Source organism: Eptesicus fuscus, chromosome 18 (genome assembly GCF_027574615.1).
Source record: "Eptesicus fuscus isolate TK198812 chromosome 18, DD_ASM_mEF_20220401, whole genome shotgun sequence".
In the NCBI taxonomy this organism is placed as follows: Eukaryota; Metazoa; Chordata; class Mammalia; order Chiroptera; family Vespertilionidae; genus Eptesicus; species Eptesicus fuscus.
In genome coordinates, this window is record NC_072490.1 from 37,301,663 (window position 1) to 37,538,411 (window position 236,749).

The following is a 236,749-nucleotide window of genomic DNA, read 5'->3' on the forward strand; positions in this document are numbered from 1 at the left end:
TCCTATCTCCCCATGAAGCTGTGAGCTCCAGGGCAGGGACCACATCTATTTTACCCACCATCTTCTCCCCAAGGCCAAGCATGGTAATGTGACTGGCACATAGCAGAGGGTCATCACATGTTTATTGCCTGGATGAATAAATTCATGAATCAGGTTGATCAGCCTAATAAGCAGGATTGATCCACCATTTTGTATAAGTGACCTTTGTTCTCCATTTGTCAGGTAGGAGAAGGTATAGAAAGAGTCACTCTCCACAATCCCTCCCATCTTATGATGCCAGTATCTTAGGGCTCTCAGGAGACAGACAGGTGTGACTTTGGGCAAGTCATTTAACCTCAGTGTAATGAGTTTGGGCAAAAAAAAGACAACTGGCAACCTAGGACCCTCTGAAATGTTTGGCTAAGACAGACATCTTACCCTAAGAATCAGAGAAGGGTCCTTTGGGAATAAGGGCCCATGCAAAGAACCAATAGAAGGTAAGCAAACTTACTGAGCATTCAGGTGACATGACATAGGTCTCCAAATTGTGGGAGTTCATAGACTCGTAATATTTTTTATAACACAAAGTTAACACTGCCTATTTTTATTTTGCCAAATAAAGACATTAAAAAGAAATTTCCATTAATTATCATCACCATTTCTTTTTTAAAAAGAGATTTTTTTATATTAAGATAGCAGGAAGTGCCCTAGCTGGTTTGGCTCAGTGGATAGAGCGTTGGCCTGCGGACTGAAGGGTCCCAGGTTCGATTCAGTCAAGGGCATGTACCTTGGTTGCGGGCACATCCCCAGTAGGAGGTGTGCAGGATCGATGTTTCTCTCTCATTGATGTTTCTAACTCTCTATCCTTCTCCCTTCCTCTCTGTAAAAAATCAATAAAATATATTTTTTAAAAAAAGATAGCAGGAAGTACATAATCTCAGGAAAACAACAACTGGTCCCTTTCCCCCCTGGGGGGGGGGGAAGACAAATAGCAACCTTACATATTTCTGCCCCCCTCACCCCCCAGACAGAGGTAAATTTAATCAGGCTGATCCCTGTGTGAGGTCCAGTATTTGGAACCCACTAGTAAAGATTATTTTTCAAAGCCCACTTTAATCTTAGCTTTTTAAAATAAAAGCTTAATCCGTTCACTTTACAGATGGGGAAACAGAGGTTCAGAGAGCGCAAGTACAAGGTCAAAGAGGTAGTAAGGAGTCAGAGTTTGTCTGAGTGCCAAACCAGGTCGCCTTGGCAGATCCTGAGCCAAAGCTATTTCCCTACAGGGAAAGCAATGACCCACCCGGCCTTCTTGGAGTGCCCCCAGGGTGAGCTCGGCCTCACTCTGATGCTTTGTTCTTAATGATGTACCCACTTCATGCCAGGCACTGGGGACAGTATAAGGAGGGTAACAAACATGTTCCCACTCTCCTCTCCTGTCCCCTCACCGTGGGACCTGTTCCTTGCCTGGCGGCCCGTGAATCCCCACCGCAGGCATGGGCCGCTAACAGCTTAGGGGTTCCCTCTCCCAGAGGTGTTGGCAGTTTCCTAGGAGACTCTGGGAGCCTTCAACGCCTACAAGACCCAAAGGACTGGAAGCGTAGAGTGCAACTTGAGGCACTGTGATAGGCTGTAAGGAAGGTAATTTGGAAGAAAGAGATCTGTTCAAACCCTATCAAATAACACCGCGTTCGGCCCCTCCCCCATTCCCATGGACTCTGCGGGGACCCATAGCCCCACAACGTAGGCTGGAAGAAGGGGGTTCCCCAAACCAGAGGGCCCTACCGTGCTGGTGGGACTTATTGCTCCGGCTGGGCGCGCTGCGGACCGCGCCACCACGACCCGGTTCCGCCCCGTTCCGCACGCTCGCGGCGGGAGCGCGCCTCCGCTCTGCGCGCCTTGGCCCGGGAGCGCGCGCCTTGGCACCGGAGCGCGCGCCTTGGCACCGGAGCGCGCCCGGGAGAGCCGAGCAAGATGGAGGCCGCGCCGCGGCCGCCGCCTGGGCTGAGGCCGCCGCTGCCCGGAGCGCCGAGCCGCGGCGCCTAGGTCGTGCCAGTCCCGGACCCGCTGCCCCGGACCGGGCCCAGGTTGGTCTCCCCGCACCCCCTCCCCGCGGCCGCAGCCTCCGTGTGCGTCCGGCCTGGGCGCGGGGCAACCGCCCCCCCACCCCCGGCCCTCCCCGGGCCCGGCTGCTCTCCGGCGCCCAGGGGACATCTCCTGCCCGCCGCCCGCCCCTCCCAGCCCAGACTGCCTGCCGACCCTCGTCCCCTTGGCCTGGCAAACCTCTCTGCCCAGCCCTGGCGTGCCAGTCCTAGGCTCCCTCCCAGCTACATCCAGCCCTGGCTTCTGAGGAACCCCCCACCCCGGGTCCAGACCCTGCAGTCCCACCCTCCGACTCCTATGTAGCCTCACCCTGATCCCTCTACTTCTCTTTCTTAGACCCTCATACCAGCCCCCACTCCCTGTCCCAGCCCCCATATCACCTTCCCAATCCCCCCAGGAAAGCCCCTAATATCTCCTTCCTACCCCACCATAGAAGCTCCCACTCCCCTCTCCACAGCCCTTTCCTAGATACCCAATACCTGACCTCCTATCCCTAATACCAGCCCCCCAATTCCCTTCCGAGCTCCCTCTATATAGCCCCGCTGCTAATCCTCCACTACCGGCCCCCAGCCCTCAGCCTCCATTCCATCTCCGCATGGTCCCTCTTTACTCCCCTAATACCAGCCCCCAAGCTCCTTCCCCAGCTCCCCATGACCACTTTCTAACCCCCCATTCCAGCTCCCATATCATCACCACAGCCCCCTCACTCCAGCCCCCCAACTTTCACATGGCCCCTTCCTAAGTCACCAATTGGAGATCTTTGCCCACAGACAGCGACCCAACACTCTTCATGACCCCCTGCTAGCTTCCCCACTCCAGCCCCCGGGTCTTCCCCGGCTCCGCCCCAGGCCCGGCCCTCAGGGCGGCTTCTCGGTGCGTCCCCAGCTCCCGCCCGGCAGCCCGGCGGTCGGTCCCGGGCCGGCGGCCCCCGCCAGCCGCCGCCGCCGCCACCGCCGCCGGCCCCGCCCCCGGGCACCATGCTGCCCTCGCAGGAGGCCTCCAAGCTCTATCACGAGCACTACATGCGGAATTCGCGGGCCATCGGCGTGTTATGGGCCATCTTCACCATCTGCTTCGCCATCATCAACGTGGTGGTCTTCATCCAGCCCTACTGGGTGGGCGACAGCGTGAGCACCCCCAAGCCCGGCTACTTCGGCCTCTTCCACTACTGTGTGGGCAGCGGGCTGACGGGCCGCGAGCTCACCTGCCGCGGCTCGTTCACTGACTTCAGCACCATCCCGTCCGGCGCCTTCAAGGCGGCCGCCTTCTTCGTGCTGCTCTCCATGGTGCTGATCCTCGGCTGCATTACCTGCTTTTCGCTGTTCTTCTTCTGCAACACCGCCACGGTCTACAAGATCTGTGCCTGGATGCAGCTTTTGGCAGGTAAGGGAGGGGCGGGGGCGGGACCCCTAGAGCAGGAGCTGCGGAAGGGGCTCCCTCCTTCTAGGACCCTTTCTTGGAGGAATCAGAGACAGATTGTGCTCCTCTGTCTACAAACACACCTTCGGTGGTCCCTCAGCAGTGAGGGGAGAATTCTATGAGAGAGACGCCTTAGGAACGGGTGTTTGGGGCTGTGGGGTTGGATATGGGCAGACTGCGTTTGTGGATGGGTTCGAGTTATGGTAGAGTCTCTGAGGGTCTCTGAGACACTTTGTTGGCTGTTTTAGGGGAAATAATTACCAGAATGAGGAGCTACTCTAGGTGTGAACGATGTTTGTTGTATTGAAAAAAACTTGAGATGGTGACTCAAGAGATCTGACTTTGACCTTTAACTTCCTGACATCATCAACTTGGATCTTTCACTTTACTTCTCTGGGGTTCAGTTTTCTCATCCATAAGACAGTGGAGAGGATTCCGAGAACAAATGAAAGAGTATCTTGTAAACTTTAAAGTGCTGTGCTAAGATATAGGAGGAGGCTGTCCATAGTGTCTATTCAATGTTTGAAGTGTGGGTGGTTGGCAGCACCTGGCAACATGGGTCTCTGGAGGACTGGTCTCCATTCCCCACTCTCACTCAATGCAGGGAGGAGGGTTCTGGTGCCATGCCCAAATGGGAATGGATTCCTAGGACCCTCTGAAATGTTTGGCTAAGACAGACATCTTACCCTAAGAATCGGAGAAGGGCCCTTTGGGAATAAAAATTGCTGAGACAGTTTTTCAGGATCCATTAGAGTCCCCCACGCCTGCCCGCCTTCCGATCGAAGACAGATTTTGAAGATTCAGCAGCTTGGGCATTTGCTTAATTGCAGGCAGGGAAGAGAGTTGGGCTAGGAAAAGTGGGGCCAGAAGATGGGGGAGGAGGGCTGATGAAGGCTAAGAAAAAGTCTGGAGCCCTCCAGGGTGAGAGGGAGAAGGGAAAATATGATGATCATGCAACAGAGATAGTTTTTTCAAAATAAGCACCTCAGAGCATTTAACAAGTGTTTTTTAAATTATTATTTATTGATTTGAGAGAGAAGCATCAATTTGTTCTTTCACTTATTTTATGCATTCATTGGTTCTCTGTGCCCCAACTGAAGATCAAACCTGCAACCTTGGCATATGGGAATGACACTCTAACCAACTGAGCTATCCAGCCAGGGCCAGCATTCAACAAGTGTTGGCCCCTTCAAAAGAGTCCCCTGGAGGAAGTGCTTTCTCACTCGTCGATTTTTCCACTGCTGGAAACGTTGTAGGGAATTATCTTTGGTGCATGGGATGTATTCTCTTGAAGGTCATCATTGAGGGGAAACTCCCATCTTTAAAGGAGGAATATGATTTTTGGAAATGGCTGGAAGTTACTCAGGGACAAGTGTAGAAAATATGATGGGTGATCAAATTGACAGTTGTCACTTGGGGTGAAAGCCAAGGAGTGAGGGCGAAATCTTGAGGCTGGTTTGCTTTCCAAGGGGACTTCTACAAATGCAGGCAGGAGGTATTGTGCCACTGGAAGGATTGCCCAAACTCCCAAAAGAACTACTTTGAACAAGTCAGTGCTTATTCAGATGTGGACATCCTCTGGGCTTTTTCACTCCATTCAACTTAGATTTTTTTTTTTAAGCAGGTGAGAAAGGAGAGTTGTAGGATATGGGACCTATCTCTCCATATATCTCAGTGGTACCCAGAACATGATTTTATGTATTTAAATTCTATTCTTCTTCCAAAGGCAAGTTGGAAAGAATATATGCTCAGTTGAAACCCCCAGTTCCTCAACCTTAATTTGGAGTTTGCAGATGGGTTGCTGACCTCTTGGCCTCTTAATTCTCTGTAATCCACGTGGGTTTAATCTTGGGGACTGGGTGAACTGTTCCACAAACCCTATGTAATTATAGAATTTCAGGGATCTTAGAGATCAGCTCCTTCAAATACCACCTTCCCCTGCCCCCATTTATTTATTTTTTATTTTCAAGCATATTTTTATTGATTTCAGAAAGGAAGAGAGAGAGAGAGAGACAGACAGACAGAGAGAGAGAGAGACCCCAATGATGAGAGGGAATCACTGATCTGCTGCCTCCTGCATGCCCCACACTGGGGATCAAGCCTGAAACCTGGACATGTGCCTTGATCGGGAATCGAACTGTGACTTCCTGGTTCATAGGTCTACACTCAACCACTGAGCCACGCTGGCCGGGCCTCCTGCCCCCATTTTAGAGAGAAGAGACTGAGCCTAGAGAAATTATGGTCTTACCTAAAGTCACACAGCCAGTAAGTGAGTAAATCAGTCTTGACTCCTAGCCCAGTGCTCTTTCCCTTGTGTTACTGTCCCACCCCAGAGGGCTGTTATCAGAGTTGAGCAGTTGATTCCATTTTGCTTAGAGATTTCTGAGTTTATTCCTTACCTGCTTTGTGATCATCCTTATGCTATGGGCTGTGATACTGAGATCATCCCTGTCCCCAAGGATTTGAGAGCATTTTATTTATTTATTTATTTATTTATTTATTTTAAAATTTCTTTATTGATTAAGGTGTCACATATTTGTCCTCATCCCCCCATTCCTATCCCACACCCCTCCCCACGGATGCCCCCACCCCCCTGTTGTCCTTAACCATTGGTTAGGCTCGTATGCATGCACAGAAGTCCTTTGGTTGATCTTTGAGAGCATTTTATAAGGCTATAAAATGCAATTCCTGCTCTCAAGCTTACCATCTAGTTAGATCACTATATTGGTCAGCGGTCTTTCACTAGCAAGTGACAGAAACCCAACTCAAACTGGCTTAAATAAATAAAAATAAAATAAAGAGAGTATCCCTGAACAGTGTGGCTCCGTTGTTTGGAGCATCATCCCGTGCACCAGAAGGTTGACAGTTCAATTCTCGGGTGGGGCACATGCCTAGGTTGCAGGTTCAAGCTCTCGCATAAATGTTTCTTTCTTTCCCTTCCTTCCTCTCTAAAAATAAAATAAAATAATTAAAAAAATTTTAAGTAATAAAGAGGGTAGTGTTTTTGACTCACGTAACATCTGGCTTCAGGCATGGATGGATCAAATAATGTCATTATAATATGGCTCTCTCCATTTCTTTGTTCCTCTGTGTTGGCTTATTTTTAAGCCTACTTCTCTCTTTTTAAAAAATATATTTTTATTGATTTCAGAGAGGAATGGAGAGGGAGAGAGATAGAAACATCAATGGTGAGTATCATTGATTGGCTGCCTCCTGCACACCCCCCACTGGGGATTGAGCCCACAACCCAGGCATGTGCCCTTGACCAGAATTGAATCTGGGACCCTTCAGTCCACAGGCTGACGCTCTATCCACGGAGGCATACAAGCCAGCGCAAGTCTGCTTCTCTTTTGAAGCTTAGCAATGTCGTTGAAAAAGAACACCTGTTACTCAATGGTTTCAGCAAAAGTTCCAGAGCTGATTCTTATTGGCTCAGCTTTGGTCAGGTGTCAGCCTCTTAATTAATCCCTGGAACACGTGGACTGATAGTAGAGGAAGGTCAATTCCTGCAAAGGGAAGTCAAATGTGACCACTGGAAGAGGGATACTCTAGGTGAGACAAGTGCAGACAAAGTGGAAACTCAGGGCAATAGAGGAGGCTATGGGCTTACTTGGAAGGTGAGACTCAAGTAGGACAGGGTGTGGACAGGTGTGAGGTATGGGAGAGCATTCTTAATGGAGAGGAAGATCATGGACAGAGGCACAGAGGTAAGAAAGCCACATCTGGATTGAGCGTGACATCCACATAGGGGAATAGCAGGAGGGAGGAGAGGCCAGGATGGAGCAATAGGGCTACAATGTGCAAGGCTCTCAATACTGAATCAAGGAGTTTGGACTCTAATCAGTAGGCAGCTCGAAGTTGCCATTACTGTTATTATTATTCAGGAAAAATAGTTAATATTTTCTGAGCCTTTACTAAATGCTTGACCATTTGCTAAACATTTACATGCATACTATTTTCTAATCCTCACAGCAATCCTATGGAATAGGTGCCATTATTAATATATTTTTAAAAATATCTTTTCATTGATCTCAGAGAGGAAGGGAGAGGGAGAGAGACAGAAACATCAATGATGAGAGAGAATTATCAATTGGCTGCCTCCTGCCTTCTTGCACAGTCTCCTACTGGGAACTGAGCCTGCAACCCGGGGATGTGTCCTGACTGGGAGTCGAACCACGATCTCCTGGTTCATAGTTCGACGCTCAACCACTGAGCACACCAGCTGGGCAATTATTGCTATTTTATAGATAAGAACACTGAGCCTCAAAGAGGAAGAAGTCATTTGTCCAAGGTCACACAGCGGGTAAGTGGTGGAGCCAGGATTATAACTCAGTTTTTCTGACTCTAAAGCCCAACGATTTATAAAGGAGCATTAATGGTGGGGATAGTGGCAGGATGTACTTGCCAGAAGGGTTGAATGAAAAGTAGAGAGTCTGGAAGATCCAGGTGGCTCTCTATGGAGTTAGGCGTCAGCTTTTCAGGGCTTCTCGGGACATCTGTACTCCTCTTGACCTGGTCTTTCCCATTTACCAAGAACACACAATGTGCCAGCCTCTGTGCTAGACACTTTCACATTCATTATGCCAGTTAATCTTCACCTGCTAAAGTGACTTGCCCAAAGTCCACACATCTAGTGAAAGGTGGAGCTGAAACTTAACACAAGTCCTGAGGGATCTAGAACTGGAGCCCAGGAAGTGAATACACAGGTTACAAGTTACAGCTGTGAGCTCTGGGTACTCTGTGCCTACCTGTGGGTGGGGTGAGGTTAGCCAAGGGGAGGTTGCTGGCTGGAGTAGACACTCAGGTTGGAAGCCTGGTGAGGGTCTGAGGGGGCAGTGTGGGATAGTGGTTGAAGAACAGAGGACTTAAAATTCCCGCTCTGCCACTTCCCAGTTGTGTGGGCTTGGATAAGTAGGTTTTCCTCTCTGAATCTGTGTCCTTATCTGTAAAATGGAGATTATTATTATTGTACCTACCTCAAAGGTGGTAGGAAGAAATAAATGAAATGATGGGTGTAAAATGCTGAGTACGGTTCCTGGTGTACAATAAGCACCCAATAAATGGCCATTGCTATTTCTGTGGCCTAGTCTGAGTGAAAAGTAGTTGGTCAGACTACTTCCTAATGCTCTGGTGGAAGAGTTTGGACTGATGGTCGAAGGCCTTGAGAGGTCATAAACTACCAGCTGGAAAGGGTCTTACCAGTCAGCTTGTCGAACTCCTTCACTTCACAGATAAAAAAAACTTGAGTCCCAGAGAAGAGAGACAAGTTCATGGTCACAAATTGAGACCCTTTACCCACCGAAGGGGGATGATTCTGACCACACCCCCTTTAATACTGAGTGCCTACTATGTGCCAGGCACTGCCTGGCGCTGGAGTCACAGCAGAGAAGAGAGTGTGTGAGATGGAGTGGGAGATGAGGAGACTGACGGTGGAGGTGGCAGCAGGGGCTGGTTGGTGATCCCCAGGTGAGATCACCCAGCCTTCCAGATATGTGTCCTCTGGGCCAGGAACAGCCACGACAGGAGCTTCTGTCACTACAGCTAGGAATATGTATTCACATTCCTCCCCATTTTTTGCTGGTTGTTCCAGGTTTGGTTTAGGATTTTACTCATCCAATTAAGTCTTTGTTGATGTGTATAACACTGCTAAGCACATTGGGGGAATTCTTTCCTCCCTTCCTCTCTCCCTCTCCCCTAACTCTCCCTCCCTCCCTCCCTCCCTCCCTTCTTTCCTTCCTCCCACCTCCCTTCCCTCCCTCTTCCCCTCCCCTCACATCAATCCTTTACTGCCAGCCTCCTCCGTGTGTCTGGCACTGTGCTCAGCTCTGGGAATCTTGACTAAGGGTCCTCACTCCCAGAGAGCTCACAGTCTAATGAAAGAGGCAGAAAAGAAAACAGATCATCACCTATGTACGACACCTGAAATGATTGGAGTCACGCATAGGGTATTCTGGGGGCACAAAGGGGACTTCTGACACAGTTATCGACAACCAAGAAAGTCTTTCAAAAAGTGACAGACAGCATTTGTGTTGAGTCTTAAAGGATGGGAAGGAAGGAGAAAGGCAATGAGGCAGAAGAGACAGCATGATCAAAGGCATGGATGTAGGAAATAGCCTGTTGTGTTTTGGGGACTACAAGCAATTAGGGCGAGGAGAGGTGAAACTGGGAGACGGATTGTGGAGGCTTTCTGAGCCACGGTAAAAAGTTTAGACTTTACCTGTAAGCAGCAGATAGTTGTTCACTTTTTTTGCTTAAAAATTTTCCAGACATTTATTTACTTTTTGGAAAATTTAATAAATGCACATGATACAAAATTCAGAAGGCCAAAAGGTATACAATCAGGTGTAAGTCTCCTTGCCCTCATCCCTCAATGATCCTCCCAGAGGTAATCATTATTACCAATTCTTGAGTATCCTTTCCAAGAAATCCCATAAATATACAAGCAAACGCAAACAATACTTTGAAACATAAATTAGTTATCTATTGTTGTTTAACAAATTACCCCAGAACTTAATGGCTTAAAGAAACAAGCATTTATAATTTCTGTTTCTGGGAGTCACAGGAATTTGGGAGCAATGTAGGTGAGTAGTTCTGGCTCAAGGTCTCTTACGAAGTTGCAGCCAAGACCTCAGTGGGGGCTGCAGTCTTCTGAAGGTTGGCTGAAGCTGAAGGGATCTAGCCACACTCATGTGTTGGCAGGAGACCTCAGCATGGGTGGAGAGACAGAGCTGGGGAGAGGGAGAGACAGAGACAAGAAGAGAGAGAGAGAGAGAGAGAGAGAGAGAGAGAGAGAGAGAGAGAGACTAAACTGCCCACTCCCTTTCTTTGATAATAGCTTTATTGAGGTAGAACTCATATGCCATACAATTCACCCATATAAGAGTGTAATTCAGTGGGGTGTTTTTTTGTTTGTTTGTTTTTTTTAGCATATTCACAGAGTTGTGCAACTATCACCACAATCAATTTTGGGATATTTTCATAAATTCAAGAAGAAGCCTCCTGCCCTTTAGCTATCACTCCCTAAACAATTTCTCCATTAGGTTGCTCAGCCTCTAAGCAACAACTAATCTACTTTCTGTCTCTATATATTAGTCTATTCAGGACAGTTCATATCAATGGAATCATATAATACATGGTCTTTGTGACTGGCATCTTTCACTTTGTATAATGTTTTTGAGGTTCCTCATGTTGTAGCATGTATCAATACTTGATTCCTTTTTGTGACTAATATTCCTTTTTGTAGATATATCACATTTTATTTACTCAGTCATGCTATGAACATTTGTGTACAAGTTTTTGTATGGACACATGTTTTCATTTCTCTTGGGTATGTACCTAGGAGTGGAATGGGTGGCTCAATGGCAACTTCATAGTTAACATTTTTTGTTGTTGCTGTTAATCCTCACTTGAGGATATTTTCCCATTCATTTTTAAAGAGAGTGGAAGGGAGTGGGAGAAACAGAGAGAGAGAGAAACATCAATGCGAGAGAGACACAATGATTGGTTGCCTCCCACACGTGCTCTGACCAGAGCCAGGGATCAAGCCTGCAACCGAGGCACACGTCCTTGACTGGAATCAAACCTGGGACCCTTCAGTCCTCGGGCCAATGCTCTATCCACTGAGCCAAACCGGCTAGGGCTAGTTATCATTTTGAAAAACTGCCACATTGTTTTCCAAAGTGACCGCATCATGATACATTACCACCAGCAGTGCATGAGGGTTCCCGTTTCCTCATATCCTTGCTATTATCTGAGGTTTTTATTATAGCCATCATACTGGGTGTGAAGTGGTATCTCATTGTAGTTTTGATTTGCATTTCCCTAATAATTAGTGATGTTGTACATCTTTTTTTTATTTTTAAAGTAAAATGTTTCCATTTTACTTTAGAAGTTATATAGGAAGAATATATACACAAATATAATATTATTATTTAATTTTTAGTGGGAAATTACAAATGATTTTTTTCTTCTTTCTGCTTTTCTGTGTCTTTAAATTTTCCACTATACTTGTACATATTTACTGTACAAAATAAAATAGAACCACAAGGAAAATCCAGTGTTGGACTAAGAAATTATTCTCTATAAGTAGAACATTAAGTCACTGAAACCTGGATATTTGGGGGTATAGGAGGCTTTTTAAAAAATATTTTTGTACACCCCAGTGACTAGACATTATGTAACTTAATATGTGATCAGCCCAATAAATCCTGCACCCAGCCTAGTTATCAGAATATTATTGACTATATTCCCTATGCTATAATTTATATCCCCATGACTACTTCACCGCCCCCCTTGCCTCCCATCTGGCAATTAACAAAAAGTTCTCTGTATGAGTCTGTTTCTGTTCTTAGTCATTTTGTTTGTAGACTCAATTGATCGATATGTACTTATTGCCATTTTATTGTTCATATTTTTTTATCTTCTTAAATAAAACCCTTTAACATTTCATATAATATTGTTTTGGTGGTGATGAACTCCTTTAACTTTTTCTTGTCGGGGAAGCACTTTATCTGTCCTTCAGTTCTAAATGATAGCTTTTCAGGATAGAGTAATCTTGGTTGTAGGTCCTTGCTTTTCATCACTTTGAATATTTCTTGCCAATCCCATCTGGCCTGCAACATACCTGTTGAGAAATCAGTTGACAGTCTTATGGGAGTTACTGCTTTCCTCTTGCTGTTTTATTTTCTTTCTTTTTTAAATATGTTTTTATTAATTTCAAAGAGAAAGGGAGAGAGAGATAGAAACATCAATGATGAGAGTCATTGATTGGCTGCCTCCTGCACGCCCCCTACTGGGGATCGAGCCCACAACCCGGGCATGTGCCCTTGACTGGACTCGAACCTGGAACCCTTGAGTCCACAGGCCAATACTCTATCCACTGAGCCAAACTGGCTAGGGCTCTGTGGCTGTTTTTATGATTCTCTCTTTGTCTCTAACCTTTTGCATTTTATTATGATGTGTCTTGGTGTGGGACTCTTTGAGTTCATCGGTTCATCTTGTTTGGGATGCTATGCTTCTTGGACTTGTATGTCTATTTCTTTTACCATGTTAGGGAAGTTTTCCATCATTGTTATTATTATTATTTAATCCTATATTGAGAATATGTTCATATTGATTTTACAGAGAGAAAAAGGGAGAGGCAGAAAGATAGAAACATCAATGTGAGAGAGAAACATTGATCGGTTGCCTCCCTACACACCATTACTGGGTATTGAACCCACAACCTGGGTATGTGTCCTGACCAAGAATTAACCCTTTGCACCCGCTTGCTTTTTTCTCAATTCCTTTATTCTACTCAGGATTTAATTTTTTAAATACCCCAGATTTTACAAAGCATGGCAGTAGAATAAAAAACTGGAGTTTCTTTTCATACAAACTTATTTACTTGGATTTTTTTATATTTCAAATACATACGAGCTGCTACCAGTGCTAACCGTGTCGAGTCACACTCGACATCCGAGTGCAAAAGGTTAAGCCCATGACCTTTCCATGCATGGGACAAAGCTCCAACCAACTGAACCACACTGGCCAGGGCTCCATCATTATTTTTTTAAAATAGGTTTTCAATTTCTTGCTCTCTCTTCCTTCCAGCACCACCATTATGCAAATGTTGGTATGCTTGAAGTTGTCCCAGAGACTTCTTACACTATCCTCATTTTTGGATTCTTTTTTCTTTTTTGCTATTCTGATGGGGTGTTTTCTGCTTCCTTATCTTCTGAATCACTGATTTGATTCTCTGCTTCATCTACTCTACTGTTGATTCCTACAAATTATTCTTCATTTCAGTTAGTGTATTCTTCATTTCTGAGTGGTTCTTTTATGGTTTTCTTTTTTGTTTTATGCTGTTGAAGTTCTCTCTAAGTTTTCTACTCTGCTCCTAAGTTCATTAAACTTCTTTATTTTGATCTCTGCATCGAGTAGATTTCTTGTCTCCATTTTGTTTAGTTCTTTTCTTTTTAATCCTCGCCCGAAGATATGTTTTTATTGATTTTATTTTTAAAATTTTATTTATTTACTTATTTTTGTTAATCCTCACCCAAGGATATTTTTCCCATTGATTTTTAGAGAGAATGGGTGGGAGGAAAGGTAGGGGAGAGAGAGAGAAACATGTGAGAGAGACACATCAATTGACTGCCTTCCCCACTTGCCCCGATCCGGGCTGGGGATCGAACCTGCAACCAAGGTACATGCCTCTGACTGGGAATAAAACCTGTGACCCTGCCCAGCTGATGTGGCTCAGTGGTTGAGCATCAACCTATGAAGCAGGAAGTCATGGTTTGATTCCTGGTCAGGGCATATGCCTGGGTTGTGGGCTCCATCCCCAGTGTGGGGCGTGCTGATGGCAGCCGATCAATGATTCTCTCTCATCATTGATGTTTCTATCGTCTCTCTCCCTCTCCCTTCCTCTCTGAAATCAATAAAAATACATTTTAAAAAATAAAACTACCACAAATGGTAGCATACATCATCTTGCTTTTTTAAGTCAACAATACATCTTGGAGATGGTTTCATATCAGTATACAAAGAGCTACTTTTTCTTAAGAGCTACATAATATACTTTCGTATAGATATATCATCATTTTTTAAATCAGTATTTAATTTGTTTACAATATTTTGCTACAATATTTCAATGGATTATGTATATAAATAATTTGATACATATGTACATATAGAGTGAAATTGCTGGATTAAACGGTCTGTGGATTTGCAGTTTTGTCAAATCCAGCCGTAATGTCCTCCACCGAAGTTGTACAAAGTTGCACTCCCAGTAGCAATGTATGGAAGTCCCTGTTTTCTCACATCTTTGCCAACTGAGTGTGTTATCAAATATTTTACTTTTGCCAACCTGATGGGTAAAAAATGCTGTTATTTAGTAGGTTTTTCTTATTCTTATTTTGAATGAGGTCATACACTTTTCACATGTCTATTTCCTATAAACCATTAGTTCATATATATTTTTCTATCAGTTAATGGTATGTTTTCTCTTTTATATGTAAAAACGGAAAGGCCTGAGGCTGGGGGAGGAGGAGGAAGAGAAGCACTGGGACCCACTGAGGAGACTAGCAGGTGTGCTGGGCTGAGGACAGGCAGGTGTTGCAGATGATCAGGGTTTTCTTCTTGGAAGATTGGGTCTCCGGAGTGACATTCCCAAAGGACATGGGAGGAAGATCAGGTCGGTTTGGGACATGGTGAGTTTGAGGTTTCTCTGGGATGTGCAAGAGGAAAGGTCTGACAAGCAATTGGATATTCAGGTCTGGAGCTGAGGAGAGGTCTCAGCTGGAGATGGAGCTGTGAGGCATCATCTTAGGAGGCTGAGTGGGGGTGACCCCGCCAGGGGAGAATGTGTGGAGGGCGGGAGAAGAGGAGACAGCCTAGAAACACCAACACCTAAGGGGCAGGTGGAGGAGGAGCCAGTTTAGGAGGCTTGGAGAGAGGAGCCAGAGCAGCTGCTCAAATTAGCAACCGAGAAACTGAGAAAGGTTGCCGGGTTTGGTCCTAGGTCAGGGCACGTACAGAAGGCAACCGATTGATGCTTCTCTCTTTCTCCCTCTCCCCCCCCCCCCCCCCGCTCTCTCCAAAATCAATAAAAATATAATTTTAAAACATAATAATATTAATAGTATTTATCTCAATTTTGTCACAAAATATAATAATATTGACTTCTTGGAGCAGAGTAAGTCACTGGGCTGTCAGGTGATTGGATAGCCATGCCCCTTCCCCTATACCAGTGGTTCTCAACAGGGACAATTTTGTCCCCCAGGCGACATTTGGCAGTGTCTAGAGGCATTTCAGAGAGGAAGGGAGTGGGAGAGAGAGAGAGAGAAAACATCAATGATGAGAGAGAATCATTGATCGGCTGCCTCCTGCATGCTTCACAGTGGGAGATAGAGCCTGCAAGCCGGGCATGTGCCTTGACTGGGAATTGAACTGTGACCTCTTGGTTCATAGGTCGACGCTCAACCACTGAGCCACACCAGCTGGGCTAGAGACATTTTTTTTGTCATGACTGGGAGTGGTAGCGGCACTGATGTGTGGTGGGTAGACGCCAGGGATGATGTGAAATATCCCATAATGCACAGGATGGTCCCCCGCCATGAAGAATGATCGGGCCAAGCATCAGAAATGCTGCACCCTGCACTTGTGTCCGTGTCTTGCTTGAAGCAGCCAACTCTTCAGCCAGCTGATTATTTTCAAGAGACTTGAACTGGGACTCCAAAGACCTCAGCCTCCCTTTCCTCATCCAGCAGATGGGCATGCTGAAGGCTGCCTTGCCTGTAGCCATTCCACCTCCTGAGGGTTGAGCCTCTTTTCCTGGTGTAGCCTGTCCCTCGTGTCTTTTCCTCTCTTTCCAGCGGTCCAGAGAAACCATCTGGTTTGCTTTCCTCCATTTGCTGGATTTCTGTTGTTTCCCATCCCCAGAGCAGCCTTTGGGGCCACATAGCCACCCCTAAAACCCTGCAAAGCAAAGGAGGCAGAGAAAGAGAGAGACACGGGGGGATACACTCCACGGCCAGCTCCCCTGAGCACCCTGTTACTCAGGGTCTCAGTACTTTCAGTACTTCGTCTGTTTCCTTCCACGCAGTGTGTGTGCACTTGGTTTTATTCCTCCCCATACAGCTCTGCTTCCGAGGTCAGAAACCATGCCTGCCGGTGTCCCCAGCACCTGCACAGGGCCTGGCGCTCAGAATTTATATGTGGAATGTGCAAAGGGAGAGCCAGAGAAAGGAGAGGGCCAAGAGACAGATACAGGGAAGGAAGAGACGCCAGAAAAGGAAGAGAGGAGGAGGAGGAGGAGTGGGGAGTGAATGTTAAATGCCGAGGGATCTAAACAGAAGAGGGAAGAGCCAGGGTCAAAGGTCGAGTGGAGACTGAGACTTGAGCACCAGACAGACTAGCCCAAGAGGGGGGTGTGAAGAGACCTGTAAGGAGAGAAAGATGAAAAGGGTGGACAAAGACGGGAATGGACATGCCATTAGAGAGACAGAGTGAAAAGTGTGGAGAAAGAAAGGAATGGACATGCGATTAGAGAGAGACAGAGACAGAGAGAGGCGGTAGACAGTGAAGCAGAGAGACAGAGAGGACGTGCAGGCGCAGAGCCACTGGAAGAAAACCTCTTTGAGGGCTGAACGCGGGATTGCAGGTTCTCGGACCTGAGGCCCGAGCTGGAGCAGCGCGGCTGGGAGCTCTGGATGCTGGAGCGGTTTCCATGGAGACGAGGAATGCTCCCGGCGGGAGAGGAAACACCGAACCCCCGGAGGGGAGGGCCGGAGAGAAGGAGGAGGGGCTGGCTGGGTTTGTCCTCTCCCCAGGCTCTTTCCTCATCCCTGCCTCTTGCTGGGGTTTTGCAAAGTGTCAGGGACATTTGGGGAGACGAAGGCGTCCAGCTTTCTCCATAGGCTCCTCCTCTTTTGCCGCCCAGTAAATGCTGGAGCACCGCAGGGCTCAGTCCTGAGCCTCCTCTTCAAGTTTCCGTTGTGTCCAGTCCCAGGGATTTGCACGCCCACAGCTCCACTGGTTACATCTCCGGCACTGATCCCCCCTCCCCCCAGCTTTCCTTTCCATTTGAGTGCCTAACGGGTGTCTTCAAACTTGTTGAATTCCTTAACTCGCCCAGCTCCTTCCTGCCGCAGGGCATTTTGCATTTGCCATCCCCTTGGCAGGAACCCTTTCCCCAGCACTTAGGTGGCCCGCTGTTCCATTGGAGCTGAGCGCCTGTCGGAGGAGGCGAGCATTGCCAGGGGAGGAAGCCTGCTGGGTGTGTGGGGTCGCAGTGCAGTCCTGAAGCTCTGCATCAGCAAGGGAAACCACCTAGGGGCAGGGGGACACTATCTGTCGCAGGGAGTGGGGGGTGAGGCCTGAGGAAGCCAAACGAGAAAGGGAGGAGGAAGGAAGGAGGGCCCCTACCTCACTGTCAGGCAGGAGTCTGGGTTCTCAGGAGGAAGGTTGGCAAAGCTTAGGGCCCCCTCCCTATCCTGGGAACTAGATGGGCCTCGTGGACAGTGGGTGAACTGACCCCACCCCCACTTTGTCATTGCTGTCATCTAAAACCCAGGTTAAGGCCCTGGCGGGTTTAGCTCAGTGGCTAGAGCATCGGCCTACAGACTGAAGGGCCTCAGGGTCCATTCTGGTCAAGGGCACATGCCCGGGTTGTGAGCTCGATCCCCAGTAGGGGGCGTGCAGGAGGCAGCCAATCTGATTCTCTCTCATCATTGGTATTTCTCTTTCCCTCTCCCTTACTCTCTTAAATCAATTAAAAAATATATTTTTTAAAAAGCCAGGTTAAGTACTCAGTTGACTGGCATGGAACCTTTGTGTTTCAGACACAGTAACCCTGTTGCTGGCGGGACCATTAGACACCAAGATGGCAACATCAAACCACACAGTCTCAGGTCACAGGGCAGCCAGCACTGCAAGGGGAGGAAGGAGCAGAGGTCACAGCCTCTGGGGCCTAATGAACCTGGTAGGCTCTGATTGGTTGCATGGGGCATGTGCCCCTCTCTGAGCCAATCAGTTATCAGAGAAATACAATGTGCTGATTGGCTCACACTTGAGTCCCACTCACCAGGGTAAATACTAGGAAGAGCCCAAGAGATTGACCCAAGTGGGTCACTAAACGCAGAGGGAGTGGGTGCCCAGCAAGGAATCAGCAGGGGCCCATTTTGATTCAAATGCTTTTTTTCTTTTTCCCAGAGTGGAAGGGAGAGGGAGAGAGTGATAGAAACATCAATGATGAGAGAGAATCAGTGATAGGCTGCCTCCTGCATGCCGCTCACTGGGGATCAATCCTGCAACCACAGCACATGCCCTGACCGGGAATCTAACCGTGACCTCCTAGTTTATAGGTCAGTGCTCAACCACTGAGCAACACCGGCTGGGCCAAATGCTTTTTTTTTTCTTCGCCTTGCCTGTCTCCCCTCATCTGAAACCAAGCCCCCTCCTTATTTGCGTGATTATTATCATGATTAGTTTTAATAATAACAGCTAACATTTATGCAGAACTTACTGTGCCAAGCACTTCACACTTGATAGCCATCATTATCCCCATTTTACAGATGAGAAAACTCAAAGGTGACAGAACTGGCTCGAGATCACACATCCAGGAAATAGCTGAGCCAGGATTTGAGCCCCTTAGGGCTTTTCTCTAATGGATCTCTCTCCCCTCATCCCCCGCCTAAAGTGCAAGCTTCATGAGGCTAGAGTCCAAGTACCCTCCCCTTGCCTAGTCCAGTGCCTGGCACAGAGTAGGCCTTCAGTAGATACAACTTGAGTGAGTGAATGCCTGGCACTGTGCTAAGTGTCTTTCAAGCATTACTTCATTTAATCCTCACAACCACCTTGGGAGGTAAGTATTCACTCTGATTCCCATCACACAGACAAACAGGAGGCACCCCCAACGTCCTGTACTGCGTCAGTGAAAGAACTGGGCTCAAACCCCACTGTTCTCACCCCAGTCTGTTCTCTGAGCACAGTGCTCAACTGTGTGAGTGAGGACCTGGTTCCAGCATCTTGACGGAAAGGACAATATCACTCCATAAATACGTGTTGAATGAACAACCTAAATAAATGAATGGTGATGAGGATGGGAGAGGGTCAGCACGGCCAGGGTGCTTAAGGGGGGTGACCATGGTCTGTTATTTTCTCATATTTCCAGGAAGGAGTTGATTTGGTGGGGGAGGGGGAGGGCATTATGGGTTCCGGAAAGCTTCTGCTCTTCTGGGCGGTGGGTCATTCCGGGCCCACGAGTTTCGGGAGCCCACAGGAACCGGTTATCAGGCTTTGGGGTTGCTGGGCGGAGTGAGGAGGGTTCCCGGGGGTCCTCGGGCTCTGAGGAGTAATCATCCCCTTCTGCCTTCCTTCCCGACCGCGGGGCTGGGCCTCGCGCCCCTCAGCTCTGTGCCTCGTGCTGGGCTGCATGATCTTCCCCGACGGCTGGGACGCCGAGACCATCCGGGACATGTGCGGGGCCAAGACCGGCAAGTACTCCCTGGGGGACTGTTCGGTGCGCTGGGCCTACATCCTGGCCATCATCGGCATCCTCAACGCCCTCATCCTCTCCTTCCTCGCCTTCGTGCTGGGCAACCGGCAGACAGACTTGCTTCTGGAGGAGCTCAAGCCCGACAACAAAGGCGAGTGCACGCGCCCGCTTCCGGTGGGCAGGGGCGGGCGGGGCCCCGTTAAGGGTAACGGTGAGGCACAAGTTGGGAATGGCACAGACAGCATGATCCCCTTGGAAACAACTCGGCTCCATGTCTCAGATCCGAATACCTGCGTGCCCGTGACCAGCGGGTATAAACCCATGAGAAACGTGCAAGAATGGCCTTGGCAGCTGTTTCAAAACAGCAGACAACTAAAAGCAACCTGAATGGCTATGGACAGGAGGGTGGATGGATAAATGGTGATATATTCACATCACGGAATAGTTCATGACTGAAAATGAATGAACCTCGGTTTATAGTAAGCAGAATGGGTACCCGCTGGAAACATACCTTTGAGGGGGTGGGGTGGAGGGGAGTGAAGTTCCAGAAGATGACACAGTGAAATTTATATTGAGCTCAAACACCAAGCACCACTAAACAATGTATAGTTTAAACACATTTATTTATGGTGATACGGGTATTTTTTAAAAAAAATAAAAAACAAAGAAATGAGAAATGTAAATGGTAGAATGGTGTGTTTGGGATGGATGAGGGAAGCCAGGAGCAGATGTGGACAGGTAGGTGTATACAATGGTAGAGCTACAGTTTTTGAATGGTGCTTTATACCTAGTATATTGTAATAATAATAATTATAATAATAATATATATATGTATATATATATATATGTATATGTATATATCCTATATAATAAAAGGCTAATATGCAAATTGACCGAATGGCAGAACAACTGGTCACTATGACGTGCACTGACCACCAGGGGGCAGATCTTAACGCAGGAGCTGCCCCTGGTGGTCAGTGCGCTCCCACAGGGGGAGCCCTGCTCAGCCAGAAGCTGGGCTCACGGCTGGCGAGTGCAGCTGTGGTGGTGGGAGCCTCTCCCGCCTCCACAGCAGTCGGACATCCCCCGAGGGCTCCCGGACTGTGAGAGGGCGCAGGTCAGGCTGAGGGACCCCCCCCCTCCCCAGTGCACAAATTTCATCTAGTATATATACTAGAGGCCTGGGGGGATCGGGCCTAAGCAGCAGTCAGATATGCCTCTCGCAGTCTGGGATTCCTCTTGCAGTCCAGGACCCCTCACCCCTTACTACTCTCCTGATCGCTGTTCCTTAGCACTGCCTCGGAGGTGGGAGAGGCTCCCGCCACTGCCACTGTGCTCACCAGCCGTGAGCCTGGCTTCTGGCTGAGCGGTGCTCCCCCTGTGGGAGCGCACTGACCATCGGGGGCAGCTCCTGCATTGAGCGTCTGCCCCCTGGTGGTCAGTGCACATCATAGGGACCAGTCATTCCGCCAGTCATTCCATTCTCATCATTGATATTTCTATCTTTCTCTCCCTCTCCCTTCCTCTGTGTTTAGTGACCCACTTGGGTCAATCTCTTGGGCTCTTCCTAGTATTTACCCTGGTGAGTGGGACTCAAGTGTGAGCCAATCAGCACATTGTATTTCTCTGATAACTGATTGGCACAGAGTCCTTGGCTGGTGTTCTTTATGTGCCACCATTCGGTCGATTTGCATATCAGGGTTTTATTATATAAGATGTATATATCAGGTAACATTAAAATACAACAAAGAAACAACTTACACCTAAGGCCAGAACCTTAGGGGTTGTCACTGTTGACAGTGCTTATCGGTGTGTCTTCAAACCTGATCTGTCCCTTTACAAAACAGAGAGTAGTGCTAAGTGCTAAGATGACATAGAACAGGTATCATCCTAAACAACCCCCCTCCACCCCCCTCAGCTCAATTATTGTGCTCCACTCTGGAGCATGTTGTCAAGATCTGAATATCATTTCATGGAGAATCATCTTGCCCTTTTTATCCAGTGCTTAGCATCATGTGAAATAAAGGAACTGCACTTTCTTACCATTCTCCCTTTAGGGGCTCTTAGTGAGATTTCCAGGTTTTTACTATTACTGGCAAAGCTACAATGAACATTTTTGTCTGTGTCTTCTTAGACACAAGTGTCTTCTTGGTGTCTTTCCAGAAGTTAAATTGCACACTTACCATTGAAATGACAGTGCCAGATTGTTCTCCACTGGAGGGCTGGTCTTCTGACCCAGGGGCCCGCCCTGCCCCCGGAGCAAGGGGAGACACTACACGGCTTCAGCGGACAGACCCCTGTCTGTCTGGGTGTGCCTTCTCTGCTGTGAGAAATAGTAGTCATTTTCATAGTCACACCCTTCCGTGAGCTATCAGCATGAGCTGGGCCTATGTTTAGCACTTTCCATTAATTATATTCATCTCTTGGAATTTCTCATCTATAAAACAGGGATAATGGTGGTGAAGACGATCTCATTTGGAGGGAGGTAGTTTGGTATTGTGGTGGAACCCTTAGTCTGTGGAAGCAGATCATCTGTGTTGGAAGCAGGCTGAGCTGAGAAGTGACTTCACCTCCGTGAGCCTCAGTTTCCTGCATTCACAAAATGAGTGTGATGAAAACGTACCACCGTGTAGTTTAAACATACATATACTTATGGTAATACGGGTTGTCCTGTGAGGAAGAAAGAAAGATTATGACTGCAAAGGGGCATGTGGTTTATGCTCTGTAAAAGTTGCCACTCCTCCCCACTCCCCATCAGGTGGGCATCATGACCACCATTTTACAAATGAGAGGTCCAGTCACTTGCTCAAAGCCACCTAAGTGGCGGATCCAGAATTTGAACCCAGGTCCAAGTCCAAAGACCCAGCTCTGTCACATTGCCTGCCCCCCTTTCAGCCCTTCCTGGGCTGCTAGCTGCTAACCTAAGCTCTGAGCCTCCTGCTCCGGATACCCTGATATCCTGCGGTTTCTGTGGCCTTGGTATGAAGTCAGGGCCTGCCCTCTGGTGGCAGCTTCCAGAAGTGCATGACTAAGACAGCCATCTGCCCTTTCTGGTGTGAGGTGGGCCCACTCAGCGTCCTCTCCTCCCTCCCCAGGCACCCTAATAGCTCAGTGTTAAAAGTGACATCAGAGATCTCCATCCTCATGAAGAGCTCAAGATGACTGAGACTCACAGTTCAGTTCTAAGCCAAAGACCTCCAGGAAAAAAGTGAAAAATAAAATAAATTGCTACAGTGTCCAGCATTTTGTGCCAAGCGCTGCACAGAGTCCTTGGCTGGTGTTCTTTATGTCTTTCTGGCCCTCAGAAGCACCTTGTGAAGGAGGCTGTTCTGCCGTCTTGCAGATGAGGAAGTTGGGACTCAGTGAGGTCCACTGGCCTGCTCAGGGCCATCCAACTCGTCTGAGGCCCGGGTGGGATTTCAGAGCCTGGGCACCCACCTCACCACTCTGCCCAGTTTTGCCCTGAGGATTGGCCAAGGGGAGCCCCAATGCCCTGGTGGTCTCTGACTTTCTCCAATTCTCTCTCTCTCTCTCTCTCTTAGATTTTGTGAGCTCTACAGTAAGCTCCGTGTTGCGACCAGGGGGTGATGTCTCCAGCTGGGGAGTCCTCCCCTGTCCCGTTGCTCACTCACAGGGACCCTGAAGGCCAGGATCACAGCCCAGGAATTGACCTGCCCTCAGTGTGTCCCATCTCTTGCCCTCTCATCCTCCACTCAAGCTCTGAGGGAAGACCCCAATCTCAGACTGACTTCTCATCTGCTACCCGCCTGCCAGCTCCAGACTTTGAAGAGAGGTGGAGGCTGGGTGCAGCCTGGGGGAGGGGAGAGGCCCTGCAGACCCTGGGAGGGCCTGATTCTGCCCCTCCCTCAACTGACCTAAGGGAGCCGGACATCCCTTGGGGGTCTCCTCTCCTCTCCCACCTGGCCTGGGGCCCTGCAGTCTCCCGGGGAAGGAGGCACTGGGATTCCAGTGCCCCAGGCTCCCTCGATCTGGGAGCTACTGCCTGGTCGCATCCTTGCCACCTCTGGTCCCTGCCTCCTGCAGAAACTTATTCAAGACACTGCCCCAGGGCAACCAAACTCTTTCCTTTTTTTTTTTTTTTTTGGCCTATGATGGTTCCATCACATCTTTGCAGAGCTCCAGGCGCCACCAGCCTGCTCCCAGCTCTCCTGAAGGAGTCTGAGCTGCACCGAGGGAGAAAGCACAGGGCCTCCCTGTCTACTGGCGCCCTGCCCAGCCCCGAGTCTGAGAAAAGACGCACAGCCCCAGAAGGAACTGGAGGAGACGCCGGGACTCCAGGCAGCCAGGGCCAGGAGTGGCTCTGCCTGGGGCTGGCCTGGCCTCTCTGCTGGGACGTCGTGCGCTGACTGGACCCTCGACCCCAGCTTGTTTTGTACAGCACAGACCCTTTGGCCCTGTTGTTAGGGTTGGAGGTTGGGGAGGGGCCTAACTGTGGGGCATCAGGGGAGGTATCACCCCTCTGCCCCTTCTTGTGCTGCCTGACCCTGGCACTTGCTAAGGGCAGGGACTGTCTTGCCTCTTTGATACTTTTCTGCATAACTTGAACTTGCAGGTCACCTCTGAACAGGGTACCCCCTGTCCCCATCCCCAGGCCTTGTAACCCTATCCCCACCTCTTTTCCTCTTTGCCCACCTCTCGCCTTGCGATATGCCCAGGGTCTGCCACCCGATGGGCAGTGCTTGGAGCCGAGGCATGAGTGTGTGAGTGTGTGTGTGTGTGTGTGTGTGTGTGTGTGTGTCTAAGTATGTGTGGGGAGGCAGATGAGGAGTCCTCTCTCCTCCCACCATGGGGGGCATCTCCCTCCTGCTTGGCGAGAAGCAACTGAGGGAGATTTCAGGTGTTTCTGGACTTCCCTCACTGCCGCATGGACCTGGCCGGAGAGTCACCTGGCTGGGGGCGTGGCAGCCCCTTTCAGGCCCGAGTCCAGGCGGCATGTGGGCTTCTTCCAGTGTGCCTGCTTCTGGCTGCAGGGCCCGCTGGAGAGGAGCCTGCGACCCCACCATTCTGTTCTGTTGGCTCAGCCAAAGGAGGGGAGAAAAGCATTAGTGCCATGTATTTGCCAACCTGTGTTCATTTCCGTTGGAGTTGGACCTGAGAGGGAGGGTTTCCAAGACAGACTCTAGGAATCCTCTGTCCGAGTCCCCCATCTGGACCCAACCCGGATCGGATGCTGGATCCTGGTAGGATTCCTGAAACCTGGAGCTCCCCGAGTCCTGACCCTCCCGCTGGGCAAACACCTTCCCCCAGTGCTCTGCCCAGCACCGTGCCCCCTCTCTCCTGCTCCTACCAAGCCCTGCACTGCAGCCCCCTGGCACCTTCCTCAGCAGGCTGCCTGCAGGTGGGGCTGGGCATTAGGGTCCCAGGTGGAAGGGAAGGGACAGGAAAGCCTTGTGGGAGGGAGGGAGTGGGGGCAGGGGGGGCGGGCAGATCCAAACCAAAACCCAGTGTTGGAAGGCTGCAGAGAGAGAGAGTCCAGATCAAGTGGTTAGGAATGGGGAGAAGACAGAGGTGGGAGAAAGAATGAGACAGGAGAGAGGGAGAAGGAGAGGCAGCGATAGAGCAAGGGGGAGGGAGGGGCAGAGAGGTCCAGAAATGGAGAAAGGAGAGAGGAAGAGTGAACAGAAGGGGGACCCAGAGGGACAGAGAACCTGAGGTGGGGGTGGGGGTGGGGGAGGGGACTGGAAAGAGGAATTAGAGATAGGGAAGGAGGCACTGGCTAGACAGTGGTGGGAGACCAGACTGGGATGCAGGGGGAAATGGAAGGGAAAGGAGAGGAGGAGGATGAAGGCCACAGGCTGTTGAGGAAGAGGGAGCAGCTGCTTATGTGTGTGCACTGTGCCAGGGGCCCACCATCCCATGTGCCTTGTGGAGAGGCTAGACCCTCCCCCCTCAGAGGCCAAGGACGGGCCCCGGCGGCCAGCCCTCACACCAGGGGACAGTCCAGATGATTTCTGGGCAGGTTAGCGCCACTGGAGCGGATGAATGGTAGAGAAGAGGGAGGTTCATTCCCTTGGAGACCATCTGACAGTGTTTCCATGACACCATCCGCTCAGCCAGCTGCTGCCCTGGCAGAGGAATTTGGGGTTCGGAAAGCCGTGTTGGGTGGGCTGAAGGAACACCAAAGGAACACAAGGAAGGGAAAGAAGTCAGAGTGGGGACCAAACCACAGCTCTGTCCCTGAGGCTTCAGCAGAGGTGGGAGCAGAATGGTAACAGGTGCTTTAGCCAGGGCCCCAGGGAAGCCCAAGTGTGGAGCAAGGAAGCCATAATGGCCAGGGGACGCTTGTGGAATGGCCTCACCGGGGTTTAGCCTCTGGGAGGAGGTGGGAGAGAGAGAGAGAGAGCGGTCTCTGGCACTCTTGGTCCCTGAAAGCTGAGCTTTGAGCAGCTCTCTGAGGTGCTCCTCCCAATTGTGACTGGGTCAGAGGGTCTGGCACCCCCCAGCTTTCCCTGCCCCGAGCTGGGGACTCTTTCAGGATAGGCCCACGTGGCCACAACTTCGACGTGGTTCAGAGCGCTGGTTGGTCAGATCCTTCTGGGTCCCCGGGATGTGAAAACTTTCCTCTTTGGGGACCAGTACCCATGGAGGAAAACATTGATTTCCTGAGGGCATGAGGACCATGGGTAGAATCGAGATCCTTGTCACACCTGGAACAGCCAAGACATTGGGAACTTATAGACAAGGCTGTGGGGAAAATTCCTTGGACTTCTTTTGAGATTCCTGCCTGGACCCAGGGGAGTCCCCCTTCTCCAGCTTCCAGTGTGGACTGAGAAAGGGAGCCCCTCTCTTTGGAGAAGCTGGGATGTTCCCAGCACAAGAAACTTCCACAGGCCCCTGCCAGGCTCAGGGCTAGCCTTTGGGTGGGATTGCAGTTTCCTGAGAAAGGAACAAGGGAGCCACAGTCCTTCCCGGAGCTCTGACCAGCAGACCTCAGAGGGCCTGTGCTGTGTGATGTTAGGATAGCTTGGTGTTGTCTACACCCCATTAGTAAGTTTTGTCTGAATGTGTCCTCACTGTTCATTGTTCCACTTGGTAACACTTATTTCGGTCCAGACCCCTTCTGCTGCTGCTGGATTTGAGCTTCAGTACAGGTGGAATGATGTTCAAATAAAGAAACACTTTACATCACCCATGCTGGCTTCTCTTTCTCTGAGTCGGCCCCCAGGGGATCAAGAGGGGTGGGATTCAGCCTGACTACCGGGTTTTGCTGCATCGTAACAGAGCTCTACCGTTGTGGCTTAGCAGGATAGTTCTTTTCCCATCGCAGGAAGTCGGAGGTAGCCAGACCATGTCTAGTGTGGCCCGCAGTGTGGTCAGAAACTCAGGCTCCGTCTTCCTCAGTGCCACTTTCATGGCCCAACATGGCTGCTTGGCATCTAGTCATGTGGTCCGCATTTCCTTTGAAGGAGACTTCTGGAAGTCCCAGAGGACTGAGTCACAGGAGCACACTAGCTGAAATGTGGTCTGTTAACTGGGCCCATCGCCACCCCAAATAAAGTTGAGGTTCTGTTACCAAGGGAAAGGAGAGAACAGATGGAGTGGGCGTTGGCAGTCTGCACATGCCTGGTTGCACAGACTTGACTTTGGACTTAGGAGTCGGACTGCAGCAAACAAGACCCCACCCTTTTCTGCCTGTGTGGACAAGCCCCTTCACCTCTCTCTAAATCCCACTGAACGAATGTGGGTGACAACCGTGATCTTGGGAAAGTTGTAAGGAACAATGAGGGAATGTACGTGGATTGCTTTGTAGTGTCTGCCGCATTGTAACATGCCCCATATGGCAGCTACGTTACATTTTTGCACTTGGGAATTGTGAGCACTCAGTATAGACTAAGCACTGAAGGAACAAAAACAGAGACCCTGACTTAATGGCCAGTCTGGTTGGGGAAGTGACATGTAAAAATGTAAAATTTGCGAGGTGCAGGGAATTGTGGGTGCCCTGGGTGGGGACACCTTACTGGCTTTTGGAAGGGTGGGTAGAGCTGGGGAGAGGTTTACTGTAGGGTAAATAGGACCTAGGCCGGCATGGGTCAGAAAAGCCACTCCAGAAAGAAGGCAGGCCCTGCCCAATCTTACACAGTGGTTAGAGCGTCAGCCCATGGACCCAAGGGGTTGCAGGTTCGATTCCTGGTCAAGGGCACGTACCTTGGTTGCAGATTCCATCCCCAGCCCTGATCAGAGCACATGGGGGAGGCAACCAATCAATATTTCTCTCTCTCCAACTCTCCTCCTCCTCCCTCCCTTCCACTCTCTCTAAAAATCAATAGAAAAAAATGTCCTCAGGTGAGGCTTAAAAATAAACAAATAAAAACTATGATAGCTATTTTTTCCCCTCTTCCCCCCCCTCCTTCTTTATCTTGATGATAGCTACTTTAAAAAAAAAAGAAAAAGAAAGAAAGCATCTTGAGGACAGAGCTCGAGGTAAGAAATAGAATGGTCTGTGCAGAGAACTAAATGCTGGACTGTAAAGTGTGAGGCAGGGAGGGTCAGAGATTAGTTGATTAGTCTGGAGAGACAAAGGCCAGATGATGGCAAAGCTCCAGATCTGAGAGCAGTGGGGAACCATGGAAGGATTTTAAGCAGCAAAGGAACACAATTAGATTTGCATTTCAGAAAAATAACTCTGGTTGCAGTGTTAGGGGGCTGAATTAGAGGGAGACATTTTAATGAAAGAGAAATCAAATGTCTGGCCTGAAGCAAGGTGGTGGCAGTGTCCCTGAGAGGTAGAAAGTCAATATTTAGGAAGTAGACTTGAGGATATGTGGTAACTGATTGTGAGGGTAAGGAATAGAGAGTGGCATCAGAAGGATTGTTAAGAAGAAAATTTGACAGTACAGCAAGGGAGCAAGATGAGACATGCTGAATGTGAGAGACATGTGGGGCAACCTGGTGCAGTTTTCCAGTAGTTAGCTGACATATGGCTGTGAGAGCTCAAAAGAAAGATCTGGACCAGAAACAGCATTCAGGTCATGGTTGGAATGTAAAACACAGATGAGCTTGCTCAGGTGACGGTGTAGTGTGAAAAGCCATGGGGCCATGGGACGCTGGAAAACACTAGCCTATAAAGGTCAGAGGAAAGGATGTCTAAAAGGAGAAGACAATGAAAGAGCCAAGAAAACAATGAGAATGTATTGTTATGGAAAGGGGAAGGTCAACTGGTCAGGTGAAACAGAGAGGTCCAAAATTCGGGTCTGAAAACTGTGTCCACTGGATTGGGGAACAAGGAGGCCACTGTTGAAGAGCGTGTTCAGAGGAGTGTGAGAAGAAGGAACCTTGGCCTCTTTGCTACAGTTGATGATTGTGTCCTTGGGGGATGATCTGCCTCTTCAGCATGCCCATCTTGCGATGGTTGCCACGGCTACGGAAAAGCCCAGGTGGTTCTATCTTGAAGTTAGCAATCCTCTCTTTGGGTTTAACCATTATACAGAAGCCATATTCTTTCAGTAATTTCATTCTCCTCTTTGGTTTTCAGTTTCTCTTCCTTGCTCATCTGTTGCCAAGCTTCTGACTGGGCTTTGAAATACTGGCTCATCTGGGTAAAAATCACATTTGCTTAGGCTAGTAATAATATTCTTCTCAGTCATTTCCTTTCTCCAGTCTTTTAAGAAATGTTCCTAAATATTTCCTTAGTAGTATATTCATGGTCAAGCATTTTTGCAAAAACGGAATGACTTTTTCTGCTTTAGAGCTCAGCTTCATGACTTGACCATCACAGTACAACTGGACTCTCTCTGGAAGAGGCTTATATGGTGGAGCAAATACAGGACTTTATGCTCTAGGGATTTCCACTTGGTGCCCTCAGATAGTGCTCCTCTTCTGCAGCTTCTTTTTCTTCCTATTGGCTCAGGAACTTTTTTATCTTTATTCTTGGTGTTTTTTTTTTTTTTTTTTTTTTCTCAATTCCCCATCCTCTTCTTCCTCTAGTTTTCATTTCTTCTCTTTCTTTTTTTTTTTAAATGTATTTTATTGATTTTTTTACAGAGAGGAAGGGAGAGAGACAGAGAGCCAGAAACACCGATGAGAGAGAACATCGATCAGCTGCCTCCTGCACACTCTCCACTGGGGATGTGCCCGCAACCAAGGCACATGCCCTTGACCAGAATCGAACCTGGGACCCTTGAGTCCGCAGGCCGACGCTCTATCCACTGAGCCAAACTGGTTAGGGCTCTTCTCTTTCTTGATATCCTGTTTTATTTTTCTTGGGTTTATAATCAGCATCCTCCTCATCTGGAGGTCTCTTCAAACGGCTTCAGATCCTCTGTAGGAGCAAAGCAGCCATCACCTTCAGGCTCAATCTTTAATTTGTGGTGGACTCAAGAAGCCATTTTTCTTAATATACTTTTATTGATTTCAGAGAGAAGGGAGAGGGAGAGAGAATCATTGATGGGCTGCCTCCTACACCCCTCACACTGGGGATCAAGCGTGCAACCCAGGCATATACCCTGACTGGAAATTGAACCGGGACCTCCTGGTTCATAGGTTGACGCTCAACCACTGAACCACACCGGCTGGGCAGCCATTTTCCTTCTTTTACTTTTGTATCCCCGGAGGCTCTAACCTTTTCCTCCTTTCATTTTTGTCTGTCTTTATGCTTTTCAGAACTTCCATCTTTGTGCTTGCTTTTCCCTCTTCTCTTTGTGTTTCTCTTCAGAATCTTTATGTTCACTGTTGCTATGCTTGGACTTCTTGGTTCTCCTCCTCATCCTTCTTGTGCTCTTGGTGCCAGTTTCTGATCTTGGTGTTTATGAGTCATTCAATCGGGAATCCGCTGCGATCTGGTAATTGCTGTGCAGATGGTCCCCACTCATTTGGGCCAGAGCAGCAAGGGGCAGGGGAAGCGGCGCCGAGGAGAGGAGACACAGAAGGTAGGAGGGACATGTGCGGGGCTTAGAGGCCCCCCGAGGTGCGGTAAGCGGGAGCGGACCCCAGCAGTTGTGTAACAGCTTAAGTTCGCATTTCCTTGAATTGTAACTTTTGGTATTTGTCCCCTTGCTTTTTTATCTTTTATCCACATGTTGTGTCATTTTATTTTTGCCTGTCTTCTATATTTGTCACTTTTTTTATAGAGCAGTTTTAGGTTCACAGCAAAATTGAGCAGAAAGTACAGAGATTTCCCATATTCTCCCTGCCTCAAAGGTGCAGTCTTCCATATTAATAATATTCCCCCACAAATATTCCCCTAGCCAGTTTGGCTCAATAGATAGAGCGTTGGCCTGCAGACCAAAGGATCTTGGGTTCAATTCCGGTCAAGGGCACGTACCTCAGTTGCAGGCTCCTCTCCGGCGTGGGCCCTGGCTGGGTGCATGCATGAGGCAACCAATTGATGTGTTTCTCTCTGTCTCTCCATCTCCCTTCCACTCTTTAATCTAAAAATCAATGGAAAAATGTCCTTGGGTAAGGATTTAAAAAAAACCAAAACTCCTCATGGAAGTGGTACATTTGTTACAGTTGATGAACCTACATTGACACATTATTTTCACCCCAAATCCACAGTTTGGACAAATGTATAATGACATGTATCATTACAGCATCATTCAAAACAGTTTCACCATCTGAAAAATCTGTGCTCTGCCCATTCATTTCCTTTCTCCATCTCCTGGCAACCAATCCTTTAGTGCCCCAATAGTTTTGCATTTTCTAGAATGTCATCTACAGTCATGCACCACTTCATGACAGCAGTTAAGCAGTTTTGTCATTGTGCGAACATCATAGAGTGCACTTACACAAACCTAGATGGTATAGCCTACTGCACACCCTAGCTATATGGTGTAGCCTATTGCTCCTAGGCTACAAGCCTATATAGCATGTCACTGCACAAAACAACACAAGATTAAATCGAGCACAAGAGAAAATACAATAAAAAGATGCAATGAACACAAGATGTATGAGGCTGCTGTTGGTATAACACAGCATGATGTTTTAAAGCAAACTTCATTTTTATAAGTAGAAAGAGTACTCTAAAATAACAATAAACATACAGTAAATACATAAGCCAGTACCACAGTCATTTATTATTATTAACAAACATCATGTACTGTACACAGAATAGTGTGTGTTATACTTTTACACTATTGGCAGTGCAGTGGGTTTGTTAACACCTGCACCAGCACAAATGCACGAGTAATGCATTACTTTACAGTGTTAGGACAGCCACCATGTCACTAGGGAATACAAAATTTTCAGCTCCATTAGAATCTTATGGAACCACCACTGTATGTGTGGACCATTATTAACTAAAATGTCATTTAAAAATATTTTTATTTTTATTGATTTCAGAGAGGAAGGGAGAGAGAGATAGAAACATCAGTGATAAGAATCATTGATCAGCTGCCTCCTGCACACCTCCTACTGGGGATTGAGCAGCAACCCAGGCCTGTACCCTTGACTGGAATTGAATCCGGGACCCTCAGTCTGCAGGCCCATGCTCTATCCACTGAGCCAAACCAGCTAGGGCAAGTTGAGCACTTTTTTATGTATCTGTTGACCGTCTCTGTCTTCTTCAGAAAAATGTCTGTTCATATCCTCTATCAATTTTAAATTGAAAATTTTTTTGCTGAGTAGTATGAGTTTTGATATATTTTGGATATTAACTCTTTATCATCAGATATATGATTTGCAAGCATTTTCTCCCATTCCATAGGTTGCCTTTTCATTTTGTTGAGTTTCATTTGCTGTGCAGAAGCTTTTTAGTTTGATGTAGTCTCACTTGTTTATTTTTTTTGCTTGTTTCCTTTGCCTTTGATGTAAAATTCACAAAATCAGCACCAAAACTGGTGTCACAGAGCTTACCACCTAGGTTTTCTTCTAGGAGTTTTATGGTTTCAGTCTTACATTTGTCTTTAATCCATTTTGAGTTAATTTTTGTATATGGTGTTAGTGGCCCAGCTTTATTCTGCATATGGCAGCCCAGTTTTTTCCAGCACCATTGTATACTCTTAGCACTTTTGTAAAAAATTGACCATAGTGCTTGCTTCGGCAGCACATATACTAAAACTAGAGGCCTGGGCACGAAACTTGTGAACTGTGGTGGGGGACCTCAGACTGGCCTGCACCCTCTGGCAGCCCAGGAGCCCTCGGGGGATGTCTGACTGACGGCTTAGGTCCATTCTAACCGGGGAGCGGGCCTAAGCCATGTCAGACATCCTTAATGCTGACATGGAGGTGGGAGAGGCTCCCACCACCGCTGCTGCGCTCGCCAGCCATGAGCAGGGCTCAGGGGGCAGACGCTTAATACAGGAGCTTCCCCCTGGTGGTCAGTGCATGTCATAGCAACTGGTCATTCCACCGTTCATTATTAGCCTTTTATTACATAGGATTGGAAGATTAGCATGGTCCCTGCACAAGGATGACACACAAATTCGTGAAGCAGCCCCCCCACCAATTAATTGACCACACATGCATGGGTTTATTTGGGCTCTCTATTCTGTTCTATTAATCTATGTGCCTGTTTTTAAGCCAATGCCATACTGTTTTGATTACTATAGCTTTATAATATAGCTTGCTTTTGTTCTATTTCTGTAAAGAAAATGACAAATTTTGATAGGATTGAATTGAATCTGTAGATTGCTTTAGACTGTTTTATTGTTGGGTTTTAAGAGTTCTTTATCAGATATATCTTTTGCAAATATTTTCTTCTAGCCTATGGTTTATCTTCTCATTTTCTTGATAGTGTCTTTTCCAGAAGTTAAATTTTTACCAAGTCCAGCTTACCAATGATCTTTCATGGATGATAGCTTTACAGTTGCAACTAAAAAGTCATTGTCAAACTCAAGGGTTTTTTCTCCTGTTTTCTGGGTGTTTGATAGTTTTGGGTTTTTACATTTAGGTCTATGATCCATTTTGAGTTAAATTTTGTGAAGGATGTCTGTATTTCCTCTGCTTGTGAAATATCAGCTATGTTTGTATGGGTCTACCAGTATTTCTGGGCATTGTATCCTGTTCCATTGATCTCCTTCTGTTCTTATTTCAATACTACATTGTCTTGACTACTGTAGCTTTATATTAATGATTGAAGTCAGACAGTGTTAGTCCTGACGTTGCTCTTCTCTTTCAATATTGTATTGGACTGATATCCTAACAATGAGTCTTCCTATCCATGACCATGGAATATCCATTTTTTAGTTCTTCTTTCATCAGTTTTGTAGTTTTCCCCCATAGAGTTCTTGTACATATTTTGCTAGATTTGTTTATTTATTTTGGGTGCTAATGTAAATGTTGTAATTCTCAAATTCCAATTATTTGTTGGTATATAGAAAAGTGATTGACATTTGTATATTAACCTTGTATTCTGCAACTTGCTATTAGCACGCTAGTTGTACAAGTTTGTTTTTGTTAATTCTTTTGGATTGCCTACAAGACGATTAGGTCACTTGTGAACGAAGACAGTTTCATTTCTTCCTTCCCAATCTGTGTAGGTATTTCCCTTTCTTGTTCGGTTGCATTAGCAAGGACTTCCAGTACAAATGTAAGAGAGTGAACATCCTTGCCTCATTCCTGGTCTTAGTGGCAAAGCTTCTAGTCTCTCTTGATTAAGTAGGATGTTAGCTATAGGTTTTTTTGTAGCAACTCTTTATCAGGTTGGGACTCCTTCCTAGTTTTGGAGATGTGCCCTTTTGTTTTATCTGCATGTCTTTATTATCCGTGGGGATATTATTCTGCTTTCTTTGGCATTTGACTTTGGCCCTTTCTGTTAAGCACATTTATGTTAGTTTTTCTTCATTTTTAAGGAGACATGATTTATGAGCTTAGTTTCAAGTTTCTACAGTACTTTTTGTGTGTAAAGTATTAATACATGAAATGTACAAAAAAACAGCTGAACTCAGCACAGAGTAGGACTTTATAACTGTTTCTTTCAGGAGTTAATAAATATGTTAAATAACTTATTCCCAGAAGGAAAATACATCCTGGATTTAATGGAAAAATCCTAGCTTCACTCTTATTCAGTGAATGTGATCCCCCAACCCTATCTCTATTTTGACTGTCCTGATAAGTTTAGATTCTATTAAGAGTATCTTTTCAATGTGGAGCTCTGTCCGTGGGGGCTTTGCTGGTTAGTTGTTTTTTGGGCTCAGACTGCTCCAGTCCCTTGGCTTAACCAAGCATCCTTGGTACCCACTGCAAACCTCTCCCAATTTTGGTTGTAGTTCTCAAATTGGCTCACTGAACTTCCAAGTGAGAATTTGTTGTTCTGGAGTTGAGATGCAACAGATGCTCCATTGCTTCTTCTGGAACAGGTGATACCATGAAAGTCTTGTGGCTATTGGTGGTTTATTTCTACATACCTTATTTTGGGGTTCATGGGGGATACTTAGTTTTCTTGTAATGTTGCTCAAGGTTTTGTTTTGCTACCATGGCCACTCTGTGCACTTTTATGAAGGATTTGAGAAATATTCAAAACAGTATTATCTTAGAATCACTGCCAGGTTAAGTTTTGAAAATAGAAACAGGTAAAAGTTATAAGGGAACACCATCTTCTTCAATGACTATGCTTTTCTCTAAGTTGTTGCCTTTATCAACCTTGAGCACAGGGTATATATATTAAGAACTTTGGCAAAACCCCTCTTATCTCCCTGAGTTTCACAGAAGATTATAGAGGCTGTCCCAGCTCTGGTTGACAAGCTTATACTAGTAATCTATGTAGTTTCAAAGCAAATGGACCACTTCATTTGGCCAATGAAGCACTTTTTTCTTCAGGGTGACCTCTGCTAAAGTGAGAACCCTGTACCCTCACACTGATGCCCCAGGGCCAAAAAGGCCTGACTGCTGTTTACAAGGTAGAAAAGGGTATGACATACTTTTTCAGTTAGTTAAGTGATTTCTAGGCACAGATTCACAGCATTTCTAGCTTTCTCTACTGATAAACTGAAAAATTTCCAAAACTGTCAGTTTGGATCTGCTGTTTAGAAGAGACACATCTTGGACAAGTTGTATTTTCTAAAATTCATTAAAAACTTATAAAAGAGATAATACCTACCTTATACATTAAGTCTGAATGAGCTAGACGATGGCATAAATGGAAGAGTCTGACAATCTGGAAAGCCATAAATAAGATGCACCACTGCACTAGTTTAATACTGTTCAGCTTCTTACATTTGTACCATATCAAAAGTACAGTACCTAATAATAGAGTAGGTACTTGATAACAATAGCAAATATACTAACTTCTAATAGCATGGGTGCCTTACCTTCACATTCCTAGCACTTTACATATAGCCTGGCACGCAGTAGGGCTTTAGTAAATAATTATAGAACAGAACCTTCCAATTCTGGCAATAATCAGATGAGCTTAAGCCCTGTAACACTGAACCAGGCCTCAATTTCCCATCTTTAAATTCTAGCATCTGACTTGCTTCCTTCTCAGAATTATGAGACCAAATAAGACACTATATATGGCCCAGCTAGAGTGGCTCAGTAGTTGAGCATTGACCTATGAATCAGGAGGTCATGGTTTGATTCCAGGTCAGGGTACATGCCTGGGTTGCAGCCTCCATCCCCAGTAGGGGGCATGCGGGAGGCAGATCAATGACTCTCTCTCATCATTGATGTATCTATCTCTCCCTCTCCCTTCCTCTCTAAAATCAATAAAAATATATTCTTAAAAAGACACTACAGCCCTAGCCAGTTTGGCTCAGTGGATAAAGCGTCGGCCTGAGAACTAAAGGGTCCCCAGTTCGATTCTGGTCAAGGGCACATGTCCGGTAGGGGATGTGCAGAAGGCAGCCAATCAGTGATTCTCTCATAATTGATGTCTCTCTCTCTCTCTCTCCATCCTCTGTGAAATCAATTAAAAGAATATAGATTTTTTTAAAAGGCACTATATATGGAAATACTTCTTAAAGAAGACTGTGAACCTATTTTTTCACCCTGGGCAGAATTCAATTGTGGCTGTTGTAAGATTACTAAGTACTCCTACAGGCATTTTGGAAAGGCCTTCAAACAAAGATAATTTTTATTATGTCCCCAACTGGTTACTTCCTAAGCTCCTTAAAGAAATGGATAGCATTTTATCTATTTTTGAATCCCTTATATGCTTAGCAAAGTGGTAGTGTATCATAGGTCTCAGCAAATATTTGTCAAACAGTATAATACTGTTACAGCAATCCATCAGTAAGCACTGCTGTTTACTTGCAAAACATGCCCTGATTCCAAGTATTTCTCCTTATCCCTGTTATTACTGTCTTAATAGCATCACTGTATTGTTGCTTGCCTAAATAATTGCTATAGCTTCCAAACTGGTTTCCTGGCATCTATTCATCTCTCTCCCAATTGGATCAAAACAATCAAATTAAACATAAATTAGACTATGTTACCTCTCTGCTTAATATTTTGCAATGACTTTCCCACTGTACTTAGAATCAGATTCTTTAAACCCACAGGCTGTCCCTCAGGTACCAGCAAATCTGACTGGCCACATATTTCTGTAAATATACTGGAGCTCAGCCATATACTGCCTATGGCTGTTTTTGTGCTGCAATGGCAGAGCTGAATAGTTGTGACAGAGACCACATGGCTCGTAAAGCCTAACTGTATTATGTGGCCCTTCAGAGAAAGGCCAGTTTGCTGACCACTGTGCCATATGACCCAATGCCTATCTTCCTGGATATCTACCACCCCTCTTCCCTGCCCTGGTCATTCACTATATCCTAACCACAGCATTCTTGCTCAAAAGCTTTGTACCTGCTGTTTAACTCCCCAGGAACGATCTTTATTCTTATCATCCCATGACTACCTCCTTACTACTGAGGTCTCAGCTTAAATGTCACCTTCCTAGAAACTTCCCTGATTCACTAATTTAGAGTGACCCCTCAACCTCCCTAGTTATGTAACAGCTGTGAGACAATAACATGGTAATGACTACTTGAAATTATGGACTGGTTTAGTTCTCACCCTGCTCTAGAGTATAAGCACCTTGAAAGCAGCTATTTTTATCTGCCTTCCTCATGCCCCATTTTAATCACATAAACCCACCACCAAAAACAATGCCTGAAATTATTTGATAGAAAAGAACGAGGCCAATAAATCGTTGCTGAGTGAATAAGGTTAAGGCCAAGGTCAGGAACTCTAGTCTGGTTCAAGTCAGTTTGCAATGTTCAGTTCCTCTGCTGCAGACTGGCCTGCCCATAATCATAATAAAAGGCAGAATGAAGACCAATCCATATTCCTGGCCTCATTATAGGCACAACACCAAGAGCACATCCTCCTGAACTATGGTACACCTGCCCTCTTCAGGTAAGGAAACAGGAAAATTCGGCAAGGCAAGGTCACAGAACTGGACAAAGAAGTTCTCAACTTTATGATTATTATGGTTAAGAATTTTATTATCAAAATTATTACATCTCTTGTGAAAGTTCAAATGTTACATCAAGGTGTAAACACTCCACTTGAGAAAGAAGTGATACTTCTTCCCTTCCAAGAGTTCCCCCCACCCCCCCCGCCCCCATCCCCCCCAGAGGTCTGGTCTTGACAGCACCCTGCCCACACAGAGTGGCTGGGGTCTCTGCACGTGCCAGGCAGGGTGAGGGCTGCCTGCCTGCTGGCCTCTCCCCTTGGTTAACAGCCAAGGAGAGAATGCAAACCCCAGCCCAAATGGAGAGACATTTACATACGTTTTATATAATATACAAAGAAACCAGCATCCCAGGCCACATGATTTCCACTCCCAAGGCTCTCCCAGACTGATGGGTTTGTGGGGGAAACAAAAAGAAAAGTATTCTGCTGAGTTGTCAGCATTAAAAAGAAAAATCTCCCCTCATTTGAGCAAACACCTGATTTCAATTTTGAAAAAATGAAATTTTGTAACAGTCACACACAAAGAGAGAAGACTGTGCATATGATAGTTGTAGGAAGGGTAGAAGGAAGGGGATGGAAGAGGCTGGGCAAAAAACAACAACAACAACAACAAAAAAAAAAAACAAAAAAAAAAAAAACAATCTGGAGGGAAGGAAGGAGGGAGACTCACAGTATTATCTTGTCCAAAAGAAAAGAAGTAAGGTCCACTGCAGCACCAGGGATTACACCTGTCATAGATCTGCTACCCCTACCATGGTTATAACTGAATACAAAATTAGATAAATAAAAACACGCCGGATATTACAGTAAACAAGTGAAAGAAAGAAGCTGGCAACCGTATGGAATTTTAAAAAGATTGTGTACCCCACCTGGGCTGGCTCCAGGGCTCCTCCAGGGGCGTACAACAGGCACAATGCACTGATGGGGAGAAGCCAGTCTGCTCTTGTCTCTCATCCAGAACAGTGTTAGGTGCGTGGGTGGCTTCCTAACTGTCTCACCCAGGCCACTCTCAAATGAGCATCCCCCAAAGAAATGTGGAACATGCCCACACACAATCACAGTCCTGTCGGCACCACTCCACACATCTTTCCACTCTTACCCTGCAGTCACGAGTGCATGCTCCCCAATCACGGAGGCGGTCCTACTCATGGGATCGTCAACTCCTGATTAATTGGGAGCAGAAAAAATAAAATTCAAAGAATTCCCAAACCATCTGGGATCCTTCCTAAGTAAATTTATTGCCAACAGCTGATAAGTAGCAATTGGCCCACCTCACTTATCATTCCTCTTTTCTTTACCTATTACCTTCATGGGTTACTGAGCTGTGAAATAGCTTGGGGAAGGGGAGTGGGATGGTAACAGCTGGGGGCTCAGACAATCTACTAGATTAATCTGCTCCTGAATAATCAAGAGTTGACCACAAGCTTTTCTTCAGAGAGCCAGGCACCCCTTAGTCAGAGCACATTCCAAGCTTCACTATCCCTGCCTATTTCTCAGTGATTTAAAGACAAAGGTAGGAACATTCTTGGTGGACACATCTTGGCTGGATATCTGCTTTTGGAATGGTTGTCTTCCGGTGAACATTTACATACCTACCTTTTTTCTTAAGTGCATAAAACCCTAACACTATCAGATGGCTTGGGGTTTGGAGATTGGCTCTTTTCACATTTTTTTTTTTTCCTTTGAAAAGAAAACTTTTTTTGGATTTAAAAAGATGTCCTCACTGCACAAGTGACTACAGGCTACAGGCAAGGATGGGAGACGGAGGCTTCAACACAACTCATTGCACTTAGAACCGTTACTAACCGAAACACCATTTGCTTGTCAACAATGTACCCTTAACAGCAGGGAGAAACTTCTTTATAGTCTCTGCTTCAGACAAGATTTACATCTTTCTCCAAGGCCTGAGCCTGTTGTGACCACAAGTCTTGTTTCTTGTCGACCAGACCCAATCCTCTGGCACCTTGTACCCCCTTCCCCAGCAATCTGCTTGGCCTAGATTCCAGAGGCAGCTGGAAGGAAGCAGCTATGGGCTCATTCAGTTCTGTTTGCCCAAATCCAGAAGCCCTAGGAAAGTCCTGTCTGAGTCTTGACTCCCGACCCTTGCAATGGCTGGAGTCGGTACTGGTGCACACCCCCACTCCCGCGGTGCGGGTAGTGCTGTGAATTGGAAACCGCAGATACCCTGGAGGCCTGATAGGCAGTGGACTGCCCAGCACTGGGCAGACTGATAGTCCGTAAGTCTGATGGCAATGACGACCTAGAGTTCTGAGGAAAGGAGGTGGAACTCAGAGTTCCTGTGCTGGACTGGGAAACCGAGTCTGAGGTCGGTGAGTCTGAGGGCCCCTGCGGGGTAGGGCTAGCAGCACTAGAAGGGCAGCTCCTCCTTGGAAGACTGCTGCCCGTGCTGTTTCCAGAATGTGGCTGGCTGCTATAATACCCTGGTGTCCCCGTAAATGAGGCCAATGAGTCTGTGGACACAGGGTGGGCGGGGCTGGAATAGGACGCAGAGGAGAGGGAGGATTCTGAAGAACCGTGAGAGGGGGGGTTTCCAGGTCTCAGTGCAGTAGTTCGATAACTGTATCCTGGAGATTGGGTGGGATGTCCTCGAAAGGGGGAGGAACTTTGTTGAAGGAGGCTTTGTGATTCTGTCCGTGGACTATCACACTGCAGGAGCTAGAAAGAGTTGGGAAGAAAAAGATAAAGAGGTGAAAAAGCCCCTATTTAAGCCATTTAGGTTTGTGAATATTTAAAACACCCTCCTTTTTCTTCTTCATCTTAACTACTGTTCTTTTTAGAATACCAAAGACCGCAAAATAGCTATCTCTGATCACTTATTTTTCTGGAATGATTTGATTACCCGAAGGTGAGCAGATGATAGCTTATTTCTAAGGCTGCTAAAACTATACATAAAGATGGCATCTCAAAACATTGGCATCCAGAACATACTCCTATGCCCAGAAATGAGCAATTTCTTGCCTCACCTGGTAGCTGTATCTGGAAGGGCTGTAAACGGCCGCTCCTTTTGAGAGTGCTGAGCTCAGTGTCTCTGGGCCTTCTCCATCTGCAGGGTCTGGAATGTAATACAAAATCAACTTGGCTTCTTAGAAACTGAGAAATAGCCATTGTTTATTGCAATCACCAATGCCATCACTAACCCATGCTGCTCTCTTTCTGACAAATAAGGTGAGTGTAGCATGCGACAAGGGCAAAAGGAGTGGTTAATTATGGGCTATGTCTTAAATGCCTGATCTGACTCCTGTCTCCTTTCTCTTCATCCTCCAACAGGGTAGATTTCCAGGCCTTTGGACAGATGAGTTACCAAAATGTATCCCTTGGGGAAAAAAAAAAAAGCAGACAGAGAGAAAGCAATGGTAGATCTTAAGAATGCTGTAGCCCAAAAGAGTAGAAGCAAACCAAGCTGGAACCGTGAATACAATGAAGCCCAACCACATAAGAAGCTGACTCACCTTAGCCTAGCATTTGTTATGAAATGTATGGAGCCTGGTCACATGTCCCTGAACTGGTTAGCAGCACAAAGCCTTAGGCTTACCTGAGTCTTTCTCTGTGATGTTACTCTCCCATGTGGGAGAAGGCTCTCCTTTTTGGGCCACCCTCACACTGCTTCGGAGGACTTTGGGGATGCTCCCTCCTTCTCGGAGTCGTTCTACTGATGTGGGAACCATCCTGTGAAGGCAACAGGGTGCAAGTTTATGCTGCAGGATTTCAGAGTCAAGAGTCTGGAACAACTGAATCTCTGACAAAGGTTGTACAACATATTCACTTAAAAAACATCTTCTTAGACATCAATTTAAAACAAGGTATTTTCTCTGCCTCAAACTATGCCAGGCACAAAAGAAAAAACTTTTAAAGAAAAAGCACAATAAAGAATTAAAAAACAATTACATTCCATCTTGATGTAAAAAAAAAAAGAAAAGCAATCAAGGAAAAAGTAAATTTAAAGATATCTACTTCTTTTAAACCCACCCCCGCCCCCCGCCAAATTATAAGAGAAAGTTTAGAAAGTTACAGAGGTAGTAAAAGCGAGCCATAGAAGAAATGGGCTCAGGGCACAAGTTACAGAGGCAAAAGAAGGGCCCTTGGAGCTTAGGAGAGAGAAAAGCAGAGGTGACACACCTGGGGGAAGGGAAAGTCATGGGCATGCTCCCAAGAGGGAGAGTGTGCTCAACCCCCATTTTGAAATGCTAAGTTTTCTCTCCTGTGAAGTCATGTGTCTGGCACATAGTATTTAATACATGTTTTGTAGATTAATAAACAGTATTTGAGCCCCACCTCTTCTTTCCCAGACTTCATTTCTTCAGTTCAAGATCACTGAACTGCCTCATCCTCTATTTCACTCATCTAGGATACTCAAGTACTTGCCATCAGTATTAGTTATTTGTGGTCTCCCCTAAGCCAGACAAGTCCTTTCAGAATATGTCTTTATCTCTCTGCTAGCTGTGTGGAATTGAGACTTCTGTTGTCAATTTAAAGTGAAACTGAGCTGAACTCCTGATTTACCTTTCATATGAAATGAGATAACATAAGAGGCAGTGTTAGGGCCCAGCAAATACTATACTGTATGCAGTTCAAAGTGGTGTACAACAGGATCGGTGGCCATTGTTTGCTTTTGTAAAGCTGGGGGCAGGGGGTGGTTCTGGCTGATATTATTTAATCAGCTGAACAGGATCGAGGGCACTGTTGTCTGGCTTTCTCAGATAAGTGTTCCCATACATTTTAGATAAAACTGGGAATGATTCATTTAATTATTAAAGCATCAAATATCAACTTACCACCTACTGCTGATATTCTCTTGTGGTCTGCAGTGAGATGAAGTGCCTCTGGAATCAGATGGGCTTACTGCCTCCAAGTGGGACAGAGAGGAATGAGATGGGGAGAACTTTTTGTGAGGGGAAGATGGGGTTCGGGCTGAGGATCCCTGCACACCATGGGCACCAGTGTCAGAAAGTGAGTTACTGCTGCCTTGCCCAGCTCCTGCAGACTTGCTTTTGCTCTGTGCAGAGTCACCGCCCCCACCAGAATTCTCCTTGGCTTCCTGTTTCCGTTTGCGGTACTCCAGCAGGGATACCTAGGAAGGAAATAACAAATAGGACTCTAGACATTGTTAGTGGATCAGTAGCAATTGGGAGATACGGACCCCTATAAACCATTAGCAAGCCATGCAAACAAAGCAGGTACCAACATTGGCAACTTCTGTCAGGTATGGCAGATCTGAGCACAGCTACATATTTACATCAGTTAGATATTGGTAAGAAGAGAAGACACCAGGTAATAATATTTTTGAGGACTGGTGTTCACTAGTAGAACTCAACATTTTTTTCTGCCTTCAGAAAAACTTGTGAGATTACAGTGCTATCATAGTTATCTGCAACAACGGTAGCTCCTAGAAAAGGGAGGGTGGAGAGTTGGGAGCTTACGTAGTTTGAAAAAGCCTTCCAGGTGATTCTGATAGCTTTTTCTAATGCCTTAGAAATCCTTAGAGATAGCTGTTTAAAAAAACAAGAGAGAAGCCCGGCCAGCGTGGCTCAGTGGTTAAGCATTGACCTATGAACCAGGAGGTCATAGTTTGATTCCTGGGCAGGGCACATGCCTGGGTTGGGGCCTCAATCCCCAGTGTGGGGAGCGCAGGAGGCGGCCAATCAATGATTCTCATTATTGATGTTTCTCTCTCTCTCTCTCTCTTCCTCTGTGAAATCAATAAAAATATAAAAAATACCCCCAAACAAAAGAAAAAGCCAATTCTTCAGGGTTATTAAATGTGCTTAATTTTCCAAGATACACTCAAGAGATTCATTAGTGTTTGTCATACACATAGAGAAACTAGTATAAAAGGAGAAAGGGAATAATTTCACTTCTTATTGTAGCAAGTCAGCTCTAACCTATACAGACATGGAAATTTCTCCCCATCTCATTGTTCATCTGCCTCATTCTTTATGACTGCCACAACACAATCCTCTCCCTGCCCTGCCTGGCATACCTTCTCTGTGCTGCTACAGTGTACTGGGCTTACACTGCTGGTAGTCTGTTACAATGTCTTGCTTGTTTCCCCACTAAACTGTATGGTCTATCAGGGCAAAGAACAAGTTTATTTGTGTTTTTTTTTTAAATCTTTAACATCCAGCACAGAACTGGCCAATAGCAGGTGCTCAGCAATAATTCTGAAATAAATCATGATTTCAATCACTTTTGCACATAATGAAACCAGAAATCCAAAGTCTATTTCCATTTTTGTTCCTGATAGACAATGCTGTTCATGCAACAGTCTTCAAAATCCATTGCTGTTTTATTCCAAATTATCTGCCAGTGTTTTCTCCTTCTATCTTCTTAGGGCTCTCATGTTTTGTCCAAATGTAAAATATAACAAAACTCAAAATAAGATAAATTTTACATATGCATTTTTCAGACACAATCTTGGAAAGGAGTTAATAATTTTTGGTAATGTATTTTATTTTAACATAAATGTAAAAAGCCACTAGGCTACATTTTACCAATAGTACTACAGATATTTTGCAATTATGTGAGATTGTCATACACACAGAGCATCTAGCTTCTCTAGCCCTTCCCAATAAATAAAAGTTGCTGTGCCAACCCCCAAATACTCGCATGCATATCCAAATGCCTCTAGTTGAAAAATCACTGATATAAAACTTTTGGCTTTGTAATTTTTAGAACAGGCATTGCTTAAAAGCCAAGTCCCAAACCATTAGCTAGCTCTCTATAGCCTGGCTCTGCCCAACTCTCTTGATTCACCTCCTTACTCTGCCCACCCTTCTTCTGACACCATGGCAACACTCAACTGTTTACAATTACATCCCATCCATAATTACTTGTCACATAATTAATTGTTCTGCTTCCTCTTTTGTTACATCCTCACCCTCATTTGTTGGATGATTGATTCCTCCTTACTTATTGTCTAAGATCAACTAAATCAGTGACCTGTTATTTCTCACTCCACCACCCTTCAAACTGGCCAGGAGCTTCTTGCTTGTTCTTAAAGTACCCTCCACAGATCTGACTGGGCAGGTTCCCTTGTTAAGATGTTTTCACCACATCTGAACAACTATTTTGAAGCATCCATTACCATTGTAATTAATTACTTATTAATATAATTATCACTTGCTATGAGCCCCATTAGGGCATAACCTAGGAGGCAATATAGCATGGTGGCAATAAGAGCATGCAATTGAGACTCCAACAGACCTGGGTAGTATCCTGGCTCTTCCATTTACTAGCTGTGTGACCATGTGCAAGTCACTCAACTTGCCTTAGTTTCCTCATCTGCAGAGTGGGAAATTACCTATCTTACAGGATTATTTTGAGGATTAAGTGCTTAATAAAGCTTAACAGTAACTAGAACATGGGAAGTGCTAAATAATACAACTGATTGCTAATATTCTTTTCCACTGCTCTATTCTTTGAACTGCCTACTATGTGTATGGCACATACATGATAGGCACTTAAATTTGCTGATTATTTACAAAATTTATCAAATTGTATTAAAACAGCTTGTATTTTATTGGGCATGGCAGAGACTGTGTCTTACTTATCTTTGTTTTCCTCGCACTGAGAGCAGTGCTGAACACATGGTGGTAACTTCATAAGTATCTATTGTTAGTGCTCTGTATCGTGTGAAACTTACCTTTTTCCTCTGTGGTGGGTTCTGGGGGGCAGATGGGACTCCTTCACAAGCTCTTTCACCACCAGGTGACATGGATCCACGAGAGACATCTTTCATAAAACCATGTTCATATCTGCTGGGAAATCCTTCTGCAGGGGAACAATATCCCCCGTCCAAATGTAAAGGCTTCCTATCTCCTACTAGGGGAGACCCTCGATATAATCCATCTGCTCGAGGCATAGCGTTCAATGGGGAATAGGCATACATTAAGTTAAACTCTGTCCGAAATGCCTGGTCCGAGTTTCTCACAAGGGTCTGATGTCCATCCCCACTCCTGCTGGGAAAGCCAGTCTCAGAGGTGGGCCCAATGGAGGGATGAGGAGCCAGATCAGAATGAGCTGAGTTGATGAGGGAAGGTCTGTCAGCACAGCTGTTAGTGTTGGAGTCAAGGTAGCCTGCTTTTGTCAAGTCCAGGTCTTTTCGGTGACAAAGCTGAAAGAATAAAAATCAATGGAGACATGGGGTAGGGGAGAAGGAAAACAGTCAAAGGGCAGAAAAGAAAGGAGGGAAGAGGGGCACAGGTGAACAGCAGAGACAAAAGGGATGAAAGCAGAAGAGAGAATGCCATTAACATCTGTAAGAGTCCCATGTAGCAATATGCATACAGGCCAGATCACTAACAACCCCCACCATTCCCAAATTACTTTCAAATCTTTCTTTAGGAGAATAATGAAAAATCAGAATTAGATAATTGGCCAAATGTGACTACTTTGCCTGCTTAGCCTTTCATCAAGTTTGCTGAATCACCTTGCACTACATTAAGGGATTGGCAGTATTAATTTGGGATTTACCTGAGCCCCATGTATGCTAGAGATGAGACCAGCTGGCTTATATAACTGGCTTCTGGTGTTATTCGTTTCTAAGTTAATATTGATGGAAGGTGGAAGGAGGGGAAAAGTTGAAAGAAAGTAGAAAGTAGATGGAAAGTCAAGTATTTAAGGTACTGGTTCAGTAAAGGAGAATGGCATCAAGACATCAACCAACCAGTTATTCATTCACTTTCACTATTAAATAGGTATGTTCCTCATAAAACCTTCTGGTCACTTAATTCTTATTTAACCTCTAATCTATGTCAACACACCACAATACCATTAATGCCCATCACTGCAGAGTATCTGAAATGCTGAAATGTACCAAAAATAAGCCCCATCTACTATTTGATTATCATTACCTCCTAACACCAAGATTTTCCATCACTAGGTCAACTAACTAACTCTAGAAAGAATGGTTCCAGAAACCCAGATAACACACCATGTCAGCCTCCAAAATATGCTATCTTAGAACCTATAGCACCTGAGGAGAGAACACCATACTTGTAAGACAGCAAAAACCACGCAGAAAACCTCTAGTACACTATAATACAACCTTTCTCAGTTTCACAATCCTCTATAAAATCCTACTGATTCGGAATTTGGTCAACTGTCACTGTGTTTAATACTAATTTTTTATTAGAAGAAGGGGTGTGTGTTAACAGTTAATTTATAAAAGGTTATGTGAGAGAGTCTTTACTCTATGTGGATTCATGGAATTAATCATTACTACCTCTGTCCAAATCTTCTAATAGTTAAGAAATAATACCACTAAAGTCTGAATTTTACATCTCCACAGCAGCGGTCTCGAGCCGCGGTTTGCCGCTCTGTTGACTAATGAGTTTGCCGATAACTACCTGTCCTAAGGGATACCACTTGTATGGCAATCATATTCCAACCACTGCAGAATGGAGGCCCGGATCACAGAAGCCATGGGCTGCCATAGTTTTCCTGTGTACCCAGTAAGGAGCTACAAAAATGTAGAGAGCCAAGAGGCTTGCCTCTCCCATTTTAAAGAAGTCCCTCAATCTACCAACCAAAACCCAAAACATGCAGTTAAACAGAGCTCTCAGATTAACCCAGGAACAAGGCATAAATTACTGCCTAACTTTCCCAACAAGCTGCTCCTTTATCAACCTAAAATAATAAATATCAAAAAATAGCTCCTACCAACATTTGATCCAACTTTTCCTATTTAACAAACACACATTATTTGTCAGACTTTAACAAGGCTCCTACCATACTTTCAGCCTTCATTAAACTTTACTTCTAGATACTATTCCTTTAAACTCTTTAGCCACTCCCTCCCCCAAACAACAACAACAAAAACAAACCCCACCACACACATAGCTACTTTATTTTCCTCCACCTACATTTGAGAGTTCTGAGTAACAACAGTCATACATGGGAAGGTTCATTCAACTTACAGTGACCAATCGGCCACCCTCCAGCCCATCACCCCATTCACTTGGATTCCCCAGCCCTTCCCACACACTCATGCACACTCACTATCAGCCTCCAAGTGTGATTGAGATGGTGTGATAACTACCTCGGGTGACAGGGACTCGGGCCTATTCGCAGGGTAACTCTCAGGGGAGGATATGTTCTAGAGGAGGGAAAAGCATCTTGTTATTCATCTACTTGAAGTCAAGAAGCAAAACAAAACAAAAAATAAAGTAAAAGCAAGCATAGATAGTTAGCCACAACTTTTTTGGGGGGGTGGGGTGGGAGGGACAAGAATGCACAGGGGAAATGTTTAACTGCAGAATTCATCTCAATGAACAGAATGACTTGTTAAAATGCTTCCTGGTGCCTTTGAAAGCATTTAAGAATAAACTGGTTATATTTCATGCTATAAGTAAACATCACAAGCAGTTATCAGGAAAGAGGTGAAATTTCACACTATTACAGTTGACCCTTGAACAAGCAGTTCCACTTATTCATGGATTTAAAAAAAATATGTATAGTACTATAAATGTATTTTTTCTTCCTTATAATTTTTCTTAATTTTTTTCTCTAGCTTATTTTATTGTAAGAATACAATATATAATAAATATACAAAATATGTATTAATCGACTATGTTATCAGTAAGACTTCCAGTCAACTGTAGGCTATTAGTAGTTAAGTTTTTGGGGAGTGAAAAGTTACATGTAAATTTTCAAATGTGCAGCGAGTCAGTGCCTCTAACCCCCGTGTTGTTCAAGGGTCAACTATGTTTCTTTCTACATTAGATGAGAGTTTAGCAACCTACAGTATTTGTTATTGGGTACCTGACCACTTATTTCTCCTTAGGGGAATCTTTTTCCTTCACTCCACACTCCCTTCTTGAACATTACATTTCCCCATTTTCCTATGTGATTCAGGCCCAACCACTTAGCATGTTGGCAGATGACAGGGCTAGGGAGATGGCCTGTTCCTCTTAAATGAGTTATAGAAGATATGACTGATGGACTTTGTAGCTCAGACTAGATGGTCTTGACATAATCTAATCGGATCTGACCATACCTACCGACATTCTCTGATGTTAAAATCCATTGTACTTTTAGAAACAGAGAGGGAAATAAGCAGTTGTGTATACTCTGAGAGTCCCTGCTTCCAAAACAGGTTTACCCTTAGGGCTTTCACCTGAGGTATCTGATCAGGTGAAACAAAGTGGGCAGTGAACCCAGTTCAAACAAAGTGGGCAGTGAACTCTGATGGGAAGATCTGAATGGTGAAAAGTGGAAAGAATGATGGTGGTAGTTGTGACAAGAGTTCGGGGTGCCAGGGGAAATAAGGGTGGGGGGGTTCTTAATGTTGTATACTACAGACAACTGTGTCTATGGTAGGCGAAATGAGGCTGCTTCAGCAGAGCAGGGTATTTATTGACTATTAATTTTATTTGGTGGGGTGGATAGAGTGTGAGATGGATAGTGGAGTATGGATCACAAGGCAGAAAGAGAAGGATTATTCTGGTGGGAAGGAGGGGCAAATAAAGTGTGTCTTCTCAATGCTGCTTTTAGTCTCTTTTCTTGATGCTTCCCCCACTCCTTACAATCTTGTTCTTTTCCACTACATGTTTCCTTAACTCCTTGTCTTGGAGTTGGAGAAATTTCTCACTTTCCCCCCTGGAATGTTTTTTATTTTTCCTTTCAAAAACATTCTTTCCCCAACCAAGCTGATTTTTACTCGTGACACCTTTAGGTATTTCTCTGTGTCACTGTCTTGGATGGAAATAAGGTTCCCCACAATTTCTTATACTAGAAAGTAGGAAAGAGTATGGCAATTAGAATGATAAAGATGGTCAGGATAGTGAAGTTTGTTTTTTAATTGATTAGAAAGGCTAAATTTTCTCAGTTAAATAGTAAGATTAAAATAGTAGAGACATACACTGAACTTTATGAAGGGGTAGACTATTTAATACATTATAACATTTCCCCCACTCCTGATATTCTAACATTATGCTTAGACTATGCATCAATAAAAAGATCTTTGATTTAAAAAATATATGCAACACTTTACACTTTCATAGTTTTTCATAGTTATCAAAAATACTATAAGAGATAGGAAATACACTGAGTACTAAACTTGGCTGTTTGGGAAGGCAACTTACCTTCTAATTTTATGTTTAATTATAATAAAACCTACAATGACAAGGTATGAATCCCTATTAATATAATATGCTGCCCACCAGGGAGAATGTCCTCTCATGAAATTTTACTTATCAAACTCTAGCTGCTAATTGAAAAGTCAACTGCAATTAGACGAAGTAAAATTAGTAAGGCCTGAATCAGCTGCTTTACTATTTGGCTAAAAAGAACGCCACAGGGAATTATTAGAAATCCAATGTAATCAGGAATATTTTTTGCCCACCAGAAAGAGGCTTGCTCCAAAAGTCAAGTTCATATGGTCTAGCTTAGGTATAGCTGCCTCTTGTTTTTAAGGTTGCTACCTCTCTCTAAGTTAGCCATTTACAAGTCCAGATATTTTTCATCCCCATGCTCTCATAAATACTGAACAGGGAGGAGGATGGCATTGGTTAGGACAATCATCTGGAGAAGTCCAAGTTAGGGACAGAGCTGAGTGTTTAGTGATCAGAACAAATTTTTCTGAGAAGAAAAAAAAAACAGTGTCTGTTTAATTATAAATCAAAGCAACATGCAATAAATGAGGTATATTTTTATATACCTGGAATCTACTCTGCAAATCTGGTGTCACCCAAACTTGAATACTAAAGTGATTCGGAATTGTTTTGAAATAACTGAGAAATACATTTCTAACTTAATCCAGAGAGTGAATGTAATTAATTTGTCTTTATAAACGTGTTGTTAGTTTCTGTCTTATTCCTAACACATTATAACAAAAAGGGAAAGTAACCTAGAATAAGGAAAAAAACCCCTCATTTGTCATAAACCATATGCTTTCTCAATCCCTATTCACTGAGCCCATAATGAGAATACAAAACAACAGGGAAAGAGACACATTACTAATTTAAAGGCCTAGAAACAAAGACACAAATATTATAATCAGAGCTCTCAGGCTGTGTCATTAATTATTACTAGGCTGCTAGAGGCCTGTTTAATAAGTAGAGAGTAAAGCCTAAGATGGAGATCTAGCATGCTTACTACCTCAAGTTCAGGAGGCCAATGGACTGCATGCAAAAGGCAAATGAATGTCATCTGTGGTATAATTATTCCTATTTTGGGAAGTATGTGGACTGCCAAGATGAGAGGCTACCAGGTAATAGGTCACACTGACCGTGAGGGTTCCCATTCTCTTGCTGAGACAGGCAAGGAACATGGTAAAGAAGCATTTGGAATAATATTGAATTTGAAATGAGGAGGTGCAAATGATGACTTCATATTCAGCACTCCCAACAATGAAACCCAAATCACCTCAAACTGCAGAGGAGTATTGCAGCGACTAGCAGTAGTAAGAGACGTGATGGGTGAGAACATGAGGCTATATCCGTTTCGACATTCTTCTTCTGGGTGAGATGGGCCAGGTGTGGTCAGTGGGGGGCTCTTTGAGCCTGGATTGGGAGGGGGTGGTGTGACTGGAGAAAGAGGCCGAAGTAACTTGGTGACATTCTGCTCCATCAGATAGCGAGACTTCCATTTCTTTAAAGGGCTCAACAAATCTGTGAAATACAAAGCTCAGATGAGAGTCGGAAACCACAGTTCAAAAGGAGGCTCTGTAATAAAGCCATTAATTTCTAGCCCACAATGGCTCTTAATTTTTCTTTTGCCTCAATCCATTGTTATCTCTTGCAATCAAATCAAAAGCCCAAAGATACTCTTTAATTGCCACTCTGTTTTGAAAGTATCTCCCAGAGAATTGCCAGATAAAACTGACACTTCTGACTGATCCCTGGAGCTAATTAATTTCTTCCTTGGAAAATATAAATTAACTTTTACACTGAGTTTCCAAAAAACGCAAATTTGTGTCACTTGGTTAAAACCACCCTCTACTTAATTAACATGTCACCAGCTCAAGTTTCCTGAATGCTAACTACATAGCTCTTTTCTCTTCTCTTAAACATTTTTTTTTTTTTGCCATTTTTCAGAAGCTTTCTATGACATTCTGCTTTAGTAGGAAAGAGGTACACATGATTACCTATTCTATATCTAATCACTAATTTTTGAAATGACTTCTATGAAAACTCCCAACCACTTAAAAAAACTAGGCTGGAACTTTTTCTCATTAGAATATTATACTTCCTATACTTTTTAGGTCCACTTAAAAAGGAAGTTCTATTGTATATATATATATTTTAAAAATATATTTTATTGATTTTTATTTTATTTTATTGATTTTTTACAGAGAGGAAGGGAAAGGGATAGAGAGTTAAAAACATCGATGAGAGAGAAGCATCGATCAGCTGCCTCCTGTACACCCACTACTGGGGATGTGCCTGCAACTAAGGTACATGCCCTTGACCGGAATCGAACCTGGGACCCTTCAGTCCCCAGGCCAACACTCTATCCAGTGAGGTATATTTTTATACTGGCTAGGGCTATTGTATATATATATATATATATTTTTTTTTAATGACTACTCGGACCAAAGAACCTATCTCGCTTTCTCTGAGGAAAAATTTACTTTTATTCATTTACAATAGTTAAAAGATATTTATTTAATTAATAGCTACTATATGAAAACCACTGAACTAGGTTATGTGTTTGTATGTGTGTGTGCAAAATGGTCATCATATAATCTATTCAAAGGTATTTACAAACTTGTAATAAACAGAAAACATGTAAAATATATTTAGTATAAATTTAAGAATCTCAACAAAGGTGATCATACTGCTCTGTTAGTAAAAAATAATTATACTTTTAAGTGCTTATGATATAGTAGGCACATACTATGTGCTTATGTGAATTAATCAGATTTCATTTGAACAACTCTATAAATTCAGCACCTCTATTATCATCCCTATTTTAAATACAAATTTGATGTGTAGAGAGATAAAGACAGGTAATCTGGTTCCCATTTACACTATTAATCACTAGATTAAATTATATCCGCAAGGCTTGGTGAATGGAGTAACATTTATCCCAGGCTCTCAAGGAAAAGCTTTGGGACAGCAGGTCATGATCAGAGTTATGCATCAGGAATATTATTCCGGTAGTAATGGTTAGGATGCGATTAGAACTGGGAAACTATTTGAATTAATGTAAGAATTAACTGAAAGAGTTTTGAGTCACTGAGCTTGGGAAGATTTTAAATACAGTGGAAGATTAAGTGCAAAAAATACTTGAGATATATATTTCCCTTTTGGATATCTGAGAATTTATTTTCCTAGATTGGAAGTATATTTGTATTTTTCTTTTGTTTCAGATACTAAGTATTCTTATTTTTCCTTTTTCCTTTTGAAAAGTGCCTAGATATACAAAAACAAATGTGTTTCGTGACTTATATTTAGAACTAGAGGCCTGGTGCATGAAAATTCATGCACTGGAGAGGGATCCCTCAGCCCGGCCTGCCTCCTCTCACAGTCCAGGAGCCCTCAGGGGCGGGAGGAGACCCGGTGATCAGAGGAAAGTGACGCCTCCATAACACCTCTGCTGCTGCCACTGCCGGCAGCACAAGCCTCGGCCGGCCCTGGGTGGCTCGGCAGCTGCCATTGGAGGCTTGTCTGTGCCTTGGGCTGGCCCTGGGCGGCTGGGGGGCTGAGGGGACTGGGGGACTCTGGAGGCAGGTGTGCCACCATCTTTGAGGGTGTGGCAGTCAATTAGTATATTCCCTCCTTATTGGCTGTGGGCACCACCATCTTTGAGGGCGTGATAGTCAATTAGCATATCCCCTCCTTATTGGCAGTGGATGCTGCCATCTTTGCGATGGCATGAGGGTCTATTAGCATATTCCCTCTTTATTAGATAGGATACCTTTTATATATTTCAAAAATCTTAACAGTCAATCTTTAAAAGACGGCTAAATAGTTACAATTAATTATATAAGTGACAAAGTTCATTGCAGAAAAGCTGGAAAGTACAGATGAACCCATCCCTCAAATCAACTTACAGGTCATTCATGTAAAATATACTAGTATTCCCTGAGTACTTATCATGATATCACAGTCAACAAAACAGACCTGATGTGTGCCCTTATGAAGTTTATAAGCTAGTAGTCAATTGCATTTTTTCTATTAATAGCACTATATTTATGAAGTTTTTCCAGTTCTATATTTCTATTGTCATACATAACTTTCAAATTTTATGTGGTAAAATCTATCCATCTTTTTTTTACCTTTACTCAACTACTTTTCAGGATTATATAAACAAACATCCACATATTTAAACACAACTTAAAATCACAACCCCAAGGTAATGTACTGCTAATATTCTGGTGTATTTATACTGCCTTCTTGACTTCTTGTCTAAATCACACTGCTTAATAACTTAGTACTTTTTTTTTCCTTTCTGTAAATGTAGTTTTATTTTTATTTTTTTAAATTACTTTATTGATTAAGGTATCACATATTTGTCCTCATCCCCCCCGCATTCCCATCCCAAACCCCTCCCCACGCATGCCCCACCTCCTGTTGTCCGTGATCACTGGTTAGGCTCATATGCAAGCACACAAGTCCTTTGGTTGATCGATCTCCCTTATCCCCACCCTCCCCTACTTTCCCTCTGAGGTCTGACAGTCTGATCGATGCTGTTCTTGTTCATCAGTCTATGTTGTTCATCATTTCCCCTAGATAAGTGAGCTCATGTGATACTAGAAATTCACTTATAAGAACCGAAAATGAGACAAGCAAATATTTGAACCAAAAAAGGGGGGATAGTAGAAGAATGTCATGTAAGGATAAATATCCTGTAAGTAGATTACATCTAGAAAATTTTTACTTTAGAAAATTAACTTTCATTTGTAATGCTAACAGCAAGACACCCATGTAAAACATACATGGGGTCAAAACAAGCCAAAGGAAAATCGTTTGGGCAAAAAATGAAAAAGGATCGCAAGTCAAATTTATAGAAAAGCTTCCTTTATTAACTTTTGGTCGAGAATATGTTTGTATATTTTCAGAAAACAACTCTGAGACCATGTGGATTCCTGCAACAGAGAGGAATTGACAGGAGTGCTCCAGTCATGAAGACAGAAGAAAAACAGTCCAGAGATGGAAGACACTGACGATGCCTTGCCATACTAGCAGTCAGCAGCTGTGCATCACTGCAGGTTGCCCAGGACCAAACCAGAGAGGGTCGGACCTGCATTACCACCACCCGGAACTGAAATATCATTGCTGTTATGTACACATAAGGAACTGTTGGACATAGAAATTAGGACTCAAAAGAACTGTTGGCCTAGAAAGAAACTCACTATAGACTGATTCATTTGCCTCTCAGCATAACCATTATTGCTTGTCTCATTTTTGGTTCTTATAAGTGAATAACTTACTACTTTTACTTAGAAATACATGGTAAAAAAAAATATTTCTATAACAATTAAAATTTTAATGGCTGTATGACATCCATATTGTCAAAATTTAACCACCGAAGTATTTTTCAAAACTATTTTGCTATTACAACTATGCCTCAATGAGCAATAATCTTGCTCTTACATATTTATGCACTTATTCACTTTAAAAAATAATTTTATTGATTTCAGAGTAGAAGGGAGAGGGAGAGACAGAAGCATCACTGATGAGAATCATTGATAAGCTGCCTCTTGCATGCCCCCACTGCAACCTGGGCATGTGGTCTGACGGGGAATTGAATCATGACCCCCAGGTTCACAGGTGGAAGCTCAACCACTGAACCACGCCAGCTGGGTGTGCACTTGTTTACTTTTTAGGACAAACATCTAGATGTAGAATTATTAACTCAAAAGAGTATTTCTATAGGCTCACTAGCTTTAATTTTATTCTATAGTGAACTACCAGTTGATGCCCTTTAGCCTGCATTCTACAAGGTGTTGATATTGCTCTTCATTTGTAAGTGCTCTTTAATAAGAATGTTACCCTTTGTCAAAAATGTTACAATGATCTGGTGGCCACTATGGCTTGGTTGAGCATTGTCCTGTGTACAGAGAGGTCAGAGGTTGCTGGTTGGATTCTCGGTTGCAGGCTCAATCCCCAGTAGTGGGTAGGGAGGAGGCAGCCAATTGTTATGTCTCTCTCAAATAAAGAAATCAACTAGTTATATTTTCCCAGTTTTCTATCTGCCTTTTAATTTTATCAATAGGCTTTTTTGCCTTTTCAATGTTTTATTGCTATATTTAATTTTAAAATAAATCTTTATTGTTGCCTTGGACGGCGAGGCTCAGTGGTTGAGCATAGATCCTTGAACCAGGAGGTCACAGTTTGATTCCCAGTCAGGGCACATGCTTGGGTTGCAGGCTCAATTCCCAGTGGGGGGTGTGCAGGAGGCAGTTGATCAACGATTCTCTCTCATCATTGGGATGTTTCTATCTCTCTCTCCCTTTCCCTTCCTATCTGAAACCAATAAAAAATATATAAAAAAAACACCTTTATTGTTGAAAGTATTACATATGCGCTCCCTTTCCCCCGCCCCTCTTTGACCTCTTCTAGCCCACCTCCATCCCCCACCCCCACCAGCCTTCACAACCCTATTGTCTGTGTCCATGGGTTATGCATATATGGATACATGTTCTTCGGTTGATCTCTTCCCACCTACCCACCCTCAACTTCCCTCTGAGATTTCACAATCTGTTCCATGCTTCTATGTCTCTGGACCTATCTGATCATCAGTTTACTGGTCATTAGATTCCATATATGAGTGAGATCATGGGATACTTATCTTTCTGACTGGCTTACTTTGCTTAGCAGAATACTCTCCAGATCCCTCCATGCTATCTCAAAGGGTAAGAGCTCCTTCTTTTTTACTGCTGCATTGTATTCCATGGTGCAAATGTACCACAACTTTACCCACTTATCTACTGATGGACACTTGGGCTGTTTCTAGATCTTAGCTAGTGTAAATTGCGCTGCTATGAACATAGGGGGGCAGAGATTATTTCTGATTGGTGTTTTGGGTCTCTTAGGATATATTCTTAGAAGTGGGATCACTGGGTCAAGTGGCAGTTCCATATTTAATTTTTTGAGGAAATTCCATACTGTTTTCCATAATGGCTGCACCAGTCTGCGTTACCACCAGCAGTGTACTAGGGTTATTTTTTCTCCACATCCTCACCAGCACTTGTCATTTTTGATAGTAGCCATTCTCACAGGTGTGATACCTCATTGTTGTTTTAATTTGCATCTCTCTGATGACCAGTGACTTTGAGCATTTTTTCATTATGTCTCTTGGCCATCTGTAAGTCCACTTATGGAGAAGTGTCTATTTAGGTCCTTTGCCCATTTTTTAATTGGACTGTTTGTCTTTTTTTGTTACGTTGTATGAGTTCCTTATATATTTTGGATATTAACTCTTTATCTGATGTATTATTGCCAAATATGTTCTCCCATATAGTGGGCTTCCTTTTCATTTTGTTGGTTTTGCTGTGCAGAAGCTTTTTATTTTGATGTAGTCCCATTTATTTTCTCCTTAGTTTCCTTTGCCCTAGGAACAGTGGTCGACAAACTCATTAGTCAACGGAGTGGCAAACCGCGGCTCGTGAGCAGCGGTTTTTCGACCACTGCCCTAGGAGACGTATCCGTAAACATATTGCGAAAAGAGATGTCTAAGATTTTGCTGCCTAAGGTTTCTTCTAGGATTTTTATGGTTTCTAGACTTAAGTCTTTTATCCAATTTGTTTATTCTTGTGTATGGTGTAACTTGGTGGTCCAGTTTCATTTTTTTGCACGTATCTAATTTTCCCAACACCATTTACCGAAGAGACTGCCTTGACTCCCTTGTATGTTCTTCCCTCCTTTGTCAAATATTAATTGGGAGGAATGGCTTGGGTGGGTTTCTGTTGTGTTCCATTAATATATATGGTTGTTCTTGTGCCAGTACCAGGCTGTTTTGAATATAGTGGCTTTGTAGTAGAACTTGATATCAAGTATTGTGATCCCTCCAATTTTGTTCTTCTCTCTCAAGATTACTGCAGCTATTCAGGGTCTTTTCTTGGTTCCATATAAATTTTTGGAGTATTTGTTCTAGATCTGTTAAATATGCCATTGGTATTTTAATAGGAATTGCATTGAATCTATAGATTGTTTTGGGTAGTATGGACATTTTGATGATGTTGATTCTAACAATCCATGAACATGGTATATTCTTCTACTTGTTTATGTCTTCCTCTCTTTTTTCAAAGCCCTGTAGTTTTCTGAGTACAAGTCTTTTACCTCCTTAGTTAAGTTTATTCCTAAGTATCTTATTTTTGTTGCAATGGTAAATGGGATTGTTTGTTTAGTTTATCTTTATGAGAATTCATGCTTGGTGTATAAAAATACCATTGGTTTGTGGGTGTTGGTTTTGTATCCTGCTACATTCATTTATTAAATCTAGCAGATTTTTGGTAATCTTTAGGATTTTCTTTTTTAAAATATATTTTTATTGATTTCAGAGAGGAAGAGGGAGAGGTAGAGAGGTAGAAGTATCAATGATGACAGAGAATCATTGATTGGCTGCCTCCTGCACACCCCTATTGGTGATTGAGCCCACCACCTGGGCATGTGCCCTAATGGGGAATAGAATCGTGATGTTCTGGTTCAAAAATCAATGCGCAACCACTGAGCCACACCAGTTGAGCTTTAGGATTTTCTATGTACGATATCATGACATATCATCTGTAAATAATGAGTTTTATTTCCTCCTTTCCAATTTGGATGCCTTTTATGCTTTCTTCTTGTCTGACAGCTATGGCTAGGACTTTCAGTACTTTGCTGAATAAGTATGGTGAAAGCAGACATTCCTGTCCTGTTCCTGTTCTTAGGGGAAATGGTTTCAATTTTTGCCCATTAAGTATGATGTAGGCTGTAGGTTTGCCATATATGGAATTTTCTGAGTTTTTATAAAAAGTAGATGTTGGATTTTGTTGAATGCTTTTCCTGCATCCATTTGATATGATCATGTGATTTTTGTCTTTCAATTTGTTTATGTGATATATCATGTTTTTTTGTTTGTTTGTTTTTTAAATATATTTTATTGATTTTTTTACAGAGAGGAAGGGAGAGGGATAGAGAGTTAGAAACATCGATGAGAGAGAAACATCGATTAGCTGCCTCCTGCACATCCCCCGCTGGGGATGTGCCCGCAACCAAGGTATATGCCCTTGACCGGAATCGAACCTGGGACCCCTCAGTCTGCAGGCTGACATTTTATCCACTTAGCCAAACCAGTCAGACTGATATATCATGTTTATTGATTTGCAAATATTGTACCAGCATTGCATCCCTGGAATAAATCCCACTTGGTCATAGTGTATCTTTTTAATATACTGCTGGTTCCGATTTGCTAATATTTTGTTGAGGATTTTAGCATCTATGTTCATCAGAGATACTGGCCTGTAATTTTCTTTCTTTGTAGTTGTTCTCTGAAGGTTTGGTAAAACTCCCCTGTGAAGCCACCCGTACCAGGGCTTTTGTTTGCCGGGAGCTTTTTTTTTTTTTTTTATTACTGCCTCTATTCAGTTTTTATTGGCCTATTCAGGTTTTCTAATTTGTTTTGGAATTTTGTATTTTTTTTTTTTTTTTTTTAGGAATTTGTCCATTTCATCCACATTGCCAGCTTGTTGGCATATTGTTCATAGTATTTTCTTTCAACCACTGAGTCATGCTGGCAGTGTTCTCTGTTTCTTTCTTTCTTTCTTTTTTTTTTTTTTTAAATATTCTTATTGATTTTTTACAGAGAGGATAGAGAGTTAGAAACATCGATGAAAGAGAAACATTGATGGCTGCCTCCTGCACACCCCTACTGGGGATGTGCCCGCAACCAAGGTACATGCCCTTGACTGGTATCAAACCTGGGACCCTTCAGTCTGCAGGCCAACATTCCATCCACTGAGTCAAACCGGTTAGGGCTCTCTTTGTTTCTTGATGATTCTGGCTAGCAGTTCATCAATTTTGTTTATCTTTTCAAAGTATCAGTTCTTGGTTTCACTGACTTTTTAATTTCTTTTTCCTCTATGTCATTTATTTCTGCTCTAATCTTTATTATTTCCTTCCCTTTTTCTCTGGGCTTTTCTTGTTGTTCTTTAATTATGTTGTAGGGCAGTGATGGCGAACCTACGACACACGTGTCAGCACTGACACGCGTAGCCATTTCTGATGACACGCGGCCGCTGAGGTGGCCGCATGCCGAGGATGAAACATTTGCTGCTCCTGAGGATGAAACATTTGCGAAATAATGTTTTTTCCTCAAAAGTGACACACTACCCGAGTTATGCTCAGTTTTTTGGCGAAGTTTGACACACCAAGCTCAAAAGGTTGCCCATCACTGTTGTAGGGTTAAATAGTTTATTATTAAATTTTCTTGTTTTTTGAGGTAGGTCTGTGGTGCTATGAACTTCCCTCTCAGGACCGCGTTTGCTGTATCCCATAGATTTTGGGTTGTTGTGTTTTCATTTTCATTTATTTCCAGCAATTTTTAAAAAAATATACTTTTATTGATTTCAGAGAGCGAATGATTGATCCATTGCCTCCTACACAACCCTTACTGGGTATTGAGCCTTGAACCTGGGACCTTTCAGTCTGCAGGCCGACACTTATCCACTCAAAGCAGCTAGGGCTACAGCAAGTTTTTTACGGCTTTCTTAATCTCACTGGTAACCCATTCATTGTTTAATAACATGCTACTCAGCCTCATTGTGTTTGAATGTTTTTGAGTATTTTTACTGTAGTTGATTTCTAATTTCATTGTGTTGTGATCTGAGAAAATGCTTGATATGATTTCAATCTTCTTGAACTTGTAGATTTGTTTTCTGTACTAACATGTGGTCTATCTTTGACAATGAACCATGTGCACTTGAGAAGAATGTATATTCTACAGCTTTGGGGTGAAATATTCTATAAATGTCAATTAAATCCATCTGATCCAGTGTGTCATTTAGAATCTGTTTTCTTGTTTTTTGTCTGGAAGATTATCCAGTAGTCAGTGAAGTGTTCAAGTCCCCTAGTATGACTGTATTGCTGTTGATCTCTCCCTTAAAGTCCTCTAGATTTTTAAAAATATATATATTTTATTGATTTTTTACAGAGAGGAAGGGAGAGGGATAGAGAATTAGAAACATCGATGAGAGAGAAACATCAATCAGCTGCCTCATGTACAGCTCCTACTGGGGATGTGCCCGCAACCAAGGTACATGCCCTTGACCGGAATTGAAATTGGGACCTTTCAGTCCACAGGCCAATGCTCTATCCACTGAGCCAAACCAGTTAGGGAGAGTCCTCTAGATTTAAAAAATATATATATTTAGGTGCTCCTATATTGGGTGCATATATGATTACCAGGGTTATATCCTCATGTTGGATAGATCCCTTTATTATTATGTAGTGACCTTTATTATCTCTTGTGATGGCCTTCATTTTGAAGTCTATTTTGTCAGATAGGAACATTGCTACCCCAGCTTTTTTTTTTCTTCTCGTTTCCATTGGCATGGAAAATTTTCTTCCAGCCCTTTACTCTCATCCTGTGTGTGTGTTTTGTTCTGAGGTGGGTCTTTTGTAGACAGCATATAATTGGGTCATGTTTTTGTATCCATTCAGCTATCCTTTGTCTTTTGATTGGACCATTAACTCAAATAGAATATAATGTAGTGATTATCTTTTAACATGCCAAATGGCTAGCACATTCTTTCAATATCTTTAATTATTATAGAATAATTATAATGTCTCCACTGATTTGAAATATGACACTTAAATGATTAGAATGTTACATATACTAGGTTTACTTCTGAGTGTTATTCTATATACTTGATGTCCAAATGCTATCAATATTGACATAACATTTTAAGCAAAATTGGGCAATAGCAGCAATTCTACTCCAACTTTCCAAAATCTTTTGACTATTTTAGCATACTTGTTCATGTTATAAGCTGTAGAAATCATTCATTAACTATGTTGATTCAAAAAAATATAGTTAGAATTTTGATTGAGTTTGCATTAAATTCATGAGTAATTTGAGGAGAATTCTCAGCACCATGGCATGATCTTTCACCTACTCATGCCTTCATCTATATGTCTCTCCAAATAGATTCGTCACATTTTTAAAAAATATATTTTTACTGATTTCAGAGAGAAAGGGAGAGGAAGAGAAAAATAGAAACATCAATGATGAGAGAGAATCATTGATCTGCTGCCTCCCACATGCCCCACACTGGTGATCAAGCCTACAACCCGGGCATGTGACCTGACCAGGAATCAAACCAGTGACCTCCTCATTCATAGGTTGATGCTCAACCACTGAGCCATGCTGGCTGGGCTAGATTGGTTATATTTTTAATTAGGGTTACTCTTTAGGGTTCTCTATATTTTGTTACTATTATGAAGTATATGTACTTTTCTATGTTATCTAAATGTTATTGTTAACATATAAGAAAATGCTATACATATTTTTGTACGTAGCTACATTATTGATCTCAACCAGTTTTTGTTATGTTTTTCACGATAAAGCATAACTGTCAATTGCTACTCCCCCCTCCTCCAATTGGTCTGCTAATAAATAAATTATATGAATAAATTTTCAAATACTGAACCATATATTCCTAGGAGAAATTTTATTTAGTCATAATGTACTATTCGTTTAATATTCTTATAGATTCAAGATTCAAACCACTAAAATCTAATTCAGCCCAGCTGGAGTGGTTCAGTTGTGTGAGCACTGTCCTGTGCACCAAAGAGTTGCTGGTTTGATTTCCTGGTCAGGGCACATGCCTGGGTTGCAGGTTCAATCCCCAGTTGTGGCATATGTGGAAGGCAACAGATCAATATTTCTCTCTCACTAAGCATGTCCTCAGGTGAACTCGGTTCAGAATAAAAAAGGAAAAAAAATCAAATTCAAAAGCAGTACTATGGTCCTGGCCAGTTAGCTCAGTTGGTTAGATCGTCGTCCTGATATGCCAATGTTGCTTGTGAGTTTCATCCCCAGTTAGGGCATGTACAAGAAATAACCAATGAATGCATAAATAAGTGAACAACAAATCTCTCTGGGGAAAAAAAAGTAGTTCTATGTCTTTTTATTTTGGGGAAGGAGAAGGTTAAGTTAATTTGGTAAAATGAATAAAGAATAAAAATTTTGATGACACTACATAGTATTCCATCAAAAAAGTATGTGCACACAGCAGATAAACCAAATTTTACTATTCCTTTATTGATTGAAATCCAGGTGGTTTTTATACTATGCATTTTAAAATTATTATTTTTTTATCCTCACCAGAGGTTATTTTTTCACTGATTTTTAGAGAGAGGGAAAGACAGAGAGACTTATTGATGTGAGAGAAACACATTGATTGGTTGTCTCCTTCACGAGCCCCAACCAGGCCCGGGGCTGGGGAGGAGCCTACAACCAAGGTACACACCCTTGACTGGAATTAAACAAACCCAGGACCCTTCGGTCCACAGGCCGAAGATCTATCCACTGTGCCAAATCAGGTAGGGCCATTTTTGCAATTATTAAAAATCCTATGACAAATGCTTTCTACAAAAATTTTGGTCCACACCTATTTCTGTAGAACACATACCTAGAAGAACTACTACTAATTTAAGGAGTATAAATTAAAAAAAAAAAAAAAGAATATATGTATATATATTTATTTCAGAGAGAAAGGGAGAGAAAGAGAGAGAGAGAGATAAAAACATCAATGATGAGAGAGAATCATTGATCAACTGCCTCCTGCATGCTCCCTACTGGGGATAGAGCCTGCAACCTCGACTGGAATTGAACCTAGGACCTTTCAGTCCACAGGCCTATGCTCTATTCACTGAGCCAAACTGGCTAGGGCTAAATATATATATATATTTAAATATGGCTTTATTGATTCTTAGAGAGGAAAAGAGAGGGATAGAGACATTGAAACATCAATGAGAGAGGAACATCATTGATTGGCTGTTCACTGCACAGCCCCTACTGGGGGATCAATTCCAAAACTTGGGCATATGCCCTGACAGGAAATCAAACCATGACTTCTTGGTTCCTGGGTCAGTTGACGCTTAACCACTAACCCATACCTGCTGGGTAGGAGTATGAATATTTTTAATGCCTATGATAAATCTTACCAAATTGCTAGTAGGGCTAATATTGTCATTTTTATTGCAAATCCTTTCTCCCAATATATTCGTCCCTTGTTAATTCAGAGACAATATAGAAACAGAAACATTGTTTATTTTTGATTTAAGAAAAATTTGAATGTGCCCGAATTTGCATTGGCAAGAATCTAATTCTTTTAAATTCCTCCAAATTCCACAATAACTTACAACATCTTTCATTTATATAAGGCCTGTTTCCAACTATTCTGTTCTATCTAAAATAGTAAAAGGGTAATATGCTAGTCAGACCGAACGTCCAGGAAGCCGAAACCAGAGCGAAGCAGCAAGGGTCCTGGGCGCCTGTTGGCAACGGCCAGAGGGAAGCAGCCCAGTCGTGGGTGTCGGAGGGAAGCTGGTGCCGGCAGCCGGGGGAGGGCAGGCCTGCCTACTCTTCCATGAATTTTTGTGCATCAGGCCTCTAGTATTTATATATGAATCCATTCTTGGACCAGTACTGTACTAATTTAATTACTAATGTCCAGCTTCCTATTAGAAGCTAGTTTCACACTTCTAGGAAAGTATATCTCATTATTCTTTTTCAATTATTTTTTTCTTGGCTGTTTTCATGCTTATTTTTTTAGATAAATCTCAATATAACAAATTCCAACACACGCTAGTTTGATGGTAACTCTATAAAGTTGTAACTCTATAAGAAATCAACAAAATAAACCCATATATGTATAAATTTCTTAGTACATTATCAGACACATAATTACCATTATTCTGTACAAAATACTCATTCTTATGAAACATTTACAGAAATTAGATGAGAATTAACTATAACAACAACAGCAACAAAAATTTCAGGAATGGTTTGCTCCACATGCTCCACTAATGTTATTCCTAAGAAGTTTCTTAGTTTTGTTAGTTTGAGAATAAAAACTTTTCATTAATTTTCTTAGTGCATAAATGCTATTAATTTTTACATATTGTCTATCCAGCAGTTTTATTAAACAAGAGTTTAATTCTAAGTTTTCCAGTAGATTATTTAGGCTCTCCTGGGTATATATCCCTATCACTTACAAAATAAAATAATGAACATTACACTTGCCCCAAAGCTGAGTAGTAATAACTTTCATTTCTATATGACTTTAGTTTTTAGGAACTTAGAATTGTTAATTTATTATAGTATCTGACTAATTTCTGTAAATGTTTCATAAGAATGAGTATTTTGTACAGAATAATGGTAATTATGGGTCTGATAGTGTACTAAGAAATTTATACATATCATTGAATTTAATCTATTAGTTCTTTTGAAAGGGCAGAGCAGGACAGCACAAAATGTACTGTACCCTCCACCCTGTGTAACTATGTATATAACTCCTTTTTCTTAGAAAACCGCGAGAATGTAACAATTGCATGAACCTGCCAATAGGAATGTAGAGAGGTGGACTCAGTCCACCTTAAGCAAGCTGCCCAGTGTGCCTTTGTGTAACTGGACCCCTCACCCTACCCCTGACCAATCATGGGAGTCATAAACACTCTCCCTGCCCACTACTCGAAACCCCCTTAAAGCCTTTGTGTTGGCGAGGGAAGCTCTCTTGGTCCCCGGTGAGCGCTGGAGATGAGAGCTCGTGCTAGCACGAATAAAGGTTCTCTTGCAGTTACAGCGGGTCTTGGCTCCTTCCTGGGGGGTTTTTGGGGATTCTGAACACTGGGCATTACACTTTGAAGTAGACATTACCATTCCCATTTTACAGATGAGGTTAAGAGATGTTTAGTAACTTGCTAATTATCATATAGCTAGTAAAGGGTAGGGCTGGTTTCAAATTCAGGTCTTTTGGGGAGTCTTTCTCCTATACCAAACTGTCTCCCTTTCTTCATGAATATCTCCTTGGTATTTTTGGGAAACAAACAACCCTGAAACTAACAAAAATAATTCCTTGGGATTTATATTAACTTGTAGCAATATACCAAGTCACCCATTTGACTAGCTTGGTTTTAATTGAATATTTTCCTTTTGTTTATATTGCTCCTTATCATTAAGGCAAAGTGTATCATTTGTATGTTCCTCACTGCTAGAGACAGGAGCAGAGATTCAATAAAGGTTGGTGACTTGTTGTCCTAATTCCATTCCAAATAAGGCATATAGTAACCAAGGCACTTTCCCTGTCTTTGTCAATCAGGACACAATGCTACACAACCTCACTTTCCCAACCTCAAATATGTACACACTTAACACACATATCACACAAATAAAAATGTGCATTAGGCAGATTTCATATGTATACTAGACAGAAGATTTCAGTTAAGTTATATACTCACTGTACTATAAAAGCTACCATAAATTGGTAATATTAATAAAAATCTGGTACCAGCATTTTTTTTTACATTGATCTGATTTGAGTAAATCTCCATAGTACATGATAAGTAAAATATTTTAAATACATGGTATTATTTATTTTCTACACGTTCCACACTAGGATTTTATTACCCTGGGGTTATGCTTATAATAATTTATAAGGTATAATACAATTTACAGATAGAAGAATAAAATAAGTCAATAATTTGAAAATATATTTTTAGCAGCATATTTTTTCCCAAATACATTATACAACATTTTAACATAAAGCAGATATTAGCAGACAAATGTATTTACTTAATACAACTTTGTATTTACTCAGCAGGTCAATAAAAAGAAACAATGAAGTAATTTTTATGAAAATCTGAAATATCATGTTAGCTGCAGGCTTAGATGACTTTTAGCATGTAATTTATATTGATATTTTATTTTAATTGAATACTATCCACCAAAACTGAGATATAGAGATAAACTTATGGAAATCACGGAAAACTTTTCAATTAAGCTGATACTGGCAGGAGAAACTTTAGTAAAAAGACTGTCCCAAAATAAGCTGGTGTCATAAGTTCATGCACCAGTGCTTTCAATTGCAATTCAACTACACCCCCTGCAAGAGACTGTGAAAACTATGGGTTGGATGATTTTTCATGGCGCTGTAGTTTAAAACAAGGACTTTAAATCAGATTCAAGGCTGACTTCTAAAAATTTTGATGTTAACAGGGCAAGCCCTTTTTAAAAGAAACAATTCCTAATAATTTGTTTACTTCATTCATCCACTTAGCCTTCATCAAGCCACACCCACCTCAATTACCTACAATTGTGATTCAATCCTGAATAGTGCCCCACATCTTTCTTACTTCCCCTTTTATAAATATGAATAAAGATTTCCTAAACTTAACTGCTTTAAATATATCTAATTTTTTTCTTTATTGATAAATATATCTAACTTCTTAATAACTATTTCTGCTGTTATCTGTACACTGTCTAGTTCCTACTTTGTCATCCTAGAAAAAAATGATCCCTGACTTGAGATCTCTCTCTTCCTCAAAAAGACAGATGTAAAGTAACTATTTAAAGAACAATGCTATTTATTTTTGTATCAGACTTTTTCAGTATTTATACTGAAATAATCATTGCTCATATATTCAGAAAGGTTTGAGATACATACCTGCATTGTCTTTGCAGATACTAGAAGAGTTACTATTCTCATTACTTTGGTATAGGTGCTGAGTTCTACTCTCTTGGGGTACAGATGATGTTTGAGTCATCCCTTCTTCCAAGGCTTGCTTTATCCAGCGCTATAATGGGAAAAGAACCAGGAAATTATCAATAACAATTTAAAACTATTAGTATACCTACTTCAAATGCATTAACCAGGTCATTACATATCAACTGGTGAGAGATGCAATCCAACACACTCATTCAGTTCCAACAGTCAAGTATTTTTTTTTCTCTTGTGTTTCAGCACATTGGAATATTAACCATCAATTCCTTTTACTGGGCAAAATGGAGAAAACCTAGATTACACATAATGAGATCTCATTAAAAAACCAAAACCAATAAAAAATGATTACTCAACTTTTCATACTGCTTAGAATGGGGAAAATGCAAAGAGATAGGAAGAAACCTTAGCATTTATTTAAGAGAGTGATCATATAGGATGAAAGTAGCACATAAAGTAAGTGCCAAGACGAAAGATAAAAGAACAAACAGCTCTTCACTACAGGTACCAAAATACTTCTAAAAGGTCTACTCTCAGATGGAATATCCTGTTAATTTTTCTCTCCCTATCAAGTAGTTGGTTAAATTATGCATACATAATGCAAATAACCAGAATAAATGATCTGCAGAAATAAAAAAGGGGAAAAGCCACATTTTTTTTTTTTTAGTGAATACTAGAATCTAAATGATGAAAAATAAATTTAAAGGTCAGGAAGTAAGCCTACAAAGATTAGGATAGTAAGACTATGCATCCTGAGGAAGAGAGAAAATTTCTTACCTGTAATTGTGTTCTCTTAAGATACACAGTTGTAGGTTGCTCACCACTCTGTGGCTCTCCTGCCCTGACATAAGACAGATCGAATTTTGATAAACATCAATTTCTGAGTAGGACCCTCCCCCAAATAGGAAGGTCAAAGGTGTTTATAATTTCACACCTATAGAGAACAAGTATTACAGGTAAGTAAATATTCTCTTCACTAAAGAGAGCAATTTTAATAGATTTACCTGATTAGAAACACAAGAAACAATTATTTTCTAGGGAGTAATGTGAGGAAAATTTCACCAAGAAAAATTTTATATCTTGTAAATGGCATTGTGGACTGCCAAATGAAAGCAAAAATAAAGTTGTAGACATGAGAAAAGAGTGAATAAGAATATAAAAAGATCTCAACAATCACATCAGCACTGTAGAATATGACCAGGTCTCTGAAAAGCCCAAATAAGACCAAGAATGAACTCTCTTATACACAAAATATTGATATAAAGATGAACTATCAGAACCACAGCTCCTTATGACTTAGAGAAGACCTTAAAAGTCCCTTGTCCAAAGCACGTAGGGTACAGATGAAGAAAATTAGGATCAGGAGGAAATGATTGTAAAATCTTTCATTACAGATACCTTTAGTACAAGTTTTTTTTTTTTTTTCAGAGCAGATGACAGGACTTAATTGGGGTTATTGTGCTTTTCTCCAAGAGAAAAGTAGATGCATCCATAAAAGAAGTTACATTCTGGATTTGATATCCAAAAAAAAGGAAAAATAAAAGAAGGATAGGGGCATTCTAAGGAATAAGATGCTGCTATGGTTGGATATAAGATCAAATATAGCAAATATGATCTAACCTATTTCTCCTGGCCCTATTTTATGTCTACACAGTTATTTTATGGCTCATAAAAAAGGAACATGAACATCTGTATCTAACAAGTTCAAATCACCCCTATAGATAATAAATTAATATTAGATAGCCCCATCCCTGAGTCCCAGCTATGGTTAAGGTCAAAAGAACATTTCTTCCTTCTCTGAAAACTCTGTATTACAGAACTTTTTAGGAAGCTCAGAGATGAGAGGGAGAAATATTTTAAAGAATAAAGAGCAAGAAAGTAACTTCGGTTTCAGTTCAAAGATCTTTGTTGAAACTTGGCCATGCCTTTTACTAGCTGCCTAATTCTGGGCAAGTTACCGAACCCTTCTAAGACAAAACCTCTGATCTGTAAAAGGCCAATAATCCCAACTTCACAGGGCTGTCATGTAGGCTAAGTGAGATATTGTATGTGAAGAAAGTTTGTAGCAGAGTACTGAGTACAAGTGTTCAGTGAGGACTTGTTCAGCTGAATTTCAATGCTATATATAGAGACAGAGATTAATAACTTGCCAGTGTATTACCAATGCAAAGCACAGTATTTCATTTTTCAGTCAGGATGGTTTTCTAAGAAATCCGGGAGACCAAATGCCATACATATATTATGCCTTCAAGATAAGTTTTAGATAACAAGGAAGGACACTACTTGAAAGACTTCTTTGCCACTTATAAATGCTTCTATTCTAAAATAAGAAGTGAAGCAAGATCCAACAAAAGACATACATACCATAACATGCTTTTAAAGAACTATGATTCAATTTACTTTAGAACATCCCGGGAGATCATAAAATATTGTCAAATACTCTAAAAATCTGGGTGCAAATATACATATACAACTTTACGCTGCTTTTTACTTAAGAGGCCTGTACCTCCTTTAATTAGATATGAAACAGTAGGCCTATTAATAATATACACAGTTCCAACTAATCCCATGGAGGATGGTTTTTCTCATCTACCTGTTTAACCTACATTCTTCTCTAAGGGATCTTCAGAAATTTATTACAATCTTGTTTAATCACAGAAATCTTAGGTTCTGCACTAGATGAATACTTTTTAACCAATCTACAAATGACTCATCTTCATCCCCACCCAGGATAAAGCTGAGTTCGACTGTTAGATAAAAGCCCCAATTTTATTAGTTTTGCCCCATAAAAAGCTATATTCTAGTTTGTAATATATAATTTTGGTATGTCAACAGCAAATCTTAAAGCTGTGATTTGAACTTAGTTCAGATCTAAACTTAAACAAGACCCAATTTAAGTAAGGTAATTTTACTATAATTCAGAGTATATAGCCTGAATTCCTGAAGTCTGACTGGTATGACAGATATAGATGACAAGTGCCTGAGCAGAGCCTGTATAAAACAAGACTAAGGATAGACAGACACATTTGGAGAATATAACATGAACATGAGTTAAATGGGATTTCTATCTGTTGCCAGTAGAGATATAAAGATGGAGCCAGATACAAGCCCTAAACCATAACCTGGGAGAAAAAGCTCTAAGAAGTAAGATTTTCTAACACATTTTAAGTTTTATTTCTATACGTTTTTGGTTTTCACAGGACTCTGCTAGTTGGAAAAGCAAGATGGGAATAGGAAGACCATAACCTAGCATTAGAATAATCAAGGCATCATTTCAAGAAGCTAGTCTATACTATTTACAATTCAGACTTTACTATTAATCTGTACTAAATAACTGTCTAACCTTCATAAAGGACCAAAATAGGAGATTCTACAATCTGGCTTGGTAAGATGCTTCAACAGTTAACATCCTTAGAAGTCTAGTAATCTGTTATTGCATTATTTACAAACCCTTTTTGCAAAGATCTCATGGTCAAATTGCACTTTAGTTCTACTTGGGAATTTCCCCCAAATAAACCAGTAAGTGACTCTAATACTTATTAGGTAAGATGTATGATTAGGAAAAGACTTTCTTCAGTGTATACTGCTCATTCAGTGGTAGGGCCCTTCCTTTGTGCACAGATCCCTGTTGCCCTCCTCCCCTCCACATCCCACACCACTCTGGCTCTTCTTTCATAACCCCCCTCCCCCCAAGAAATAATTTCTGCTCTTTGGGGAAAGAGAAAAGCTTTAAGTTTGGAGGAGTCAGGGAAGACCTGCCTGGAGTTGGAGACTTCATCACATCAAATAATCTACATGCAGCATCCTCATGTACGTGATGCCAGTGGAGGAGGGCAATGGCAGACACTGAGGAAGGCAGCCTGAATCCAGATCTGAGGATAAGAGAAAAGGATGTTCCAGGGAACAGACTACCTCAAAGGAAGGCCAAATGAAAGGGTGTCCTATACTTCTAGAAACACAAAAACGACATTATAGTCTGAGGCAATGATCTATTCCTGAGAGACACCTTTGGAAAATATTCAGGGCTTCTGGGAATTAAGAAAGAGCATTCCAAAAACAAACAACTCAAACGCTACTGCCACTAGATCCAAAAATAGTATGTAACTAGAGAGAGGCGAGACAGGAAGAGAAAGAGATAGAATGAATTTATAGTAGGTTCCATATTCACTAGGGAATAACAATCCAACTTGTCATTTGATCAAGGAACAGCAATTATGCCAATTGTAGTAGGACATTTCCTCTACTCTAATTCAAATGATAATAGTGATTGAATTAATTTAAAACACAATTCGATCGTTTTTTTACTTATGCAGAAGTACTTTAGAGTACCTGGGGCCCAATCTCACTCAAAATCACAAATGGACATTTTAACCAATACCACAAGAGCACACACAGAACGTCCCTCCCTTCCCAGGCATCAAATGCTGTGCGCTCTCAACTCAGTAACCTCAAGGGCTCTCTGAAAAGACAACAGTGAATACTCACAAACTGAGCACCAAAAACACAGTATACATCCGACCTTAGTCCCACTGACTTTTGATGCATCAGTATTCAAGGTTGAACAAATAACTCATAATAAACTCACATGGGAAGAGAGTGGCTATGTGGAGAATGTGTTAGATATGTTAGGACTGCAAGCAACCTAGGTTAAAAATAAACATTGACATACCTTTTTACAGGAGCTGAACGTGCCATCAGGCAGAAGGGGCCTTCGACGCCTCTCAGGGATAAAGGGTGAGCCAAAGCGAATGTAGTGTTTGGGGGTGGTGCAAATTAACGGGGAATGGATAAGACCAGGTAACATGTTCAGGGTCGTTGCCAGTACAGTTGGGTCCGTGGTGATACGTAAAGGGCACTCAACAGGGCATTCTTGCTTCTCAGCTTTGTCATTCAACCATTCTGTAACTAGATACTAAAGCAAAAAGAGATCATTAGTTGATGCTGCAGATGTAAAAGCCAGAGGCAGCAGTGTTAGATGATAGACAAATCTCATCTAGAAACTAGACACAGGTAGATACAGCAGCTGCAGAGAATGAATTGGGCATTCAAAATGCAAGGATGTCTCCTTCACCCTCTCTGTGACCACAAAGGGAGGAATAATTCCAGATATCAGCATTTACCTCTGCCTAAAAATTATGGTTCAAAAGAATTGTAGCAGGATGACTTTAGCCCTCTGTGTCAAAATATTTTATTTAAAACTGTCAATTTAATAATATTTAGAGTTTTTTTTTTTTTTTTTTTTGGGGGGGGGAATTATAGGTCCTCTCACTTTACTAAGACACAGCCTTTGACAGACTAGACTTATGAAGATGTTTTCATGACTGACCTTTTTGGTTTTGGGGTATTTAGACGCTGCACGGTTGACATGGGATCCAGTTACTGATGCCATAGTTGGGTCAGATCCTGTTAATTGCCTGTTTTCTCCTGAACTGTCTATACTTCCAGCTTCAGTAGGAGTTACTGAACTGCTATTTCCTCCTTCTTCCAAGGCAGCTTGTGACAACTCTGCCTGCTGTGCAATGGCTTGCTTCTGACGCTTTAGTCTTTGGGCTGAACTGGTCCGGTACCGAGAAATTCGACTCTTCGGTCGAGGCCTAGAAGGCTTTGCTGGAGGTGGTTTGGGGACTGGCTTTTCTATAGCAACATCCTGTAACAACAGCAGAGTAAATGCTTACCAGAAATTTCTTATCAGCAAACATTCCATCTAGCCCCCTATTCCCTTTAAGCATTCTGAATGTTTACTGGTGAAAAAAGCGAGCATTTAGAAACACTAATTTCAAAAGTAATTCTTATAAAATTTAAATAGTGAAATTAGCTAAATAGGCTGTATTGATTATTTATTTATTTATTTATTTTTGCTTCTTGTAAGTATTTATAAAATAGGTCAAAAGTCAGCTGAAGCCACCTAATTTTAGGGATCTTAGCAAGGAAGATAATTCTCTCCTTTGTTTCTTTCCCAGACACTGAGATTTTAGTTTAAGGCTTAGAATTCAGGGCTAGGGTAGGAAAGGGAAGCATGAGTTTACCCTGAGAATAATATGAAAGGGCAGCTGCATGACTGTGTTATATAGAAGGGCCAAGAGAGAAACCAAATGATTTTTATGAACTCATCACCAAGAGTTTATCTGCCAGAAACAATATGACATTTCATTCTAGTCTAAAGTGTCTGATCATTCCAATTCTGCCTCCCTGTATCCCACAGCTGATGAAAATGGCCTTATTTAATGCACTATGAAATAAAGCTGAAAATTCAAATTTTAACCATTTCCAAAAACCAGGTAACTGACATTAGCAAAAGCAAGGATACTGAAGGCTGGAATCTTTTCTTCTCTTACCCCAGCTTGGGAAGACCTCCGGGTGTTCACCCCAATACTCTGTGGGGTGCTTGGGATGGCTACATTTGAAGCAGAGTTGCTAACTTCAGATTCAGGAGTTTCAGTTTTTGTTTCTTCCCCTACATGTGTCTCTGAGGCATTGGTAGTAACCTCTATGTCAGAGTTGCTTTGTTCTAAGGACTGATCCCGTCGCTTCTTTCTTTTCTCCAAGTTTTCAAAAGCATGCATGATGGCTTCAACCTTCCTATCTTCCCGGGTCTAGGAAAAAAAAAAAAAAAAGCATTAGCACAGAAGGAAGTTTCAACCATGAGGGGGAAACAGCTTTTCAGAAATATTATTTATGAAAATTTATAGACATTTACAAAACTACCAGTACATATATCTTGTAAAATAAAACCTAAGAACTAAAAATGAAATATTTCATTTAAGTGTTAGAATTTTAAAGGGAGGTCAAACCTTAACTTTTCAAACAAGGCCATATATCCCGAAACTTAAAAAAAAAAAAAAAAAAAGCCATCAAAACCAATTACTTCTCTGCATTTTCAGAGTTCAAAATAACCAAGTAGATTTTCTTGAAATTCTTCTGAGGGACAGAAATAAACAAGATGGTTTCAGCAAAAAGAGTTTTGAATCCATATAACTGATAGGGATTTTTAAATGTCAAAATTTACAAACTTAGGAAAATTCCTCTTAGTCAGAGCAAGTAGCCCCAACAGACACATTCTGTCTCGACCAGACAGTTTTTTGGAAATGAGATTGTTAGTAAGAAGCTTCTAAAGACCATCATCGACAATAGGTACTAGACAACTACTACATTAATGAAATTGACTTTATGAAGAAAAAAAAATCCAAATTATAATGTACAGATGATGGTATAGTATGTTGTCAAAGAAATGAGCTGATACAAACTCAGAAGAGAAGGGCTTCACATATTATCGGTAGTAGGAGTCAGCTCTAACAAAAGGATGTTTTAAGGTACCCACCCTCCTGCTATGAGCTGGGTTCTCCTGGTCATCTGTAACCTCTTCTTTCTCTTCTTCTGCCTTTTCTTCTGGATTGTCTATTTCCTTTAAGATAGAGGCAATATTCAGCTGTATTCTTAAGCTTTGGACAAAAATCAACCCCCCTCCCAGTAGCTTAAAACTCTCTAGAAACAATTTCTAGTGCTTGATAGTGTTACTCATGTGGGGCCACATGGTAAACACAGACAAGCCCCATTCTCTGGACTAAAACCTGGAAAGTAGCTAAAAGGATATTCTTGACATTGTTTAAAAAAAGAGAGAGGCCCTAGTCAGTGTGGCTTAGTTCGTTGGGCATTGTCCTGTGCACCAAAAGGTTGCCAGTTCAATTCCTAGTCAGGGAACACACCTAGGTTTTGGGCTTGATCCCTGGTAGGGGGTGTGCAGGAGGCAGCCAATAAATGTTTCCCTCAAAATTAATAAAAATATTTTTTTAAAAAAAGAGAGAATGAATGGAATGAATGAACATGCATCCACCTTGATATGAAAGGCATTAAGTGTTACTATAGATCCCTACATAAAACATGTGTCAACCTGGGATCCTCTTCGTTTGGAGATGATCAATACCATAGCAACACCCTCTGGCCAAGTAACATTACCTCATGGTCACTGGACACAGTCACTTTCTCAGCAGGAACTTGTTCTGCTTGTGGGTTGGTATCCTCCTCTACAGCCTCATTCTGCTGCTCCATCTCTAGCTCTTTCCGCCGTGCTTTTCTCCGTCTTGTCTCTGCTCCAATGATGGGTAGGCTTGGAGGAGGTGGGAGTGGCAGTTCTGCAGCATTGGGATTCCTTTTCTGTATAGGGCAATTCCGGTTCCCCTTGTGACATGCACAGTCCACTTTATAATTACTGCTCCAAGGAAACAAAAGTGCCTGTCTCAGTAACCTTGAAAATCAGTTATATTACCCATTCATTCTCTTGAAATATTACTAAAGTAATTTCTTCTGATATTATGTGTGATTAAGTTAAACAGAGAAATTAGAGTCCTTTGTGTGTCTACAGAATATTCTGTGTGTCTACAGAACCCCAACTTTTCCCACTGGCATATGGTCAATGGAAAGAAAAGAAAGCCCCCACTAAAATCAATTCTCCCAACTGTCTTTATGCTACTGAGTGAGCAATGAATCAGTGAAAAATTCTAAAGTGGCTATAATTATCTTTTGTCTACATTCACCACTAACTTTTTTACCACTAATTCCTTACTTATTATTATTAATTTTTCTTAAATATTTTTATTCATTTAATAGAGAGGAAGGGAGGGGGAGAGAGAGAGAGAGAGAGAGATAGAAACATCAATGATGAGAGAGAATCATTGATCGGCTGCCTCAAGCACACCCCACACTGAGGATCAAGCCCACAACCCGGCATGTGCCCTTGACTGGAATCGAACCCAGACCTCTCAGTCCACAGGCCGACGTTCTATCCACTGAGCCAAACTGGCTAGAGCCCTACTTATTATTAATACCTTTTCTTCTCATACATGTGCCAAACATCAATTTATCTATAATCTTTTTTTGCCTAAAAGGACCATGGAAGAAAAAATCATCCATTTCATAAAACCCATCACATATTCATCTGTGATTTGCCATTTCTGTTTTTCTGTATTGTTATATATAACTAGATTACATGATTTGAGTGGATGGGTGAATCTTTAAATTCTCATTCTATATGACCCCTGGCACAACTGCTGTGTGCAAAGAACTGATGCTGTCACAATTTCTAGGAATTTCATACATACCTATTTTTTGCTATTCTTGTTATGAAGGTGTAAACTAAAATACATTTGGTTAGCAGACTATTGAGTAGTATAATACTATGTATCTATGTCTCATAAAACAAACAAAACAAAAAATGCCCCAAATCTCTTTCCCTCCACACAATTTCTAAGCAGAAAATGCAATACTCATGAAAAGACTAGTTTAAAAAGAGAAAAATGTTTAGGAACAAAAGCAGACTTAATAACTTAATATGTAAGATAAGGCCATTCATGTTAGGAAAGGTTTTAGAGGTCTTACCAGTTACTGTACTCATAATCAAATGCTATGGTGACTTCAGCATCCTTGGTGATAGCAGACACCGCATAGATACACAGGTGAATCATCCCATCTGCAATCATGTGTCGCACCTGTGTGAATAGCACTTATGATTGATGATTTAGCACAAAGACCAAAAATTCTCCAAAAGAAAAAAACGTTTTATACAAATAATTTATCCCCACTTAGAGTTATAATAGTTTTAACTCTATCATTTCATTTGGAACTATTATATAGTAACTGTTTGAAAATGAATACTTCAATAAACCTCGAGATGTTAGAAATCAAGGTAAGACCACTATTTTATATTATTAAAGCTGTTTTCAGAGAATTAAAATTCCTTAGCCTGTAAGAAAACTCCTGTGGAGTTTCTTGCTGTATTTGATACGGTTGCACTGATTAATCAATTCTAAAAATGTCTAGAATCTCTTTTATAGCACTATTAACCATACAGCTTAGTTTGAAACCAATGACATCTTCTACTATATGGCAACTTCTTTACTATAAACTCTTTGACTTCTTATCCAGTCTAGCTCTTTCTCTTTAACAAATGCTTTTCCCCACTTCTTCTCTAAAAAGAATTCATTCCTTGCCCCCATCCTGTCAGAATGAAAGCATCATTACTTCTGTTTTTCGTCTCTCTTTTACAATTAAAGATCATAACCATTATCTACAGACCTTAAACTGGGTGAAGTTTTCAGATTGTTTCTTCAGTAGACTTATTCTATTCTTTGGTGATTCCATTCAAAGAGAAGTTGCTACAGAAATCTTACCTCTGCATTTGGTGTACATGATCTTCTGATGAACCGAGCATCATTACCGAAAGTACGTGCATCCACACACATCTCTACACCATTGAATTTTGAGTAGAAGAGCACAAAGGGGTATGGTCTAGGGATATAATTTAAAAATTCCTGTAATTCTCAACACAAATAAAAAGGCCACCCCGTGACTTCAAATATAAAGCAAATGCTGACAGAAGAAGCAGTAGTCTTTTGCAATGCCTAAACTTGGAAAATATCACATGCTTGTCTGCTTTTGATTAAAGAATAAGCACAAAGCAAGGAATGCTTGGCTTGGAGTCATTACCACTTTATACATTAAACAATTTGCAGACTTATTCACACTTCTCTAGCAATGGCAGACACGAATGAGATTATTTAAGCTGTAATCTTTTCCCCAAGCAAGTATCCTATCAACCAGAATGGTTTTTATAGTGATATGGCTCAGCCAGGTCCACTTTAGCCCTCACTGCTCACAAGATGATATTCTTACTTTTTGAAGAAATGCCCATTGACCTCAAATTGCTGTCGTAACATGACTTTCCCTCGATACTCTATTATAAGAGTGTCCAAAGCCAAATCTCGTGCAGCCCTCAGGATCTTCCGGTGCTTTTGAACACGAGTGACTCTTCCCAACTGTAGCTGAATAAAACCAGAGTATTAACATTAGACTGCAGCAACATCCTATCTAATAATAGAGTAACATGTAAATTACCATCACTCCGCTACGCCCACGATTGGGCGGCGGGAGGCTGGGGGGCGGGACTCGGGGTGGCCTATCCGGCCATTGAGAGGCACGGATCCGCTGCCACTGAGAGGCGCAGGGGGCGGGACTCCCGCCCCCTGTGCCTCTCAATGGCCAGATCCGCGGCCGCTGAGGGGGCCTGCCGCGGACACCCAGCTGCGCCTCTCAACGGCAGGGTAGCCAGGTGTCCGCGGCAGCCCCCCTCAGCGGCTGCGGACCATCAAAAGTGGCGGAGCTGGGTGCCTGTCTGCTCTGGCACCAGGCCTTTCAGAAACCTCCGCTGAGCCAGAGGCTTCTGAAAGGCCTGGTGCACCAGCGGACAGGCACCGAGCTCCACCGTGAAAAGTGAAAGCGTGTAGGGGACCCTACACGTGCATGATTCAATCATGCATGGGCCTCTAGTCTATATAATAAAAGCCTAAGCGACAGTTACGGCAGAATGACCAGTTGCTATGATGCGCACTGACCACCAGGGGGAAGACACTCAACAGAGGAGCTGACCCTTGGTGGTCAGTGCATTCCCACAGGGGGACCGCTGCTCAGCCCGAAGCCAGGCTCACAGCTGGTGAGTGCAGTGGTGGGGGAGCCTCTCCCGCCTGCATGGCTGCACTAAGGAGCGGCGAGCAGGGAGGTGGTAAGGAGTGAGGGGTCCCGGACTGCAAGAGGGTGCAGACCAGGCTGAGGAATCCCACCCCTCCCCCCACCTCAGAGCTTAAATTTCGTGCACTGGGCCTCTAGTGTGGACAATAATATTTCCTAACTGAGGAAAAAACACCAATGTTTTTAGGATGTATTTGTATATATTATTTAGCTCAATGATCAGAAATTTTTTTCCATATATTTTTATTGATTTTTAGAGAAAGGAGAGGGAGAGAGAGAGAGAAACATCAATAATGAGAGAGACTCAATGATTGGCTGCCTCCTGCACTCCCCCGCAACTGGGAATTGAGCCTACAACCTGGGCATGTGCCCTTGACTGGAAGTGAACCCGGGACCCTTCAGTCTGCAGGCTGATGTTCTATCCACTGAGCCAAACCAGCTAGAAATTTTTGAGTTGATGAAAGGTCAGTATTTCTAGGAAACGAATTCCATGTAGTGAACTTGCCACATTACCTCACACCTTCACAGCTTAATTTGGGCCCAATGACATCAAGAAAAGATACAAGTCCGGCCAGAGGGGCTAAGTGGTTGAGCACTGATCTATGAACCAGGAGGTCACGGTTTGATTCCCAGTCAGGACACATGCCCAGGTTCTGGGTTCTTCTCTGGTAGGGGGCTTGTGGGGAAGTAGCCAATGAATGATTCTATCGCACCATTGATCTTTCTTTCTCTGTCTGTCTCTCCCTTCCTCTCTGAAATCAGTGAAAATATTTTTAAAAATCCAAGAAAAATGCATAATTAAGATTTTAGTGGTCTACGACTAATATAAGAATGGGGGGGGAGGAAGAGAGCTTAGCTTTCTATTAAGCTTAATACTTCCTACTGAGGCTGTATAAAATTTCCTATCTTAACTTATATATTTTTCATTAATAAAGGTAGTCTAAAAATAAATAACTGAATAGTGTCCAGTTACTATAACTCCCCTCACCACTACTGATTTTTTTAAAACATATTTTTTATTGATTTCAGAGAGGAAGGGAGAGGGAGATCGAAACATCCATGATGAGAGAGAATCATCGATTGGCTGCCTCCTGCATGCCTCACACAGGGAACAGAGCCCACAACTTGGGCATGTGCCCTGACCAGGAATTGAAGAATGATCCCCTGGCTCACAGGTAGACGTGCAACCACTGAGCCACGCCCGCCGGGCTCATTTTTAGAGAGAGTGGAAGGGAGAGGGGAGACAAAAGAGAGAAATATCGATGTGAGAGAGACACACTGATTGGGTGCCTCCCGCATGTGCCCTGACTGGTGCCAGGGATCCAGCCTGCAGCTGAGGTGTGTGCCCTTGCCCAGAATCAAACATGTGACCATTCAGTTGGCGGATCGACACTCTTAACCACTGAGCAAATCAGCTAGGGCAACTATAACCTGCTTTTGGTTAAAGATGCTCAGTAGCTAGCTAATTTGTTATTCTAAGTCCTTGTAAATTTGAAAGATTTGGTAATTCCAATATAAACCCTCTTCCTGAGTTCTTAAAAATCAACTACTTTGAGCCATTAATCCTTTTGTCCTTACCTGCATTTGGGAACCAATAACTGTATTATTGCAGGCCAATTCAGTCTTATTGATAGTGTCTAAAATAGCAGGTTTGCCCACAAATTCCTTGCTAGAATGTAGATGTTGTTCAAGGGCATTCTGTACATCTGCACTGTACTGATTAGTGAAAGCTTCTTCATACTGATCAGTCCATAGTCTTATCCGATTTTCCCATCCCTCAGTTGTATTCTCATCTAAATTCTGTGCTTCAGAAGGAGAATTCTGTAGAGAACAAAGTAGGTAGGTTAGCAGAGTCCATGAATAAAAACTGGAGGGGGGGGGGGGAAAGAGGCTGAGTCTCAGAAAATTTTTAACTGGCAGTTGTGTGGCATAAAAGAGTAATGCCTGGGAGTCAGGGGATTTGGCTTCTATAATGGTTTCATTACCAATGAGCAGGGAAGCCTTAAACAACTTAAAAAAGCTTAGTTTCCTCATTTCTAAAGTGAGAAATTAATCTGGATCATAGTTCTATCCCATCACTGTGGTTTTATGACCATTTTAAAGTAATAAAAATCAAGAAGAAAATTTTCATGAAAATGAACAAGAGACCTCTCAAATATACCACTTAAATTTCAGTATTTCTTGGAACATCTCCATTAGTGTGCCAGCCCAAACTGATAGTATTTTACTTCTCTCCAGGAAAATATTTTTGTTTTTGTGTGACTTATGTTCATTATACAATTATTACATGTTCACTTGAAATATACATGTGACCCAAATAAATAAATAACCCATCATCTCATTTCCCATAGAAAAAGCTATCATTCTGGAGTTATCTTTCTCAGACTCTATTTTCGACAGTTTCAATAGCCATACTTTGAAGAGCTGAGGTGAGGAAAGGGGGTGGGTAGGTAGAGTTTGGAAAATACTGAGAGGTACTTTACTATACTTCTCTAGGGAAAATCATTGCCCTCTATGGTGACAGAACTAAGAAAATATTATTATATCATATAAGCATTATCCTAAACAGTTTTTTGTGTGTTTGAGCTACAGAGACAGAGTTTAAGTCTGACACATGCTCTCCTCTCTGGAGCTCAAGACTTAAGGTGCCATCAGAAAACAAAACAAACAATTGTGATGATGTCATATTAGTGATGATTAGAAGGAAAAGACAGTATAGTAACAAAGCTACTCATAAATAATGTCCACACTAAACTTGCAAAAACAGGCATAAGAAAATTAAACATACTTTCCATGAATAATATAGAAAACATTTATACCTACTGAAACAATTGCTTTCTTTCATATTTGTGTCACTGGTTTTAACTGACTGTTGTCTACCATCCTTTCCCGATGAAAAGGAAAACATCAATACGACTGTTTTTTACATTTCATGCTAGAGTTCAAAAGACTGAACAACAAACAAAGAATCTAAGAAACACCTAAGACCATCACACTGAGAACAGAATATCATCTGCTTGAGATGTAACAGCTGAGGAAAAAAAAAAAAAAAGTGCAAAACCTAAGACTTAAGGGTGCTTGCTTATAAGACTGAGGATTATGGATGCCCAAACAGTATTTTCAAGTTTAAGCAACCAGTAGGGATCACTAAACTTTTGACTTATTAAACTCAATGTATACGGGAAGCTTTTGCCACAGTATCATATGTTATTCATTAATACAACTCTGTCTAATCTGCTGTCCCATTCTTCTGGGTACTGAACACCCTATCTCAGTAGGTTTAGAACAGTGGTTCTCAACCAGAGGTAATTTGCCCATAAGGAGACATTTGGTAATATCTGAAGTCATTTTTTATTATCACACCTGTGTGTTATTGGTACTAGTGGGTAGATGCCAAAGATGTTGTTAAACAGCCTACAATGCAAAAAACAGCTCCCTTCAACAGCCCAAGAATTTCTTGGTTCAAAATGTCAGTAGTGTCAAAGTTGAGAAATTTTGAGTAGTCTCCAAGTAGGGAAGTGCCTGACTTTGGGATTAAAAATCCAAATGATAGATTCTTCCTATTCTTACAGCTATCACCCAGATCTTTGGTGAAGTTCTAACTAATAATGAATTCTGAGTACATAATTTGCAACTCAATTTAAAATTCTGGTATGAGAATTAAAAATAAACTGACTAGTATTTTTTTATTGTCTAAATTTTAGCAAGTTTATGGGACTATGTGTCAACATGTCAAAATAACAAGCAATATTTGGGGTTTATGTGTTCTTTTCTGGAGAGTTGGTCAACAGCTTTCAAAACATTTCAAATCTCTAAAGACAAATTATAATAGCTGATAAAATAGAAAACGGCTTAACAGCTAGGATAAGCCTTTGTCTGTTCTATAACTCTATTTAAAGGCTCCCTGTAAGCAAAGGAGACAAAAATAAAGGGGCAGTTAAAGCAAACTTGGCCCCTTGAAGGAGATAATTAAGTTGTGTTCTAAGGTATCTCAAGACTCTGATGCTCTTGGGCTTTAAGTCTTCTTCCCATCTCTTCTACAGATATGTACCAGTCTATTTATAGGTGTATACAAGGCAAGGTCTTCAAATTTTAGATAAAGTGCCACCTATAATCTTTGATAACATCAGTCATGTTGTACTCCATATGTATATACACATATATATCCTAATAAAGCTTATCTTCACTAAAATATTTTAATGTTTTACCCATATAACGGTCAACAGGAAAGATTCTGCTTTTTTATCATTTATATATTTAGGGATATGAATACTTATAGGGAAATACCAGATAGTACAATCAAATTTCCTTTGGGCAAATTCTGTTTTTGTCACCCAGTACCTAAAGTCCATTGCACATAATTTCTTTATTCTCTGTTATCCAAAATCATGCCTCATAAGCTCTTTTATTTGATAACCAAAGAAAAGAAACACATCAGCCATCGGAATCTTCTATATCAAATAAATATGCCAGAAGAAAACAGTTCAAATATAAGTAATTCCAATAAGAGCAGATCCTATCAATAAATACCACTTTCCTACTGATGAAAATTATCCTTCCAACTGGTGACTAAAGCCCATATGGTCCTAGGGTTGGTACATAAGAGATCTTATTTTACCAGAAAAACCTCAGTCCTGAGGTTGAGGCCAAACACAATAACAGAACATATCCGCCTCATTTTATTTGGCAAAATGTCACTTACCCCTAGAAAAGCAGCTAATGAAAAACCAACAAATGAAAGCTAATTACAGAAAGAGAAAATACTTCAGGAAATGGCCAAGAAAATCTACTTTGGAGAAACACTCTATGAAAACCAATGGCAACAATTACAAACTAACGAAAAGTAGAATCCAAGATTCCCAGACCATCAATGTCAGGAAAGAAGCTAACCAAAATGCAAGATCACAGTGAAGTAAAACACAGCATCAGGGAAGAATACCCCTTACCTTCATCCGCAAGGACTTCCGGGATCCCTCTCGAAATGCCTATCCCAAAGAGGAAAACAAGTAGAACAAAACAAAACTTGGTACCAAGAATGACAGTTATACCTATCTGAGACTAAAACTAAGGCAAGAACTAGTGTTCTAGCCTGTCCCCTTTTTCCTAGGTAACAAATATAATTGAATTCCCCACACTATTATCAAGAATAGGGGTAGGTCAAGGAGAGTGAACCCTGTGGCTAACTCCAGTACTTCCCTTTGTGAAACTAGGTAATTAACAGGGAAGAGCATGCATCACTTAAATCCTATATACACACCTGACACTAAAAGAAAAAGTAAATTAAAACATTAAGTAAGGTGGCAGATTTACCAGTTTTGAAATTAAGAAGGAAACAAAGACCAATCCCCTTAGCAAGGGATGGGCAAGTCACCTAGGAGCAACAAAGTTGCCATGATGGGGAAGAAAGAACACAAAACAGAAGAGGTTTCTCCTAGAATACAGGAAAGTGACCACAACACTGAGGAAGCCTAGACCATTCAAGAGACATTTCCTAATTTTTTGAAACAAGGAAATAAATCAATCCAATGACATGAAGTAGGCATGTATCAGGACAAGAATTTCAGACTACTTTGGGCTGAGGAGGCAGGGAGATACTGTAAGGATAGTGGAAGCCTAGACTGGAGGCTGTAGCACATATGGGCTTGTTACCAGTTGGGGCTAGGATTTCATACCTGGGATGGGGCTTGGAGAAGAAACTTTGTGCCAGTTGTGATGGAATGGAGTGGCAGAAGAGAGGTTGGTCTACATGTTGACAACAGATTAGCCGATTTTTGCAAGTAGAGCAAAAGTGGCCCTTCAAACATCTGGATCAAATTCTTAAAAGAATTTTGGTGCATTCTTGGTCCAAAATTTGAGCTATTTCAGATTTACTTCTATTTAAGATACTTTACCCTCCATACCTTGATTTTCTTTGTCTTTGGTGCTGCACGACCCTTTTCTGGACTCTTTTTCCGCTTCTTGGGTTTGGTTCTTCTAACAGTTAAGGTGATGCTTGTAGGTGTGTGCTGTGTTGCTGTATACAACACAGTGGAAGGAGAAAGCTCCTCATCCCAGCTTTCTGTTGCACTGCTGTCCCCACCTGAAAAAAAAAGGTTATTTCATAGTTCACATTATATAAACATTCAAAAGCATATTAAAGCAGCTTATTCTGTTATATTTATTCCCTAATCCAGTAAGTCATTACTTCTACTACTAAATCTATCTGTAGAACAACATAAATACCCACCTTCCATTTGAAAACAGAAAGCAAATAAACTGTTCTATATTGTATATATTTCTCCCCTTATAATCAGTCCCAAAGCTCCATTGTTTCAGTACGTAACATAGAAAAAGGATCTGATTTTCTGTGCTCACAAGAAATATTTTGATTGCTACAGGGCTAAAATGTCATTTATGGACATTAAGATAATTACATAGTGGTCTTCAGAGGACTTCTATCTCTTTCCGTGAAATGAGCTAGGGACCATGGGAACTTAGAGAAGGGGGTTAGACAAATACTTAAAATATAAAATATTTTATGTCAAAATATGGGCATAACCCATCTTCTGCTCACCTGATATGTTGTCCTGCTTCCGCCGATGAAGTCTAATAACCTTCCCCCTGCTCATTCCCCTAAAGATGGAAAATAAACTTAAAGTAGTCCTTCCAACAGCATGCAGCACGTCATTGCACACATGGGAGATGTGTCTCTGTATACACTACCCCCTTCCTCCCACCTACCAAAAGTTTCCAGGACATTAAATTTCATATCAAATTCAATAGCTTTAACATCAATCTCTCATTCCTTGTTGTCAGCAATTCTCACCTAGTGCAGAGAATTCGAGCCAAGGAGCACTAAGGAATCATCTACATTAACAAACACAAGAAAGAATACTTTGAGCTTTCCCCTACTAATAAGAAACCCTAATCCCAGCAACCCAGGCTTGAATTTAGATGGAACATGATCTTACCTGCACTTGTCACAGTTGAGAAGGAAGCCATCCTGAGAAAGACCACAAGGACACCAGGTAGGAACAGTCTCTCCTTCAGAGTTCGGGCTGTCTCCACAGCGTTCCTCTACGGGCGACGGCAGGCCATTCAGGTCAGAACGAGGGATGATCGTCTGGACAGGGGGAGAAGCAGGAGGTGTCGGAGGAGGAGGGGCTCCGTAATTATGATCCTGAAAATAAGATTTTTTAAATCAACAGTGTCCAAACACTGGCCCCTCTCTCCCCTAAAGTATGGTACATATGGAAAGAAAGAAGAAAGTAGTACCCTTCGTTTTTTGGCTTCAACCAGGAAAGTGATAAAACAAAATGCCAAGGTCAACTGGGACATAAAAACAAGAACAATGATGCAGGGCTAGACGTCCGCTGGAGGCAGGGAAGTGCAAAAGGGGCAACTTCGTCATGCTGCATATAAACATTGCAAGAAAGTCACAATGTATAAGAATGGATTACACTCCAGGAAGATCACTGCTTTGGAGAGAAACAAATGCATACTCACAGCATAAGGCAGTCCTCGACACCCATGCCTCTGAGTGGTCCCATAATTATGAGTGGAATACACGCTCTTCTCATTAACTGCTGGACTAGCCTCCACAGATTCAGGGCTGCACAAAGGCGAAAAGCAATGCATGATAGCATAACACCTAATCTTCCCTTAAACTAAAACTTAACTTCCCATTCTAACCCCTCCTCTTTCCACAACCACCAGCTACTAGAATAAAAAATTCAGTGAAATAATCTGATTAACACAACTAAGCCTATAAATAACACTACGAGTGTTATTAAATGTGGATTTGTGTGCAACATGAAGCCAGTACAGGCAGATGTCTCAAGGCAGGCACCTGGGATACAAGGTGTCCCTAATGACAAACACAAACGTACCAGCTGAGCAGGGAGTTTCCCCTAGAGAAGCCACTCTGGGCTGCTTTAGACTCAGAACTATTCTTCTTAATTGGATCTCTTAATACTTCCATGAAACCTCACATGACATTTGCAGTGAGTGAGATGATGAAAGTGCCTTCTGCACTGCCCCAGGGACCAGGCCCTCTTCCATTCACTACCAAGACTGGATACCCTGAAGAAAGTACAGGTAAAAACAATGGCATCTTATATTTATACCTCTCATCTTGATGAACCCCCAAACACCTTTCAAATATTAGAGTAATAACTTCTCATCCACCAATGACATGCAAGCATATCAAGGACACAATTATCTTATAGCTGCATGATAAATATAATAGAACTTCAAAGTAATCAAAACTCTACTGAGATGTTTTGTTACTCTAATGACAACAGCAATAGTGACTACCAATTTGACTTTCCCATTATTTTCTAGGTACTGTATGTATGTATGTATGTATATATATATATATATATATATATATATATATATATATATTAATTCATTTACTCTACAACTACTAAACATGGTAAATAGAACCCTATATTTACAGAAGGGTAAGCAGGTATGAGTTTACACAGAGCCAGGATTTGAAACAATGTCTGACTCCAAAGCCTGTGGTCTTTTTACTCTGCCTAACTGGTTTGTAAACCAGGATAACATTCTATCTTTAAAGAAAATTATATGAAATCTTAAGTAACCAGGCTTAGTGAGAAGCTTGGTTCAGTATCTTTTAGTACCCTCCTTGAGTGGAAAATAAACAGTTCAATTTTTTAATATAAAAGAATTATAAATGTGTTCAAGTTTAGAAATTCAATGTGATCCTTTACTTGGTAATAAAAAGGCAAAGGGGCAAAGGATAAAATGTGAATTTTAGGGGAAAAAAGAACTTTAGTTGTTAGGTTTGGCAGAATTTTGAAAGATAATTAATGCAATTGTATGACTTTGCAGAATTGAATAATAGATTATCTGTCATTTAAATTAACCAGAACAGAGACTCACACAAATTAGAAACTCCAAGGACACCATGCATAACTCAGCCTTAGAGATCAAAGCGTTTTTTAGGGAATCAAATAGTGCATACGGTTTGCCTCAAGTAATATGTTTATTTCAATATATTAAAAATACACAATAGATAGTACTTGGCAGGAATAAAATGTGAGGTTCAATGTGGCACAATGTCAGCTGAGAAGTGAGGGATAAAAGAAAATTCTGACATATGTATCCAACTCACCCAATCATATGCTCCAAAACTGTGAGAAGGGATCTTATTAATAACAGCAAAGGTAATTTCTAGGTAAAGAAGAACTTTAGACATAGGAAAGTATTCTCTGTTAGTGAAGTGCATGCATTTTATTACTTTAAAAGAGTGTCTGCAAGATGAGAACTGGGAGGGAATAAATCAAGAATGCACGTCAGTATACTCGAGAAAAAGATGATCTGAACATGGCTCTTTGGGAGGCAATCAGCTCTGAGTATTAGGAAACGGGTGGGGTTTCCTAAATGAAACCAAAGGTAGACAAGCATTAATAAAATGAAGGTAGAATTTAGTTTCTATGATGGAAAGTCAAGAGAAAGAAATTTTATACAACATTGTTAATTCACTTGATAAACAAGTATTTCAAAGAGCTGTACATATTTACATAAGAGATTTTGTACCACTGAACACATGGGGTGAAACATGACAGCTGTTTATTAGGAATGACCTGTGTAGTTTTTGGTTTTTTTTGGGGGGTGGGGGTGGGGAGAAGGAAAGTGACATGAAATAAAAGATGGCCATGGAGATGTAACTATGTTGGTTGTACCTTACCCATCTCCAAACTGGGTAAATATGAACATATGCAATTCATGTGCAAGTCTAGGGAATAAAAATAAAATGTATGTTTTGGAAGTTAAAAGGCCACCACATTGCACAATACTTTCTCGTCAAGCACAGCATTTAACATATTGCTATGCATGCCAAATATTAAAATTTAAGCCCATATCTTTTGATGAGGAAACTTTGTAATTTCCATACCGGTTAGTGATTCAATACAATTACATGTTGACAGGTAAATATAGGGTATTTCTTAGGATATTCCTTGACGTATATATCAGCTCTTATCTATAATTTAAATGGATTAAAACTTATAGTGTTAGGAGTGCATCTCTTTATTAGCCAACCATTTAATGCAAATGTAACTATAGCCTTTCCCCCCTTATGTTTGAACTGACAGTTGGGCACATACACAGAACCCATGCTTACAATAGATACACTCCATCAATTGTGTTCTAAGTACAATATGCAACCTGCTGCTATAATGCTACCTCTTGGGAAATGTCTGAAGTTCATTTATGGCAAGACTGTACATTCAGAAAAATCTTTTCATTTGTTATATCTAGACTTTCCCGCCTACAACAGGCGTCCTCAAACTACGGCCCGCGGACCACATGCGGGTGTTTTTGCCGTTTTATTTTTTTACTTCAAAATAAGATATGTGCAGTGTGCATAGGAATTTGTTCATAGTTTTTTTAAAACTATAGTCCGACCCTCCAACGGTCTAGGGACAGTGAACTGGCCCCCTGTTTAAAAAGTTTGAGGACCCTTGCCCTACAAATATATGAAAATTGGATAATGTATAATGTTGCTATCAGCATAAAAAAAGCATGAGGTAAAACCTAGGTCTTTTTCTTGGTTGAGTATTTTGCCCTCCATACCAGATTTAATCTTCATACCAGTGCCTAGACTAGTGGAATATGCATGACAGTAAAATATGCATGATGAAGCATTAAAATAGGCATCAATAACTTAATAGAAAGGCATATAAGCTAATTGTTGACATTCTCTTGCTTTGTAGAAATATCAAACAAATAATTGTGTAATTAGTTATGATTGCACTATCAAAAATCTGCCTGGATGCTCTGACCGGTTTGGCTCAGTGGATAGAGCGTCGGCCTGTGGACTCAAGGGTCCCGGGTTCAATTCCGGTCGGGGGCATGTGCCTTGGTTTCGGGCACATCCCCAGTGGGGGGTGTGCAGGAGGCAGCTGATCGATGTTTCTAACTCTCTCTCCCTCTCCCTTCCTCCCTGTAAGATATCAATAAAATATATATATTAAAAAAAAAAAAAATCTGCCTGGAGATTGTGAATGAAATGTCTCAGAAAATAGAAACATTGTAGGCAAACTTTTTATGCCAGAAGTATTTTTTCTTTCTGCAATTACTTCTGGATTCCCTAGCAACATTTATGGTCAGTCATCTGTGCACACTGGGAAAAACACCAGTTTTAAGAATAACTGTTTTTGGTATTTTTCTTATTCACTTATCCCAAACTCACTGATTTGATCTTTTTTATTAAAATTTCTCACAGATGTTAATGCTGTCTACCTATATAGTTTGCTAGTCAATCCATATAGGAGGCTAGTGGCTAACTTTATAAAAATCTATTAATACTATGCAACCAATTACTAATACAGGAATATTTTTAAGTATCTTACTTGGGAAATAGTTATAAAAATTAGAAACCTTGGCTACTGGCATAACAAAATCTCTTTGGCATGCAAAAAATAAAATAAAATAAAATAAATTGGGGGGGGGGGGCAGGGAGGAAGAAACACTATCCACCCTTCTCTATCTCCCACCCTCCATCTTTCATTTTACATGGGAATAAGGCCAAAACTGTGTTAAATTCTAGACTACCCCAGAATATAGTAATACATTGCTGCTTAGAGTAGCTTCATTTTAAGCCTTCCTCTTTAAGGAAGTCAGTAAGCAGTTAAGTTATCCTAAGTGGCTTTATGAAGAAATATACATGCTCTTTACTAATATTCTCAGTTTTAAGGAAGAAAACCACTATTAATCAGGGATGCAGTTGAACCCAGAGTTCTAGTACAGTTGCTTTTCTTTGCTGAAGGGGGAGAATCCCCGGGGACTGTGAAAATGGCAAGAAAAACAGGGGAATTAGAGCAACACCCACCTCACTCTAGAAGTGGCTGTGGGATCAAGAGTCTGAACTGGACCTGAACATATTCAAAACACCAGGATTTTTCCAGCCCAGACCCTAATCCCTGGTACTGCCTGGAATAGACTTGGCTTCTGGGGGTGTGCTGCCCCCTAGGCCCCTTGGGTCTCTTTCGCTGGACTTTCACATCCTTGTGTAGTGCCACTTCGTCTTGAAAGGTAGGGGGCTTCCACTTCCTTTCTGTAAGCAAGGAAGATTGGGTACAAGGGAGGTAAAAGGACAAGAGGGGGAATCTGTGAGCAGGGGGAATCTCGGACACTTAAAAGAGAAGGGATACAAAAGGCTAAAATCTTTTAAACTGTGAATAATATATAAAGTTTTATAACGAAGGCCTACCTTCATTGCCATTTGGCATTTAAATTCTTCAAGAATTGAGAGTCTATTTTAGGGATTGGACTTTTCGACAAACTCTGAATTCCTAAAGCTGCTCTTAGCTGAAAAAAAAGTTTGGTACCACTGATTTTGAAGGTCCTCTTTCTAGGCAATGAATATTATAAAAAACAGATGACACTAACTTTCCATGTTTTCTGCCCCATATAAGGTTTAAGTAACCTGCCCATATAAAGTTTCAGCCCCTTTACTCTAAAATAATGAGAAGTACATAGGAAGAGGCCTTCAAGGAAAATCAGTTGGAGAGAACTCCTCTTTATCTCCATCCATCAATTCTATAGAAGCAGGCAGTGACACCTACTTTATTTCAATCTTCCCCACCCATCAAAACAAATAAAAATGTAGTTACTACTTTGCAAATTTCATCCCATTTAACAATTTACTTAGAAACCCCCTCCCCATTTTTTTCCCTCCCACATTCAGCTTCTACGGGAGAAAGGGTCTAATGTCATTTACAGTGGGCTAGGCTTGGGTTTAGAAAATACTACATATTTATTATTAGATGCCCATAAGTTGTCTCCACACAAACTGGTAATTCATCTACTAGTTAGGAAGTAGCACTTACTCTGATCCAGCAGCCATATCTGAGTAGGATGTATCTGGTGTGGTGACTCCCAGAGGGATTGCAATGCTCATGACGTCCAACACAGCAGAAAGTGGAAATCACGGGGTCCAATTAATGGAGACTGGCCACTCTGAGAGTGGGGGTGAGCTGTACAGCCTCAACCAACATGTTATGGACATGAGGAATCCTGCCATAGCAAAGGAAAATATCTAGTAACCAGATAGCTCTTTATATTTACCCTAAATGCTACTAAATATTTTTCCACTTTTTGAATAAGGCTTTTAAAGGGATAAAGTAAGTACAGCAAGGGATCTACACATTATCCCATGTTTACTATGCACTTCCTGAATGAAGTAGCAAAAGTTATGCTTTCTTTTCACTTCTATTTTATTTTTCCACCTTTCAGATAAAGAGAAAGTAATAGTTTGTCCAGTTCACTAATAAGCAGCACATTTCCCCCACTGTACAACTTCTCATCAAATGAAATTTTCCAGTAGCCCGGACCTAACAATTTTAAAGATATAGGCTGGTTAATGGAAATGTCAGTTTAATTTTTTGACAATTCAAAATCTTCATTTAAACCCTGCTCCCTCCGCCCCACCACAAATAAGTGTAGTTTTTCCAGCAGCCAATGTTATTTCTTTCAAATTAAATGATAAAAGAGATCAATTTGTTTCTATCTGACTAGACACAGCTGTTTCTTACTGCCTTCTTTTGTCATAGAACACACTTTTCTTTTTTTAAAAAAATATTTTTACTGATTTCATAGAAGAAGGGAGAGGGAGGGAGAGAGAGAGAGAAACATCATGATGAGAGAGAATCATCAATCGGCTGCCACCTTGCACACCCCACACTGGGGATTGAGCCTACAACACAGGCACGTGCCCCAACCAGGAACTGAACCATGACCTCCTGGTTCACAGGTCAAACCTCAACCTCTCAGTCATGCCAGCCTTTTCCTTTTTAAAACCATTTTTATTTTAAGTGTAATTCTGGGAGAAGATGCAGCATATCTTAACTATTATTTGTGAGGTAATATCCATTGCAAGGTATGAATAAAAACATAAACCACAAAAAATACAGCTTCATGATAAAAATCAGAAAATTTTGTATGGAAAAGCAGTGATGATACCTTAAGAGTTGGTGACCATAACCAGTGGAATTTGAGAACAGAAAACTCACAAACTACTGAAGTGTAAAAATGCAAAAGTAGATTAAGGTATTTGGAGTTATGGCGCAAAGGGAAAAAAGGTTCCTTTGTATGATTTTACATTAATGGTTTTATACTGGAAACACACACACACACACACACACACACACACACACACACACACACACAAAAAACCCTCCCAAAACATTAAATACAACAAAAACATTAAAAGGATGAAATACAAGCATTTTATGTGGGAAGAAAGTCATGTTAAAAGACCCAGATTGATAAAGATTTCTGCAAAAAGAAGACTGTAAAGAGTCAAGATTGATATACTGATGAATGGTAAATGAAGATGGTAGAAAATTCAAACGATTATTTATACTTAAAAATATGGCATGAAAAATATTTAATATTTTAAATGGTAGACAATCTGAGATGCTTCAATCTTATTTTGATATATGAAGCAAATTAATATGGGTAAAAAACCCAGTTGCGAACAGTGAATCAAGCCAAGATTTTTAAGAAAGCATAAACTGTATTACTCTTTTATGTCATTTAAGAATGCTAGAACTGCACAATTGAGCAGTCCTCTCTGGCACCTACACTTTGCAAGAGCTTGATCTTTCTAAGGGATCTAGGACTCTCTAAATATGGATGTGGTAATAGATCTGGTTCTACTCAACAGAAGGTGACATATTGCTAAGACTTGGGACTAAAATGAAAGGGCAAAATCTTCCTATCTATTGCTTCTTCACAGCTCATAAAAGTGACTAATATAACCTTTTGCCTTTGAGCCCGTCTTACACATAAATGTTTCCTTTCCCTAACAATATATACAGAGATTTAAGCAGTACGGCCTTAAAAGTCTCTGGAAAATTGAAATAAAAATCTACAATGATAGAACACATCAAATAAGCCCAAAGGGCGTAAAATTAAATACTGAGGATTGTTGGTTCAACTTTCGCTAATTTTGGTATCACTGTATAATTCAAATTAAAAATAAAAATAAAAAAGTCCCCAAACTGCCTGGCTCAATAATAAAAAAATAGAGCCTGATAATAACCATACCTTCCCTGACCAATATAGAAATCTGAATCATGTATTATATTTTCAGTAAAGAACAACAACAAAAAGTTACTCAGCACCATCAAAAATCCTGTCACAGCCACTATTATATGCCCATAAACAAAGTAGGCTTTTAGATAAAAACAACTTAGCCCTAGCCTGTTTCGCTCAGTGGTTGGAGCATTGGTCTGTGGACTGATGGGTCTTGGATTTGATTCAGGTCAAGGGCACATACCTTGGCTGCAGGCTTGATCCCCGGCCCTGGTCAGGGCCCAAGGGGGAGGCAACCAACCGATGTGTGTGTGTGTCTCTGTCTCTGTCTCTCCCCCTCCCTTCCACTCTGTCTAAAAATCAGCAGAAAAATATCCTTGGATGAGGATTAACAACAACAACAAAAAATAACAAAAAAAAACAACTTATAAAATCTACATTTACAGTTGTTATTTTTCTGAGAATAATTTTTAAAATATATACTAAAAGGAAAAGATGGAAAAATTACTTCAGGTATCTCCCTAATAAATGAATGATTTATACATTCCTTAATGAAATCCCACCCCAGCTAATTTTGATAGTTGAGAAATAACTTTAAGAAACATGGTTAACTATGAATTTATCTTTTCATAAATTGACTATTCTTATATCAATATATGATTTTCCTTTTGTCTAGTTTTACATGACTCTTCCAATCTTCTAATGAAAGCAATCATAAGTTATAATGCCTTCTCAATACCCGGGCTTCTTAATTAAAAAAATGGTAGCAAATTCAAATTTCTTATGTAACTCTGAGGACAATTCCTTCCTTAGATAACACTTTTCAAAATGTAGCTATTAAAATTTTAATTATAAAGAACTTTTAACAGATCTATATGCAATATTTTCTTATAATGACACTAGTTTTATAAGTCAAGACAACAGATTCCTAGTATAGCTTACTAAGCCTAGTAGTTATAGCATTTATTAATCTATCACATAGTTTGGAGATGTGTCCTAGAGACTGAGAAGAATTAACACTGTCTCCAGGTGAAACAATTTTAAGATACTTTTTATTTACTTGTTAATTTGTCTCTCTCTTCCTACTAGAGTATAAACTCTATGAGGATAGGGATTTTTATGTTTTTATCCTCTGCTGTAGTTCCAATGTCCAGAACAGTGCCTAACACATAATGGGTTTCCAAGAAATATTTGTTAAATGAATTTTGACTATTCTTATCTCAATATATGATTTTATCATTCATCAAAATACAAACAAACTAAAATAATTTATTTGGCTCAATCACCTTTTTATAGACCTCTGAATATGAAGTCCCAAAAAATTATGTCAGTAGCTCTGAAGACCTAGAAAAAGTTGAGACACAAATTAGTATAGAAAGAAATAACATTGATAGACTCATAGAATTCTACAGAAATAATATTTTAATGGTAACTGTGTTTGTTTCACCTCTGTATATTGTCTTGTTTACATTCTATGATCTCTCTCATTCTATATATATTTATTTCAATCCTCTCCTGAGGATATGTTTACTGATTTTAGAGACAGAGGAAGGAAGAAAGAAGGAGAGGGAGAAAGAAACTTTGTCTTTCTAGTGACCTGATGCATGGATTCGTGCACATTGAAAGGAAATTAATTAGAAGGTGGCCAGTAAGGGTGGGACTGGGTGAGAAGGGCCGGACACGCCTTGGAGCCAACCTCCCGAAGTCCCTCCCTGGCCGGCCGCACCTGGGGATCAAACCAGCAAACTAGTTTATGCCCTCACCAAGAATCAAACCCATAACCTTTTTGGTATATGGGATGATGCTCCAACCAACTAACCCATCTGGCTGAGGTTCTAGTGCTATATTTTTATCCTTTATTTTTTACATCCTATTTCCCCATAAAGCCAAATGTAAATAAAGGTGGAAAGGGAAATCATCTTTTAAGTGGTAAATATTTTATTATGTCACTGGATATTCCTTTCTCTTTCCTTCAAATTAGAATTATCTCACATTTCTCAAGGGATTCCTTCTTTTTCTCCCTCCCAGGAAGTGTTTCTTTTCTCCACTGACCCCTTCCCAAATTCAGAGGCTTTTCTTTAACCAAATGTCAAAGTTACTCTCCAGTCATACAAGGATCTACCATGATCCAAGAAGTTCATATTATTCCTTTCCCCCTCCATATTCCATCCCACTTATATCTTCTTGTCCTACTATAGAAAAAGATTGACAAATGGAAGTAATTTCTATTTGTGGTCAACTCCGTAATAGAAACACATGGACAAATAAAGCCGTAATCAACTTTCTACCCTCCAAAAAAGGGAAAGGAAATAAATAGGTGATGACCTAGGACTTTTGGGGGAAAAAAGTGAAATTTAACATTAGCCAGAAGTGAAAGAGCTGTCAATGGTATTTCAGTTACCAAGGAGAGGAAATGTACTCTGTTATTTTATAAATTTCCAACTTATTAAAAATTGGGAAATAAACCATTCTGTAGAAACAATTCACAAAGAACATTAGGAATTATAATAATAAAAGGATGAAGGTAACAGTAAAAGGAACAACAACAAAAACACACAAAGAACCCAAAACAGATGTAGACTCCTGTAGCAGCAAAAAATAAGAAAGGTAAGAAAGGACAGAAGGAAAAAAAGCAATAAGTCTGAGTGCACAGCAGGAGGAAAATGAATGCATCACAATTTCAATTTCATTTCAATTTAAGTATTTCCAGAACAATCCGTCAGAATCCACCAAAACACCAGTATGTTCTCGAATTCAGAAGCAGAATCAGCCTGCCTTCCAATACTGACTACTCCTTTGAGAAGTCACCATTTACATACAGGTTCTTGGGAAAAGGCTATTAAATAGAACATGCCAGAAATAGTTTATAATTACTCCTATCTTTTTAATTGTGTTCAGAAATGGTCAATAGTCTTTGTACTTGTAAAAAAAGAGAAAAAAAGTCTTTGTATTTGTCATTATGACAGTCTCTTCTCTATATGACTTGACTTGCTGAAAGCACAAGACCTGTGTGATCTGTCTGGTTACTCTCAGAAGACAGTGTTTTAAGAATAATTCCAACAGAGATTTAGAGAAAGAAATTGCATCAGCCAGGTGAGCCGGAAGCAGCTGAGAGACAAGAGTCCAATGAACAGCCAATTCAATGAAAGAAAATTCAGAACAAGTCTGCTTCAGTAATCCTGTGAAGAGGACTGGCAGGAAGAGGAGTGCTGCTTCAGAAAGAGAACAGGCCTCATATGCTTCAGACAGTCTTTGTACTGAGGCTGTGGACCTTGGCCATTCTCCCAGAAATGATGCAATCCTGATGAACAAGATCTGCTGCCAGAGAAACAATTGTTAACAGCCTATGCAGACAGCAACTAAGCCAAAGAGCAATCTCTGATCAATTTCACAAACCAATAAAAAGCCAAATTGCGTCCCTCAATTTTGGTTTCTGACAAAACATGTAAGTAAATAGATATATATGAACAAGCTATTTTCTCAAAATGTCTCCCGTCTTTTAATTCCTTTGGCTTTACAATATCTATCATCCATCATTAAATTTTAATTAGAACACTGAGACCATTTCTACTATGAATATAATTTTCCAAGCATATTAACAAGGCATTTACATTGAAATTTTACACTTATTTTTCTCACTCTCCTAAGAAAACCTTTGGGAGGTAATGGCTTTCCTAAATATAAAAATCACTCTGGAATCTACAGCCCAATTATGAGATTTCAAAGTAAGAACAAATACGCACACCCACAAAGGTATATTTTATAGACATCTTTGAAATTACATGAAACTCTGTTAAAAACAGGCATGTCTTAAAGAAAAACAGAAAATTTCTTCTTATTTAGGCTGACAAAAGAAGTAGATTGAGTAATATCACTACACTGTAATGCCTACTTTTCTCAAGGGCAACAACATTATTTCAGATCTTATAGGAGGGTTAATAACTATTTTCATCCTACTAGCCACAATTTACTACTTTATTTTAGAATCTAGCTTAGAAAAATCCTCAATTTAAAATCCTCCATAGATTCTTCATCTCCTAGGCCTCATTTCTTTTTCAGAGATTTACCAGGTTGTTTATACAGTATAGTTATAAAATCATTAGGATTTTTTCTCACTTACTAAAGGACTGCATCCAGCAAACTTCAGTTCTCTAAACTCCAACTAGCTACAATTAACCAAATTTCTTCCCTTAACATTTTGCACTCGGATGTCGAGTGTGACTCGACAGTTAGCATCGGTAGCAGCTCATATGTCAAGCCACACTTGACAGAGTAGTTTCATGGGGGGGTGGGGGGGTGGGGGTGGATTTTTTTGGTCTATTTTTCCAGTATCTTTTCTTGTTTTCATTAGCATGAAAGGACAAGTAAAATGTAAATCTCAACTGATGCCAAAAAAGAAAAAATGAAAAACCGATAACGCATGTGAAATTTATTAGGAAACTAGTACATGATCTTGTTGGAGAATTCAGAGATGGTACACTAACTTCCAGGGGTAGATTATTATCCACTAACTTAGAGCAACGTTTAGATGGAAAGCTCCATATAATCACACCTCACCCTAACAAAAAACAAAGATTGTGTTGTTTGTTCTAACAGAAAAATCAAAGGAGGAAGAGAGATGATTTATATTTGCGAAACATGTGAATGTAAACCAGGTCTTCATGTGGGTGAATGTTTCAAAAAATATCACACCATGAAAAATTATAGAGATTAAAATTACTCTTTGAATGTATCAATAATTTGAAATATAAAAAAATCCAAATAAATAAGTTTGTATGAAAAGAAACTCCAGTTTTTTATTCTACTGCCGCGCTTTGTAAAATCTGGGGTATTTAAAAAATTAAATCCCGAGTAGAATAAAGGAATTGAGAAAAAAGCAAGCAAGTGCAAAGGGTTAAGCAATAACCCTCAAACTGAGATTCACGAGAAACAAGCACCTAAAACATATCCTGAAATCAACATATTCAGACCAACCTACCTATTCACTTAAACTATTAAATAATGAAATTAACAGATATATAGAATAACAGATAGATAGAAGCCATAAAAGATCTTTAATTTAACTCGGTTAAGGAGAAGAGAAAAAACATGCCAGAAAAACTTTCAATTAGGATTAAAAGAAAATAGTCACTAATTTTAAGATTCAATTTCTGATTTTGTTATATATGTAAGTTGAATTTATTCTTAAATACTTCTATAATTTCCTTCTTTTGAATAACTTTACAAAATGATAAGAAGGAGATAGGAAAAGAAGGCCTTTGGTATGATTATTACCCTCAATTTAATTTTTAAATCACAGAAAAAATACAATAAATATATTAATGCATTTTATCTACATGACCAACATGCTTGAGAACTAATGTGGCAGCTAGCTGTATTATATGCTTATCTTTTCTTGTTCCAAATTTCTATGAATCCTGACACTGCCTTACGCAATGTCTCAAAGTCTCAGTTTTCTCATCTGTATAATAGAAAGGATAATATCTGTCCTGCTGACTCAGGTGTGTATGGACTATCGTTTGTAGTAAATACGAGTTTAAATTGCTCTTTGTAGTCTTTAAATACATGTGAAGAAAGATAAACTGCTACTAACAACATGAATATGCGTAAAAATATTTTTCACTCTTCTTCAACAGTGTGTATTTCAATCTTGCAACAGAAAATAATGTGAGAAGACTATATGTAGAAAACATGAAAAAAACAAAACACCCCAACAGTATAGGTGAGATAAGTAATAAGCATTAGAAGAAATAAATGTGTTGAAAAGTTCATATAATTGGGATAATACAAATTCTAAGTTAGGCTTACAATCTGTAGCAAGTTAATGCAGGCAGAGTATCTAAGAGAAGTTCAGGGCTGAAAAGAAAAAAAGAGAAACATTGGAGCAAACAATTAAGAGACTAAATAAATACCATGATTTAGTAATTTAGAGCCAAGATAAAGTTTTCCTTTTTTTTCCATCTCTTCTGCAACACTTGTTTATCCCTTGGCCACTTTGCCTAAATTTATATTCCCTCTAGGGGCTACTGGGCTTGGTACAACAAATCAATGACTAGAATAGGAGGCAATTAAAACCCAGTTTTAAAAAACACACCCTATTTTATAGTTTATAGTAAGAATTTCTTTCGTCATGAAAAATTTCATTAATGGCAATATTATGGAGGAAAGACATACTTAGTTGTACTTGGAGGGGAGGGGTGGTAGGACAAGAGTACATGGCATAAATAATGAAGCTAAATACATACTACACTTTTAAATTGTTTTAGGTTGACATCGTAGAAAAATATTTTACTTGTAACTCGTTCAAAAATGATAAATACATATATACTGTTAAACTAACCAAGGATGCACAGACTATTCTTAATAAGAATCAATTAGAATGACATGAACTTTGATTTACCTCTTTAAAGGGTGATCTTCTCAAGACTTTTTGAAGGTTCTGTCCTACTATGTTTGGAGCCACAGCATATGCTTTAGAAACATGTATCAGTCTAGATAGGAAAAGAACCTCTCATACCTCTACATTTGCCTCCTCTCTCCAAACTGCTTTCATTTTCAAACACTGAAATGGGAACTAGATTTACTTACTCTAGAAGTGGGTTATGAACATTTATGAGGCATTAATATCTGTTATACTTTCTGTAGTTCAGGTAAAATTTCTCCAGTTGATAAAAAAATTTAGAGTTTTAGGATTAAAGTCTAATTTATTAAAGTCTAATTTTATAGATGAAGAAAAGACTACATATATTTTAACTGTAAGAAGTCACACACATAGTGGTGGAGAGTTCAGGAAAAAATTAGAATTTAATATATAGCTTCTGTTTATTAAAGTAATTAATATTTAAACAAGTCCATATTAAAATTCTTGACTCTTTTGGAACTTATATTATCTAGACTTGCCAGTTTTTCTGCATTCATTCATTCATTCAACGATCATAAAGTAACTACTATTTATAAAAGCTATGTTACGTGCTATTTTAAGATGTTTCTCTTATCCAGAGAGGGGAAGCAATTTGCAAACTCTTTAGGTTTGTCTATGTGCCAAGTATTGCATTTTCACTACCATGAAGGGGAAAAAGAATCCTAAAGTATGCCTTTACATTTAATGAGTCATTCTGAAGAGAAAACATCACCCTCCCCACAAAGAAAGAAAATCCCAAAAGCATCCATCGTTTATCAGTGACACAGAGGAGTCTCTTAGGGAAAGAGATTATTTTATAAATCTCTTAAACTATTTAGACAAAACTTACTGATTGGTCTCATGGAAAACTCTATTAAGAATGAAGGGCAAAGGGCTGCAAGAACCTGCAAAACACAGATGAACAGAACCTGACCATACATGTTCTGTGATTATTTGGCAGATCAGGAAGGTAAGTATATAGCAGTAAGGGCATTTAAAGCTTAATAATTCTGATATGTATAATCAATCGGATTCCCCTCACCTCCTAATAGCTGAATCATTAACCTTATTATTTAAAAACTGCTTGTAAAAATTATTCAAACATCACAAAAGCAAAAAATAAAATTCTTACAATTCCATTTCCCAAAGGTATTCCAAAAATAAAAGTAATAACCCTACTGTTCTGTAATCTGCTTTGTTCATTTAGTAATAAGTTTTAGACATCTTTTTATATTCAAAGAAGATATACAAATTTACTTCTTCCTCTTACATGATGGCACAGTATTTTATCCCACGGATCAACCATAATTTAAGTCAGTCTTCTGCAGGTGGATGTTTAGATTGTTGCTAATTTTCCATGACATATACAATGCTGAATGGTGTGTGTGTGTGTATAATTAAAGCCTAATATGTAAATTGTCCTCTCGACTGGAGTCCTGGTGGGAGTTTGACCGCTTGCTATGACGTGCGCTGACCACCAGGGGGTGGTGCGGAACATGGCAGGCGTTTGCACCTTGGCACTGGCAGCGGAGGAGCTGCAGGCCCTGATGGGCCCAGATGAGAGTGGGACCCGGGCGGGATGGTGGAGTAGGTGAGTGGGCAGCGCCAGGCCACGGTAGGTGCGAGTTACTGGTCACCAGGCGGGCCCCGATCACCCCGCCAATCTGATCACCACACCACCGCTGGGCTCCCAGGTGCTGAGGGAGCTGGGCAGGGGCCCAATGCCCTGCTGATCTGATAGCTGGGCAACCAGCCGGGGTGGTGGGGGTGGGGCTGCCGCTCTGCTCCCTCAGCACCTGGGAGCCAGGCAGTGGCAGGGCAATCAGGCACCCCCTCAGCTGGTGACCAGCTGGGGCGCCTGTGGCGGCAGGGGGCAATCAGGCCCTGCAGGCGGTAACCAGCGGCAGCAGTGGGGCTGCCACCAGGCTCCCTCAGCGCCTGGGCGCCGGTGGGGCAATCAGATTGGCGGGGCAGGCAGGTGGGCCTGAGGAAGAGAAGCCCTGGCTGGCAGCCACTAGGGACCATATCTGTGCATGAATTTTGTGCACTGGGCCGCGTGCGTGTGCGCGCGCGCGCCTTTGTTTATACATGTGCACAAACATTTCCTTAAGACACATTCCTAAAAGTGGAACTGCTAGAATGGCATGAACATATTTATTAGCGATGCTGAACCACCTCCCAGAAAGTAAAAACCATATTATCCTCCCACAAACATAGTGAGAACTCTACATTTTTTCATAAGTTTTTAAATAATTTCAATTCTTTCCTCAGAGTTTTTCTTAGAAGATTCTACATTTTAAAAGAAAACCCTAAAATGAAAATTAAAAACTGTAAATACTCAACATTCTATTACCAAACTACTCACCAGAAGCTATATTGATAACAATAGAATTAAAACTCAGAATAATTTGTAATTTAAAAAGTAATGGTGATGAAAGACATAAATTAAGAACAAAACATTGATATGCCTGTGTGGGCAAAAGTAGGTTTATAGTTGTTCGTATGGAAAAAGACTTAACAGGTTATGATTATTACAGTAGCTTTATTAACTCAAAGGAATGTCACAATGTCACAGTGCATTTAAGTACAATCTCGTAAGTGGCTGGAATTGCTGGCCTTCATTATTTACATATTCTTGTAGTCTACTTGCTATACTCAAACACACTTGGATACAGAGTTCTTTGTCATCAATAAACTTACTTTTGCCCACTCCTGTATAGTGTTTGGCCTATGCATAAAACAAGTCTATTTTTACTCATACAGTAGATTTTTGAGCAAAATAAAACTTTTGGAATGGTGAGTAGTACATTATTTCCCTAGAGGACGAGCATCTATGGTGGTTTGTTATGAGACCCAAGAACTTCAAGAATTCCCATCATATAAAAAACATCAAAATACTGTTAAACTTTTCTCTGAGATCTTAATATAAAAAAATGATTAAGCCTCTACACGGATGCTCATCTTTGGTCCAGTTTCAGTAAACATTTCAGCTGTATTTAGGCCAAATTCTCATTCATTAATTCTTATAATAAATTAGCCCCAGGACACTGACAAAATAGTACTTTTTAGTTAATGAATATAACTGGCATAGTAAGCTGCTCCAAATCCTTATGCATAAAAATAATCACAATTATATACTATGCTAAATTTTCTGTTATTTTATTCTCCTTTAATCATCTCTGTGGGTTTTCCTGTCATATCAGTTTGACCCTAAATAAAGCCCAGAATTCTAGCACTGAATAAAGTAAAACACTAAGTATTTTAGCATTTACCTGTTATTTCCCCTCTTTGTTGAGAAGTCTTCTATTTACAAACTTATTTTTTACTGAGTGAATATTTCTAAATGCTGAATTTTACTGTTTCTGAATACTGTATTTCATTTTCCGGTACTTGGTAACCAAGTACTTGGTGAGCAATATAAAAACTAAGACATCTTTTTTTCTTTAATATTTTTATTGATTTCAGAGAGGACGGGAGAGGAAGAGAGAGATAGAAACATCAATGATGAGAGAAAATAATTGATCAGCTGCCTCTTGAACGCCCCACACTGGCGATAAAGCCCGCAGCATGGGTATGTGCCCTGACCAGGAATTGAACTGTGTCCTCCTGGTTCAGAGATCGATGCTCAACCACTGAACCACACTGGCTTGGCCAAACTAAGACATTAAAAAAAAAAAAAAATCCTATACCCCCGATTATGACAAATCTCTTGTAGACCACCAATAATAACTTTAGAGTAGTGGTTTCCAATCTTTGGGAAAAAAATGAGTTTTTTAAAAGTACAGAAATTTTGGGATGGGGTAGGAGAAACCACTGGAGGGGATCAAAAGGTAGAAACTTCCAGTTATAAAGTAAATAAGTCATGGATACACCATACAGCATGGTGACTACAGTTAATACTATACTGCATACCTGCAAGTTGCTGAGTAGATCTTAAAAGTTTACATCACAAGAAAAATAATACTTTTGGTAACCATGTAAAGTAAAGGAGGTTAACTAGACTGTTGTGATCATTTTGCAATGCATATGGACTGAATCATTATGTTGTACACCTGAAACCAGTACGTCAATTAACCTACTTCAATTGAAAAGATTTTAAAAAATATATATTTTATTGATTTTTTACAGAGAGGAAGAGAGAGGGATAGAGAGTTAGAAACATCGATGAGAGAGAAACATCGATCAGTTGCCTCTTGCACACCCACTACTGGGGATGTGCCCGCAACCAAGGTACATGCCCTTGACTGGAATCGAACCTGGGACCCTTGAGTCCGCAGGCCAATGCTCTATCCACTGAGCCAAACCGGTTTCGGCAAAAATATTTTTTAAAACGAGGCCACTGAGTGAGCCCTAATCCAGTATGATCAGTATCCTTATATGAAAAGGGAATTTGGAGACATGAAGAGACACTAAGAAGCATGCACATAGAGAAAGGATAATGTGAAGGGGCAGCAAGAGGGCAGGTCACCTGCAAACCAAGGAGAGAGGCCTCAGGAGAAACCAATCCTGCCAATATCTTAATCTTGGACTTCGAAAGTGCAAAATTTTTTATTTGTTGATTATGATAATACAGTAAAACAATATATACACATATATTAGATCCTTTACAACTGGGGCTCCTGGCCCACAAAGTACTAGTGTCCATGAATAATAATTAGACAATTGACAATAATTCTGTACCATATCCTTTCATTTTGTATCCTTAAGAACCATTTTTGATTTAGCCATTATAGGACTCATGATAATTTATACCCAGATAAATACTTCAGATGGCACTTGGGTAACAAAAAAAAAAAAAAAAAAGGGAACAAAGAAGATTTCTACTTAAGAAGATATCCCCTTTGACCTAATGGGCCAAAGGACCAGAAAGCCCCTGTTAAAGCAATGAGGTCTTCATGCTCATCTCTGAATTCTAAAAAAAAAAAAAATTGCATGGTCCATGGCTCTTCAATGAATTTAGGATTTCTTAAGAATCCACTAAGAGTCAATATTGTTTCACACTGAAATTCCAATTCTTTCCCCATCTGTTTATTAAAGCAAGAAGGAAACCCACTAGGCTTCCATTTGCTCTAGTATCAATATTCAAAAATTGATTCTTAGTATAACTAGCTTGTTACTGTTTTTCTAGCTGATTTCAAACTTTGAATACGCATACTTACAGGAATTCCTACCAACCCTTCTTTGGTGAACTGCTCAAAGGAGACAGTATTTGCCTAATCTCTTCTTGGAGGAGATCTATAATAAATGTTTATTTGGCTATCAGTTTATAACAACATAGAAATACTAATTTACAAGGCAATGTTTGGGAGATGCTTGTTACCATCCCTTATGCTACCAAAACAAATTCCTTTAGGAATTCTTATCTGACTTCTAGACCTGTTATTAATTAATACCCTCCTTTAAAAAAAAGCATTTTCTTTTGGAAAAAAATTGAGTTTACCAAGCACAGCTTAGAGTGCATCTATGTCAAGTTAATACAAATAAAACTAGGTAAGGCTACAATCTTTAGTAGCAAAATTATTTGAATTTTCAAAACTAAAAATGAGTGGGAGGCAACCAATCGATGTGTCTCTTTTACATAGATGTTTCTCTCTTTGTCTCTCCCCCTCCCTTACACTCTTTCTAAAAAAGTCAAGGAAAAAATATCCTCTGGTGAGAATTAACAAAAAAATAAAAAATAAATAAAAACTGAAATCATAGATCATCTATAATAATAAAAGCATAATATGCTATTTAGACAGGACAGCCAAATGGCCTTCTGGATGAAGCAGGGGCTGCGAGGGCCGAGCCCCATACTCGAATTTCGTGCACCAGGCTTCTAGTTTCTTTATAAGCAAACAAGTATGCTCACAGTGGGCATTGTGGTGGTATTCAATTTGGCCCAATAGATCAAAGGGACACAACTTTTTAGGCCCAAGAAGAAACAACTGAGTCTGGTAGCTTCTTGGTTGCTTAGCAACCAAATCCTAGGGCACTTATATTTCTTAACCTTTTTGAAGAGTGATTACAGATATCTATTAGACTCTGATAAAGACCATGAATATTTTCCTCAGAAAAACACCGACAAACCTTGTAAAACTTCTAGGGATTCTAGCCCCTTGTTCTATAACCCTTCCTGAACTACAGCCAGACTCGATATACGAAGCCTGCAACTAACTGACTTATAAGAAAGGTATGGGTGATTGGAAGGGGCGAATAAACTTTTTTTTTAATATCAAAGATAATGAATAATCACTCTAGTAGGGGATGATGCCCAATAAAAAAAAAAATCTCTTTTTCCTTTCTTTATCCAGATCCAGGAGCCCCATCCAATTTCAGGCAAAGAATCCTAAAGAAAAAACTGCCAAAACTTCAGATGGGTAGCAGTACCCAAAGTCAGGAGGAGAGAAAAGGGCAAGATTATAATGGTGAAGGTGGAAGGCTTTTTAAATAAAATAGGGAATATGGTATAATGAAAAGATTCTGGAATCATAAGGAGTTGACTCACCCTATTACTAGCTATGTGACCACTCTAGTTCGGTTTGTTCATTTGTAAACCATCCCACTGCACTATTTTGAGAATTAAGTGACATAACATTCATAAGAGAACCTAGCAAGATATTTGACACATTGCAAGCACCCAACTTTTGATATGCTAGGTTACATTAAAGAAGTAGAGGAAGTAACAAATGTAAATAGGAACCACTTTTCTACTTCCAAGCCAATAGTATGAAGTAGAGGAGAGGAATTTACAGTTTGAGTCCTGTTAGTAATTCACCAAATCCACTAATACTAAGATTTGCCAACAGTTACAGAATAAACTGCACCCTAAATAGCCTATTAATTTTCTTAGAGAAATCTTGACTGGCACTGATTTGGTATTTATAAGATACCTTTTCAGATATTCAACTATTTTATAAAATGATACCTATTGTATACTAAACATACTGTTAATTTACCTATTGGCTTCTTCAATCTTTCTGTCAGGAATACCTTCTATAATCTGTGTAGACCTCTTTAAAATATTAACATTTCCTTTTAGTATAGTCATTACATAACTACGTAGCCACTCGTTTCCTTTTGATTTGAAATATGTGATAGTCATAAGAGAAATTGGGTTCAGAAGGCAAGTAGCACTGATGGGGAGACTGAAAAATCTGATTATGTTTATTTGCCTGTTGTAACAAGGTTAAAGTTTTAAACTTTAAAACATTTTATTGTGAAAAATTTTAAACAAGTACAAAGTAAAATTTTATAAAGAACTTCATTTACTCACTATTTCAATAATTATCAACTCATATTCAATCTTGTTTATCTGTTAACTCTCCTCCATTCTAAAGCAAACACCAAACAACATATTTCAACATTTAGCAGATATCTCTAAAAAAGTGTACATTTTAGTTCCTGTTTTGTTTTGTGGAGAAGGGAAAAGATAACATTAGCCCACCATTTGTCCTTTTCTGGAACTCCCCATATCTAAAATAATAAGTTAGGACCCTGATCAGGTAGCTCAGTTGGTTAGAGCGTCATCCTAATACGCCAAGGTTGTGGGTTTGAGCCCTGGTCAGGGCACATATAAGAGGCAACCAAAGAATGCATAAATAAGGGAAACAACAAATAGATGTTTCTCTTACTGTCTTCCTCTCTCAAATCAATAAATTAAATTTAAAATAGATAGGTAAGATAAGGTATAATTAAAAGATTCTGGCTGGAATCCTAAGGACTTGTCATCCAGTCTGAATTCATTTTGGCATTCCTCAATCTCACTCTAATCCTAACATATTAAGAACAAATAAAACTGCCCTGGCCGGTGTGGTTCAGGTGGTTGGAAAATCCTTCCATACATCAAAAGGCTCTGGGTTTGATTCCAGGTCAGAGCACATACCTAGGTCTCAGGTTCGATCTCATCAGGACAGGTTGGACAGTTAATGTTTCTCTCACACATAGATATTTCTCTCTCTCTCTCTCTCTCTCTCTCTCTCTCTCTCTCTCTCTCTCTCCCTCTCCCTCCCTCAAATCAATAAACATATCCTTGAGTGAGGATTAAAACAAACAAACAAAAAAACAAACCTTCTAAAACATTATAGAGGGAACACTTCCAAACTCATTTTATGAGGCTAGCATTACTCTGATACTAAAGCCAGACCAAAATACTACAAAAAAAGGAAAACTACAGGCCAATATCAATATCCCTGATGAACATAGATACAAAAGTCTTCAATAAGATATTAGCAAAATGAATTCAACAGTACATACAGTAAAAGAATCACACATGATCAAGTGAGATTTATTCTGGGGATGCAAAAATGGTTCAACTAGCCTTAACTGGTTTGACTCAATGGATAGAGCATTGGCTCTTGGTCTAAAGGGTCCTGGGTTTGATTCCAGTCAAGGGCATTTACTGAGGTTACAGGCTTGAACCCCCGCCCTGGTAGGGGTGCACATGGGAGGCAACCAATCAAAGTGTCATTGATGTTTCGCTGTCTCTCCCCCTCCCTTCCACTCTTTCTAAAATTCAATGAAAAAATATTCTCAGGTGAGGATTAACAACAAAAAAGGTTCAACAATCCAAATCAATAAATGTGATGTACCACATTAACAAAAATGAATAAAAACCAAACAGATGCAGAAAATGTATTTGGCGAAATTCAACATTTTTTAAAAAACACTCAACAAATTGCATATAGATGGAATGCACCTCAACATAATAAAACAAACACACAGCTAACATCACATACTCAATGGTGGATAGCTGAAAGCTTTTGTTTTAAGACCAGGAACAAGAATATGATGCACACTCTTGCCATTTTTATTCAAACAGTACTGAAAATCCCAGAGCAATTAGCAAGAAAAACAAAAGACCTCCAAATCAGAAAGAATAAAATTCTCTGTTTGCAGATGACATGGCACTACATCTAGAAAACTCTGAAGACTCCTCCAAAAAAACAGACTAAACAAATTCAGTAAAATTGCCGGATAGAAAATAAATAAACAAAAATCAGTTGCATTTTATACACTAACAGAGAACTACAGGAACAAATAATAAAGAAAACAATCTCATTTACAATAGCACCAAAAAGAAGAAAATACTTTAGGAATATATTTAACCAAGGAAATGAAAGATCTGTACAGTGAAACAATAAAAACATTGATGAAAGGAATTGAAGACACAAATGAATGGAAAAATATTCTGTGTTATCACCAAAAAGAGATAATAAATGCTAGTGACGATGTGGATACAAGAGAACCCTTGTATACTGTTGGTGGGAATGGAACTGGTACAGTCACTGAAAAACAGTATGGAGGTTCCTCAAGAAATTAAAAATAGAACTACCATATGATCCAGCAATTCCACTTTGGGGAATATATCCAAAAGGGGGAAAATCACCATCTGGAAGGGAAACACCTGTACTCCCATGCTCACTGCAGCACTATTCACAATAGCTGGGGTATGGAAACAACTTAAGTATCTGTCAAAAGAAAATGTTATATCTAGCTATTTACCTACAACAAAATATTATTCAGCCATAAAAACAAGGAAATTCCGCCATGCGACAACATGGATGAACTCTGAGGGCATTATGCTAAATAAAGTAAGCCAGACAGACAAAGACAAATACTGCATGATATCACTTATATGTGAAATCGTTTAAAAAAAAAATCAAATTTACTACTATAGAAACAGAGAGTAGAATCATGTTTGCCAGGGGCTAAAGGAGAAATGAGAAAAGGTTAGTAAAAGGGTACAAACTTTCAGTTATAAAAACCAATAAGGTCTAAGATCTAATGTATAACATGGTGACTCTAGTTGAGGGGTTGGGGAACGTCCGGTCCTCGGGTTGTATAAGGCCTGCAGTATCATTGGGCCTGGAGCTGCCAAGGCATTAGGGGTGAGTTTGACAAAATATGGCAGGCTAATTTTTAAGCTGATAATTCTGTATGGCCCACAAGTGATGTTATAAATATCAAAATGGCCCTTGGCAGAAAAAAGGTTCCCCACCCCTGCTCTGGTTGATAATACTGCATATACTAGTACTGTATGACTGAAATTTGCCAAGAGATTAGAACTTAAAAGATTCTCACCCCTACACCCAAGAAAGGGTATAAATGTAAAGGATTAATGTGCTAATTAACTTACTTGCTGGAATATTTTCACAATGTATATGTATATCAAATCATCATGTTGAACACTGTAAATATATTACAATTTTATTTTTCAATTATCTGTACTAATAAAAGGATAATATGCTAATTAGACTGGGAGACCTTCAGGACGTCCTTCCGGACAAAGCCATGGTGGCAGGGCAGAGGCACTTAGGGGCGATCAGGCCAGGAGGGGAGGGCAGTTGGGGGCAAGCAGGCTGGCAAGGGGGGGGCAGTTGGGGGGGAGCAAGCTGGCAGGCAGAGTGGTTAGGGGCGATCAGGAAGGCAGGCAGGTGAGCGGTTAGGAGCCAGTGGTCCCGGATTGCAAGAGGGATGTCCGACTTGCCGGTTTAGGCCCAATCCCGGATTGGAGGGGGTGCAGGCTAGGCTGAGGGACAACCCTCCCCCTGTGCATGAATTTCGTGCACTGGGCCACTAGTACCTCAATAAAGCTAAGACAAGCAAACAAACCAAAACACCTGAACTAACGAGCAACCTGATGGTAAGAAAATGTTTCCTTAAAGCTCCCTTATCTATTAAGTCTTTTTAATGTGATTATATTTATATGGTAAGCACTGGCACATTGTAAAGCCAGAAGTGTCAAATTTTAGTTAGACCCTGATTATTCTTTTGTTAACAGTTGGTCTTTTCATATAACTAATGGAGTCATGAAAATGAGGTGCTATATTTACAGCATGTAATAAGCACTACTTATCCTAAGTAAGGTGCATATAGAGTTTAAAGAATTGATCAAAATTTTGTAACAATAACAATTTTCAAATAAAAGCTCACACTTATTGGATGCTTATTTTGTAGCAACCACTGTTCCCTCAATCACTTTACAGCCATTAGTTCATGTGATGCCCACATCATCTTTATGAGGAAGGTAATATTCCTACTTAGCCAAAGAATTAAACTCACCAAAGCTAAGAAACTTGCCAAGGCCAGAATAAGAAAACTGCAAACTAAAATCTGAATCCAACTGATTCACCATATGAATAGCCCGATTTAATAGTTTTTAGCCTGTAATATATATCATATTAGAATGTGACATATATTGCTGCACTATGATACTGCAACTTCTTTCAGCTATTAGAATAAAATAGATTTAATATTAAACAAGTTTCAGATTTAATTTAAAACTTATAAAATCAAGCACTCTGAACTTTAAATGACTAAGTTAAAAAGTACATTACATTCTTTCTAAGATAATATCTAAATTTCAGATTTAAATTTCTTGAATTTTATTCATTCAAGAAATGTTAAATGATGACAACTTTCTATTACAAGTAGAACCAGTGTCCCAAGTGTTAGATTTGTGTCTGAAATCATCAGAGATAAATGGAAAATTATCTAGCATTTCAAGAGATAAGGAAGTTTCGTATCTTGACTGTTTATATTAAGGCAAGAAATTGTGGTCACCAGAAAACACACAGAAAAGTCAGTGTTCCTCTTCCACGGCCTATAATACTTATTAGTTACTGAAAAATCTAGAAGCAGATACTTTTAGTAAATGAACTAACTTAAATGATTCTTCTGTTACAATAAAAGTACCAGGATAAAAAAAGAAACACTTTAATCATAAATAATCTGTTAAGTCTTACATATAGGGATAGGGTGGAAAAGACTAGAAGTCAGATTTCTCTGTATACAGATATAAATTTCACTTAGTAACAACATTTTATGTAATTATAAAACAAAAAGCAGTCCCTGAAAAATCTGATATGACTAAAAAAATTTAACCTCACTGTGTATCAAGTTGGTGGGATAACCATATAGAGAACTATTCCAAGTGATTTTAAAACACTGTAATCTGCCTGTATTTTTTAGAGAGATATATCCTAAGGTCAAAAACAAACAACTCCACTTTCCAGTTTCATATTGTTCTGAGATTGTTTTATATGTATTGTGGGATAAATCAAAGAGTAATTACATTGATGTTAGCAAAAATTGGAATTTTGAGTGTGGAGAAAGATTAGGATTATTTAAGTATCATATAGTATTGAATTAAAAATAAAAGCTATCAAACACCGCCAAAACTGGTTTAGCTCAGTGGATAGAGCGTCAGCCTCAGGACTCAAGGGTCCCAGGTTCGATTCCGGTCAAGGGCATGTACCTTAGTTGCGGGCACATCCCCAGTAGGGGGTGTGCAGGAGGCGGCTGATCGATGTTTCTCTCTCATCGATATTTCTGACTCTCTATCCCTCTCTCTTCCTCTCTGTAAAAAATCAATAAAATATATTAAAAAAAAAAAAAAGCTAGAGAAACCAAGATGGCGGCATAGGTTAAACACCTAACCTGCAGCCGGGCACAACAATTTCAAAAATACAACTAGAGGTCAGAACGGACATCGTCCAGAACCACAGGAGAGCTGGCGGACTGAAATGCCCACAGCTGGGGGGAAGGAGAAGGCCACGGGGACAGTCGGGGAAGCCGTAAAAGCCTGAGGTATGGAGAAACGGGCGGAGACACGAGCACACGCGCCTGCGGGGAGGATGGAACCGGAGAGGAGGGGGCGGCTGATGACCTGGCCGGAGTTCACTGGCAGGAAGGAGATAAAGGCTCCAGAGTGCGCTGAGCACCGGCTCCGATTGCACTGAACCCCACTCCGGGCGAAACCCTGGGAAACTCACTCACTTTCGCAACTCCGCCGCCCCCGCAGGCCGCCCGGCCCGGGACGCTGGGGACGCCGCCGCAGCGGCGGCGCCCGGAGCCCGGCGGCCTCCCAGCACCCGTCCCCGCCGCGCAGCCCCCGCGCGCCTGGTCCCGCGGGCCGCGCGCCCCGCACACCGGACGGAGGCCCGGGCGCCCTCTCCGTGCACCTCCCGGCGGCGCTAGACTTCAGTAGAGTTGACTGAATTCAAGGGATTAAAAAGTATAAATTGGGGGGACGCCGCGGCGGCGACGTCCGGAACACGGTGATGGCGGTGCCTGGAGCTTGGCGGCCGCCCAGCGCCCGTCCCAGCCACGCAGCCCTCGCGCGCCTGGTTCCGCGGGACGCGTGCACCGCTCACCGGACGGAGGCCCGGGCGCCCTTTCCGTGCACCTCCCGGCGGCGCTAGACTTCAGTAGAGTTGACTGAATTCAAGGGATTAAAAAGTATAAATTGGGGGGACGCCACGGCGGCGACGTCCGGAACACGGTGATGGCGGTGCCTGGAGCTCGGCGGCCGCCCAGCGCCCGTCCCAGCCGCGCAGCCCTCGCGCGCCTGGTTCCGCAGGACGCGCGCACCGCGCACCGGACGGAGGCCCGGGCGCCCTTTCCGTGCACCTCCCGGCGGCGCTAGACTTCAGTAGAGTTGACTGAAATGAAGGGATTAAGAAGTATAAATTGAGAAGTTTGAAAAAGATGGCGGCGGAGGTTAAAGGCTGTTCTGTTGCCTCGCACCCAGCGAAATCGGAGGGGATGAGGTGTGGAGGTGCGTAGGTCTGGCTGGTGGCGGGGGAAAGGGGCTTTTGTTCCAAACCTAAGGGAGATTAGCTCTCCATCACCCTGAAACCCATCTTCTGGCGAACCCCGGGAGACCCAGATGCCTGCGGGGAGAGGCGGGACTCTTGCAGAGGTGTGCGCAGCAATCAGTGTTTGCTGCGCTGGAGTGCGGAACGAGGGGACTTAGATACATGGAAGGCAGAAGGACCAGACTCACAGCCATCGAGGCTCGCCGCACCATGGCCTGTTGGCGCCCTGAGACCCCGCCCCGCCCTGGGACCCGCCCCGCATGTTTTGAAGACCTGCCCCGCAAGTCTTGCAGGCACACCTGCGCCCCAAGCAACGGCTTATGCATGTGGGTGGCCTGCCCTCTGGCAGCGGACCAGATGATCTGCTGTTCTAGTCGGACTGCTCCAGGGCCACTCAGACAGGAGGAAGAAACTACAGTTTTTGCTGTAATCCTTGCTGAGTGCCTAAGGCAGTAGCTGATCTACACCCCATTGGAGACCCAGAAACGAGGGCATCTAGTGGTCTGTGGGAGATGACATCAGATTTCAACCACGTGCATAAGGGACACATTCAACGGGAATATTCAGTGAGCGCCAAAGCTTTGCTGCACCAAGACCCGGCCCATAAACGTGTCTCCTGCACAGCAACTCTTCCTTTATAGACAAAGAGAGCCCCCCCAGTGACACCAACAACAATCAAGACTTAACTATACAAAGGAGGACCAAGATGGAGGCATAGGGGGAAGCCTGATTGTTGCCTTCCACAACAACTTTGAGACTACGACAAGAGAGCAGAGCAGACACCATCCAAGACCACCATAGGGCTGGCTGAGTAGATGCTCTACAACTAGAATAAAAGAGGGGTATGTGGGATGATGCTGATGCCGGTGACCCAAAGACCACACTTTAAGAACTACAGCTCAGGCAACACAAAAGAACTATGGCTCAGGCGATACAACAGCGGCCTGGAACGTGCTCGGCGCAGTTCCCCCGGCGGTCTCCGGCTGAGGGGACGGCTCCACTGGCAGCCAAGCACGGACAGACGAGCCCCTATGAGACATGGGGTGGGAGACTCCGCGCTTGCTGACCTCTGAGTCCGTCAAGAATCTCAATGCCCCGGAAGCGGCCAGGTGCGCATGCTCGGCGACCGGCCACCTATGCAGACCCAAGGGCCGACGCAGCGACGCCAGACTGGCCCACCGCCATGCACCGGGTGCACCGGAACTTCGCCGAGCCGCCGCCCGACGAGTTCTGCAGCAGCCATACTGGAGCTCTGGAAGGATGGCCAGGGGAATTGCTGAGGGGGGATTGACCGGCAGGAATTGGGATCGGGAAGACGGGGCCCCGCTGAGACCCGGGTGCGGGCGGGGTTGCGCGCCTCTGGACTCGGGTGTGGTCACACGCCTCTGGGTATAAGTGAGGCCTTACGTCCCTGGGTCTAGGTGAGGCCACATGCCCCTGGGTCCAGGTGAGGCCGGACTCCGGGTCCGGGTGAGGCCAAGTGCCCCTGGACCCGGATGACGCTGGACCCCATGCCCGGGCGAGGCCAAGCGCCCCTGGGTCTGGGAGAGCCCACACACCCCTGGGTCCAGGCGAGACCATGTGTCCCTGGATCCGGGTGAGGCTGCGTGCACCTAGGCCCGGGTGAGCCCAAGTGGCCCTGGGTCTGGGAGAGGCCAAGCGTCCCTTGGTCCGGGCGAGACCATGCGTCCCTGGATCCGGGTGAGGCCTCGTGCACCTAGGCCTGGGTGAGCCCAAGTGGCCCTGGGTCTGGGAGAGGCCAAGCGTCCCTGGGTCCGGGTGAGACCATGTGTCCCTGGATCCGGGTGATGCCTTGTGCACCTAGGCCCGGGTGAGCCCAAGTGGCCCTGGGTCTGGGAGAGGCCAAGCGTCCCTGGGTCCGGGTGAGACCATGCGTCCCTGGATCCGGATGAGGCCTAGTGCACCTAGGCCCGGGTGAGCCCAAGTGGCCCTGGGTCGGGGAGAGGCCAAGCGTCCCTGAGTCCGGGTGAGACCATGTGTCCCAGGATCTGGGTGAGGCCTCATGCACCTAGGCCCGGGTGAGCCCAAGTGGCCCTGGGTCGGGGAGAGGCCAAGCGTCCCTGGGTCCGGGTGAGACCATGTGTCCCTGGATCCGGGTGAGGCCTCGTGCACCTAGGCCCGGGTGAGCCCAAGTGGCCCTGGGTCTGGGAGAGGCCAAGCATCCCTGGGTCCGGGTGAGACCATGTGTCCCAGGATCCGGGTGAGCCCTCGTGCACCTAGGCCCGGGTGAGCCCAAGTGGCCCTGGGTCTGGGAGAGGCCAAGCGTCCCTGGGTCCGGGTGAGACCATGTGTCCCTGGATCCGGGTGAGGCCTTGTGCACCTAGGCCCGGGTGAGCCCAAGTGGCCTTGGGTCTGGGAGAGGCCAAGCATCCCTGGGTCCGGGTGAGACCATGTGTCCCAGGATCCGGGTGAGGCCTCGTGCACCTAGGCCTGGGTGAGCCCAAGTGGCCCTGGGTCTGGGAGAGGCCAAGCGTACCTGGGTCCGGGTGAGACCATGCGTCCCTGGATCTGGATGAGGCCTCGTGCACCTAGGCCCGGGTGAGCCCAAGAGGCCCTGGGTCTGGGAAAGGCCAAGCGTCCCTGGGTCCGGGTGAGACCATGTGTCCCTGGATCCGGGTGAGGCCTCGTGCACCTAGGCCCGGGTGAGCCCAAGTGGCCCTGGGTCTGGGAGAGGCCAAGCGTCCCTGGGTCCGGGTGAGACCATGTGTCCCTGGATCCGGGTGAGGCCTCGTGCACCTAGGCCCGGGTGAGCCCAAGTGGCCCTGGGTCTGGGAGAGGCCAAGCGTCCCTGGGTCCGGGTGAGACCATGTGTCCCTGGATCCGGGTGAGGCCTCGTGCACCTAGGCCCGGGTGAGCCCAAGTGGCCCTGGGTCTGGGAGAGGCCAAGCGTCCCTGGGTCCGGGTGAGACCATGTGTCCCAGGATCCGGGTGAGGCCTCGTGCACCTAGGCCCGGGTGAGCCCAAGTGGCCCTGGGTCTGGGAGAGGCCAAGCGTCCCTGGGTCCGGGTGAGACCATGCGTCCCTGGATCCGGATGAGGCCTCGTGCACCTAGGCCCGGGTGAGCCCAAGTGGCCCTGGGTCTGGGAGAGGCCAAGCCTCCCTGGGTCCGGGAGAGACCATGTGTCCCTGGATCCAGGTGAGGCCTTGTGCAACTAAGCCCGGGTGAGGCCACGTGCCCCTGGGTCTGGGAGAGGCCAAGTGTCCTTGGGTACGGGTGAAGCCAGATCCTGGGTCCGGGTGAGGCCGTGCGCCCCTGGATCCATCCGGGTGAGGCTGGGTCCCAGGCCCGGGTGAGACCACGCGCCCCTTGGGTATGGGTGAGGCCACGTGCCCCTTAGTCCAGGTGATGCTGTGCCCCTGGGATCGGCCGAGACCAAACCAGAGGGAGTCAGACCTCCATTACCACCATTTGTCCACCATCCAGAGCTGAGGGGTCAGTGCTGACATGTACACATAAGGAACTACTGGACATCGAAATTGGGTCTCAAAAGAACTGTTGGTCCAGGGGGAAGCTCGCTACAGATTGATTCATTTGCCTGTCAGCATAAATATTATTGCTCGTCTCACATTCAGTTCTTATTAGTATATATCTAGTGACATTTGATCTCGTTCATCTAGAGGAAATGATGAACAACATAGACTGAGGAACAAGAACAGAACCAGAAGCAAGGAGGCATCGATCGGACTATCGGGCCTCAGAGGGAGGATACGGGAGGGCAGGGGGAGGGTGGGGGGAGGGGGAGAGTTCAACCAAAGGACCTGTATGCATGCATATAAGCCTATCCAACGGTTAAGTTCAACAGGGGATTGGGGCATGCGTGGGGAGAGGGGTGGGATGGGAATGGGGGGATGAGGACAAATATGTGACACCTTAATCAATAAAGAAATTAAAAAAAAAAAAAAAAAAAAGCTATCAAACACCAACAACTGAGATTTAAAAAAAAAACAAAGAGGGCAGAAAAGAAACCACTTTTTAGTTCTGTCCACTGAAAATGTCTAGAAACAAGGACCAAACTAAGAGCAATGGAACATCTTGTCATATGAGAAAGCAAAGAACCAACTTAAAAAAAAAAAAAAGCCAGGAACTGATCGAGAATGAGGAAAAAGGACTCAACACATTGCGGATGATCACGCGAATTCTCGATTCATATTACACGGTGTTTTACAAAGTATCATACTTTAAAAGAATATTAGTTTGTAAGAACATGTAATAAATAACTTCAAAATGCAATGGATATTTAATTTTAAAGTGTGCCTTTAACATTTATATAAAACGTTTTTTTGTACTCGTTCAATAGAAACTTACCTGGCCACTGAATAAAGCTAGCAATAAAACTGGTCCGGAAAAAAAAAACAAAAACAAAAAAAGTACTAGTCCACACCCAATGTGTTAAGAGTCAAGAGCCAATTGTGGGACAATTTGAATGTCAAAAATAATAATTACAAGGGACTGAAACACATAAATATATTTAAAACCACAAATACACAATAATGGCCTGGCTGGTATGGCTTGGTTGGAGTATCATTCCATACACCACAAGGTTGCAGATTTGATTTCTGATCAGGTGCACATGGGAAGCAACCAGTTTCTCTGTTTCTCTCTCTCTCCTTTATCCTCCCTCCCTCTTTAAAATCTATGAAAATATATCCTTGGGTAAGGATTAAAAAAAAAAGTATACAATAATAACACTTCATTGATCACCTTTGGAGGTTGCTAGGTCACCAAACATTTAGAAAACTAATAAGGGGAAAAACAGGCATCAATCTTGCCTTTTGTATTCAAACTGCATCTTAGGGTAAGCAAATAATTACAGAAAACAATGAAGTGGTGATAAAATATCACTACTTCACAATCATCCTATATAATAAAAGCCTAATATGCAAGTTGACCAAATGGCAGAATGACTCCTAGTCCCCCCCCCCCCCCAATCGCCCAGCAGAGGGAGGCAACTGGCGGTGGTGGCAGGGGGTGGTGCCAGCGAGCGGGCAGTACCAGGCTGGCCAAGGTGCCAGCAGGGGCCCCCTTATCACCCTTCTGGTTGTCCCACAGATCGGCCCTGATTGCCAGCCAGGCCCAGGGACCCTACCCATGCATGAATTTTGTGCACTGCGCCTCTAGTAATGGAAATAATCTGGACCTGTTGTTCTCAAACTGTGTTTTTAGAACTCCTGAAGTTCCCCAGATTCTTTCAGGGAATATGGGAGGTCTTTCCCCTTTCAACTTCTTATCTCTGTGAGAACAAATTATCTTCATATTCTTCAACCAAAACAAACACAAATTAAATGCAGAAGGATCTGTGAGAAAACTGTTGTTTTCTATTAAGCCAGAAAGATACTAGGAGATTTGCAAAAATGGAAAGCAATGACACTTAAAAAAATTAGGTATTTCCCACAAAAATCATGTTACTTAGGTTAGCAGGATTTGTTACTGTTATTTTTAAATCAACTGATAATTAAGATTTTTTCCCCCCTCAGTTTTAAATCTGGTAAATCTTGAAATAACCCACACAAACAAAAGGTCTTTGGGGCCTCCAATTTTTTAGATTGTACTGCTTAAGAATAGCTGATCTAGACAATAAATATCAACAGCTGCTTAACATCACATAGACAAGTAGGTATTAGGTAACTCTGAAGGAAGTACACAGTATTCTTATAAAAGTATACTTGCAATTGATCTAATCACTATTTACATGAAATACGATGTGTGTGGGTTGTCATCTTATAGAATACTAGGGGCCAGTGCACGAATTCATGCACCTTGAAAGGAACTGTGGGCTGCAAGGTTGTGGTGGGCACAGGGGTAGTTCTCAGCCCATCTTCCACGCCCCCGCCCAGCCCCTCCTGCCACAGCCCCGGTCCCCCATTTGCTGGCAGCCCCACTCCTGCCGCCGCCCCTCCCACGTGCTGACCCTGCTCACACCCGCTGACAGCAGGGAGCGATTGGGTCCAGCGCCAGCAGTGGGTGCGAGCGGAGCCAGCGCTGTCAGCAGTTGTGAGCGGGGCTGGCGGCAGTGCCAGCAGGGGGTGAAAGAGGTGGCTGCTGGCCCCAACTGCCCTTTAGGAGCAGGGGGAGGTAGAGAAGCCCTGAGGGGCGATCAGGGGCAGCAGCGGGTGCAAGTGATGGCTTCCGTGCTGGCAGTGGGTGTAAGTGGGACCACAGCGCACGGGAGCAAAGAATTTTCAGTAACCACCAGAGCAGTGATGGCGAACCTATGACACGCGTAGCCATTTCTGATGACACTCGGCCGCATGCCGAGGATGAAACATTTGCTGCTCCTGAGGATGAAACATTTGCGACTAGAGTCTTGGAGTTAGTTTTTTCCTCAAAGTGACACACTACCCGAGTTATGCTCAATATTTTTGGCAAAGTTTGACACACCAAGCTCAAAAGGTTGCCCATCACTGCACCAGAGGCTTGCCCCAATGACAGTTGACTGGCGCCCTGCCTTGGTCTGGTGCCCCTGCTCCACCATCCCGCCATGGCCAACACCCTCTATGTTGCGTGCTCTGCTGCCTGCTGATGATGCCCACCATGTTCCACGCACGCCCCCTGGTGGTCAGCGCACGTCATAGCAACCAGTTGTTCTGCCATTCGGTCTATTTGCATATTAGGGTTTTATATAGATAGATGTTAAGTGACACCATGTACATGCAACCTCCAACATCCGAAGAGTAGGAACTTTACAATAAATTCTTTTAATAAGTATATTATATGAAAATGAGAGTGAGAGAACCTATAAATTAGAAAGACTCAAATTTATCAACCAAGTGCAATGTCTGGACTTTACCTTGGTTTAAATAAAATCCAAAAGGAGTCCCCTTTTCTATTCTCTCTATTTTGTTGTATTTGGACTTTTTCATAATAATAATAACAAAACAAAAATCAAATATATATCTATCCCTTCCCTTACCAACTATAAGGAAAAGAAAAAGGCATCCTAAAAAATCACTCATGTAAAAAAGGGGGGTTCAGAGAGGACAAAAGATAAATCCTTGCAGAGAGAATCAGAAGAACTATATAAAAGACAAATAAATGGATTGCTATGTAGTGACAATAAGATTCATGATCTTCTGTAATTAGGCCGAGCATATAATTTATGGTCCAAATTGGGACATTTTTGAGAAAGAAATGCCATTATTAATTATTCAGTAGGCATAAACCAGGGTTGTCCTAGGGAAACCAAGACATATGGTCACTCTATCTGTAAAATATTCAATTTTAAAATCATTTTCACAAAAGATATTCAACACAATCCTTTGGGTAACTACTTTCCACAGGAACACATTCCTAATATTAAGTTTTCAGAAAAACTAACGTATTCTACATAAAAAAAACTTTTTGTCTCTTGACTAGTACATAGCTATTTCGTAAAGATGTCCACTCTCTTCTTATTGCTCAGTGTACTCTGCAAACTTCCAGCAATTCCCTTTCATGATAAACTATAAGTGGAAAGTTACACTAACCCAGAACCTTGCTTCTCTAAAAATACATGTCTTCCCACAGGCCCAGTCAGATTCCTATTCAATTTATGAACGGATACTTTATTCCTAGCAATACTTCAAATCTTAATAGCCTAGGGATTAAGTAAGGAAGAGTGAGGTAAAAACATCTGGGTCAGGCCAACCAGCCTAGGCTCCAAAGAAAGAAGAGCTGGCATTATTACCTATTTGGTCTAAGTGGTATGGCTACAGTAACTTCAGAACTCCATATATGATATGTCAGCACAATTTTCATTTTTTGATTTTTAGTAAATATTTTAAATTACTGTTTATATTATGTGCCATCAATAAGGTAACTACCTGTTCAATCTGTGAGTACTTTATGCCACTTTATAAGTTTAAAAACTTTTGCCCTGGTCATCATTGCCCAGTCAAGGGCATGTACCTAGGTTGTGGGTTCAATCCCTGACACCCCGATGGAGGTGGGGGTGGGGGTGGAAGGCACCCAACCACTCTCTCTAAATATCAATGGAAAATATTTTGTTAATATTGGGCAAGGATTAACAAAGTTAAACTTTTAAAATAAAAGTAGCCTAAATATGCAACAATTTGGTACAATGTTAGCCTCATCCTACAATATGCACTGGCATCATGTCAATCTACCCTTATTTTGTTCTATTACTAATCTATGACATTAAAGTTCTAATTGCCATAAATAAAACTAAAATTATCTAGCAATAACAAAAATAAAAGGGGACTTCAAAAATTTGGACTAATGTCCTGGCCAGGTGGCTCAGTTGGAGTGTCACCCTGTACACCAAAAGGTTGCAGGTTCTATCCCCAGTCAGGGTGTGTACTAGAGGCTTCTCTCACATCAAGGCCCCTGCCCTCTCTCTCCCTGCCTCTGAACATATTCTCAGGTGAGGATTAAAAAAAAAAAAAAAAAAAAATTGGACTAGCTTCTACATTTTCCTCAGATCTGTTATTTTTAAAAATCATTCCACCTAATATTTTTCAGTTGTGGGCAAAAAACATTTATTTAACTTGCATGGCTATAGTAGTTTGTGCCACAGAAACTGAGAAAATAAAAATTTATGCATTCATGCAATAATCTAATGCTACATTGAGCATGCAATCAATCATACTGCAGCAACAATCCTTTGTTCTATTTAAAGAGTTTAAACTCTTTTGTCTTTAGAACTAAAATAAAGTTTTAAAAAATGTGCCTAAGTTTCTATCCCAAATGTAATCATAATAACCATTTATTTTTTAAATAATCAGTTCTAACTGTGGCTCTTCCCTTTCTGTCTGGTTTCTCTTATTAAAACAAGTTAACTCGCAATGGCCTACATTAATAAAGAAAAAGGTATCATAAATGCAGAGGCAGTGTAACTGCCAACAGGTCCTTCCAGGTTCTTCTTCATAAATAAAAACCAAACAGTTGATTATTAACTACAGATCATCCTCCTTCACAAAGCCGTGAGAGCAAAAACTATATGTGTCGTGGCATGCAGAAGTTGATGGGAGGAGATAGAATTTTTCAACACAGGCCAAAGATCACAACAGGACAAAAATACACAACCATGAACACGAGGGTGTGTGTGTGTGTGGAGCGGGAAGGAGGGGCGCAGAAAAGAAACAACCTCATATAAAAACGACAAACAATGGGTGCAAATCTAAAACAATGAGATACAATTGATCTAATCACTATTAGAATGGACATATATTAACATGCCAACATTATTAAATATGCTAACATGATACTGAAACAGCCTATTCAGATAATAATTTCTAAGAATTATGAAATAATCCTCTTACTATACTCAGCAATGCACACATTATTAGATTCCTGGATTTTATGAGTCTTCATATTTCAGGAGTGGGAAGGAGAAAATCTCAGCGGCCAAAGGCAACAGTAAAAATGATAAAAATGAAATTTCTTGGTTTTATTTTTTTGGAGGGGAGTGGTGGTATGGGAAAAAGAAGATCTGAAGAACATTAATTATGCAGCTGAAGAAAGAACTCTGAAGAATGAAAAATTTATATTCTAACAACTTCCACTACAATAGAGATAAGCATAAATGAAGGTTTAATTTTTAACATTATTTTAGTTATAAATCTGAATTACACAAATTAGTAATTCTCAATACAAACTACAGAAGAGAGTCTCTCCCTTCAAGCCAATAATAATAATGCAGTGGCGTTTGGCAGTAATAACAACTGTGTGAACAGCCAATGAAAATTAACCATTTTTTTCCCTATAAAGCTAAGAATCTGAAATGGTTTATCAAGAAAGTAGAAGACACTGAAGTTACAAAGTCTCTTTCACTACTGACTTTTAAGAATAGGACAAATGAACTTCATATTTAAGTACATATAAAAAATCCATAATCATAGTAAAAATCGTATTAAACCTTTCAATTTTCCCCTTTTGTCCTAGTTTCTTTTTTTTTTTTCCTAGTTTCTTTTTTGCTGGGGAGAAGCGTTGTGGGGTAATAATAGCAGGAAATCAGGTGGAGCAGCTGCAATGGCAAGATGAGGTACAGTGCTACATTTTACTTCCATTATAGCCTACTGCTGGCTGGGTTTTATTGAAAATGAGATTAGCTGTTTGGGGAGCCAAAGCAGTTATCAACACCTTTGGGATCAAAATGTGCCCCCCTCCCCACCATACTTTTGTCAGGAACTTTTTAGGTCCTCTGGCAAGATTCAGTAACAGGAGCAGTAGTAGCCACAATGAAGATATTTCTAATTATCTGGGAAGTTGGGTATGTGTATGTGTGCAGAGACAATGTTTTCCTCAGAGCAAGCAATGTGGGTCTTAGTGCATGTAGAGAAAACTGTCTGGACTAGAGGCCAGGGTTTGAACTAGATGGCTTCTATTTTAGTCCCACAAATCTATGGAAATAATCCATGTGAATGAATCTTTATTAACAGAAGGAACAACTACCTTAAATTTCTATAGTGATAGAAAATATAGCCTACTAAATCTCATGTTAACATTGTTGCTATTTTACTGATAAAAAAGTTCTAAATGACAATCATAATTAAGTCACTCAAATATCCCTTTTCAGACAAAATATGTCATTGCTGCCAAGACCAATACATACAGAAATTTAAAGTTAAGTAGGTAACACATGTATCTTTCTTTTACAGAGAGAAAAGACACAAAGTTTGGTCAGGCTTGCTTAATATTACAATGTGCATTAACGGCAGTTTTTAGTTACTCTATTAAGTTAAAACAAACACCTCTTCTTTGCTAACAGTCACAGTCTCTGGATCCATAAGTAAAAATTAGCATTGCAGTGTCCTTACAGTTAGTCTACGGTCTGGATAGAAGGGAAAACTTTAAGGCTAGTTTAATAACACTGCAATACAGGTGGCATCTTAATTTAAGCAACAGATGTACTCTTGGAAAACTAAGTTCTGACCAATTATTTCTAAATATAAAATTCTCTTAAAATATATTAAGCATTTAAAAGAAATTCAGCATATACTCCTTTATTAAGGAGGAATCCTTTTGCAATCCAAATAATTGCTATCTAATTTTTCTATGAATGCAATTCTTTAATATTTTTGTAAAAAAAAAACAAAACACCCCCCACAACTAATACACATGTACAAGTATCGACATTTATTTTAAAAGTAACTAAAAATACTGTTCAGGACACTGAGCCTTTTAACATATTAATGAAAACTTCAATTGGGCCCAAATTTTGAATATTTCATTATAATTTTGCTAAAAGTGCCAGATAACCCACAGATCTCTTCCAACTCTAAGACTCATATTAATTCTAATAACATGGATGCAACCACCACACTTTTAGTTGCACAGATGTATCAAACAAGGTAGTGCCAACACCATAAAAGCGGGGGAAGGAAAAATCTCTGGGGAATATCAGGTTCTTCAGGAAGCAGGGCAAGACTGAAACAGTAAGTAGCCTTTCTTCAGTTAGCATTGTACATGATGGCAAGCCAAAATGTAAATGCTGGAGGGTGTTCTCTATATTACTGTTATAAGACTGGAGTTAACGATATGCAACTATTTTACAAAGGGAAACAAATTATTTTACCTATTTTGGTCTAATTCCAACTCAAACAAAGACAATGTATATGTTGAAATTTAAGTTTTATTCAGCTATAATATCCTTTTCCATTTCTTAAATGAGAATTCTGCTCTAGAGGCTCCAGAACTGCTCTACTCAGGAAGTGACTTGTATTTAGGAGTGGAGTGCATGGAATTTATTTTATTTTCATCTACACAAAGCTTTAATTTTTTATTTTTCCTTGGAGGAGAGGATGGGTCCCTACCATATATTCAGGGATATACTAAATTTCAGGTTAACAGTAAAAGGTTGGCACAAATTCAATGCTTCAGTAGGAAATACAAATGATTTCTTTAATTGTATGCCAAAGTGAATAATCTCCCAGGGAAAAGAACCTCCTCCTCCTGTCTTTCCTACCTCCCACCCCTCCCCCACCAACATTGCCTCCCTGCTGTGCAAAGAGCCCTTTGTCCTGCCCCACACTTATCTAGCTGTTTGGCCATATTGACAGGCCAACTAAAGGCATAATAAGGGAGTCAGTATGACATAAGCAGCTGGCAATTTGAAACAAAAATCTTCCTTTCTACTCAGACCAAATCCTGATGCAGAGGTCTCGGGCTCCTCCCATGTTTTCATCTTTTTTAAAAACAGAGCAGCTAGGAATTTGGCATTTTCCCTCAATTAGGTAGCACAACAAAAACTTGATTTCCCAGATAGAAACAAATTCTGTATAAATTCCTATGTCCTTTGCTTTTTGTGTTATTCATAACATAGGTCAAGGAGTATTTCCAGCTCTGGGTTTATATCCATAACTAACATGACTAAGAAAACAATTCTTATTACTTTAAGAGTTTTGCCATCAAAACTCTGAGAATTCTCATGCTACGAAGGAAGAGCACAGAAGAGAAAGCAGTCAGACCAAACCAACAGTCGAATGCATGAGGCAAAACTGGCCAAATAACCTTAGTTTTTAAAAAATAGTAAGATCTTATCCCAATAAGCAGAAAATTCCTTTCCCCTGTCTTTATATCAAAGATAGTTAATGTGATCCTTACATTTCTCCCTGAGGTATTCAGCAAACAAAATCAATATGGTGCAAAAAACTGAGAGCAGGATGGGATTACAAATTCCTTGCTCAGTGAGGGCTAGTATAAAGTGGACTGAGATTTAGCTTCATTGTTCCTTTGTTATATTTCAAATTTGCTTCATAAAGTCTTAAAGAGTCTGAATATATTTAGTCAGAATAAAAAATTCTCTACAGTGATGTTTTCTAACAGCTTCTCCCTCCCCCAAGTTACTGGGTATCTTTTACTTGATTTAGACAAATATACAACAGCACACTTTTCATAAGACTCTGGTTTAACAAAATATGTATTGATAAGTGAAAAAAATTATATTCTCTCATCTTTCATGAATTTCCCTAAATCTTTACAAGGGAAATCAATCACTGCATCAAATGAAAGGTTAAAAATGCCATTTTACCACGTATTTTTTAATTTTTAGCTGTAAAGAAAAGGTACCAATTACTGTCTATCATACTTTTTAAGCCCCTAAACGAATGTTTTAAATCAAATTACAAATAGCAATCATTTGTATTAAAATATACATTATCTCACATATTTTGCAGTAAGAGTAAGTTTTGTCTTAAAATATTGCTATCAAGCTTTAGTTTCCAATACCTGAAACAAATTTTATAAACAAAATTTCAAATTAAACTGACAAATCACCAGAGTGGAACTAGAAGTTATAAGAAAATTATATTCTATTTATGATCCAATTTCTCATTGATAATATGTACCTAATAACCACGGACTATCCTTAACTATGGCCTAATGCTTCATAAGTAATTTCAATACGAAGAGGACAAAATAAAAGTGGTTGTCTGCACATCTACATTTTGCCCTATATTATTTTCCTGTCCAAAGTCAAAATTAAATAACCATTCTCCCCCAGAAAGGCCAGAATAACTTTAGAAAGCATGTAAGGTCCTGGACATAAAACAGTATCAGAAGATATAAAAATTTTCAAGCATATTGATTAAATAAATCCTATGAAAAAGTCCTCTATGATCTTTCAGAAAATAATCACATCAAAATCACAATGGGTTCCAAACAACAGAAAACACAAGTGAAAAAAGTGATTATTTTATAAGGTAACTTTAACATATAACTTAAGCTAAAAAACGTATCTAAAATGTTAAATATGAGTGAAACCATATTTACCTGATATGGCATCTTTTATATATATATGATAGTGGTAAGATTAAAACCACCTAAAAATATTATCCATGAAAGTTTCCGTTTCATTAGTCAGTGTGTATCACTGAGACAACGCAAGCCACATTTGTGAATGACACAACTCATTTCCGTTCTTTTGGTTCCCTGCCACAAATGCCACAGTCATGCTATACATTATAGATTTAAGTACATTTACACAAAGCTAAACATATAAAATTCTGAGGGGAAAAAATATAGCATGCAAGCGCCTTGTGGGGTGGGGAAGAGACAACCCATCTGTTAAGTACTGTATAAAATTGGTGGTATATTTGGATGGTACCTTTCCTTCAAGTACTTCCATACTCAATAAACTGTTCTGTTTAATCAAAGATTTTCCTAATGTGCAGGAGCTGTGGGGGAGGGGAAACCACATAAGAGGCCATCTTCTCAAGTATCCTGTACACTATTTATTTGATTTCTGAATATTCTTTCTGGTTTGTCCTATGTTTCAGATGGATCATGGCCAAACATACACCCTTGTCGTCTTAGAAGACTACATCCAACACACATATAATGAATTCATTTTATAGGTCAAACTTCAAAGAAATAATTCAATTTGCAGAAGTCTATTACTGATACAGAAATTAAGAGAATACTTCTGAAATTTATATTTACAAGTCATTCTGAAAAGGGCGCTTCTTTTTAGAGTTTAAGATTCCAATTTTTTTAAAAAATATTTTATTGATTTTTTACAGAGAGGAAGGGAGAGGGATAGAGAGTTAAAAACACCGATGAGAGAGAGGCATCGATCAGCTGCCTCCTGCACACCCCCAACTGGGGATGTGCCTGCAACCAAGGTACCTGTCCTTGACCGGAATCGAACCTGGGACCCTTCAGTCCACAGGCCGACACTCTATCCATTGAGCCAAACCGGTTAGGGCTAAGATTCCAAATTTAGTAAAATGTTTACAAAATATCTATTCAATAAGGTAAACATGGCCTAACAAATGAAAGAAGACAGACAATGAAATATGAAATGGACTGAAATATTAAAACTCTAATGAAACTTTCAGTCCTATTCAAGCTTTCAGTCCTGTTACAAATCTACAGACAAAAAGAAAAAATCTGCCAAAAAACCCAAAAAAACAAACAAAAAAGAAAAACTCTAACTATGATCCAGTTTCCAGATGCTGCTAATATCCATAAATGGGTAGAAGGTTCTGAATTCCCATCTCCCCACCAATAAAATGCAAACCAGCTCAGCAATGAAAATTCCCAGGAAAGCAAGGTTTCTTCTTCGTCCTGAAGCAGCTATTGCCTAGCTCCCTGCAGCCAACAGCATTAATGGACGCTGCACTGCTGTCCTTCCCTGGAGACGGCAGCCAGCACTACTCAAGCTTCTCACGTAGCAACCAGAGTTCCAGAGCCAGCAGCTGCTGCTGCCTTGTATACTCAGTCCTGTGATCCAACCCAAAGAACCTTTTCCTTACCCCACCCCCACTCCTCACACACTTTTTTTTTTTTTGGACCAATGCTCCATGCCAGAAGAGCTGGAATTATGCTTTTAAAAAGAAACAATCGTAAGGACCTTTTAGTTTTAAACTAAGGGCCTTTTATTAGAAAAACCAATATTTACCAAATTCCAGATATCCATTTTAATTAAGCCACCAATTTAGGAGTGAAGATTAAGCTTTAGTCTTTAAAAGGCCAATTTTCCAAGGACTCTCTTTACAGTCAATTTAAATTTGCAGCTAGAGACAGAGACTTGTGTCAAGCCCTACCAAAGGACTTAATTCATTTCTGAATCTTCATGACAATCTGAGTAAACCTTAAAAACTCTAATCCCATAACTGACCAGAATTTTTGGATATAGAAGAAAACAAATGATCCTCCTGAGAAAACTGGAAGAAATCCAATAAAAAAAATTTCCTGTGTTCTTCAAGAGGCCCAGAATTTGTGAATATTCTTTGCTTTAGTCCTAGCTCAGATTCCACACATCTAAAATTACAACTTTTTTTCATGAGTGACCTAAAAGCATTAGTGATATAAAATTAACCACCAAGAAATTTTCCCAAATAGGGGGTACACAAACATTCTCCTGAAAAGCTCATAAATGCTCAACTCAGCTGGATCCCACCCAACCAAAAGTTTTTTTTTGTTGGATCTGCCCAACAAAAAAAATCTAAGTATGGTCTTGGTTACAAGTCATTTATAAGCAACTCCTTTAGTCAAATGATGCAAGAACATTAGCAGAGAACCTGGGGATTCTTTCAGTACTATGAGCAAGGGAGGAAAGGGGAGAAATGAACTAAAAATATAGACAAAGCTCAGTGGAACCCCGAGATCTGGGCACGAAACGAGTTACTGGTGAACACATTGCACAAGTAACATGAGAAAGCAGAAAATGCAGGTCATACATGCACCCCTGACCCAGACCAGCAGAGCTGGCTGCAAGCGTCAGTATCCAAGGGAAAGATCAGTTATTCCTAAGAAGTGAGAAGCAAAAGAGCTCTATAGAATAAATTAGCATAGAGGGGGGCTTTCCCAACAGTTCAACTTTCCCTCTCACGCGATTCACCTACTTAAAAACCAGGGCTTTTTCTCACCGTCATTCACTTCGCATCCCTTAGCTTCCACGCAGGGGGAATGGGAATTCATAAAGGGTAAATTTTTCTGCCTTTAAAGACCTTCTCAAATGATCGCTCTCCACGCCCAAGGCTGGGAGAACGACACAGTCTGGCTCAACTCCAAGCTCAAACCCTACAAATTCAATAATAGGACTATTTCGGAGATACTGGGGCAGAAGCCACTGAGAACCCCAAAATGTGAAGTGGGGCTGGCGAAGGTAATGTCTTCAGTGTGGGAAAGGAGGCAATCATCTGGGATGGGACCCGAGAACGAGAGGAAAGGCGTCCAGGAACATTGTGAAGAGACAGAGGCCCCCAGAACGATCAGAGTTGTCACCAGGCCGCGCGAACCGGGGTTGCTGGGGTGGGGATTTGGGGAGGGGGGAAAAAGTATGCCTGTGTATTTTAAGAGGACAGCCAAGGGCCTAGCCTCAAATCAAAGGTAAACGTGGACTAGGCAGTTCCCAGGAAAAGGGGTGAAGAGACGTTGGGGGAGGGGAAGCGTCCTGACCCAGGAAAGACATGAAAAGGGTAGTGGGGTCGACTAGATTACGAAGGGGATCTCTCTCCCTGGGAAAGAGGAATGCAATGGTGTATAGGGGGGTGACGAGGGGGGATGAGAAGGGGCAGCATCCTCCTGCTAAGAGCCTGGGGAGGGCCAGGCCCGAGTCCCGAAAGCGAGCGCGGGGAGACGGAGGAGGTGACCCTTCCCTCCCCCGGGGCCCGGTTTGAGGGTAGGTCCCTCTTTTCTGTCGGACCCTTACCTTGTCCCAGGCGCTGCCGGGGCCTGGGCCCGGGCTGCGGCGCACGGCACTCCCGGGAGGCAGGAGGACTCGAGTTAGGCCCAACGCGGCGCCACGGCGTTTCCTGGCCGGGAATGGCCCTTGCCCGTGAGGTGGGGGTGGGGGCAGAAAGGCGGAGCGAGCAAAGGCGGGTGGGGGAAGGGCCAAAGGAAGGGGGGGGCGGCACTACAATGTTGGCGGACTGGCGGGACTGGGGCTGCGTGAGTCTCTGAGCGCAAGCGGGCGGCGGCCGCCCCTCCCCCGGCGGCTGCGGCGGCGGCGGCGGCGGCGGCAGCAGCTCACTCAGCCGCTGCCCGAGCGGAAACGCCACTGACCGCACGGGGATTACCAGCGCCGGCGCCAGGGGCACCTGGGACACGCCCCCTCCCGCCGCGCCATTGGCCTCTCCGCCCACCGCCCCACACCCATTGGCCAACTTGTTGCCAATCAGCGGAAGCCGCCGGGGCCGCCTAGAGAAGAGGCTGTGCTCTGAGCTCCGGCTCCTCAGAGAGCCTCGGCTAGGTAGGGGAGCGGGACTCTGGTGGGAGGGAGACCGGTGGACACGGTGGGGGAAACGGGTGGCTAAGGGGGTCTGACTGGTACTTGGGGGTTGCCTTCTCCCGCGGGAACTCGGGCGCATAATGTTTGTTACGCTGGAAGGAAAAGAGGAGGTGAGAGGCAGGCAGGAATGCGGCCCGCCCGGCGGCCACCGGAGGGGGAGGGAGGAGTGGAAAAGGCTCGAATCCGGACGGAGCCATTGCTACTGCAAAGGGAGGAGCGCTGTCGGCTCAGTTCTTGTCACTGATTGGCCGCCGCGTCTCCCGCCGTGTGTGAAAACACAAATGGCGTGTTCTGGTTGGAGTAAAGGGTCTGTCAGTTACAGGCTCGGGATTGCGCAGCCGCCTAGGGAGTCTCGCATTGCTCTCTGGGTTGGGTGGGTGGGTAGGTAGGTGGGGAGAGTTGGACTTACGGGCGCGGTCGGCCTAACGTGGGGTGTGTGCGGGGGGCGGGAGGAGGGTCAGTGAAAGTGGCTTCTGCGCGGGCGTCCCGCCACCCTCCCCTTCGGGCGAGTCGGTTTACCCGCCGCCTGTCTGATCTCCACATCTGATTGGTTGCTGAATCCGGGGAATGGCCCCTTACTATTGGCGCAGGTCCCAACTGAGCGAAACCACTGCGCGGGTCGGCGGGGGTGGCGGTCGTTGGTACGTTCCTCGCGAGGCCCAGCGCCGCAGTGTCTGGCTCCGCGCCCCTGCGCAACGTGGCAGGAAGCGCGCGCTGGAGGTGGGGGCGGGTTGCCCGGCGGAGGCTTCTGGGTGGCGGCTGCCGCGGCTCCGCCCCAGGCACCCGACGCCTAAAAAGCTACGAGCCCGAACTGCTCCCGGATCGTGGGAGTGAGGAAAGGAGCGGGGGTCGGTCCTGCTGGTTTGTGGATGGGAGGGGCTTGTTCTCCAAAAACCGGCGTGAGGTGCTACCCTGAAGGAGCGGCAGTGGAGGCGGCGGAGAGAAGGCCGCGCCCTTCCAGACAGGGGGAGGGGAGTGCCGCAATACCTTTATGGGAGTTCTCTGTTGTCTCCGGTTTAAGGACCGCCCTGGGCCTGGAAGAACCCCTCCCTCTCCCGTGATCTCGTCATCGCCTCCATGTCGAGTCTCCTTCTAGATGATGGGCGGGATTCTTCTGCCCAGGTTTAACCCGGTCCGGGGCGTTGTCCTGCAGGGGTTTGAGCAGATGTAAGATTTTGAGGGTGAGCCCTATATGTCTTCCCACAGACTTGAATTTGTGTCGCAAAGTAATTATGGAAGGAGTGGAGGAGGAAAATGGAGTTCAGGCATTCACCTGGGACTGATTTTACAGCAAGACTGCGTGTTATTACTACTTAAAATCCTTTTTGTAGCTTTTTCCTGGGGATAAAGTGAGAGGCAGACTGAGTTTTATACTCACCCCATTAGAAACCCTTACTAAATCATAAAATTTTATCTTAAAATTTTAGGCCCCCTTCCTTGCATCCCCAGGATCAGGCACCTTAGCAACTCTCACTCATATTTTGAGCCCATTTTCTGTTTGTTGTACTTGCTCATCCAGTCTCCAGACATACCATTGGCTTTCTCCTCTCCTGTTTTGATAGCCCGGTGAGTCATGGAACCAGACAGATTGGTTCCAACACCAATTAAGGCCACCCAACCTGAGCAGAAGCCTCACTTTTAAACCAGTATTATCTTTTTCCTCAGCTGGGGTTCTACCCCTAACCTCTCAGTTCAGGTACCCAGACTACTTCTTTACTGAGAATTAGACATGAGATTCAGCAACATATCCTTTTTATCTCCTTTGAATAACTTTTCAGTCCATCCCATGATTTATGTTTTCATCAGTTACTGAGTTCATTTGCCATAATGCTAAGAGCCTCCAAACCAGTTATCTCTGCCTCCTGTTACCTCCTCTGATCCATCTTAAATGTTGCCAGGACAATTGTGCTAACATAGCTAGAGCATCCAAATGACTGATGCAACTCCTTCACTGGCTCCTAACTACTTACAGGATGAATTCCATCATCCCTGATATACGAGGTCCCTCAATGGGCTAATCTCTGTTCTTAACAGCTTTTTCACTTGCTGCAATTTTTCACATACACCCAACACTGTTCAAGTCACACTGAATTGATTACTGTTTACCCAAATCATAGTTACATAGTCATACCATTTTGTAGGGTTCTGTCTGCTGGAATTCTAACTTTGATGGTCTTGACCCTTCAAGACTTAAGACTCAGGTATCATCTCCCCTATGATCTTGCCTTCTCTGATCTATGGTTCTAATAGCGACTCTCTATAAAAAAAAATAGTGCTTTCTCCTGATCCCATAACAAGCATGTTGAATCATAGCACTTCTCAGGTTGTTGTCATTGCTTGTTTGAATTCTCTTAACTATTCTGAGCACAGGTTCTTGTTGAGTCTTGTAGTAACACTAAGCTCCAAGCACATATTCCTTGATGTGTAGCCAATCTTAAATAACATAGAATGGCATGTAGATGCCTTTGTAAAGTTTGATAGATTATTGTGGTCTCTTAAACAGTTCTTTGTGTGCTTGCTAGTGCTCTAGATTAGCACTATCCAATAGAACCTTCTGCAATTATGGAAATGTTATCTATCTGTGCTGACCAATATGGTAACCACTAACCATATATTAATACTGAGCACTGGAAATGTGGCTAATGTGACTAAAGAACTGCATTTTTAATTTTATATAATTTAAATTGTATGGACAGTGTAGTTACAGCCACAAACTTGTGGATTGCAAGATACTTAATATGGATGTTGATAACTTTCTCTTCATGCTAAGCAGTAAAGAAATAAAGTTGGACCTCTGTGATCCATTTAGGAGTTTTTCCCCCCCGGCTTGTTTATTTTACCTGTTTCTGTACTTCAGCTGAACCTAGCTGTGAGCTAAATTCAACAAGCCCTTACTAAAAATAAATCTTCCTTGGACAACAGTGTTGAGAAAACAAGTAGTGACTAGTTTTATTTCAAAAGAGAATGTATAATTAATTTTAGGAAAGTGGGATTTCATGAAACCATAATGGTAATAAGACTATATGTGATGTTAATGAAAACCAGCCTTAAAGTTCAGCCCCCCAAGTTTTCATTTTTGGAAAAACTTCTAGCAGATGAGGCCATAAGTATCATATCTTAAGTTACAGGAAACATCAAAGTTAAGTTTCATCTTGATGAAGTATAAATTAATAGATATATTTTAACACTAAAATGCTTTTTGAGTTATGTACTAATATAGCACCTTACAGATTTCAATTATATTTTTTAAAGTTGTTTATTTAAAACTTTTTCCATAGAATATGAGACCCTTAGGATAAGGGTCTTTCAAACTTTCAATACACAGAATTGACTTGATTTGTAATGCAGATCCCCAGTCCTAAGCTCAGAGTTTTCAAATTCATTTGAGACATAGGGGAGGTAGGCACCAGAATTGCATTTTTTTTTTTTAAGTTTCTTATTTGCTTCTGATATTGGCAGCTCCTAAACCACACTGTAAAAACAGCCTGGGGCTATGGTATTCCTATTTATCTGACAAAAATGACTACAACTTGAGAAACACTTTTCTGATCCAATATGTCCCTAATTTTTTCCTCAACTGTTTTTTGGAGAATTTTTCCCTTCCAAAAAACTGAATGGGAAAACATTTTGAAAGGCAGAGATAGTTAATAGTTTTGGGAACTTTCAGGTCAGATTTTTTTCTTTTAAACCGGATGTTAAAATATTTCAAATACTGTTTTTGCACATGAAAGTTACATTTTGTTGGTTTAACCACTAAAAGCATTCCTCAAGGATATAGATTTATTTTTTGATTCTCAGTACCTGTTGGTTTTATTGATTTATTTGTGAAATTATTTTCCAGATAATAGTTTAAGTCCACAGAACACAGAAACAAGGCTCCTTTTTTGGAGAAACTAGGTCATGCTTAACCCAAGTCTGTTAATATTCTATTCATAAAGGAAACTGATGCTTCATGGTCTCTGAATACAATCTATTCATCTGTCCACCGTTCAACTCTTCCTTAGGTTTCCTGTATGAACCACTGTACTTAACCTCTTCCTGTGCTTTACTTCCTTAGGCTTTATAATTTTTTAATAAACCAGCAACCTATCTCCTTTTGAAGTAGAGCCATACTATTTTTTCTAGGACAAAAACTAAGTATACTGTAGCACTTAAACTTGCATGAGAGAATTGAAGGTTTTGTACAGGCTTTTAATTTTTTTAGATTTGCAAAATTTGAACTACATAATGTTGCTCCCATATATTTTTTATGCATGGAGGAGGTTTGGTACAATTATGGTTTGCAACTGTTAATCCAGAATATGATAGGGATCAGCATCACAAGGTTAAGACTGGTTTGACTGTTTTATGCCAGTCTTTTAATTGTAGAGCACTTTGTTAGGTCACATCCAGGAGTCTGGTACTTTACTTTGCAGGTTGGAAATTCTTGGTTTTGTTATATTATGTAAGATTTTGTTACATCCTGTTTTATATTGGAGGACATACTTCTACAGAACCTTTTTTTTTTTTCTTATTTAAGACTCCCCATTCTTGATGGGGCGAGAAACTGGATTGTTACAGAACTATGTTAGCATTGAATCAAATATTTACATTTATTTTATGTAGGCCAGGGTTAAACCTGATGAATTATTCCTGGTTTGATGTATACCTTCATAGTAACTAGATAGACTATTTCTGCCTCTTAGATTATATCTCAAAGTCATGGTTACATGAAATAATCCAACTTCACAGCATTTATCCTAGAATTTACAATCATCACTGACCTTTAGTTTGTCCTGGTACTTAGTCACCTTTGCTAATTGTTTTCTAACATGTTTAAGATCGAATCTTCCTACCAACAAAAGTTACACATTTTCAGATCATGTTTTATAGAATGGGTTATTTTACCAGCTAACTAAACCATATGAATTCTTGTCAACTCAGTTAACACTCCTTACAGCCTTTCTTCTTTTTACTGACCTTTGGTTAAAATCTCATCCCACACTTTTTATCATGATAAATAATGGCAACATATTCTAGTGCACACTATAGGCAAAAGCTAATGAAAACATAGTTTAGGTGAAGAAATTAATATTTATTTAGTACCAATTGTGTACCAGATAGTGAGCCTCTTTGTCGTTATGGTGTGGTGCTGATATATAAACTGGAGTTACAGAGTAGGAAACTAAAGGTTAAACAACTTTGCTGTAGACACACCAACAAATTAAGGACCAGGAATTCTGGTTTGAATTGCATAAGTCAGTATTCTTTCTCTGATGATAGCAGTCTTAAGAAATTTAATCTGGTTGCTGGATACAGGATGGATTATAAGAGGGGAGAAATTTGAAGGCAGAGAGAGAGAGAGACTACTTAGGAGTTTCTTTCACAGTAGTACAGACACCAAGTGATGAGGTCTGGTATAGTGATGACAATCAAAATGGGAAATAAGTTGACTCAATAACTGACCAAATGCCAATCACTGAGAGGGAGGACAGTCTCAATACATCACTTCTTCAGGGAACCTTGATGTCTTCAATTCTGCTATTTTGGGTCCCCAACTTGAATGTTGTCATAGCAGCTCTCACAATTGTAATTAAATTAGTAATGGAGTGAGTGGTGGGTTTTTGTTTTACTTTTTTAGGCTGTCTTCCTAGTTGCCTAAGCATGGGGAGGTCTTTTAGGTCAAACAGTATTCATAATACTGAGCTGTTATTTACCTCTTACAAGTGTGTAAAGTCTACATGATGTGTGATGAAATAGATCATTACTGATGTTAATTGAACAGAGGATATTCTTAAATTTTATAGAATTTCCTTAGGTGGTAGGGTTAGGGTATGAATATTTGTTTTTAGGAATTAACTTACTTTTTAGGTTATACCTTCCATAATCCCAGCAACCCTCAGTATTATATAATTATTAGTATGAAATCCTGTCATTTTCTTTGTGCTTAAGTATAAATATAAGTACATCCTGTTGTTATGCAATAGTGCTTTAAATATTTGCTCAAAACTTCTAAAATTTTAAATTTAAAATTTATTTTAGAATTTAGTAACACAAAATAAACCAATTTATATTGTTCTTATTTAAGAATGGATCATTGACTTTAAAAAAAGATTGTAAGATTACTTGTTCAACCCACAGCTTATGTCTAAAAATGCTTTTAAAAAAGGTGAATTTAAGATATTGCAGAGCTTACAGGAAAAATCAAGTTCAAAGAAACTATAAGGAAAAGCTACTGAAATAAGTTACTGTAGGACATTGCCTGAAAAAACACACAATAACTGAGAAACAAAAAGCCATATACATTTGCCACTAGTAGATGGAAAGTAAAAAATGGTAGCTCTACTTTTTAACAATAGAATAACTTGTATAGGAAAGATTTGTGTGCAGACATGAACTCTGTGTTAATATCTTTGTAGAAGTGTACTTAAGCCTTACAAATGGATGAATCTACAAACGTGACTGGGCTTGTTATTTTGCTTGTACAGGGTGGGGCAAAAGTAGGTTGGTACATATGGAAAATAATACAATAATAAATAAAACAAGAAGCTCTGTGTACTTTGTGCACTCACAACTGTAAACCTATTTTTGCCCCACCCTGTATTTGTCCAGCATCAGCATCAACTAGTCAGAGACTTTTAAGTGAAAGGTTGGCAACAAAATATATCCTGAAATAGTTAAAATGTTGAATAAAATCTCATGGTTTATCAGGATATTTTCACATGGTGAAAAGGCAAAGGTGGGTAAAACTGGCAGCATCTTGGCACAAATCAAGGCAGTGACACCAGACTGTACTTGTCGTTCTTTCCTGCCATGCATTTGCAGAATACACCCAGGGGTAAGAATCTAGCAGTTTGACTTCATGTCCATATGAGAACAGTAAATTTTATTATATCTCGACCCTGAGTACATAACTTTAATGAGTGATGAAATAGGAAAATTGCATATAGTACTTCTACATGCTAAAGGACAGTGGTTTCAAGAAAAAAGAACTCGTGCAGTTTGGAAAGAATGACTATCAAATTTTGGTTGTCAGAGTTGGCTATTTGGCAGACATATTTTGGAATATAAAGGAAGTGAGCCTTTCAAGGAAAACAATTGACTGCTGTTTTCAGTGATAAAATTCAAAATTTAAAGTGAAAATTAGAATTTTGGGAAAACTTGTATCCACTACCAGGGAGCTTGACATCTTTCTAGTACATAGTTGTTGTTTTTTGTGAGATATAGTGATAGTAATATGATTTTTAGATATTAAATAATGAACTGGGTCAACATTTGAGAGATTTATTTTACTTTATATTACTTAGTGAACTAATATTTTCCAAATGACCAATACATGTAATTACCAAAAGCAAATTAGTAACATATCCCAATCAATTGAATGTGGAAAGAAAAAAATCCATCTGCCTTCTATTAAGGCAGACATTTGAGAGAACTGATTTGCAAAAAATGTAATATAAATCCACTCTGAAAATAGTTACTTCCATGAAAATGTTAATATAATAATATATGTTACTAACTTAAAATTTTTTAAATTTATAATATGGAAAAATAATGGTAATCAAAGCTATTTGTGCCCCTCAGTTTTTTTTTTAAATATATATTTTATTGATTTTTTTACAGAGAGGAAGGGAGAGGGATTGAGAGTTAGAAACATCGATGAGAGAGAAACATCCATCAGCTGCCTCCTGCACACCCCCTACTGGGGATATACCTGCAACCCAGATACATGCCCTTGACTGGAATCGAACCTGGGACCCTTGAGTCCACAGGCCGACGCTCTATCCACTGAGCCAAACCAGCCCAGGCACCCCTCAGTTTTTAAAAAGGGGTCCTGAGGCCAGAAAGTTTGAAAAACAGCTGCTGTAGCACATGTACTAGTAAACCCTCAAATGCCTGTTGAATTAACTAGATGGTGTTAAAAAAAGACACATACAAAAAGACTCCCAGTGTTAAGGCTGGATGACTGGGAGAACAAGTATGCTAGGACCCAAAGAAAATTTTAATGGAGAAAGGTATGTTCATGTTGAGTTTTAGATGGAACACATAAGGATAATTATAGCAGGCAGTTGGAGATTTAGAATTTGATCTTGAGAAAAACTAAAATACCATTTCCCTTTCCAGTGAAAATTGCTTTTATCATGAATATATATAATCAAATGGCTACAACTTCACAACTGATTAGCAAATATGTTAGCTTTGGTGCAAAATATAAGGGTGACAGTGTAGGTCTCTTTAAACAGTGATACTTTTTTTTTTTCTTCACAAAAATCATATTGCACTTTTAAGATTTGGTATAGGAGACCTGTATGTTTCTTCTTTTTATTTTAAATGTTTTTGATTTCAGGGAGAGATAGAAACTTCAATGAGAAAAAATCATCTATCCGCTGCCTCCTGCATGCCCCCTACTGGGGACCTAGCCCACAACCCAGCTATGTGCCCTGACTGGGAATTGAACTTCGACCTCCTGGTTCATGGGTCGAGAATACTCAACCACTGAGTCACACTGGCTGGGGCTGATTCTTTTTTAAAAAATGTACCAAGGTACAATAATTAAATGTGATTTTTTTTCTCCTCATGGAATTTTCAAACTTTTACCATATCTCCACTGAAATTCCCACATCTCACCTGAAATTTTTAGAAAAGGCTATGCTGAGAAATAAGAATGTATTACTTTTTCTACGCCTGTTTACTGTTTCTATTTTACTTTAGGTACTCTACAGGCCTTTTAAAATACCTCCTTTTTTTTTCAGTCTTCAACTTACTGTTTGGTTCTTGCAGTGGAGACCTGAGCTATATTTGACACTGAACATACCAGAATCTACAGTTTTGGCAGTTTCCAGAAAGTCTTACTACCATCCTATATAATAAAAGGCTAATATGCAAATAGACTGAATGGCGGAACAACCGGTTGCTATGACGCGCACTGACCACCAGGCGGCAGACACTCAATGAAGAGCTGCCCCCTAGTGATCAGTGCGCTCCTACAGGGAGCGCTGCTTAGCCAGAAGTCGGGCTCATGGCTGGCGAGTGCAAAGGCGATGGTGGGACTCCTCGGGGGATGTCCACCTGCCGGCTTAGGCCCAATGGTGGACATCCCCCGAGGGGTCCAGGACTGCGAGAGGCTGCAGGCCTGGCTGAGGTATCACCCCGCCTCCCAGTGCACGAATGTCGTGCACCGGGCCTCTAGTTTTAAAAGAAGTGTTTAACAAATGTTTCCTTTTCTCACCAGTGTCAGTCTCTGGGAGATAACCATCTTCCTTTCATTTAATTAAAAAAAAATCTGTCTCAGAGTTTATGTTGCTATTGTTCCTTCTAAAATATATTGACTCTCCCAGTAACAAAATGTCTAGATTATAACTTGCTCATTTTGTGTTCAGATTAGGATTACCGTCCCATCTTTCCACATTACCATGGTGTAGGAGGCCCACTTCAAGGTAAAAACCAAAGTCACAGAATGATTTAGGTGACAGTGTCATATGTAACTCAATCCCAGCTCCTCTGAGTCCTGTTAGCCCATTTCCTATTCCTGCCATCAGATTTTAAAACATAGTACTAGGATAGAAAGACTTCAAACTATTGCAGACAATGCTCTACATATTTGCATAATCTTTAATCAATCTGGTCATGTTTTATGGTGGTACTTAAGACTACAGCTAAGAAGGAACAGGCTCAAATTTGATATAAAAACTAAGCCAATATGCAAAAATATTCATTTGTTCATCAAATATTAAATGTCCACTCTGGAAGTTCCTGTACCCAATATTTGGTAAACAGTGGTGTACATGGATGTGATCCTTATACTTTCCATTTCTGTGGGCTATACTGACCCACAGAGGTTTAAATGGTTTCTTTTATCAGAGGTGAAAAGTTGTTTTATGTTAATCCCATAATACAACTACATTATGATGGCACTCATTCTCAAGTGTGAGGTAGTATATCAGAGAGAAAACCAGACTAGGAATGTTGGCTGTGCTACTAATTTGAACTCTGTTCTTTCAAAGTACTGTCCTTTTATTTGAAATGTAAGACATCAAAAGTAATATTAGTACTATTATATTACTAATAAGACATTGAAAATCTGACTACAAAATAAACTCTGAATACTATAAAGAATTCCACATAAAGCCCCAAGTACTCTGTCCCAGGGAAGCACTGTTTTCACAAGGACTTAATAGTATCGAGGTAATTTCATTTTCTACTCTCTTTGCAGCTGGAAAAGCATCTAAATATGAATAGTGACCCAAGAGAAAACAACAGAGAACTCAGGTGAAGTTTTTAATTCAAAGATAAATCAGTCTGTCCTTTTAAGAAACCAAAAATATTTTGACAGGTTTATGTTTGACTTTGAAAAGCAATACCACTTGTGTACTGAAAAATAAAATCTTTAAATTTGACTTGTTGGTCCCATTCTTCATCTAGTGTATTTGCTACTATTTACAAATAAGAATGTGTCTTTGTAATTCCTTTGCTAAATTCTAGTCCTCTATGTATTAACCTGAATAACAACATGCATATTTTAATTTTTAAGGCAGATGGTAAACTTTTCTATAGGTCTTGTGAGATTTCATCTCATCGTGGGGCAAACACTTTCACAAAATGTAATACATTTTTTAAGGTTGACATAAAGAGAACTTGAGCAACTAAATAGCAAAAGTACATAGGCAGTATCTATGTTGCCTAAGATGCTATGATTATGTTCTCTGTTTTTCCATTTGGCCAGGGTGGCTACAATGGACAACAGGAACTGGTACAAAGCCTGAAAATAAAATATAAACCCAAATCTCAAGAGCATTTTAGGAAAAGTACCAATTGCCCAACTACCTCTTCACAACAGCTGCAAAGGAAGAAATGTTCTCTCATAGGACTTTCAATTCCATGACGTTATATTCACATCTGCTAACCCGGGTGAAGAGCTTTAGACCAACTTAAACAGCAAACTGTACTTCTGTTAATACTAAATACTATTTTTCTCTTAAAGCAAGATAATTCTGGCATTTCTAGTGTCAGGAAGCACAAATACTATTAATCATTCTTTGCACTTAGAAGTTCCTCTTTATCTTGTCCTGAAGGATGAACAAAAGGTTGAGGTGTACGGTTCAGAAGGTAAACTGCAGCATGAAGACCACCTATGTTCACCCAAACAGTGTGCACTTTGCGCCATACATGTTCCATTCCAGATAATGCCTGTGTACACACAAAAGGCATAAAAGTAATTAGCTTCAATGACTTGCCTGCTTCTAAACCAGGGGTGGGGAACTTTTTTTTTAAAATTAGCCTGCTATATTTGGTCAAACATTTAACTCGCCACCAAATGATTTTGTGGGCCTGTTGTAGACCAACCAGGAGTCTTAGGTGCCAATAAGAAACATTGGGGAAAGGGAACACAAATCCTGCTCAAACTAATATCCCCGGGTCTTCCGGCTGAGTTTTTGAGATATTGCACTGTACCTTGGTAAAGCATTTCTTGTCCTGAGTAAGTAGTGCAGCTCTGCCTGTCCCTGGTTTACAGATACGGCTCATCTCCCATAGGCAAGCTGGGTAAAGGTTCCAGTTTCTTTTCTTAGAGCCCATCCTATAAAAGAAGGCCCAGTGAGTCAAACATGCAAAAAATATCTAAGACTTGAGAAGTTATTAAAAACTCATGGCAGCCCTAGCTTATTTGGCTCAATGGGTAGAGCATCAGCCCGCAGACTGAAGAGTACTGGGTTTGGTTCCAGTCAAAGGCAAGTACTGGTTGTGGCTTGATCCCTGGCCCTGGTCAGGGCGCATGTGGGAGGAACCAATCAATGTGTCTCATCAATGTCTCCCCCCTCCTTCCCACTTTCTAAAAAAATGAATGGAAAAATATCCTTGTGTAAGAATTAACAGACAAACTCATTGCAGTAAGATCCTGAGGTATGAAAAACAGTTGCCATTTAGAAGCTAGAGCATTATATGTTAATGAAATGAGCAATCAGACCTAAAATTGCATAGAATTTTGAATCAGTTTACAGAAAAGAACTTTGAGAACTGTAAGCATATAAACCGTCCTCTTAATGAGCATGAGCAGTCAATTGTAGGAACTAAATCAGTGATTAAAAATAATTTATACTGAGAAATAGAACTGAGTTTTCCTCAACCTTTTTGAATTATGTAATTCAACAATGGTCTAGAAAGAGGATGAACTTCCTGTGATGGTCAGGATTAAAATGTAATACATTCCTCAGTTTTCAGAAGAGAAAAAAAGGGTGAATCTAATAACCTATATAATGAAAGGATAATATGCAAATTGTGCTGGCCAACTGCCTTCGGCTCCTCCCCCTGATTGGCCCCACCCCACCCCAATCAGGCGGGGCAGCTGGCCAACTGCCTCTGCCCTCCCCCCCCCAGCCCAGCCCAATTGGGGTGGGCCATCGGTACCCCACCTGTGCAAGAATAGTCTTGTTATAATGCTTAAGTGAAAATTGCTCTGCTGACAGTCTGCTAAAAGGAACGAAAGATTTTTACATAAACTCAGAAAATACAACAGGTTTAGAAGACACATAGGTACTAGTATAACAAGTGAAGGTAAAACTCAGATTTTAAAAAACGGTCCCACCTTTTTCCAAAAGGCATGTCTGTTACAATAATGTCCACAGAGCCAGTTCTCAATGGCAGATTGCAGATGTCCCACTGAATAGCATCTATGGGCAAGCCCCAGGACAATTTGCTGTGGGTACAAAGGAAAGGTGCTTCAACATATTCTGAAGAATGAAATTTAAAATTTTTTTCTGGAGAGACTGCTATAAAGTACAAAATACTACTAAAATATCAATTGATATTGACAATATCAATAATCAAAAATTTAAAAAAAAATCAAAAATTTAAAAGTAGAATGTAGAAGTATAAGTTTATAAAATAAAACCAAATTTATAAGAATGACCAAGTGATTTTTAATGGTTAGGTTAGCATGCAAAAGATTACATCTGCTTCATTTACGATTTAAGAAAAAGGATTAAGGGGAAAAACAAGATTGCAACACAACTGTAACAGACAACTATGAAAACTTGCAACAGTAAATTATGTAACTGATGATGTAAAACACAGATAAAATAGACACTGGATCAACACTAAAGAGGGAAAAAAAGTGAGGTGACATATCTGAAAGATAAAAGTTTGATAAATCTACAGAATAATAACAGGAGACCTAAAAGCAGATATGTAAAATTAGTGAATATAGAGGTACTTTAAGATTAAAAAACAAGTATTTGTATCATACTATTAAATAAGAAGCAAAGAAAGGTAAGATAAAAAAAATAGAGGACAGGGCCTGGCCGGGTAGTTTAATTGGTGCAGGGGTGGGGAAACTTTTTGCCAAGGGCCATTTGACTATAACATCATTAGCTTAATATAATTCACTTAATGTAAATTTGTGTTGCTATGAAAAAAGTTCCCAGATTCATTGAATTTTGAGTCCCACCTTCGGTTGGTTGCCTTGGCAGGGCCAGACCAAATGATGTTGTAGGCCACCGGCTGGATGTTCCCCACCCCTGGGTGAGAGCATCATCCCAATATGCCAAGGTTGCGGGTTTTTTGATCCCCATTCAGGGCACATACAAGAATCAGCCAATGAATGCATAAATAAGTGGGACAAAAAATCGATGTTTCTCTCTACCCCCTCCCTCTTTGTCATATATTAATATAGATGACAAAAGATAATAATAATAGCATAATTTAAATCCCATTAAGGCAAAGCTACTGGTTTAAGAAGTAAAATACAACAGGAAAACAAAATATGAGCATAAATGAAGGGTTATACTATTGATATATAATAAAGAAGAATTTAAGAATAATCATGATATAATGGGGGGGAGTGAGAAACTTTGAAAAAAAAAAGGTTTTACAATCACAAGCACCAATAACTGCAACAAAATAACAAAAAAATATATTAAAAATCTAGGTAAGAAGTCTAGCTGGTGTGGTTCAGTGGTTGGGCATCAACCCAGGAAACAAGAGGTTGCTGGTTTGATTCCTGGTCAGAGTACATGCCTGGGTTGATGGCTCAATCCCTAGTAGGGAGTGTAGAAGGCAGCCAATCGATGATGTTCCTCACATTATCAATGTTTTGATCTCTAACCCCTTCCTTCCTCTAATAATAAAAACATCCTTTAAAAAATCTAGGTAAGAAATAGTACAGGTGGAACAGACAAAAAGTGAAGGTATAGAGGGTCTAAAAAAACAAGAAAATGTTCAGAAAATAGAAAAATAAGAATCAACCAATGAATGCGTAAATAAGTGGAACAACAAATTGACATTTCTCTCCCTCTTTAAAATCAATAAAAAACCAATTGTTTAAAATTTAAATGGAGTCTCGATATGCTTATTTTGGTTAAATCATGTCACAATACACTGGGGGTACTAATCATATAAAGTCAATATCTAAGTATTAGAGATGCTATAGAAACTTTAAAAAGTTTACCCTTCTTTGCCCTGGCCAGTGTGGCTCAGTTGTTTGGAGCACTGGCATGTATAGGTTGTGGGTTTGATTCCCAGTCATCAAGGCACATACCTAGATTGTGAGTTTGATCCCCCTCTGGGGCACGTAAAGAAGCAACCACTCTTATGTTCTCTCACACATCAATTTTTTTCCCCCCTCTCTCCCCTTCCCCTCTAAAAATCAGTAAGTGTATTCTTGGGTGAGGTTTGAAAAAAAATTTACCCTTCTTTAATTTGGCTCTTGGTCAGTAAAGATGAAATGTTATTTGCTGCTCTATTCACAGCCAATGGATTATTATCACCAGCAATATGAAAGCAGTTAGACCATTCAGTAGCCCCCTAAAAGACAAGAGTATATATTGAAACAGAAGTCACAACTGCAAAAACTGATTAAAGAAAAAAACCATTTCAATTGTCAACAAATAAGACATCCAATCCAATAGTCAAGTGCTTTTCTAAAGTGGCAAAACCCTGCATGTTGTCAACTTTGCTATACCCCCTATTTGAAATGTCCTCCTATTCTTTCTCTGCTTGCTGAACTCCTACTCATCTTTCAAGACCTAGCTGTGTGCATAAACCCTAACTCTCCAAGCTGCCTCATTTGCCCCTCCCCAGAGTACTTTGTACATGTCTGTCACTGCACTGTGCTGTTTTAAATTATTTCTATGCCTGTCTGACTCTCAACAAATCTGAGAACTCAGGTCCAGCATTTTATTCAGTCCTTCACACAGCAGTATCTGGCACACTATAGTAGGCATTACAGACCTTAATTACAAATGTAGTTTGAAAAAACAACCAAATCAAACTGACTAACCTATATCCTTTTGTGATTATAAGATTTTGCATAATCTGATATATTAGAATATTTGAGAATTTCAAAATACAATGTAATCTCCATTATATATAGGCTTTTGAATGATAACCACCATATCCCTGAAAGGATTTTGCAATTTTAGGTAAAAAACATGTCAGCACAATGTAAATACCTAGCCGCTACATATTTATGGAATAAGGTGGCATACTCCCCTAGGCCTGAACAATGTTCTGTGCAGAGTAATAGGTTTCTGACATGAAGGCAGGGGAAGTTCTGCCCTCTGTTTAGGGATGAGTAACAAACACCTTTCTTTGTAAATGGTAATATCCCCTCATCCATGAACACAGTGCTTCACAGCTTTTTCTTTTGCCCAGACACTTAAGAGTGATGTAGAGGGGTGATGTACAGGGGATATAAAAGAGACCTAGAGTTTGATGAAAGCCTCTCAGGTGACTCTGATTCCCCAAAATTCATTTTTTCTTCAATACCTATTTAGATTTCTAGTCTCTAAAAGATTTAGGTTTTGTAATACTTCCAGTTTTAAGGGGAGTATTCTTAATCAAGTATTTTATACTTTGGCGAACAAATCTAGATACATAACTTGTCAAATCATTTGATAATTTCATTCATTTTGATCATATGTCAGCTTAGGTTTTTCTAAATTTACATTCTCATGTCTACCCTTACATGAAAGTGCTTCAAACTTTTTATATATTTTTTTTTTTTGGAGGGAAAGAGGCCTTTGATTTCATTATGTCTTATATGCTCATTGGTTCTAGAACATTCTGAATGTAACTTTTGCTTATTAAAAGCTAAAGAAAAGTTATTACCTCTATTGGTATTGCCCCTGTTCCACACATCGGATCAACTATTATATCAGAAGGTTGAGGAGAACAGAGCCTAGAGAAAAGAAAACAACCTATGTGAAGAGACTTCAGCCAACAGCTGAAGCTACCACGGTGACTATTTCTGAAGCTATAACATCAAGGACCTATTATATTAGCATGAAGGAACACCAATCAATATTCATTTAAAAAATCAATCTGTAATTACATGTTGACTCTATATCTTAGCGGTTAAAAAAGAAAGCATTACATATAACTAAAAGTATCCTTTTACTATTACCCAAAATCCCATTTCATTATAGATTAAAACTTAGTCTCTAGATCTTTTAATATACATGTATGCCTTTAGGAAACACATTATTTTGCATATAAACCTGTATTGGTACATTATAAAACAAGCCCAAAAATGTTTCAAATAGAAGTGGCAATTAGACATTCAGTATTCCTTTCTTTATAAATTTTAAAGATAATAATTTTGCTATAAAAATATTTGCTTTACTATGAGTACTTAGTACAGTAATTCCTCACTTGATGTCATTGATAGGCATCATCTCATTTAATCCTTTTAATAACCCTATGAGCTCGGTTGCTATACTATTCTAATTTTGCAGATAAACTGATGCAAAACCTGTCCATAGACACAAAACTTATAGGTGACAGAGTCAGGATTAGAAACATTACTGTTAGTGGTTAAATGTTACCCCCTCTCTGAAGCACCCCCTCCTCAGACAGGTCTTTAGGTTTCTCCTTTTGTCCTGCACATTCTATTACGTTATTTTTACATGTAAGGTAATTATTTACCTCCCTCTCAAGATGTTGAGATTCTTGGAGATAACACTGGATTCTTGTTTTAACACCTGTCCAGCTCTACCTCCCTGTTCCTGCCCCTCCACACATGGCAACAGAATTGTTAGCAACCCTGTACTCCCAGCCATTGCTGCCAGTGTCTGGGTGAACACTTGACCAAGACTATGTCAATCAGATTCTCTCTTCCAAGAATTTGGAATAAAGAACTAGAAGCCCCAGGCAATAGGGAGTTGGTCGTTTGAAAATGCGAATACATAACTGTGGATGACGGGCAGCCATTTACACACATGAACAGAGAAAAGAGCACACAAATCCCTGGGAGAGACAAAAGTTACTGTCTAGGTAGTTTTCCAAGATCTGGTTCCTACTCTTCTTGAAACATGGCTTTCAGTTTTCCTGTGGATTCCCCAAGACTTCTCAGTATTTTTCCATTAAATCCCCTTCCCACACCATCAACACTTTTAAATCTTAAACTAGCTTACTTAGGTTTCTAATCATTGCACCCAAAATAACTATTCATATCCCTGGCTCCTACACCACAATGCCTGGCAGTAGATAATAAATGTTTGTTAAATAAATGAAGACTTGATCAAATGTCTCCAGTTTTCTATTATTGTCATCGAATTGATAGGCTCTAACTGTGTTTGAACTGTGACTCCATGGATGAGCAGGTAAAAGAGGACTGCCAGGATATGCCAGACACTGCATATAACAGGTATTTTGCATAAGTTTCTGCATTTATTCCTCACTAATAATAATTGAAGACTCACAGCAAACCCGTTTTTCACTCTAAAAAATAGAAACGTAGAGAAGACAACCTGTCTGAGTGGTGGAAAGAAGCACCCAATAAAAAAGGGAACAGGGAAAAGAAGCAAGCAGGCTGGGTCTTACATTTGGGAAAGTGGAAAATTCCAGGATAATTCCTAGCTTGCAGTGGTTATAAAATTTAAAAATATAAGTAAAAGCTCTCTGTGTTCATTTACACATTAGACATTTTTAAAAAATCTCTGCTTTCATCTGCTTCACTGACAGAAATGAAAAAAAGTAAAATTTTCTCTCTTTCCCAACATACAGTATATTTTTTCTAAACAATGTGGCAATGCTAGTCAAGAGGTAGATGAAAACTATCTTCCCATTTTAAAATCAATAAAACTGATATAGTAATTAAGTGACATTTTCAGGATCCTAAAGAATCAACACTGGACACAAGAGAAAGAAACAGATCATCAGCTTTTTATCCTATTCTTTATCCACTAAATCCCCACACAGTACCTTACAAGAAATTCAAGTGTTTTGAAGGGAAACCTGAAACCAAATTGCCACTTTAAGCTAGATGGTAAACCCATTCTCTTACCTGAGCATCCCATAAGCAAGAGTAGATCTTAGAGTTGTAGGTCCAAAATGTGTGATATTTCTTCGGTGGAGGCTCTCTTCTGTCAATGCGATTCCCACAATGACTTCATTATCATGGATATTCAAAAGCACCTAAAATAAAGCAAGATAAAATAAAATAGTTTTAGAATTGTTCAAACTGCACTTATTACTAGGATTTTTAAATTTTAGGCTTTATTAAATTTTTTACTTTATTGTTGAGGTATACTTTACATAAAGTACACAAATCTTAAGTATGTAGCGCAGTGAATTTTTACCTATGTGTACACTGTAACTGCCACTCAGATAAAGATATATAGTATTTCCAGCACACCAGATTGCTCCCCTTTGCCCTTCCCAGTAATTATTAATCTAACTACTTCTACTATATATTAGTTTTATCTTGTTTTGAACTTCATATACATGAAATAATATAATATATATATATGTGTGTGTGTGTATACATATCTAATCTAATAATAGACAAATATGCAAATTGACCGCACCTTCACTACACCTAAGCCACACCCACCAGCCAAGCCACGCCCACCAACCAATCAGGACAAGTATGCAAATTACCCCAACAAAGATGGCGGCTAATTTGCATATCAAGACAGTGTCCAAAGAAGCCAAGAGCTGCAGAAGGGAGTAAAGCTTTGAAGAAGCAAGCAAGCCAGGGGGGGGAGGGAAGAGAAGGGCGGGGCGGAGGCGGGGCCGGGGGCGAAGGGAAACGCGGGCGGGTTGGAGGAGAGAGAAGGCGGGGCGGGTGACAAGGGCGGGGCGGAGGCGGGTCTGGGGGCGAAGCGAAAGCGGGCGGGCTGGAGGAGAAGGCGGGGCGGGGGACAAGGGCGGGGCGGAGGTGGGGCCGGGGCCGGGGCCGAAGGGAAACGCGGGTGGGCTGGATGGCGGCCCACATAGCACCAAAGATGGCGGCCCACATAGCTACAAAGATGGCGTCCCACTCACAGGCCGCCGAGGGAGGAAGAGCTGCAGACAGATCGCTGGGCTGCTGGGCTGGGGGCACGCTCAGAGCCTCCGCCTGTGCAGCTTGGAACATGCCCCCGGCCCAGCAGACAGAAGCCCAGCTGACAGAAAGCAGGCAGTGGGCCGGGGGTGAGCTCTGAGCTGCCGCAGTGTGACTTGGGACACGCCAAACAGACAGACGCTGGGTCGGGGGCTGCTCAGAGCTGGCGCTGAGCGGCTTGGGACACGCCCCCAGCCCAGTAGACAGAAGCCCAGCTACAGAATCGGGCCGTTGGGCTGGGGGCTGCTCAGAGCTGGCCCTGCGCGGCTTGGGACATGCCCCCGACCCAGTAGATGGAAGCCCAGCTGACAGAACTGGGCCGTTGGGCCAGGGGCTGCTCAGAGCCAGGGCTGCTTGGCGGCCCACCTAGCACCAGGGTGGGACGCTAGCGTCATCACCATGGTGACGACGCTAGCGTCCCACTCACAGGCCACAGAGGGAGGAAGAGCTGCAGACAGAACGCTGGGCTGCTGGGCTGGGGGCATGCTCAGAGCCGCCACCCGCGCAGCTTGGGACACGCCCCCGGCCCAGCAGACAGAAGCCCAGCTGACAGAAAGTGGGCGGTGGGCCGGGGTTGAGCTCTGAGCCACCGCAGCACGACTTGGGACATGCCAAGCGGACAGACGCTGGGCCGGGGGCTGCTCAGAGCCGGGGCTGCTCAGAGCTGGGGCTGCTCAGAGCCACCGCTGCGTGGCTTGGGACACGCCCCCGGCCCAGCAGATAGAAGCCCAGCTGACAGAAAGCGGGCGGTGGGCTGGGGGTGAGCTCTGAGCCGCCGCAGCGCAACTTGGGACACGCCAAGCGGACAGACGCTGGGCCGGGGAGCGATGCTGCGCAGCTTGGGACACGCCTCTGGCCCAGCAGACAGAAGCGCAGCTGACAGAAAGCAGGGCCGCTGGGCTGGGGGGGCGCAGCTTGGGGCATGCCCCCAGCCCAGTGGACGGAAGCCCTGCAGACACAATGAAGGGGGTCCTCCTCTGTGCATGAGCTGCAGAAGAAACACCTTTTCTGAAGGCTCATTGGCTAAGCTCCCTGTAAGCTGCCTCTCACAGTGTTCTTGGTAACTTGAGTAATAAGAACCTAAGAAGGTGTTCTAAGGTTTTTCCACCACACTCCTGGAGGAAAAACAAAGGTCCGCTGCTGGAGGACTAAGAAATGTCATAACCTGCCCTAGCCAGTTTGGCTCAGTGAATAGAGGCTTGGTCTGCCCACCATAGGGTTCAGGTTTGATTCTGATCAAGGGCATGTACCTAGGTTGCAGGCTCCTCCCTAGCCAGGGCCCAGGTCAGGGCTCATGCAGGAGGCAACCAATCAAAGTGTCCCTCTCACATTGATGTTTCTCTCTGTCTTTCCCTCTCTCTTCCAAGCTCGGTAAAAATCAATGGAAACATATCCTCAGGTGAGGATAAAAAAGAAAGAAAGAAAAGAAATGTCATATCCTATGAAAGACACATCTTAAAAGTGCCTAAAGAAAGCTGTCATTTTTTCAAGGTGAAGGGACTGGAGTCCGTGTTGGTGAAAACATCTTGGCGGCTGTGACAGTGGCAGCAGCAGCGGGGTGATGGGGCTGGTGCCTTCCCCTGATCAACCCAGTCACCTCCCGCAGGGGAAGGCCAGACTGAGGCTTAGGCCCGCTCCCCATCAGTAGGACATCTCCTGAGGGCTCCCAGTCTGTCAGAGGGGGCAGGCTTGGCTGAAGGACTCCTCCCCCCACCCCCGCCAGTGCACGAATTTCGTGCACTGGGCCTCTAGTATATATATATATATATAAAACTTTTAAATTTTAACATCTATTTTATTCATTTCCTGTATTTGTAAGTTGGTTATAACCATGTCCCCTTCATTTTTATAATATAAACATATTTTGAATGTCTATGGGTTTCTTAATATACATTTTTTTAAAATATTTTTTTATTGATTTCAGAGAAGAAAGAAGAGGGAGAGAGATAGAAACATGAACGATAAGAGAGAATCATAGATCGGCTGCCTCCTGCACGCCCCCTACAGGGGATCGAGCCCACAACCCGGGCATGTGCCCTGACTGGGAATCAAACTGTGACCTCATGGTTCATAGGGTGACGCTCAACCACTGAGCCACACAGGTAGAGAGCCTTAATATACATTTAAAAAATTTTAACTTTTAAGTAATTGTTAATACAACTGCTTTATTACCTATTATTTTCTAAATTAATGTTTTTTAAAATTTGACTCCATGTCTGTGAAATGTTTTCTGTCCTATAGTTTTTCTAACATAATCCTATCTAATAAAGAGGGAATATGCAAATTGACCATCACACCTTCACAAAATGGATGCACCCACAGCGATGAGTTCCCATAACAAGCCTTAAGGAGCAATCAGCAGGGACCTGAGGCTGCGTGGCACTGGGCAGGGGCAGGGGACCTGAGGCCGTACACCCCACCCAGTGGGGCTTGATGGGGTTTGGGCCGGCCAGGTCTGGATCTCGCCCAATGGGAGTGGGGCCAGCTGGGTCTGGGTTTCACGAGATTTTGAGGTGCTGCAGGTGGGCGGGGACTTGACTCTGGGTCCCACGGCACACGCCAGACTCTGACAGGAGGAAGCTTTTCATATACATTTTACTAATTTTCTTTGATCTCTGCAACTTCTATTATAGAGAAAGGGCAAATAGCAATATTAAAATATTTCCTCTAATTAATCCCCTTTTAATGTGCATGAATTTTGTGCACCGGGTCACTAAATATAAACTATTAAAACAAAAATAAAATGTCTCATCATGATCTTAGCAGCAGCAGCTGACACTTATCTAGCCATAGGCAAGTCAGTGTTCTACACACTTTACATTTATGATCTCATTTCAAATTTACACCATCTGAGCTAGATACTATATTATTCTCCTTGTTTTAGATGAGGAAATTGAGGCACAAAGATGTCAGCTTATTTGCCCAAAGTCATACTGCTTGTAAATTAGGATCTGAACCTAGGTAGTATGGCTCTAGTATCTGTCCTCTGAGCCTCCTTGCTAACTTTTGGACATTAGTGTTCTAGTTAGCCTCTTTCTTCTTATGAGGAAAAAAAGGAATGGGGAATTATTGTTCTGATTTGATATGCAATAAAATAAAAAGTTACAGAGAGAATAAGTAGCTTGCCCCAGATTCAAGTGTCCCAAAAGCAACAGAAAATGACTTTTTGGTAAAAACATCAGCTGCTAGGGACCTTTTAAGCTGTTAGAGATTTAAAAACAATTTAGTATGGTTCACATGTGAATCACCCATGTAATAGAAGATTGAGACTAAGGAGAGTAAGCATGTTAAAATGAGATATTTGGGTTTGAGAATCTAGCAGAATTTAAGCAATAGGAGAGCTGGCTCTAGAATGAGTATTAACAATGATGTCCTGATTTTAGGAGATCCGAGGTTTGTTTTAAAAATGTACTCCAGCCCGGTCATTGTCCCGTGCACCTAGAGGTCGCTGGTTCGGATAGTGGGCACAATCCCCAGTAGGGGGCATGCAAGAGGCAGCCAATTGATGTTTCTCTATCATCAATGTTTCTATCTCTCCCTCTCCCCTACTCTCTCTAAAAAAATAATCAACTGATCCCCAGAATATGTTGTCAGTTTGGCTGAAATAAACTTATAAAAATTCTCTAGCCCTAACCAGTTTGGCTCAGTGGATAGAGCGTCAGCCTGCAGACTGAAAGGTCCTGGGTTCGATTCCGGTCAAGGGCATGTACCTTGGTTGCGGGCACATCCCGTGGGAGGTGTGCAGGAGGCAGGTGATCGATGTTTCTCTCTCATCGATGTTTCTGACTCTCTCTCCCTCTCCCTTCCTCTCTGTAAAAATCAATAAAATATATTAAAAAAACAAATAAATAAAAATAAAAATTCTCTAGCCCTGGCCAGTGTGGCTCAGTTGGTTGGAGCATCGTCCTGTGCACCAAAAGGTGGCAGGTTTGATTCCTGGAAAGGGCACATACCCAAGTTGTGGGCTCAACCCCTGGTGGGGCTTATGCAGCAGCAACTGCTTGATGTTCCTTTGTCCTTCTTTCCCTTTCTCTCCCTTCCTCTCTCTAGAATCAATAAAGAAAAAATATATTAAAAAATTTTTTTCTCTAAAACAAAGATACTCTAGTTGAATTTTATAATCTGAAAGTCCATGTAATGTTGTACAAAGTACTAGATTAGAAATTAGAACACTCAAGTCTTAATAGTTCTCATCTATTGACCTCATAGTATATACCAGGAATTACACCAAACACTTAAATATATTATCTAATTTAACCTTCAGGACACACTTAGAGGTATATACTACTACTGGCTCTATTTGAAAACAGGCTGAGAGAGAATATTTTGTCCAGTTACACAGTACAAAATCTAAATTTGGATCTAGATCAGTCTCCATAGCCCATTCTCTTATTAGCTACACACTATTAGTTCTGTGGCCTGTTTAATCATGCATAGATTAAGTTAGTCTGAAAATTCTACAAATCTATAATGGCATTCTTGAATCATCATAATCAGAGCCTGTACCTACCTCCACATCAAAGTTGGTCATGTCAGCCTTCCACTTAAAATAATCTTGAACAGCACCCCCAAAATCTCTTGCAGCCTCATTTGAGGAAAAGCAATGTTTCTCTCCTGCCCTGTTGCATGTGACTCTAAACTTGAGCACTTCGGGATCAGTGTCTTCTTTTAAGCTCTCATCAGTCTCATTTTTGCAAGATGCCAAAACATCACCTACTAATGTTGATATCTCTTCTTTGATGGCTGGCTTTTCATAGTAGTCTAAAATATGTGAATCTAAGGAATTATTAGACAACTCTTTTTTGACATCTCTCTCCTCTCTTTTGTCTCGTCCATTATCAATCTTCTCTTTACTTAAATTCTGATTTAACTTTTTGCGCTTTATTTTTTTCTTCTTGAAACTGGTGTTAATTTTCCATACTTTTAAAGGGTCTGACCATGGAAGCTTCCCAGCCAATTCTTCAAAATCCTTTAGGACTTTTTCCTAGAAGGGACAGAGGATAAAATCCATTAATTTTTCACCACTTTAATTAGACAAATAAACTCCTACTCTGCCTGCAGATGACATTAATCATTATGTTAAGGGTGGTAGGGGTGCAAAACAAGAGTCAATAAAATAATGGTTGTAATTGAGGAAATAAAAATCTCATTGAAAATTAAGACATATACAAATTAAATCACTAAAGAAGAATACAAGACAGACTAATAGATCGTAAGTTGAGCTTCAAGATTAAAATATAAGCAATAAGAAACTATTAACAGTGGTTACCTCCAGAGAGGGGAAGTGGGTGGATGAAAGAAAAAGAGGGCAACCTACCTCTCTCTCACTAATTACCTTTTGAATTTTGTGCTGTGTATACCTACTAAATTTTTGTTCATCCTCACCAAATCAAATCCATTGATTTTTAGAGTGGGAGGGAAAGAAGGAGGGAGGGAGGGAGGGCTAGAGAAACATTGATGTGAGAGAGACACATCCATTGGATGCCTCCCACACTTGCTCCCGACCAGGGCGGGGGATCAAACCTATAACCCAAGTACATGCCCTTGACCGGGAATTGAACTTGAGACCCTTCCATGTGAGGACTGATGCTCCAACCACCAAGACAAACCAGCCAGGACCATTATTAACTATTTTTTAAAAGAAAAAAATTTTGAGCAGTTAAAAATTTATCTATGCAATTTCTAAATAGTATCTAAACTCATCTTTTGAAAGAGTAAATCTGATTGTGCCTCTCCCTAGCTTAGAGTCTGTCAATAGCTTCCCAATGCACATAAAAAAATCGAAATTCTTCAAGAAGCCCAACATAATCTCACTCCTGCCTACTTCTCATACATCACTTCAGGATCATTCTCTCCCTTACTTCCTCTGCTTGGAAGTTATTTGGTTCACATGGTCTCTGAACTGCTGGCTTTCTTCTCATTATTTAATAGCATTTCCTCTGAGAGACCTGCTCTACTAACATTAGTCCTCTCAAGTCTTCTCTTTCATTTTATTTTCTTTACAGAGCTTAGGATTATCTAAAGTTACTAGGTTTATATATTGTTCACTGTGAGAGTGAACCAGGGATCTTTTGTGTCAAAGAAAGGAGCTCGCTGCCATCTTAGGTCCCGCCATTTTGATATGACCTTCAGATTCTCAGGGGTCCACCATCTTAGGCTCCATCTTACCCCTCCCCTTCCTCTGAATTAGCCAATCGCACAATAATGGAAACCCAAGCTCTGAGCCCTGACCAATCAAGTCAGAACTCAGAGTGAAAGGCAGGGCAAACCCGAATCAGGAAATAAAACCCTGAAGGGATTTCCCATTTGGTGTGCTTTGCCCAAGATTTCCAGCTGGCAGCAGGACCCTTCTGCAGGAGTAAATTTGCCTTGCCAATCCAGTTTCAGTATTTGTCTCATTCCTGCCACATTGTTGAAAGCATTTCTAACATTCACTACCAAAGTTCCTCCCAGAAATAAGTGCAGGGTGGGAAGGACTTTACCTGTCTTGACCATTGCTATAAGCCACACACATAGAAAAGTGCTCGATATACAAAAGGTATTCAATAAATAGCTGTTGGATAACATGTGATTAAATGTTAAAATGGGTGGTACAGAGCTGTCTAATTCAGCAGCCATCAGTCATATGTAGCCAATACTTAAATGATTTAAAATTTAAAATTCAGTCACATTAGCCACATTTCACACACTGGTGGCCAGTGGCTATCATGTTGGACAGCATAGACACAGAACATTTCCATTACAAAGCTCTACTGCAGAGTGCTGGTGGACAGTACTTGTCATAGAAGATCAAAGCAGAACGAAATCAATGCTGGCTGATGGAACTAAAACTTGAAATGGAAGGGAGTGAAAGCTTTGATACTACTTGAAACCTGATAAAATAATGGTAAATTTCAGGTTTGGCAGATCTAATTCCATTTACAAATAATTTTCCTATAAAGGGCATCTAGGTTTAACATGGTGGAATAATACTGGTACAGTCCCTTTCTTTCTTCAGAAACCATTGTAAAAGAAAAAACAACAGTAATACCAAATCTATCTTAATAGAATCTGCATGATATCCATAACCTTGAACCACAACATGGAAATTCTAACATAAGAATTCCCAAGTGCAGTGAAGGTCAAACAGGTACAGTAAGACATAGAGGAAGAATGCCTATAGATCTCAGATAAAGGGTAGACCAGTCTGCATAGTAGTAGCAAATAAACTCTTCTTGGGAACAGCAGGGAAGAAGTATGTGCACTGGACTCTGTACCAAGAAGAAGCAGGGGAAAGAAATGGAGACTGAACAAGGAACCTCAAAGACAAGTTCTATTCGCTGAAAGCAGTCCATTGTTAAGGCAGAATTGGGAACAGTACTCTATGTAGTAAATAAACCTGAAGCTGCTGATCTCTTTAGGCTAGGAAGAAGTAATAGTTAAAAGAACTAATTTAATGGTGTGGAAATTATATCTCGCCAGGCCAATGTGGCTCAGTGGTTGGGCATCGACCTATGAACCAGGAGGTCACAGTTCAATTCCAGGTCAGAGCATATGCCTGGGTTATGGGCTCAGTCTCTAGCAGGCAGTGTGCAGGAGACAGCCAATCAATTATTCTCTCTCATCACTGATGTTCCTATCTCTCACTCCCTCTCCCTTCCTCTCTGAAATATAAATATATTTAAAAAAAAGCATATCTCAGTAAAGCTATTTTTTTTAAAAAAGAAGAGAACTCATTCATCCACAGCCCTTTGTCAGAAGAAACTTCATAGTAAACCAGAGGGATTTCTTGCTGACCTGGTGTTAACAGTTTCTGGCTTCTCCCAGGAGAACCTCCTCTAAATAGCAGGTCCAAGAGGAACTCCCTCATTCAAAGATGAGCAATTATCAATGCTATCAGCACAAGGTTTACAGGAACATAAAAAGAAAAAAGGAGGAAAGGAACAGAAAAACAAATAGATTAAAACAAAAAACAACTACCAGAAAGACAATGCCAAAGAGCAGCTGAAAGCTATAATCAAACATATTGACATAGCATCAAAAAATGTAACGAGGCTATACGAGTACCTTTGAAAAAAAGAAGAGCTCAAGGCAGAGATAGACAAGCAGAAAGAGGGATGAGCCACCAGAAGAAGAAACAGGAGCTTGTAGAGTTCAAAGAGAAATAACTCACAGATGCTAGCCTTTAAAAAAAAGTCTAAATTCATGACATCATCTGAATACTTAAAAATACCCATTAAAATGCTTAAACTAACAGGCTTTTCATAAGACAAGGTAAAGTATAATGCTACAAAGAATAAAATTGATGGTCAACAGAATAAAAGCTAGAAGCAAATGTTTAAAAGCAATGTTTTACTGGCACATGTTGCAACTAAAGTCCACAAAATGAAGGGTTTAACAATTTTTCATGGTCACAAACAACAGAAGTTACCCATGCACAGATCTGAAAATCTACTTTAATACTTGCTGATCTTCACTAGCAACCTCTTTGGTACTTAACTTACAAAGCAACCCAGAAAAGCTGGCTCACATAGAATCATTACATAATATCAGATTTACCACCAATTAGAGATCAAAAACACCAAAATAATACAAACTCTAAGATGGAAAAAAACAGGAATTGAGAGAATACAGTCAAACCTCGTTTCTCGAGCATTTCTCATCTCTAACAATTTAGTTCTCGACTAAGTTGTTCTCAGAAAAAAATGATTTTACTGTTGACCAAAACTTCAGTTTTCGACCTAACAACCCTTTCATGTGGATACCTCAGCATGACAAAAGTCTTCCAGGCAATCCTTTTGTTTCTGGCGATTAGCAAAATTTTAAAACGTAGAGGCCATCAAGAGTGCTAATGTTGCTAAGGGTGTGAAAGTGCTCACAAAACAGCAATCTCAGGCAATTGAATAGGTAGAAAAACTGTTGTTGATTAGATAAAGGAAAAGCAGTTAGCCAGTGATAGCATTTTGGAGGCAGCAGTATGTGAAAAATTCCTTTAAGGCTAGTAGGAAGGAGGTGGTTCGATAAATTTAAGAAGTGTTTATTTATAGATTAAACAGTACATTAGGCATGTACTGAATATAAGAAAGGTTGAAGCAGAGAATCATTTTGGGGTCTGGAATGGATTAATTCAATTTACATTATTTCTAATAGGAAAAAATGATTCCATTTTCAAACAAATTGTTTCTTGAACAGCCTTCTGGAATTAAGTTTGAGAAACGAGGTTCCACTGTCTTAATAGGGCCCACCAAGTTAGAAGAATTAAAATTTTTTTTTAAACTTCTAGTTTTTTAAATTCCTGCTAACATTTATTTGTGGCTATTAACATTTTGAAATACTTAGCGGCAAAAATGTTTAGTAGCCTGCCTATCGTTTACTTGTTTCACAGATAACGATTCAGTTGGCAATGACTATCAGAAGTCTAAAGTGATATTGATATAATACTAGTGTTGAAAGTTACATTTTTTATTATTACAACTTTTATCTATTTTCAATCTGAATTATTTTAGGTTTGAATTTTTTCTAGGCTGTGGGTTCATACCACTTTGGGGTTTTTTGTGTGTGTATTTTTTTTTTTAATTCTCACCCCAGGATATATATATATATTTTTTAATATATTTTATTGATTTTTTTACAGAGAGGAAGAGAGAGGGATAGAGAGCTAGAAACATCGATGAGAGAGAAACATCGACCAGCTGCCTCCTGCATACCTCCTACCGGGGATGTGCCCGCAACCAATGTACATGCCCTTGACCGGAATGGAACCTGGGACCTTTCAGTCCGCAGGCGCCCTATCCACTGAGCCAAACCGGTTTCGGCAGGATATTTTTTTAAATTGATTTTTAGAGAGAGAGGAAGGGAAAGAGAGAGAGAAAGAAAGAGAAACATCAATGTGAGAGAAACATTGTATCAGTTGCCTCCCGCCCTGACCGGGAATCAAACCTGCAATCTTTGGTGTATGGGATGACGCTCAAATTAACTGAGCCACCCAGCCAGGGCTGATTGGTTTTTGAATGATATTTTAGAAATCAACCTGTTGCCAATAAATAAAAATTAGAGAATTAAGCACCATATCATAGTTTTTAAAAACAGGTTATTTCTCATATAGGCAATAAAACTAATGGAAAAAAGTTTTCAAGCCTTTGATTCTGGAAACCTGACCAAAAAGCAATATGGAAAAATACTAAAGCCTTTCTGAGGTCTATTTTCAACCTTCAGCTTAGGCAGCCTCTCAATATTTACGAATCAGATGCTAAATACAAGTTGGAGACAAAGCTGTTGTCCTAACAACTGAAGGATTATTTGGATAGTACTTTGGCTTTATTTCAAAAACTAAACTTAGAGAAAAAAGCCAGGCAAAAGCCCAATGGTGAGGGAACGTGTTATTTGTAGATGATACAAACTGTCACTTGCTCCTTGGTTCACAGGCGGGAAGCAATTCTATTTGAAACCATATATATCAGCAAAGCTAATCTAAGGTATATATCTTTTGTAACAAAATCAAACAAAAAAAAAGAAAGTCAAACAATTTATTTCTTATAAATTTTGATGTCTTCAATATTGATTTTTATATTTTCTTATTCTTTCATCTTTTAAAAAAATAAGGTATAATTGACACATACATTTTAGTTTCGGGTGTACAATATCTGTATATATTGAGAAATGATCATCATAGTGAGTCTAGTTAACATCTGCTACCATACACAGTTACAAAATATTTTTTCCTGTGATGAGAACTTTTTTTTTAAAATATATTTTATTGATTTTTTTACAGAGAGGAAGATAGAGGGATAGAGAGTTAGAAACATCAATGAGAGAGAAACATCCATCAGCTGCCTCTTGCACACCCCCTACTGGGGATGTGCCCGCAACCAAGGTACATGCCCTTGACCGGAATCGAACCTCGGACCCTTGAGTCCGCAGGCCGACGCTCTATCCACTGAGCCAAACTGGTCTCGGCTGTGATGAGAACTTTTAAGATCTACTCTTAGCAACTTGCAAATATGCTATGTAGTAGTATTAACTATAGTTGCCATGTTTTAAATTGCATCCCAATTACTTATTTTATTCCTAGCAGTTTGTACCTTTTTGACCCCCTCCACTCATTTTGCCCATTCTCCACCTCCTCCAATACTGATTTTTAGAAACAATTTTTGGGCCCTGGCCAAACAGTCAGTTGGTTAGAATGCCATCCCAATACGTCAAGGTTGAGGGTTTGATCCCCAGTCAGGGCATATACAAGAATCAACCAATGATTCTTTCTCAAATCAATAAAAGTTTTAGAAACAACTTTTGGGATGGACTGTCAACAAATCTCTGGATTTTCTTGTAAAAACTTTCCCAGTATTCTATATGATAAAATCAGCAGTAATGCTAAAGAATAGAATATGAAAATTAGAAATAATCTTTTGGGGGATGATGGCTGAATATCAGCTACCATGTTTGGTTGGGATAGCTCACCTTTGTTTCTTTGAACTGGAAATCTTTAAGCTCCTGAACAACCACAAATAAATTATCAACTGATCTCAGACGATGAACCTGGTGAGGAAAAAAATGTCAGAAACAAATTTCTGAGAAAGCTTTTGAATCACACAAACTATTGACATTTAAATATAAAAATGATGTACAAAGACTTTAAAGCACCTAATACAGCAATCCCTTCTCATCTGTGGTCAACCACTGTCTGAAAATATTACATGGAAAATTCTAGAAATAAAGAATTCTTGTTTTAAATTGTACACTGTTCTGAGTAGCTTGATGAAATCTCATGCTGTCCCATCTAAGACATGAATCATCCCTTTGTCCAGTGTATCCAGAGTATATATGCTAACCACCCATTAGTCACTTAGTAGCCATGTCATGGTATAGTGCTTGTGTTCAAGTATCCATTATTTTACTTAAGAATGGCCCAGAAGTACAAGAGTGGTGATGCTAGCAATTTGAATATGCCCAAGAGAAGCAGTAAAGTGTTTCCTTTAAGTGAAAAGGTGAAAGTTCTTGACTGAATAAGGAAAGGAAAAACTGTATGCTGAGGTTGCTTATATGGCAAAAATCAGTCTTATATCCATGAAATCACCTAATTCATAAATTAAACTTTGTCATAAGTATGTATATGTAGGAAAAAACATAGTATATATAGGATTCTGGGGATTTTGGAATGTCTCTCCATGGATTTGGAGTGAGGGTCTACTGTGCCTATAATTTGTATTTAAATTTTTTTCCATTTCCCCAGTCTCCCATCTTTTTGGTTATCTAACATTTTCTATTCCTCTAAAGAAAAGGAAGGAGGACAGAAGAAAGAATAGAAGCTTAGTGTGTTATTCGAGCAATACAGGTTTGGGGAATAAGGGAAATACAAAGACAGTCAAGAGGAGCTTTATCATATTTCTCATAGCTCTCTGGGGTACACTGTATATTGGGGTTAAGAGCATAGGGCTTGAGCTCCAGTTCTATGATTACTAGCTGAGCAACCCTGGGCAGATTACTTATTATTAAGCCTAATGACTAATGAGGATAATAATGCCTATCTTCACAAAGCTATTGAGGTTATTAGTTAAAATACTGGATGGAAAATACCTGCTTACCAATTCATCCCACACATTTGGGGGTGTGGGGTTTCTACTATATGCTAGACACTAAGAGCTTGGGAAGACTTTAAAAAAAAAAAAAAAAGACAATCCCTGTCCTCATGTTGCTTAAGTGGTAATGAGATATAGCTTAGCTGTTTTATTCTAATGGGATGGCAGTTTCTGACCTTCACTTCTCACCTGCAGTGATTCCTAATTACTTTTGAGCAAGTATTTTTTTAATAGATTAAAAAAAAATCTCCTTTTATGCTTCACCCCCAAAATCTAAACTTCAGCTAGATGCTAAAGTAAATAAATTCAAAGATGTGTAGCAGATATCCAGAATTCCTTCAGGTACGTGAAATTCTTCTGGTGAATTCATCCTCAGGAAATATTAGGATCACTTCTAAAAATATAACAAACCTACCAGTCAAACTTATAAATCAGTACCCAATACAAAATACAATAGGCAATACCCATAACATTATCTATTTAGAAAACTATTTTAAATATTGCTTCATTCAAACCTGAGCCAAACTTTCCACTGAAATGTCAAAATATATCTTGCCCCGATCTTTGCTGATTTTGCATGGTGACCTCAATTTCTCTCTCACTTCATCTGCAGCTGCTTGCTCAAAACCAGTAGGTACAGTGGCTCCAATAGTGACTCGAAGATGCTCGGAATCACTTCTGGGGACACTTTCTGTCACGTGTATACCCCTCTGCTTCTCATGAAGGTTCACATGCAAAAGTTGGTTAGTGGCTTCTTGAACATCAGACATGTTGGCAGTGCTTCCAAGATTCTTCAAAAGCAGTACAGAAAAGAAAAAAAAATAATCTCCAAACATTACCACCTCATATATCAACTATAAGTAAAAACATCTGCTTTGGAGGGCTAGAAGAACAAGGCAACACAACTGATACAGCCATATTCACCTGAATCAGTATTCACTGAAGATAAAAGGAACGAATAACATGGGCATAGATGTAAAATACGTTATTAAATAAGCAATATAGATACTATGGAAAAAAAAAGAAGAAAGACAAATAAAAGAATTTTCACAGCACACAATGTTTGGTTTGGGATCATCTATGTTGATAATAGCCACCTCATAACTACAATAGTTAACACTCCAAAAACAGAGGCACTAGAGCACATTCAAATACATTCTGCATCTTGTCCTTTTTTAGACAGCAATTAAGAACATGGGAACTGGAAATCTCAGACATAGATTTGACTTCTTGCCCTCACCATTCATAGGTTGAATGACATAAAACACGTTTATTTTCCTATGCCTCAATTTCCTCACCTGCAAAATGGGAATTAAAGAATACCTTCCCTCTAAGTTGGGAGACGTAAGTGAGAATAGCATACTTCCAGGCCCATAATTAAAACTTGCTAATAGGATATCTATCTTCCTCCTGTGAAGAAGATAGTGATTCATGCGTTTAAAAATGATTAACTTTATTGATTACAAATATTTTAATGCCTATTACTGACCAGGCTCCGGAATCCATGACTGGGCATCAAGAGAGATCTGTGAAATATCTGAAATAGTAAACCAAATTCCCGGTACCTGAGCATGGGTGGGGCTGGGGTTAGAGAGGTGGGAAGTGGAGATCAATAGCTCTCACCAGATTTTTTAAGGTTTTGCAACCTAGAAGTAGGCACCGAGTACCTAAACTGTCCTTGTTCCGTACACGGTCAAGCGACAGTATCTAATACTAATAAAAGTCAATTCCTGCCCTTAATGAGCTCACAATCACTGTGAATAAGAGCTCCAGCTTCTACAGGAGGCTAGCACGGCCTGGTTGAGCGCCAACCAATGAACCAGGAGGTCACGACATTTGTCCGGGTTGCCGCTCGATCCACGATCCATCGTGCAGGAGGCAGCTGATCAATGATTCTCTGTCATGGATGTTTCTATCTCTCCCTCCCTCTCCCTTTCTCTCTGAAATCTATTTAAAAAAAATTAAAAAGCTGATTGATTAAATAAATAAATGAGATCCAAGTCCGTAAAAGGACATATCCTGTCCAAGGTCAGAGGGCCAACCAGTGGCTCAGGCTGGAATGGAAACCGCGTCTCCGGACGCCCACCCGCAGGGCCCTCGTTACAGGAATCGCGAGAGGCGGTAAAGGACAAGAAGAGACAGGGAGAAGGGCTCCACAATGACACCAGGCTGAAGTCCGGCCCGGCATTGCCCCAAGTATCAAGACCAAGGTCGCCCCGCCCTCCCAAGGGTTAGCGATTCCCCACCCAGCCACTCCCACCCGCCGCCCGTTTACCGGCTCGCAGCGCAGACCCTTCCGGCTCCCGCACGCCGCCGACTCAACGTGCTCAGGTCACGCAGCCGGAAGCCGACGCTCGACAACCCCGGAAACGGAAGTCAGGCGGCGCTGTCAAAGCGGCTCCGAGCTGGGGCGGGCGCCGGCGCAAGGTTGTGGAAAGAGGGACATGCGCATAAAGGTCTGTGCTCGGTGGCGGCTAATATGGAGTGTTCCATTCTTGCATTTGGGGACAGCATGGTCCGCACGCTGAACCTGTGGAACTGCGGGCCGCGTCGCGTCATGTAATGGCTAGCATTTATAGAGTGCTTATCCGTCCCAAGCACTGAGTAAGTGCTCACAGGCGTCATTTGTTCCGACAACTACCCGATGTGGCCGTTCCCGTTTTAAAGCAGGAGAAACTTCGTCTTTAAAGGAGGTTAAACATCGTGACTAAAATGTCAGGCACAGCACTTTCCAGGCAGAGCTGGGATTTGAATTTGGATGATGTGACCAGAATTCTTGCTGTTAATATCTGAGTTAGTGTTGCTCAAATAAGTCCCTGAGTTATATACAGTAGTCTTCCTCCGCCCGCCCCTCCTCCTACACCCGCACACTTACTCGTGGTTTTGTTTTCCACTGTTTTAGTTATCCTTGGCCGACGCTGGTCTGACAACATTATATTGAAAATTCCGGGAATAATAAGTTTTAAGTTGCACCCTTTTCTGAGTAGCAACTTGTGCTATCCTGCCCCGACTTGCCCAGGATATGAAGCATTCCTTTGTCCAAGATAGCCACACACTACATACAATCATGAGACATTTTGAGAGAGACCACATTCACATAATTTTTGTTACAGTATATTGCCATATATATATATATATATATATACATATATATATATAAAAACATATATATATGTTTTTATTGATTTTAGAGAGAGAGGGAGAGAGAGGAACATTTATGAGAAAGATACATTGATCTTTTGCCTCTTGCACCCTCCCCTACTGGGGAGCGAGCCTGAAACCCTGGTATGTGCCCTGACTGGGTATGTGCCCTGACCTGGAATGGAACTGATGACCTTTTGGTGCTTGGGAGGATGCAAAATGCATACCAGCCAGGGTATATTGTTATATTTTACTATTGCTTATTGCTAATCTCTTACTATGCCTAATGAAAAAATTAAACTTTATCAAGGTATATATGCATAGGAAAATACATAGTATATGTAGGATTTGGTGCTGTCTGTGGTTTCAGGCAAATACTGGGGTCTTGGGACATATCCTCTGCAGAAATTGGGGTACTACTATATCGCCTTTACTATCTTTGCCCAATTGTGCTATTATTTAATATACTTTTTAAAATGTATTTTTAACAAGCTATTTTAGAAGGAACCCTTAAAACTCAACAACAGAAAGATAACACAATTTAAAAATGAATGAATGCTTAAATATGTCTCCAAAGAATATACTAGTACACAGATGGCCAATAATCACATGAAAAGATAGTCAGCATCACTAGCCATTAGGAAAATGCAAATGAAAACCACAATGAAGTACCTGTTTGAGTAGCTAAATTTCTTGAAAAACGTGCATTTCCAAGTTAGTTCTAGTGAGGATGTGGAGTGATGGAACATTTATGCATTGCTGGTGGGAATGCTTTTAAAAATTGTAAAGCCACTTTGGGAAACAGATTAGCCTTTCTCAAAAAGTTAAGCGTGGATTGCCATATGAACCAGCATTTCTACTCAGGTGTGTATACTCAAGAGAATTGAAAATAGATGTTCAAGCAAATACTTGTACAGGAATGTGTCTAACAGTATTTTTATAGCCCCAAAGTGGAAACAACTTAAATATCCATAAGCAAATGTGATCTATCCATGCAATGGAATGTTATCTATTTATGTAAAAGCCTAAGCGACCAGCCAACTGGCCAGTAGCTATGACATGCACTGACCACAAGGGGGTAGACACTCAGGCATGGAAACATGGAAATTGATGAATCTCAGAGGGAAGAGGGGAGGGGAGAGGCAGGAAGAGAGTAACTAAAGATCTTATATGCATACTAGAGGCCCGGTGCAGGAATCCCTCGGCCTGGCCTGCACCCTTTCACAATACAGGGCCCCTCGGGGGATGTTGGAACCCCGGTGCACTAAATAAGACCTTCTTGACAAAATAAGAGGGATTAAAACGAGAATCTTCAAGATTCTCTTCACCTGATTTAGTGTTATTTCAATATGTTTTTTTATTGATTTTTAGAGAAAGAGGAAGGGAAAAGGATAGAGAGATAGAAACATCAATGAGTGAGAGACATGGATTGGCTGCCTCCTGCATCCTCCCTACTGGGGATTGAGACCGAAACCCAGCATGTGACTGGGAATCAAACTGCGACCTCCTGGTTCATAGGCCAATGTTCAACCACTGAGCCACACTGGCCGGGCTGATTCAGTGTTATTTATTGCACACCTTTGTACTACTTAAAATCATCTTCATAAACAAGTCTCACACTTGGGGAAACATTGTTCTAAAGACACATTATCTACCAGTAGTATCACATTAGATCTGTTATTTAGCAGAATTTATTGATTAACTCTGGAAACAGCCCAAGTGCTCATCAGTAGATGACCGGATAAAAAAGTAGTGGTATATTGACATAGTGGAATACTATGTAGCTGTAAAAGGGAAGCATGGATGGATCTGGGGATTATTATGCTAAGCAAAATAAGCCAGACAGAGAAAGATGAATACCATATGATCTCACTTATGTATGGAATCTAATGAACAAAATAAACTGACGAACAAAATAGAACCAGAGGTGTGGATACGTGGAACAGATTGACAGTGGTCAGGGGGAGGAGAGTAGTAGGAGGGACCTGAGTGAAAGGTGAAAAGATTAGCCAAAGAGCATATATGGATAGCCCAGGAATACAGACAACAGTGTGGTGATGGCCAGAGGGAGTGGGGCTGGGGCTGGGTGGAGGTTGGTCAAGGAAGAGGTGGGGAAATGAGTGACATCTGTAATAGTGTCAACATTAATTTTTAAAAATATTTTTTTATTGATTTCAGAGAGGGAGAGAGAGATAGAAACATCAATGAGGAGAGAGAATCATTGATCAGCTGCCCCCTGCACGCCCCACACTGGGGATCAAGCCCACAACCCAGGCATATGCCCTGACTGATAATTGAACCTCAACCTCCTGGTCCACAAGTCGATGCTCAATCACTGAGACACCCGGGCAGGCCCTAATTTGTTTTTAATTGGCAGTAGTGTTATATAAACAAGCAAAGAATTGAATTTGATAATTCCTGTCAGCTATAGTGACACAAATGAGGAACTAGTCAGTGGTAGTTGTTCCCATGAACCCAGGTAATCTATTTTACCCTCATCCTTTTTTATTCTTGCCTATTCTTTTTTTTTTTTTTAATATATTTTTATAGATTTCAGAGAGGAAGGAAGGAGAGAGAGATCGAAACATCAATGATGAGAAAGAATCATCAATCGGCTGCCTCCTGCATGGCCCCCACTGGGGACCGAACCCACAACCTGGGCATGTGTCCTTGACCAGAATCAAACCTGAGACCCTTCAGTCCACAGGCCGACACTCTATCCACTGAGCCAAACCAGCCAGGGCTCCTTGCCTATTCTTTTTTTAAATATATTTTATTGATTTTTTACAGAGAGGAAGGGAGAGGGAGAGAGAGTTAGAAACATTGATGAGAGAGAAACATCGATCAGCTGCCTCCTGCACACCCGCCACTGGGGATGTGCCCACAACCAAGGTATGTGCCCTTGACCGGAATCGAACCTGGGACCCTTGAGTCCGCAGGCCGACGCTCTATCCACTGAGCCAAACCGGGCAAAGTCATGGTTAGAAAGTCCAACAGTACAGCCATTCCTTAGCCCTCCCTCTTCCTGTGCTCTTCTATAGAGGTAAGGATTATTAACCATTTCTGCCTTTTGTTCACGTGGGGATTTCCTCCCCGTCTCTAAATAACATGCTTGTAGTGCTATTTCTTGCTCTTTTAATTTTAAGGATTATTTACAGTCTATGTTACTTGAGATTTAGCCTAGGCCCTATAACATCCCCATTGTCCTATTTCTCTTTCCCTTCTCCCATTGAAGTTATAACCCAGTATAATTTATTCCTCTCAAAAAAATAAAATATATTAAACATTTTCTAGTTTTATCACTCTGGACAGCATCTCTTGACCCTCCCACACTTTAAGATGAGGGTTTTATCAGCACTCCTGGCCATTCTTTTATCTTTCCTCCCTTCTTCGTACCTCCCAATCTATTTTGTTAAAAGAGCATTCCACTTGGCAGGTTGGATTTCTGTGAGGATGTAATTGAAACAAGGGATGCCCCTACATCTGCTTCTCCCTCAAAAAGCTACTCAAATTCCATCTGTTCCAAGAAAACCTTTTGGGACCTCATTGGGAAATGAGAGATGTGTCTACAATCCTAGTAAAGAAATGATAGCCTAAGAGTCCATGAACTCTTAACTCAATCAACCTTTGGCCTATTGGGAGTTAACAACTAGAAGGGAGAACAATCAGCTTTGGCCTTGCCCTAAACAAGCTGAGGTTTATTTACTTTTCCCATGCCCTTTCAAGCCAAAGGTTATAAAACTGCTTTAGTAATGTAACTCCTGTGAGAGCTCTCCCATGGAATTAGTGACATCACAACGAATTTTCAAGAGGATGTACATGAAATTTATTGTCCACCTTGAACTTCATGTGGATAGTTGATTTAAAAGCAACTTACTCATTTTGAAAGGAACTGTTACCTTGAGTGTAACTGAGATTGCCAGGAGGGGAGAAGGAAGTGAGCTGAGGAGTGAAACATCCCTGCCACCTAGTGGTTACTCATTCTGAAACACTGTAGTTCTTCCAAAGCACAGACAAGCAAAAATGAATTGAGTTAGTACAGGAAACATCTAGACAATGTCCTGGAACCGGGAAACTCCCATTCCCTCCTCCCATGTTAGAAAGGGATGTTAGTGAACCTTTTGTAAATAGACCAAACAAGGTGTTCATGGGATTAGTCTCTGAGAGCTGCTCTCCCTTTGTGTAATCAGAAGAATTAACAGAGCACTGACAAAGGGAGAATGTTGTAGGTGAACAAGGACAGCCACCAGATCTCTAGCAACAAGTAGCAACTCCAGAAGGAAGCAGGAAGGGCAACAAACGAGCAAAGAGAGACCACTGTGAGGCAGGACCCTCAGTAGTGCTCAGTGCAGCAGTAGCATGGGTCCAGAAGCAAAGCAGAACCAGAAGCAAGGCCAGCAGGGACAATGATGATTAAGTCACATAGACTCAGGATCATTGGTTAGAAACAGCCCTGAAAAACCATGGTCTTGGGACTGCAGTACTGCTTGATTGAAGGTAAACGAATCAGGATACATAATTAACATTTATGGAGCACATACTCTATCCAGGCAGTGCTTTACCTGCATTATTTCTTAATAGTCCTGTGGGGTAAATATTATGAGCCCTATTCTACAGATGATGAACTTGAAGCTAACTAGCCCAAAGTCACAGAGCTAATAAGATTTGAGCCAAGATTGTAACAAGGTGGTTTGACCCCAGGCTCTGAGCTCTTAACTATAGTACTTTCCTGTTTCCTTCAGGAAGAGGGAATAGGAGGTTCAACCACTCTAACTCTACGGACCCTCATATTGAGGATGGTTGTGAATTGGAACTTTAATGTGATTAAGATCTGGTCCTACTTGCAGGAGGTTATTTAACATTTTAGGAATGACCTTAATTGTAAAACAAGGATAAAATGGAGACTATTAAGTTGCTAATGGAGACTGTTGAAGATTCACTGAGATAATGTATAGTGTCATTAATGTATAGATAATGTATATTTGCTTGCCAACATTTTTTCTCATCCTTTTTAAGTATAAGAGGTGGACTCTCTTTCCCCTAGAACCTGGGCTGGGCTTATGGCTTCCTTTGACAATTCAGTAATATGGCAAATGTGTCGTTGGCCAGTTCCAAGCCTAGGTCTTAAGTGGCTTGGCAACTTCCATTTTTTCTCTCTTGGACCACTAGTGCCAGTATAAAGAAGCCCAGCCTAGACTCTTACATCGTAAGAGACCACATGGAGAAAGGCAGCAGGGAGCCAGTGATCTAGCTGAGCTCATCATCTGAATGCAGCTGCAGGAGGGAGCCTAGCAAGACCAGAACCCACAGAATAACAAAAAAATAAATAATTACTGTTAAAATACCAAGTTTTGAGATAGCTTGTTATGCAGCAAATAGAAAGCCCTCAATAAATGGTATTATAATTGGTGCTGGTGAGGGATTCAGCTAAATACATGGGTGATCTTTTCTTAGGTCACTGATAGCTTCCCCCTTTTCACTGGAATAGGCTGGGAGAAATGAGGCTTATATGAACAGATGTTACAAATGTGTCTTGTCTTTTTATTAAAAGAGAATATTGCTGGATATCAACTCAAAAAGATTTTGTTAACATTTCAAATTGCCATATACACTGAGTGACCAGATTATTATGATCTCTGAACGAATAATAATCTGGCCACTGAGTGTATATCCTATCTAATAAAAGGCTAATATGCAAATTGTCCTTTAGGTCAGGAGTTCGACCAGCAGGCAGGCCCGTCAACCACCCATATCCCCTCGCCCTGGTCAGGTTGGCCGGACCCCACCCATGCACGAATTCATGTACCAGGCCTCTAAACACACACACACACACACACACGCACACACACACACACACACACACTGAGTGGCCAGATTATTATGCATTCAGAGATCATAATAATCTGGCCACTCAGTGTACATTTGAAATAATATAGAAGCATATTTCTTCAAACATTTACAATTCAGACTTTTCAGTAACTTGGTTATGGTGGGACCTTCCAAAGCCTTTATATTGGAGGATTTGAGGCCTCAACAGAGACTTATCCTTTTACTCTAGCATGCCAAAGCCCAGAGAAAGACACTTTAATTTTCACTTCCTTTATGTCCTCTTTCCTAAATCCTCTTTTTTTCTGTCCATATATATATATATCCTTTCCCTTCTCACCATGCCTTTTCTGTCTCTTCTCCTTATTGTGATGATTAAATAAGATCTTTCCTACTGAAATGTAAACGCCTGGAAGGAAGAGATGTTTCATCTGTTCTCTAAGGAACATTCTTTGCTTAGAACAGTGCCTGGTACACAGAAGATATGCAATGAATGTGTGTTGAATGAATTAAATAATGCATGCAAAAGCACTTAGAACATGTCTGGCATAAAGTAGATGGTGCTCAATAAATATAATCTATGACAGTGCAACACTGTAGTAAATTAGATCATTCATATTTATCTTTTAAAAAATATTTTTATTGATTTCAGAGAGGAAGGGAGAGGAAGAGAGAGATAGAAACATCAATGATGAGAATCATTGATCGGCTGCCTCCTACAAGCCCCCCGCTGGGGATCTAGCCCCCAACCTGCACATGTGCCCTTGACTTGAATCGAACCCTTCAGTCTGCAGGCCAAAGCTCTATCCACTGAATCAAACCAGCTAGGGCAGTGGCCGGCAAACTCATTAGTCAACAGAGCCACAGTTTGCCGACCACTGAGCTAGGGCATTCATATTTATCTTTAAAGTATTTTATTACATTAAGTCTTTCTCTCTTTCCTTTCCAGTCATTGTGCCTTTCTTTTTCCTCTCCCTCTCCTACTCTTCCTCCTTCTCCTTATTCTTCTTTTCTTTTTGTCATTGCATTTTCTCTCCTACCCTTACTTGTGGCCTTCCAGGAACCCTCTTAGATGTTATTTTGTCTTACCTCAGTGGATGTGCAGGAAAAGATTTTGGAACTGGATGAAATTTAACTGTGATTTGTAGCTGACTTAGGTGTTTACATAAAATTCTGTCATTGAGGTGAATCCAATTCTGGCGCTCCTGAATATTTTAGGGCCTAGGTTATGGAAAATAGCAGGCTTATTGAGTTATAACCAAATGCCTGTCTGTTCATGTTTCGGAGCATGTGGGTGTTTCTAGTGCCTGTTGGTGAGTAGCCATGCTGTTCTTGGCAGTAGAAATGTGAGCAGAGCAAGTCGAACTGATTTAGCCAATTTTTTCTCCCCCTTTTTCTCTGTAAGGGGATGGAAATGTACTATGACACAGTGGACCAGTTCTTTCTCAGGCTGGTAACATTTGAAATTCCTGTTGAAATGCAAGCTGGACTGATAGAAATCAAATTCCCATATTCTCTCATAAGCTGGATAGAGCGTCGGCCTATGGAATGAAGGGTCCCAGTTTTTCAAGGTAAATCCCCTCAGTTTAAAATTTTGACTTCCCAGGGCTAGATGGGAAAATAAGGAGCTTTGGCCCTATCACCAGAAACAATTATCCAGATCTCTCAGTTTCCTTGGATGTTCACTCATGTAGGAAGATCTGTCTTCTCTTTTTGGCTAGCCTTTCATGAATCTGCAGGCCAAAGGCTGGGTAGCTTGGGCTGAGTATAAATTAGTGTCGATGCTGTTCTTAACACAGCCTTTTTTTTTTTTAATGTTTTTATTGATTTTTAGGGAGATATGGAGAGAGACAGAGAAATGGAAACATCTAATGATGAGAGAGAATCATTGATATCATTGATTGGCTGCCTCCTGCACACCACCCCTACTGGGGACCAAGCCCACAACTGGGGCATGTGCCTTGACTGGGAATCAAACTGGTGACTTCCTGGTTCATGGCTTGATGCTCAACCACAGAGCCACACTGGCCAGGCAACATAGCCTTTTAAAAAATTTTTTTTGCAAGGCAAATATCTTTACTTTTGTAGAAGGTTGTGCAGCCAACACAGGGTCTGTTAACCACACATATTGAGCAGGCAGTCCCTTCAAGGTTTTATTCCTGACCCATAGCTGCCTCCTGCATGTCCCCTACTGGGGACCAAGCCCGCAAGCCAGGCACGTGCTCTTGACTGGAATTGAATCTGGGACCCTTCATTCCATAGGCCGACGCTCTATCCACTGAACCAAACCAGTTAGGGCTGCTTTTCTATGATTCAACTAGAGGCCCAGTGCAGGGTCCCTCAGCCTGGCCTGTGCCCTCTTGCAATCCAGGACCTCTCAGGGGATGCCAGACTGCTGGTTTCGGCCCAAACCCTGTCAGTCTGACATCCCCTGAGGTGTGGCCTGCATGGATTGGGCTGAGACCAGCAATCTGACATCCCCCAAGGGATGTAGTAGTATGCGAAGCGGCAGGCAGCTGGGGAGAAGCCTGAGCCTGGGCCAGGCGCCATGCTGCTCCTGCTCATCCTGGCCCCACTGGGCCCGCCGCCACAGTCGCTTGGGTAGTGCTGCTGCGGAGGTGGGAGAGTCTTGGGCTGCCACAGCTACGCTTGCCAGCCATGAGCCTGGCATCTGGCAGTAAACCAGATTCGGGGCTGACAGTACCCCAGCAACAATATAACCCATGACTGAAGGTGGAATTGTGTGACCCCACGAGGTATCGGGCTCCCTCCTCTCTGGTTCCAGGGTGCATCACCCGAGAACCACTGCTGCCAAGTTACTGCAGCTTGGCAGCTCCTGAATCGAGCATCTGCCCCCTGGTGGTCAGTGTGCATCATACCTACCAGCCAGTTGGACGGTCGGACAGTTGGATGGTCGCTTAGCCTTTTATATATATAGATGGGCTTTTCTCAAATGTCTACAATAGACATGTATTACTTATGGACTAAAAAAAAAGGTACTTAAATATACTTGAAACAAAAAGATCATTTTCGCAGCAGTGGTTAGAAGAATATGAATGAGGGAGATTGGATGAGAGGTTTTTGAAGTGGTTCAGGCAAAAACACAATGCAAGTAGGAACCAAGGATTGGCAATTTGGATAGAGAAGGGAAAAATGATTGAAGACATATTCAGTAGTCCTATGAGAACTATAAACACATACCATACCATCAAGTCAATAATAAAATTGATTTTTTAAAAGATCCAACATGATTAATTTATATCTCTACAGTTCCTTTAAATATACATTTAAAGAAACTCAGAGCCAACTCTGATGACAGAATTTTCGTTTTCTGGCTTGTTCAGTGAAATGAGTGGAGGTCCAGTTGATCAAGAAAGAGAAAGTAAGAGGACTGGATTGTGTCGGTAGAGAAGCAATTCAGTTTGGACATGTGGCATTTGAGGGGTATGTACTAAGCTATGGTACATGAGTCTGAAGTTCAGATGTGGTCACCAGATATAGAATTAGAGATCATCAGTATATGAGCAATTGTTAAAATTGGGTGGTTTTTAAGATTGCGTAGAGAGTGAACAGTGAGAAAAAGACTGAGCAGGGACCCCTGTCGAACCACAACAGTTCAGGGCAGGACAAGGAAGAGAAGGTTACTGAGAAAATTGAGGAGTAATGAGCTAGGCCAGCCTGTAATATACTAATCCAGGTTCAAAGCCTGGCAAGAATGACTGGTTGGACAAGTTCAAGGTTGTTTTCATTTTAGCTTACTTCCAACTCTGCAAGCAAGCACTGCAGCAGGCACAGGAAATGAGAATGAAAGTGAGTGATAGACTCTGGAATTTCTTCTGCTCCTTAAGGGCATGTGACCAAAATTCAGGGTTCAGCACAGTCCCTCTCAAGTCTGATCTGCCACTCACTGCTCTTCAGGTTGGGGAAGGGCGTGGTAGCCCTCAAGGGTCTAGTTGCTACCACTTACGGCAATTCCTTGCTGTTCCATAGGTACATCTCTGTATATTCTCTCCTTGTTGCCTCCCCACTGCACCATGCTCAGCCATGACATACCAGTAGTGGCCAGAAGGATTTGGAGGGAAAGGGTGTTAAGGGGGGACAGAATTTCAAGGAAGGAATTGTCAACCGTATCAGATGCCAGATACTATATATGCTGGAAAGTTCCCACTATATTTGACAATTTAGAGGCTATTGCAACCACACATATGGGCTACCACCAAGCTCAGATTCCAAGAAAGTAATTCCCCCCCAATAAACTAATTTTATTCTCATGAACTATAATAAAAATATTTTATTTAAGCTATGGTATTTTGTTAATGGCAGCCTGAGGTGACTAAGTCATCCATCCTACCAAACTCCTTCATTTATGGTGATTTTTTCTTGGCCCTATTGTCTCTCCTAATAGTCCAGCCTTTTTTAAGGAGCTCGCCTGTCTGTCATATAGGGTGGTATAGTATATCCCAATTGTGGGCTGTATTCAACATCTCTTCCATAAGGCTCTTGTGTCCCATACACATCAAGGAATGTGTCTCGGTAACAATTTCACTGTCACCAAATCTTTCCAATAGGTAAGAAGACTATTGGATGTTGGTCTTTCCAGAGTTAGACTTCTAGATGACTCGGGTCTGTTAGGGTCATTTCTGACTCACAAATGCTCAATTACCCTTAAGAAACGAAGTAAAGGGGGAAGTGTGGGTGTGTAACACAGAATTATAAATAGTGCATTTTATAAACAAGGTGTATGTCCATCAATAATACTTAGCCTCTTCTGGTAGGGATGAGGCACCTCCAGCCTTGTGTCTGTTAGGCCAACTTCATTGGGGCCCCAAACTGAAGCAACATACATATCCATGTCTTTTTGTACATGTGTCATTGTTTATTATTGGTTTTCCATCTGCCCTGCTCTGAAACAGGAGGGGGAAGAGAAGACAGAGGAAAATTATGAGCTCTTTGGAGGAATAGTGCCAGATATTAAATCTATAAACAAAATAGATTGAACCAGAAAGAATGAGTCAGAGATAAAGGAAATATGAAAGCCATAGCCACTGGGAAAATATCACCTGAAAGTGCTGACTGAATGTTCCCTGTGTATTTCTGATTGGCCCTTTAAGTCCCATCAGCACAATTTGGTTCCTGAACTGCTTGCACCTCACTGCCCTGTTGAGTGCTTTTTCATTGTTTCCTCATATGGAGCCCTTAGATTCATTTATATAATGCAAACTGATGACCCGTGGTGAGATTGTCCCTTCCTCTGGTGATAATGATCCTGTCACACCAGGTTGCTGTTTCATTGGAGCGTGAAGAGAGTTAGGCTGATTGATTGAGTCTGAGCTGGAGTGAAATAAGGATTTTACTGGAGGTTCCTTAGTCTTCCTGCATAATGCCTCAGAGGGTGCTTAAAACTGGGGGTTATTTGAATGCCCTGCCTTCTTGGAGTTATTCTGTAACAGAAGTTGCAAATGGGCAGGCCCTGGGTGGGTCTATTTATTTGCTCTCCCAGGGTTAGGAATTCAGTTGCTAACATTGTTTCTCTTTAAAACTGGAAGATTTGGAACATTGGACCTGCATCCCCTCCTGGAAACTATTGGCTGGCCCTGAGTGGATCACATAAAGGCACTTGAGTTTGTCTCATGGTCTATAGCAGTGGTCGGCAAACTTATTAGTCAACAGAGCTGCAGTTTGCTGACCACTGGTCTATAGGAAGGAGGTGCAGGTGAGGAAACACCCGTTTTTCCTCTATCCTCTTAGATTCACTGGCTGGGCCCTCGAATCAAACTGATGATAGATTAACAAAAGAAAAGAGACAGTTTAAATTGCATAGGTACACATGGGAGTTTCACAAAAAAATAAGACTCGAGGTAGCCAGATGCTTGAGGTTTATATACCATCCTGTGCTAGACAAAGGAAAAAGGGTTTGGCGCTTCTGCGTAAGGGAAGCAAGTTATGGGAAGGTATAAGGGAGGAAATAAATGGTAAATATGGATTGTCTGGTTATGCAGGTAAGAGCCTCTCAGGTCATAAAAGTTATCTCTCTTCCTGATTCAGAGGCACCTTTATAAATGAAAATTTCCTTTATAAATGTAAACTTCCTTTGCAAATGGGGAAATTTATACTCTATATTTAGGCAGTTAGGGGTAGGTAAAGAGCTTTTCTTGACTTTGCTGGTTCTCAGTTGCCTTTAGCTCAAAATGATCCATATGCAAAAGAGGCATATTTGGGGGTGACTTATCTGCTACCCTGTAGATGGAAACTAGCATTTATTCTATGCATTCTTTCTATGCAGGAACCACTATGCCTTATAATTTGTACATATGATTTCATTTGATTTTCCAAACAACCCAGTAAGATTTGAGCTCCAAAGCTGTAGGGACCATGTTCCAGGTAAACTGGCTTTTCATTATTTGTAAACACCCTTACAGAATTCACCTCCAGCCTTTGTCCACACTGTTTCTTTTGCTTAGAACATAGCTGTCCTTTTCCCTATACATTCACATTCTACCCAGCTCTCTTTCTTTTTCTCATCTCTCCCTCCCCCCTTCTCTAGTTTTTTAATTCTTTAAAAAATAACCTTCCCCCCAAAGAAGTCCTGAAGAGCATTGAATTGCGTTCATCCCTGAGCACTGTGCTCTGTGGTAAGTGGTTGGAATGCTAATCTGCTGGAAGTTAAGGAAGACCTGCAGGAAGTGCCCACCGTAAAAGAGAATTTAAGAAGGTGAGATTCTTTCCCAGTCTTCTCGTTCCCCAGTGCTTTCCCCTCTAGAGACAGCTACAGTTACCAGTTTCTTTCCTCCCTTGTTTCCAGGCCCGAGTGAAATCCCATAGCTGCAAATTAGAGTCACTTGCAAAGCATTTAAAAATCCTGATGGTGAGTTTCTGTACCTGGCCCACTGTCCTTGCTCTGGAAGGGTCTAACATTTTCCATTAAAAATGGAAAATAATATTTAAAAGTCAGGGACTTAACGCACTTGTGTACACACACATTTACGTGCACACATGTGTGCGCGCGCACACACACACACACACACACACACAAATATTTCAGTTTTTCAAGAACAATAGGTTGGTAGCAAGGGGCCCACTTTCCTACATGGCAACATTGAACATTAACAAAAAGTAGCTGCCTTACTGTCCCAAATGAGCCCAGCCTCCAGCCAGCCTTTCAAATGAACACTCAGCACCAACCATATGAGGAGCCCAGTCAAGACCAGCAGAAAAATTACCCAGCAAACTTATAAAACAGAGAAAAGTAATATACTATTTTTGGTTTAAGCCACTAAGTTGTAGGGTGATTTGTTATGCAGCAATAGCTAACTGATACAATAGTTGGCAGAGTTCCCACAGCCCTGCTTTGCTAAATTGTTTTTGTTTTTTTTTGAGTTTGGAGTCATACTTTATTCACCAGTGGGCTTAGAGAAAATGAATTCAAATTCTAAGCAAGGCTACAAGCAGAACTTCCCTTTTTATTAAAGAGCCAGCCCTATGTGCACTTAGTGGTTATCTCGCTGCTGGCCTTGAAAACAACACAGTTCTATCCAATTAAAAAATGCACCTGGCATGGCATTGAAATTATGGGCATATCTAGTCTCTGGCCTACAAGGTCAGACAGCTAAGTTTATCTTCCTCATTATTCACCTGCTTTGCTAAATTGTTACCTCTCTGACCCCAGTTGGCAAGTGTATTGCCACCCTGGGCCTTACCTTGAAGAACACTCAACAACTTGAAAGTCTTTTGCATATTCATTATCCCCCAAACCTTACAAGGTCAGTTGGTATTAAATTTTCATTTTGTAGATGAGAAAACTGAAGACTAGCAAGCTAAGGTATATCCCTAGGGCTACATAGCAACAGAGTGGGATGAGGACCCATCACTTTTCACTTTTATTTCAGTGCTTTCCCCCCACCTTCCATCTGGGCAATCAGCTGTTAGTCTCTCCAGGCTAATAGACTTGATAGCCACTATATGGCCAATGTTAACGGGATACAATGTTTTCAAGAAGGGGAACCCTCAATGTAGTCTTTACTTATTAAGAATATTGTTGCCCTAGCCAGTTTGGCTCAGTGGATAGAGTGTCGGCCTGTGGACTGAAGGGTCCCGGGTTAGATTCCGGTCAAGAGCATGTACTTGGTTGCAGGCTCCCGGCCCTGGTCAGGTGGGGATGTGGGAGACAACCAATCGATCGGTGTTTCTCTCTGTCTCTCCCTTTTCCTTCCACTCTCTCTAAAAATAAATGGAAAAAATATCCTTGGGTGAGGATTAAAAAAAAAAAAAGAAGAATATTGTCTATAAAGTACCTAACAGTGACTAGTACATAGAACGGGCTTAATGAGAGATAGTTATTATTATCTATTCTGTTTCTATAGCATCCTTTGATGCCCTTTTCCATTTTCCCCCTACTCTCCATACTCCTGGCTGGATAATCTCATCTCTTTCTTTAAATCCTGGTACATTATCTTTATCTCTATTACAGCACATAATCACACTGTATTATATCTGTATTATATATTTTTACATGTCTCTCTACTCCCTTAGACCTTGGGTTCTTTAGTTTCAAGGGATTATAGATTCCTTTTTATTTTCAGTCTCTCTAGCACAGGACCTGGCCGAAGGTAGGTGCTGAATAATGCTCACTGAATGTAACTGAAATTCAATTGCACAGTTGCAGGATACATTAAATCATATTCTAATTTGATGCATAATCATCCTATGAATCAAGTATTATTATTAACTAGAGGCCTGGTGCATGGGATTTGTGCACTGGTGGGGGGCATGGCCTGCGGGGATTGGCCTGCTATGGGAGTGCCACTCATTCCAGTCTGCCAAGCAGCTGTGGACCCGCCCTCTGAGCAGCTGCTCCCTGGTTTGGCATCTTCTGTGGAGCCAGAGCACTCGCCTCTCCACAGGACCCAGTTGGGGCTGGGCCCAGGGACAATAGCACTGAGAGGCTACGGAGTAGGCTTCAGTCCCACAGCAGCCACAAACCCACCTCCCAGCCTCCGGGGTCAGCTCTGTGAGCCCAGCAGTGGTGTTGCTTGGCCTGCGGGCATCCGGAGGAGGTGGCAGGGAGTGAGGAGGAGGAGCCTGGGGCAAGGAGGCAACAATCACAGCCTGGGTTCCTGCCCGTTAGCCTGGGGTTCGCAGCAGGAGCAGCCACTCATCCCAGTCAGCCGAGTGGCGCTCCCACTGTGGTAGCGCACTGACCACTGGGCGCAGCTCCTGCGTTGGGTGTCTGCCCCCTGGTGGTCAGTGCGTGTCATAGTGACTAGTCGACTGGTCATTCTGGTTGTTCTGCTGTTCGGTTGCTGGGCTTTTATTATATAGGATATCATTATACCTATATTAAAAATGGGGAAACAGAAGTTCAGTAGTACTGATAATTTCTTTCCAACTGGCGATACTCAGCTGATATTTACTAGGTTTTCCATCAAACTGTTAGCGGCAGAAATAGAACAGTAGAGACTAGCTATAGTTATAAGAAATATTAATCATACTGTTAACTCTGATTGTTTTGTTCTGATTAAAGAAAGCATATTCTGATCTGGCTGGGAGTTGTATGCCCCAGTGAGTTAAGAGCTGCCTGTTGTCATGGAAAGATTAACAACCTTGTGGTGAAACTGGAGGCTCCTCCGCTGCCCTTTGCAAACCCCCAGCCCGCATTGCCTATAATCTATAACCATTTTACCCATTTTTATTCCTTTTGCCTACTTCCCCTTGTAATTTTGTCCTTCTACCCCATATAAGCAGCTGGTTTATGGGGGTGTGCAGAGCAGATTTTCATGGATGACCTGCTGCTCTCCTACACTGCCGGCATTATAGGAATAAACGCTCATATATGACTCAACCCTGTCTCTGTTTAATTGGCTCAAGTAGTGACAGGCAGCCCAGACCCATTGGTTGTCTGATTTCAAAACGGTTGACTCTTACCCTGGCAGGTTTGGCTTAGTGGATGGAGCATTAGCCCGTGTACCTCGGTTGCAGGCTTGATCCTGGGCTGGGGTGGTGCAGGAGGCAACCAATCAATGTGTCTCTCTCACATTGATGTTGCTCTCTGTCTCTTCCCCTCTCACTCTCTCTAAAAATCAATGGAAAAGTATACTCGGGTGAGGATTAACAACAAAACAAAAACAAAACGGTTGACTGTTCTTTGCTTTTCTTTATGATTTCTGCAAAGTTTTCACCTTCATGGCAGAGCCTAAGCCTTATGTGAATCTCTATGCCCAGCATGAGGTGTGGCAGGCGTAGATGCTAGTAATTGTTGATTTGAATTGAGTTCCACTTCATATGTTAGAAGCTACATTTGTTACCACTCTAGGGAAATATTTGAAAGAGCTGTTTAAAAGTTGCTTATGGTTAATTCTACTTTCACTCTGTCTGAACACAAATATACTCTCACTCTTTTATCATGGATGGGATGCCTTGGAAAGACAGAAACAGGGCCAGAGAAACTTGTATCTTTGAGAAAAGAAAGACATGGGAAATAGCAGGGTAACTGGACCCTGTCTGAGAGAGAATTCTTTCTTTGTGCTGACACCAGAGAAATGCAGGGCTGTCATGTGAGGAGCAGTTATACTCTGTGTATCAGGTAAGGCAGAAAAGAGAGGACTAAGGTTGAAGGAAAGGAGGAATTAGAAGGGGCCAAGTGATTGAAATCAACAAAGCGAACGGGCCAAGAAATATGAGAAATGGAGAGGAAGGAAAGGCTGAGAGGGTGCTCTGTCGATAGCATTTAAAAGAGAGTAAGGAATGCAAAGTGACCTGCTGTGAAGGAGCCACAAGATACCATCGGTCTTCTTTTTCCTGTGAGATACTTTCTTTTGAAAAGGATTGTCATCATTGAACCCCACACGCAACTGCAGTATTTAATTGGTGGTATTGCTTTTAAAATGTAGACTATAATTTTATTTTCAGAGTTTATGATAGCATTTTGTTATTTTGTAAAACTGAAATATGCCAAGTCATCCTGTCAAGAGAGATAATAAGTCAAGAAACTCGGGTATTTTTTCCCTATCATCATGGTTGCTGATTTCAATAGAGAATCCCCCACATGCAAGAAACATTTCCTGGTATTAGCAGTGGGTTTTATATCATGTTTTGAGCTAATATGGTTTTCTGGTCAAGGGCCATTGTGTCTGAATAAAAATGACAGCTATGGTAACAATTTGTCATATTCTCCTTGCAGCAAGTTCCTTTTGCTCATGAGTCTGTTATTATTGAAGAAGAATTTAGTTGTAGGTAAATGACCCTCGCCTTCTGTCTTTAATTGAAACTCAGCCTGCCACAGTTAATATGTCTCATAACAATAAATCTTGGATGAAAAACCTAATGTGCTGTAAAAGCAAAGGAAAAAATTAATGGGTTTCAGCACACATTTTCCTGTACAAACAATTCCTTGCTTTCACATAAGAAGAGCTCTCTAGTTTTGTTTTTTTCTTTCTTTCCCTTTTTTTCTATTTTTATTTGGAAAGGAGTATGAGATCTATAAACACTCTCTGGGCATGGAGTGTGGGCTTGATCTATGTATTAGGAAAAGAAGTGAAGAGAAACTCAATGAAAGGGCTTTAACTACATTGTGTTACTTTAGTATATCTTTGTAGCATGGACCCAGCACAGGCACTTCCATGACTTGAGAGAAATTCAAATTGTATCAGTTAGCTATTGCTGTGTAACTAATCACCCCACAACTTGGTGGTAAACAAAAAACTTTCAGGGCAGAAAGTTTTTTTCTGAAAGAAAAATGCTAGCCAGAAAACAAAACAAAACACACACACAAAACTATTTTTTATCTGTGTCAACACCTAGTAAGAACCCACATAACCAATATTTTCAGAACATGCTACAGCAGCCTGTAGACCTAGTATTCCACAGAAAGCACTTTGGGAACTAAAGCTTTAGGAAGGTCTTGAATGCTGGAACTTAATGCTGTTTTTGGAAGTCAAATCCACCTAAAATTCATCCCACACACGCAGAGTTTACTTAGGTTCAGCCAGGACTCCCACCACACTCCCCATTTGTTGAGAACCTTTTGTCAGATATTTGTATAATGATCTCATTTAATTTAACCCTTACACTAATCCTGATTTTGCAGATGAGGAAACTGAGGCCCAGAGAAGTTAAAGGACCTGGAGTTCCCAGTTCCCACAGCTGGTAAGTAGCTGAGATTTGAACCTTTATGTCTTATCTCCAGTGCTTTTTCTGCTACCCCCTCTGCCTGCCATTCCCTCTTTGAATGTCTCCCCTCCCCACCTCCCCCATCTGCAGTCAGTTGCCTTAGACCCGGATTGGCAAATAAAAGACACAAGTGCTGTCATTTCCCATTTCCACACTCATGATAAATGTCACTGATTTCATTTCATCCTCTTTTCCTTGCTCAGCCTGATGTAACTTTCTCCAGACAACTATCAGTTGACTCAAGTTAGCATTTGAATTAACAACCATTTATTACTTTGTTCTTAGACTTATATTAGTTATCTGTTGCTGTGTAACAAACTACCCTGAAAAACAATGGCTTAAAAATTGTAAAAATCATTTATGATCACAATTTATATGGTCCAGAATTCAGACGGGGCTCAGCAGAATGGCTTTCTCTGCTCCCCCATGTCTTGGAGCATATTCAGTTCAAAGACTTGAAGGCTTGGCTGAGTCATCTGAAGGCTTATGTCTAATGGTTGATTCTGGATGTTGACTGAAGACTTACTGCGGCTATAGTCTGAATATCCTCATGTGTCCTCGCTATGTGATTTGGGCTTCCTAAAAATGTGATGCCTTGATTCCAAAGGCTAGAATCTTGAGAGAGCGCATGCCATCACAATGCATCCCTTCTGCCACATTCTATTTCTTAGAAATGAATCACTAAGTCTTGGCCATTTTTAAGGGGCAGTAAGTTATTCTCCACTTTTTTTTTTTATAGTACAGCCATTTTTTAAATATATTTTTTTGTTGTTATTAATGCTCACCCGAGAATATTTTTCCATTGATTTTTTTCTTTTATTTTTTAGAGAGAGTGGAAAGGAGGGAGAGAGACACACAGAGAGAAACATCGATGTGACGGAGACACATCTGTTTGGTTGCCGCCTGCACACACTCAGACCAGGGCCGAGGATTGAACCTGCAACCGAGGTACATGCCCTTGACCAGAATTGAACCTGGGACCTTTCAGTCCACAGGCCGATGCTCTATCCACTGAGACAAACTGGCTAGGGCTATTATCCACATTTCAAAGGGAGGAGTATCAAGTAATTTGTGAACATATTTTAAAACCACCAGATTTAAGCACATATTGGACATAGATGGAGTCTGTGCAATATTCTTTGTGTGGGTCTCAAATAGCACTATGAATAATTATGCATTGGCATTAAGTTTTGTGTTGCTTGCATTGGGAGCCAATTCTGTTCAGAACCTTATACACAGCACACCCACAGCAAATATGTGCTGGGTGGGAGAGGATTACGTTGGGATCTTAACCTCTCTGCCCTTCCTTGGGTCTTAAAGACAACTTCCCTTAGTCAGTGAGAGGTTTGGCTAGACCCAGAAATAAGACCTCTGACAGAAAAAGCTGAGCGAAGTACATTTAGGGCCTATTCCTTGTGTGTAATCCCATAAAACAGTGTTGTGCCTCCAGTGCTTCTGTCCATATTTTCATTATTCACTGCAGATTTTTATGCACAGTGAATTAGCATGGACTCTTTTAGAAAGTAACAAATAACGAAAAGGAATTTATTGATTCACTTAATCGATAAGTTCAAGGGGATGAATTTGTTATGACAGGATCCAGGGCCTCAAAGAATATTTAGAATACAGTTTCTTTTGGTCTGCCTCTGTGTTTTTTTTTTTTTTTTTGCCTCTGTGTTTTAACCCTACTTCCTGCTCTGTTGGCTTTAGTCTCAGGTGAGTTGTCCCCAGGAGGCAGTCCAAATGGACAGCACCAGCTCCAAGCCTACATTCTACTGGCTTCTTAAACCCAGGAGACCCAATTGCCTCTTTTCCTATAGCTCCAGAAAGTGCCAAGGTTGACACTTGCCACAGTCTGTTTGGGGTGCTGTAACAAAGGGCAGCTTAACAACAGAAATTTAACAGTTCTGGTAGCTGGAAGTCCAAGATTATGGTGCTGGCAGATTTGCTGTGGTAGTTGGTGAAGGCCTGCTTCCTGGTTTATGAATGGTGCCTTCTTGCTGTGTCTTCACATGATGGAAGGGCAAGTGATCACGGTGTGGTCTCTTTTATAAGAATACTAATCACATTCATGAAGTCATGATTTAAGCACCTCCCAAAAGGTCCCCCCCTACTAAAACCATCTATAGAGGTTAGGATTTTAACATATGAATTTTGGGGGGATGCAAACATGCAGACTGCAGCAATGCTGATTGACCTACACTGGGTCACAAACTCATCCCTAAGCCCATCACTGTGACATAGAATCCTGGCCTGGCTCATGGGCAGTAGTCTCTCTTGAACCTATGAATTAATATTGGGGTAATTTATTCCTCAAAAGGATGAGATGGGCTTTATTTGCAGAAGAGAGCATGCTAGGCGAAGGCAACAGATGACATACCTTTGACCTTGAGGACATGCTCTAATCTCTGCTCTCCCATTCCCATCCTGGCTTTTCACTCAGCTCTCTTGACTCTCACAACCATTCCTCCTCCACTTGTAGCTTCTGAGTTTCCCAGGACAACTTAAGGGCAAATACAACCTTTCATAGTCTTAAGGACTAACTCCTGACTGCTGACACCTTGGTTTACTTCCATGACTCCCTGCATTCCTGGTCTGCTAAGGATTTGAGGGGCACAGAGCACTTTGATTTTGGTCTTAACTTTCTGGACTCCTAACCTGTCTATCAGAGGCAGGAAATGATTACTCCTTGACCTGTAGCCTTGACTTTGGGCCTCTTGATTCCTTAGTCTGTGGTATTTACAAACCTGTTAACTCCTCACTTCCCTTGCATCCTGTCTCTTGGTTTATTTTAGTGCTCTGCCTTGTTACTAAGCAAGTCTTGGCTTAATAGTATATCAATGGCCAAGCAATTTTCTAACACACATCCACTGATCAGTGTGATGGGCTATGCTTTTTCCATTGACAGGCCTCCTTCTCCCTTTCTTCTTCAGGAGGACAAGCTGGGGTACAGTGTATTGGATTCAGAACCAGAAGTTCTGAATAAAAACCTGGCCTATGTGACTTTAGGCAATGATTTTTAGTCTCTCTCATCTTTAAAATGGGTAGAATATTGTCTAATTTTCTCATCTTTAAAATGGGTAGAATATTGTCTACCTCATAGGATTGCCTTGAAGATTAAATAAGAGAATGTAGATATTGCAAGATAATAATAAATAATTCTAAAATGCTAACGTGAGTGTTTATTTAAAATGAATTTATTTTTCTCTCTTTTAAGCATTTTCCCTTTATGTGTTTTCCCCATTCAAGTAGCTAAGCCATTCTGTGCTCATTAACTAAGGGAAGGAAATGCCAGAGAAGAAAAACAAAATAGGAATATTTCTGGCTTTGGTTTTCAAGAGCTTAAAGCCCTTAGGGGAACACTGAGCCCTGAACATGGCCAAAATGAGTGAGAGCAAGGGGTTTGAAGAAAGAGACTCTCCTTCCAATGGCCAAGATTCCACTGTTCTGGGCAGAGGAGAGGGATAGGGTGAGAAGAAGGAGAGACAGAGGGTATGTGATGAAAGTAGATATGCAGCAAGTCCCAGAGAGAGAGGGGCTCTCGGTCCTGCTTTATGGGTAAAGCCCTGGGAGCAGAAAGGACATGGCTTGCAGATTCCAGGTTCCCAACTGTGACCCAGACATGGTGTTGGCTGTAAGGGGTCATGCAGTTTGGGACATACCAATGATGATCAGTAAGGATTGAAGACTATAGGCTAGACAAGGTGATCAGTAAGGATTGAAGCCTATCATACAAGGTGATGGTGATTTCAATTGACAACTACAAGGATAGATGGCAGCAAGCACAGGAATGTATCCCCCTTTGCACTCCCCACTGTGATTCTCCATAAACACCCAGAGCTAGAGGCATTCCCTGAAAGTGTGAGGAAGACTTCAAATTAGCTGAGGTTATGTGTTTTTGCCACTCTGGTGGAATAGAGACTGAAAATGAAGTTGACTTATAAAAATACTAGAGGCCTGGTGCATGAAATTTGTGCACGGGGATGGGGGGTGTCCCTCAGCCCAGCCTGCACCCTCTCCAATCTGGGACCCCTCGAGGGCAGTCGTACATCCCTCTCACAATCCAGGACTGCTGGCTCCCAACCACTCGCCTGCCTGCCTGTCTGCCTGCCTGCCTGATTGCCCCTAACCGCTTCTGTCTGCCAGCCTGATCACCCCCTATCCACTCCCCTGCCAGCCTGATTGACGCCTAACTGCTCCTAATTGCCCTCCCCTGCCAGCCTGGTCATCCCCAACTGCCCTCCCCTGCAGGCCTGGTTGCCCCCAATGCCCTCCTCTGCAGGCCTGGTCCCTCCCAACTGCCCTCCCCTGCACGCCTGGTCCCCCAAAACTGCCCTCCCCTGCAGGCCCGGTCACCCCTAACTGCCCTCTTTGCAGGCCTGGTCCCCCCCAACTGCCCTCCCCTGCAGGCCTGGTCACCCCAACTGCCCTCCCCTGCAGACCTGGTTGCCCCCAACTGCCCTCCTCTGCAGGCCTGGTTGCCCCCAACTGCCCTTCTCTTCTGGCCCGGTTGCCCCTAATTGCCTTCCCCTACAGGCCTGATCGCCCCCAACTGCCCTCCCTTGCAGGCCTGGTCACCCCAACTGCCCTCCCCTGCTGGCCTGATCGCCCTCAACTGCCCTCCACTGCAGGCCTGATTGCCCACAACTTCCCGCCCCTGCTGGACATCTTGTGGCGGACATCTTGTGTCCACATGGGGGCAGCCATATTTGACCACATGGGGGCAGCCATCTTATGTGTTGGAGTGATGGTCAATTTGCATATTACTCTTTTATTAGATAGGATTATTTTTTGTATAACAGTGTGGTAGATTCAATAGCCATAATGATTACCATAAAAAGTACTTAGCCTGTGTTTGTATGTAAGTGCCAGAATATGTTTATGGAGTCTGAATCCAGATGTTATAGAGTCTTTGACTGTATCAAATGTCCTGCTTGATGTCTGAGGTGTGGGACAGCCACTCACTAAGAACCACTCACAGGGGTTCTTAAAGTACCATCCTTGGACCGGCAGCACCACTGGGCATTCATGAGAAATGCACATTTTCAGGCCCTACCCCAGAATTACTGAATCAGAAACTCTTCCAGGTCATTCTGTTGCATGCTAGAGTTTGAGAGCCACTGCTCTACGTTATTTCTGTTTTCTTGTCCTACTTACATCCTCAGTTTCTCAGGCTTATTTAAACATAGTCATCAGCTTTGGGCCAGCCAGATATTTTAAGCTTTTCATATGAGGACAAAAGAACTTCTGATTTCCCCCAGAGTTTTCCTCACAACCATCCCAGTTTTATTTTACTTCACTGAAGATCCAGTTCCTGGAAGGAAATGCTGGAGTTGGGGAGGAGACCCTTTAGAAAATGGGGAGAGGGAATCATAGGCAAACATTCTCAAACCTTTATGAAATCTGAAGGAGCTGGTGAACTTCAGAAGGAATGATTTTGTGGCCAGCCAAGGTCCTAGGGAAATTTACAGCTGAAGCATTTTCTTGTTTCTGGGTCAGGAAATGATAGCACACAGATGGAATTTACAATGGGAGCGTAATGGAGTGGCCCCACCCAGAGCCTCAGCAAAGGCCCCTTTCACTGGCTCTGTTCAAATATAATGAGTGCTCCCCAGGCTCTTCTGGCTGGCTGCTTGTTCTTTTTCCTCGACTACTTTCACTTTTTCAGAGGACTGCCCTCTTACTGGCCGCTTGGGACTGGGGTGAGCCTTGATTTGGCAGGAGAAAGGAAGAAGTACCGGTGACCTACTAAATTGAATCACTCTGCCTCCCTGGCCCTTTCCTTGAATAATAGGTCTTTGTGCTTTGAAATGTAGGGAAGTCCCAGTTTCTCAAGCTTTAAAAAAACACAAAAAACCTTCCTCCAACTTCCTCTCTAGCTTTAAGATGCTTAGCAGGGAGTAATTAAGGGACAGAACAATTATTAAATCAAGTGTTTGTTTAAAAATTTTAGAAATTGCTTGAATAGTTGACTTCTAAGCAAATATATTTGATGCATTCCTTCAATGGACAAAAGTATTGGGTCAATTTTAAAATCCAGCTTTAAGAAAAATCATATGGGACAAATCTCTACATTAAAAAAAAAAAAAAAACCAACCATTTTTGGGCTCTAAACTGCATTACCAGAGAGGAATTCAGACAGCCTTTGGAGTCTATAGTAATGGGTTTTTCATCTCTGTTTTCCTTTCCCTAATTTCCTTCTGCTTTTTCTGTTCTTTTAAAGGTATATGTTAATACCATTACATTCTTTTTTTTATAAACTCTGAAAGCAAATTATATTGAAAAATCATTATCATCATTTAGACCCCTATATTTCAATGGTTTAAGTATATTTTGTACAACTCTGATTTTAATTAACTATAAAAGATATGATTTCACCATTTATTTTTAAGTTTTATAGAATGTGGCAGAAGGTATAAAACATTCTTTAATCAAGGGTGATTATTTATCTCTTTGGCTGGGTTACTGAAGGCCACATTTGTCTGCTTCTTCAGCACCTCCCCTTCCTTTTGGTTCCATCCCAGATGTGTGTTTTCTCCTCTCAGCCATGTGATATCTGTGAGGCTCCACTTTCAGCTCCAGGTCAGGAACATATGATTCTTACTTGGCCAATCAACTTATCAAATCCTTTCTTAGGGGGATAACCACAGTGATTAGTTCAGGGATAGGCACATGATGTAGCCAAGACTTTTCTGGAATTAATAGCAGAGAGGTAGGTGCCTTTCTCCCATTGGTACTTAAGTCTGTGAGAAGGTGGGTCTAGAGGCGCTACAGATAGTTTGACACCCTGAGGTGAAAGCCTGAGGCTGATGGCGGAGACTGGAGGCCTTTGAAGAGCCTGAGGATGAATGAAGCCAACATGCTGCAGATAGTACCGAGAAATGGTGAGAAACCTGGTCCCAGTGACATTACATGAGCCCTGGCCTGAGGCCAGTTTCTATGAGTTGGTGTTCAGTTTTTTGAGCCAAAAAATCATAACATTGCTCAAATCCCAGTGACATGTCCAACTGAATTCTGGGCATTGGTAAATGGAGGAATTCACATTCGTGTCAATTATTTTAGAAACAGTAGAGTGTTATGGTTACTTTCTGTTCAATTCCAATGGCAGAGAGTTGACATGTGTAAGACACTTGACATTTCAACAGGGTAAGTTATAGCAGTGCATGGGTGCTCCCCCACCTCAATTCCCATATCTCCCATACAACCCCAGCATCATTAACTTTAGGAAACCCTTTATAGCAGGGTTAGACAAACTATGGCTTGTAGGCCAAATCTAGCCTGACCTGTTTTTTTGTTTTGTTGTTGCTGTTGTTAATCCTCACCCGAGGATATATTTCCTATTGATTTTTAGAGAGAATGGAAGGAAGGGGAAGAGACAGAGAGAAATACTGTTGTGAGACACATCAATTGATTGCCCAGACCGCATAGCCCAGCCCGGGGCCCTGAGATCAAGGGGGATCAAGCTTACAATCAAGGTATGTGCCCTTGACTGGAATTGAATGTGGGACCCTTCAGTCCATGGGCTGATGCTCTATCCACTGAGCCAAACCAGCTAAGGCCTGGCCCATTTTTGTATAGTCTTCAAGCTAAGAATGGTTTTTACATTTTTAAATGGTTGAAAAAAATAACAACAAAGGAGGAATATTATTTTGTGACATGTAAAAATTATATGGAAATCAAATTTTAGTGTCCATAGATAAGACTTTATTTGAATGTAGCCATATCCATTCAGTTCCATATGGCTGCATTGTAGAATTCTGCCATTCTACAATGGAAGAATTGAGTACTTTCGACAGACATGTAGCCAGTAAACCTCAAATATTTATTACCTGGCCCTTTGCAGAGATTGCTGACCCCTGGTTTATAGTAATGCCAAGGTTTCTTTCCCAAGTTGTCATTAATAGCTCACATGTTATGAGTGTAGATTCTTTTCCCCTTAAGTACATTACCTTGTATTTTATATATATTGAAATTCACTGGCCTCTTTTCCAGGTATTCCACCTTTTCGCAATTATCATCTTAGAGTTTATCATAATTGTCTAGTTATTAACCAACTAAAAGTTCAGGTATCCTATATAATAAAAGCCTAATATGCTAAGTGTCCGACTGTTTGACCAGTCGCTATGACACGCACTGACCACCAGAGGGCAGACACTCCCACTGGTAGGTTAGCTTGCTGCTGGGGTCTGGCCCATCAGGACTGGGCGAGATGGACTGCACATGCCCTGAAGCCCTCTCGCGGTCCCTCACTGGCCCCAATTGTGCACCGGTGGGTGGGGTCCCTCAGCATGGCCTGCGCCCTCTTGCAATCTGGGACTCCTTGGGGGATGTTGGAGAGCTGTTTTGGCCCGATCCCCTCGGGCCACGCTGAGGGACCTCACCAGTGCACGAATCCATGCACTGGGCCTCTAGTCCTTTATAAATCTGGAAGTGTCATTCAGGAATCTTTTGTATATTAAGTATATTTTGAACAACTTTGATTTTTATTTAACCATAAAAGATATATTTCACCATTTATTTAGTTATTTATTTTTATTTTATTACTGTTTTTGTTTTGTTTACTATTTGTATCACTCAGGAATCTTTTGATTGCAAATAACAGAAAACCCACACTTAAAACAGTAACTTTTTATAACCAAAAAGTCCAGGGTTAGCACTAGTTTCAGGTAAGGCCTGAGCCAACCACTCAGATGATGTTTCTGAGGACCTGTTAGATCCATCCCTCTGCTTAGCTACTCAGTTTTCCAGTCTTAGGCTCTACCTGGTGACTCCAGGTTCTTTTCTTATGCTACCAATTGGTTGGAGCAGTTCCAGACCTTGTAATATTAAACCGTACCATCTTAGGAAAGAAGTGATGTCTCTTTCAATAGTTCCTGCAGAGGCTCCTCTTCCCAGAAGCACTAACAGACATCTCCTGAGTGGTTCTGACCCTGATTGGGTTGCATGCCCAATCCTAGGCTAATCATTAGCCTAGGTATACATGAATTAGCTTGTGCCAACCAGTATCCAGCTCTGCAGCTAGAGGTTGGCCAATCCACCCAAACTGCATGGCTGAGGCCAAGGAATAAGGAGACTGTTGGCAGGCAGTATGGGAAGAGGATGCTTGGAAAGGGACCACTAAATTGGGCATCCTATCTTTCTGCTTATTTATAAAAATGATCCCCAATTCTGATCTAGGGGCAACTCTTGATGTTTACCCATTTTCATTCTGGGAAATGCCTTTTCATTTCTACCTGCCCTTTATGATGAAAAGGGAAACCTGGTCCTCATTTGGCTCTGCTACTCATTAGCTTAATGAGTTTGGAGAAATCATATACTTTTCTGGTCCTCAATTTTCTTATCTCTGTAACAGGAAAGTGCTAAAAAATTCTATGATAGTATTAATGCCACCAGTTTGTTAAATGAGACTCAGTGAATAGATTTTGGGGTCCTCTCTGGAATGTTTTTAATGATTGTAATACCATGTGCCTAGCCCATAATAGGTTCTCAGCAAATATTTGTTGCATGAATCAGTGAATGATCATGTTGGCAGAATAACAGTTGCATGTAGTTTTTTCTCTGTTCCATTCAAATTCAGGTGAGTGGCATTGATTTTAGTTTATTGGATTTCGTCTGGAGCCCAGGTTTGGAGGATACAGTGGTGTAACATTAGGAAAGTGTCCTGGGGGTGGCAAGAAGGAGCTGAGCAGGAAGGAACATTTATTCTCAAGGTTATCTGAAGTACATGAAGCAAACCAGGAAAGAGGGTAGTGGAGCTGACAGGGGTTAGGGGCTGTTTCAGTTATTTACCTCTGCATAAAGAACCACTCCAAAACTTAGTGGGTTAAAACAATCTGTTATTTCTCATGATTCTGGGGTTTGACAAGGCAATTCTTCTGCCTGTCTCACTTGTGGTCCTTCATGTGGCTGCTCAGGCAGGACACTAGGATGGCTGGGCCCCATGTGTTTTTTCATTATTCACTTGTCTTGTCTAACCTTCCTATGCACCATCTGGGTCCCAAAGGGAGCATTTCAAGAGGATGAGCTCCATGCATATCTAGCCTCTGTTTGCATTACATTTAAATGTTCCATTGGACAAAACAGGCCATATGGCCAAGCCCAGTGTCAGTGTGGGACCACATATAAGAATTTGAAAATGAGGATGTGAGGCTCATTGGAGGCCACCTATAGAGGCCCAGGGATCCTAGTTTCTAACCCTATTGAAAGAATGAGGCAAGGTTGTATGTGATTGATAGGCTGTGGGGGTTGGGCTGGAGTAGAGAGAGGCCAGGCCAAGAATGTTGACCACATTCCTGTGATCTGGTTGACTAGCTTTGTCCTTTGGTAGAGCCAAGAGGTCACTTGAGAAAACTATAGTTCCCTGTCATTTCCATCACCTCTGCTTCCTTTGATAGGAACAATCAGCATCATCTCAGTCTTGTTTAAGGTACAGTTTCAGAACTAGCTCCCAAGCCAAATCCCCAACTAGACTGCTGCTTTATGCTTCATCTAGGTATAAATTGTGGTTATCACTGACCCTGTAAGTAAAAGGAAATGCGGTCTAGTGAATGTATCAGGTGAATCAATACCTTTTACCTGGATATGAAAGGAACTGAGATAAAACCAAAGAACTGGTATTCTGCTGACATGATCATTCATTGATTTATGTAACAATTATTTGCTGAGCACCTATTATGTCCTAGGCACATGATATTACAGCCATCAAAGACATTCTAGAGAGGACTCTGAAATCTACTCATTGAGTCTCATTTAACAATCAGCTCCCAGTGATAATTGCTTCTTTTGTTAAATGTTTAGAAAAAACATTTTGGATAGTTTCTCCTGGATTGTAGTCTTCCTTCTTCTGGAATCATTTCAGTGCTTTTGGAACCTACCACTTTTGTAATCATTTGAGTGCTTTTCTGATTATTTTGTTTTTCAAAGTAAAAATAACTTTATATACTGTTTTCTTGATTTTATAAATGATATATGCTTGTTTTAAAATATCCAAACAGCAAAGTCTTCCTCCCGGGAGCACGCCCACATTTTTCTTCCTTCTCAGGTGTGTATCACCTAAATTCTAAGGATCCCCACGAGACTTGCAACCAGGGAGAAATAGGCAGTGGCAGCTCATGCCAGGCTTACCCCCTGAACCTGTCTCCAAGGCCCCTTTTCTCTGACTTTCCAGTGAGCTGACAAGCAGCCCTGCCTTGGCTCATTTCTTTGCTGTAACATTTCTAGAGAGCCAAAGCAGCCCCACCTAGTCTCTTTCCTGTTGTTTCTTCTATCCTAAGCCTGTCCTTGTTACTAACTTTAATAAACGTACTCTCAAAATCACAAAAATTTAAAATATCCAAACATACAGACAAGTGTAAAGAACAATGTAAACCTCTTTAAATTCCACCACCCAGCAGGCACCACTGTTAACATTTTAGTGAACAGCCTTCAGGCATTCCTCAGTGGGTGTATATGCATGATACAGTGAAAAGTATAGTGCTATAAACTGATTTTTAAAAAAATTCCAAATTGTGAATGAGCTTGTGCAATCCCACATTGATGGGTATTTAGGTTGTTTCCAATTTGTATAATGAGGATTAAGTAAATTTTTTATTTTTTGACTTCAGATCTGTCCTTGAGATTTTCCTGTTTTCTCTGGGACATTTTGCTGAAGATACCATCTATGTAAACCCCCCTCCCCACCTTTTTCTTTTGTCTTGGCTATTTTGATCATTGACATACATTTTGTTTAGGACATCTACTAGGAATTTCTAAATGGCTTTCAAGTAATATACAATAGACTTTTAAAATCCTCTTTCAGTCTTTTCCTTAAATGTGGCCTACATTTAGTTGACTAAAAAGTTGTATGTTGCTAGCTGTATGGTGGGTTCCAGGGCTGGCCATCTCCCTTCATATTGTTGAGTTGAATTGTATGTAACCATGGTTACCAGGCTTGCTACCATTACCTCCTTAAAGTAATTTCATACAATCAGCGTTTCCAACCCTTGTGGCCCTTGACTGGCTGGTGTGTTCAGAGGTTAAACTCCTTCCAGAAGTTTTGTGCTCTGGCTGCGGGAGGGGGATGAGGTGGGCAATGACAGAAGCTACCTGGATTACGTGGGCTTCTGCCCCATTTTTTGCCCCCCCCAGACTTAATTCTAGCAGTGCTCTGCCATTGTAACACCTGTCTAATCCTTTGTGATGCCACTGCCTCCCTGCCCCAGGTTTTGAACTTCTCAAAGGGAGGAACCTTTCTTATTGGCCTGTGTTACCCAGCTATCCTGTGAAGTATCTGGAAAATATTTGCGGAATGAATGAATGAGTGATTGGGTGAAGAGTGAAAAAAAATACAAGAAAAAGTCCTCATATGACAGCAGGCAATGTTTGAGTGCTCAGTGCAGGGATGAAGAGTCAGGCAGGAGGGCCACGGCACAGAAAAACACAGCCTTGTACCTGGGCTGTGAACTTAGGAAACCAGGCCTCAGATCTGGGCCAGACTACCTGCCAGTTGTATGACCTTGGGCGAATCATTCAACTTTTCTGCACTTCAGTCTCCTTATACATAAAAGGGGATTAATTCAAGTAACAGATTGATTCAGTAAACATTTATGGAGTGCAGTGTGCTAGGCACTATTCTAGGTGCTGGGAAATATGGGTTCAAGCTGCTCAGAGCAACTCTGAGAGGGAACCTTCCTTGAGGGATGGAGTTAGCTTTTGCCTTCTTCCTGTATCTGCGATGATGCTGGGACCACGGTGAGGGTACTTAGGACACTGAAGCCTGGGGTGCTTCCCACCCAATGTTTTTGAGGAGTCAGACCCGCATCAGGGTCAGAGGCTTTCTTGGCTACTCCTGCCTCTTCCTCTTCTATCCTCCTTAGGTGTTTCTCCCAATAAGTCTTTTGCATGTTTAATTCTGTCTAAGTGTTAGCATCCTGGAAGGCCCAAACCAATGTAGCTCTGTTCTCAAGAACCTTACCTAATGGAGATGGGATAGTACATACCTCTGAAGGTCGTTGTGAGGTTTAAATGAGATCATGTTTGAGTGGGGCTGAGCAGAAGGTCAGTACTGAGGAAAAGCTCAGTGAAGGATATGCATTGTTGTTGCTGTTATTATTCTTACTGATTTTATTCCCCAGGTGAGCAGGTGGAGAATGGTATCTTTCAGATATCAGTTTCATTAGTTGGTTCAGCCCAGTGGACTGCACCTGAACCCCTGCATCCTTAGGAGTTTCTTCAGGAACGAAGGGCTAGAAAGTGGAAATGGGAAAGAACCTTGGAAAGATGCTTTGTGGCCTTCAGTGAGTGAGCATGGAGCTTCCAGAAAAATCTTCTGATTCTAGGAAGGTCTGAGAAGTCCTAGGAAGGGGGAGAAGCCCAAATGGCAGGCCTTGAGCTCTATCTCTCACTCACAGTAGCACTGGCCACTCACTGAACTTTGGAGGAAAGAGTCCAGAGCAGCAGAACATGGTGAACATGGCACAAGAGTGTGGAGCCAGGCTGCCTGGGTTCAAATCTCAGCCCTCCCAGGGTTGTGAGGTTAAGATAATAAAGATAGAATGTTCAGCACAAAGTAAGTGTCTAAAAACTGTTAGTCTCCCTTCCTTCCCCCCACAACATTTTCATTCTGTGATATTTGGAATAGTAGTGTTCATGTGATTGCTCTGAGTTGGAGAATTATGGCTGGGGCCTGGTCTCAAGAGCCACTGCCCTGATCTCTGTGGGTTATTGGGAAGGAGAAGAAGGTCTGAGGCAGAGGAGTAGGGCTTTCACTGGACAAACAGTATTTATGAGCAGCTGTCATGTGCCAGCCTCTCTGCTGAGTGCTGGGTTTGTGAAGGTGATTAGGACACAGGCGCCACTCTTAAGGAGCTCAGATGCTAATGCAGATGCTGGGGGTGAACAAACAGGCCTGTAATTAGCATGCAGTGTCCCAGGATGAGGCAGACACACAAAGCTTGGAGCATGTGAACCTGGGCTTAGTAATAATTTGGGGCATTTCTCCCCTCCCAGACTGAGTGAAGCTCCTGTCTCCTAGGTTTTCCATAAGCTCACAATCATCATGTGGGCATTCACTCGTGTCTTCCTTTCCTGCCATCTAGAGGACTCCAAAAGGATGCAGACCTGAGGGTCCTGCTTATGTGCACCCCCAGGGCCCAATGCAGAGCTGGGCACACACAGGCAAATATGTCTTCCTCTTTCCTACTGTAAAATGAGGGTAACAACACTGATACATGGGTAGTTGTATGGATTGAATGGGCTCATGTTAATCAAATGTAAATCACCTTACAAATGTCATTATTGTACTTTTCTAATTGGTGCAGAGTCTTGTGCATTAATGTAGTGAGCTATGCAGTGTTTCTGTACCTGTCTCACCTAGTTATTTGGAGAATTAAATAAGTTAATATACATAATGTTAGAACAGGGCCAACCATGTAATAAACACTCAAAGTGTTAGCTAAATAAAGTGTTAGTCATGCAAGATGAATAAGTTCTGGAGATATACTTTATGACATACTGCTTATAGTTAACAATGCTGTATACACTTAAAAATCTGTTCAGAGAGCAGATCTCATGTTGTGTGTTCTTACCACAATTTAAAAAAATGCCCTCCCCAGACCCAAATCAAAACAAAAAAAAGTCAAGGAAAATATGTATATAGGAAAAAATAGACGCAATGTTACAAAACTTATTCGAGTGTCCAGAACAAATATTATATCACTTCTAAATATATGCACATTGGTTTATAACCAATTACTATTTCAAAATAAAGGGGTGAAAATATGTGTGTGTGGGCAAAAGTGTTTGCTGTTATAACATTATCATCATTGCTAGTTTTTTGGTGTCATTTTACCGATCAGAATTCTGAGATTCAGAGAGCCAAGCACCTTGCCAGGGACTGCACAGCTAGATATTGGCAGAGCAATAGGAATCAGGTCTGAGGCCCCGCCCGATACTCTGGGACATTCTTAGCGTGCCTCACTAGGTGGCGCTCTTCCCACGGTTTAGGATCAGACCCAGGCCCCAGCAGAGGACTAGCCTTTTCTCATGTGGAGTATCTAGCATTCTAGAGCTAGATGGATTTTGAGTGTGTCTAAGTTGTTGTTTTAGAGGGAGAGAAATAAAGCTCTGAGAAAGTATAACTCTGAGCCCAGATTTATTAATGGCCACATGGTGGTGCTGGGGTGGAGTCCCAATTTATCCAATTCTGAATTTCATTTGCTTCCTACCGCCATGTGGTACCCCTTGCCCACTCGCCACAGCCACTTCTGGACCCTTCCTTGCAGAGCTAGGTACTTCCCTGGTGGGCAGTTGTAACGTCTGCTCTTTGGGGGTGGAGAAGGTGTTTGGAGTAGGGCAAGGGTTTGAGGCAGGGTGGGGAGGCTCCCTCCCTCCCACTTCTTACCCTTCTCCAGAGTCATTCAGGGGCAGTATGTGTACTGCCAAAGGCGAGAATCCTGGGGCCAAACCACTTTTGTCCAAAACCTCATTCTTACCAGCAGTGGGCCTTGGGAAAACCTCTGTGTCTCATTTTCCCACCTATAAAATGGGAATAATAAAGTACCTATTTCAAAGGACTGAGTTAATATATATAACACACTTGGAACAGTTGTAAGCACGTGGTAAGAACTATAAAAATGTTAGCTCTTGTCCTGGCTGGTGTGGCTCAGTTGGTTGAGCATTATCCTGTGCACCAAGGGATCGCTGGTTGATTCCAGATTGGGGCACATGTCCAGTTTGTGGGTTCAGTCCTCATTTGGGGTGCATGCGGGAGGCAGCTGATAAATGTTTCTCTTGCACATTGATGTTTCTCTCTCTCTCTCCCTCTCCCTTCCTTTCTCTCTCTCTCTCAAAAAAAGTTAGCTCTTAGTATTATAACTCACCAGCATCCTATCTGGATATAAGAATTTATGTGAGAATTTCAGTATGATTCATCATATTCCTTACTTATTCACTCATCCCATAACATCCTTTCCTGATAATAACTGCTGTTTACTCGCAGTTATGCTATGCAGTATGCTAAACCTACGATTTCATTATCTCAGTTAATCCACAGAACAGCCCTATGAGGTAGATACTGTTACTGTTACATCTCAAGGTTGAGGGTCGGACAAAACATAAATCCTTTCCCTAGGATCATGCAGTAAGTGATGGAACTGCAACTCACACTCAGGCTTGTCTGATGAGGCTTTTACAGCTACACTGACCTGTTCTTTTTTTGTTAATATGTTTTTATTGATTTTATTGATTTCAGAGAGAGGAAGGGAGAGGGAGAGAGCGATAGAAACATCAATGATGAGAGAGAATCATGGATCAGCTGCCTCCTGCACGCCCCTTCTGGGGTTCAAGCCCACAACCTGGGCATGTGACCTGACCGGGAATCCAACTGTGACCTCTTGGTTCATAGGTCGATGCTCAACCACTGAGCCACACCAGCTGGACTACACTGACCTCTTCTTGAAGTCAGTTAAAAGTAACTGAAGCCCCTGGCATCAGCTATACTCTCTGCATCTCTGCAGGACCTCTCTCTCCTGTAAGGAGGTGTTTTCTTCCACTCTTATTCTAGGGGATGAAGGAACAGATTTCACAGCAAAGAGACACAACATGCTTTGACCAACAAAGAGTCCTCTTCAGATTAGCGTTCAGATAGCCACACAGCCTTCAAGGGTTACCTTCCCCCATCCTGTTTCTTTTGCAGCCTGCAGGCCTCCTACCTGGGCAGGCAGGGCGCTTGCATCTCAGGCACGTGAGTTCACCCAAATTCTGGGTGGTCCAGGATGTCACACAAGCTCTCAGTAACTCGGGCCAGCATATCTGGGATTTTTCCTTTCTTGGCACATGAGAGAACTTATGTGGCACTGACATCTTTTTGCCAAGAAAGAAACAGCAGACACCAATCTCCAATTACAGAATCATGGAATGTCAGTCGGGACTGGAAGGGACCACAGAATGTGGAAAATAGGACCCTGATGGGGGAAGAGTCTTGATCAGCACCACACTGAGAAGGAAGGAAGGTGACCAGATTTGAGCCCTTATTGTCCTCAGTACCCTTGCTGGCAGCCGCAGCTTCCAGAAGTGCTGAGAAGAGGGCTGAGCTGGGGCAGCATGGGGATGTGCATATGGCTTCTGAGCATATGTGCATCCAGCCAGTTGGCCCTCTCCTGGGAGTGTATGTGATGAGCCTCTGAAATAGAGTTTCTCAGCCTTAGCACAATTGGCATTTGGGCCAGATAATTCCTTATTGTGGAAGCTGTTCTGTGCATTGTCTGATGTTTAGCAGCATCTTTAGCCTCTACTCGCTAGATGCCAGTAGCATACCACCAGTTGTGTGACAAGCAAAACCATTTCCAGGAAGACAAAATTGCTCCACTCCCTGTTCCCCCATGCCTGTTGAGAACCAGTGCTCTAAAAGCAGGCTCTTTCCCTTCCAGAAACATGTAGTAAGAGCTTGTTATGAGCCATGCTCTGTTGACACATGAATCAAGCATGTGCTCTGTCCTCAAAGGACTCAGAGTCTAGTTGGGAAGACAGACAGGGCCACACAGTTGACAAAGTATGGGAAACCCCTCCATAGAGACAAGAGCTAGGTGCTCTTAGGAGCACAGAGGCAGACACTGCACTCACTGGGGAGATCTAAGAAGGCTTTATAGAAGGACATGGCAAATTTCCAGGCAGATGGTGGGTGAAGGACATTCTAGGCAGAAGGAATGTAATGTACAAAGGTAAAGAGTTGTGAAGTGTGACATTTTGGGTGGGGGGAAGTATGTTAGTATGACTGTACCCCAGAGTGCACCTGGTTAGGGAGAGAAAGGGCAGGGCAAGAGTGATGATGATAATAAAGATTAACATATATTGAACACTTATTATATGTCAGACGCTGTTCCAAGTGCCTTACATATATTATTTTTTAATCTTCACAGCAATCATTTGAGGAAGGACTATTATTACCTCTAATTTACAGTTGGGAAAAATGATGCACAGAGAAATTAGGTAACTTGCCCAAGTCCCATAGACTGTGAAAGTTAAGGAACTTTGGTTATGGAGAACTAAAGGTTTTAAGTAGAGCAGTGTCATGCATGGTCAGTGTCTCAGTTATCCTTTGCTGCATAATAAACCATCCCAAATTTATCAGTTAAAGCAACATCATTTTATTATAGGACTTGATTCCATGGATTGGTTGGGGCTCAGCTGTGTAGTTCCTATACTGGTCTGGCTTGGGGTCTCTCATGCAGTAAGTTTGTGGCTTGGGGCTGGATGTCTACAGGTTGGTGTTCCTTTATGCGACGTCTCTCTCTCTCCATCCCTCTGGGCCTTTTCCCATAACTACTCACTCTAGCGGAGTAGCCTGTTCTTTTGGTGATTCAGAAGCTGCTAGACCTCCTCCTCCTCCTCCTCCTCCTCCTCCTCCTCCTCCTCCTCCTCTTCTTCTCCTTCTTCTTCTTCTTCTTTCTTCTTCCTTCTTCCTTCTTCCTTCTTCCTTCTTCTTCTTCCTTCTCCTTCTTCACTGCTAGGCCAGACCTTCTTAATGCCTGTACTCAGAAATCCCAGTTGTAATTTCCTCTATATTGTGCTGGTCAAAGTGATCATAGACACAGCGCAGATTCACAAGGGAGGGGTGGAATTGTTTGAAATCATCTTTAGATACTAGAGTCACAGCCATATTTTTATTCTAGAAAGAATGTTCTGGTAGCATTGTGGAGGTGGACTGAAGAGGGAAAAAATAAAAATTTGAAGATGAATTATGAAGTCATTGTTATCACTTCAATAACTTTGGTTAAATGGTCACTCAGCTTCTCTCTGTTCTTCTATTGCTGTGGAAAGACCAGAGTAATTATGTAATAATAACACAGTAATCATATTAGTCTACATTTATTGAGCATATACGATGTGCCAAGTACTGTATTAAGTACTTTTCTACACAATTTTCACAATGATCTCATGAGGTACATATATTCCTATTTTATATTTCAGAAAACTGAGATGAAGTGTATTAGTTTCCTGTGGCTGCCATAACAAAGTACCACAGACTGGTTGGCTTAAGCAACAGATGTTTATTTCCACATAGTTCTGGAGGCTGGAAGTCTGAGATAAGATGTTGGCAGGGTTGGTTTCTTCTGAGGCCTCCCTTTTGGGCATGCTGATGGTCATCTTTTTCCTGTTTTTACATGGCCTTTCCTTTGTGGGTGTCTGTGTCCTAATCTCTTCTTGTGGGGACACCTTCATGTTGGATTAAAGACCAACCATATGACTCATTTCATCTTAATTACATCTTTAAAGACCCTGTCTCCAAATACAGTGTCATTCTCAGGTACTGAGGATTGGAACTGCAACATACAAATTTTGAGGGGGATACAATTCAGCCCATAGAATCAAGTAATGAGCTTATGCTTATGTAGTTAATGGGTGGGAAGCCATAATTTAACCCGGGGCTGACCTCATGCTTCTGTATTAATGACTTCTTATATTATTTCCAAAAATTGTCTTCAGTTCTTGTCCCAAGCAGAAAAATAGCAAGTTGGAGGACGGTAACAAGTCTGCATAGCTTTGCATAAATAGCTAGAAAGCTATTTATAACTTGAGGAGGAGGGGATTGAATTCCAATTGCTTGTTCTGTATCCTTCACCTATAATTCTGTCATAATGATCTTTTTGAAAGGACTTTGAATGGTGGCAGGGGTGGTATATGCTGATAGGACCATACATGGGAATAATATTAATGATCACTAATGCTTTATGAATGTATACAATATGTCAGGCAGAATGCATTATTTAATTCTCACAGTAATCTTATTAGGTAGGTACTATTATGTTTCCTATTTTACATATGGGGAAACTGAGGCAGAGTGATGAATTAACCTGTTCAAATTTGCCCTGCTAATAAGAAGTGGTAGAGTGAAGCTGAGCTCTCAGGAAGTCTAAATTCAGAGCCTGTACTCTTAACTATTATGCTTCCATACTGCCTCTGGGAACCTGGTGAAGAATGAATCTATACCATTTCCACAAAAAGAATCCTGAGTCAGGAGACTCCTTAGACCATCATTTTCCAAAACGTTTCTAATTGCAACCGTCAAGATATTTATTGCTGCATATCAAAATAATATACTCATACTGCTGTTTCTTGATTTATCAGTTTTAGAAATCACCTATTGACTTGCTATTATCTGAGATAAAAATGTCTGTCTGGTACTTTCCCCCTACCCTTTCCTGCAAACTCCTATAATCAAAGAATTATTTCTTGTTTAACCAACATTCATTGATTATTATATTTATATAATTATTACACATTTCAAAGCCAAAAAGTGTACGGTGATTATATTTTCTTCCTAGTATAACTTTTTGTTGTTCCTGTTGATGATGTTATTTAGTTAGTTTGTTTTACTTGAATTACTTTCTCTGTACCTGTCCTTTTCCTTCCCATTAGAACTTTCATGGCCTATCAATAGTTTTTCATAATAAATTGTATACTCTGTGAGCTTTCCTCCTTGAAGCCCTCCTGCTCCAGTATAGATAGGTTTTTCCTTAGACCTTTACTAGTTGTTATTCTGGGAGTTCTCTTTTCTTTTCTTTTTATGTTGGAACCCCTGTTTCTACCCTTACTCTGGATTTGCAGTTTGATTGTGTAGAATTCAGATTGCAAATTATTTTCCCTTAAAGGCATCATTCCATTGTCTTCTCAGCTTCCAGGGTCATTTTTGAGCAGTCCAGCATTACCAAGTATTTCAAATCCTATTACTTTGTATGTAACTTATCTATTTGGACACTCTTGGTTCTTCTCTGTATCATTCATAATCTGAAACTTGACATTGCCTTTTTTCATTTATTGTGCTTTCAACTGGAGACTCATGTCCTTCAGTACCAGGAAAATTCTCTTAAATTATTTCTTAATAATTTTCTCCTTCTATGTATTCTTATTTGGACATTGAATTCAATCTATTCCCTAAATCTTTTATCTTTATTTGATCCCTATTATTTTTCATCATTTTGCCTTTTTACTTCCAAATTTTAACTTTTTAATATTGAATATCATTTTTATTTTCCAACGGCTCTTTTTATTTTTCTTAATATCCTGTTTGTTTCTTTGTTTTTGTTATAAGGATTTTAAAAATATTCAATTACAGTTGACAATCAATATTACATTAGTTTCAGGTGAACACCCCAGTGATTAGACATTATAAAACTTATTAAGTGATCATCCTGAAAAATCTCATACCCATCTGACACCATACATAGTTATTAGGATATTATTGACTATATTTCCTCTGCTGTACTTTACACCCCAGGATTACAATATAAGTACTAATTTGTACTTCTAAATCCCTTCACCGTTTTCACCCATTTCCCCAATCTCCCTCCCATCTGGCAATTGTCAAAATGTTCTCTGTATCTATGAATCTGTTTCTGTGCTGCTTGTTCATTTATTTGATATTTACATTCAGTTATTGCTAGATATGTATTGCTATTTTATTGTTCATATTTTTTTAATCTCTTTTTTACTTCTTCTTATTAAAGAAGTCCCTTTAACATTTCATGTGATACTGATTTGGTGGTGATGAACTCCTTTAGCTTTTTCTTGTCTGGTAAGCTCTTTTCTAAATAACCTCATTTCTAAATGATAACTTTCCTGTGTAGCGTAATTTTGGTTGTAGGTCCTTGCTATTCATCACTTTGAATATTTCTTGCCACTCTATTCTGGCCTGCAAAGTTTCTGTTGAGAAATCAGCTGACAGTCAAATGGGCATTCCTAACTGCTTTTCTCTTGCTGCTCCTAAGATTCCCTCTTTGTCTTTAACCTTTGTCTTTTTGATTATGATGTATCTTTTTTATATATATATATTTTGTTGATTTTTTTCCAGAGAGGAAGGGAGAGGAAGAGAGAGTTAGAAACATCCATGAGAGAGAAACATCAATCAGCTGCCTCCTGCACACCCCCGACTGGGGATGTGCCCGCAACCAAGGCACATGCCCTTGGCTGGAATTGAACCTGGGACCCTTGAGTCAGCAGGCTGATGCTCTATCCACTGAGCCAAAACGGTTAGGACTGATTATGATGTACCTTGGTGTGAACCTCTTTGGGTTCATCTTGTTTGGGACTCTCTGACTTCCTGGACTTGTAAGTCTATTTCTTTCACCAGGTAAGGGAAGTTTTCTGTCATTTTTCCAAATAGGTTTTCAATTTCTTGCTCTCTCTCTCCTTCTTCCAGCACCCCATGATGGGAATTTTGGTATCCTTGAAGTTGTCCCAGAGGCTCCTTACACTATCTTCATATTTATGGATTCTTTTTTCTTTTTCTTTTTAAAATATATTTTATTGATATTTTTACAGAGGAAGGGAGAAGAATAGAGAGCCAGAAACATCGATGAGAGAGAAACATCAATCAGCTGACTCCTGCACACCCCCTACCGGGGATGTGTTCGCAACCAAGGTACATGCCCTTGACCAGAATCAAGCCTGAGACCCTTGAGTTCACAGGCTGACGCTCTATCCACTGAGCCAAACCGGCCAGGGCAGATTCTTTTTTCTTTTTGTTGTTCTGATTGGGTGTTTTTTGCTTCCTCATATTCCAAATAGCTGATTTGATTCTAGGTGTCCTCTACTATTGATTCCCTGTAAATTATTGTTTATTTCAGTTACTGTGTCCTTCATTTCTGACTAGTTTTTTTTATGTTGTTGATGTTCTCTTGAAGTTATCATTAAGTTCCTTGAGCATCCGTATAATCATTGTTTTGAACTCTGTGTCTAGTAGTTTGCTTGCTTCCATTTCATTTAGTTCTTTTTCTGGAGATTATTCTGTTCTTTCATTTGCAACATGTTTATTTGTCTCTTCATTTTGGCTGCTTCCCTGTGTTTGTTCCTATGTATTAGATAGATTTACTATGTCTCATGGACTTGATAGAATGGCCTTGTGTAGTAGGTGTCTTGTATAGTCCAGTGGCTCAGCCTCCCCAGTCAGCTGAGCTGGGCACTCCAGGTGTGCCCTTTGTGGGCTGTGTGCACTATCCTATTATAGTTGAGCCTTGTTTGCTGTTGGCATCACTGGGAGGTTATTGACCCCAGGCCAATTGGCTTCGAGGATCATCTGCAACTGCAGTGGAAGAGTTTCTGTGTAGGTGCTGCCCCTATGGAGCAGGACTAGCTTCAGTGGGGCTTTGGTGCTCACTGAGTCCACCCCTTGAGTGTGTTGCTCGTGGATGTAGTAGGGTTGTAATCCAGCATGGTCAAATCTGACCACCAGGTGCACTGGCTCTGGGGACTCCTGGGAGGTGCAAAGTCAGCCACTGCCTGTGCCCTCCCCAGGGCCACCCAGCACGAGCTACAAAGCAATCTGCAGATGGCTGCTACTTGTTTTGGGCTTGGAGGTGCCCAGTAGAGGCCAAGCTGTGAACCAAGGCAGGCTGCCACTAGTGCCAGGCCTATGACTACTTATTGAGAGTTATGGGGCAGTCTGAGGCCAGCTGCTGCTTATTTGAGAGATTTTAAGAAAGTCTGAAGCATGAGGCAAGAGAGGCCAGTGTATGGAAAAGCCATTGGAAATGTTTTAGATGAGCCTGCAAGTAGGGAGGGGCAGTTCTCAGGGAATCACCACAGTGGGGCAAAAAGTATAAGCCAGGTTGATGGAGACTCAGATATGGCGCCTGCCTGTTGGCTCTGTGATGAGAAGGCTCAGTAAAGGAACAATGGCCTCTGCCAGTACTTCTGTTTGGGAGAAAGCTGTCCCTCCAGCTCTCACCCTGATTCCAGACAAGTTAGTTCCTCCCTGAATGTTCCTGTTTCCTTTCAAGCTGCTGCCCCAGTGCTGGAGCTCAGAGGGAGTGAGTCAGAGTGTGTCAGTGCGCAGGCCCTTTAAAAAGCATGCCTTAGACTCCTACAACCTCCATGTCACCCAGTCACAATTCCTATGGTTTTTACAGCCAGAAGTTGTCAGGACTTCTCTTCCCAGCACTGGAACCCTGAGCTGGGGGCCTGGCGTGGGGCTGGGACCCCTTGCTCTTCAAGGAAACCTCCACAGCCAAGATATCCCTCCCGATTTTAAACTACCACACTTGGGTGTGGGACCAGCAAGGTCCATGATTCCACCCCGCATCTCCACACCTCCTACTAGTCTCCATGTGCTTCTTCTTTAATTCCCTAGTTGTAGGACTGTTGTTTAGCTGGATTCCAGGTGGTTCTGAATGATGGTTCTGTAGTTTAGTTGTAATTCTGATGTGGTCGTGGGAGGAGGCTAGTACCGCATTTACCTACACAGCAATCTTTTTTTTTTTTTTTTAATATATATATTTTTTTGATTTCAGAGAAAAAGGGAGAGGGAGAGAGATGTAAACATCAATGATGAGGGAGAATCATTGATCGGCTGCCTCCTGCACACTCCCTCCTGGGGACTGAGCCCACAACCAAGGCATGTGCCTTTGACTGAAATCGAACCTGGGACTCTTCAGTCTGCAGGCTGATGCTCTATCCTTGACAGAAATTGAACCTGGGACTCTTCAGTCTGCAGGCCAATGCTCTCTCCACTGAGCCAAACCTGCTAGGCTACACTACTATCTGGACTGGAACCAACCTTTTTTTTTTTTTTTTAAATATATTTTTATTGACTTTAGAGAGGAGAAAGGAGAGAAACATCAATGATGAGAGAGAATCATTGACTGGCTGCCTCCTCCATGCACCTCACTAGGGATCAAGCCCACAACCCAGGCATGTGCCCTAACTGGGAATTGAACCACAACCTCCTGGTTCATAGGTCGACGCTCAGCCACTGAGACACACTGGCCGGGCTTGTTTGTTTTTAAATTGATGGATGTACTATCTTGTCTAACTCTCTGGGGGTATTAATTGTAATTTTTATTTGAAGCTTTCTTCTGTTCTTACTGTCATCTATTTCTTTCTGTTTGTCTTAGTCTCTATCTTTCATGATGGAGGCTTTCCTCAAATATTTGGTGATCCTTAATTGTCACTTTATATTTTAGAGTAATGCACAAAACCTAATTGGAAGTCCTGTGTACATAGCCAGAGCTTATCAAGTGGAGGCTTTCACTGCTGGGTTTCTAATGGGGATTTTGCTGTTTTGTTAGGAAAAGCCCAGATGTCACTAGTTTGCTTCCCCTGGAAAGTTCAGTTTCTTTTTTCTTTCTTTTTTTTGTTTGTTAATCCTCAGCCCAGGATATTTTTTCCATTGATATGTAGAGAGAGTGGAAAGAAAGGGAAGGAGAGAGAGAGAGAAGAGAGAAGAGAAAAGAGAAATATTGATCTGAGAGAGACACATAGATTGGTTGCCTCCTGCATGCACCCCGCCCCCCCCCCCGCCCCGACTGAGGCCGAGGATCAAATCTGCAACCCAGGTACCTGCCCTTGACCCGGAATCAAACCCATGTCCCTTCAGTGCATAGGCCAATGTTCTAACCACTGAGTCACAACAGCCAGGGCAAAGTTCAGTTTCTTAGGAGAAGAATCCTCTCATGTTCTGCCTCAGAGTAAGACACATTGCCTGCATTTGGGAATAGACTCAAGGAAGAGGACTGGAGGTTCCACTGTGGAATCTCCCCATTTCTAGACCTTCTCTCACTCCTGTTGGCTACTGTTCCAGTTGGGCTGGAAGCTAGGGCCTCACCAGTTCAGATTCCCCAGGGATTAAGCCTCCCTTCTCCTATTTGGGTGAGGAGTAACTGCTTGGCTATTGGGGCAAAGGATGTTTTCATCCCTGATCCTTACTCTGGTTCATTTTTCCATCACAGTCTGAATATTTCAGAGCTTTTGTGGGGCAAGTCAGTTTGCTTCTCATCTGTAACTCCCCTTGCTCTGCTAAGATGATTATCATTCCTCCATCTGCTTTCCATCTTTTCAAAATGAATGGAACAAATGCCAATAAGCACATGAAAAGCTGCTCTACATCATTAATCATTAGAGAAATGCAAATCAAAACCACAATGAGATATCATTTCACACTTATTAGGATGGCTATTATAAAAAAACACACAATAAGTGTTGGGGTGGACATGGAGAAATTGGGACCCTTTTGTGAATTGTTGATTGGAATGTAAAAATGGTACAGCTGTTGTGGAAAGTAGTTGATGGTTTCTCAAGAAGTTAAACATAGCCCTAGCCGGTTGCTCAGTGGTTAGAGTGTTGTGTCACAGACTGAAGGGTCACAGGCTCAATTCTCAGTCAAGGGCACATACCTCAGTTGCAGGTTCAATCCCCAGCCCCCGTGGGGCATGAGCAGGAGGCAACCAATCGATGTGTCCCCCCCCCCCCCCGCCGCTTTCTCTCTCTCTCCTCTCCTCCTCCTCCTCCTCCTCCTCCTCCTCCTCCTCCTCCTCCTCCTCCTCCTCCTCCTCTTCCCTCCCTCCCTCCCTCCCTCCCTCCCTCCCTCCCTTCCACTCTCTCTAAAAATCAATGGAAAAAATATCCCCATTCCTGGAATGAGGATTAAAAAAAAGTTAAAGATAGAATTATTGTTTGACTCAGTGATTTCACTTCTTGGTATACACACAAAAGTTTTGAAAATAGAGACTCAAATAAATATTTGTACACCAATGTTCATGGCTTCATTTTTCACAATAGCCAAAAGGTGGAAACACCCAAAAATGTCCATTGGTGAATGAAAGAATAAACAAGATGTGATATATCTGTACAATGGAATATTATTCAGCCTCAAAAAGGAATGAAATTCTGTAGATTATGCCCCAATAAAGTTGAAAATTAAATACAATCTGATTTAGTAAGGGAAAAAAGGAATGAAATTCTGACATGGTACAACATGGATGAAGCCTGAAGACATTATGTTAAGAGAAATAAGCCAGATACAGTAAGACAAATATTATCTGATTCCATTTATATGAGGTCCTAGAGTAGTCAAGAACATAGAGACAGAAAATGGAATAGTGGTTACTATGGGCTGAGGGGAGGGAGGAATGGAGAGTTAGTGTTTAATGAGTACAGAGATTTAGTCGGAGAAGATGAATTAGTTCTGGAGATGGATGGTAGTGATGGTTGCCCAACAATGTGGATATACTTAATGTCACTGAACTATACCCTTAATAATGGTTAAAATGGTAAATTTTATGTTATGGATATTTTACTACAAGAAAAAAGAGCTAAGAAAAGAATGGAAATCTCTTGACTACTATGGTATCATTTCCTGTTCTCTTTGTTTATGTGAACATATTCATTTTTTTATTCTTTTACTGTCATTTTGGTATGGTTTCAGGAAAAATAGGCAATAAATGTGTGTGGTCAGTCCACCACATATAACTAACTCTCCTCAAATATCTTTTCAATGCCTGCTACATGGATGGCTACATGGATGGCTACTTTCCACAACTACTTGCTTTTTGCATCTTTATGGAGAATATAAATATGATTGGTTTCCATGTTAAAAAAAAAGTAGCAGGCACAACACTCTTTCTAAACTTGTGTGCTAGCAAACACAGTTTTGGCTCTGAGGTCACTAAAGCATGGAGAAAATGGATTTGCTTCAATATTTAATATATTTGCTGTCATTTTGGACTACAGCCCTAAGTTGCCATAGCAACGGACCAGAGCAGGAACTTCATTAGAGGAAGAGCTCCTTGGGTTTTAACCATGTTATTCAATCAGGCATGAATGATGGGGTTGACCATCACATGGCACCCATAAGATCTTTTTGATAAGCTGTATAATTAGCTAAATCTAATAAGTCTTTGGAATGAGTAAAACAACAACCTAAAATCTTGCTTTTTGCATCTTTATGAGTCATCCATAGTCAAAAAAGGTTTTCTTGGCATTTCCATGGTGGAACTATTAAGGCTGTATTAGCAATAACATTTGAGCATCCCATTCATCAGCAAAGGGCAGGAAGGACACCAACATATTAATGATGGATAACAACTTACTGCTATTGGCATTTTCATAGAAGATGACTGCATAAGCATGGTTATCAAATAAAGAAATTATCATAGTTAATTTTTAGGTCTTTGTCACAGGTGGGTGGGGAGCTATTTCTTGGAGGGAAGAAGGGCACCTTCCCAAATGTGCATGTGCGCGCGAACACACACACACACACACACACACACACACACACACACACACACTTACATTCACACACTTACATTCACACATTTACACTTGAAAAAGCTTCAGTAGCAGTTCTAATGCAACATGCAGTGAGTCCATATTGCTAAAGGAATTCAGAATAAAATGTGATCAGAATCAGGTGGGGGTGGAGGGGACAGTGGTGGTAATTAATACCAGGGATAGCTTCCAGGGGGACAAGAGTTTTAAGTAGAGTTTTGGAAAAAGGAAGTCACATACTCTTGGGGAAGGCAAAAATATTTCTGATTTATTAAGATCTTAACATCACCCCAAATTCTCAGTTTGCTTTGATTCACTCTGACACATTTCAAACATTTCCCCCTTACCAGCCTTCCAGGAGGCACCAGGCAGAGCAATCCAGTGGAATCGTATCCTAGTGAACTTATTATTTATTTTCAAGTCTTGTTACCAACCCTGGAAATAAATTATTTTGTTGACTCATTTTCCTCTTCCAAAGGGTAACTTTTGAGTTTAACTCTCCTATTTATAATGCTGGTGTATTTTACTGCAAATATTCTTTGTATGTTGCTTCCCCCTGGAGACAATTGTGGTATAGTCAAACATACAGAGGAAATAAATAGGTGGTTTTTTTTTTTTTTTTTTTGGGGGGTGGGCTAAAGCGCTGAGCATAGAACATACAATTAACAGAGAAGTATCAGAGGTAGCTCCTTGTGCTCTTAAAGAACAACAATAGAAGAAATGACAGAAGACCATCAGTGATTAATTACCAAACGAGTGAGAGATACTGGTGGTCCCAACCTGAGCTTCCCAGCCCCCAATGGTCTTAAATAGCAGTAATGGGAGGAGACAGGAAGGGTGCCTGTGAGCTATTTTCAGTATTTCAAAAAGACCAAAAGAACTCATATTTACCAAAGATTAGATGTTAATTAAACTAAAACATCAGGTTTCTTTGCTCTGGGCTAGAATTATATCAACTCAGTATAGAAACACCAGTTACCCCATACTGCCTGGAAGCTCTGATTGGCAGTTACCCTTGTCTTTGATTAATAAAACATGAGAAAAGTGAACGATTACTAGATATATGTGTTTGGTTTGAAAGATGAAAATATTTTAAAGCATGGGTTGGGTGAAAAGACTGAAATTAGAGAGATGGGCAAGAAGTGACTAGAAAAAGTTTAATGTATTTAGAGAGGGCAGAGAAGGCTTCCTGGAGGGCAGAGGACCGACTCACCTAATCAGCGTTGTGAAAGATGTATGGGGTTTATCTGTGCAGTGGCCTCCAAAGTCTGGTGTGCACCAACAGCTCAGCTCCACCTGGGAACTCACTAGAAAGATAAATTCTGGAGCCTCACCTGCTGAATCAGAAACTCTGGGAAAGAGGCCTATCCATCTGTTCTAACAGGACTTCTAGGGGATTCTGATGCACACTATAGCATGAGAATATAGATTTGGTAGGCCTGGCCAGTGATCGAAGTGCGAGCGTCTGGTGTGGAAGGGCAGGTCCCAGCTGACCTCTGGGCCCTGGGCAGCACCTGGGCCACCTGTGCGCCCCCATCCGCCTGAGACATGGTGCCTGAGTCCCCACGTAGAGATGTGGTGAGTGAGGCCGGACGCCGTGAGCCGGGGCGCAGCGTGGGCCTCTGGGCTGCCCAGCGGTGCTGCACAGAAGCCGGGCGGGCAGCGCGCTTTCTCCTGGCTGGCCTGACGGACCGGCTCCTGCGTGAACCCACGGGTAGCCTGACCGGCCCCTGCAGTCCTAGTGTCTGCGGCCTGGCTCACCTGGAAGAGGCCTCACTGGTGCTGCGGGCTCCTTGCCTCATGAGCCCTGGCATCCTGGGGGAGGTTAGCAGGGGGAGTGAGAGCAAGCTTGGCAGACACCCTGCATTCTCACCACACCTCCGTCCCCATTCCCCCCATTCCCAGGTAGTCAGTGAGAGGTTGCAGCGCATCACCGACGTCCGCCATGTTCATAGTGAGTGGTCGAACTCCCAGTCTCTTGGTTGAACTCCTGGTTGAAGACCACCAAGGGGATAATTTGCATGTTAGGCTTTTATTATATAGGATGACCAGGAATCAAACTGGCCACCTTTGAGTTATAGGATGACACTCAACCAACTGAACCACACCAGCCAGGGGTTAGTTCTTTTTTTTTTCAAGCAAAGAGAACAGGCTTCATTTGGGTTCAGAGCCTTGGCAGGCAACAGAATTTAACTTGAGTGTGATAACTTGGTTCTCCTTCCCTAACATTTATTTCTACAGTTACCTTCTCTTTTGGCAAGTGATAGTTTTCCATTTATAGAAAGGATATAACGTATTCGTTATGAGAACTTTTTAAATATAAAAATGTGATTTGATTTAAAGAAAAATGGTAAATAATAGGACCAGAGGTATGTGGAAATTGAAAACATAATAAATGCATTATATGAATGGTTGAAATTTGTGAAATATTATTCAAGACATGTGTGTGTGTGTGTGTGTGTGTGTGTGTGTGAGTGTGTGTGTGTGATGCTTGACTGGATGGATTTGTATTTTTTTTCGCTTATTGTTTTCTTTTTGGGAGAATAGGCCACAGTTATAGACTCAATTGAAGCGATTACCAGTGCAAGGAAAAAAGTATCCAAATGGTAAAAGGTGTTCCAGGCTATAACCTAGGACCACTGTGGGAGCGACCAATATTCAGTATAACAAAATCCTACACAGTAAAGGGACCCACTCAGTACTTTGGAGTTAGTTGTGCCAGGATTTTGTGATACTTCATCTCTTTAAGTATAGGGTTGCTGAGATGTAATGAGAGTTGGAACATAGGCTTTGTAATCTCTTGAGGGAAATAAGAAAACAGTTTTTGAATAGGTGACAATTAACTGCATGCTTCCATTCATACCAGGTTCATAGAGATGCTTTTTCATCACTTCATTTAGAGTCAAGAGGTGCCAAAATTAATTGATTTATGAACAAACATAGATGTGTCCCAGAAGCCGGGCAGGCAGCGTGCTTTCTCCTTGGGTGAGGATAAAAAAATAATTAAAATAAATAAATAAATAAATAAGGAGGAAAGAAAGACATTAGCAGACAAAATCGGAGGGAAATAATCACCAGCAGGCTATCACCCAAGGAAATTACAAAAAATATACTTTAGGCAGAAGGAAGGTCTGAGATGCAAGAAAGAATGAAGAGCAAAGAAAGTGCTAAATACGTGGATGGATAAAAATAATCAACTCTATAAGACAACAATGTCTTTTTTTGTTTGTTAGTTTTCACTGAGGTTATCTTTTCCATTGGTTTTTAGAGAGAGTAGAGGGAAGGGAGGGAGTGGGAGAGAGAGAAACATCAATGTGATAGAGATACATCGATTGGTTGCCTCTTGCATGTGCCGTGACCGGGGCCAGGAATCAACCCTACAACTTAGAGCCATGTCCTGGACCAGAATCGAACCTGTGACCCTTTGGTGCGTGGGCTGATACTCTAACCACTGAGTCATACTGGTTAGGGCAACGATGTCTTATAAGGTTAAAAAGAATGAAGATAAAACCAAAGTATATGATAACAATGGCTCAAAATTTGGAGGAGGAAGTGACTAAAGTTGAAGAGTTATAATCCTTATTTTGGGGGGTGGGGCACAGGAGGATTGAGATCAATTTTGGGTTTTGACAAGCATCCAGGCTAACATTTCTAAGGTAGTCACTAAAATAACAGAAATAGAATGGTTGCCATCTCTTCCCTATATGGTCTGCGGCTACAATGCTCCTGGACTCCTATGTCTTACTCAGGCCTATACTCTGGACTGTGGTGTACAAGTAGGGAGCAATGGTAAGGGTCTGCTCATGTAGGAGGAGTATTTTATCATTGACATTGTTTGGAATTGCGAGTCTGTAGTAACAACAAAGCATATCATATTTGGTGGGTTTTATTATTGTGTTTTAACTTATTAACTCCCCCAACTTTACGGCACTGTTTCTAGATTCTTTTTGATAACTTTTTCCTCCCCATGGGAAGGCTGATTATTCAATTTGCAGATGTCTGGCTCTTTGCTTCTTTTCACTCATTCTTCTTTGGGTCATTTCCTTGACCAACAGCATACTTTAGGACAGTGGCTCTAAAAGTATGGTCCAAAGACCTCTAGGGTTCCCCCAAACTCTGTCAGGGTATCCTCAAAGTCAAAACTATTTTTAGATTAATATGAAGACCATCATTTGCCATTTCACTGTGTCGATGTTTGAACTAATGGTGCAAAAGCAATGGTAGCCTTAGCAGAAATCAAGGCAGTAGCACCACATTTTATTTGTGTTACTTGTGTTGCATACCAAAGCACAATAATCATCTCAGGAAATGCACTTGTGCAACTGTTAAGATGTGAGGTAAACTAGCTGCTTTTTCCCCCCCCTACAAAACACCATTTTTTCAAAATGAGTGACAGATGACTGTAGGAAAGATTTGTGTTAAAGGAAAACTGTGCCTTGTATATAGCCTATGCTTAGCTGATTCTGATTCTATGAAGCTATTTTACAACTGTAAATTGTAGATAAATGATAGCAATGCAAAATAATTATTGTCTATAGACATGCAAATGAATTCTGCCTGGTGGAGGATACCCCTTCCCTGACTATAAAAAAGCCATTTTTGTGCCATTTGCACATTCATTTCGACATTCTTTTATTCATTATAAATTTGTGCATCTTCGACTTCTCCTTTGAACTGGTTAAAACATCTGCCTGGCTCCCTCATTATGAGTTAAATATAATCTTTAACATTTGTTCATTTTATATCTGTATGAGAGTTATAGTTTTATCTTTAAAAAATTATCTTTTAACAAAAACGATAATTACTCCAGTTTGAGTATGTGGCAGAAAATTTCTCAAAAATAATTGAAATGAGCTTGTCAAGGAAAATACTGACAGTATTTGTTACCAAAGATCAAATCCAAACTTTCAAGTGAAAATTAGAATATCTGCCACTATGAACTTTACAGCTTACAAATACTTAAAAGACTTATCTCATGCAATTGGTAGTGATATTAATGAATATGATTTTGTATAATGAAATGTGACCACATTTGAAAAATCTGAATACCTCAGTGAGCTAGTATTTTCCAAAAGACAAATACATGATATTAAAAGAACATGCATGGTTAAAAAATCCATTCAAAGTGCATGATAGATTAATAGATTTTAATATAACAAGTATGAGAAGTTCACTAATATGGTTTCAGATCGTACACGCATCTAATCTTTAAGAAACTACCACTTGCTGAGTTTTAATGTAGTATCCAAGAAGAAAATTCATAGTTATCTGAAGAGTCTATTAAAATATTCTTTCCCTTTTCTGACTAGTACATATCTGTGTGATTGTATTTTCTTCATATACTTCAAACAATAAATCAGAATAGATTTAATGCAAAAGCAGATATAAGAACTGAGCTATCCTCTATCAAGCCAGACATTAAAGAGATTTGCATAAATGTAAAACAATGCCACTGTTCTCATTAATTTTGTTTGTTTTAACCTAACTTTCTCAAAACTGTTCCAAAAGAATGGAAGAGGAAGGAAGATTCCCAAGCTCATTTTACAAGACCAGTATTACCCAGATTCCAAAACCAGACAAAGACAATACAGAAAAGAAAACAGCCCGGCCAGTGTGGCTCAGTGGTTGAGCATTGACTTATGAAACAAGAGGTCATGGCTCATTTCCTGGTCAGGGCACATGCCCAGGTTGTGGGCTTGATCCCCAGTGTGAGGTGTGCAAGAGTCAGCCAATCAATGATTTTCATTGTTGATGTTTCTATCTATCTCTACCTCTCCCTTCCTCTATGAAATCAATAAAAAAATGTTTAAAATGTTAAAAAAAGAAAACAATAGGCCAATATCCCTGATGAACATACATGCAAAAATAGTAGCAAACTGAATTCAGCAATACATTAAAAAGATCATACACCATGATCAAGTGGGATTTATGTAATTGTGATGCAAGGTTGGTTCAATATCTGCAAATCAATTAAAACGATACACCACATAAACAAAATGAAGGATGAAAATCATAAAATCATATCAATAGATGCAGAAACATTCAGCATCCATTTATGATAAAAACTCTCAAAAAGGTGGGAAAAGAGGGAATAAACCTCAACAGAATAAACGTGATAAATACCTGTAACAACCAGGATGCAAACCCTATTCTGTCCTGCTTCATAGCCAGAGGTCTTAACTGGGAGTTCATGTCATCTCTTGATTCTGAGTGATCATGTCCAAGTCTCCTAATTTTCTAGGGTCTCAGTTTCCCACTGTATAAAACAAATGAAGTTAGATGGAACTTCACCCATCATGGTGAGGTCTTCAGCTCTGTGTAGAACATTCTTCTGCCTTTAAGAGGTTCCTAGTCTGGGCAATCTCTAATGTCTGGTTAAGCTGTCTGATTTCGTAATTTTCACAACTCATATTCTCAGTGCTGTCACTGTGAGTCCTGGGGTTTGAATAGCTTTGAGTTGGAAGTGAAGAAGCTCAAGCAAAAGATGAGAGGCTGCCAGTTCATTAGTGTGGAGACATAAGATATTAATCCCGTAGTTAATTCATCTGGCCACTGAATCCTAGAGGCCTGAAACCGGAAACCTAAGCATGAAGCTTCCACTGCCAGAGGATTTTATCCCCACCACCCCCCCAATTCAGGAATTGCTTTCAGCTAACATTACCTCTGCTTTCTGAGCACAAGCCAGGCTATTGTGCTGGAAATAATGTGTTAGTCTTATTGGAGTGGCTTGTGTTGCCATAGTTACTGTTTGGGTTCTGCACACCTAAAATTTCAAGTATTTATCAGGCAAAAAGAGTTTGCTGATTTTCTATTTTCTCTTTGGAAAATCAGATTGGAGAGGAAGCAGATTTTATATCTTGTTAAATGTGTCTTTTCTGGGTGGGTACTGTCATACCCAGTATTGCAGAGTATTAACTTTCCAGTGGTGAAAAGTGGGCTTGGCCACGACCTTGAAAAATGCAGTTATCAGCATCCTGCTGAGGACCCACAATCACTGCCTGATGATGGATGGAAAGGCAGGTTGTCATTGCCAGTTGTGCAGCTCAGGAAATTGCATGACACAGCTGGTTATTTATGACTGAGCAACACAGAGCTCCTTAGTATGTTTTCTAGTTGCTGCCATTCTGTACATAGTCACTTGCCACCTAGTGCTGAGGCTGGGTCAGAAGTTTGCACAGAGATGGGAAGGAGAGGTAAACTGGTATGTAAACTGGTATGGGCAAAAAGAGCAAAACTGGCCACCTGGCACACATAAGCAACTAGAAGTACAACACACGAAGACTCTGCTTTTGCCGCCATGTCTGTTTGTTCTGCCTGTTTGCCTGCCTGGTTTGCAGACTCTGCATCAGTCCACATTTGGGCCCAGAAGTAGCCCCATTTGCCTGGTCATCAAGAGCCAGACTGGTCTTTATGTGGCTGTCTCTTAGGAGTCCAAAGCTATGCCACATGGCTGGAAGCTGTGTTTACAAGCTTTTCATCCTTCTTCCTTAACTTGTGGTTGCTATGGTTTCCTTTGCCTGCTGGGCCTGGCCTTTTTAAGGGGACAAGCTGTCCACTCAACCAAAAGCCAGAGGCACAGTTCTGCCAGCATTGGCTTTTTGGCCACAGTCCCAGCCATATCTCATCACCTGCACATCCTGAGCCCTAAACCTCCCTGCTTGTGGGACTGACTTTGATTTTTGCCCGTGCACCAGCACATTGTGGGGTCTACTACCTTACTGCTGTCTCGGGACCTTCCACATTTGCCTTGTTTTGCTTCTTGTTGAACTGACTTCTCAGTAGCTCAAATTTTACTTTGCAGAGCCCTGTCCTCCTCTGTAAACATCACAGTTACCTACTTATATTCAGGGCTCATTTAATGCTGGAGACAACTCCACCAGGAGACATTTGTTGCTGCAGGCCCAGCATCTATTCTCCCCTTTTCAGGTAATAGCATTTTGTCTTTTGGGGAACCACTCCACTGACTCAACTCAGTTTATAGGTTTCTAACGGGGCTCATTCCAGCCTTATTCCAGGGCCTGGCCAACCTAAATGTTATTATCTCTCTGCTTCAATCATTGGTTCAGGGATAGATACATGATTGAACCTGGTAAATGAAGATTAATTCTGGAAATTTTGCAGCAGAGAATTTTTTGCTCTGTGGTTGTTCAAGGGGTTGGATGTAATCCTGATGTGCTGAGGGGGAGGCTACTATTTAAGGAGTAGAAACAATGCAGACAAGAACAGAATTAACAGGTCAAGAGAAAGCCTGTGGTGACTGGGTGACATTATTTGCATGCCTTTACTGTAGTCCAAATACTTGAGTAAGAATAAATCCTTTTTATGCAGATGCCTGTTTGAGTTGTGTTTTCTGTCACTAGCAACTGAAAGAATCTGATATATCCCCATTCATGAAGACACTGAAGCTCCAAGAAGTGAAATAACCTACCTAGGATACCTAGCTACTGCGATTTGACCCCATTTCCCTTGGCTCCAAAGACTATCTCTCTTCCATTATCCCACGCTGACTTTGAATAGTAACCTTACATTTGTGACACATTTCACAGTAGGCAGAGTACTTTTATGTAACTTACATCACACACCAATTCACTGCTCTCACCATGTGTTCCCAGCACAGGGCTATTATTATTGTTATGAAGGTATTATCATTCCCATTTTCCAGATGAGGTTGTTGAGGGTTGGTTACATGTGCACTTAGCTAGTGACAAAACAGCTACTTATTTTAAGTCTGGTTTCATATTCATTCCATTCTTCTCAAGCACTTCCTGAATATGCCACAAAGAGAGATTGCCTCAGCTGGAGTCCTCTTGTCCTTTACTTTTTCCCAAGGAGCCTTGACCACTTCATACCTGGGAGGTAGTTGCCTTTGGAGGAGGCCTGACAAGTTGGAAACAGCATGCAGTTTGGGGATTAAACAGACCCAAGTTTAGATCTTGTTTCCACCACTCATTGATTCCGTAACCATGGGCAAGTCAGTTGAGTTATCTGAACTCTATTTTCTTCTGTAAAACCTATGAGTCAGGAAGAATAATATTTACCTTGCATGATTTTTGTGAGAATTAAAGTCAGTGCGCATAATAAAAACAATGAATTGAGTGTTTACTATGTTATTTACTATTATTATCTCTATATTCCATATGGGAAAACTGAGGCACAGAAAAGTCAAGTGACTTGCCCAAGGAACAGCAGTATTTAACCCAAACATGCTGGTTAAGAGCCCTTAATCACAATTGGGCTTAGCACAGATAAGTGTTTAAATAACAGGAAGCTCTTTCTTTATCTCCCTTTTCTTTGAAAAGTTCAGTATCTAGTGTTCAGGACAGAATTGAAGCAGTGGAACTAGGGTAAAAGAGAGTTATGTCCAGGTGGCACAGATCAGAGTGGAGTTGAAGACTGTATCAGGCAGGTAATGAAGGTCAAAGCATCTTTGTGGACCAGAGACCAAGATGGGGCATAGATGCCAATGAAGGAGGGCCCAGCAAGACAGGTGGACTCAGGAATTAGAGATGCACAGGACCAGAGAAAACACACTAGGGGACAACTTAGTGACTCAGAAGGCTCTATATCTCAGGCCCAGAGCTTTGCTGTGGTTTCTGTTAAGCCATAAACCCACTGAAGAGTGGTTGATTGGGACTCTGCAAAAGAAGGGGTTAGGATTAGGGGAAATGGCAGCTTCTGTCAGGCATCTATGTCTTGACATTGACTAAGTCTTCATGGTGATAATCTTGATTCATTCATTCAGTATATCTTTGTAACCTGATGGCAGAAAGTCTTATTTTTTTAGTAGTAGATTCTCCCATCTCTTAGCACCCTACTCTCCCACCTCCCTTTCAGGAGACCCATGTAGGTGGGTGAACACTTTGATCAGCTGCTTGGGGTGGGGGTGAAGAGCTCAAAGCATTAAGCTTTAGGAACAATAGATAGAGGATTATATTCCTAACCAGCCACCAGGCTGTTATTTGGCTGAGTGGGTTGGCCAATTCTAAGGCCAAGAATTGACAATAGAGCATACTTTTTAGAGACTGAGATAAAGGAAGAGGAAGAGGAGGGAAAAAAATGAAGTAGTCTATAGGGGAGAGGACTTTGAAGGAAAAGAGACATATTTAAAGGAACTTTTATGAAGTATTGCCATATTATATTTAATATAAACTTTCCTTTCTGTGTCCCTAAGAATTTTTCAGTAAAATAGACATTCCTTATTAATGGGTTGTGGAGTTTAATCTCTTTTGAGAACGCATTGAAAGGCTGAGTCTCAATTCAAGGTGGGCATGTGATGAACAAAAGTTGCCCAGCAGGATCTTGCCACATCTGGGTCACATTTTTGTAGCACGTACTATGTGCTAGGCACACTGCCAGGCACTAAGGTTACTAAGACAACTAGACATAGTCTCAGCTCTTAAGGAGCATGTAGTCTTTTAGCAAGGCATTTGAAAACAGATTATAGTGGAAGACCTTTAATTTGGGAGGCCAAACATCAGAGTTGTTTTAAAAGGATATTAAATGGGAGTTCCATTATTAACTTTTTGAGGAAACTTCATACTGTCTTTCACAGTGGCTGCACCAGTCTGCATTCCCACCAGCAGTGCAAGAGGGTTCCCTTTTCTCCACATCCTTGCCAGCACTTGTCATTTGTTGATTTGTTGATGGTAGCCATTCTGACAGGTGTGAGATGGTATCTCATTGTTGTTTTGATTTGCATCTCTTAGATGCTTAGCGACTTTGAGCATGTCCAGAGACAAATGACGGTGGTGGTGGTGGTAGTGGTGGTGGTGGTGGTGTGGGTGGTGTGGGAGTGGGGGGTTAGAGAGCAACCAAAGGATGGTATGCATGCATATTAACATAACTAATGGACACAGACACTGGGACAGTGGGGGCTTGCCCGGGATGGGAATGGCGGGGGGGTGGGGGTGAATTGGGGAAAAAGGAGACATATGTAAAACTTTAGACAATAAAAAAAGGATATTAAAAATTATCACTCACTTAAAGACAGACATACAGACTAATGGAATAAAGAACAGAAAGAAACCTTAACATATATGGTCAAATTATTTTCACCTAGAGTGCAAATACCATTCATTGGGAAAAGGACAATCTTTCAACAAATAGTTTTGAGAAAACTGGAAATTGGACTCTTACCTTATACCATAAATAAAAATTATGTCACAATGGTCAACAATCTAAATATAAGAGCTAAATAGTATAAAACATAGGGGAAAAGTTTCATGACATTGGATTTGGCCTTGATTTCTTGATATGACGCCAAAAGCCCAGGAAACAAACAAACAAAAAAATAGATAAATTGAACTACATTAAAATAAAAAAACTTTTGTGCATCAAAGGACACAATTAGCAGAGTGAAAAGGGAGAGAATATTTGCAAATCATATATATAATAAGGAGTTAACATCCAGAATACATAAAGAACTCCTACAACTCAACAGCAGCAACAACAAAAAAACAACCTGATTAAAAAATGGGCAATGACTTGATAGACATTTCTTTTTCTTCTTTTTAAAAAAATATATTTTATTGATTTTTTACAGAGAGAAAGGGAGAGAGATAGAGAGTTAGAAACATCGATGAGAGAGAAACATTGATCAGCGGCCTCCTGAACACCCTCTATTGGGGATGTGCTCACAACCAAGGTACATGCCCTTGACTGGAATCGAACCTGGGACCCTTCATTCCGTAGGCCGATGCTCCATCCACTGAGCCAAACTGGTTAGGGCAATAGACATTTCTTCAAAGACAAAAACAAATGGCCAATAAGCACAAGAAAAGATCCTCAACATTATAAATCACTAGAGAAATGTTGATCAAAATGTTGATAAGATACTACTTGATGCTCATTAGAATGACTACTATCAAAAAAGAAAATTGCCTGGCTAGTGTGTCTCAGTAATTGAGCATTGACCTGTGAACCAGGAGATCATGGTTTGATTCCAGTCAGGGCACCCAGGGTTGTGGGCTTGATCCCTAGTAAGGGGGTGTGTAGGAGGCATCCAGTCAATGGTCCTTTCTCATCTTTGATGTTTCTATCTCTCTCCCCCTCTCCCATCCTCTCTGAAATAAATAAAAAATATATTAAAAAATAAAATAACAATGTTGACAAGAATGTGGAAAAATTAGAACCTTTGTACACTGTTGGTGGGAATGTAAAATAGTGAAGCCACTCAAAAAAGTAAAAATAGAATTACTATTTCATCTAGCAATTACATTTCTGGATATATATACACAGGAGAATTGAAAGCAGGGACTTGAACAAATATTTATAAACCAATACTCAGCAGCATTATTCACAATAGCCAAAAGGTAGAAGCAACCCAAATGTCCACCGATAGATGAATGGATAAACAAAAATGTGGTATGTACATACACTGGATTATTATTATTTTTTTTTGCTTTAAAAAATGAAATTCTACCTGACTGGTTTGGCTCAGTGGATAGAGTATCGGCCTGTGGACTGAAGGGTCCCAGGTTCGATTCCAGGTCAAGGGCATGTACCTTGGTTGCGGGCACATCCCCAGTAGGGCGTGTGCAGGAGGCAGCTGATCAATGTTTCTCTCTCATCGATGTTTCTAACTCTCTATCCCTTTCCCTTCCTCTCTGTAAAAAAAAAAAAAAAGAAAAAAAGAAAGAAAGAAATTCTGACACATGCTACTATATGGTTGAACCTTGAAGACATTAGGTTAAGTAAAATGTACTAGTCATAAAAGGATTGTATGATTCCACTTATATGAGAGACCTAGAGTAGTCAAAATTAGAGAGTGGGAGTAGAGTAGACGTTACCAGGAGCTGGGGAATTTAATGAGTATGAAGTTTCAATTTGAGATGATGAAAATGTTCCTGAGATAGATGATGGTGATGGTTGCACAACAGTATTAATATAGTCAATGTTGCTGAACTGTACACTTAAAAATGGTCAAGATGATAAATCTTATGTGCATTTTACCACATTGAAAATTGTTTAAATTAAAAAAGTGATTATTCTATTAAAAATCATATCACTGTAAAGACTGACCATACTTTGGACTATGAAGAGTTGTTGTGATCTAGTGGATTTTATGAATGAGTGGTGGGTAAGGTGATGGCTGCCCAAATAAGGTAAATTGGACAATGGCTATGACATTGCAATGGACTCATGGCAACATAAATTGTCAAAGTTTTTAGACAAAAACTGTTTGGTAGGGAGCAGTGCCTTTAGTTGGATCTTTGTTAAACCAAAAATATTTTGGTATTAAGATATCCCAACTGGAATTATCATGATTTTATAATGGAGCAGTTCTCATACCTTCCATGCAAATGATCTTCTGTTGAGATTATAATATAAGTGTTGTAGAGATAAGTGTACAGTACCTATTTATTCACTATGGATTTAATATGTCCTAGGAAAAGTTTTTAATTCTTTCCACTCTCTGCCATTCTGTGCTTTCTTTGGGTATCATGATTTGGTTATAGGTTTTATTTTGCCTTGGTAGCAAGGCTGATATAATGGAAATCCAACCTTACAAAATGGCACCTTTTGTTCAATGGGGAAACAATTTGTGTGCAAGTTTATGGGACTGCTCTCAGCAATAACACCTGTGAGGGAATGAGGGCAGCAGTATTGGCCCACTGTGAAACTGAATCTGGGATGGTCCTTCAGAGTTGTCCAAAGTGAGGCAAGGGGTAGGGCTACCTATCCCACGTCATTGTTGTAGGTGCCCAGGGAGGGGTATAACCTGGAGTGAGTAGCTCTCCTTGTGAAGAGTCTGGCAGGGAATCTGGGTGGGAGAACACACTCATAGACACTACACCAATTCTCTGCTTTTGTCCTCAGGAATTACTGGCACAAGAAGTAGGCCATTTCCTGGAAAGGTAGCACAAAATACTAGCAGCATGAACAAAACAGGAGTTGAGGTTTTATTTATTTTTAAAGTCTCTTGCTCAAACAATATTATAACAGCAAATAAAATTTTATTAGATTTTTACCTTCTGAATTACTTGTTTTTCTTTGCTGTGCTATTATCTGGTCAGTATCCTTATGCACATACCAATTTTAGATAGTTATGATTATAGTTATTATGTATATTTGTATTATCCTATATAATCAAGAGGGAATATGCAAATTGACCATCACTCCGCCACAAAAGATGGCTGCGCCCACAGCAGAGGCAGGGGTTTCCGTAACACAAGATGGCTGCACGCACAGCAGAGGCGGGGTTTCCGTAACACAAGATGGCTGCACCCACAGCAGAGGCTGAGTTCCCGTAATGAGCCTTAACGAACAATCATCAGGGACCTGAGGCTGCGCTCCCCGCCCCCCCCCGCCCCCATGGGGCTTGACAGGGGACCTCAGGCCATGCCCCCTACCCTGGCACCAGGCTGGGGGACCTCAGGCTGCGTCCTCCACTGGCAGAGCTTGACGGGGAGGACCTCATGCCATGCCCCCCACCCTGGTGCCAAGCCAGGGGACCTCAGGCAGCACCCCCCGCCCCAGCGCCAGGCGGGGGGACCTCAGGCCATGCCTCCCACCCGGCAGGGCTTAACGGGGGACGTGAGGCTGCGCCCCCTCTCCCGGCGCCGGGCCGGGGGAACCGAGGCCGCGTCTCCCACCCGGCGGAGCTTGACAGGGGACCTCAAGGCACGCCCCCCACCCTGACCCGGGCTGGGGGACTTCAGGCCACGCCCCCCACCCCAGCACCAGGCCAGGGGACCTGAGGCTGTGCCCCCCGCCTGGCGGGGCTTGACAAGGGTGGGACCGGCCGGGTCTGGATCTAGCCCAATGGGATGGGGGGGGGCGGCCGGGTCAGGGTCTCGTGCGATTTTGAGGTGCACGTGGGTGGGCGGGGACTTGACTCTGGGTCTCGTGGTGTGCCCCAAACTCTGACAAGAGGAAGATTTTCATATACATTTTTCTAATTTTCTTTCATCTCTGACACTTGTATTATAGAGAAAGGGCAAATAGCAATATTAAAATATTTCCTCTAATTAATCCCCTTTTAATGTGCACTAATTTCGTGCACTGGGCCACTAGTCTGTATAAAAGCAATACAATTTTTTTTCACAGTGTGCTTTTTAAAATTAGTTAAATTTCACACAGAGAAATGTACAGATCTTAAATGTATAATTAAATTAGTTTGGATAAATGTATGCACCTGGGTAACTACCACCCCAGTTAAGGTAAACATTCCATCACTCTAAAAAGTTCCCCAAGCTTTATCCGATTTGGCTTAGTGGATAGTCAGCCTGTGGGCTGAAGGGTCCTGGGTTTGATTCAGGTCAGGGCATGTACCTCGGTTGCAGGCGCGGGGCGCATCCGGGAGGCAATCAATGTTTCTCTCTTTGTGTCTTTCCCCCTCCCTTCCACTTTCTCTGAAAATCAATGGAAACATATCCTTGGGTGAGGATTAATGAAAAAAACAAAAAACAAATAAAGAAAAAAGTCCCCCAGTGATCCCTCTGTCAATCCCCTCCCCGATAGGCAACTTCTGTTCTGAATCCTTTTTAAAACTTTTTTTTAAAATTACTTTATTGATTAAGGTATCACATATTTGTCCTCAAACCCCCCACCCCCATTCCCATCACAAACCCCTCCACACGCATGTCCCCACCCCCCTGTTGTCCGTGATCACTGGTTAGGCTCATATGCAAGCACACAAGTCCTTTGGTTGATCTATCTCCCTTATCCCCCACCCTTCCCTACCTTCCCTCTGAGGTCTGACAGTCTGATCGATGCTGTTCTTGTTCTTCAGTCTATGTTCATCTTTTCCCCTAGATGAGTGAGCTCATGTGATACTAGGAATACACTTATAGGAACTCCTTTTTAAAACTTTTAATTGATTTTTTTAGAGAGGGAGGAAAGAAGAGAGTGAGTGAGAGATATCGATGTGAGAGAGATACATCAATTGGTGGTCTCCCACATGCGCTCAGCTCAGGCATTGAACCCAAGGCCTGGGTATGTGCCCTGACCAAGAATCAGATCTAAAATCTTTTTGGTGTATGAGATGACGCTCCAACCATCTGAGTACCCAGCCAGGGCTGTTCTGATATTCTTTTCAAAAATTTTCCCAGTTTTATTGAGATATAATTGACATACAGCACTATATAATTTTAAGGTGTACAGCATGATGACCTATATATTTTGTGAAATTATTACCACAATAAATTTAGTTAACATCTGTCATTTAATATAGATAGAAAAAACTGTTCGGTTTTACTTTCTTAACAGCTTGCAAATATAACAGCAGTGTTTACTATTACTTTACTTTGCATCCCCAGTAATTATTTATTTTATACCTGGAAGTTTGTATCTTTTGACTACCTTCCTCCAGTTTCCTTACCCACCCTTCCTCAAGGTCCATCCATGTGGTAATAAATGGCAGGATTTCCTTCTTTTTATGGCTGAATAATATTCCATTGTATGTAAATACCACAGCTTCTTTATCTAGTCATCTGTCAGTGGACATTAGGCTGTTTCCGAGTCTTGGCTATTGTAAATAATGCTGCTCTGAACATGGGGATGGGGAGCATATATCTTTGACATTTTGTATTTTCATTTCCTTCAGGTGTATTCCCAGAAGTGAAATTGCTGGATCATATGGTAGTTCTATTTTTGATTTTTTAGGGAACTTTTATACTGTTTTTCATCATGACTGTATTATTTCACAATTCTATCAACACTGCACAAGGATTCCATTGTATGTAATGGAATCCTCCCCAATACTTGTTATCTCTTGCCTTTCTGATAATAGCCATTATAATAGGCATGAGGTGATATCTTGTTGTGGTTTTGATTTGCATTTCCATGATGATTAGTGATGTTAAACACCTTGTATTATACCTGTTGACCATTTGCATATATATCTTCTTTGGAGAAATGTGTATTCAGGTCATTGGCTTATTTTTAAATTGGATTATTTGTGTTTTTGTGTGTCTTCCCCCCCTCTCCCCCCCAGCTATTGAGTTGTATGAGTTCTTTATATATTTTTTGGCTATTAACCCTTTATTAAATACTTTTCCCCACTTAGTAGGTTGACTTTTCATTTTGTTGATGGTTTCCTTTGTTGTGCAGAAGTTTTTTTAGCTTGGTGCAGTCCCACTTGTTAATTTTTATTTTGGTACTTTTTCTTTAGGTATCATATCCAAAAAAGCCATTGCCAAGACTCTGATTTCTATCACCATGGATTAGATTTGTCTGATTTTGAATTTTACATGAAAGAGAACAGAGAGGATAGACTCTTTGGGTTTAAAAAAATCTATTTCCCCCCTTTCTTTTATACTACTTATGTATTTTTCCTGATTATAAAGAAGATATTCTTTATTATCAACATTAAATAAAACAGAATAATAATATATAGCATTAAAAATGATTGTTTTGTTTTAGCCAGTGGATAGAGCATCGGCCTGCCAACTGAAGGGTCAAAGTTTCAATTCTGGTCAAGGGCACATCCTCGGTTGTATGTTTAATTCCTGGCCTGATCAGGCGTGTGCAGGACGCAACCAATTGATGTGTCTCTCTCACATTGATATTTCTCTCTCTCTCTGTCTCTCCCCCTCCCTTTCACACTCTCTAAAAATCAATGGAAAAATATCCTCGGGTGAGGATTAATAAAAAAGAAAGATTGTTTTTAGATCCACTTCCTATAGGTAAGCAATGAATCTTGGTATATTTTCTTACAATAGTTGTTCTCAAAGTTTGGTGTCCAGACTAACAACATCAGAGAATTATTATAAGTGCAAATTTTCCATTCTCATCCTAGGCCTGCTGAATCAGAAACTCTAAGGGTGGGGCCCAGTAATATGTTTAAAAAGTCCTCCTGGTATCTCTAATATATATACATGTATTTGAGAACCATTTCCTTGTACTAGTACTGTTTTTCTTTCCTTTTCTTTTTATTTCCTAGATGAGATCATACTGTATTCACATTTTTACATTCTACATTTTCATGTAACAATTTATTAGAAGCAATACCATGTCATGACAGGTAATGAGTTAAATTATCTACCTAAAGAATTTAGTGTGGTCTCTAAGTGTAGTAATGAGGCTAAATGTGGCCTGTTTTGGCTTTTGCCTTCTCTTGGGATAATTATTTCTCAAAATGACACATTTATGGACTGCTTCCTTTACTTGCTGTCATCACCGTATAGCATGATGATGCTGGAAATGTGTTGGGTAGAATGACTCCAGTTGTACTTGGGAAGATTTACCAAAAGATCTTGTCTCATGTAGAACTGGCAAGTAACAATTTTATCCAGGCAAATGACACAGAGGGCTGACTTTTGTAGTTTCCAAATAAGAATCAGTCTTAAGGAATCTAGGTAGGCAGATGCAACCATGCCAATGGCAGAGGAGATGTCTTGATGGAAAGGTGACTGTGGCTCTGTGGGGGACACTGTCTGGTTCCTTGGTCATGGTGGAAAAACAACCCTCTCTCTTGCACTGCTGGGGAGCACTGTATCCTCAGACTGGCAGACTTAACTTTGGTCCACCTTGGAGAATGCCCACTGACTCTTCTTGTCTCGAGATGAGATTTATTAGGCTGAAAGAGGAGGGCAAGGGACCTTACCCACAATTGTCCCCAGAGTATAGCCCTCCACATAAAGGCTTTTCTAGTAATCTTATAAGAAATAATCTTTCAAGAGATGGCCTGTGAGGACTCAGATTTCAGAAGTGACTTACTCAAGGTCACGTAGTTGGTTTGTGCTGGCCATGCTGAAATTCTAGTCCCATCACCTAATTCCAGATTTTGCCTGCTTTCCACTCTGTGTTGCTGCCTCCTGGAGTGTGCATGATCCTGTTTTTATCCTTCGTGGACAGGGAAGCAGGAAAAGAAGCAGCATCAGACTATTTCAGAGCAGTAGGCACCTGTATTGTTACTTCTGGGGAAAGGGAAGGAAGAAAACATGGAAGGCAATGTGGGGGAATGCAAAAATAAGTAGATTCTAGCACCAGGTTGACCTGATTTAGAATCAGAGCTGAAGCACTTATGGGTTGTGTGACTGTCAGTTTTTTATTGCTGAGTAAAAACATCACCCACAAAATGTGGTATAAGAGTATACACATTTATCTCACAGTATCTGGTTTCTGTGATTGCTGACAGGATTCACGGTTGTTGCACTGAGAGCCTCACTTCCTTGCCGCCTGTTAGTCGAAGGCCACCCTCAGTTCCTTCTAGTATGTGGGCCTCTCCAGCAAGGCAGATGACTTCTCTGAATCCTCTCTTTTTTTCACCCTGTAAAATGGGGATAGCTATAGTTATCTTAGAGTTGTTATGGGAACTCACTGAAATTTTGTAGAAAATGGCTTTGCACAGAGGCTCGCACAATGTCAGGCTTTCCTAAATGCAACTATTGTTACTATTATTATAATTTTTAGGGCTTCTGATACTCTGGAAGCTAGCTGTTGTCCAGACAGCAGTTGGAGATATGCCTCCCATCCCCCTAACCTCCCCGCTGCCCCAGACCCCTGCTATGCCACAGAGGCGTCTCCAGGTAAAGGATGATTTCTCAATTACAGAGAAAATACAGCTCTTTTCCTGAAACATCTCAGATGACGTGACTGGCCATTGTGGGAGATGTGCCATGGAGTATGACGTAGTCCAACTTTTTGTTGTCCCTCCACGTCAGCCTCACAGAATAGGCGCAAGAGTTTCCTTTCTCACCAATGGAAACCAGTCAGTCCCCTTATAGCATCCATTGCCTGTTCGTGACATGGATTCTCCAGGAAGTTCAACTAGAGCCACCTTTGTGCAGTTGATCTCAGTTTATCTTGTCTATGAAACCATTGTCTGTTCTCTGTCTCATATTTGTTACTACCTCAAAGCATCGGTGTCTGCTCCTTTTCCATTTGATCCTGAGCACAGTTAATAAGGTGAAGCAGTGTTTCCTAGAGACCTTGGGAGCCATATCTTTCTTAATCATTATTTGGGACTATTACGGGGGGAAGTATAACTTTATTTTATTGCCACCGGATAATGTAGATGTCCTAATCCTCACTGTGTAAAAATAAGACCAGACTGAATGTCTGTTCTGAATTATCTTTCTGCCTAAACACAGCCCAGGAGGGATCCTAACTTGCAAAAAATATATTATTCAGCCCAATCTTGATTTCATTTCCTAAAAGAGATTGGGTCCAAATAAGACTTTAATTGAATTCAGCCTCTTGACCTGACATTGACTTGGTTCTCTATCCTAGTGCCTTCCAACATTAGACAAGGGAGGAGGAGGAGGAGGAGGAGGAGGAGAAATAGACAAATAAAGCAATCCATGTGGGTTTATAGGCCGAGCCACTTCCACATTCTATAAAGCCCAAATGACTGTATAGGAAACAGCTGCAGTATTTACTGGGGCCTGGTAAGGCTTCATTACTGTCCCACCTCCTCACAGGGGGTGTTCAGCTCCAAGTGGAGTGCAGTGGAGGGAGTAATTGACTCTGCTGTCCTGGCACCTGGTGTTTCTGCCAAATGCCTGAGATCACTGCAGCAAACAACTTTCCCCCTCCCCTCTGGGTGGAGGGAGACCTCAGGGCCTATAGTGAGAGGTGGAGAACAGTGCCAAGAGGAGGTCAGAAGGGATTTCCATGTTCATTTGTTCATATCTTTGTCCATTAACTCAGGAATCATTTATTGCGCACTTACTAAATATCAGGTACTGCTGTAGGCATGTGGGACATGGTGACAGACATGGTCTCTGCCTTCTTAGAGCTTACACTCTAGAGCTTCTCTATACAATACAATAACCACTACATTTAAATTTACATTCATTAAAGCAAAGTCAAATTAAAAATTCAGTTCTTCAGTCACACTTGCCACATTTCAAGTGCTCAATAGGCTGGTGACTATTGTATGGGACGGCATAGGTATAGAGCACTTTCCACCATCGCAGAAAGTTTTATCAGACACACTAGTCTACTGTGGGCAGGGTGTGGAGGGTCTGGAAACAGTCATTAACTGAACAAGCATGTCCATAAATAAGATCACTTTGGATGTGGTAGTACAGTGAAGAAAGTAAAACTGGTATAGGGGCTAGAGTTGCTTTTTGAACAAAATGTTCTGGGTGGCCTTCTTGGAGAAGATGACACATTGGCCAAGGTCCTGGAAGATGCTGAGTGACAGCACGTCCTTGGAGCCTCTCAGAAGTATAAGAAAGTTACTATGGTTTGGAGTAGGGAGCCAGAGGGAGAACAGTATGAAACGGGGTCAGGAGTAAGGTAGAGTCGTAATGGTTTGGGGTCATGGAAAAGACTGAGCATTTAACTCTTAAGTGGTGGAAATTCATTGTGGGATTTTTACCAGGGGAAGGGTCATGTGATCTGATATTAAAACTCACTCTGGCTCCTGGGTTGATTATGAGTTGTAGGGAGTCAGAGGGACCAGAGAGGAGGCTATTAAAGTTGTCCAGATGAGAGAAGCTGGGACCTGGGCATCAGGGACAAAGGGACAGTAGCTAACCCCAGAGGGCCAACTCTGCAGTAGATAATTACTCATCTGAACATATGGGGACAGTAAAAGTATCCGGTATATGCTGTCACTGATACAAGGATACAGTCAGGCAATGTTTGTCAAGTACCCAGTCTTCACAGTACACAAGTGTGGCAATATTTTGTCTAATTACCTTTGTGTTTCTCCTAAATGATGGTAACAGTCTCTCCTCTGGTTTCTAGTCCTTTGTCTTGCCTAGTCTAGTGAGGTTTCCACATTGCTTGCTGGGGTTACCTTTGTTGAATGGCAAGTCTGATGATATCAGTTCCTTTTAGGGGATCCTGACTGAACCCCAGCTAAAATTCAAACTTGCTGGCATGTTGCAGGAGGCTCTTCACACTCTGGCCCATATCTGTCTTACAGCATCATCTCCTCCATGCTCCACCGTGAGCTCAGGCTTCAGCGACACCCATCATCCCCTCTCAGCTTGTGCCGCTTCCTCTGTCCAGACACTTTCTCTTCTTGTCTTGGACTTGCTATCTCCAGCTCCCTGTCTTTCTAGGCTTAGCTTAGAAACTTCTGCCTACAAGAAGCTGCCTCTGGCTCTCCAAGTCCAGGTCAAGTGCTCTTACCATGAAATCTCATGGAACACTGTACTTCTCCATCACATTGAATTATAATTGCTTGTTTACTTGTTTCCTCCATTAAACTAAGATCTCCATGACAGTTGGGACTGTCTGTCTGGTTCATGATTGTGTCTCGCTCTTTGTATGCTTAGCTCATTCGAAGTATTTAAGATACATTTGTTGAATGAGTAATTAAATAAGCTAACAAAAATCTTCTATTTATATCCTTTGATATAGCTACTTTCCCCCCTATACCATTCTTTTCTCCATTATTATTATATTGAATCTTAACCTGAATGCCTTACCTCAGGCTGCCATAACAAAATACCACACACTGGGTGACTTAAACAATAGACACTTGTGTTCCCACAGGGGTGTCAAGAAGGTGTGATCTGGTGAGGGCCCTCTTCCTGGCTTGCAGATGGCTACCTTCTTGTGTGTCCTCACATGGCAGAGAGAGAGAAAGAGCAAGCTCTCTGGTGTCTCTTCTTGTAAGGGCCCTAATCCCACCATAAAGCCCACTCTCAGGATCTCATCTAATCCTAATTACCTCCCAAAGGCGCCACTTTCAAATACCATCACATTGGCAGTTAGGGCTTCAACATAAGAATTTAGGGAGGGACACAAACTTTCAGTTCATAACACTGACATAAGGTGAGAATTTGACGTGAGTTCCCAATTTCTTATTCTGATCTCTAGATCTCTTATGAATCTAATGGCAGTTGATGGCCTGCATGACACAGTAGAGTCAGATGACCTAGGTTTAGAGCTCAACTTCAACATTTATGAATTATAAGACCTTGATCAAGTCACATCATATCTTGTTTCTCCCAATACGTCATAGAAGGCATTTAAGGTGACCAGGACACACTTGTTAACTCCATACACCGGCTCAGTGGGCACTTCAATAATTCCTTATATCTATATGATAAGATCTCTCATTCAGTGTCTCATGTAATCTTTCCAAGAACCCTAAGAACTCATATTATGAGGAGGCTGAGACTCTAGGAGTCTCTGGTCAGTCTCTTTGTCCTGATCCGGAACATTCTTCCTGTGCAGTTGTTTCATGGTCTCCTCTTTCACTTCCTTACCTCCTGTCTGATCTTGAGGATTTATTATCTGGGCAGGCATCTCCTGCTCTGCAGGCTCTGGCTTGAGTCCTTGTACCATGGTGTTGTGGTCTGAAAGTTTGTGTCCCCCCAAAATTCACATGTTGGAATACTAACACTCAATGTAATGTTGTTAGGAGTGGGACATTTGGGAGATGATTGCCAAGTCATGAGAGTGAGCCCTCAGAAATGGGATTAGTGCCCTTATAAAAGAGACCCCTGAGAACCCCTAGTTCCTTCTGTCTTGTGAGGATACGAGAAGTCAGTGACCCAGAAGAAGTCATTGATCTACCTGACCATGGTGGCACCCACATCTTAAAATTCCAGCCTCCAGAACTGTGAGAAATAAATGTTAATTGTTTATAAGCCACCCAACCTGTGGTACTTTCTTATAGCAGTTCAAATGAACTAAGACTCTGGGCCACCTGACAAAACACCTGGGACTATGTATGCATTGCTGTGATGACCTCATGCCTTACAATTAAAAACCTTAAAAAGGTGTAAGTTTAAAAAAAATTTTAAATTTCCCAATATAGTTTATTTTGTATTAATTTGATGTGTACAGCATAGTGATTAGACAAATCATGATGCAGAAGTTCTTTAGTGTTGGACTTTCATAGGGCAAAGTTTTAAACCAACTGAGAGCAGATAAAGGAGACATACAGATGAAGATTTTGTATTTATTGAAGAAACACTTATGTGGTACTTGCTAGGTGCCAGCCAGCAGCTTGCTCAAGGTCATGCAGCTAGTAGGTGGCAGAGCCAGGCTTCCAAACCAGCTCCAGAAATTTGTTATTCTGCTTCTCAAAATGTAACCTTTATTCATGATAAAACTAGATTGAAGGGTATGGTTTAGGTGTGTGTCCAAAAAGGCGAGTTAACTTTTCATCCCTGAATGAGTCAGACTCTCCGAGCTGGTTGG

At 41.5% G+C, this 236,749-nt stretch overlaps 3 protein-coding genes, 1 long non-coding RNA gene and 2 pseudogenes across 10 annotated transcripts; 3 read left to right on the forward strand and 3 right to left on the reverse strand.

The window, feature by feature from the left end:
- The first annotated feature begins 3,019 nt into the window (after positions 1-3,019).
- On the forward strand, positions 3,020-23,168 carry LHFPL4 (LHFPL tetraspan subfamily member 4). Its single transcript, XM_008151787.3, has 3 exons — positions 3,020-3,462; positions 19,389-19,625; positions 23,017-23,168. The coding sequence occupies exons 1-3, from the start codon at positions 3,057-3,059 to the stop codon at positions 23,115-23,117; spliced, it is 744 nt and encodes a 247-aa protein (XP_008150009.1). The 5' UTR covers positions 3,020-3,056; the 3' UTR covers positions 23,118-23,168.
- A 5,461-nt stretch (positions 23,169-28,629) lies between these two features.
- On the reverse strand, positions 28,630-30,303 carry LOC129147164 (DNA topoisomerase 1-like; annotated as a pseudogene).
- A 2,478-nt stretch (positions 30,304-32,781) lies between these two features.
- On the forward strand, positions 32,782-32,882 carry LOC114228636 (U6 spliceosomal RNA; annotated as a pseudogene).
- Positions 32,883-37,941: 5,059 nt separating this feature from the next.
- Positions 37,942-131,234, reverse strand: SETD5 (SET domain containing 5). Of its 4 annotated transcripts, XM_054729700.1 has the most exons (25): positions 131,114-131,234; positions 99,828-99,875; positions 95,306-95,363; positions 91,811-91,997; positions 86,454-86,559; positions 85,919-86,127; positions 85,522-85,580; positions 84,869-85,047; positions 83,915-83,953; positions 80,547-80,789; positions 78,117-78,265; positions 77,615-77,732; positions 76,824-76,933; positions 75,405-75,657; positions 74,770-74,853; positions 73,787-74,044; positions 72,778-73,098; positions 72,121-72,363; positions 67,398-67,527; positions 51,167-51,411; positions 45,444-45,914; positions 42,577-42,872; positions 41,337-41,470; positions 40,768-40,856; positions 37,942-40,459 (listed from the first exon to the last, which is right to left on the reverse strand). In XM_054729700.1, exons 4-25 carry the CDS (start codon positions 91,879-91,881, stop codon positions 39,851-39,853), a joined length of 4,416 nt encoding a protein of 1,471 aa, XP_054585675.1. In that variant the 5' UTR covers positions 91,882-91,997; positions 95,306-95,363; positions 99,828-99,875; positions 131,114-131,234; the 3' UTR covers positions 37,942-39,850. The 4 variants fall into 4 exon arrangements, with proteins under 4 accessions (XP_054585675.1, XP_054585671.1, XP_054585674.1 ...); XM_054729696.1 differs by lacking the exons at positions 83,915-83,953; positions 95,306-95,363; positions 99,828-99,875 and adding an exon at positions 47,841-47,897; XM_054729699.1 differs by lacking the exons at positions 83,915-83,953; positions 91,811-91,997; positions 95,306-95,363; positions 99,828-99,875; positions 131,114-131,234 and adding exons at positions 47,841-47,897; positions 90,811-90,839.
- A 150-nt stretch (positions 131,235-131,384) lies between these two features.
- On the forward strand, positions 131,385-142,068 carry LOC129152141 (uncharacterized). Its single transcript, XR_008558864.1, has 3 exons — positions 131,385-131,653; positions 141,052-141,108; positions 141,885-142,068. It is a non-coding gene; the product is annotated as an uncharacterized LOC129152141 (long non-coding RNA).
- THUMPD3 (THUMP domain containing 3) lies at positions 141,937-165,907 on the reverse strand. Of its 4 annotated transcripts, none has more exons than XM_054729702.1 (11): positions 165,819-165,907; positions 165,033-165,080; positions 164,059-164,334; positions 162,426-162,503; positions 155,500-155,973; positions 149,949-150,079; positions 147,773-147,842; positions 146,352-146,467; positions 144,252-144,362; positions 143,123-143,246; positions 141,937-142,858 (listed from the first exon to the last, which is right to left on the reverse strand). In XM_054729702.1, the coding sequence occupies exons 2-11, from the start codon at positions 165,057-165,059 to the stop codon at positions 142,697-142,699; spliced, it is 1,569 nt and encodes a 522-aa protein (XP_054585677.1). In that variant the 5' UTR covers positions 165,060-165,080; positions 165,819-165,907; the 3' UTR covers positions 141,937-142,696. The 4 variants fall into 4 exon arrangements, with proteins under 4 accessions (XP_054585677.1, XP_054585678.1, XP_054585676.1 ...); XM_054729703.1 differs by lacking the exon at positions 165,819-165,907 and adding an exon at positions 165,167-165,758 and having other exon boundaries at positions 165,033-165,069; XM_054729701.1 differs by lacking the exon at positions 165,819-165,907 and having other exon boundaries at positions 165,033-165,758.
- Positions 165,908-236,749: the final 70,842 nt, after the last annotated feature.

Excerpts from the sequence above, each read along its gene's own strand:
- LHFPL4 (XM_008151787.3), top strand. The coding sequence starts at position 3,057 with ATGCTGCCCTCGCAGGAGGCCTCCAAGCTCTATCACGAGCACTACATG. Across the intron at positions 3,463-19,388 it reads CTGGATGCAGCTTTTGGCAG|CTCTGTGCCTCGTGCTGGGC; the intron begins GTAAGGGAGGGG and ends CGCGCCCCTCAG. Across the intron at positions 19,626-23,016 it reads GCTCAAGCCCGACAACAAAG|ATTTTGTGAGCTCTACAGTA; the intron begins GCGAGTGCACGC and ends TCTCTCTCTTAG.
- SETD5 (XM_054729696.1), bottom strand. The coding sequence starts at position 91,881 with ATGAGCATTGCAATCCCTCTGGGAGTCACCACACCAGATACATCCTAC. Across the intron at positions 73,099-73,786 it reads GGAGGTCTTCCCAAGCTGGG|GATGTTGCTATAGAAAAGCC; the intron begins GTAAGAGAAGAA and ends CTGTTGTTACAG. Across the intron at positions 40,857-41,336 it reads CATCACAGAGAAAGACTCAG|ACCCTGCAGATGGAGAAGGC; the intron begins GTAAGCCTAAGG and ends ATTACATTCCAG.
- THUMPD3 (XM_054729701.1), bottom strand. The coding sequence starts at position 165,116 with ATGCTCAGGTACCGGGAATTTGGTTTACTATTTCAGATATTTCACAGA. Across the intron at positions 164,335-165,032 it reads GTCATGGATTCCGGAGCCTG|AATCTTGGAAGCACTGCCAA; the intron begins GTCAGTAATAGG and ends CTGCTTTTGAAG. Across the intron at positions 162,504-164,058 it reads CAGTGGAAAGTTTGGCTCAG|GTTCATCGTCTGAGATCAGT; the intron begins GTTTGAATGAAG and ends TTTCCTCACCAG.